At 40.1% G+C, this 258,669-nt stretch overlaps 3 protein-coding genes across 14 annotated transcripts; 1 reads left to right on the top strand and 2 right to left on the bottom strand.

Annotated features, from left to right (window-relative positions):
* The first annotated feature begins 2,522 nt into the window (after positions 1 to 2,522).
* On the top strand, positions 2,523 to 165,044 carry CDC42BPA (CDC42 binding protein kinase alpha). 5 transcript variants are annotated; one of them, XM_080587646.1, is made up of 39 exons: positions 2,524 to 3,088; positions 3,808 to 4,025; positions 47,199 to 47,290; positions 53,103 to 53,186; positions 57,662 to 57,757; positions 60,617 to 60,765; positions 86,865 to 86,958; positions 87,484 to 87,684; positions 88,260 to 88,508; positions 90,906 to 90,985; positions 92,054 to 92,220; positions 93,104 to 93,226; positions 98,739 to 98,872; positions 100,444 to 100,686; positions 100,937 to 101,047; positions 107,191 to 107,438; positions 112,397 to 112,502; positions 114,847 to 114,971; positions 120,410 to 120,515; positions 121,116 to 121,264; positions 123,306 to 123,397; positions 125,592 to 125,668; positions 131,227 to 131,265; positions 134,528 to 134,647; positions 135,303 to 135,383; positions 136,499 to 136,604; positions 137,351 to 137,487; positions 138,118 to 138,257; positions 138,944 to 139,025; positions 140,177 to 140,393; positions 141,199 to 141,261; positions 142,165 to 142,758; positions 144,677 to 144,774; positions 146,066 to 146,150; positions 146,882 to 147,005; positions 148,317 to 148,434; positions 157,665 to 157,782; positions 158,702 to 158,859; positions 160,170 to 165,044. In XM_080587646.1, exons 2-39 carry the CDS (start codon positions 3,830 to 3,832, stop codon positions 160,299 to 160,301), a joined length of 5,334 nt encoding a protein of 1,777 aa, XP_080443772.1. In that variant the 5' UTR covers positions 2,524 to 3,088; positions 3,808 to 3,829; the 3' UTR covers positions 160,302 to 165,044. The 5 variants fall into 5 exon arrangements, with proteins under 5 accessions (XP_080443774.1, XP_080443776.1, XP_080443772.1 ...); XM_080587648.1 differs by lacking the exon at positions 100,444 to 100,686 and having other exon boundaries at positions 2,523 to 3,088; XM_080587647.1 differs by lacking the exon at positions 131,227 to 131,265 and having other exon boundaries at positions 2,525 to 3,088.
* Positions 165,045 to 166,829: 1,785 nt separating this feature from the next.
* Positions 166,830 to 206,343, bottom strand: COQ8A (coenzyme Q8A). Of its 4 annotated transcripts, none has more exons than XM_080587664.1 (15): positions 206,202 to 206,343; positions 195,100 to 195,294; positions 191,111 to 191,518; positions 189,784 to 189,850; positions 185,265 to 185,339; positions 180,046 to 180,168; positions 176,928 to 177,013; positions 175,724 to 175,864; positions 174,366 to 174,447; positions 173,261 to 173,354; positions 172,220 to 172,361; positions 170,169 to 170,276; positions 169,318 to 169,383; positions 168,743 to 168,829; positions 166,830 to 168,227 (listed from the first exon to the last, which is right to left on the bottom strand). In XM_080587664.1, exons 2-15 carry the CDS (start codon positions 195,274 to 195,276, stop codon positions 167,934 to 167,936), a joined length of 1,950 nt encoding a protein of 649 aa, XP_080443790.1. In that variant the 5' UTR covers positions 195,277 to 195,294; positions 206,202 to 206,343; the 3' UTR covers positions 166,830 to 167,933. The 4 variants fall into 4 exon arrangements, with proteins under 4 accessions (XP_080443790.1, XP_080443789.1, XP_080443792.1 ...); XM_080587663.1 differs by having other exon boundaries at positions 206,129 to 206,248; XM_080587666.1 differs by having other exon boundaries at positions 195,100 to 195,291; positions 206,202 to 206,236.
* Positions 206,344 to 211,082: 4,739 nt separating this feature from the next.
* On the bottom strand, positions 211,083 to 236,660 carry PSEN2 (presenilin 2). 5 transcript variants are annotated; one of them, XR_013949478.1, is made up of 13 exons: positions 236,494 to 236,631; positions 231,666 to 231,856; positions 230,703 to 230,932; positions 229,327 to 229,468; positions 228,656 to 228,723; positions 227,475 to 227,695; positions 226,810 to 226,908; positions 224,958 to 225,035; positions 223,251 to 223,370; positions 222,582 to 222,700; positions 220,507 to 220,706; positions 211,603 to 211,988; positions 211,083 to 211,483 (listed from the first exon to the last, which is right to left on the bottom strand). XR_013949478.1 is itself a non-coding variant. In XM_080587670.1 (12 exons), the coding sequence occupies exons 2-11, from the start codon at positions 231,807 to 231,809 to the stop codon at positions 220,551 to 220,553; spliced, it is 1,377 nt and encodes a 458-aa protein (XP_080443796.1). In that variant the 5' UTR covers positions 231,810 to 231,856; positions 236,638 to 236,660; the 3' UTR covers positions 211,083 to 211,988; positions 220,507 to 220,550. The 5 variants fall into 5 exon arrangements, 4 of the variants coding, with proteins under 4 accessions (XP_080443796.1, XP_080443794.1, XP_080443795.1 ...); XM_080587670.1 differs by lacking the exon at positions 236,494 to 236,631 and adding an exon at positions 236,638 to 236,660 and having other exon boundaries at positions 211,083 to 211,988; XM_080587668.1 differs by having other exon boundaries at positions 211,083 to 211,988.
* Positions 236,661 to 258,669: the final 22,009 nt, after the last annotated feature.

The following is a 258,669-nucleotide window of genomic DNA, read 5'->3' on the forward strand; positions in this document are numbered from 1 at the left end:
CGGGGGCAGGCGCCGAGGCGCTGAGGCGGGGCTCCCTCGCCCGGCCGTCGCCGCGGTGGAAAATGGCAGCGGCGGCAACGCGTGGCCGTGGCTCTGACCTCCAGAGGTGTGGGGGGTGGGCGGGCGCTCGGGCTGCGGCATCGCCCGCACCTCGCTTCAGAGGTTAGCCTTACCCATCGGCAGCAGGGAGGGGGACGGGACGAAGGGGGGCCGGTGACCGAGCGCTGTGCGCCCGAGGGGACGCTGGTTACAGGTGAAGTGAGGGGACGGGAACGGCTCGGGCGTGTGCCCTCAGCTTGGTAACCAGCACAAGACCCTCCGGTTTTGGTGGGGATTTTTGTTTTCAGTATAACAAGCACATATACATTTTTTTTCACTTGTCTTTTTACTGGGGGATGTAATACGTAAGCAGTCTTAAGTACCCATCTAGATGAAGATGAAACACGGCATTAGGATTAAACACAAGTCCCGTGCAGTTTGCTTAGATTTATAGAAAAAAGATCTCCAGGATCTCTGAACTGTGTATAGACTCACTGGTGTGAAGCTATGCACAAGACAGTGATTCTCATCTTGTGCTGTCGAGAAGGACTGTCCATCAGGGAGGAGGAGTGCACTTTCTGTTTGGCAAGCACGGGAATGACATCCAAGAGTTTGGACAACGTCTTTTGGAAGGAAGGAACTCTCCTACCAACTCATGATGAATGACAAAATGTGCAGAGAATTTGATTCTAAAAACTTTTTACACAAAAACCCTCCAAGAAATATCCTTGGAACTGCTGAAAATATAAGTGAGCTTGTCAGAGGTAGAAGAATTAACATTACGCTATGAAGATGGGGACAAGGCAAGGGTTTCCTTCCTATTGGCAGCTGCAGTGAAGACAATGATGATACTCTTATTACCATAATAAGGAAAAGACTTAATTCAAACCGTTTTTAAAGCTTCAGCACAGCCCTTTCAGGCAGAGAGCAGGGAATGATCAGCCCTTTCCCACTGTGCATCTTGGGCATTGTCACCACAGCAAAGAACAAGGTCCCCTCCTGCACTCTGCAAGCAGAGTTGGACTTGGTGGACCTGCTTCAGGTGCTGCAGAAGGCAGAGCAGAGAGGATGCTCCACGCTCCTGGTGCATTCAACATGCTCAATTGCCACGTCCCATGCATCATCCAAGGTGCTAATAACCCTAGAGTTTTATGCTTATCTTTTCCTTACATCTGCACACAAATTGGCGGCTCTTTCCAGGGGATGAGAAAAACTCTATAGGAAAGAGCATAAATGCAGCAGCTGTGGATTGTGAAAGAAAGACCAAGTCCACGTCTGGATCTGCCTGGATGCCAGTACAAAACCTGCAGTGAGAGAACTCCACTGTCATACTAACAGCGTACCCCAAAATAGGAAGGAAACCCTTGCTGTGTCCCCATCTTCATACTGTAATATTAATTCTCCTACCTCTGACAAGCTCACTTATATTTTCAGCAGTTCCAAGGATATTTCTTGGAGGGTTTTTGTGTAAAAAGTTTTTAGAATCAAATTCTCTGCACATTTTGTCATTCATCATGAGTTGGTAGGAGAGTTCCTTCCTTCCAAAAGACGTTGTCCAAACTCTTGGATGTCATTCCCGTGCTTGCCAAACAGAAAGTGCACCCCTCCTCCCTGATGGACAGTCCACCCGTTTTTCCTTCTCGACAGCACAAGATGAGAGTCACTGTCTTGTGCATAGCTTCACACCAGTGAGTCTATACACAGTTCAGAGATCCTGGGGATCTTTTTTCTATAAATCTAAGCAAACTGCACGGGACTTGTGTTTAATCCTAATGCCGTGTTTCATCTTCATCTAGATGGGTACTTAAGACTGCTTACATATTACATCCCCCAGTAAAACGACAAGTGAAAAAAAATGTATATGGGTGCTTGTTATACCGAAAACAAAAAAAACACCAAAACCGGAGGGTCTTGTGCTGGTTACCAAGCTGAGGGCACACGCCCGAGCCGTTCCCGTCCCCTCACTTCACCTGTAACCAGCGTCCCCTCGGGCGCACAGCGCTCGGTCACCGGCCCCCCTTCGTCCCGTCCCCCTCCCTGCTGCCGATGGGTAAGGCTAACCTCTGAAGCGAGGTGCGGGCGATGCCGCAGCCCGAGCGCCCGCCCACCCCCCACACCTCTGGAGGTCAGAGCCACGGCCACGCGTTGCCGCCGCTGCCATTTTCCACCGCGGCGACGGCCGGGCGAGGGAGCCCCGCCTCAGCGCCTCGGCGCCTGCCCCCGTCCCGCCGGCTCGGTGAGGCGGCACGGCCCGAGGCAAGGGGCGAGCCCCGGGGAGCCGGGCCCAGGGCGCCGAGGCGGGGCCGGGCTCCCCTCGGCGAGGGGCGGTCAGGCAGCGGGGCGTTGCGCGCCGGCCTCCCCGCCCTCCGCTCCGCTCCGCTCCGCTCCCTCCCCTGCCGTCGGCCTCGGTCCGCCCGTATCCCTGCATTCCCTGCTGCAGCACCCACCCCCGTTACCCTCCTCCCCTCAATCCCATCAGTAGCGGCGGCTCCCGGGCTCGGCTCCCCGCGCTGCGGCGGCGCTCGGCGGCGGCTCCCCCCTCCCCACCCGCGCCGCCATGTTGGGCTGCCGCGAGCTCGGCGGCGGCTCCTGCGTGTGAGCGCGGGCGGGAGGCGAGGCGAGGCGAGAGGGCTGAGGAGCCTGAGGGGGACGGGAGGCAGGGAGGCAGGCAGGGAGGGTGCCGCGTGGGCCCTCCCCGCCCCGCCGCCCCTTGGCGCACGCCCGCCCCGGGAACGATGCCCTTGGCCTGGGGGAGCGAGGCCGGGGGAGCGTCTCCCCGCCGGGAGTGAAGCCGGGTCCGGAGCCTCCCGGGACGCGCAGCCGGAGCAGCAGCGGGAGGAAGGACGGGGACGGCGGCGCCGCGGCCATGGGGAGGCTTTGACAGGGCGACGAGCGCTCCCCGCTCGCCCCGCGGCGGTGCCGCTGTGCCGGGGCGCGCGTCCCGCCCGCTGCCGCCCGCCCGCCGCCCCTTGGCGCAGCAGAGGAGGAGCGGGTGGCGATGAAGCCTTCGGCTTCCCTGAACCGCTGAGAGGCCTCGGGAGGAGACCCGGTAAGCAGCAGGAGGAGGCGGAGGAAGGGCACGGCTCCCCGCCACGGGACGCGGCTGTGCCTTAAGCAGGGTCGGCCGGGGACCTGCGCCCCCCCCCCCCCCCCCCGCCCCCGCCCCGGCGGGTGAGGGGTCCGCCGAGGCGCTGCCCGCCGGAGAGGCGGAGACGGAGGCCGCGGCCGCCTCCCCCCCCCCCGATCCCCGCCCGCTGCCTCCGCGGCGCCGCGCTCTGCCGCTCCTTCCCGGCACCGCTGCGGTGTCGCGGTGCGCCGGCCCTTCCCGGCCTGGCGACGGGCAGGATGGGGCTCCTACACCTCAGGGATGCGGTGGGTCCCCTCTCGGTCTTGTGCTGCGTGACCTGAATGTTGGATGAAGGAGAAGAGCTTCCTAAATATATAAACGTCTCTGTCTGAGGTGGCTAAAATGGTGAAATTGGCTCTACGCAGCCGTGGTTGAATTTCGGGGTAGCTGTTACCATTCACGTGTCAGAACCAGATATATATTTTTCATCAATAACCACATCAAATGATATTTCTTTTCTTAAAAATGATGTACACAGACACGCGCTGTATGCGTGTATGTCTGAAACTTGCTGGGCTTCAGTTTCAGGCAGGGAGCACTGAAGGGACCTAAAAATGAAGCACCACCACGATTTTGTTAAAAATTTGGTTGACGTTTCCTTTTTTTTTTTGCCCTTTTTTTTTATGTTTGTTTGGATGAAGTGTACTTAAAAAAGACACCCCAATGCAAACTGAAACAGCCATGTCTGGAGAAGTGCGCCTGAAGCAGCTGGAGCAGTTTATTTTGGATGGGCCGACTCAAAGCAACGGGCAGTGCTTCAGCGTGGAGACCTTGCTGGATATCCTCATCTGCCTGTACGATGAGTGTAATAATTCCCCTCTGAGAAGAGAGAAGAATATCCTGGAGTATCTGGAATGGGGTAAGTTTGGGTGTGTTTATTTTGGGTACATCCACCCGTGTTCGTGTCTGCTTTGTCTTCGGTATTGATGTGTGAGAGGGGATTGTGTACAGTAGAGTTTTACTGTGAAATGTTATCAGCTGTACTGTAGTGTACTTGAACGTGATGGCGGTGGTGCTGACAAGAGATCCGTGTTGGTTATTTGTCTTTGAGGTATGTGTGTAAAATAGACGTTATGTTTTTGACGTGGTTCAGCTTCTGGTACGTGAAGTATATTTGTTTACCCAGCTGTTGAGGTTTGTATCCTGAAGGCAGTGGGAATAGAGAAGGATGAGGGATAAATTGTCTGATATTTGGAGAAGAACAGATCAGTAGGCAATCCTCGTTTTGTTGTCTGGAGTGAAAATGGGAATAAATATGTTCTTGTCTTTAACATAGTACCATTGCTGACTTAATAAGGTGAAGTTAAAAAGCAGAATGAAATTTTTTCATCCCCATCCTCCATTCCATTTTCTTCCTTAGTTTTAGTGCAATCTTACAGTATTTACGAGTTTTAAATGAGAATGGTTGAATGACGGTGGTCCAGTTCTTCTTAAGTTATCACAGAACTGGTTGGCTTTAGTTTTTCTTTTTGATTCTTTTCCTCCTTCTACGTACAGATGCAAAACAGAAGTTGCAGTCTGACATAAGAGCCTTGATGCTAACCCTTACTATGTGACCTTCAAACTTCGAGTCATGCTGTACTTCTGCGTTTCCTTTCAGAACTATTTCTCACATCTGGTTTGTAATAAATACACCTCGAAGGCGACTTTTTCTTAAAAAGCACATTTTCCCAACATAACAGGCATTTGATGAATTAGCTGGTTGGGTCCTGTGTAATGAAGTCACCAAGGAAAGACATTGTTTTGATAACTGATCTAACAACACGAGGCGTGTGTGTTTGGTGCCTGTTCCTTAATGGAGTCATAGTGACATCTAAAGGACATCTGACTCTGTAATTAAGTTTCTTACACTATTCATAGTGCACTGGTTTTTGTTTTCTTATTATCTAGAGGAACGGGCTATAATTAATACATTCTAGCTAAGGAAGAAATAGTAATTAAAGGGACTTCTGAAGGATCTTCACCCTAAAACTGTTGTGTTATGCAGAAAGTATGAACGGCTTGGAAAATACGTTGGCTCACAGGAATTTTTTGAATGTGAGAGTGTAGTCTGTAGTGGAGTTAGCAATCTGACACCCTGTTCATAATTGTTAAAAAAAAAAATAGAAAAAATCAAGTAAAATGATATGGTTAGAATACGTGTATTTGGAGCTTATCCTGTTGAGTGCCGGTAAATTTGAATGTCTGATGAAAGAAAGGATTGTTCCAAGGTTCTGCCAGTACCTGAAGCTGTCTGTAACAAATCTTACAGACTACTAATGGAAATGATACCTTATTCCGGCCTTTCCAAAATAGGGCTTCTTGCTGGCCTCTTTTTCCTGCAACTTTTTTGCTCTCCCGCTTGCAGCTGTGCCTTAGCAGGACTCAAGCTTCAAGTTAGAGCAGTTCCTTCTGCTTTCCCGGAAGCACTGTCAGAGTCCTCTGTCTGCTGCCAGTTGTACTCTCCAGACTTTTAACTTGTGATTTTGGAGAGGGTTTGTGAGGTGAAATGCAAGAGCAAGGGTTTCTAGTGCCTGCCTTTGGAAGCGTCGACATGACCGATGCCGTTATCTTGCAAACGCTGCCGAGCTGTCTCTGCTGCCTGCCAGCGCTCCCGGTGAAACCAGCGGCCCTTGGCGTTCCTGTTGAGATGCGGGTCGTGGCAGAAGGAGGTTCCTACAGGAGTTGTTGTGCTTCAGCTCTTGGGCGCAGCGAATCTACGAAGGGCATCCTGTTCTTTGGTGTAATCACAGCCTCACCACGTGTCTCTTTTCCCCAAAGGGGAACCAGTGGAAGTGGTTGATTACAAAGAGGCGAGATGTGGTTTTAAAGTCAGAAGTGGTGGAAGCGGAAGGCTGGCAGCCAGAAGTTGTAGTTTCTGTCCTCACCCCCGTCAGTCTACCTGCTTTCAGTTTGTATTTGCTTGTTTATTTTTTCCAACTTCCCTACTTGAGCAGTAGGGACAATAATACCAATTTTACCCCAGGGAGTTGTGAAAACTCCTAGTTTTGAATGTGCTGTATTAATTTGTTTCTCCCATCATTGAAATGAGGCTTAGTGTATTCTGGTGGGTGTCACTCGCTGTTCTGGAACGATACGGGTTTATGCCAAGCGTTCACAGATCTGCGTTATTGCTATGAGGAGTCGTCTTTGAATGTATTGGAATTGATCTTGAAATGATATGAACTTGTATGTTTGTGCATTTACAGATGACAGAATACAAATTTACCCCTCAGAACTGTTAATCTTCTGAAGCTTAAACTGCTTTTTTAAAAGAGTAATTTTATTCTTTTTTTCAACATCTAATACATAGCTCTTTGGCGATCATAAACTGTTGAATGTAATTTATAAATGATTTATTCATACTTGTCACTGGTGCAGTGTAGTGTTCTGGTTTTGTGGAGCTTGTGGATTTTTTTTTTTGTTAGTGGATATATGTTTTTGTTTCAGCTGTTCTAGGTCTTTGATGTTACATGCCTCGTTTCTTGTGAGACTGGATGTTCATAGCACAACGTGAATTTTTGGGTGCAAGGGGTTAGGAGCTCCTGTAGCATGGAAGAGCCGATGTGGTGTTGGTGTAATAGCCACGTGACTGCTGCTATATTGAGGGGAACTAAGATGTTTCATGTTCTACTCTTTGGATCTTTTAAAGACTGTTTTATGACTAGTTCTGGAACTGGTTCTAGAACTTATTAAAAAAAAATAAGCAGGGTAAAACAGATGAGCTTCTGTATTGGTTTTATTTCTTTTGTTTTTTATTGCTGTTACAAGTTTAACTCAGGAATTGGAGAAAGTGAAGTTTCTGCCATGTGAGCGCATTTGACTTTGTGGAGGTTTTCAGTCTTCCTGAAATGCTTGAAATAAGTGTGAAGTATCAGGTTGATTCCTTTGTGGTTTATAATCTGTGTTAATTTAAGAAATCCTTTTTTTGGTGTAAAGTCATTATGTTTTTACTTTAACTGTCTTTATACCTGATTTGTTCTGTGATGTGCTACTGATTTGGTGTTGTTTATTGTGTGTAGGATTTTCTTTTGGTGTCCCTGCCCATGGCAGGGGGGGGTTGGGATTAGGGGATCTTTAAGGTCCCTCCCACTGGTGTTCTGTGATTCTATGAGTTCTAGATGGGAAGATGCCCGCAGAGATAGATGGTGTATTTGAGAGTTAGTCAGGGAATGGTTTGAGACGATGGGAAAGAAACCAAACACCTAGACTTGGCTTGTTCTCCGTGTTTGATGGTAGCTTTAATTTTTGTCTCTATTGACAGTTGTGTTTGCGATTTAGAAATGGGACTGGGTGATTTTAGCAACTGGAGCTTACTGCAAGGAGCTGTTCTGTGTTCCAGGTGTTTTGCTTTTCCTTTCCTACGTGTGTGGGATTTGCCCGTGTTATTCAGGTGTGTGACAGGGGTAAATGCAGGCTGCTGAACTCAGCCTGAAAGAATAGTGGTAGCGATATCTATCTATCTGTCTATCTATATTTTATCTATTTTCTCTATAGCGATAAAAAGAAGCTTTAGAAAAGTTTTTGTTCTAAGGAAACTCTCTTTACAATGGCAGTAATTTGAAATGGTTTTAAGAAGAAACTAGAACAATATTTCTTAGTTCTCCAGTAATGGGGAAGTAGAGAAAAGTCTTCAACATACGTGGAGAGACAGAGGAGGGAAGGGGGAGGCCGCTGTGAGTAGTGTGAGGTCAGTGACTCGGTTGCATCTGTTCTCTTGCAGGTAAAATTAAGCAGTCCTTTAGCATGTTTATTTCTTTTTTTTTTGTTTTCTCCTCCTCTGGTCTCCTCTGGTATATGGATTTCATTGTTCTCATTTCATCTCTAGCAGAACTGAAATGTGGTGTGTAGGCAGTGCTGTTATGGTCGCAGACTGGACTGCTGGCATCACTCTTATACTTCTGTAATTCATCTGTACAACGTCTCTTCTGGCCATTGAAAATGCCTCTATCACCGTAAGACTATTTTTTCAAGAAAGAGGTGTGGAGAGGTCGCCTGTATTTAATTTGTGGAGCTCTCTCTCCTTCTCTCTCTCCCACTGAATTAAAAATGGTGCATCCGTTTTCTGGTTAAGTTTGTTTTTAAATATTACTAACAAAAGAAAATAATATCTTGCCTGTGGACTTCTTCATCTGTTCTGTGTTATTCATCTGTTTGTAAATTGTGAAAGAAATCACCAGCGTTTTCAGATACAATTTGTTTACATGTTGTTTTTAACACAGACTGATTAAAAAAATCCTTCATCTAGATCCCATTCTTCACAGAGACATCAGCATAAGACATAAGCTTCAACTTCTTTACCTGTTCCTTTTTTCTTTAAGTAGTTCTTATTGCTATCCAATTTACCAATTGAAAAGATATTTTGCCATAAAATTACATTTTAGGAATTGTCATTGATGCTTTCTTACTATATTCATAAAACTAGGAATGTCTCTTGCTCTCAGTGATGTAAGTTATTAAATTCTATTCATTAAAGAATGAGCATCCTGCTTGTCAAGGCCACTTAATGTGCATACCTGTATCCCTACCCTTAAAACTGAGTCGTTCCATTGCTTACGGTCAAGGTATATGGAGGTATGGGGTCTTCACTGCTGTCAAATGGAAATGACCTTCAGATCTGTGTTTCAGAACATTGTCTGAACAGCATTTATGGGGATGCAGTTTTATACCAAATTACTTTATAGAAAAGGAAAAAAAAAGACATTGCAGGACAGTAAGTAGAACAGTTCTCCGTGCACACCTTACTGTTAGGTAGCTCTGTTTACCCTTTGTACCTTTAGAATTGTGACCTCATGCACATTTCAGTTCTGATTTTTGTTTGGTACGGGGAAACAAATTACTCTAAGTGAGTCAACAGTTATGATGTGATCAAACGATCTGTGAGAGCATCCAGGAGCATCCAGTTAATTCCAGTTAATTCTGTTTGTTTTACACTACGGTCAAAACCAGTTTCCAGAAGAGTAAGCCATTAACCCATTGTGACAAATTTGTTTTCTAAATGCAATTACTGTACACTAAAGGATTTTGCACCTCTTTTTACTTAAAAATATTTTTTGAAGGATGTTCTTCTTGGTTGTTTTTTTTTTTTTTTCATTTGGAATGAGGAAGTTTGGGTGTATTCAGAGGCTGCCTGATGGATTTGGCGATTGATGTCCTTAGGTTGACTGAATTCTGTCAGTGACGTTCCTTTTATTGCAGAGGAGTACCGCTTGCTGAGGTAGAAAGCCACCTAATGCTATATTTTCAGGAATTTTAGGAATGCCTTTATTCTGTACAGAAATTCCTAGCATGCTTTGGTCTAACAGAGACAAATGGAGAAATAAAATAATTTGAGCTGGTCTGCTCAGCGTGCATTATAAACCTTACGACAAACCATAAACTAGCTGTTACTAAGATATTTTATCTTAGTGTTAATCCAATAGCTTATTTGTGGGATGGTCATAATTGTAAAATGTACTGCTGAAATAGACTGAAGGTGTGTTTGGATTCTTAACCTTTGTGCAGCGTGGGACGCTGTGCTTGTACACGATTGAAGTCCTTCCTCATCTCTCGCCTTTCTCTTGAGTTTTACTGACATACTCTTTTTATAACCTCTAGCATATTATTGGTTCACAGTTGACTGAAAGAAGGATATTGTGCTGTAAGAACAGTGAGCCTATTTGTTTCATTACAGTTTCAGGATAGATATATATATATATTTGCAAAGAGAAAATGCCTTTGTTTTTGCAACTTTATCTTATGTCCATAGATTAGTGCTTGAATTCTGAATTGCAGCATTAAATAGCAGTAATTTTTATTTGATTCATACCTGCAGCTGAATAGTTAAGTGCTGGTGTCTTGAAATTCTGTTGCAATTAAATTGCAAATACAAAACTTCCAGCTACAAAGTGGATGCAGGTAACTACCCCGGCAGTTTTTTCCCATGTTATTTTCTGAAGATGGACACTGCAAGTTATACTAGATGTATCTTTGCAATACATTCATCCATTCATAGCAACCCTTTACTTTTCTTATCTCTTCCGCCCATTGGCACAGTAAATTTCTAAAATCAATTAGCTTCTGTTGCCAAGCTGTAAAACCCGACTAAAAAAGGTACGATGAATGGTTGAGACAGAATTAAAAAAATTGACTAGCTAGACTCTTAAGTCTTATCTTTTGGCAAATCAATAATTTCTTCCATGAGTGTTTGTACTTGTTTAATTTGATTTTCTCTTTATCTGGCTGAACAACCAGAATATTTTGTTCTGCTCTGGTCTAACTCACTTCTGCATACTATTTTTCTGAAATCCTCGTTAAGTTTAGGAATGCTGCTAATGTGGATGAAAATCTTTAAAAACTGTGAGTGAATTAGGTCAATCATGTGCAGGCTTCTGTTAAGCGCAAGATTTTTATTTCCAAGAGTTTAAGCATGACATTAAACGTAATAATAACAGATAATTTATTTTGCTCAGAAATTTAGTGGAAATAGATGGTAATTCTTTTACTGGAAAGACGTTGGTGAGTTTAAGTGGCCTTCTGAATGGAATGGAAAAAGTATTTCAGGTACTAATGACTATATAATCTCATTTTATTCAAACTTTGTTGGATTACACCTCCAACGCCTTATTGCTCTTTTGGTAGTTTTCTCTTTGGTCTCAGCAGTCTGGCCTTGGGCCAGTCCTGTTTTGTCTTAGCTTGGGAGCTTGGAAGCACTTAATTGTCAGGGTGGAGGGTACGTGAGCACTTTTTCTGTATAAAGTGAGATTTTAAAGAAGTATCTCCTCTCACTGTTGTCCTTGTACTCATCCTTTTAACCTTAAAATCCTTCTTTATTTGGGGATTTTGTGATTGTTGTCTTTGTTGTCCTGCTACCCCTCTGACTGTTGCCGTGGATCGTAATTCTGTTCCACGTGTGGTGCAGGACCCCTAGGGGTATCCGTTTTTGAGTTCTTCCTTCTTTCCTTTCTATGCATTTTTAATGGGTAATGTTATTCCAAAACAAAGCTCTGGGTTGTCCTCTCTAAGCTGAGGCTACCGTCTCTTCTTCCCAGTGTCTATTCTGTTGCTTTTTATCTGAGCAAAATGTCAGTTTCTCTTTCCAATGTGATGCAGATATCCATGTCTCTGTCTGAAACTTCCCTGGCCAAAATCATGGTTTCTGGATTTTCTTTTTCCTTTTCTTTCTTTCCTAGTCATCTCTGAGCTTTCGCTATTTTGGTGGTCAGGCACATAACACAGAGACTGTGCGTAGAGAACAGTCTCAAAAATGCTCCTATTTCTTATGTAATTCTTTACATTATAGGTGCACCGACAAAGCGATTTCTGTGAACACCCTGTTTATTTCCTATTTGATCCAGTACATTTCAATTTATTTACAAACAGGAATGATTTGCAATATTAAGCTCTTGTAGAGCTGGGTGCTTGGGCTTTTTGTTCTGGTGGTGATTAAGAAGCTGTTTTCTGTTTTACCCCTGTGGTCTAAATGCGAAGAGACTTAAGTGAGAGACTGTATAATTTTAATACCCTAAACTGTTATGAAGAAGTAATAAGAAGGGTAGGAAAGGGTTTTGTTGTAAGTGGTTGAAGTAAATGTCATTTGGGCTGTTGGGACATCATAGTTCCAAGATATTTCATGCTGTTGCTCTCTATAGCCCTTTTACCCTTACCCCTGCCTTTCGTAAATAAAACATTATGTTGTTTGAATGTTTTGCAGGATACATTTGTAACAAGAAGAGAATTAAATAATACTGGTATTTTAATTGTAACTTCTGCTTTTTTGTTGAGTGGGGGCTGGCTAAATCCCGTCTGCCACTCTTCTCTGTTTTGGTGGTGCTTTCGTGAATGGAGGGACATCATCCAGTCAAAAACTAACCCTGCAAAAACGTGTCGAAATCTGTTGGTCCAGTTGTGTGAAGAGATTATACCGGCGTTTGTACCAAAGAGTAGGGTAGAACTGTGACAGCCCAACCTCCCAGTGGCTTTACGTACTGTAATTTCTGCAGTCCAAGTTTTGTGGCTGCTCCTAAGGTTCCCAGGAGCACGCGAGGAGCCTGCAATTTGGAACCAAATATTGATGTTACCATCTCTTTCTAACAGGTGTTTGGTATAGAAGTTCTGTGAGCTTTTTTGTTTCCGGTAACAGTTTCCAAGACTCTTCTTGCAATGCATGAATTTCCACTTGTGAAGAGGAATCATTAAAATGGCTCTCTGAGTTTGATGAGGGCAACTCCTCGGGGGGAAAAAAATAATTACTTCTGTGTTTTTTGGTATTTGGCACAATATTACTGTTCAATGTATTTTCCTTCTGTGTTTTGTATCTGAAAGACCAAGATTTTTGTTTTAACAAATGTGGAATAGTTGTGTTCTATTTCCCCTAACTTCTAGAAAACACTTGTTGAGCACAGTGTTGTGCTGTTTTGCAATAATGTAAAAGGATGCTTTTATAATTCTAGTAATGACTGACAAAAAAAAAAGACTTGTATTTGTTGTGATATGATAGAAGGAAATTACAGAAGCAGCTTACTACACCAACAGAAATTTGCTGAGAAAATCCTTACCATTTAGCTGTAGTTTGTGTTGTAGGACACTTTATTTTGATGTGTCTGTGCCCCCCACACTCAGCACATTGACTATTTTTACCTTCATAGCTAGGAACCACCTGTGGCTAACAAAAAATACACTTCTAAACTTCTGTATCTTTGCAAAAGTCATTAACAGGAATAGATTTAGGCAAATATTATCTTCTGGATGTAAATATTTGGAAGATTATCTTTTTTGTTTTCTTAATGCTTTTGTGCCTTATCTTCTCCTCTGAAAACAAGGAATGACCAAACTCCGTTGATGATAACACAGACTCTCAAAAAGCAAACTCTAAATCAAGTTACAGTTACTAAGAGAAAACTGTTATGATGTATATTACCGTGGCTGGTGTCTGTTATTTCATTAATCTGGTAATTCTTGGTTAACTTGTTCCTCTAGTAATCCTTTGTCTTGAGAGATGATGACCTAGGATCTAGTTGCTTGCTTCTGGTGACGTTGTTTCTTAGCTCCTTCAGTGAGTATTTGTACAGATATGTGACTGTATATAAGCTGCTCGAACTCATGTTTCAGGTGTTAACCTGAAAAGTCTCTTCCTGGGTGCTTTGTCAGAGCTCTCATCTGATCTTATCGGTAGTAGCCTAGTGCTCTACTGTCGGGTGGTGGAAAGAAAGGGAGCAGAGGGGCAAGAAGTTGCTGATTTGCTGGGTAGCTGCACTCTTCTCGCACTTGTACATTACTTTTATCCACAACTATTTAATAGAATTACTCTGTGTTTACTGATGGTAGTACATTCTCCTTGTAATGCTTGGCACTGCCAGAAGAATGGGGTCTCTTCTAAGAAATTCTCCTTGTAATCAGTAATTAAAAATTTGCTTTAATTTTGCCATTAAATTTTCTTCATAATAGAACAGTTTGGTCTCGAGGTGTTTGGCTTTCTGTTGGTTGTGTAGGTTACACTGTCAGTAAATATATTCAGCCACGTATGTGATAACAGTAAGAATCTATAAGCCAAATTCTCCTCTCATTTAATGGATATAAATGTGAAGTTAATTCCCATACAGTGTTAAAGCAGTTCCTGTTTGTTGCTGAGCTTTTAAAGACAGTCAAGTCACTTACTTGAGAGCGTTAACTGGTTAATTATTTATGAGCTCTAGTTTTAGGGCTCAAATACCGTAGCTTTTTCTAGATATCCAGATAGAGAATGTTTCCTTTATTTTGGTGTAGTTCTTATATGTTTTGAAAGTATACTTTTATTTCTTTTCAAACTGGGAGGGTTGTAAATGTTCTTTTTCCTTTCAGTAGTATGATTCCTGGTGAGAAAGTCACTTACAGTGAATACTGGGCACTAGTGTATATTGTGAAAGTCTATTTGAGAAAGGGGAGGGGAGGGGACAATTATTAGCATCTTAAACACCTCTGCAAAGAAATAGAGGCATGGTTGTGATTCATTGAAGGCCATTCAAAAAATAACCGGAAAAGTAGTTTCTAGTAGGTTGATAAGTTCCTTCCAAAATTTTGTCCAAAGTTTTTGTAACATTTACTGTGGAAATTCCTGGAAGTGTGGGTGGTTTGTAACTTCTGTGTGTTTAAGTGCTTTATTCATTTTTTATTTATTTATTTTGAAGTTTTCAGTGTACTGTTTGGGTGTTCTTATTGTAGGTGTAGTTTCTTCAGAAAGCATGGAATTTTCTTGTGATTTTGTTTCTGTGATGTCCGCTTTTCTTTCTCTCCTGTGACTTTAGTGTGGTGCACCTGAGAACAGTAACAATTGTTTTGTTTCTCATAAGGGAAGTGCTCTTCTGCAGTGGTCAGGTGGATGCGTGCCCAAAATTGTGTTTTGAGCAACTGTTCATGTATTGTGAACTTAGGGCTCCATAAAAAGTTAGGCTTCTTTTAATTAGCAGAACAATTCGTACCTTGCTTTTTCAGAATCTCTTCTGCAGCCCCACAAAACACATGCGTGCCACTGGTATTTCAGTCAAGTTTTTCCAAAGCGTCTGAATATCTCATATGGAATGCAAGTGTACATTGAAATCTAGCATCGTACTTATTAAACATTTATTAAATTATTAATTTAATATTTATTAAATAGCCCTGTGCTAATCCCTCCTCTGCATAAGCGTTACTTAGCCTGAGTGGACTTTGGAAAAAACTATTGCTGATGTAGGAGCAAGTAACCGTTAGACTTGATTAAGCTCAAAGAGGAGAAAATGAACGTTGCTGTGCTGGAAACTTTTCCCTTAGAACTTGGTATGCTTTCAGGAAGTCAAGTCAGATGTCACGAGTGATAAGCAGAAACTCTTAATTATAATCTACAGCTAACACTTGGAGATACCACCTGAAAAGCTTTATGTGCATAGGTATTTCTCAAAAAAGTTGTAACTGAAGGATGAAGCAAGTCTTCTAATGACCTTGTTGGTTAGTTGTCAGTTCAAGAGAAAAGGACAGCGTAGGTAGGTAATTTCACTGTACTGTTACTTCAGTGGATTAGGAAATCGCTCCCTAGTCATTACTTCATTCTGGACCTCCTTGCAAGGAGTTGATTTTTAAAGCAACTGTGCAAAATGACTCCATTTCTTGGCTCTAGAGGACTTTCCACTGAGAATGGATGCTCTACGTTTCTCATTAATTTTTTTTTGGTGTTTAAGGACTTTTGGACATGTACTGTATGGTTCCCAGAGGTTGGTTGGTCTGTTTTTTACAGCAACGGAGTCGTAACATGCCAGAACATAAATGCTGAAATTTTCTCATCTTAAACAGTACTGAAAAAGAACAATTGAAGAGCTGTTGTTGAGCTATTACTTCACATACAGCAGCTACCTTCCAGGCACAATGTCATTTCTGTAATATGTAATGCTTTATGTAGTGAATAAGCATGTTTTATGTATGGGGAAACTTTGATCAATAAGGGTATTCTTGAGTGATTTTACTGTTTCGTTACTAGCTGTTTACTTCAGATTTTGTTTTTGCAAAAAAAACCTAAATAGTACAAATCACTATCATTTATTGTTTTGCTCTGCCAGATTCAAATGGCAAAAGTTCTCGAACTGTCCCGGCGTAGTTACTTATGATGTACCTAGACTAGAAGAATCAAGGAGCAGCCATTGAGATCCTTTGAGTTCTTTGTAAGCATGGTAAGGGTTGGATTTGCCTTCCATGGCCTATAGCAGCCCTTGCACACACTTTCTGAATATGGAGAAGGAATAGCTTTTTCTCTACTTTACTGTTGCACGTGTAATATTTGTAAAATGACTGTGACTGAGGGTTCTTACTCGTGATTTGGTATACCAGGACTTGAAAAATGTTCCTCCTGTTCCTTCTCCTGCAGTCAGATGTGGAAGGTCATGAATGCAAGTGTAATCTGAAGTGACAGGCTGTACTAAACTGAATTTTCTTGTTGGCCCGTAAAAAGTAGGATTTGGGATTTTAGTCCAGTCTTGGCTTCATTAGCAGATGGACAGGAAAGAATAACTTCTAATGACTTTGGTTTTAAGTGGCTTTGATTGTTTTAAGTGAGCTTTCTTGGAAAATGTGTTAATTCAATATTAGACTTCATCCTAGCCACCTGACATCTGAAATGATGGATAGTCCTTCACACCTGTGTAAAATCAAAGGCAGTCAGAAAAGTAGGGAGGGCTTGCTTATTTATTGGTACGGAACAATAACATCTGGATCAAGTGCAAACTAGTGCAAAACCAGAGCCTACATCAGTATTTGTTTTGGAGAGCTTCAATAGCTCATTTGTGGTTTTGCCGCTTGTAAATAATGCAGCTACCCCATCTTCCCAGCGTCTGCTGAAGGATTTCGTTCTTTGTATTTTCTGCTGCTGAGTCTAGCCATCTCTCTGTACTGGTGAGGAAAGGTGCGGAGCCAGTTGCTCATTGATGGCTTGAGCTAAGTCTCAACTTGCACAGGGCAATCTTTCCTTCTCCTGAAGGCTCTTGGTTTCTTTCTGCTTCTTTTTGCAATCCCACGTAACATAGGCAGCCTTCTTTTATCTATTCGTATAACATTCTTCTGCTCCCTTTCATTTTGTGGGGTCAGTACTGGAGTAGGTAAGCTGTGGATTAAATGGAGAGTATTTCCTTTATTTATCCCGTTGGATGCCTTTTCGTTTTGCTTTCTGTGCTTTAACTTGTAGCTAAGACTCTGAATTACTGTGCTCAATAATATTCTAGGCTTTATTATCACAGCCAAGATAAGCTTTATTCTAACATACTGCTCTGCTTCAAGTACGATAATACTTTTACTGTGGGTTGATTTAATTCCTCAAAAACACTACTGCAGGCGGTTGCATTGGAAAACAAGAGAAGTGTTTGTCCCCCTGTGACTTCATTAACTGTATACTGTGCATCATTTCGGGGATTATTAGCTGAGAAGAGCAGTTAGGATTGAAAACTTAAGTACTTGAAGTAATCCACTAATAGTTTTCCTCTTTGATGTTGCTAAGAGAAAGAGAAATACAAGAGAAGTTAATATGCTATTTTTTCTTTCTTTTGCTTTCAAGGCTGATAGTTCAGGAAGGAAACCTTACAATAAGAGGAGAACTTCATCCATACCATTTCAGTGGTGTGACAGAGCACTGGCATTCTGGTTGCTTTCAGGGCACTGCACTCTACTTAGCTTCTACAGAAGCCTGGAACAAATAGATTGTGTTTCAGACCGTGGTGGCTAAGACTTATGACTCCTTCCTAAACCTTAGCAGGTTGGTGTGAACTAAACATGAAGCCCAAAGTGCCTCTTCCCCCAGTACATGCACCTTGCTTTTGGATGGTTTCAAATCAATGATAGGGTATGTGGGACCAAGTCTTGCTTACCTAATTCTCGGAATTATCCCAAGCGTAGGAGTAAAATATCTTGTGCATTGGGTATGACTAGGAAGTTATGTAAGGATTGTCTTCGGGATTTGGCTTGGGATGCCATTTCTCCTGTATTTAGGACGTTTGTATTATATGTGAAAGAGCTTGCCCCCTGCCTGGCAAATCTCTCAATGTCAAGCAGTCTCTGGTAAGAGCAAGCAGTACTTCTACCTGTCATTTGGAAATGCAGAGCCCGTATCATGAATGTGTTTCTGCCTTTTTCGTTTATATCAGCTGATATTTTAAAGGCACTTTTAGAAGCAGGTTCTCTTCACACTTACTGAATGTCAAGTTTTTGGTTTTTTTTAGTTGCAGTTTCAATGATAGAGATTTACAGCTCAGCTTCGCAGTCTGACATCTTCATACCTAAGGGCAGGGAACTTATTGGAGGGTAAAATCTGTCAATGATTGCAGCAAAACTAGTTTAAGAGTTGAAGAAGATATATTCTGCGACTGCCCTGAGTGCTCAGTAAGACACATTTTTATTTCTCTCCCAGAAATATGCCACCAAATCCTAAGGGATCCTAAGAAGGGAGTAAGGAATGACAGCGTTGGTGTTATAAAGAAACGTACATGTTCTTCTCTGTGCATCTGTGAAGTATTTGGCTGCATAAAGGCTTGAGCTAATCCTGGCTCTGCTAATTCCTGGATTTGAGCTAATCCTGGTTAGGGAATTCCTCCTTCTAGTCTGAAGGAAAGGAAGTGTGAGTAGTATTTATAGTTTTAGCCAAAATAGCTCATGTTGTACTTTACTCTCAAATGGGAAAGTAAGATACGTTCCTTATTGCAAAGGGAGTCTTTCTGGGATGTGCTTCTCATGTTAATGGTGTTCATTTCTATATTTTTCTCTACTTGTGGGCACTTGAGCACAGAATTTGAAGCATCAGAAATCAGGAAGAAGGAGCTGTAGGCAGGCAGTCTCTACAGAGGCTCTGACATGGGGTAAATCTAAAGCCTGCTGCAGAGAAGAGAGAAGTAAGGATGCTCACCACACCTTCCAGGGTTCCTGGCTGGTGCCAGGCCTGGGAGTGTCCAGTTCAGAGGGCTGGTAGGAATTGGGTTTAGGAGCAACTTGAAGGCCGCTTTCATGTAAACCTACTGAGAATGTTAGGTGGATTTGGGGTGAAAGTTTGAAGTTTGTGATTATTAAATGATTCAGGAATACAGTAAACATTTGAGAATTTTTTCTTTAGTATTTGGAATATTCTGCTAGTATACATTTACAGTGGAAATAAGGAGTCATTCAAACATAAATGTAAACTGACAGAATTAACAATACGACTGTGTCCGTGCGTCTTAGTCTGTGGTGTTTTCCCTGCCTGCCTCCTTCCCCCCACCCTGCCTCACACCTTTTTTCCCTATTGCATAGGACAATGGGGATGTGGAAATTCGTTATGATTACGTTGTAAAGTAAACTAGGAAGGTTAGCATTTAGTTAGTGAATGAAACTGTGGTTTGCAGAAAAGGAAAATGTGCTTCTTTTTTTTGGTGGGGATTTGAATGGTATGGTGGAGAATTTGATTCTCTTGCTGACAGCTACAGAGTTTATGTGATGCTGGCTAGGTTACTTACCCAGATAATTTGTATGTATCCACTACTTGTGCATGCATCACCATCTGGATCAGTTAGTTGACTTCCTGTGGTTTGATGTAAAGAGATGCTGAGAACTCTCAGCTGTCACGAAATCAGTTGGAGCTCAGCTTTAAGCTCTAAAGCTCTACAGAGTGCCGCGTACTTTAAAAAGTTTGTATGGGGAATTGTAAAATTACTGATTAATATTGGATGTCCACTTTCCCCCTTTATTTATTATGTCCCAATCCTCTTTGTCTTCATGATTAAGGATACTGCCATAAAGAGGACATTTAACAAACTTTGTGAGAAATCACAAATCTCACAGCAAAATATGCTGTACTGTTTTCAGGAACGACCTGAATATTTCTTACCAGAGTACGGAAAAAAGGTCATACATAGGCTGTCATCATTCTTACACCTATGCCCTCTAGTTTGTCACCTCTAAACTTTTATCTTCTTCAGCATTGACTTCTTAGTCAAGTCCTATTTTGTTTCTTTGACTCATCTTTGTCCAGACATCATTACATTGCAATGAGTAGTCCTCTTGCTTGTTTTTTAACTGTTTAGTTTATACATGTTACGTTATAAGGCATGCATGGAAATCATATATTTACTCTACCTCCTTTATTGTTGCAGCTGTTGTTGATCAGAACAGCCAGTTTCTCTGGACATAGCTTATACCATTTTTGGAAAGTTCTGTTTTGGAAGAGATTGATAGAACTTTTCTGAATTAAAATGAAGTGTGCTGGAGCTACTGGTAGATGAGGAAAGGGAAAAATCTATTTTAAAAAGTGGTAAAAAGTTTAGTTTGGCTTAGTCCCGCTGTCACTATTTTTCAGATAGTTTAGGGAGGAGGCGTACTGTGTAACAGCAGAAAGTGCATTTCAGAGCACATGTTTTAAATTCCTGAACATTCAGTGAGGGTGCATAAATGTATTTAAAGGATTCCAGAGGGGGATCCTGGCTGCCTAAACTACAGGCTTCCCGTCATGTACTTCTTTCAGTGTTTAGGAGAACGTAGTTCAACTTTTACATATTGCACCTCTCAGGTTTCCTGATATATGCTTTGGTGGTGGTGCTATATCTTTGAACGACCAAAGGTAACTCTGTAGTCATAGTCCAAAATATTTTTTTCTTACTCATTTGAGGGAGGGAGGGCTGATCCTAGAGACGCTACAGCTGCAAGATGCTTTATTGTTTAAAGTAAAATACCTCGGTCGTTAGGGAAGGAAGCCAGTATTTCAATTCCAGCTCTAGTCATTTTGTAGCTAGATGATAGTATCCAGGTCCAAAGAGAAAGGACATCCTGTATCTCTTCTGCTTAACCATTTTTGGGAAGAGAGCACCATGTTTTCATTCTCAAGTGGTAGATTTAATAGTAGGAACGTACTTTTACAAGCCTTAAATTAAGAAGAGGTATAACACTGATTGTGTTTCCAAAATCCAAAGTATTGCTTTTAGTACAGAACAGAAATAAAAAATGAAAACAAAAAACACAAAACCAACAACAAACAAAGAAGGCTTCTTTTTAGTTAATGACAAAAATGTTTAAAGCTGTGCTGCTGCCATTGTGCTGCCTATCTGGTTTAGGAAAAAACTTTGTATTGGCAGGGATGTGGGCATTTTGAGCCCTTATCTGTCTTGGTGTCCTAGACCTGAGGTGAGTGCTCTTACTCAGATTCACAGAGTGCAAGAGAGAATACCCCCAGTAATGGGTAAATCCTTAATCCTTGGATCCACACAGCTACTTCCATACTGCATGAAGAAAGGCAACTGAAACAGTACATGAGTTATGCCTTAAGATGTACTTCTATGTCACTACTGCTTCATCAGACTCTCTTACTTTAAGTTTTCCTTGCCTAAACTTGGGAACTTACTCACCACACACTGCATACTATATTTTAGGTCTCTTTGCATAAAATTTGTCTTTTCAGCATACTTGAAGTTAATGAATACAAGTGTTGGATACTCGGTCCGTAGAATTCCTGGCAGCCTGCCTGCCTGCGCTCAGCGTAGATCTGCTGCTGTACCTGGAGGTGTGATGGGAATGGTGAAGTTATAGAGGAGGCAAAATGGTTGCTGAACCTTGCTAGTTCATACAGAATGATGTAAATCACTAGGTGAAAAAGGCATTTTATTGGTGAATGAGTGTGATTTTTCTGATGGAGCCATGGAAGTAGTCTGAAACCTGGAAAAGCGATACTTCTCTGCACTCTCACAGAAGATTTGCAGGGTATGGAGAAACTATCTCCAGGACCCCTTTTCATGGTGTCTTGGAAAGAGTGAATTTTCATGGCATAAGCATATCAATTTACCAGAAAGAGAAAAGAATTGGCACAGGTTTGTATTTGATTTTCTGCAGTGCTCTATAATAGAACCAGTCCTCATGTTTGATTCTAATCAAATTCCTGATATGTACTTTCTCTGTTCCTTTATCGCAAAACGTAGGCAACAGTGGACTTGTGCCTCTCAGGAGTCTTGAGACTTTCTGAAGGGTAGTACGTGGTGGGCTTTGTAGGAGTTATGTGACAATATAATGTTTGGTATCGAAGGCCATAAACTAATAATGTAATCTGGATTGTTGTTGTACCTTCCTCCATCCCCAGTCTTGGGGGAACAAAGGGTCCTTAGAACTAACTGGAAGCTGTGAATTCGCCCTTATACTTTGTGTTCATGGGGAACTAAACTCCATGCATAGGGAAGAGCTAATCAGTTGTACTGCAGTTTAGAGCTGTCCAGACCCATTTCACCGATTTTTACTTATGCACTACTCATCTTTGAATCAGAAGTTTATATTGTTTATATTATTGTGCAGTGTTGGTGCCAGCTTAGTTCTGTGAGAAGGATCTAATATTCAAATGCACCCATGCTGACCACCTCCAGAGAAGGAAGGTGCCTGTCAGTGATCGAGAGACATTTGGATAACGTCCTCAATAATATGCTTTAACTTTTTGGTTATCCCTGAAGTGGTCAGGTAGTTGGACTTTGAAGGCTCCTTCCAACTGAACTATTCTATTCTAAAAAAACTTATCTAATTAATTCAAACAAATGAAAGATGGGTTTCTGATTTCCATTTTTATGATATTTTCCAATTATAGTTGAAAATTTTATTTATCTTTTACTTCAAACGAACAGGTTTTCAGTAATTGTCTATAAAGGTTAAAGTTTGTCAGTATTGGTTTCGGCCTTGTCAAGTGTTGTAAGAGTTTCAAAGCTGACTTTTAGGGTCATAGTGGCTTCGAGTGCCCACATTGGGCTGAAATCAGCATGGTGCAAGTCATAACTTTTGTACTGTATCCAGGCCATTGTGTAATTCTGTCGGTTCTGCCATTGTCTTGTTAGAAGATAAAAACAACAGTTCTTTGGGTGCAAATTAACCAGCAGTGGTAATCACCAACCACTGCCTGTAGAGCAGTATCCTGCTCATAGACAGCAACAGCTCATAAAATGTTAAGTAACTATATTAATTATAAGAACATTTCCGTGTTTGTCAGCCTTTTTCTCTAACTCTGTTACTGATAAGAGACTACTTAGGATATTATGTGAGAATATTCATAGTCACTAAGTAATCTGTTAGATTTAGAACGGTGTGTGGATTTCTCACTGGCTTGTCTATTTTTCGGATCTGTAAGGGAGCTTTTAATTTGACCATTTGAGACCGGAGAATATTTCTGATAGGAAGTGGTCTACTAGTTACATAACACTTGGTTTTGTTCTGTGAAGTACTTGTTGCATTAAAATCCCTTTAGGGACAGTTCTGGCGTGTAAACTCTGTTACAGACTTGCCCACAAATTCAGCAAAATTAGCTTGTAGTGGCCATGGTCTTTTTTGACTGGGAGCAAAGTACAAAAAAACCAAACCCTCTTTGTCCTCAGTAACTGTATTTTCAACTTCTTCTAGTTTAAGTAAGGAAATACAGAATATACTCATGAAGTGGTTGTAGTCTTATGTGTTATTCTATTCTAGTTAATGATCAGTCTTCAATTTACCACAGACTTGAAATTTATTTGCTCAGAAAGCTGGAATTACCTTTCCATCATTGCTGATAGTAGATAAATACAGTATTCTGAAATCACAGATGTGAAAAGAGTTTGCTGTAGTTACTGGACTCATTGTTTTGAAATACAAATTAGCACTTGCTCTGACAACTGCTGTATTCATGAAAACCCTGCTGAGGAGTAGCCTGCAGAACAATTTCTTCTGGTGTGGTTGTTTCTAAGTAAACCCTGTCAACACTAGGCACTGAAGATGTGCTAGCTATTCCGCGGTCTGAAACAGCTGTCAAATGTAGTGTCTTGCACATCACCATCTTCAGGTACTGTTGCAATGTGCTAATATAGAAAAGGAAGAAATCATTTTCATCTGGATTAGTTAGATTGCGGTCAGCAAGAAGAGGAAGAAAAGGTCCCAAGTTACAAGTTAAAAATACTTGTTCTTTTCAAGAAAGGTGAAAGTAAGGCTTAATCAGTGGGTGCTATTACGCACAACATGAAGTGCTTTCCTGAGTATAAGGATGTACTTACCACATGCTTTCCTGAATCTGGTTCAAAGCTCCTATTGCTCTTTGAATTTGGACTTAGATAAGGAGATAAGCTGTGCACTTGTAATTATAATTACATTTTTAGATATTAGAAAGTATATTAAAAAACAAGTAGTTTCCAGATGCTTTCTCCTGTTGTTGAACCAAAAAGACAATGCAAACAACAATAAATCTGAAGCTCAAGATAACTAAGAACACAACTCTAGCAGAGAATTCAGCAGGAAGAAATTTTGGAGGGGACAGAAAGGAAAGCCATTGCAAGGCACTTGTGTGTCTTTATTTACGCACAGCTTTCACCGTGGATAGGACCGTACGTATTCCAGTACGCAGAATTCAGTTTACAAACCCGATTTTTTCTGGTAGTTAGATAATACCTCACAGAGTCCTGAGCTGATCAAAGAACTTGACAGTTTGATGAGCTCGTCTTGGGGTGCTTGAGTTTAGCAGGTATTTATAATACATTCCAGTAGACGATGTGACATCTTACACGTGTTCTTTCCTTAAATTACGTAAAAGAATCTATACCAGTAGATAATTTATATTTAAATTTTTCTTCCTCCTTGGCCACTATGGTGATTTTGTTCATCTCTGACAAAGCCTTTTCATTTACTTTGAATTGTAGAAATTGAAAGTGAGGGAAAAAAACACTAGTTAGGATTAAACTGTCCAGCAGATGTGCTTGACAGTGAGGGATTTTTACCAGTTTCTTTCTACATTTTGCTTCTTTCTTCTGAAGTTCCTTGTGGGTACCCACCAACATTTTTGCCAGAGAAGAAATGGATAGGAACTTATTTTGGGGCCTGTTAATGAAATTTAGTGGATCAGAGCACTATAACATGGTACCAGCTCAATACTGTTTTGTGTTGGCTTAGACAAAATATCTTACTTTAGAAGTTTCATGTCCTTTCAAAAGAATGGTTGTTAAGGATAATGCTAGAGGCTATGTTTAAATACAGTTATTACATAGTTAATATAATGTAAATGAATTGCTGTCCAGAAATCAGAATAACATAATTCCATTTTCCTGGAGTATCATCCATTTTCCAGATGTATCATCTGAAAACCACAGGCATCTGTGCTAATAGGTTTTGTCTGTGTAACAGCCAAATAGTGCAAAAAGTAAGTTAAAAAGCAAATGAAGCTATAGTCTCCATACTAAGAAAAAAAAGGCAATGCGTAGATGTCACATACATTGTATTGAAATTTTGAAATACAGTTTGGTGAAGTATTGATTGCAGAAAATCTATCTGGTACTAGTTTTAATCCAGGTAACTGGATTCCATGAGTTGTGGAATTGAATGGAACTTTATAGGCTGATGTTACTTGATGGTTTGCAGTTACGTAACTCTTAATTTATTGTAACCAAAACAGTTTGACGTGTATGTTAATAAACAGCTTGTTTGCTGTTTATTTTAAGGTACTTTTTTTTGAAAGACAAGAAATGTCATGTGTCTGGTATTAATAATCATTTTTTAAACAATAGGTTAATGTTTATTTGGGTGAGTAATAGCAGGTGTTTTATGGAGAATGTTTAGTGACACTTCTGCTAGATGCTTGTTTATTTACTGATTTTTGTTAAAATCACGTTCAAGTAATACAGCAATTGTTGTATCGTAGTGCCTAAGGGCCACTCTTATGCCTTGTTTAAAGTATTTGTAGCTACTTACACTGTCTTGAACTTCCATTTTTTCCAGACACCCGTTTGCATCTATATGCAGGTTATATACTAATATCTTGTGACATGCTTATTGGAAAACATTTCCATAGCCTCTGTTTCTTTGTCTTCTCCTTCGTACCTCATGTATTTGCATTATACCTTATACAGCAACCGAGAACAAGTTAAAGCTACCTGTAAGGTATCTGTGTTGATTTCTCTTCAGTTTGAAATCTTGGCTTTCATGATTACTTAGTGAACCTACAAGCGTGTATTTTTATGGCTAACTTATGCATGCTGGTAATTTGGTGCTTACTAGCGTTATTTTTCTATTTGTATAGATCAAATCAGAGCTTCCAGTTATAAGTATACAGATTATGCAACTTCTGTTTATTTTATATATATTGATTAAATCATCTAAATGGAAAGAAGCCTCATGTTATACCTTATCTCTCACAATATAGTAGGAGCAAATCACATATGTTTTATTAATGAATAGACGTTGTTCATCAATAATTGATCTTCTAATCTCTAATTTTCTACTTGCACTAACTCTAAGCATTCTTTTTTGGAAATATGTGGGTTATTTATGATCTCTGACACCACTGAGACATAGTGTAGTTTCTTCATGAAATACCATTTGACAAATGGGTAAGTTCCGTGTGGTTTTCTCCTGTGTTGTCATAGGAAGCCACATTTAATTGATTATGTGAGTGAAGAACAATGATACAACCACAGGAAGTCCTGTGGCTGAAACTAGTTTAGTTCTCTACTTGCTTTTTGATAATAACTTTCTATTTACAAGGTACTGTGTTTCATTTAGGACAGCATTTTATTTTGACTTTTTAAAAGTGGTGCTTATTGCAATGTACAAACAGAATGTTGAACATTTCTTGAGATGGTGAATGTTTTACCAAGTATCTGAAAGTAATACAAATACTGCTGATGAGAATTTGTGGGTGAAAACTTGGCAATGGTGGCAAGTTACCTCTCCTACAGGTAGAGGTTTGAAAGGTAAGAGGTGCATGGAGGACCTCCCGCTCATTGCTCCTAGAACTGGAGCAGGCAGCCGATTCAGCTACACAAGCCCTAACGCTTGTAGCAAAGAAAGGCTATGTCAGGAGAGCGATGCCATCTTTTCGGAGAACACCGCACACCTACCCTGATTTAAACTGGTCATAAAACTGCATCTTCATCTCAGTCAAGAATAGTACATACCTTGTCTTGAGGCCCATGCTTTCAGGATATAACAATGTGCACATTTCTAATGTCAAATTTTGGTTACAACCAGCTTTTCTGTGACTTGAGCCACAATAATAGCATTGCTGGAAATCAGGGTTTTTACGTATAAAAATTTTCTGAAGAAACGGGAAGAGGAACTTTCAGTACAGCTGCAGATGTTTTTTTCCTTCCATTTTTAAGTATTTTAAAATAATTTTTTGTCATACTAAGTAAAACTACTGAAAGGTAGAAAATTCATCATATATCTTCTTTCTTCCTTGCATGTGCTGTTAGCGTTATGCCTTTTCATTTATTTCCTCAATATATAAATGTACCCCTAAGATAAAAGGGCAAGAGAAGGATAGAACGTTTCAAGAATAAAGGCAGATGGCTTGAAAGCCAAGTGGATTTTGGAAGAAGGGTCAGGAAATGCTGAGATGCAGAGCCCCAAGTTCTTGGTGTCCTTGAAATGTGTAGTCCTGAACTCCTCAACTCTGGGCAACAGCCATCTGATACCATTTGTGGCTGTTTACTTACTGGATGCTTACAGCCTTGGGGCTGTATGATGCCAGTGTTGCTGAACCTGGGCAGGAAACCATGCTTTTGTGTTGCTGTCGTGTATCATGAACTAGTGCAGGAGTGGGTATTGATCCCTAGCAGCTGGGTGAGATGTGGATCTGTGGCACTATTGATCCGCTTGGGTGCTTACCTCTGAAGCCTCCTGAGGATAGTGCTTTCTCTGGGAAGTAGGAGTGAAGACTGAAGGAGAGGAGAAGGCAGTAACAGCAGAGATAAATTGGGATAGCAGTACTAAGCACAGTAGTTTGGGAAATGCTGATATAATCTAAATTTCTTTTTTTTTTTTCTTTAAATTCTGTTCTGGTAATTCTGTTATATTTTCTTAGAGAACAGTATGTAGAGTTTTCAGCCGATCCAACAGAAATATTACAGATGGAGGTCAGAAACTTATGTGATGGAAACGCTGTATCAGCATGAATGTTAAAATATCTGTTTATTCAAACTTCGATACTAACAATATTAATGCGCACTTCCTCCATTGAGATGAGTGTGTGTGTATGTATATATATATCTTGAATTCACTGCTCTTGAGATCTTAAATTAAATTTAAGGTCATAAATCATGGAAATTACAGAGTTTGATAATATCTAAAAAACTATCTGGAATAACTTGTGAAAAGTGGTGTTTTGGAAGTAGTAGCTGTAACATTTAAAAATTAGTAGTCAGCAGATGATTGATTGCGGAATCTGGGCTCAATTCACTTAATTTCCTTCCCTGCTTAAAGCATCAAGGACACTCGGTAATATAATAATAATTTGTTGTCATCATTAACAGTTTTGGGGAAGAAGCATGCTGTTTGCTAGCAGATTTAGGGTGACTGATTATCTAATTCAGAAGTCAGTGCCGAGGGGTGGGGTTGGTCTGCCAGACCGCTTGGGTCATTGGAGTGCGCTCATGAAATTTACCTAGAGAAGTAGTCTAGAAAGTTTATTTTGTTTGTTTTCCTTCTTTGAACTTGATTGACAACTTGCTTAGGATGTTTCTGTAAAATCTCAATTGAGCCATGTTTTCATACTGTGTTGTGCCCAAGATCTGAAGATTGGGGGGAGAGAAAGTGCAAAAATTGGCATTTGATTACATGCAGTTCAAAGCGACAGAAAAGCCAAAGGAATTCTGGCATCCAGTGTAGTTTAAAGCTTTGCAGAGCTAGCCCCTCTTCTGTATTTTAGAGAACTGTTAAGGTTTTCTTAATTTAATCACAAAATATACTGTGTGGTCATATGAAGACATCACCCAACAGCAGCAACAACAAATAACAAAATCAAATAATAATAATAATTTAAAAAAAAAATTGACCACAGTGACCTTTAAAGAAGATCGCTGAGTGTGAGATGTGTGTGAGTTGAAAACTGATAAAACTTGGTTTATGTCATCTGGAGATCCGGCTCAGTATTTGAATAAAAATGATTTGCTGGTTTTGTTTTTGTTTCATTCTCTAAGGAGATACTCGTGCAGCACACGTAGAAGCAATATTACTGCACAAATACTAGCACGAAGCAAAGACCCAAACAGTATTCCCATCTCCTCCCAGTCTCTGCCTTCCCCATCTCCTTCAAGGTTATATAGGTAGCTAGGGAGGAATAAGTTACGTACGAACACATTCTTCCAGTGCATACTTTCATCTTGAGTTGTCTTTTTGGGCAGTTAGAATTTTCCCTCTGGTGGAGGAGGGAGAAATCATTCCTTGGAAAGATTGAGTTCCTATTTGTAGCAACGTTACAGAAGATGAAGATGTTCAGTAACGATAGATGAGAGAGTGAAGACCAGGCAGAGCAAACAGTGAAGAGTTCTTGACTATACATGAGATGGGACTTGTGGTAAGTTCCTAGAACTGATTTGTTGGTCTCTTCCAATGTACTAAATTAGAGCGATTATATCCAAACACTCTGAAAATAAACATTCATACTTGTCTATATTCAAGTAAAATAGCTGAGTTGAGAGAAAAAAAACGCAACACGTAAGCATGAGATACCTGAAATCAACAGAAATTTTATGCAGCTCTTCCTAGGATAAAGTGTTTTGTGAGTATTTCGTGCAGCAAAATATTTCTGATCAAGGAACTGAAGGTGTATTGACTTTGTATGTTAATAAAGCTGTTAGCGTGCACCTCTTCATATGTTAAGTTCATAGTGTGATCTTAATACTACTTTAAATGGGCTGAAGATCCACAATCCCTCTGTAGCTTTAAAGCAAGCATTAATCTTTCTTACTGAGTTAAATTTTATCCTAAATGTGAATGCATTGAGTATTTCACTTGTGCAGCAGTGAAGGATGAAAGAATTATTATTATTTTTTCCCAAACAAGATTTGAGAAATTGCCTTTGGCTTTGGTTATTCATGCATGCATTATAGAACCTTAACTCTCCTGATCAAATTATAGAAGTACAAATCTCAGCATGAAAATAATGGTAATTTAAAAATACTTCTGTGTGGTGCATACCCATGGAAAATGTGGAACTATACCAATGTGAGCACTTCTCCTCACAACATTGGCACAATTGCAGTTTATAAAAATGTGAGATTTTCAGTAAAAGTGAATTCCAGACAGCTATAAATTTTACGTGTAGCCTAAAATTCTATTCAAAGAAGCTTATTTTACTATATAATAATTTGGAGGTGGCATTGTTTTTCTGTTATGCTATGTCTTTATCAACATGTGTTAACAAACTGTTAGGAGGTTGAAGTATTGAATGAGCATTGGGGAAACGTGACAGTTTACAATGTCAGTCTTTTATCAGGGGCTTTAATTACGTAGGTGTGAATGACAGTAAATCAAATGTGTCTGATTACAGGTTTTGAACAAGTTCCAGTTATCGCGGTAATACAAGCAGTATTCGAATGCCTCAGTAACAGCTTTCTACCTTCTTGACTTGAAATGTATTCCATGGAAATTATGGACTTCTGTGCAGAACATTGAAGTTTGATATCTGTATGATTTTTCCAGTTACTCATGAACTTTTGCAGGCTCCAGAGAGCTCCCGAGCCAGAGGGTAAAGACTCGTTAGCCGGCAGATTCATCTGACCTGCTGGTGGAAGGAAGAGAAAGAGAGGTGGCGTATCTTGTGTGTTCAGGTTTTGTTCGTGACTAACATAGATCTAAACTAAAGAAGGTTTGTAGGAAGAGTCTCCCAACTCTGACAGTGCTTGAAGCAGTGTGCAGACAGGAGTGGAGTAGTAAAGGGCTGAAGTTTTTCTCTTTGTTTTGACTCAAATAACTGGAGATACTGTGTAGTTGGAAACATTTTATCCCATGCTGCTGTTGCTTAGGTTTTGGACAGTATTTTCTTGTATGATCACAGACAAACAGATACATTGTGAGAGTTTTCCTTTGGAGCTCTGGACCATTGTAGATATTGCTTTACCCAGTGGAAAAAAAAAAAGTGCAACAAAGATGAAATAGGCAACATTTTTGAAGTTCAAAGAAGTATTCCCCACTGAGATCCCCCAGTTTAACCCAAGTGTTTTATGTGTTTATGCCCAGTGGTAGCTGCTCACCCTGTACATGCAATCACAAGCTTAACGTGGTCAAGTGGGATATCTAGGTATCTCTAATCAATACCTCGATTATAGGATCTGGCTTTCAGACCTTTGAGTAGCAGAAGGATCTTCTCATGCTCTTTGGCGGTCAGGACAGCTCCGTCTTTCCGATTTCTTTGCTGTTAATGTTTCTTCTGTTAGTTCATGTGCTAGTGCTTAATTAACGGTGTAACTATTTAAGCACTTTCTTATGTAGGTGCCGCTTTCTTACGCAGCTTAAATGTACTGATGTATGTAATAAGCGTGCTACAGCTCTGCTGCAGCTGAATGTACCCGATCAGTCTGTACGTTTTGTTCATGTGAGGAAGTATCCCAGAGGCAAGTTTTGCCAGGGAATACTCTGCCTTGCAGCTGTAATTGACTGGGCTTCAACAAGGAGCCCAAGACAGGTGGGTCCTGATTTGGTCTGGATTTGTAGGGTAGGTATTGGGAGAGTGGGAAAGGATGATCGTGTGCCAGCTGAGTGAGTTCAAATGAGGAAAAAGCTTTCCTTCCTCAACTGTTGTGCATTTTAACTGTCACTAGAACAACAAAACCTATTGCAAGAGTTCTGTATTCTTTGTGGGTTTTGTTTGTTTATTTCATTTTTAAAGGGATGGTGTGCTTAGCTGTTGTGTCTTTTTTGAAATTTCATGTCTTATCGTGTGAGGCAGAATTTTTCCAGGTCAACCACCCAACTTAAATTGTGAGATCTGGTAGAGTGCAGGAAGGAAGTCGAGAGGTCCTTACAGTGACCAAGGAATAACATGCCATTGGAGGAGTTTCTTCATGGGGTCATTCACATTAGAATTAAAAAAACAAAAACCAAAAAAAATATATAAATATATACAATTAGTCGAAAGCATTAGAATCATAGAATATCCCGAGTTGGAAGGGACCCATAAGGATCATCAAGGCCAACTCCTAGGCATTAAGCGTATAATCTTGAGGAAACTTTGAGTAGTTTAAATCCTTGATGTATCCGTATTTTAATCTGGCCTTGATGCAGAACAGGACCTTTTCTTTAGCTCTTTGAAGCAATGCTCAGTTTTGAACATGCCCTTAAGATCACCGGAGGAATTGCTGCTTTCACAAGTGGGCCCTGTGTCGCGTTTTTGCAGGTTACTGCAAACATAAACTGTTTGGTTCAACTTTGTGTTTGCCTCAAGCCAGTCTTTTCTTTACGGAAGTAAATAGCTTTTTTTACGAACTGAATCAGGCTATTTTAACAAATGCGTGTTTATTCTCTTGTTTCAAGTCACCTACTATGATAGCCAACCTGAAAATAGCATTAGGGTAGGAGTGAGGCAAAATAAAGCTGTGTTTGCACAGTGATCAACTGAGTGAGAAGTAAATGTTGTGGAAGAGATGCCTGGTTTTAAAAGTCAGGAGAAAATCTACAAAGGCAGAGGTGATCGTGTAAGAAGAAATAGCCTTACAGAAATGCAGGATCCTGTGCTCCCAGCTTCATCCTAGCCCTCCATCTTTACTAAAGTTAGAGGGGGACAGTTCTGTCCTCGTGCCTCGATCACTCCTAGTACGTAGTTTTCCTACGTCATTGCCTGCAGTGTAGACAAACTCAGAATTTAGACCCATCAGCAAGGAAAGCTGAATTCTCTCGTATTTATCTGCTTACTTGGGAATGACTGGTACATACAGAGAGCTGAATGCAACCATCCGGCTGAATTCCTTGTAACCCCAGGTTTTTCTTGCATGATAATGTAACCTCCCTGGCTGTGGCTTGTCTGAATCTGTATTGCAGCGGTAGGAAGTAAATCCAGCTATAGAGGCATCTTGGTTTTCCCCGATGGTGACTTTTGTGGCAGGTATCCTCTAATTTTGCGTGAGGCAGAAGTATGTGTAAGTATTTGTTCTGTTTTGTCCGTGTAACTCAGTCTAAGAGTCAGCAGATCTTAATGCTTTTTATTACAGATAGTTAGCAACTTTGTTCATGTCTCAAACCTAACAGTGTTTCTGGGTCTGTCAGTGAACTGATGCTGACTTGATGCCTGAATGTGCAGAGTTCTGGTAGATGCTCTCCCTGAAGCCGTAGCGTTCCTGCAGGCCTGAGTTGTAAGCTAGATGCGACTGCTACGAGCTTCTTGGCTAAGGGGAGTTTTTGAATTTTTCTCTCTTACTACTTTCTGTGTTCACAAATGGCTCCTTGGCAGGAGTGTTGCAACTTTGTGAAGTGTTAGTTTGTTGTTTGTATCTCCTCGCTTTCTTTTGGGGCCCAAAAGATTATTTCAGAGAATTGTGCCATATGGAACTGTTGACTTGAAAAATTAACTGGGATGTGCAGCTCTTCTGAAGCTGTGTGCAAGTTCTGCCACCTTTAGTTAAGAATGACAGTGGGCAGGAACGACTTCTGTCTTTTTGCTGCCTCCCGATTAAGGAAAATGTTCTGTTTGTATTATTAAAATCTCTAGAATAGAGTAGCAGAACGTAAATAGACTAGATAAAGCCATTCTTCCCCAGTTCCTCCCACTCTCGTAGAATAACAGTGAACTTCTTGTTGGAGGCTTTTGTTCTAGTCTCAAGGCACTCCACAGTTTTGCTTATAAGCAGGACTGGGAAAAACCAGTTTACTTTGCGTTAAGTGTTCTCTTAAGGGTAATCTCTCTGTCATCGAGGTTGGTTTGGGAAAAAATGTTCCTGAAGCCAGTGCTGTGAAAGAATAGCGAAGTAGTTTTGCCACCCTGCTTGCAATCTAACGTAGTTATATTAGCAAGTAGGTACTTTTTTTGCTTTTAAATTAAAAAAGGTGACTTTGAAAGAATAGCAGAAGTCACTCACTGGAAGAAAAGAGGAAAGAAAAGGATAGAAAAACCTGAATCTCCTTTTTTGATGGCTTTCTTATTTCCTTTGCGAGGAAATCAGGCCAATCGTGTCAATAACAGTCACCTAATGTTATTGCTGAAATAACAGCCGTCTTGTTTCTGGGGTGTTTTTAACTATTTAGTTCTCAAAAATAGAGAGGAACGTTCTTGTCTCCTAAAAGAAAGGAAATGGTTATGCTGGCAGCTGTTTCAGAAGATTTCAAGAAGAAATCTTGTTATTTACATAACCTATTCAACAAGACCTCACACTGCTTGTCAGAGGTGGCGCATTTTTTTGCGATGGGAATTTCTTTTATTGTGTCTGTGTCTACTTATCTTATGATTTTTGTTCCAGTGAACAGTTTAGTTGGCTGAATGTACTTTTTATTTCCAGAAAGTAATGTAACTTTATGTTGTTACTCAGCATTGTGTACATTTTGAAATCTCTTCCTCAAAGTAGGTAGGAACAGCAAAAATGTTTCTTGCAACATAGGAGGTTTGCTGTTAAGATTGCTGGTAAGGTTTTTGTTTGTTTGTTTGTTTGTTTCTTAAATTTTACTTCTGCATTTTGTGAACACAGCTTAATAGATTCTAACAGTCCCTTTTGCGGTAGGGTAAATAGGAAAGTTTCACTGGGACGACTGAAATTTTTGCGTAGAGAAATACGGTTTTCTGTTTGTACAGAGAAATGTTTTTGGTTAATTTACTGGTGAAATTCTCAAGTTTAATGGTCAGTTTCTGGAATGAATGAAAACTTATTACTAGTAATCAGGAAATCGTGCATGAGGTCTGGGCAGTGATAATTTACTTTTTTTTTTCAATCACTTGGTGCACTCTGATATTTTAATGGATTGTATTTTCAAGGATAGTTCTGAAGCTTTCAGAAAAAAAGCTAACTTATGGGATTCATTTTTAGAAAAAGTGGTAAGAGTAGGTAGCAAAAGTCTTTCTTTCAGATGTAGCTAGATAGTCTCAGGAAAGTCTGTCATCTGTTGTTCTCCTGCAGCCAGAAAGATGGAGCCCAACTGAATTAATATTTTCCTTGTGTTTGTGTATTGTTTTCCAGAAGTTAGATATAGCACAGTGGCCTAGACCGTTCTTTTTTTTTTTTTTTCCTTCATTGGGCCTTATTACACCTCTAATACATGTCGGAGTTTTGTTTTTCCTTTTTAAGCATAATGGTGTTACAGTACTCTTTTGTGTCTACTTGCACAGTCTTCTAAGGTCCTGTACTGATGCTGTATTTTATGAAAGCTGTGTCTCTTTATATATATATATATATATTCTTTTTTGTCCCACTACGTGATGTGGCAAAATTTCAAGTGCTAGTTCCTCTAATAACAGATGTAAGTCATGAGTGTTGACATTGAAGTGTATTTATGGTGTCTAGAAAAAAAAATTGCATATTTAATTAGAAGAAAAATGCTTTGGTGAACCTCCATTTCCTGCTTTCTTCAGGATTAAGAAGCGAATTTAGGTGCTCAGCTGTTAGCTTGTTGTTTTGTTTTAGTATCCCGTTAACTTTTTGCTCACCATTTCAAACTTACGTACAGAAACAGATGCATACAAGAATCTCAGATTGTAATTTCAGTTCATCTTCTCCTGTAGTTCTGCAGCAGAGGAGATCTGCTTCCCATCTCATACGGAAGTACGGTAACATCGTCTGCCAAACAGGACATGCAGTTTTAACACTGTGCACAAAAGGATTTTTTCTTGTTTTACTAGTACCTCAGGACTGTCCTTGTCTGCCGAGTTTGAGGCCAGAAGGTGTTCAAGCATGTTTGTTTGGTGTTGCTTTCGTTTGATTTGGTCTGATGGTGCTGTCTGATCTCCACATAGGGACTGGGCCGCGAGAATTTCCATGGGTCTGAGATAAATGTTATACCTCCTGTGCTCCCCAGTCTGGGTTAGGAAGCCTGAAAGGGAGATGGCTGCTTAGAGTGCTTCAGAATCGACTGATTCTGGTGCTCGGTTTCCAAAAATCCACCAGGGCCTTAAAAAGTCAAGAGCTCCATGTACAGAGCGGAGCACTTCTTGAAAGTTGCCCTCCTCCTCAGGTCTGCTCAGACATCTGTCTTCTCTTTTTTTTTTTTTTTTTTTGCATGTTTGTTTTCAGCCCCCCTGAGAGGATTCCGTAACTTGTGTCCAAGTATCTTCATCTGGTTGTGTACTTCTACTAAGATGTGTAGGAATTTTCTTCTATGTCAAATAAGAACCTTTTAGAAGAAGTTGAAATTTGTTTTGTGGAGCAGTTCAGAAGTTGAAAGCCGTATGTGCACTCTTGCCAAAGACAGCAAGCATACATGCAGAGTAGTAAGGATGATGAGCTTTTTTCATGTTCATAGTATAGGTGTTACCAATTCTTAAAAGCCTTAAGAGATCTGAATTGTACAACTTACAGTGTGTATCTTGTTCCACTATTCAGTTGTCCATAAAGCTAGATTTCCTCCCCCCCATCCTCCACCCGCTAGTATTTTAGTGAATCTTCCTGGCTTTAATTTCACCTATTGAGTTTATAGTTCAATATAGAGGCTGACCCCAGCTCCCCACACCTTCCTTTCAGGTAGTTGTAGAGAGCAATAAGGTCTCCTCTGAGCCTCTTCTCCAGGCTAAACAACCCCAGTTCCCTCAGCCGCTCCTCACAGGACTTGTGCTCCAGGCCCTTCACCAGCTTCGTGGCCCTTCTCTGGACATGCTCCAGGGCCTCGTTGTCCTTCTTGTAGTGAGGGGCCCAAAGCTGAGCACAGTGTGCAAGGTGTGATCTCACCACGGCCAAGTACAGAGGACAATCACTTCCCTAGTCCTGATGACCACACTACTTCTGATACAGGTCAGGATGCCATTGACCTTCTTGGCCACCTGGGCTCACTGCCAGCTCATACTCATCTGCCTCTTGACCAGCACTCTCGTGTCCTTTTCTGTGTGACAGCTGTCAGACACTTCATCAAACACATACCACTGCATGGGGTTATTATAACTCAAGTGCAGCACCTGGCATTTAGCCTTGCTGTGTGTCATGCAATGTGACTTGGCCCATCAATCCAGCCTATCCAGATCTCTCTGCAAAGCCTTTCTACCCTCAAGCAGATCAACATTCCCACCCAACTTCCGTTTGCTCTTTTTTAATGAATCCTTGTGTATGCAAACAAATTTTACTACTCTGTAGTTTTGTCTTCTCTGAAGCTGGCAGTTTACATCAGGTTTGACAGAGTTGAGTAGTCACACACATGTTCTGTTGATATCAGTGGAAGTTAAATGTCTGCGTTTCTCTCATGATCTGGGCTCAAGACATCTTAAAAACCCATTGCAGTAGACAACAGACCTCCAAAGGTGAGCAGAAATGGCTAAAAAAAACCACAACACCTTGAGTTCCTGTCAGTTGTGCCTTGTGGCTGATTTGGAATCCCCAAATTAAAGGTTTTGTTGTACTTATAACACCTGTACAGGTGGGTGTTTACTCCCATGCCTCTGGATCCAGAGAGGCTTTCCTGCATCTAAGAAGCATAAGGAAAGAGTTGGAGGCTGCGTGGGCTTAGTCTCTTCTGCCACTCATCGGCTTTTGCAGAGCATGCAACAAACGAATTGCTTTTGAAACATCTGCATAGAGTCATGCTTGGTGCAAGTCAGGTGATAGGTTGGAGGTATGAGGAGACGTGGATTAAGACATGCCATGGGAACGTGGCAGCTTTGTTTCTGTCATCTGTGTCACTCTCCTGACAGTGATTGAAGTATTTTTATGTGTAAAGATATGATTTTTATCTTCTATGTGTAAACAAAAAGATTCTTCTGACTAAGCATCATCACCAACAAAATTATTAATTTAAAAACAAATCTAGTCTGAGAGCAGTTATAAATCTAGGGGATGAAAAATATCTCTGAATACTACCTCATGTCTGAACAACTGAGTTCTGCAGTTCTGGTCTCTTTCTCATGGACTAGCTGTAAAAAACAAATAAATGTCCACAATGGCTATTGCAAATACCACCCATCCTTTTTTTTGCTTCTGTATGAAAATTTTTTATGTGCTATCATTACTTGAAAAAATAACAAAAAAGCAATCCCAAAATACATTGTTGTACTGAAGAGTCCTTTCCACTTAAGCAGTTAGATAAGCAGCCCATTTCCTCAGAATGAATATTGCTAAAGTTGTTTACGGCAAGTAGTACTTCTGGATTGAATTCTGACTCTCCAGAAATGGAAAAGTATTTAAATATGTTTAGTTTATCTCAAAGAAATTAAAAAAAATCATCTACACAATAAGAAACACAATCAGTTGAATGCTATCTTTTTATGAGAAATACAGAAAGTTTAGGTGGAAAGGAGTTTCTGTATTGTAGAGTAGAGGAAAGTTGGCAAGGTATGGATAAGTATGAACCATTGAATAGATTTGTTTTCTGAATAGATAATGGGAAAACACATTTTGAATTTTCGTGCATGTGTTATGTATTAATGTTGCATTTTTTTCTCCTTATGTTTGTAGTCCTCGGAATATTACGGTTAGTTTCAATAATCAGTTTTATTTCCTAGGATATAACTAGGGAATTAGAAAAAGAGAAACAAATTAAGTTTTTTTTATTTTTTTTTTTCTGTGAAGCCAAGCTAAAACTAATAGTGTTTTTTTTTAATTATTATTAGTATTTGTTTGGTTTTTTCCTTCTGAACATTCTCAGTAAATGTGTACTAACAACTTTTAACAATCTTAAAACTCCTGGCCATTATTAACAGGTATTGCTATTCTTTTCTAAGGATTTGAGATCAGAAAAAAAAAAAATCAGTGTTTGGAGAGGAGAGTAAAAAAGATCAAGTTGTAAAGTTTTCCTTAGTTGTTAGGGACTGCAGTGTGTTGTTATGGAAGTAATCTATGTTTGACCTAGGACTTGACTGTTTGTCAAGAATGGTTTAAAAATAACAAACTCTGTTTGACATTTATGTGGAAGGGTACTCTTTCTTCAGATATAACTAATTCCAAATATATGTTTGATCCTTCTTTTTTACTAATCTTAATTTTTAGTAATAACATAGTTGTACTGCTTTCCTATGCATTCCTATATTTCTTATTTTTACTGAAAAAAAGCCCATAGGACAGTGTAAAACTAATGCAGGCAGTGTTCAAAACTCAGTATCTCTATTAACAACAAGCGGTAACTTCTAAAGAAATAATAAACATGTAGCCATAATATGTGTATTATTTTAATCTTGGCAAAATTCCTTCTCACAATATTAAGTTCCTATTGCGCGTACTTTGTAATATTTCCATTTCACATAAGATACATCAGAGGAATTCTTGCTTTTATATGTTTTAAACTTTTAATGTCTGAACTTCAGTTTGTTGTGAGGTATAGATCAGAAATGCATATAAAAACTTCCGTTTCAGATGTGTTGTCCATAAAGGCAGAACAAGGATTGTAGCTGTATGCATTTGTATGGTATTCATTGCCAAGAGTTCCCCAGTTGTGACTGGGACTCTCAAGAACAATGCATATTCAATGCAAATATGAATAACAGTATCAGTGAAATATGCTGTATAGTATTGAAGAGGAAACAAGGTATTTTGTTACGTGATATATCAGTTCGTATGGTGGGTGCTTGCCTGTGACCTCCTGTAGAAGAGTTTGCCTGCTATTCCAGCTGCATTACTCGCTTTCTGTTCTGAGGCCCTTGCAGTTTGCTAGGAAAAGTCTGCAATAACATGCAGTGAATATTCTGGGGTAAAAGCACCATGAGGGAGGAGTGAGAGACAGGACTCAAATGATTCATGTCAAAATACACACCTGCCAAATCTCACACACTGAGCACAAGTTGGAAGTGTTAAGTATATGCTAAAAATATATAGCTACACAAATTGAGTCATTTTAGAGGAGGAGGGTTTGTGGAGGGTCTGCTCGCCCCTACTCCTCACAAGCTTTAGAGCAGAACCTTGAACTAGAAGAGATTAAAGTGGTTTGCAGTTTGAGTTTTTACAGCTTTTTCTTTCTTAAAAATGAAAATGAACAAGGTTTGTTACATAAGATGTAACGAAACTCTCGGTATCAGCAAAAAATTAAATGTCTGACTTAAGTATATTTGATTTGTATAGATAACTGTAAAAACAGTCTTTTAATTAAAATTGTAAAAGGAAGGCAGACATGTTGTGTAGCTCAAGTACCTGTTGTTAGTCACCTGCAATTTAATGAAAGATCAGTTGGAGCAAGGCCTCAAGACTACTTGTGGTGGTAAAAGGAGAAAGGAAATACCTCAGGGAATTTGTGAAAGGGCGGTGGCGAGTGTTCATTGCCAAAGCTAAATGGGACTTTGGTGACAGAGACTTCAGATAGACACACCAGAGTTTGGAAGAAAAAGCAGGAGATCAGAAAGCTAGCAGTAAGGGAGAAAAGAAAGAGAAAGAATTAGGCCTAGATGGAGGCTTCTGTGACTGGCAGGACAGGGAGATAAGGATGTGATAGTAAATAGAGACAGCCACGAGCAGATGGATTTAAGAAGTGGGTGAGGTACGGATGTGGACAAAACTGAGGTGGCTGTGGGAGAAACCATCAGGTGATGTGGCAGAAGTACTTGGCAGAGTGATACTGGACGGTAATTTTTGTGGTAGAAGTTAGGACTGAACAGCTGAGAAGGAAAGCACTGGGATGAAGAGCCGCAGGAGGGAAGAGGTGGAACTGGATCACCTATTTGTGAGAGGCGAGAGAAGGTAGTCTAACTCATGTTGCTATATTAAATATGTTTGAGGAAAATCTTTACAATTTTTATTTTTCTAGCTTCAGAAATGGAACAGGAGACTCCTACAGTGCTGTGAAATACCTTGGACACTGAGCAGGGGGCTTCTTTAGTGCTGATCCATGGTGTGAATGATAGCTGGCAGCACTGGTCCTTTACGTGGTGACAAGTAAGTGTTAGATGCCTGCGTTTGGAGGACCAAAGTCACTAGCTTTATTGTGGTGAAACACTCATCTTATTATGGTATGCGGCAGAACTTCTAAAGGTTATTATTATTATTTTCAGATGAGGGGAATATTTAAATCATGTATTAAGGATGGAAAACCATGCATACAGAGCAAAGGAAATAGCAGAATTAATGATGCCTCCACAGCTCCCCTGAGAGGATGTTTTACAGTCTGTGGTTACCAAATATGTGTTCTTCAGAAGGGAGAGCTGTTACTTGACAGGTGGTCATTCTTTCCTTTGTTTTTTCCCCCTTCTAAAAATTTGCTGTGTGGTTGCATGCTTTGTTTCTTGCATAATATCCACGTTTGTCTCTGATAGTCGTCAGCACGTAATCTTTCACAAACAGTAAGATATTTTTTTAAGAGTGGAATCAGATCAAATGGCAACATCTTGATTTTATGTGATAAAATTAAGGCCCTGAGAGACTGAGTTTTACTTAAACAGGTATCAAAAAAGAATATATTTTGATTCTTCAGAACATTTAGTAATTCTAAACACAGGCCTGATAAATTTTAGTTAATTCTAAACATAGTGCAAGCATCCAGTGTTTTTTGGCAGTCAAATAACGGCATTTTGAGTTGTATGTGAAATAAAAAGGAATGCAAAGTTTGATCTTGTCTGTCAGAAATGTGATTTTTGTTGTCTTGGTTCCAGCTCTGTGACAGCATGAAGGATGGAATCTAAGCAGCATTCAGCTTTTTAAGCATAAGACCACCTTTTTTCTCTTTTGTTAGCCCTTCAGATTTTTTAAATGTCGCAATTTATTTATTTTTTTGGTCTACTCTTGTTTTCCTCCTAGAGCATTTCCACCACACTTTACTAGGTGAAACAGGATTCCAATGGTAAAGATTTTACTGACAGTGCTAGAAGAATTGCATCAGAATTACATAGCAGGATGAATTAAAGTTCAACATTTCATTTTTCCTGTAGTATAACAATATTAAAATATAGGGTGGTTCACTGAAACTCTTGTGATGAGAAAGAATGGTGACATTAAAAATAATAGCCATATTTTGGTGTAGTGTGGAAGTGTTGCCCAGATCTGCAGTGAGTGTTTAATGAATGCAGGTATTACTTTTTATCTGAGTCTTGGGGGGTGGAACAGAACTATCTTCTATGTTTGGGAAAGATATTTTACTTCCATCTCTGATTTTACAATTTGCGTTGAAGGATCTTTTGTCGTAGCTGTAGCCAAAAATGGTTGGATGGTCTCCAGTTGACCTAGATGAGAACAGATTATTATTATTATTATTATTATTTTTACCCAGGATAAATAGGATTCAAAATATTGTGTCTGCATGTACAACTGTAAAGGAATTTGTGGACGTACTTCTGATTTTTGGAAAACAACAGATTCTTAAACTGGACAGACAGATGTTGGCAATTAATTGTTCATCAGGAAAACATGTTAAAAATGTTCTGAATGAAAACTGAATCTTAACTGCTGAAACTGAAAAGGGTATTTGTGGCTTAATTTTTTTACTTTGCCTTAAATAATGTTCAGCTGTTATCGCTGTTGACTACCGTGTTTTGTCCCTGGTTTCCTCCAAATAGACAAGAAACTGCAAGAAAGCTTTCTTGTGCTGTTTTGCCAATCTTAGGTGGGTAGAGATAAAAGGAGACTTTTGTCTCTTTTCCACTAAGTTAGTCTTTAAACACCTTTGTCTTGATGACTGCCAATTATTTCTACTTTTTTTTCAGTAGTAATGTTTATTTTGGGAGGAACATTCTCTCACACCTCTTTTCTGGAGATTTTTGAAACATCTACTTGTGGTCTGTCTTAACTCAGAAATGCTATGTACACATTTCATAATCACAGTGGATAAAAGCCAGTTGAAAATAGTTTGGATTTGGATTTGGACTGAACCTGTAAAATAAAAACACTTGTTAAGTTACTTTCATGAATTTAGCAGAAATTTCAAAACTGCAGAATGCCTTTAAAAACATGTCCATCAGTGTATTGTATTTTGCTTTCTTCTTGTTTGTTTTGTTTGTGTTTGCGAGGACGGTGTTAGTAGGAATTGCAGAAACTTTTGGTAGTATGAGTGACAGCTTCTTAGATCAAGTGTTTTTTTTCCTTTGCAAGGGAAAGCTCTGTGTGTATTCTTATATTATTTTTTTCAAGTGGGCCCACGTGAACCTAATGAGGTTCTACAAAGCCAAGTGCAAGGTGATGGACATATGGGTCAGGGCAATCCCAGACATGAGTATAGACTGGGAGAAGAACTCGTTGAGAGCAGCCCTGCAGAGAAGGACTTGGGGGTTCTGGTCTGATGGACAAAAAGCTTGACATGAGCCAGCAGTGTGTACTCGCAGCCCAGGAAGCCAACTGCATCCTGGGCTGCATCAACAGAGGTGTGACCAGCAGGGAAGGGAGGGGATTGTCCCCCACTGCTCTGCCCTTGTGGGGCTTGCATCTGGAGCTCTTGTCCAGGTCTGGGGCCCCCAGCACAAGAAGGACGTGGGGCTGTTGGAGCAGGTCCACAGATGGTCTGCTAAGATGATCAGAGGGCTGGAGCACCTCTCCTATGAAGAAGGCTGAGAGAGCTGGGGGCGTTCAGCCTGGAGAAGAGAAGGCTCTGGTGAGACCCCATCGCAGCCTTTCAATACTTAAGAGGGGGCTTATAAAAAAGATAGAGAGCGGCATTTTTCAGGCAGATAATGACAGGACAAGGGGAATGGTTTTAAACTAAAAGAGGGGAGATTTAAATTAGTTGTTAGGAGGAAATTCTTCACTCAGAGGGTGGTGAGGCAGTGGCACAGGTTGCCCAGAGAAGCTGTGGATGCCCCATCCCTGGAGGTGTTCAAGGCCAGGCTGGATGGGGCCTTGGGCAACCTGATCTGGTGGGAGGTGTCAGAGATGTTGGAACTAGGTGATCTTTAAAGTCCCTTCCAACCTAAGCCATTCTGTGAATCTTTCATATGATTTATAATTATTTTTAACTGATGAAGGAAAAGGTTTTTCTCTTGAGATGGAAAACTAGCTGATGGACGTACGCTGTTTTCCTTTTCGATTCCCTGTTTCTTTTGCAATGAACTTTCACCATTGGTTTTAACAGTTGTGGTGGATACAGCTTTTAGTTTCTGAATCTTTGGACTGATGCAGTATTCTGTGTTGAATGGAGCAGTGGGTAGAAACCTGGTTTTGCTGTGTGCTCACCAAGGAAGCATGTTTTATAATTCCTTTGGGAAGTAAGACATGGATACTTTACTGAGATCTGCCGTGAGAAGATAGAGCCACCCATAAAGCAGCTAATGGCAACAGTGAGACACCGAAAAGATTTTCGAATTCCTTAATATTTTCCTGTTCTGTTTTGTTTTATTTTTAAATCAATTGTGGGCGTGCATTTTAAATTGCTGCTCTAAGCCTGCAGATGCTTTCTTTAAGCAGTTTTTGATCCTCATCTCACTTTGATTGAATTTAACCCTGTGCATACAGCAGCTCTGGTTCTCTGCAGTTCCCTGTAGTGAGGGGGGGAGAAGGAGCTCAGCCTCTAATTTCTTCCGCCTAGCCAGCAGGTTAGCCCTGACGAATCTGAATTTCAGGGCCAGCTCTGCAGGCAAAACAGAGAACTGGAGGGTAAGAGAGAGAAAGAGAGCAAGCCAGGAGCATAAGACCAGAATTTCATGTGAGGCACCAATACTGCTCTTTTTTTTTTTTTCCATGTTTGATATCATTCATATTTATAATCAGACTACTAAACTGTATTGGGTTGTCAGCTGTGTCACTGTCCTCCCTGTCACCTCTTCAGGAGAGATGGACTGTTATCTCCAGGAGTTTAAAAATTAAATCCCTTGGTATTAAATATACTGTAAGTAAGGCTAATAATAAGTGCCCTCAAAATGCTGCAGACAGGCGCTATCACCAGTCAAGGAAACTGCAGCTCTTTCTGAAAAAGAGCATTATTTTCTAACTGTTACCTTCATTATGAATCTGTTAACGGAAAGGGGAAGTTAATCGGGGTTGGGGTGTTGTGTACCTGTATAATTTAATAGAACGGCGTTGCAGGGGCCCCTTTGAGCATATTGCATTTTGAAAACCGTTTTCTGGCCTGGAGGTTTGCTGTCTTCATGTGGTGTTGCCAAATCAGTTGCCTGTGAACCTCATAGTCTGGAAAGCCTGAAGTATGAAATTGCTGTCTGAAGATCTGCCTTCCAAGACCCTTGCCTAGGCCAAACTTTCCGTACAAGAGATGGCTGTTGCCACAAGAACAGCAGATGTTTGTAGAGCAGACAAACAACATAGATGATAAAAGCAAATTGACCTTTCTTTTTTGTTTTGGAACGAGCTATTTAGAGTACATTCTGAGAGCAGTTCTTTTTTTCTCTTTCTTTTCTTTTCTTGGACTATATCTTTCATCATAGTACTGCTTGACTATACATTGACGTTTCTATTGCTACAGATGATTAAAATATATGTATGTTAGGGTTTACTAACATTTCCACTAACACCGATGCTACAAATCATTAAACTGTATCCAAATGTATTCTTGTCTGTTGTATTTTACTGAAGTAGTTTTAATGATGTTTATTTTTCCAGTGTCCCTATGGGAACCCTGGAAGAATCCAAAATGTAATAATTAAAGAATGACAGGCCTTTCCTTACAATATAAAGTGAGGAAGAGTTTTGTGGTTTACATAGCTATGCTGTTGCTTGTTAACAAGATATTTTGTCTTGTATGCTATCCAGGCCTGTAATGGTCAAAAAAAAAAGTTGAAGTCAAGAACTACATGTTTGTTTTCAATCAGTTGTTTTTCAAGTTAAAAGACTTGAATAGAATGTTCTAATTTGTTCAGTTATATACATCAGTAGTGTTAATATTTGTATTGAATCACTTGGAACAGCACAGCTTTTGCTGTCCCAGTAAGGCAGTACATTTTGCTGTCACTTATTTTGCTTATTGCAAGACTTTTTTTTTACTTTTTTTAAAAAAAAAGTTTGTTTTTTTTTTAAGTTTTAAAAGGTTGGTTGAAAGTTTGGGATCTCAGCTTGAGAAAAATACTTCAGTTGAATTACATTTTAAAAGAATACCCTGCACTTTAATTGTACAATTAAATATTTTGAATAAAACGAGTATAAATTAAAGGTAAAAATATTACTAAAATAAGTGCAAATCTCAGTGTCTTGTGGCTACATCATTACTATTTGGACCTAAAACCTACCTGTCTGTTTATTTATTTAGGCAAAAGCTGATGTTCTTAGAGTTATAACAAATGTAACTCATGCTAGATTCCTTGCATCTGAAGAATCTTAGAAAAATTGAACAAGTTAAGTCTGATATGAAAACTCAAAAAAAATCTGTTACTTTTCAGGGCAAAAATATCAGTTGTTGTTATCAATGGCTTGTACAGTCAAATTGTATGATAATCAAAAAAAACCTTATTTCCAAATTCATTAGCTGACTATGGAGAGGGTTTATTTGTAAATAGTTCAGCCTACAATTTTTTCCTTGTCATGTCATTTCAAACCTACCATGACAGACTGGGTACTTGATCTTTCAGTTCATGGACTCTGGCAAGGTAATGAGTTTTTTGAGTTAAATTCTGTTTTCAACTTGTATATGGACACAAACAGTGCTAAATTGATATATATATATATGTATGTATATGTATATATATATACACACATATACGTATATATATATACTGTCTTTGCTTTATTTTAAAGTAGTCTAAATCTCTAAGTTTAAGAATATAAATTTAGTAAGTCAACCTCATGAAGTCGTGTATTTACTGTAGTGGAATTGTTTGCAAGAGTAAGAGAGAACTACTAAACCCTTCGTGCTTCAGAGAAACAAAATGTTGGGGAAAAGAATGCTATTGTTTATAGGCACAATAACTATAAAGAACTTCTTTTGTCTGAAACATAATAAGTATTAAATCTTTGACTTGACAATGTATCATTCCGTTTGGATGAGAACATCCAGCCTGGTGTTATGTAATTCCTATATCATCTCTTAACATGAGAATTAAGTTGAATGTTGTGTGTTTAATTCTCTTCCCCCCCCCCCCCCCCCCCCCCCCCCCAAACCTTGGAAATACAAACTTCAAATGCGGTGGTTTGTATTTCTTAATTTTTTTATGCTATTCTTGTAATGGAGCATAAAAAAATTAAAGTCCCGTTGTTGTTGTTCCCCTCCCACACTCTGTTTTTTTGTTTTGTTCTTCTTTTTTGGGGGGATGGGAGTGTTGGATTTAGGGAGGGGATGAAGGGAGGACAGGTTCTTTTTTATTTTGGGTTCTTTTGGTAAACCCACTTTATACAGGTAGGGTATTTTCCATTGAATGTGTTAATAATGTCCTGTGAGTTCTTGCTTCCAGTAGCAAAGAATTAACTCATAAGTGTCCTCTCTCTTGAAGAAGTGGTCTATAAAAAATACTGCATGATGCATAAATGAGGACAGTATTATCCTTCTGGTCATCTTTCATCAGCATTTTAATTTTATATCAAATGCAATAGAGTTTAGCTGTTTGGCAGAGAAATTCATATTGTCCAACGGTCCAAAGTGAACTCTTCATTATATTATCCTTTCCTTTTGCGATCACAGATCACATAAAACACAAATGCAGTGGATGTCTATGATCTCGAAAGACTATCGTTGGACTGTTATTTTTTTTTTTTCCTTTTCCTTAAAGGCAAAATCCAGTTTTCTCTCACAGCAGTTTCGTCATAGTTCTACTGGCTATTATTTCCAGCTTTAAACTTTGTTACATTACATTAGAGAATATAGGTATATAAGCAAAATGGTCTGTTGTTTTCAGGACTCTGTTTACACCTATTTTATGTTTCATTTTTTTGTTTTTTAATGGTTGATATTTTCCTTGTTTCAGCAAAACCGTTTACATCTAAAGTGAAACAGATGCGACTACATAAAGAAGACTTTGAGATCCTGAAGGTGATTGGTCGAGGAGCCTTTGGTGAGGTATGTGTGTGAAAAAGGCAAAAGGAAGGATTTGAATATACTTGCTGATCTGCCTCACTGAGGAGAGACAGTTAATAGCCACATACCAATGTGTATGTTTTACATTATTCAGGCAGAAGGGATATTTTAGGCCAACCTAATACTTGATGCAAGTATATTTTGTTTTATATCTTCTCTGGCAGCCCTTTGCAGCTCTTTTTAATCTCTTAACTTTTCAGAGAGGCAAGTTCACGTGGGCTAAAAGACCATATTTCAGCCATCTGATAAGTCATTTGCTCAACTATAGTTCTTTGAGTCAGCAGATAGAGACCGCTGAGTTACTGATGGTGTAGTCTTTTCCAATCTTCCTAATAACTGAATTGTCTGAAAGTAGTTTTCAATAACTTAAATTGCCAGATACTGATACTGACATACTATGAACACAGAGAAATATCTCTATTCTTGTTGCTTTGTTTCCTAAAATTAATATTTGAATTTTTTTCCCTATATTTCTTGCAAGGATTTTACCAAATGTTAGTTTCTGTTTTAGTTGTCACCTACTACTGTCAAACTATAAAATTTTTTTGCTACTTCTGATTAAACCATCTTTTATTTCAAGTTTCAAGCAAGGCTGTTCACCACGAAGTTTTATGGCCACTAGGGATTTCAGAATATACTGGGCTGGGGAAACTCGAATGAATAAACCCTAGCTTTCTGCCCCACTTCTTAAGTTATAATAAGAACATGCTTTGTTCTTCACTTAAGTCACTATTTATACAGAAGGAGCAACATAATGTGTAACGATGCCTAGAATTTTTTAATGGCCAAATGTGTTACAAATGGGAATAATATTCAAAGCTTCTGCAGAAGTTATTCTTTATTGCCTCAAAAAAAGATCTGAGCGCTGAAATCCAAAGTACAAGGAAAAGATTATGAGCAATGTCTTCATTTCTTTTGTAACGGGAAATGTTTTTCAGACTGTTATGTTTTCATTGATATAAGAGCATCTCTGGGGGCTTTGATGGCAGATGAGGAAGAGTTTTCAGGTTTGCTTACGTATTTGCTTAATGTGAAAAATTAGGCTAATAAAGTCTGATTATGGAAGAACAAAGTTCTGTAGGTAGTACTTAAGGAACAGGAATTTTTACTGTAATGTAGTATCCACTTGTGGATAATCGATCTTCAGCCTTAACCTTTGCCGCAAAGAAAATGCTGCATTCACCGTCTTGATGCAAATGTTTCTGCATAAATCACTGACTTTCTCAATGTTGCCATAGTAGCTGCAGCTCAGTTCATGCACAAATCATATAGGATGTAAGAAAAATCACTGTGTGAGTACTTTCTTGTCAGAAGAATCATGCATGAAACCTGCCTCATATTACACTTTTTAAAAGAAGTCATTTTAGTCTGCTGAATCAGCATCAAACTCCGCAGCAGCTAATTCCAACACCCACCCACCCTTGTAGTGCTTTCTAAGGAGGCTTCTTTGCGATGAATCATACCATGGATAGTGAGAGCATAACTTTCCCCATCCTCTTCTGGGGACCGTCCACACAACATGGTAGTTCTCTTTTAGGAACAATATTTCTTTGTAATGCCCTACCTGAGAAAGACAGCATGACCACTTAATCATCAAAATCTTCAGTAAGGGGAAAACTTAAATTCTTTCAATGAAAATATTTGACTTTATGCGTTCTTAAAGTAGGACTTTTAAAATATTTGCAAGCATATATATTAAATCTACTGACTAGTTTAAATACAGGTTTAAAGTCCTACTTAAATATTTGTCTAGGAAAACAAATTATGTATGAAACTACTAGTTTTCTTTCCAAATAACTAGTAAGCATATAAACAAGATTTTTAAAAGGACTTCCAAATTTTGCTGCTACTTTAGCCACCAAGCACCATAATGATATTAAGCTGCAAAATACTTGTTATTATTCAGTAGGTGATAGTAGTTTGCTGAGACAGATTAAGCAGAAGATGGTTTCTTTCCAGGAAACTGTAAACGAGACCAAAGCTTCTCTAGGTTTCTGGGAAGATTAATTCTCATCTCCTGAAGCAGCATAATTCTGAAATTCCATAGACTACGAAGTTTTAGTGCAAGTTTTCATTGGCATAGTCTCAGACTTGTTTTGATTTTGATTTTACACTCCTTGTTTTTTTTTTTTAATTTGCATAGTTAATAAATATTTCCCTTTTTGTTTATGCAAGTTTGATGTAGGCAAAAAATAGTTCAAGTATTGCTTATAACTGTAAGAGGTTCTTGGTTTTCCTTTTCCCTTGAAGTCCATAGCCTGCTTGCTGTCACTCTGAGAATGCTTCCTTTTCCCTTCCCTCTCCACGCATACACGTACTTATTTAAAATTTAAAGAGTGCTGCCTTTAGAAAACACAAATGTTTTCCTTGGGAGGAGGATTATCCTAGCTTTGAGAACTAGTCATTCCTAAATTTTGGCATCTAGGTATGAACAATAACATCCCCCCCACCCCCTTCAATCCAGAGGTTGGTCATAAGAGCTAAGACTTTATAAGAAAAGCCAAAGCAGTGTTGTGCTCAGATTGCGTTAGTTATTTGACAGATAAGAGGCTGTTAGTTCACTGTATGTTACTTTGAAATTCGGTGCTTGTTTCTGTTGGGCTGGCTACTTTTGAAAAAGCAATATTGGCCTTTTTTCCCCCTTTTCTTCCCTGTCTTTCCCATCTTTTTCATCTTTCCCCCTGTGAGAAATACAGAGAACTGTTGGAAGAATAAGGAAAAAGCATCTGACTCAACCAAAATGTTTACATCAACACATACCAGTAATTTTTGTTGAGCTGCTCACAGGAAAATATAATTTTAAAAAAGCAACAAACAAACAAAAACACCACAACAAAGAAAAATTTGTGTCCAATCTTAATAAATTCCAGTAGCAAGGCACTTCAGGATAACTACTTAGGAATGATCATCCCTTCTTCTGTCTTGACAATTTCACTGGGGAAGGGAGAACATAAAAACAGCACTCGGTGTACTTGAGCATTCATACACATAGCATGTAGATGTGTGTGTATGTATATGTAAACACTGCCTGGCTCTGTAATCACGTTTGAGAATTTTTTGTTACAATTAGAAACCACCTCAGATTGTTCATTGCTGAAGTGTCTGGTCTTTGTTTCACAGTCAAATCCTGAAATAAGCATTGTAGAATTTACTTCCACGAAGCCCTGAGACACACAGAAAGATGCTGTGATTGCAGGAAAATGATGCTGTTTTCATTGTGGTCTTGTGTGTGTTGGGTGGGTGGGGGTGGTGTGGAATATGGATGGATATGGAATAACATGAATGCCTTTGACAGACTAAACGGCTGCTCCTGATTGTAAATGCAGCTGGTAAACACGAGTCTATTTTTGTTCTTTAGTCACTCTTCAGTTCTGGTAGACATTCACAGAAAGCACCAAGCCCTCAATTATTACAAAGCCTACTCTCCAGCTGTTAACCAAAGGCAGTGCTGTATCTCTTTCAGCTGTGTCCAAGTAAATGCTGTATAAGAGACTGGAAAATTAGGCAGCTGTGCAATTAGCGCATGTCATAAGAAATCAAGGGGGGGGCAAATAAAAACACACCCCAACAACAACCAAAGAAAACAAGACCAAACAAAAAAAATGGCCTTTTACTGAGCATGCTAAGGGCAACAAATGAAGCCCTGAAGTTGGAGTAGAAATACCGTGTTCTGCTCACACGTCTGGCTGCCTGTCCTCCAATGGTACTGGTGGGATCGGTAAAACTTCACTCAACAACAGCAATCCAGCCAGCTCTATGGCCAGCTTTTTTATTTTTGTCCACAACAATGGCAAAATCCTTAAAAGTGCTTAAGGCAGAATTACACAGTAGCTTCATGTCCCAGACTGCATTATGAAGAAGCTGTCCCTGTCATCCAAGCTATGACACAATTTGAATGCTGACTAGGTTCAGTGTTAAGGTTTTCTCCTCCCACCGTTTCTCATTTAAAAACCCCAATACAGATACAGCTTGTTAGAGATTTAACTAGAAGAATAAAAGGAAACTCAAGTTTCAAATCTGCGTTGTGGGTTATGTATTACCCCAGAGGATTTCCTTCTATGGAAAATTGTGTTGCTCAGTCTTGGGATACCACACATAGAATAGTGGATGTTATTTATGAAAGAAAATTACAGTCTAAACAATATATTTTTGTGTTTCAAATTTTAAAGTACCTTGAGGGATCCAAGGTCTGGACTTTAGCCTCAGTTTTTGTGCATGAATCAACCTCTAAAAATTTGGGTTCGTAAACGGGGTTAAACACATATATCTACTACCTTTCTGTCTTCTCTCCTTTTTTTATTCTTCCCCCTCACCCCAAAGGCAGCAGTATCAACAGCAGGGCTGGTAATGTATTGCTGCACAAATGGGAAGCGACAGCTGCTTTGTCTGGGAATCTATAGCTAAGTAAGAGGTACACTTTTAGATATGCTTAAGTTTAGACATCTGAGTATTGCAATCCTTCAACGTGTACTTTTGCCATATGTATGAAGCTGCTGCAGCTGATGACACATTTGAAGATGGCTGAAAGATGTTTGCATTACGCCTTCTTCAAACTGTCTGATCTTGTATTTTCTGTTATCTTTGTCTTCACACATGGCTAGTTTACTGATTATGAACGAGGCAGAAGGAATGTAGGAATCAACCTTAGTATTTTTTTTTGTCACTGGCCTGCAGGATGAAGATGGTGATAATCTGGGTGACAGCATGCTGGTTTGTAACCGAGTGCACACAGAAATAAATGCATCTCCGTAAGCCTTAGAGATTATTTGAAAGGGAGGAGGCAGAATGGGTTAGTTGGTGAATGGTTATTAAAACGTATTGTATTGATAGTTGAACTTCTCCATAACTGGTATGGTAATACAGTGGTCCGGTCTCATTTTGATCAGCAACTCTGAGTGTGTGTCAGATTATTGATGGCCACTTTGATTAAGACACTTAGCTTTCTGTACCCAGGGAATCCTGAACTGTGAAAACATATTTATGTAAAATTCTTCCCTTCCTCTTTCATAAAAATATTCCATCTTAGCTTTTCATATAAATCAGCAAAACTATAATATTCTCAGAAAAAGACTATATCAGTACGCTTTGCTAATGCAATATTAGATGGGCCTACGGTATCTCGTGTTTAACAAACAATGAAGGGGAGTAGAGCTTGTGTTTCCTTACGTTTACTTTTCTAGAAAATGTGAGTTTCAGCATTTCCCTGCCGCTGACAAGAGGCATGATAAAAGGGTTCATTGAACTTCAAGTGGAAAAATATGAAGTAATACTTTACCATATATTTTAGTGCATTTTTTTGAAAGAGTAGAAATTACCCCACAGCAAATCTACAGTAATAATTTGTGTCTAGAACCTAGAATGAGTTGTTTCTTGGTTTTAGAAACTGACTAGTAAGTTGTTGTCTTTTCTTGGTGGGTCTATAACTTAAATTACTGTGTAATACTGGAAGGATGAGTCCAAGAATATCAAGTATACAGCCAGTGATAGCTTCGTGCAGATGATAGAGCAAGAAATGTGATAGTGTGAAAATACCATTGTTCATCTAGTCACCTAGAAAAATGATGCGTAGTGAAAGTGTGATACATAATGAAAGCTTAAAGTAGACTTGGAGCTTTTGCAGAATAAATAGCCCATACTGCTGTGATGATACTCTTTCTGGATAGTGATGCTATGGTATCATGCATGGATAGTAAAGTTGTTTCCAAAACACTGAAGAAAAAAAATTGCAAGGCTTCATAAAAGAAAACATAATGTCTTTTAATGTTTAGGCTTATCTTTTGTTTATCTTTTCCAGGTTGCAGTAGTAAAACTGAAAAATGCAGATAAGGTTTTTGCCATGAAGATACTTAATAAGTGGGAGATGCTGAAGAGAGCTGAAGTAAGATAAATTTTTTTTCTATAATCACATACCCTCTTACTCTAGTGAATTGTTACTTCTTTTTCCATGAGAAGACTCTGTGTATATTCCACTTGAGGAGGTGCTTCAGTACTTACTGGCAATATGAAGATTAATATCAAAATAAGCTTAAAGCAGTTCATGGGAAGGGTTAAGTGGCACGGTGACTTGATTTAGGTGGGGCTGAAAGTTTTGTACAGTACACCGTTTCTGTAATTGGCCAAGAATTATGTACTATACAAGCAACCTTATAGTGTATTTATTTCAGTAGTCTTTAGCAAGTATATTTTCTGTGGTATAAGGAAATTACCAAGCTTTAACTCACCATGTGTATTAGTTTGTCAGCATTTGGAATTTAGTCAAGGTCCAATTTTTTGATTGAAAAATTAGATAAAAGTTTCAAATTTGAGAGCGTGTTTCATAAAAATGTCCCATTTGCAAAAATCTGTGACAGAAAGTTCATTGCTTAAGCATAAGTCCGTTCTGTGTTCTGAAAAAACTCTTTCGCTGGTGCTGCTTTGCTTTGGGTTCCTACTTGTATTATATGATTTCACCTTTCATAGAATCCACAGTACCTTTCCATGGATTCCTGTGGAAAGAAACATAAAAAAAAACACCGCACATTAAAATTGGTATATTTGTTTTAAATTGAACGTGTATCTAATTTATTTGAACTTCTTAATCTTTGCATACTAAAAACCAAACCGTCTGAAGTAGACTCCTAAAACTAAAACTCACTAAAAGCAACAAAGTTGTTTGACTATTGTCTCTTCCTCAGTTTGGACGGTGCAAGCAATATCTTGGCTGCCTCAGGGCTACCTTCAATCCGTTCTCTGCCCAGCTTGTATTTGTGTTGGGGATTGCTCTGACCCAGGTGCAGGACCTCGCACTTGGTCTTGTTGAACTTCATAATGTTGGCATGGGCCCACCTCTCAAGCCTGTGAAGGTCTGTCTGGATGCCATCCTTTCCCTCCAGCGTGTGGACTGCACCACACGGCTTGGAGTTATAAGCAAACTTGCTGAAGGTGCGCTTGATCCCACTGACCCATGTCACCAACAAAGGTGGTAAACAGCTCCAGTCCCAATACCAACTCCTGAGGAGCTCCACTTGGACATTGAGCTGTTGACCCACAACTCTTGGAAGCAACCATCTAGCCTTACCCACTGAGTGGTCCATCTGTAAAATCCGTATCTCTCCAATTTAGAGAAAAGGGTATAATGTGGGTCAGTGTCAAGTGCTTTGCACAAGTCCAGGCAGATGATATGTCTGTTGTCCTTCCCCTATCTACCAGTGCTGTAACCCCATTGTACAAGGCCACCAGATTTGTCAGGCATGATCTGCCCTTAGTGAAAACACATTGGCTGTCAACATATATTTCCCTTATTTCCCGTGTGCCTTAGCATAGTTTCCTGGAGCATCTGCTTCACGATGTTGCTTGGCACAGAGGTGAGACTGACTGGCCTGTAGTTCCCTGGGTCTTCCTTTTCCCCCCTTTTTAAAATGGTGGTTATGTTTCCCTTCTTCCAGTCCATGGGAACTTCAGCAGACTGCCACGACTTCTGTAGTGGTTTTATGTGGCAAGGTTTTGGTAGCAGGGGGCCATAGGGGTGGCTTCTGTGAGAAGGATCTAGAAGCTGCCCCATGTAAGGCAAGGGCCCTGCTGCTGACCAGAGCTGAGCCAATAAGCGATGTTGTTTTGCGCCTCTGTGAGAGCATATTTAAGAAAGGGGAAAAAAAATGCTGCCACACACTCAGCAGCTGGGAGAGTGAGAGGAGTGAGGAACAGCCTTGCAAGTGCCAAGGTCAGTGAAGAAGAAGGGGGAGAGGTGCTCCAGGCGCCAGAGCAGAAGTCCCCTGCGGCCTGTGGTGAGGACCATGGTGAAGCAGGCTGTCCCCCTGCAGCCCATGGAGTACCACGGTGGAGCAGGGTTCCACGCTGCAGCCCATGGAGGAGACCACGGTGGAGCAGGTGGACCTGCACTGACGGAGACTGCGGCCTGTGGAGGACCCCTGCTGGAGCAGGCCCTGGGCCGGAGCTGCAGCCTGTGGAGAGGAGCCCCCGCAGGAGCAGGGGGTCTGGGGGGAGCTGCTGCCCGTGGGGGACCTGTGCTGGAGCAGTTTGCTCCTGAGGGATGGACCCCGTGGTACGGAGCCGTGTGGGAGCAGTTCTTGAAGAGCTGCTGCCTGTGGGCAGCCCCCACAGGATCAGTTCAGCAAGGACTGCATCCTGTGGGAGGGAACCCACAGCACAGGGGACTAGAGTGACCAAGAAGGAGCAGCGGAGACTAGGTGCTATAGGCTGACCACAACCCCCATTCCCTCGTTCCCCTGCGCCGCTTGGGGGGAGGAGGTAAAAGAGGGCGGATGGGGGGGAAGGCGTTTTCGGTTTCTTTCCTTTGTGTTTCTCACTGCTCTAGCTTGTTAGTAATAGTCAATGAATCTTACTGTCTCCATACTCTGTGTCTGTTTTGCCCATTACAATAATTGTTGAGTGATCTCCCTGTCCTTATCTCAACCCTTTAGCCCTTTGCATCATATTTTTCTCCCCCTTTTTTCTCCCCTCTCTTTGAGGAGGGGGAGTGAGAGAGCAGTTGTGGAGCTTAGCCGCCCACCCAAGTAAAACCACCACAACCTCTCAAATATGATGGATAGTGGCTTAGTTGGATCAGATGACCTCTGGAGGTCTCTGCCAACAATTTAGAAAGACTGTGCCTTACGAAGATGAAGTGTAATGTTGAGATCATGGATTGGGCACAAAAGGCTTTCGGTTCAATCTTCCCCCCACTTATAAAGGTTTCAGTCAGGCCAAATTTGTTATATTCCCAAAAGAATAAGACCCCAGAGATACATACACTGAGTCCACAGAAGAATAAAATGAGTTTGCTACGTGTCTGTCTTCCTTTCCTCTGTGAGAAGGTGCTGCTTTGTCCAGTGCCCTGGGAGTTGTGATGGAGGTCCTTAGCCATGTGGCTCTGAGGAGAGCTCTGAAGGGAGAACACAAATGCAACCTTCCTTTTAAGAATAGGTCCATTTATTAGTTACATTAAATCACTATGTCTTAGTGCAGTTGTATTGGTATGAACATGTAAGCCATGTTTAGACTAGTGCAATTGCATCTATTCTAGAATTTACTTCTATTTGGCAGTAGTATAACAGCAAAAAAAAACAACAACATGAATTTATGTAATTGAACTATGTTATAGCAATTACAGGAACCACTGATACAATCTTTTTTTGGCCATGAATTAATGAAAAGCCCATATACCACTTACTTAGACTCCTTGGCTGTTACTGTCTCAACTGTGATCTACTGTGGTAATAGCTGTTGCTGTCTGCTCTAGGCACGTTGTCCAGAGGTGAGTGTTTAGAGTGCTCAAGGAACGCACAGCCTCCTGTTCTTACATTAAATCATGGCAAAAACAACAGGAATTATATAAACTGTGTAGTAATTAATACTTGAATTGTGTAATAACAAGTAGAGAATCTACATGTCATTTCGTTTATCCTTGTGAGAGCAAGAGTTCTTAATATCTCTTTCTGAAATATGCAGAGTTTACAAACAAGGAAGGAAAAAAAACAAGCTGAAGCATAAACAGTTTTTTTCCCTTTGAAGATGTTCCTCTCTTCTCCCACCCCGAAGTCTATTTTTCATTTAATAACCTTTGACAGTATTTGTTTTTAAGTATTTTTTTTTGTTATTTACACAAATTTCACTGCTTATTTCACGCATTATGCTGTGATTAAAGTATGCCACATTTCTTTTCCTTGGTTGTTCGATTTATTCACCAAAATAAGACCTGTTACAGCTTATTTGATTAGAGGAGGGGGAGTTATTTTCTGCTTTGTTTCTACTGAATGTATTCTTCTGCATAGCTCAATCTCAAATGCTATATCACTCTTCATTCTTCGCTTTCCAAATCTCACAGCTACCAATAGACGTGTTAGGGGTCTGGTATATGGCTATTGTTTTTGGAAGTGAAATTGGAAAAGTGAAAAGGCTTGATTTTACTTCAGATTTAGCTGTCTCATAGGATGTAAGAGAGATTGAGCATGGTTCAAACTGATGAACCATCCTTGTGAGGTAGCAGAGTGTGTTGGAAGAGTTTATGGTCTCTGTTTTTCTCTATCAGTTGTCTAAATAGAGCCCATACAATTATTATTCTTTCTTTTACACTATCTTTTAGACACTATTCTGAACAAAATTGTAAGTTAACTTTCCTTAACAATGTAGAAAAGTACAACTGTTTACATTTGAAGAAAGTAGACTCTTCTGATACCTAATTTTTCTTAGATTTTGACATGTTTGGAGATTGTAGTAAATGACTTTTTAACTGAGAGAGAGATTAGAATTTGTTTTCCAAATGTGATGTTAAAAATTAAATAGCCAGACTGCAAAATGTGTTTGCTTTTGTTTATTTTATTTAAAGCCTATAATAATTATTTTTCTCCCCTTCAGACAGCATGTTTTCGAGAAGAGAGAGATGTATTAGTGAATGGAGATAACCAGTGGATCACAACGTTACATTATGCATTCCAGGATGAAAACTATTTAGTGAGTGTTGCACTTACATACGTAAGAAATGAAAATGAATAGAAATTCAGATTCTTAGTTGTGGTATGAGAGACAAGCATAGTTCATTAATTGTGTATTCTGAACCTTTTGAGCACCTATAAGTTTGTGCATAAGATAATGAAGGATGGAGGGTGGTCAGATACTTAAACTTTTGCTGTTGCTATCTCAGGAATGTAATTTTGTTTTCTAAACTGTTTTGCATTTATTGATAAGTTTCTGCATTTATTGATAAACCTGGATCTATCTGCACCTTCTTTTATAATTTGCCCCTCTAGTTTAATTGGATTAATAAAAGTGTGTTTACTGACATAAGCTTTCTATTTATGTGATTAACATTACTGATTGGAGCTTTACAGTTAAAATATGGAATTGTCCAATTTTTGAAATAACAATTCATTTTGATTGGTCTTTGCTTTTTTGAAGATTTAAAACCACTAAGATGTAATAGAGCAAATGTTCTTCCAACACGGAAGAATGCCACTAAGTCTTAATAAGTAAGATTTGGAAGCTGTAGATGAAAGTATCTCTTTAATAGTCAATGTTACTTATTTTTCAAGTATTTTGACAGACTTGCAAAAAAAAAGGTAATATGAAAAAACATGTTGATTTTCTGTGAAATCTTTCTCACTGAAAATATGTTTTCATTTTGTTATTGAAGTTCTGGTAATACTTATGCCCTAAAGGTAAACAACTGTACATCGATAGATTTTGTTTATTTGGTTTTTATTGCTTTGTGCTTTTGAATCTGTATCGTTAGTAAGTTCTAATGTTTTCTTGAAAATCTAACATGCAGTCATAATTTTTTTATTTATTACAATAAAAGAAGTGCTATGCACAGAATCATTGGAGAATTGTAAATTTTTTTGGCCACTATATTCCTTTATGTTCTGTCAGTTCACATGCTTTTGGAGATCCATGGATTTTGATGGAGTTTATATAGAAACAGGGCTCTGTTTCTAGCTCTGAGCCTAACTGTTGTCCTAAAATCCTCCCAACCTGTTTCATTCTTCATTAATTTGGACAGTAAATAAGATATCATGTTTTATGTAATTTTGATTTTACTATCAACAGTATTACAAAGAAAATATTATATATTCAGCAGCAGCCTGCTAGAATGTGTTGTAGTCGTGCAGGTTTTCCGATTTTTACTAAGCACCGAGCGGCTTCTGTTCTTTATCTTCTAATGAATCTTCTGTCTGCTAATAGGAGATAGTCTTGCAGCTTTTTGGAGAAAATCTCAGTAATGTTGTTTTTCATCATCTTAGTGCAAGTGTTATTACTATTTCTCAATATGCTTTTTGTTAAAAGAAAATTTAAAAAAAAAAACACGTCCTACCAGGTGCCGGAGGAACAGAAGCGGAAGGCATAGCTTTCTGCCAGGTGGTCAACCATGTCTGTGCCTCCTCACTGCCACACACCTGACAAAATGCTGTTTAATGCATTGCCGTTGGCTGGGGAGGCCATCAGGGCTGCGGCCCATGCCTGCTGGTGAGCAGAGCAGGCTGCTGAGTGACAGAGTGCACTCTCCTTGCATGAAAAGCTGTGCAAGCTACCCTAACTGTATTTGTGGCCCTGGTCACTGGCATTCCCCAGGGATGGGTTATATGCAGCTTCCTGCCATTTTGAACTGGCAGCATCATCAGTTGTCTTTGCCTGACTGCCATTGGGCCCTCTTGCGAGACTGTTTGCCTGCTGGCCTGCACCTACACAAATACAACACATGATGCACGGCCTGAGAGCGTTGGGAATCAGAAACCCCCTCAGATGCTCCCTGGGACCTCGCAAGCCTCATGCTCTTCTCAGCCAGGGAGGTGACTGCTGCTCCTGCTGCCATCACGCGGTTACTAGTGATGGCTTCCTGTGGCTGGCTGCCATTTTGAACTGGCCATGCAGTCAGCTCACTCCACTCAACTCTCACCAGGCCCTCTTGAGAGAATGATCTTACTTTAGTTTGTTATATTTTTCTTTTCTCATTTACTTTTCCAGCTGCTGTTCCACAATTAAAATTAAAAAAAAAAAACTCATTGTGAGTTCCTATGTTCCTTTCCAGTCATTTTGACCATGCTGTAAAGGAAGTGGGGGTTCATTCTGTCATAATACAGTGAAGCAAAGAAAGATTGTGAGCTCTTTTAAGTCTTTGCATCTGATCCAATGGCAGACATGCTTCATTATATGCTTCATTAATAAAGCAGAAATCAAAGTGTTTTCTTCCATGATAACAGTTAGAGAAGGTGACGTCTTCCATCATATATTGGCAGATCCTGTATTGTGTGCAGTGTCATCAGTATCTGGAATTATGCTATAAGCCGCTGGAATTCTCTCACTTTTTGCTTTAATCTATGAGTAGTCTAAAAAATTTTACTTTCCAAAATCATTTATATAATAGGAAAAGAAGATGGTAAGTAAAAGGGAAGGGGAAGCCTGGAATATTATATTTCCTAAATGAGATCCTTAATTAACACAGATTATGATAGTTCTGTGCTTTAATCCTGTATGCCTTTTGCATTTAGTTGAAGGATACTGTTTTTAAAAGGGCATTTTGAGTATCTAGATATAACTGTGTTTGATGATGGGACAGTGGATGAAGCTGATAATGTTTTGTCACGAGGCTGACTATGTTTGGATATATATAAATAAGAAAAATACTCAAGTAGGTTAAATATTTAAATGAGGTTAAAACAGCTACTCTTTTCGGAACATCTGAGCATCTCAGCATTTGTAATGCCCATGATAATTTTTGCAATAAATTATTTTTTATGTTTCAATTAGTTTTTAAGTCTTAAATTCACGCAGTATGTTTTTCTTCCCATTTGTTTTCTCATCGTTCCCACTCCGTAGTACCTGGTTATGGATTACTATGTTGGAGGAGACCTGCTTACATTGCTCAGCAAGTTTGAGGACAGACTACCTGAAGATATGGCTCGTTTCTATTTGGCTGAAATGGTGATAGCTATTGATTCTGTTCATCAGCTGCATTATGTCCACAGGTAAGCAATTTGAGCTCCAGATTCTTGTTGGAATTAGGGAGAGTTACTTGGAATGATAATTCCCATTAAAAAGTTAAAGCTAGTAACAAGTATTTGCCATGATAATAGGCATAGTAGAACATACCTGCCTTCATCTTGTGGCTGTTGAGAATTGTTGATAACCTTGTACCATGGGATCAAAGACATGGATGAGGACGTTTATGAATATCCAAATGTGTTTGCTGAATCTTATGCATTGGTACGTGTTAGAGTAAATGATCCATCATTTATAACAGCAAAACTAGAAACCTCTTCCTGAAACATGACCATCTTTGAACAGGTTTATTTAAGGGTCAGGTTCTGTTTCTTAGTTAAATTGGTTCAATCTATAAAAAAGTTGAAAACACACCATTGTGTGTTCTGCTGTGAATTCCCCACCCCTCCTCTCCCCCCCCCCCCCCCCCCATTTTCTTTTGGACTTGATCAAATTATCTTTAAAACAAAGCGATAACATTTTTCTAAATAGGTACTTAAATTGTGGTTCTTTATATTTACATTGGTATGTAAGAACATAATGTATATTGTTAAAAGGGAAATGTTATGTCATTTGTGTCCAACATATTTGGAGGCCATAATTGCTTTTTCCATAAAGCTAGCATCATCTTTTCTTTAGAGTGTCATCTCTGCAGAATTCCGTGGTAGTTCTTGTGTGCAGAGCAAAGATTACCTTATAAGAGGCTGAAATTTTAAATATACTCTGAATAAACTTATTTTGTTCTGGCAGAAACCAGTAGAATAACTCACAATTATTTAAGCTGGTTTATTAACCTGGCAGAATGAACTCTTTTGATATGTCCATTCATTCTCCTTAATCAGAGTCTGTACTGGCCATTCCTTCTTTTCCTGTTCTTATTTGTCTGATTGGTGTTAGAAGTTTTTTTTTGGTGTGTGTGTGTTTTGTTTGTTTGTTTTTGTCCAAAAGATGTATTGCAATTGGCTTTGGTTTGTTACCGAGTTGAGTTTTCTTTCCTTTGAGATTGTGGCTTTTCATGAAAGAGCTATAATTAGAATGCTTTCGTATGGGATGGTGCTAAACTGCAAATTGCTCTGCTGGAATATTTTGAAGTCTGCTAGTTTTGTTGAAGAACTGTTGACCTGATAAAGAGTTCTTTGTGATAATGCCTTGTGGAAAAGCCTAAGCAGAATATTTTCCCTTGTGGTTTTCTTGAATCTTGAACATTTCAAATGTATATTTCTGAGAAACTGTTTGTTCATTTAGGACCTAACGTGAAAGGCTTTTGTATTCAGTTTTATTTTGCATCTAGCTTATAAAATGTGTTTGTGGGTGAACTGTCAAGATACTGTCTCTTCTGTTACCAGGTGAAGTGTACCCCGTGTACTACATACGTAGGCTGCTATATTTTGTACATATGGTAGATATGATATTTCCATCAGCAAATAGTTAATATCCTCAAGACAAAATAGGTGTTGGTGTAAAGTTCTGATAGAATATTAAGGAGCATTGTGGTTCGAAACAACATGCTATTATGCCTGCATATTTATTATTATTGAATGTTTCACAAAAAAGTCCCTATGAATTCTGAGTCCTTTGTTGTTTGATTTGCAGCTTTGCTAGTGAGGCTCCCATATTTATAAACCAAATTATACATGCCCCTTCAGCACTTGGCACAGGCAGTTGGTGTATTTCATCATTAATACTGTTGTAATACAATGCCTGTTTAAAAGGGAATGTTTTGCAAAGATAAAAAAAATGTAAAATGGATTTGAGTATATGTTAGATGATCAGCCATTGATATGTGACCCATTGCACTATTAGTAGGATGTTTGCAACTGTTAAAGCAAGTGAAAGGACAAGAAAACTCATCTAAATTCCACTAACGCTGTTGTAGTGAAAGTTTGGGTGTGGTGGCCACATCCTTTTTGGGAGCCTGTTGCACACAGAGAAGGACATAGGAGAAGTAGAAGGAAATTACTATTAAAAACAATGGATAATGGTAGTGATAATTGTAATGAATAGTCAATATACATCAGGATTTGAGCTGAATAGTAGGTAATGAACTAGAAAGCATTTTTCTTTCAAGTGTGTTTGTTTGTTTGTTTCCTTTCATACAATGAGAGAAGCTGTTTTGCTTTCTTTAGTGCTCCAGTTCTTTCAGGATAGATTTCTCACATTAGCCATACACTATTGTACTTTGATAGTTTTCCTTTTCTCTGAATGCTTTTACAGCTTTAAAAAAATGTATTTCTGCTTACGCAGTGTGCAACCTCTTGCTCTTTTCAGTTGTTAAACTCTTCTTTGTTTCAGGTTGTTTTGTTTGGGAGTGATACTGAATGCAGTGGTAGTTGGTGTGCAGACTGCTCTGATGTCACATGCTGCAAGATACTTTTCTTTCCTAAAACATGCTGACCAAACCTCAAATGCAAGCAACCTCAGCATTAGTAAACAAAATTGCTTCAAGTGTGTTTCAGGTTTTGGAGTTCTAAATTTGAATGCCATTTCTACACTAACACTGTGGGATTATGCGATGAATTGACAGTGGGAAGGAGATGAAGATCTAGGTATTAGTGGAATTGCACAGAAAAATTGTTTTTGAAGCTGTCTCCTGATACCTAATGAACCAAGGGGAAAAGTAGCTAGCTGAAAATAACATCAACACTAGTGTTTTAAGGATATTCTTTTTTTATCTGCTTTTAAAATAATTAGTTTAAATAAATCATAATGTTTTTGAGATAGTCATTTGTAACATGAAACACTGATAATTATTAATTTCTGATCAATTAATTTATGTGAAGAGATCATGTAGTATTTTACTTCGTGGTTAAACGATGGCTTAGAATGTTAATAAAACAGCATTTTTTTTTAAATGTATCTCTTAGCTTTTCCTATTGTGATAAATTCACCAGTATTGACATTGCCATAGGACATTGACAGCTCCAAGACTAGTTGTAGAAAGTAACCGCATCCAAGTATATGTGCAGGTGTTCACAACGAGATGTAAAGTACTTAAGTGTAGCTCTCACAAATGCAGGACTTCCTTGGGAGTTTCTTAGGTTTATAACTACCCCTGATACCTTAAATAACTAATCTGAAATAATGAAATCATGCCTGCTTGTAGGCCAAGGTTAGATATTATCTTGTGCTAGTTTTCTGCAAATTGTAGTGTCATACAAGGTAATACGTTACTTTTATTTGGAATCAACATCAATTTGTCTTTTATTTTTGTAGCACCATATTTTGATTTTCAGCTGAAAAAAAACCCCACAAACTCTATATGCAGTAATACTAATTTCAGCTTCAAGGCTTTGTTGTTACTAGGAATGCTTAATTCCTTATGGTATATGTTAAAAGTTTATATTTGCATGTGCTATCAAATATCCAGATGAATGCTGAAGTAAAACTCTCTCAGTTAGGTAATTACACTTATTTAGGCATTTTGTCTTATTTCAAACATGGAAATTTTTTTTTTCCTACAATGGAGATTTTTTTAAAACTCACTTCTTATTTGAATGGCAAGGCAGGTTTTCTTTCTGTTTTATATAAAGTGGAAATCAAGGTGGTAAATGCTTATTCTTTCCAAAATCTTTTTAAGTAGAAAAGACTTTAGAAGGCCTGGCTGCTACTGGAAGAAATTTTCTAGTTTTTTAGTTGTTACTGTCTTTTAGTGTGGAGTATTTTAGCATCCTAAGTCACCAGAAATTTATTTTTCTTTCCTTTCCATTTTTTTTTATATCAACTTCTGAAATATGTCAGGCTTCACTGGAACATTGGAGTTCTTAAAATGTAGAGCAACTGAATTCTCTGTGGAAGTGACATCCTTTCTGAAAAACACTGAACGTAAGGGGATAAATGCACTAGAGGGGTAAAAGTACTGTCTATTCCCTATCAAGCCAGCCTTTGTTTTACTTCTAACAAGTTACTGTTTGTCCTCACTAAAAATCATCTTAGGGACATCCTTGAAATATTAAATATAGTTAAGCAGCTGAAATCCAGGATTTTTTGGGGGATGCATTTCATGTTCAACTGTAAGTTTCAGTGCCAGCATATCCATTTTTGAGTTGCTGAATGAGTGGTTTTCTGTGTTTTGGGTGTATCCCATCTTTCCTGGTCATTAATTTGCTGAAGTGGAAAATGTGGAGCTGGAAAGCACATCTATGGAGTTAGCTGCATTGTGCATTTGGTCTGAGTTGAGTTGGCACGGTGATGTGCCAAGCATTCGGGCCTTGGTAAAGTGAACACTAATTGTGGGTTTGAAAGAAAACACCAACGTATTTTAAGTGTTTACCAAACTTTGGGACAGACATAATGTCAAACACACCCATGAAGATGTCCTTACAAAGTGCTGAGAATGAAGGAAACGAAGCTAGAAAAATAAGGAAAAAATAACATCAGAGTATTTTGATAGTCTACTTAAGACGTCTTGCTTTGAATTTTTGCAGTTCAGTTTTGGATAGAAAACTGCGGGACAGAAAGTTATTTTATTAAGTATTCAGTAAGCTCATGCTCCTTTGCAAGGTATTTGCTTACAGAGGCAGGAGAGCTCCATGAGTCTAGGCTGTTTCCTCTTCATTTCTTCACCGAGGAGGGGCTGGAAACAAAGGCCATCTTCACAGACTCTGGGCTTTCATTTTGCCCCATAACCCCCTAAAAATCCCATAGTACCTCTTCAGGGTGGCACCCAATCTGTGGTGAGGACTGTGAGGCTAATGTTATTTGACTAGAATTTGTTCGTAGGACTTCTTGAGGAGACTATGATGAACTAGAAGTATTTGAAATAAAAGACCTGTGTGTATGAAAAGAGCTAGCGGATCAGACTGAATGTGCTATCGTGTAGAGGTTAAACAGTTTCTTAGTTTTGTGTCTAGTGGGGTTGTTAATTTAAGTGAAATCTGTGTAATGGATGCATGAGCTAGTGTAGGCCCACATTCTGTGTTACTTGAGCAGAAGTAATTTAGAAACCATGCCTTAAGTGATAGTAACCTTGAGTGGTCCTTTCAGCAGAGGTACTTCTACAAACCTTCAGCCTTTTTTCTCCCATTGTTCCATTCTCCCCAGGATCCAAGCTCCAAAAATCCCTTCTGCTCTGCTGAGACAAAGGGCTGTGGGGCTATGCAGCATACTGAGTGAGGACATCAGTCCAAGTTAGAAATAATTTTGCATCGTAATCTAGGTCAATCCTCCAGTATGATTGATAGAGAATAGAAGGGAATCATTTTAATCTGGACTTGCCAGTAAAATCTGTGATAACACTGACTCTTTTTTCTGCACAACCAATGAGTGCTACTCATTGATATCGATAGATAGATAGATAGATATCGAAGATTCGTTGAACTGTATGATTAAAAAAAAAAAAAAAACACGGGAAGATCTTGGAGCTAGAGTGTCTTAAAGGAAGGACCCATGAAGATCCTGGAGCTAGAGTATCTTAAAGGTAGTTATTTTAAATATACATAGCCACAGAACCTCCAGAAATAAAACCTTTGCCTTCTATCTGTGATATTTACCTGCTAAGGAAGGACATTCTTGATTATTATCAGTTGAGGAAGGCCAGTAATGCAAGGAGCTTATCCCTCTTTTTTTTTTTTCTATGAGTGCCCATTGGTCTTTTAGCTTGACAGTTATGCCTTCATTAGAGCAAAAGACTCATAGGAAAAGCAGAAATGTTTAGATGAAGATTTTTTTTTTTAATGTAGATTGGTATATCTTCAGGTTGCAGTTGCTTCAAAAGCAGATAGATGTGAGCATTCTGTCAGATGGTATGTAATCCCATTTAGGTCGGAGCTGGATGTGGTTGTCCTAAAACAGAAGCGTATAAAATCCTGTTAAAAGTGAAAATGAGAGAGATGGACACAAAATAAAGTTGGATTGAAAATGGTCCTTTTTAACTTTGTGCCTTAATGGGAAAATTCTTAAAGCCAAATTTCTTCCACTGAATTACTCCATATTAAAAAAAAAACAAAAAAAAACACTTGCCTTCCAAGTAATATTGTTTATAGCAAGGCTCAGTGATTACCAAAAGCAATGGATCTTCCCAAGAGATACTACTTACTACCTTTAGCATAAAAATTCATTTGACTTCTGTGGTATTTGCAGAAGAAAACTGTCTGCATTAGAATTAATATAGCTCTGATTTGAGGTCTGTTTCAGTGTCTTATGAAGTTGGAGGTGTTTTCAGAATTTGATAAACTTCTTTTGAAGACAAAGATTCCTGTTGGTAAGCTGTACATGCAGAGAGAGTGAGAGAAAAGCTTTAATTTTACACTCATTCTGTTCTGAGTATTTCTGACCTAGAAATATTTTCTACACCTACGTGCTTTAATATCCAGAATCAACAGTAGAAAAGTAGGACAAAAACATTTTTCTTGATTCTGAATTTTTAGTCCTGGTGACTGTGGTTTGGAGGGTGTAATTAGTTCATTGCTTGGTGACTTAGGATATAGAGTTGGTGACTAATACTGTCAATAATTTTGTCCTTGCTTAGAAAGTTAAGAATGATGCAGGCAGCAATGAAGATGGCAGTTGTGTGATGGAGTCTTTATTGTTCTCAAGTCTTTTGTTTTATTAGAAGTAGACTAACTGCCTCATCTTTTGTATTCTACAAACTTTCTTTTTCGTTTTTTTGTCTCTTTGTCTCTTTTTGTGAGCACAGTATTTATTTCATACTATCTCCCTTCATAGTGTCTCGAATTTTCATTTACTAGTACTCTATGCGGTACCCTTCTTTACCTTTTCCTCTTAGCAAATGAAAATGTCCTTGCATGAAGTCTGATTCCTGAAATAGCATTTAAGGAAGAATTGGTCCAAATAACCGTATGTACATTGATGCTGTTCTACAGTAAGCGTTTCCCTGATGTTACATTCTCAGAAGAGCTGTTCTTTTGTTAGAAGATTCTACCCCAAGTTCCTTTGCAATAATGACAAACTATTACTAGCTTTTAACTTCTTACTTGAGGAAAAAATAGGTCACTTGAGATCCTGCAAATTAGAACACTGTTTACAAAGCAAACACTTGAGTGTGGTCATGCTTCGTTCAGTTGTGGAAGGCTTCATGGCTGGGGTTAGGGAAGCAAGAACTTGTGGAGTTTTATCTGAGAAGTTGTATAAAAATCTTTATTGACTCAGGTGCTGTGATATTTATGCTGTTCAGGTTTTCTTTATTAGCTCTTGGGGGATATCCTCAACATTTCCACACTCAGTAGGAAATAGTGGTATTACTGCCATTGTAACTCACTAATTTTCAATAAATAAATTTTTTAGATAAGTACTTCCAGAAAGGCTTCTAGGTTTGGGGATTGCAATAAACAAGGAAAAATAAGAAATCCATATGTGCTTTATTACAAACACTGGTAATAAAGGGAAAGTGTTGGAAAATAGAAAAATTGGAAAAGATAATGTTTCTTTATTTAAACATGGGTCTAATTCTAAAGAGTTTAATAGTGATTTAAAGAACTAACTTTCTGTATCTCAAACACTTCTTGGTTTTTGGTCTGTTTCATAGTATTGGAGCTGGAGGTAGGTTTGGGCAACTGAATGAAGTTTCTTGTAAGTTAAAATTTTCCTGACTTATTTCGCAGATTGCAATTTTTGAAGCAGTGTTCCATACAAATTTTGTATGGTCATTCTTAAAGTTGTTGTTCACTCTGAGTCATCTGATAGCTTTCGTCTTTCTGAAACTTTAATTACAAAGCCACATATAATATGAATATGAATAATACTCCACATGTTATATTAGAAAAAACTGTGTTCTATCTGTACTACTTTACTCTCTCTGCTAGAATACTTCTCCCAGTGGAACCACCACAGTTCTGTCACACTGAAAGGATACAGGTACAATATAATTATCTGATGTATCCAGTGCCCTCTCCTCTGTCACTTAAAACTGATAAGCTCTTAGCGTATAGGTGAGGTTTTTGCTGTCACCCTCAACATGCAGATATTTACCTTTTACACTGTTAAATTTCATCCAATTTCTATTATTATAGTCCTCAGTTTAGCCATTTCTGTACTCCTGATATTCCAGTCTTCCCTGCACTTACTGCTGCTTTCCAGCTCCACATTACCTGCAGATTTAATTGGCATGCACTTGTTTTGGTGCCAAGGTTTTTAAAGAAAATGTTGAATCAGTTTCAAAATGGACCCTGGAGGATTTCCACTAATAATCTTGCTTCAGCTCAATTTTATTTATTTTTTCAGCACTACCTATTGTTATCTCTTTTTAACTCATTTCCTTACCAATACCTTTACTAGTTCTGACATTTTTTCTATCAGTGGCACTATTTCTCATGTGAAAAAAAATATATATAACAACACTTTCATATGTGATTCTGTGTCAATTCCTAACACTGTGATAAAAAATAATCTGCTCCTGATGTGTTGAATGTGCAAAGTAATTTAGATTTTGCTCCCAGATTGTATGGTCTAACATGGTATTCATCAAAATCATTCTAAACATTTCACATTATATTTGAGGAAGTGAAAGCAATATAACTTTAAAATAGGCTATATATTTTCTGCCTGATTATTTGCAATAGATCCTAATAGCATTCTCTTTTGCTATTCACTTGCATTGCAAAGCTGGATTTTGTTTTCAAGAATATGAAAACCAAATTGGTGTTAAAAATTAAATAAAAATGCATTATTTAGAGTGATGGGTATTGTCGAATGTACTCAAAAAATGTTGAAAAATTGCAAGTCTCGCATAAACATTCATTCAGTCTTTGCTTATTTTGTTTCTTTAAACCATAGTTACGGGAAAATGCTTGCCTGGGATTCTGTATTACTATTGTCATGATTGCTTTTGACAGTCAAATGCTCAGGAGAGTTGTGAATGCTGAAATGTAAAACATCATGATTCACATTTGAATATCATAAGTTGGATTAACTTGTCTCCTATCATCAGAAAATCAGAAGGATTCTGGAGATGTCAAGGGCAAGAAACACATGATTTGTTTACTGTAATAACTAACTTCAAGCTCCATCCCTTCTCTCAGATTTAATTTCAGTTAAGGAAAAATTACTTAGAATAAACAGCAATTAACATGAGTGTGATACACTAACAAAAAAAAAAAAAGAACAAAAAAAAATCACAAAAATGAATTGTGTGTTTCTAACAATTATTATGCCAGCTTAATTAAAAACTCAGACATGAACAAATGTGGAAGTGGCTCACTGCAGTTTCCCTGGGGAAATAAAAGTTAGTTATTCTAGTTGTGTGCTCTTCTGTCATTTTCCTGCTTCTTCTGCACCCAAAAACGTGTTCCATAATTTTAAAATGAGTTAGTAACTTCTGTAATATGTTAATCAATCTTACTGATTTGACTACTTATATGTGTTTCTATTATTTTTCTACTATTCTGTCTGCCAAAACTGTGCCTGTCTCAATACATTCATGTCTTTTTTCTTCCCAGTTTGCACTAATGGAATGTGCATATCTTAAAGTAGCATGATGAAGCTAACTTAAAATCTCCAACATTGGTACTTTTGGGAGAACATTGTGGGGAAAAAAAAAAACGACAACAAAAAAAACCATTCTCATCCTAAATCCAAAACACAGCACCATGTCAGCTAGTAGGAAGACAATCAACTCAATCCCAGACAAAGCCATGCCAGTAAAACATTCAAATAGCATCAGTAATAATATTATTGAGATTTGTAATTACATTTGCGTAATATATTAAACAGAAGAACTCTGAATACCTTATCTCTGCTGTGTGCTATCGTGCAGAAGGTCAGAGCTGGTCCCTTTGGTAGGCTTTATTGAAAAGCTTAAAAGCTGACCATAGAACAAGAAACTGAAAAATTGGGTCTAGCTAAGAGGAAAAATATGATTAGCTCAAACAGAACTGGTAAATTCTTGTTCTTAACTGACCATAAGGTCAGTATAGCATGCTTTATAAAAAATGCCAATAATAGATTGTTGTCTTTTATCATTACAATTTTACTCAGTCTTGTAGAAACATAGAATCATCTATGTTGGAAGAGACCTTCAAGATCGTGAAGTCCAACTGTCAGCATGACCTGCCGAGTTCCATCACTAAACCGTCTCCCTTAGTGCCATGTCCACACCTCTCTTCAATACCTCCAGGGGTGGGGACTCCTCCGCTTCCTTGGGCAGCCCATTCCAATACCTGACTACCCTCTCTGTGAAGAAATTCTTCCTAATGTCCGATCTAACCCTCCCCGGCACAATTTGAGACCATTTCCCTGCGTCCTTTCACTTGTCAACTGAGAAAAGAGATTTGCACCCTCCTTGCTGCAACCTCCTTTCGGGTTGTTGTAGAGACCAGTGAGGTCTCGTCTCGTCTCACCTCTCCTCCTCTTCCCTCCTGTTTGGGTTTGGTTTGGTTTAGTTTGTTGATTTGTTTTTGTAAAATTCAAATCTAGCTGCTGCTTTCTGAACCATGATTTCATATCCATGACTATGTATTCATTTCATTCAAATCTCAGTGTGGATTTTTTATTTATTATATTGAAGAAATTAAGTGTCAGGCATTTACTACTACACTATAGTAGGACTACTGCATGTCCTACTACTATGTAGGCTGTATACTCTTCAGCTCCAGACGCACAAGAAGAAGAAGATAATTTAGGTAGACATTTTAGGCAACGTTTTCATCTATTAGAGGAATCAAATATCCAGTTGTTTATATTTTTTGTAACAGATCATCTGAAGTTGAGTTCTAAAATTTCAATATTTAAACAGTGTCCTTTGCTTTCCAATGTATTTTTTTTTAAAATCAGTGAAAACAAACAAAAAAAGAGAGCATTAGGCATGTAGGTAACTTTGCAAACTTTTGCAGAAGTATTGTTTTCTCTGAATATTTTGGTAATGATGTTGATAATGTTGAGAACTGTGGAAAAACTATTTCTGTTGTTAAAATAGACACCCTGCTGGAAGCTGTGTGGCTGGTGATGACTTGAGAAAAGCCCTTCCTGGTTAGAGCTGAGGCACAGGCACCAATTAGGAATGATCTTTGACTCCATGCTTTTGAAAGTAAGGAAAGTCTTACAGGATGTTTAGTTTGTAATTATTAAAATTTGTTGTTTTATACTCACACTTGTACCTGAAGCAGATCAGACACATCACATATGTCCAGGGAAGGCTTTTGATTAGCTCTGCTTATGTGCAGTTTTAATAAGTTTAAGTTCTGAACTGCTGGTCCCTGTTCTAAAGAATTTGTGCTTCAATTTGTTTTCCAGAGAGAGGAAAGCAATGCCTGAGTCTCAGCCAGAGGAGGATGATTAATACAGACATTAATCAAGTCACATAAGTTCAAATATCAATCCACTCTATAAAAAACAAATGTCAAAACTAGCTAAACGTACTTGTGTATTTCAGAACTTGCATTAACTTTCTGTAACATTACATATAAACAAGGACTTACTGTCGTTCTCCTTGCTAGCCCATAGGTGCACAGTAGAAAACTAACTCCACTTAAAAGACAAGCAACAATGAGATTAACTCTAGGTTAAGTGACTGAAAATAGCAACTTTGATCCTCAAGTGACTAGCTATTTAAGTGGAGGAGGATATGAGACGGTAAACAAGCATTAGAGTGAGGGAAGCAAAAAGGGATTGAAAATCCAAGTGACTTCTGAGAGTTGTGGTGGTGTGGTTTTTTGGTAGTTTTGAATATTCCTGAATAGCTTTTTGTTTGAAGTTGATATTCTCTGACTTCCTTTTAAAAATATGAATTCGACCACAGCTTTCATTTAGTAGCAACAGTTCTTTATTCGAATGTCTTTAATACAACACTTGTAATTTAGGTGTATCAAATCAATAACGTTTTAATCTAATAATGAAAAGAAAAGCAACTGTGCTATGAAGTGCATAGTTTCCTACTATATTTTCTCACTGTAACTTCTGAATATGTATTCTGTTGATCTACAGATGATGGACCTTGAGTCAATTTCCATAGTTTTCACTGAGCTGCAGGCTTCTGATTTTCCTTGGTGCTCCAGCAGATGTGATACAATCTTTTATCATCTCACCGTTCAGCTGTCTGCACAGGATGCTTCTTTTCAGCATTTTCAAGTCTTCAGAATTATTCTGTCAAACGTCTTACTTTGGCAGTTAGTGGCTTTTATGACATTGAATATGAAAAAGCACAGCAGAAAAAATATTAAATTGTTATTAAAATAATGTTGTCAACGATCAGGGTAGGAATTTAAAACACATCTCTCCAATGGGTCACAGGCTCTCATTTACTGTTTTATGCCCTCTCTCCATTCTGCTTCCATATGTGTTTGCTCTGTACAGCAAAGAAAAATTAGGGAATTGGTCTTTCTAAGGGAGGAAAAAAAGCCCAGTTTATTTAATGGTGAAACTTGGGGTGCAGATACACTGAGTGGTAGTGGCATAATGGAAGGAACATTCTGGGAGGGGACACAACTGACCCAGGGTGGGAGTTGCTTGAGACAACAGAAAGTGTATCCCATTTTGCTTGATCTACCCTCGTCAGATTAAATCAATGCTTCAGTCTCTTACAAAAGAGATCGAAAAGAAGTGCAAGAAGCAGACAGGGTAGAACAGTCCATGAGTGTGAGGAGTTCAAGTGAAATCCAAATTATATAGGCCAGAAATCTGTTACTTTGAATGCAATTTTATTGACAAAACGAAAGCACCTATACTGTCTCAAAATAGCAAAATAAGAGAAAAAAATCAAAAAGTGGTAAGTCTGTTTTTCAGACTGGCACAGAAGACTCCTAGGGAGTGAGTCTTCTATTCTTACCTCAGGATCCCCCTGGAAAAAAAAAAGTGCACGCTTTTCTAATTGAATTAGCTCTGCATAGCTGAAAAGCTCGTGTCAAATAACAGTGTAAAAAGTACTCTGTGTCACCTGTCAGGGTAGGACTTTTGAGTTAAAAGATTCGTTACCAGCCTCTTAGTTACTCAGTTTTGGGGAAGGCTGGTGGTGTGGGTGAGAATGATGTTCGAGGCGTAGGTGCTGTGATGCAGTGCAGGAGGTGTTCTAGCAGCAAAGCGCTGTGTTCCCAGCCAGGGTCCTCAAACTGAACAGCTCCACATGTTCTCTCTTCTTCATACTGTCTCCAGCAGGGCTTGGATTTAGTCTTTATCAACAACATTGCTCAGTTTGAATTAGCAGCTATTCGAGCGGTTGACATGGAATGAATAGTAGCATGAAATGATCTGAATTTCCAGTGAAAGACATTTTTTTCTTCTTCCTTCTCTTGCTTCTTCCTTCTCTTGCACACAACGTGTAAGCATGCATTCACACGTGCTCTTTACTCTCTTTCTCTGTACTTAAAAATAAGTCACTTTACATTTCTTGTATTTAACTGCAGTATGTTTTGTTGTTTTTAACAATTTGTAAGTAGAATTCCTCAAACATTGCATTTTTTTGCAGATAACCAGAAGGTAATAAATATAGTGCCATACTTGCAATACAGGAAAGAACGTAGAAGTTGTGGGAGAGCAATAGGAATTATTATTTCGGGAGTAGTAGGTTCTTTGCTCTCCACTGTTCTACTTTTTACTTGCTCGCTCTGAAGGAATCTTCTTTCCTGTTAGCACTTAACCTATATACTGTTAATTTAGGGCACGGTTAAGTAGAAGACGTACTTGGAAAAGCCATGTTTTGTCTTTTATTTTTTTGTGGCTTTTCCTCTCACCCCCCTTTTTTTCTAGGTAGCTATCTTGAACAACACTGACTTCTGTTGAGAAAGAGGAATCGTGGGTATCTATGTAACTACTGAGTAAATCTGTATTGGATGAAGAAAGAGGAAAACAAAAGGTCTGTGCAGCACATTCAAATAGTTGCATAGTAGTGTTGTTTTCTGAAACATTCTTCTTTCTGCTAGGCAGTCTTTCAAAAAATAATGTGAAATCTAAAGCCATAGTGGCCTGGGGTAAGAACAGTAAAGTATATAGGATATAACTGCTTCTTCACGTACTTCTAACAGCAATGGCAAATGTTTGATTTATATATTTGTTCTCTCAGGATGGCATTGGTTTTCTTCTCATTGTAAAACATTTATTTATTTATTTAGCATCCAGGGTTTATTTTGCATAACTCAAGAATAAGAAATGGTTACTCCCCTTTAATATATTTTTATAGCTTCAATGCAATTTTTATTGCTGATCAAGTAAATGGAGGGAAGAGGGATCAGATCAACCTTATATTAAAGCTGTATATCCTTCCTTTGGGAAAATGAAAGGCATTCAGTGATCTCAAAACTCATTTCTGTACAGACCTCCCTTTACCTCATTTTCCATAATTCTTGATGTATTTATACCTGTGTGTTTATTCCTGGAGGAAGATAGAAAAGGTTTTGGTTTTCTGTGGGAGGCAGTATGGACCCAGCAGGTATTTTGTTTCTTCTCAGTTCCAGAAATTTTCTAGTGATTTGCAGCTAGCAGCTTGCTTCAGCTCAGGGTTCTTACAGATATCCCTGATAATTAAAAACAAAAACAAAACCACCACATATTTGTTGATACAGATACATATTTATAAAGATATATATTAAAAATTGTTATATTATCCTAACAGCTTTTGAGTGAGATTTCTTCAGTGAATTACTTTCTTAGGATCATCAGTGCATTTTTAAAAATATATGAAAAATGTTTTTTGACTGTCATTGTCGAAAACAATAACGTCCTGAGTTTAGGTTGTCTGGTTTGTTCTTAGAATTATTTAGTGTGATCGGATGATTCAGAGATGAAGTGTGTTTGTACTGAAATGCAGAGAGCAAAGATCATGGATCCAAAATGAGAATCAAAAGGAAAGAAAACATCTATCTGCCTAGAAATATGTATCAACGTATTCTAGCATAGGTAGTAATTTACAGTATAACAGCTGGGGATATTCTGGATTCCTCTGCAGCCTCTCCTTTCAGGATGTCTTTGACAGATGGCACTCACAGATGGACATAACATTCTTAAGGAGCTTACTTCTTCTACTCCTTTACCCTCCAGTAACTCATGATACTATTAGAAATCTAAAAGCTTTGACATGAATTAGCCTTACTTAGCAGACTTTAATTTTTTAATCTTTAGAATATGCTGCTTGGCTGTGGTTGTGGAGTTCTTAATCTGTTTACTTACGTTCTTAGAAGCCAAAATGGAATTCCAATAAAGTGAAGATGGCAAAATGTGGAAAAAACAGAGTCTTTTTCAGATATTTTTAGATTGTAATTTTATTTTTATTCCTACATTTTGGAGGAAAAGTGTAGAATGATACAAAAGGATACGGTTCAGCAACTCAGAAATAGCTCTGTCAACTGAAGCTCACAGAATCCAAGCGAGCTGCTTAGTATTCCATTGCAATTACACTGAAATCTTAAGTGAATAAACCTTAATATTTTAATTTTGGTGGTCAATGAAAATTCTTTCTATCCATTCATGCAAAGCAGCTTGTTTTTACTAGGTATGTTTAAGTATCCACCTAATAGACTGTCACCAAAAGAGCAAACTGTGTTAAATATTATTGAATACGCTTGGTGTGATAGTTATTTCTCTGTTAAATGGCCGGTGTTGTACCTCAATATCCATGCAGCTTTGGACTCAAACATGAAGGGCATCATTCTCTCAAGCGTTGACTCAAATGGTCCTCTTCTCTGATGAATGTCACTGGTGTGCAGTTTCTGTTGAGGAATGTGAAACTATTAGCAGAATGATTAGATCCAAAAAAAGCATTGTGACAGCTGGGCAGATTAGAGATGCAAAAATACTGAGTGCCTTCAGCTAGGTACTCCACTGCTCGTGTTAGTAGTTTATTAGAAAACTGGAAGAACAACAGTTAGAGATGGAGAAATAAAACCTTTGTTTTGTTTTCTAAATGCTGTGTAAATTAAAGGTTTCCAATTTTTCCTTTGCAAGTAATATGTAGCCCACTGTGGCAAAACTTCTGGCTCACAGCCCATTTTAAACAGCTTTTTTCTTCAGGGCCCCGCAACTGTAGGCAGCATGGTAGATGCCAGTCTTCTCTCTCTGATCACTTTTTTTCCCAGAGGTCCCTCGATTTCAAGTTATTGTTGCATTTTCAGCGTAGGCAAAGTTGTTTAGTTACACAAAGGTATAATTTAAACACCCACTTTGCAACCTTCTGCTGGGATGTGGGTTCTGCAGAACCATCAATAAGCGAACAAACCTGACTTAAATCCTTTTCTTATTAAATATATTTATGTACTCTGTTCTGTTGCCTGTCTATTCCTAAGCTTATTTTTAATAATAATAAATATTACACACATAGTTACAGAAAAAAATTATAGACAGTTTAACTAAGGAGTGCATTATTTTGGGTGAGAAATGTAGGCCATGCGCTTGAATACAAGGTTCAGATAAGTAGTCCAGGCCAGAATAGTGCCTAGTTTGCATTTTCAACAAACTCCACCTATTTTATTACTTCACTCTAAGTTTTACATTGCTGCTGTTGTTTTTTTTAAAACAAACAAACAAAAACCAAAGAGCTTTTCTTGTTTTCCGTTGCTCATTAAGTTGACTCAGTGAGTCTCAGTAGGGTTAACTGTTTAGCCAGGTTAAGGACAGAGTCATCCATTAAGAAAAACAAGAGATATGGGGGGAAGCTGTGGCTGTACCTGGCACGGCTGATGCCAGAGACTAACCATGTGATGATGCTATGTTTCACCAAAATAAAGCAGCTAGCTGATCCGTTAACACTGTCTGGTGCTAAGTGTCGAGGCTTCCTGAAATGCCTGTGTTAAATAAAGACTCTTGTTTTGGGGTAACAGAGCAATCCTGCTGGTGGTTACTTCTGAGATGCAAAGAAGAGACCTGGGAGCTCTGCCCTGCTGCAGCTGCAGACTCCTGAGCTAAAGCCATGTGTACGGGGAGATGAGTCCCCTAGGGTACAATTCTTATGCAGAGAAAGTATGTGCAAAAGAGCAGTGGTATGGAAGGCAACTCGTTAGGTATTATCTAATGGCTTGAGGCCAATCTTGCCAGCATTTATCTTCACAGTGTCATCAGTGTCAAAGACCGACCTTGGTTGCTGAGTGTTTTGCAATAAGAAGGGGCTTTGTGTTTGTTAGGCTTTGGAGCAGGAAAAGGAAGTTTTTCATTTGAACTACTTTTATAAGCTTGTCTGCTATTAAATGTTAAGACATGATCAAAACAATTTGTCTTTTTTACCTGTCATATCCTTGCAGAGTTTAGAGAGAGAGAGGGAGAGAGGCTTTGCCAATATTTGTTTTATGAACTGGAATTTCCAGTGCAAAAATGCTCAAGTTACTAAAACTGAGGCTAAAGATGCTAAAACTGAGGCTAGAGTGTCTCGAGCCACTAGAACTGGGAAGTATATGTCCTGCTACAGTTGAACATTCACCATCTTGGTGATTTAAAAAAAAAAAAGGCCTGTTTTTTCTTCCATGTTTTGTTTGCACATCTTTCAAAACTCCTGTGCTTGTGCCTGAAATTTCCTGCATCCTGAAAGATCCTCAGAAAAACCTATTTTAAACTATTAGAATTCCCTGAAAATTACAGTGCAGAGCTCTCGTGTTTTTATGCATGAGTTATTACTTAACAACACTATTATTTACAAGATCAGTGAATTAAACATTCAATTCTGTATGTGTGACCAATTCTGTGTTTTAGCCCCAACAAGTTTTTTGATCTACCACACAACTTTTAGGGAAGTTTCTTAGCTTCTATATTCTCCCTCTACTGCAAAATCACAGTCTGTTTTCCTATTCTGTTTTTTCTTTTTGTTCCAGTTCCAACGTTTGGTAGTCAGGCTATTTCATTTAATTTCTATATTTTTTTTATAAGAAGTTCGATCAGTTTCAGAGTGCATTGGATATCAAAGTTTCTGCTGGGCTCTTCATTGTCTGCCATAAGGAATTGGCATTCTGCTAATGCCTATGACTCTTACATTTTTGTTTCATAGATGTTTAAAATAACATCTGCAAATCTGCATTGTAAGGTACTAAATTTATAGATTGAAAAATTTTAAATGTTTCTAAATTTATTTTTTTTTAATTTAAAATGTTTCTAAAATGACCTACCATCTTTCTTGCTTTAGTTTATAAAACTGACAAGACAATAGAAATAATAGTTAGACATGCAGGTGACTTTGCCCTGACATCTCCTCAAAATACTTGACTAGGGTGCCTAACTGGATGTGAGAGTTTTCTCCCTGGGTATCTGGTTCTGATAGCTGCTTAGCATTTTTGATGATAGTAACCACGGGAAGCATGTAGCTGCCAAGTACTAATCAAAAAGAATATTTCAAATTACTTTTTTTTCTGAGAAGAAAAACAGTTTGATACAGGCAGCTTTTCAAAATAATTATCCATATTTTAGAGCTGTTATCATTTTTGAGATATCCATTATTTTAAAGCAAATGCATACATATAAAGGTCACAGGGAGATATTTTTCCTAGGTTAAAAATGTTAGAACATTATAATGCTATGTGGTGGAGCATATATTTATAAGCCAGTAACTCCACTCAGTTCAAGCATTTAGGAATGAGTATCAGTGCCTGAACAAACTCAAGATGTATATTTGTTGGCTGATGTACTCATTCCCTGTTGTTTGTTATTATTTCCTTTATTAGCATTTGAAATTCATAAAGGGTATTGGATACAATAAGGTATATACTGAATAAACACAGTAAAGTAAATACTGCATCCAGAAGACTTGTCTGCGTGGCAGAACTTTGAGCAATGTAGAACTGTAGAGAAAACTGTAGAGAAAAGGCCTGGGAGGTTACTTTGAGAGGTCAGTCTAATACTTTTCCTCTGCTGCAAGGCAAGATCAAACTGTAGCAAAATATCTTGGCCGATATTAGCCTAACCAGTTCTTAAAAAAAAATACAGTGATGGATTTGGTGAAATTTCCCTAATCAATTTGTTACAGTGTGGTATTTTCGTTAATTTGAAAGCGTTTTCTAATGTCTAATTTAAGGATCTTTCATTGGAATACTACTTGTGTTGCCCAACTCAGTGTGGATAAGAGTTTGCCTTCTTTTTGTATGTTACACTTCAAGTCTGTGGTGCAAATTCTTTGTAGTAAAAGAGGAAAGTAATAACTTGTGTCCACTAAAAGTAAGGTAATTTCTCTCAATATGGTTTAAAGATTAATAAGTATTCTTTGTCAGAAAACGTAGTCTGAAACTAAGTAATTTAGGGTTCAGTACCTGATTCTGTCTGTGATGGTTCGTGAAACCATGAATTGCTGAAGTAAGCATACCTGTACAGTTTCTTTCCATGTGTTCTCAAGTTTTTTTGTTAGTGCATCTAGTACATGTAACTTTGATTTCTACATTGTCTATCATTTAGTTTTGTAATATTACTAAGAATAAATGTTGGTTAGGGTGTGTAGCAGTATAAATATAAAACTGCACCCACTGATCGGTAAGTACGGCTGCATATGGGATCTAAACTTTTATCATACTGGTTTAGTTCAGCTGTCCTAGTAATTGATGGGAGTCTGTCCACTGACTTTAATGAGATTGAGATGAATCATCTCCTGCTGAGAGTAGTGAGATTCTTTTAGCAGAGGTAAATTACTGGATGTTCCTGGAACAACACACACATAATTACTTATTATCAAAACTTAATGAGAAAACAATGGAGTTTTACAGTATTAAGACACTGTTTAAGAAAAAAAAACCCTGAACCACGTCATTGCAAGTTCAAAATAAGATTGTTTATAGCATTTATTCTTCTTCTTTTTTCATGTACTTTCTTTGCTTATCAAGACTTAAATCTTAAAGTGTTTAATCTGACTATTCCTATAGTTTTCAAGGCGATGTGCATGGCTACTACGTCTTTTTAAATTCCAAGGTTTAGTTTGTCAGCTTTACAGGAAGCAGGTTTAGTTTACTATAAAAAACATGATACAACTCTTTGAGTGCTATGTAAACAATAAGGTTGCGATCAAAATTATTTACATTATTTTGAATTCAATAGAAATAATCACATTCAGGATTCCACCCAAAGCTGGAGGGGTATCTGTTTAGGAGAAGGCACACAGCAGAGGCTTGATAAGAGGAATAGTTAATGAGGTACAACATATTCCAGTTTTCTTAGGCTGTTATCTTGTGCAATCTTACTGGGATTACTAAAGAATAACTGCCAACAGTCTTAATCAAATTTGTCTCAGTGCACATTGGTCTTTCTGCCAGGTGGGAACATATTTCTAGTTTTGATCACTAGAATCTAGATAAAATTTTGTTGGTAGAATATGGCAACTTTGATATAACCCGGCACAGAGTAATAGATAAAAGAAATAAGCTCCTGGACATTACTGCCTGTAGATTTGACTAAAAAAAAAATGAAGCAATTAATTGACTAGCATTCTTGATGGCAGGTCAGCAGCTGTTTCACTCTGCATATCTAAAGCAGGCTGTCAGTATGGCATTGCTGAATACCTTCATGAAAACTTTACAGACACCAAATTTTCTCATTTCATTGGAATGCTGCCAAAACCAAATGTTTTCCTTTTTTGTTATCATGGTTGCAGCATTTCTGTTTGAGAAGAGGGGGTGTGTGGAAGAAAAGTCTGTCTGAAACGACAGAAGGGAGTGAAATAAACTGTTTGTAGAACTTACGTTCTGACTAAGGATAGCCCTGTGTTTTCAAGGAGTTTTGGATAAGAAGTCCAGGCATTCTGACAGTAAGATCTTGGTTATATTCCTTTTTATTTTTATTTTTTTTTTGAGGAGGTAACTTGGCAAAGAATGATGTTTCTATTTGTAAGAGTGGATAATTATAACCATTGATGTCTGCTTTTAACTTTTTTGGTTTATGCTTTTGGGGTATCCTCTTGTATGTTTAATGAGTAAATAATGTACTGTGATATCCTCAATTAGTATTAAGTTGTCTGCATCAGTCTCTCTCTGCCAGCAGTTAGTCCAGAAACTAATTTATTTTTTCCATCTGGTGGTATTTTAATTGGCACTGGTGATAGCATTGAGAAAATGCTGTTCATATGAAAAATAATGTAACTTACTCACTTTGTTTCTTAAGGACAGCATGTCTTGGGATGTGTGATCTGTCTGAAAGAGTGATGTTCTCCAAATTATCACTTTCTTATCTATGGGACTAAAATAAACTGGTAGCTCTGCTATCAAATTGCTCCTTTGATTTCAGACAGGTCCATTTCTTTCTTCAGGCTCAGCTGACATTGCAGTTGTTGAATCTAGAACCCTATGAACCTCTATTGTCACTTCAGTTCTGCTGCTTTTTGAAAAGCTCAGCTGTGTTTGTGAGGGCAGTCTATTAACATCTGAACCGTTTAGTCCAATGGTGACGTATCACAGAATCACAGAGTGGCTGAGGCTGGCAGGGACCTCTGAAGATCATCTAGTCCAACCCCCCTGCCAAGCAGGGTCACCTACAGCACGTCTCACAGGATGGCATCCAGGCGGGTTTTGAATGTCTCCGGAGAAGGAGACTCCACAGCCTCTCAGGGCAACCTGTCCCAGTGCTCTGTCACCTCACAGGAAAGAAGTGTCTTCCTTTCTATTTATCTCTTCCCCTGCCTCCATGAGGTTGCCCAAGAAAAAAATATCAGACTAGAACAGTTGGGAGGGACATTCAGAGATCGTCTAACCCAACTGCCTGACCTCTTCAGGGCTAACTGAGAGTTAAAGCACATTACTGAGGTCATTATCCACCTTGCTAGGATGCTTGTTTCAGTGTTTGACCACCCTCATGGTAAAGAAAATTTTCCTGGTGTCTAGTTTGAATTAAGTCAAGATTCTTCTGGAGTCGCTGCTTCCTGTGCTGTAGACCTGCAGAACTGGTTGTTGTCTTGCAGATAACTGAATAACATTGATTCAGTGATGCAAAGAATGACGTCGATGAACCTCAGGAACAGGTACATTTTGAAATCATAAAATCATCAGATAATTCATGCTTCATAATTCAAGGAACATCAGGAGATCAGCTAGCCCAAATTTCAATATGCAAGACCTCGCGATTTGTAGAGTTTCATTTAGTATCAGAAATGAATCCAGGAAAAAAATTGATTCACAAGTATTTGTTTTGCAAGTGGAATGTGCCATGTATGGGTTTAGTATGTCTCAGAGGGAATACTTTTTCTTGAGTCTTACCGAACAAATGAAATTCTACTCTGGCTCATTAACAGAGAAATCAAAATATATAGCAATAATCCAAATGTCTGCTGTAGTCTCATTTCAGAATTTTGTTTATATTAACACAGTTTGTATGTAAAATGTTTGGGTTTTAATTATGGCTTGAGAAGGTAAACTTATTTTAAAGAGAGTTGAGTGAAGTCATCTGGATAAACAAGCCAATCTGAAGTATGAACAGCTTCCCACATTAAACCAAGAAGTATTATGAATTTTGAAAAATGATTCTTTAAAGATTTTTTCAGTTTTTATCAGAAGCCTTCACACTTCTGTTTTCTACACTGGTGAAGTTGCCAGCATCGCACAAACTTGTTATTCCTATGGCATTCCTCAGCTGAACGGGAGCAAATAATAAAGTCTGCAAAATACAAATAGCATCATTTTGTCCAAGCTGCTGTTGAGTACTGATTTTCTCCTATAATCAAGGCTAAAGCAACTGAAAGAAATAGAAGTCACTCCCATGGCTGTCCTCTGCGTTGGAGTCATGGTTTAAATGACCAAATGTGTGTTTTAAGAAGTTTCTTTGCTCGAGACTTCTGGGTCCTTTGAGACTGGTATGTCACTCATTCAAACAAATAAAAAAACAGAACAGCAGTCTGTGCTCAGATCACAACCTCTGGTGACAGTACTGCATAGAAGTCAATATAAGGAAGGATTGTACTTCTTTGGGTATGGTGGGTACCCATACCCCCTTAATCCACTGTGGTGTACTTCCAGAAGAACCCGTGCAACAGATTTGCTTTGTACTGGGTCTGTCTCTAACAGCTTGTACCCATCGCCTCCTATGTTCTTTGCAGTTTCCTTGTTCTGCTGGATTGCTCTATTTCAGAGCTCTAAGAATGAAGGGACTTTCACTGCAGTTTAAGGAGATGATGGTAAATAGTACTCTAGAGAAAGCGTGGATACTCTTTGTTAATAGTCCTCTACGTTGCAGTACCAAAGAAGATTCCTGTGTAGCAGAACAAAAGGTTAATGAAGAAAGAGGACAGAGGAAGTACAGACTGGAGGAATAAGAAACCAGTGGGAGTGGGAATGGAATCTGGGAAATGACCATGGGGAAATACTGACTGCTGAGAATTTAGGAGAAAAAAGTTCACGTGTACAGGCAGGGAAACTAGGACTAAAGAGTGAAGAAGCTGACAGTGAGAGAATGAAATCAGAGTGGAGGTGATGCAGGTTTGATTGGCTGTGGAAGATTGGACATCTCAATTTCTTAGGCGAGTTTAGGAGGCAGGAGATGGTAGGAATAGAATTACAGCTGAGATGGAAGCAGCGGTCCAGTGCATACACCAAGGGAACTGGGATAAGCCAAGGAATATGGGGAAGACCATGCTCTATTTAGAAGAGAAGAAAAATCAGTTCTGATCACTAAAGGAGTAAACAAATGTCTTCAAAACAAAAACCTGGAGTAAATCTCTTAATTTTAATGGAATCTAAAAAGTGCTCAGCAGAGATGTGAGGTTTATGACATTATTTTTCCCCATACTGTACATTAAGTTGGCTTCTTTTTCCTTAACTGTAAAAATTCCTCATGTGAAGTTATTTCTGAGCCTCACAAACTTCACTGTGCAAGAAGTACTTGTTCCTCTGAGTGCTTTCAGTGTTTGCAGTTTTGTTTCAGCATAGTGCAGAAAACAAAGTGAGCTTTTCCATGTTTTCTGCTATTTTGTGAGATGGGGTAGGGGAGGTCAGTTTGGTTTTATTATACTAATTATTATTATTATTTCTCTTAGGAACGTACTAAAAGATTGAACATGCATAAATGGAGTCTCGAAGGTGACTCATGTTTTTGTTTAGCTTGAACTAGGTCCAGCTTCTAAGAGGAACTTGCATGCTTTTACAAAGTGTTTTATACTGGAGTTACATTTCCAGAGGTCTCCATAGCATGTGTTTGTTTTCAGTTAGGAACATGTTTTTGGTGGGTCACTGTAAAATAAATAAAACTATTTCTGCAATCTGCAGGTTGCAATTCTTTGGCATATTCGGTGTCAGCAAAAATCAAGAGAAAGAATGTTATTTAGAGAACGGTTTTGGTTAATTTTTATGGTTTGCTTTGTAATGTAATGTCTTCATTATGCCATGTCACATGATGCAAAAAGTTTAATTTCACATATAGTGTTTAGTTGTTACTTTATAAACATTTCTACATTTTTTTAAGGCAGCTAAAATTTATTTTCAACGTGGGCCACTTTGAGTTTTGAAATTGAGCTTTTACCTTGTGTTTTTATCCTGTAAAGCCTCTTAACGTTTGTGTGCCAGTATATTTGGTTCCCAAGATACACTAGATCAGAAACTGATTTCTGAGTTTCATTTGAGTTAATGGTGCGGCTTTACTGGCATAAGAATTGGTCTGGTTACACGGGGAATCTGAGATACCGGCAATATTATCTATACTTAAAATGAAGAGATTGAGTGCCTTGGAGGCAATACCGGCACTGCTCTTCATGCTCTGTAATATCTGTTGTTCAAGTCACAAGACACAAACGGTTAGGCATTAAATCAGTAGACGCACTGTCACTGCTGTGGCCCCAGGGACCCTGGAGAGCTGCAGAATTGCACATTGGTTGTTACCTGGGATCTGCTGGCACATTCTCTTGCTCTGCTTGTCACTTCTCTTTGTCTTTTGCGTGCTGTCAGTTCTGGTGACTGGGTCAGCAGCGGGCCTGAAGAATGGGAGGATTGCAACTTCGGTAGCAAACAGGGTTTTGTGGTAACCCAGCTGCATTCAAACCATGGGTGGTCAGGTGCCTGTGCCAATTCTAGTTAAAATAAAAATACTTACTGCTTTGAAAAGACTGGGGGTGGGGGGGAAGTAAATTGTAATAATGTTTCTGCTTTTGTAAATTAACTTTTTAAAGTTGTGAGTGAATCAGGATTGAAGTTAGTTACAATAAATGGATATTTATAAAAGGTAGTTTATAAAGCCAGATGCTACATGTGAATTATTGCATATATATATATCCAAGTGAAAATAATTATTGGAGTAAAAGCCTGATATAAAACCGATGGCTTTACTGATACATGATAACCCTAATTCACAAAGTAATCTTTCTTCAGAACAACGTGATGGTACTATATTAACTATAACTGACTGCGTATAAAAGTGTATAACTGGGTGTAACAGGGTGAGAGCTTTGCACAGTTGCTTCTGTAATGCCACTCAAGGTGACTTTCTAATTTTGCCATTATAAATTCTCAATAAGCAATGTTTAGAACAACAGCATGAGCTGGCAATGGGCACTTACAGCCCAGAAAGCCAACTGTATCCTGTGTGGCATCAAAAGAAGCTTGGCCAGCAGGTCAAGGGAGGTGATTCTCCCCCTCTACTCTGCTACACTTTATCTATATTTCAGTGTACTTGGGTATCTGTAAGACATGAGACAAAAAAAAATCAATTTTGCAAAATAAGGAATGTTTATTATGATGCCTGTTTAGAAGGGTTTTTTCCATTTGTGTTATGACCTGAGTAGGATAGGTGCAGATTTTGGCCAAGCAAAGCTGCAGCAGTCTGTACAATGGCTTTGTTGGTCATTTCAGTAGTATGACAGACATACATAGTGAGCTGAGATGTGAGAGAAAAATGCTGAAGAAAGACATTAATTTTAATAATCTGTTAGTTATTTTAGTGTTTCGTTAACTTTTGTTCTGTAGTAAAACTTATAGTTTGTCTTCAGTGTTTGTGTTCATCTTTCACTTGAGAGCACTTCGCTAAAATTCTTTAGATGATTTAAAGTTTTGTATACTTGTAGTTCAGAGCTAATAAAGTTGTCTTTTCTACCTGTGACAGATGAGAAGAGTTTAACTACACAATTCTTACTAAAATCAATATGCATTGTATGATTTGATGTACAGCCCCTGTCATGAAATGTCCCTTGGTAAAAATTTTGTTACATGATTTGTGATAGTGTTCCATCTACTGATCTTTTCTGTTTTTCAATGATAAAGAGTGTTACAGAGTTAATGATTGGACTATATGTTATGCAATACATTTTTGGACTAATTCTGAATTTTTTTTTTATTTGCAGGGATATTAAACCAGACAACATTTTGATGGATGTGAATGGACATATTCGATTAGCAGATTTTGGTTCTTGTCTGAAACTTATGGAAGATGGAACGGTAAATTAGAAAGAATGATATATTCATAAATTTTCCTCAGTCCTTTGCTAGCCACTAAAATATATGTTAATAAAGAGAAAAGGTGCCTTATGTCAAATGAAATGGAATTGTAATGGTATTGGTATGTAACTAGCCTCAGTTCAAAATATTACCGCATGCTGTTTGGACTTACTGTTTATAAAATGCTTAGGTTAATATATGTAATCATATATATTATCTCAAATATAACACTCCAGGGCATGATATGTGCCCTAAAACATAATTAATCAATAACAACTCTAGACTAAGCATTGGCAGTTTCTTCTTTCTCTTTTATTAAATATTCGTAAGAGTTTATCAAAAAATGTCATTGGAATGCCTATTAATGAAGTAACTTGGATGCTTAAGTATTCTTTTATAAATTTAGAAGCTTTTTTTTGTGTTTAGGTTAAACTAGGCTAAGTTTATATACATGCACAGTGCCACAAGCAGCAGTGTCTGTAATGATGGAAGTTGATTTTAGTCCTGCAAATGTAACTTCTACAGGTCCAATCTTCAGTGGCAGTTGGAACGCCAGACTACATCTCTCCAGAAATCTTACAGGCCATGGAAGATGGAAAAGGGAAGTATGGGCCTGAGTGTGACTGGTGGTCCCTGGGCGTTTGCATGTATGAAATGCTTTATGGAGAAACACCCTTTTATGCTGAGTCCTTGGTGGAGACCTATGGGAAAATAATGAACCACAAAGTTAGTGCATTTTCTTTCTGTCTCTCTCTGAGCTAATTTTAATAAGCAATAGGGTAACTTGGAGGTGTATTTAAAAATAAGGCTTTATGTAATAATTATGTCAATGTTTATAAATGTAGAACATAAAGTATGTTTCCGTATAGAGTTTATGGTTATGGATTGCAGATGACTTTGCTTTAGGATAAAGCAGTTGAAAGCTAAAATGTGGATTTGGAAACACAGCTGCTAGTTCACTCTATGGAGCAAGTCTTGGATACGTTGTATTGCTCCTTTTGTGTTTCTTGTGTTGGTTCTATTGGTTGGCTTATGCAGCAGATTCTTAAATGTTCTTCCACTTGGAGGCAGCTGTAGAATCCAACAGTTTAAGAGAAATTCAAATAAGAAAATCTAGGAGATAAATTTTAAATAGTTTCTCTCCTTTGTCAGAAGTCTTTTACCTAGAAACCTTACTATGTATATTTAAGAACCTGCATATTTGTGCATTTATTTTTCTACATAATAATTTTCACTCAGAAGAGTGATTTCTCTAACTTTTTGTTGGTAATAAACTATTTTCTCTTACTTTAATTTTCAAGGAGAGGTTTCAGTTTCCTGCTCAAGTGACAGATGTCTCTGAAAGTGCAAAGGACCTCATCCGAAGGCTCATTTGTAGCAGAGAACATCGACTTGGACAAAATGGGATAGAAGACTTTAAGAACCATCCATTTTTTGCTGGGATTGATTGGGACAACATTAAAAACTGTGACGCACCTTACATCCCAGAAGTCAGCAGCCCCACTGATACATCAAACTTTGATGTGGATGATGATTGCTTAAAAAATTCTGTAAGTATGTAATTAACATTTTGAGAAGTCTGTTTTTGTTTTATACTTTACAACAAAACGTATATAATAATGGCAGTATATTTCTGTGTTCATGATGTTCTGCACAAATATAAATAAATGAAGCTTTGAAGAACCTGTAGGGAGGTATAAATTCATAGCTTGGAGTCTGATCGTCCAAGTATGGATCTGTAGGGATAATTTCTGTTAAATATTGTACAGTCTTTGTAACTTTACGTCTTACTTACACGTATGACTTATTTGCAGTCACAACTTCTTAGTGTCCAAATTTTTAAAATAATAATATATTTACATGTAGGTAGTCTGCAAGACACTATTTTTAATAGAACATTGTTGATAGTTGTATTAAGTTTGCATAATGCATTTTGTTGTAGCACTGTATTAGTAATTGCTTGTATCTCTGCCAAACCTCAGTTCATTCTGAGTAAAATTTTTCAAGCTTCTTTTCTGACTTAAGTTGAACTTTGGGAAAATTTAGGAAAAATGTTACAGCTACTTTTTTTTCAGGAGCAATCTTAGTGAGACATAAGTAATTTAGCCTTTGCTAAAAAGCTTGCAACTAAAAAGTTGCATCTTTTTTAACATCTTTTTGAAGATGTTAAAAATCTTAGTGTTTCTATGCTTTTAAATGGGACCTTTGACAGATGATAGGGATCCTAGCATCAGAGGAATGCCTTGTGTCATCTCTTTGGAAATGTGTTTTTATTTATTGAATGGTTCAGAAATCTGTTGCATGCATGTGAGGTGAAGCATTTGCACTGTTTTTGCTTTTGTTTTCTGAACTGCTTATGCTTCTCAGTTCCATTGAGCTTCCTGGACCCACAGATAAGCTTTAGTCAACATGACTTGATATAGGCAGGATGTGACTGTTGTTTGCATTCCCATTCCTCCAACAGCAGACTAAAACCAGATGAAATCCAGTGGTAGAGGTATGTGTCTGTCTACTCCTTTCAAGTAGACAGATCAGGCAAATCAGTGTGGCTGCATAGGAACAACATGCATTTTTTACTTTTTTTTTTTTTTGCTAGTTTTTATGGTGAATGTCAAAATGTCTGGAAGAGGTGGAAAAACTCTCAACTTGAACTATATGAAAAGTAATAAATTCTATGGTTACAGTGTATAAAGCAGTCATAATTCTCAGTTGTTCTCCACTTGAATCTGGTATTGCCCATTTCCTTTCACAACTATTTTTATGTTATAACTTTTTTATACGGTCTTCCAATATGTTTGCATATTATTTTGTCCAGGGACAACTGTCAGGATTGGGTGGTAAAAATGGATGCTGTCTGTAGCAGGTCTTTGTAAAGCTTGATTACCTTTTGTAGCTTATTCACACTGTCTAAGCTTCTCCTATCTAGGGGCCTTTTTTGATGTGAAGATCATTTTTCTGCTAGAAGGTCAAGTTTGTGATGTAATATAGTTGATGTCACCACCCAAGAAGTAATTTTGGATTTCTTTTGAATACAGTCTTGTTACCTGTTCTGTCCTGCTAAATTTTACATTAAAACATGTACAACTGGTTCTCTTCTTCTTTTTCTGTTTGATTTCAGGAAAAAAAAGAAGCATTACATTTTCTTTTATTTCAAATGCTTTATCACTCTCAGGGTCACATGCTTCTTCACAGGGGGCTGCCTTTGATGACCATTATGTAAGCAGGCATTATGCAAGACAGACTGGGAGGCAACCTTTAGTGTAACAACATAAACCTTGCATCTTGGGATTAAACAGGAAACTTTTAACAGTATACTTAAGAATATTAGAACTTATAAGGCTTCCAGAAATATAGCAACAAGGTTGTTTTAGCCTGAAGAGAAACTCAAAGATTTGTCTCGATATGTAATTGTCTGTAGTTTGTTGATTTGTCTGGCAGAGAAAAGGAACAATGACGGTAGAAATGTTCAAAACATTAATGGGGTTAGAAAACCCTGTTATAATACTTTTTTTCTAGAAAATTGTTCTGTCAAAGTAGAGAGAGCCTGCTCAGGAAAGGCGTAAATCTATGGGCAAAAGCCCTGCTGACTGAAGAGCAGAGAGGAGTAAAAGAGGGAATTAAAAAATACTGTGTGAGCTAAGAGCTTCTTGAAAAACAGACGGAGTTAATTGTCTTTTAATCTTTATTATATTCTGCTTTCCTCCAATGATAGTCTGTTTAATCAGAAAAACATTTTTATGCCAGCATGTTATATTTTTATATATTGCCTGCTATTATAGGTAGATTTAGGTGATGCCATTTCATATTTGAGCTGTATATAAGGATGACTGAGAATCTAGTTAATATGATATTGTCACTAACACTTCACACATGATTAAACTCTTTTTTTTATTATTTTTTTAATCCAGTTGGATATTACTTGCTCAACTGTCCTGTTATTTTTCTAGGAGACAATGCCTCCACCATCACACACTGCATTTTCTGGCCATCATTTACCATTTGTGGGTTTCACATATACGAGTAGCTGGTAAGTAAAATTTCTGGAATTGTCAGTAGGATAGTTGCATAATATCCGGTTTCTCTCTGAAACCCACTATAAACAGATAACAAAAGAATGTGTTTTATTGAGGAGATTACCAGGGAATAAACTAAAATGCTGTTTGTCCAAAATAGTGAACCTTCTGCAGGTAAAATTTACTTCAGTGTATAGGTCAACAAATCTGTTCAGAGGTGTTATGTTGAAAATGGTGGTTTTCAGACAGTGTGAGAAGTTGACCACTTATGGCAAAGATAAGACCAGATGTGTGGACCCAGAGAGAACTTGGCTTATAAGTCTTTAAAAACTGTTTTATTTCTAGTCCTTTGAAACTCTTCTTAGTTTGAATGGAAACAACAACAAAAAATACTCTTAATTGTAAATTTTGTATTAATGTGGTATTTGTCATGGTCATCTCTACTGCTAAATAAAACAGTAACAAGAAAACCTACATACTCTTCCTTGATCATTTCTACAAATAAATAAATAATTATTACAACTATTGAAAAGCCAGGCATGTTTCTGCAAACATGTGCTTAGTACTAGTTACGTGAGATGACCTCTAGACTTCAAAAAGATTATTTGCATAAGTAGCAGTGTGTGTAAATGTGTATACACAGAACCAAGGCCTCATAGTATTTCTGATATATAGATGCTCAGATTTTCATGTGATAATTTCACACCATTTGTTGTAGTTGTTATAATTAAAGTACTTGGCAAACTTGATGAATAATTTTAAAATAAACTGTTATTGTAATCTTATTAAGTATCTAGACACTCACTTTTTGCCATCTGGAAACTAACTTGGACTGTCTGTAATGGTTATTTTTAATCAGGAGTTTATTCACTTTTATATTATTAAAAACGCATTGGGGATATCAGTCATGCTAGGTAGAAATGAATTCAAGTTTTATTAAGCACATACTGACAAACTATTATTTTATTGTGTAATGATTTACGTAGTTATTCACAATTTAAACAACTTTACTGTTTGTTTGTTTTTTAAATTTTAAACACGTCCTGTTGTAAAATGAAATACTGTTTAATTTTCTTTCCCAGTGTGCTTTCAGACCGCAGCTGTCTCAGGCTGACAGCTGGACCACCCTCCATGGATCTTGATGCGAGTATTCAAAGAACTTTGGAGGACAGTTTAGCAACAGAAGCTTATGAGAGGAGAATAAGACGTCTAGAACAGGAAAAGCTTGAACTTAGTAGAAAACTGCAAGGTATCATAGAAAAATCTTTCAGTCATGATTTTGACTTAATTAGCTTGTGGTTATGTGAAGCACAGTTTATTCAGTGGAGAAAAAAAATATGACTCACAGAAAGATTTCTAGAAGAAAAAGATCTCTTATTTCCGTTGACATATTAAACTTCTGATAGTCTTTATGCCTGAAATATCGTGTGTATGCAACTTCTTAAAACATGCTGACACCGCTTGCACTATGTCTTATATAACCATTCTGGTGTAAAGATTTAATAACCATTCTGGCATAAAAAGATTTAATTCTAAAAATCTGTAAGAACTTAATTTGTCCAGTTGACAGTTGCTGAAAGTAATTGGCCCCATGTCATTAGAAATTATATATTGTAGCATCCTGAAAATAATTGGCATCATAGCATCCTGAAAAAATTGGCCATTAGCCATTAGAAATTATAAATCATAGCATCCTAATCTGTAGACATGTATAGTTTTTTACAGGAGTAAGACTTGGTCTTGCTGGAGACTGGAAAAGATTTTTGACACATAAATGACTGTGTAACCTAATGCAGTTCTTGAATTCTCAAAGGTGTATGTTGCTTTCTATTGTTTGGGGGGAAAAAAGAAACGTTTTTTCATTAGATCTGTAGAGGCATTCAATAATAATTGCAACTGTAGTTTTCTGAAATATTCATCATAATTTAAATTTCTACCTTAATGCTGTTTTTGCTTTAAGGTTTTGAGTCTGCACGTTAGGTGTTAATGTCTGGGATACGGCCTTAAGTGCATACATGTAAAATGCCTCAGTAGAGGGGCTTTTTGGCATGTCTTAGTTAACCAGTAATATCCTTCTGACCACCTAGATGTCAGGCGTGTAATTGGTTCCTCTCTTTTACATCTGTTTTTAGAGTCCACCCAGACAGTACAGGCTCTGCAGTATTCAACAGTGGATGGCCCAATTACAGCAAGTAAAGATCTAGAAATTAAAAGCTTAAAAGAAGAAATTGAAAAGTTGAAGAAACAGGTAACAGGTAAGTTATAAATATTAATGTAACAACTGTAAGAGTAAAGAATACTTTGACAAGATCTTTTTCCCCCAGTGTTTTCCTTTTAAAGAATTTTCCTATCTATTTTTACTTATCGTTTTATTGTTTGCTTCTCAGTTGTAGTGCAACATTTTTTTCAAATTCAGCTTAGTACTTAGTACTTGAGTATTTTCAGTTGCAAGGGAAAGGAAATTTCAGTGACTTCTGCTATTGCCATTAGCGGTGAATTTCCACTGGTTTTAAATTGTGGTATTGCTAATTTACATGGATGTGAATCAGGCTCTACCTAAGAATCTGAAACCATGACCAATTTCCTTTGTGCTTCCTTGTTTTTGTTTTGTTTTGTTTTTTTCCTCCAAGAATGTAGTGCAGGAGTAGATAGAGCAATTGTTTGGTTATTTTTTGCTCTATCAAAACTTCTTGCTGTCCTTTTACAAGTCAAAGTCACTTTGCTGTCCTTTTATAAGCCACTGTAGCATACCTTAGTATTTCTCACTTTGTATGCAGGTACATAGATAGTAAACTGGAAAGAAAGAAGGTATTGATTCTTGCTTACATGGCTAAACAAACTTGAGGGATGAAGACTTCAGTCTAGCAGTTTTAACAGTCTGAAAAATATTTGGTTTGTGGTTTAACCCAGTAGACAGCTAAACGCCATACAGCTGTTTGCTCACTCCTCCTGCCCACAGTGGGATGGGGAAGAAAATGGGAAAGTGCAAGAACTCAAGGTTGACATAAGGACAATTCAATAAGAACGAAAAACAACCCTCGCCAACACACACGCACAAGAAAGTACTTTAAGCTTGAAAAGCATTTCTGAAATTTGTGCAGGTAAAGAGCTGAATTTCTTAAATTAATGTCATGTTACAATTTTTTAGAACTCTCAAACTAGTTAAAAGCAAAGATCTACCTAGTGCAGTATCCTGTGTCTTGAAAGAGGCTACTGGGGACGTTTATGGAGAGTCAAGGAAATTCAATACATCCAAATTCATCTTTGCTATCCTTACTCTCCCAGATTCACCATATTTTAAGAACTTCTAGAGTGAGGATAATTTTTATTTAGGAAAATTAACAAGATTGATGGAGATTGTCAGGTATTGAGACTAGGAATGTAGAAAGAAGGAGGAGAAATCCTATTTTTCTTGTCAACCCAAACAGGAGAAAGTGTGCATTTTATCAGGGAAAAATCAGACACGGTAGATGGATATCTACTTGTATAACTGTAGGTTACCTGTGGCAAGGGAAAAAGAAGTGAGAAAATGGTCAAAGAAACTAAAAAAAGAGTTGTTCTGGTTTATATTTGTGAAAAAGCTTCATTCAGTTCCTTCAGGAATGCCAGCAGGGACACCCATAGAAAGAAGAACTGGAAATTAACTTCCAGACATTTTAGTTGCTGTGTTTAGACTCTGCTGCTATGTTACAGGGCAGAAGCACACTATATATGAATTGCAGACTGTAGCACATAGGTTATATTATGCTAAAATTGTGTGGTCTTAAAGAGTCTGTGTTACAGATATATAGTTGGACAGCTTCTCTGGCATGATGTAGCAGTTTTGCATTGTACCATAAGCCACGTTCATGTCCAAAAAATAATGCTTAAGTAGCTCAGGGAGGATCTCACTAGTCTGAGTAATGTCCTGTTGGTGCTATGTCAGAACAAAGGTTTTTGTGAAGCTGATCTCCAGCCAAATGTCCTTCCAGTTGTTGCTGTAACGAGGAAAGGCAAGACACAATCAGAAATCTCTGTTCTGCAACAACCCTCAGCTCTGTTTTTGGTTCAATGGGACCAGTGAAAACCAGCATTCATTAGAACAGTTTTTTCGTAGGACCGTGCATTTATAGAAATGCAACAAGGACAGCTTTAACTTATATTTTCCTCTTGACTTACGGAGCTGCAGCTCAGATTTTAGTTCATTCTTGCAGATATTACTCTCTTTCTCTGGTATTGAAAAAAAAAATTAAAAAGGTGTGGAACGTTCTCCAACACAACTGATATCCATTTCTATTCATAAAAGAATTCAGTGTCTGGTAAAGGCAGCTAATATTGAGAATATTAATTGATATTATTTTCCCTTAAGTACCATTAAGAATTTTCTGTTTCATGCCACATACGTATTGATATATTTATTCCTACAAACAACATACGCTTTTGGTTTTTGGGTTGGAAGTGAAGAATGTGATCAAATAAGGAAGACGTACAGTCATGTAATTCACCTAGTCACCACATAACTTCCCCAGTATATATTTGAATGCCTTGCCAGGTCCAGACATTAAAGGCACTAAGTAGAAGGCACTCATTTGTGCCTTGAGTTGTAGCTAATCCAAGTTAATTTCATAAAATTGGGTAGAGAGAATGTTGTGTTTTACTTGATCTTATGGTTGGTGTGTGTGGTGTATTTTTTTTATTTTTTATTTTTTTAAGAGATAGATTTTAAAACTAAGCTATTGACATAAGACAGGCACAAACCAGATGATGGTCATGTCTGAGTGCACCCAGATTTAGGGGAGCTAGTTTCCAGTTTACTGGATGACCTTTAAAATATCTGTATATCCAAGTCTAGAACTGATGAACTTTAAGAAGGTTCAGTTCAGGTGCAGAGCTGAACTTTATGCTTTTGGCTCATCTCTTGGGCAATTAAATGTAATAACTTCCTACAGTGAGTGTTTGCATATATTAGCTAAAATGTGAGCAACAACTAGAATGATTAGAAGGAAAACTACCGTTTACTACTCATATGTTACAACCAGCTTTTATACTCTAACCTGTTTTGCTGCCTCTTCTGGAACTGTAAGTGTAAACACCCATTTAAAAAGGTAATAAAAATGAACGTAAAATTGTGTCAAATTAAAGAGTGTAACCAGTGGAACCTTAGAAAAATACGATTTTTTTTTTGTCTGCCTATTTTTTCGGGTAATGACAAGCTAGCATATGCTTTCACTTTTTGAGGTCAAAGTTGTAATTTTTGTTCTGTAAGTTACATAGGAGAAAACTTTGAGGAATCTTTAACATTGCCAAATATGTAAAAGGCAGGAACAGAAGAAGAAAACAGAGCTATGGAACAAAGTAGTTCATGCACAGAGGAGAGATTTATCTTGGATCAGCAGAGCCATATATAAACTTTCTTTTTGCTGGTGACTTTGGAGTAGCCTATGTAAGGCAGCCAGTTAATAATTTATGTCTTTGAGCTACATCTCTTATTTAAATGCATTCCTTTAAATTTTTAAACAAGAGTTAATGAATTAGAACGGTACTGAATATTTGTATGAGTACAAGGTAATGGTATTCTTTTGCTTATAAAATTCTTGTGTTTCAGAAATTACAGTTCCTCGAAATGTATTTTTTTTTAATTTGATTTCCCTGAGAGTCAGTCTCTTAGGGTTGCATTTATGAAAAGGTTGTAAAAGGCTCTTATCAAGAGTATGGATGGGTCCTTGTTCTGTGGATAAATACATATGGTCCGAAGTCCTGCCACAACTATGAAATATGAAGACATTTCGCCTTTGATTTCAGAAATCAGAATTAACCCACCTTCACATATATCGTGCTTTAAATACATGTTTTTAAGTGACAAGCTAGAAGGAAAACACTATCTAGAAATTTTCAGTTTTCTGTTATATTTTATGGATGCCAGCTTTTTATATTATAGCATTTGAGAGTATTAATATGACATTATTTAGCTGTGTCATAGAACTGTACTTTCATTGTATAAATGACAGTAAGAAAATGGATGTAGTCGTTTTCCTGTACTTATAATAGTAAAGTAGATCACATAAACACAAGTGGTTTTCATACTAGAAGTAAGTAAAATCTTCTGAAGTTAATTTTAAGTGTATCAATAGGAGAATGTTTCCCAGCTCTCTCTTGCATTGGTTACTTCTGCTGATCCTTTATGGGGAGGAGGAAACTCTTTATAGTTATGATACACTGTAAGGAAAGATACATTAAGTATCACGATATCATTAAGTATCGTTGGCCCAGCCAGCACAGGTTCACAAAAGGCAGGTCGTGCTTGTCCAACCTCATCTCCTTTTATGACCGTGTGACCAGACTAGATGAGGGAAGGGCTGTTGATGTCTACTTAGACTTCAGCAAAGCCTTTGACACGGTCTCCCACAGTCTTCTCCTGGGGAAACTGGCTGCCTGTGGCCTGGACAGGTACACTCTTCTCTGGGTAAATAACTGGCTGGAGGGCTGTGCCCAGCGGGTAGTGGTTAATGGAGTTAAGTCCAGCTGGCATCCTGTTACAAGTGGTGTCCCCCAGGGGTCGGTACTGGGGCCTATCTTGTTTAATATCTTTATTGATGACCTGGATGTGGGGATTGAGTGTACCCTCAGTAAGTTTGAAGATGACACCAAATTGGGAGGTAGTGTCGATCTACCTGAGGGTAGGGTGGCCCTTCAGAGGGATCTGGATAGCCTGGACTGCTGGGCTGAGGCAAATGGGATGAGGTTTAACAAGCCTAAGTGCCGGGTCCTGCACTTCGGCCACAATAACCCCATGCAACGCTATAGGCTTGGGGAGAGTGGTTAGAAGACTGTGAAGAGGAAAGGGACCGGGGAGAGTTGATAAGTGCTCGGCTGAACATGAGCTGGCAGTGTACCCAGGTGGTCAAGAAGGCCAATGGCATCCTGGCTTGTATCAGGAATAGTGTAGCCAGCAGGAGCAGGGAGGTGATCATCCCCCTGTACTCTGTTCTGGTGAGGCCGCACCTCGAGTGCTGTGTTCAGCTTTGGGCCCCTCACTACAAGAAGGACATCGAGGCCCTGGAGCGTGTCCAGAGAGGGGCTACGAAGCTGGTGAAGGGCCTGGAACACAAGTCCTGTGAGGAGCGGCTGAGTGCACTGGGGGGTGCCTGAAGGGAGATTGTGATGAGTAGAGGGTTGGCCTCTTCTCTCAGATAACTAATGACAGGACTCGAGGAAATGGCCACAAGTTGCGGCAGGGGAGATTTAGATTAGATAGCAGAATCAAACGTTTTCTCTCAAAGAGTGGTCAGGCGCTGGAGCGGCCTGCCCAGGGAGTTGGTGGAGTCACCATTCCTCACGGTGTTCAAGAAGCGCCTGGAAAAGGTGCTACGAGATAAGATTTAGTAGTTTAGTGGGTAGTATTGGTGATAGGAGGACAGTTGGACTAGATGATCTTGTAGGTCCTTTCCAGCCTTGTGTTTCTATGATTCTATGGTGTGCACAAGTCAAATGTATAGGACATGTTATGGCATGCAGTACAGAATTATGTGTAGGGTGTGATTATTACAATGTGAAAAGACAAGCTGTCATTTTCTACGTTGTGTTGCATCAAGCTGTGACCTATCTTCTGTTAAAAGCAAATATGGTAGTTGAAACCACCTAATCCCTATTATAAAGCCAGGTAAGAATTGCATTAGTTTGTGTTAATTTGAAACCAAAATAAATACTGAAGAGGCTTCAAACAGCTAGAGTATGCTATTCTAGAATAACCTTCCCTTAACATATTTAGAAATATGCTGCTTTTTCTAGATTCTGATCAGCTAGAACAGCAACTTGAAGAGGCCAGCACTGCAAGGCGGGAGTTGGATGATGCTTCCAGACAAATAAAGGCTTTTGAGAAACAAGTCAGAACACTGAAGCAAGAGAGGGAAGATCTTAATAAGGTAAAAGTGTTTTGTCAGTGACTATTCTAAATCCTAAAGACTATTTTTACTTTTTAATTTTGCTTAAAATAACCTTTGAGTGTAAAATTAATGAGTAGGTAACAAATGTTTAATGTGACCTACTTTGCTTTCTGACTTTTTTTAAGACAAGGACAGTATTTAAAGCATTGTATGTAGGATTGCTGGGTGGTCCTAAGTGACTAATTCCAGATAGTAAACTACTCTATGATCCAAATTGGAGAATGGTTGCAAAGAAGTCTCAGATTAAGATGATAATTAGAGTGATTAGAAGATGGAGAAGAGAAGAACTATTTCAGACAACTATTTTAATCTGAAATAAGGGTGAGACTGTAGCAGGGAAAAAATGTTCAGAATTTACTGTTAGGGATGTGGCATGGAAATGTTCCAAGAAGAGAGATGTGAAAAATTACCCAAATATGAAGACTGAAAAATTATTTTTCTGATTTTAGTTTTCTCTATCTCCCTAATTCCTCATTTTCTTATTTAATAACATACTGACTTCTGTGGCTACTTTGCCGTCATGATTAAATCAATTTGAAAATACAATTCGGTGCAAAATACATCAGTTTGCTTCTCATCGTGATTTGTATTAGCACAGTATTGTAGAGTCCACGTTCAATGTTTACCTGCCATCTGTATTTAACACTTTTTCTTTTAACTCATAAGGTTTCTAAAACCTTGAGAACTGCCAGTTTATCTAAGAAGGACTATCTCTATTCTAAAACAACCCGTAGTGATTTGGACATCTTTAAAAAACCTCAGGAAATGCTTTTAAATTTGTATAATGTCAACAGTGCCAAATATTAATTCTTCCTGCCACTTTATCCTTAGACTTACTTTTCCATGCTTCTTTGTTCTTCTCTAATTTGGCTGAACATCATTAAACCATATTAACTGTTGTGATCTTTCATTCATAGTGTAATAAAACAGATCTAAGACAACAGCAAGCTTTGTGAAGGTTTTTCACTCTAGGGGTATCACAGCACTGGCTGTGTTTTTATGTGGGTTCTTGTAAAAGAATAATTATCATATATTATTGTTAAACACAGTGTTTTGTTGCCTGAAACATTCTGTAAAATTTATATTATGGTATAGTGTGTGGAAATGATTGTTGCCATGGGTAGGTCAGTTTTTAGAAGCTTTTAAAGTAGAAATTTTCATAGACCAGAGTTCTCCATTTAGTTAATGCAGAAGCCTTTTTTAAAAATTGAGATGAATGCTATTATTTTTATTAATTTACGTAGTTCATGAAAAACTATGCCAATGACATTTTTTAAGATAGCAAGGTATTTTTATGTTTTAATGTGAGTGCTTGAAAGCCTTTGTATTGAAAAGCAAATTCACACTTTATGCAGTTTAACTGACTTCAGCAGTAAAACCTGGCCTCTTACCGTATTTATAGAAGCATACAATCTGTATTGTAGATGCATTTATCAGAAGAAATGAGTGTGTAGTTTCTGTTCGCTCTGGAGAAGGTTTTAGATGCACATCCAGAGAATTGGCCTTGCAGCTTTCTAGGTTTATTACTTAATTCTTTTTTTAAACTGTAGGAACTGGCAGAGTCTAGTGACAGATTAAAATCCCAAGCCAAAGAGTTGAAAGATGCACACAGCCAGCGGAAATTGGCAATGCAGGAGTTCTCAGAGATGAACGAGCGGCTGACAGACTTGCACTCTCAAAAACAAAAGCTTGCCCGCCAGCTCCGAGATAAGGAGGAAGAAATGGAAGTGGTGATGCAAAAAGTAGAAAGTTTAAGGCAAGAGTTACGCAGAACAGAGAGACTTAAAAAAGAAGTAAGTAGTGAGAAGACTGTTTAGAATCTATGAAATTGTAGTTTTATGTAAGGTTTTCCAAAAAATGTATTTTTTGAATGTTATCTGTAAATCTTTACGTCTTTGTTATTTCAAACAGTACCAATTTTATTTTCTAAGAATTTGAAGTGTCCAGGTTAGTGCTGAAAATTTGTCTTTCTTATTGAAAATCATCAATAGGTTTTGATAAAATGTAAGAATTCTGCCTATTAAAAATTACGTATTTTTGTAGCTGGAAGTCCAAGCTGAAGCTGCAGCTGCTGAAGCATCCAAAGACAGGAAATTGCGAGAGAAGAGTGAGCAGTACTCTAAAGAGTTGGAAAGTGAAGTAGAAGGGCTAAAGGTTAGTGTGTTCAGATATTAGCACCTGCAGACTTGCTAGTCAACTGGTACTGGATCTGTTTGATTGTTTTCAGTTGTAAAACAAAAAGATATTGTTTGACACTCCAGTTGATGCTGAATACTAATGCTAGCATGAATCACATTGTTGTCAGGAAAATGAATATTTGCCTATTGCAGTTTTCAGACCAGTGTGTTCACAGCCAACTGAAGTATTCCTCAATACTTGATTTTTTACCAAATTGCTTCCATTATTACTTTGTTTACCTGGTAAAAGCATTTTTAGTGGAGGGTAGCTGACTATTTGAAGATAAACTTGCAGCCTGTGTGGGTTTCTGTATAGGTGTTTTATGTACTGTATTGTAAATGAAAAGAAAGATGGGTTTCTCCACAGTAGGACTCAACTGATGTAACTATAAAGGAAAAGTTTTAGTGTATTTAGTGTTGTATTTATTTTGATTAGATTGTTCACACATGGTTTTGTGTTTTCAGAAACAGAAATTTAAGTAAGCCAAGAATATTAACTGTTATTTTATTCTATGCCTTAGCTTTGTGTATGGTGCTCCAAAGAACACAAAAACCTCATTCTCAAAAATGGAATGAGGTTTTTTGGTTTCTCCTTACAGACTTTTGTTCATTTACAGCAAAATGCTGTTCCCAGTGTTTTGTCCAGTAGGATAATTCTAAACATTTTGTGCAAAATGTCAGGTTAGGTCTATTCTGGTCTTAATTCACATGAATAACAGTTTTGTCGTTAGAATTTTCTGGGATATTTGTCAACATCAAGTCACTACACAGAAGTTTTTTTGTTTTGGTTTGTTTTTTCTTTAACACACATTCTTTTATTTTGCCTTCCTTCCTTAAATGAAAATAAAGAAATTCATTCCTCATGAAATCTGGATTTATAAAGCTTCCGAGGCTGTGAATTCAGATTCTTATCTGAAAATTAAGACGTTTGTTCTGCTTTCATGAATCTTCACCATCAGCAAAGAGTTTGTATAACGTTTTAGGAGGCGAGAGGAATTTATTGGAGATTTACTGAGATTAAATGGTAAGCTGATTAATAACAACAAGTCAGCTTTATCAGAATAGGCAAGTGGAATTGTAGCTTTCTTACTAACATTTCACAATACAGTGTGTATGCTTTGGGTCATGGAAAGTTGTGATGTGGCATTTTCCATTCACTAAAAGCTCTGTACAGCTTTTAGTTAGGAGGCTATAATAGAGGAAAGGTTAGTATTTAAAAACAAAGAGAAAAGGAAAGTGTCTATAAATGAGAACAGAAAAGCCCATAAATGATGGCAGGTTAAATGTACAGGAATTTGACAATTAAAGAAGGATGGTGTAGAGAATACTTTGCAAAGGATGCTCAGACTGATTGTGGGAAGTCCTTTAAATCAAAAGCAGGAAGCCACCTTAGAAAACTCAAGGAGCTGCTTTCTGGCAGGAATGAAAGAAGTAATCTCTGAGTTGATAGGGCTGTGGAGAAATGTTCAACAAAATTTTCGCTTGTCAGACTTCACTGCTGAAACAGTGGAGATTGTCACAGAGAGTGCGCTCTTTGTAGCAAGTATGTCAGAAGAGCTGAGTTAGTCTGAGGATGATGTGCAGGAAGCATTAGAGCTGGCAGGTGAATAAGATATGAGGTCACCAGGAGCAGGGGCCTCACCTAACTTGGATGAGAAATGGCAGAACTGCTAGCCAAGATGTACACCTTTTCACAGGAATTCTCAGAACAGAGAAGATTCCCAGGTATTAATGCTGGAGCCATTTTTATCAATGTCTTCATCATTATCCAAGAGAAGGACATGTGAAGTGAAATCTTGGAGTTCATGAATGGTACAGGGCTCTTTAAAGCAGGCAAACACCACAGAGATAACAAGAGAATCCAGAAGGATCTCAAGAAAATTACTGTGTAAAAGGGTGTCAGAGGAGCTTCATTGTAGCTAAAATGTATGGTTATTAGTGGAAGAATAATCTAACCTTGTCCTACGCACTACTGATTTGGGACTGACAGATACAACTCAAGAAGGAGCTCTTGGAGTCATTCCTGGCAGCTTTCTGGAGTCATTGGCTCAGTGTGCAGCAGTAGCAGAAGAAGACAAAAAAAAAAAAAAAAAAAGGGATGTCATCAGGAAAGTTCCTGACAAAAATCTGAGAATTATTTGCTGCTGTGTAAAACTTAACCGCACGTGCATTATCTGTGCTATGCATAGTTTAGTCTCTTTTCAAGAAGGATGTAGTGAACTTAGAGAAGTCACAAAGATGGGCGACTAAAATGATCAAATGAGAGGCACCTGCCTCTAAAGTAGTATCAAAAAAGGATGTGACACTAAATTTGGACAGGAGGAAGCTGAGAAGAAATTATGTTTAAGATTTATGAAATCATGAAGGTGGTGGATAGGGTGGATGGCAATGGCTGTTTGTGAAATCCTACAGTACTATGAGTGGGGGCACTTGATAAACAGGACATGGATTTTAAATAGTACTTCTCTTCACAATGGGGATTGAACTTGTGGGCCTTGTTGCCACAAGAGGCTGTGGTTGTGACAGTATAGGCAGATTCATAAAGAGATTATTCAAACTGATGAACACCAGGACCCCTGAGACTATGCAGAGAGGTACCCTCTAATATCTTTAGTCCAACAGCTGTTGTATAACAAGGGGAATGCACCTCATAAGAAGGCACACTTGTTTGCTGTCCTGAAATAGCCACTGCTTTAGGGAAAATACTGGTGTGACCGAGTAAGGCATTTCTTCACAGTGAACTCTAACTGGATATAGGAGTGGTAAGAGTAGTGAAAGCATGAATAAGCTAAGAAGTTATAGAACCAGAGAATCATTCAGGTTGGAAAAGACCTCTTAAGATCATCTGGTCCAATCTTTAACCTAGCACTGCCAAGTCCACCATTAAACCATGTCACTAAGCACTACATCTACACATTTTTTGAAGACTTCCAGGGATGGTGACTCAACTACTTCCCTGGGCAGCCTGTTCCAATACTTCAGAATCCTTTCAGTGAAGAAGTATTTTCTAATATCCAATCTAAACCTCCCCTGGTGCAGTTTAAGGCCATTTCTGCTTGTTTTACCACTTAGTGCTGGGGAGAAGAGACCAATCCCTACCTTGCTGTAGCCTCCTTTAAGGAGGTTAAGGTAATTGTAGTGTGTGATAAGTTAATGACTTCAGACAACATGTTGGAGGAGGAAAGCAAAAGAAGCCAGTTACCATTTGTAATAAATCACTGTTTCTAATAAAGCTTGCATTAACATTGAAAAACAGAGCAATATATAACAATAGAAGAGGAGGACCTTGATTTTCATCAGATATAATAATGTAATACGTATAAATCTACAAATAACACCTACAAATATAATATCTACAAATCTCTGTCCTTCGCCTGTGGATGGACATGTTTATTAATATTTTTTATGGCATTTCATAGATGTAGTAGTAGATCTTATACTCCCTGTTTACTTCAGTAAACTTAGTTATAAACCTTTGGTTATATACTCATACAGCCCAAATTCTGCCCAGATCACAGTGCTTTATGTTTCTTATCTGCTGGCTGTAGCCCTTCAGAGGCCTACACTAGGTATAGATTCAACAATGCAGATGGAGGTTTGGATTGCGTAGACGTAAGTTGCAGTCCTTTAATGCAAGAAATACCACCAACACATTATCTTCTTTCTGTTATGAGATATTGTAAGTATGTTCATACGCTAGAATTTCAAAATAAGCATACTCCTTCAGGCTGTTTCCAGACTGAAGAGGACTAATTACACATATAGCAAAGGTGTGTTAGGCAAGTCTGTTTTGGGCTGACTGGATGATTTTGGTGGTAAATTATATGGCTGCATTATTGCAGTATTTAACGATTACTCTTCTTTATTCTACAAATGCAAAACTTGATATCTGTTATGTTGCAATTACAGTATCTGTAGTATGTGATATACCTGTCAATTCATATAGTAATACTTACAATACTGCTGTCAGTTTGGACTATTCAACTTCATAACTGTCTAATGAAAGAGCTGCTGTTTGGGGCTTTTTTTTTTGTTTGTGTGTCGATGAGAGAGGGAGAGAGACGAATTCCTGCACTGAGCTCTGGCATCTATCTATCTATGTGCCATGAGATTCATTATGGAATCATAGAATCACTCATGTTGGAAAAGACCTCTAATATCATCTAGTCCAACCTTTACCCTAGTGCTGATAAGTTGGCCTCGGCCCACTGGTCCAGTGTATCCTGATTCCTCTGCAGAGCCCTCCTGCCCTTGAGCAGATTGACACTCGCTCCTAACTTGGTGTCATCTGCAAATTTTTTTTTTTGCACTCATCCAGATCATTGATAAAGATATTGAAGACAAACTGGCCCCAGTACTGAGCTCTGGGGCTCACTTGTGACCGAATTCCAACTGGATTTAACTCCATTTACCACAATTTGGGCCTGGCCACTCAGCCAGTTTTAATCCAACGAAGTGTATACCCATCCAAGCTTTGAGCAGCCAGCTTCTTCAGGAGAATGCTGTGAGAAATTGTCTCAGTTGCACCATACGTTCGCATATAACAGGCATGAATGAAAACATATATTTGGAATTTGTGCTTACTAAAATTCAAAACATTTTTTCTGTTTATTATTCTAGTTCTGTAAGCCACTGTACAATACCATCCAGCTCTCTCTTCTACTGCAGCACTGCAGCATCTGTTTTATGATCTTAATGGTATCTTTCAGTTGTGAAATAAAACATGAAAAAAACATTAAAATCATGGTGTTGCAGAGAAGTTTTTCACATGATCCACTGCAGTATATGTGTAGGCAATTCATCATGTTGGGCAGTAATGAACAAGTTAAGTAATTAACTACCTGTGCATGAAGGGAATTTCTTCCTTTCCCCCTTCCCTCCCAAAACAATCTCTACTTAGTATGGCACTTTTTCCCTCTGATCTGCAGTTCTGCATCCTAACAGCAGGATTTTACTCCTTTTTTTTTTTTGGTGTGTGAGATGGAGTTACAGAAAACGATGAGATAGCAGCATGTATCTGGCTTGTACATTTAGGGGGTTTTACACTGTAATGCTGACATGAACAGCAAGGCTCAGTTTTCTCACATTATACATCATGGTAGTAACTCAGATCATCAGAATGTTCTACAGTGACATTTAGCTCTTAAAGCCTGTTCATACATGAGCTAAAGAAACTGTGCAAAACCTTGGTTATCTACGGTAAAAATAGAGATATTAACAAAATATCTTAGATCTGTTAGATCCTCCTAAAGGTGCATTGCCCTAAGGAAGTAGGTTTTTCAGTTATCTGTACTTTTTTGAAGCATAGTCTTTTTATTAAGTAATTTTCTTTACTTATTTAGACTACCTTTAATTCCATATTAAAAATAGGAAGAAAAATCTAACCAGGTTATTCATGTATTTACATTAAAACCTATTTCCATACTTGGCTTTCAGTGCAGGTATCATGCTGCTGTCTCAGTTGGAGCCTGATTTTGATCATCATTTTTGTTTTGGTAGGACATTGTCTTTAGTGAGTGCAGCATTTGATGCAGCTATGCAGCTGTAGCTGTGAAAAGTAAAGTAATTACTCTTACTGTTTAAAGCTTGTTTTTCCTATTAATCCACTATGATGATGTAAGTGGTCAGTTTAAGTAAAATAGGTCAGTTTTTCCTCACTGATGGTATCCATATAATCCTTTTGTAACTAGAATTTAGCCTTAAGTTTAGCTTCTGCTTGCCTTTATATAGTTTTTCCACAAATTATTTGAGCTTTGAAGTATATTGACTGTATATCATAGTCCAAAGTCATGCTGTCAACTGTATGAGTGGGAGCGTGAAAGTCTTTTAATTCTCTGGTCATTTTCTGACTGCATGTAAGGGGAGTCAGAATGCAGCATGAGGTGTTTAAAATGATGATCAATTTTTCAATATTGTGAAAACTATCACTGCATTTAAATCACAAAATGATAGTACAATTCAGATTTGTGATTAACAAATTTTCAGAAAAAAAATTAGATTTATGTTTTTACCTGAAGTCTGTAATCTGATGTTTTCTAAACATAGACTTAAGAATATTGGGTTGCTGCTGAACATCGCTTTCAGCATTCTGGAATGCTAACTTGGAGCTGTTTGTTCTAGCAAAAACAGGTTGGTCGCTCACCTGCTGTAAGCTATATAGAATACCAGCAAGAGATCACTAAATTAAAGGCAGACCTGGAAAAGAAAAGTGTTTTCTATGAAGAAGAACTATCTAAACGTGAAATAATGCATGCTAATGAGATAAAAAGTCTGAAGAAAGAATTACGGGATGCAGAGAGCCAGCAGCTTGCCCTCAAGAAGGAGATCATGATTTTGAAAGACAAGTTAGAGAAAACCAGAAGAGAAAAGTGAGTATTTTATGGAACTTATCTTTAAGCTGAATATGTATTTTTAAGACTCATGGTATGTTTCCAGACACACTGTGAATTCATTAATTGTAGTGCAGACAGGTGGATTTTGGCTGAGCAAATGCCACAATTGAAAGTAAAGTCACCTTTACAAACAAAAATAATTAAAAAATCCACAACCCTGTATTGAAACAGTTATTTTTGCACCAGAATTCTGGCAGTGTTTGATGGTTCCCAGGTATGTAGCTTTAGCTGCAGAATAGCAGCTCAGTGTAAATTGACCTCTGATATTTATGTTGCAATTTAAAATATTTTCTTGACGTTTTTTCCTGTTTCCTCTTTTCTTCCTTTGATGCAAAGCTAATGTGTTAGAAATCAACTATTGCTTACATTTCTGCCAGCACAGGAACAGTCAGTTAATGTGGACTATGGCTAATCCACGCTGGGTTCTATCCAGCATTAACATCAGTCATCAGACTACTGTAGGCATAAGCCGCTTCATCTCTTTTGACACGGTAATTTGTCAGTGAATTGCTTTTTTGTCTCCCATGGTGAAACCCATAACTAGCCTTGACAATGTTTCTTGAGGCATTCATCAATAAAAATGAGTTTTTCCATTGGACAGTGTAGTATTGAAGACAGTAATAGTCATAGCTTGAATGTGTTCATCAATTTCATTCATAAAAATTCAGAGTGTTTTATAGATAAAAAAGTGGATGCTTCTTTTTGCTGCTGCAGTAAGATGGGATATTAGAAAAATCACGAATGAGAGGTTCCTACCGAAAGCTTAGCCAATATATATTGCCATATATACATATAAATGTAAATATATATATATATTGCCAAGCCTTGAATATAAGTAGTAAATAAAAGAGGTTTTCAAAAAAGCTTATGCAAATAGAGTTAGAAAACACTGTTTTTCTGGTAAACTGTTACCATTGGAAAGTAGACCATATATCCTAGAATGCAGTGCATGGGCTGTTTCTTCATGGAGTATAGCTGTTACTTGTAGACTGGAGATATTAATACAGCAGTTTCCTGCTTTGTTTTAGGTTGAGAGGTAAAACTTGCATCAGCAGCATGTTTTCTTTGTATCACAACTTAACCGTTTTGCTGACCTATGAGTTATAAATACACAGAAGGCTACGCTGTCTTGTAATAAATAAAGGTGATAGTATGATACTCTTTAATGACATGTCAGTTCATTAGTGTCTCAAAAGGAGGAATAATTAAGAAAAAATCATTAGTACTTTCTTCAGGCTAAACTGTTCTTAAAGATCAAGCCTCCAAACTCCAACTGGTTCAAAAACTTCTTGAAGTTTTATCAGAACCATTCTTACGTACAGCTGCGGAGGTTATAACTAGATGTCCATCTAGTGAAATGACAGATGGCCTAGCAATGCCAATCTGCTTCATTCTAGCTTTTCATAAACCTTCTTTCATCTAGCTTCTCTTTGTAAATAAAAAATGAACTGGATCAAAATCTGAAATGAATGCTGATGTAACCATGTATTTCAGATGTTGGTATAAGGAAAAATTGTAAAACATGAGCAGAGCACATAACCAGAATCTGACATTTGACCCTCAGTGGGAAGGGCTTAAGCATCATACCAAGTTGATTGTCCAAGTACATAATGAGTGATTAATGAAGGCTTGAAGAATTTGTGTTTGAAGTTGAAGCTGAAGAACTGTGTTCTGTGACACAGATAGGCAGAATCTCATTGCAAATATTAGGACTTCACGGAAACGCAAAAGTTCACTGTTCGAGGTATGCTACAGATTGATATCTGTAGTAGTTCTGGAATTTAGAAGGGAAGCTTGAATATTGAATGGAAGAATTGCTACTTGATTCGTGTTTGGATTTTTTTTTCTCAGGAGAACACTGATGTTTTTTGTTTCCCCTTGCATGTATTGTTTTTAGCTCTTCTAACCAGAAAAACAAAGCTTTTTGTGAGTTTACCAATACAGAGGTGTTCAGTGTAAGTGTTGAAAAGGAAGCACCTGGAAGCTTTATGGTGAAATAAGTAGAATTATTTAAACCATAAGCTTGGAGTGGCCGTGGGGTCGAAGTGTATTTAGTAGTCTAAAAATAACCTTTAGTGCAGATTAAAAGGATATGGTTGTATTGCTTTACAAGGGATATAGCGTAGAGTAAATTACGTGTGTTATTCTAAGCAAGGGTCAAGAAGAGCTTGGTCAAAATCAATTCTCTGTGTGAACCTTTTTTAACTTACGTGCTGGTGATTTTTTTATTTAAAAAAAATGGAATTTTTGTTTGTTTCCTTCAACTTTAAGCTATTTGTTATTTCAACAACAGGAGTGTTCAAGTGAGAGTAACTACCCCTTTGTACCCTTTGCTAAAATTCTGATAAAGTGCGTGCTACTAAAATTGGAAATGTAGGGACACAGCATCAGGCCAGTGATCTGCTGTACAACATTCCTTTTTTTAGAATTGCCATTATGAAATATTTTGGAAGAAGGTGCAGGAAACCTAAAGTGAAAAATAAATCACGTTTGCAGAATTTCTTTTTAGCCTGTCAATTAATGATACATTTATAAAGAAGAGACTTTTATAAAACAAAGTTTTCTTTTTAAAATCTGTTATATGAAGAAGCCCTGAGGGCTGCTGTTTGTTTCAAGTCTGGTTTACTTGGTTTCAAAGCAGTAAGGTAAAATATTTCTCCACTTTGTACAGCTCGTTGTCCTGTAAAGAGCTGGAGTGACAAAGTGATGCCATAAAGCTGTATTTCACATTGTTTGCATGTGGTTTGTGATTTATTTATTTATTTATTTTTTTACTAATAAGAAGAAATCTGTATCACGTATGATTTCTTAAACTTCAAGAGTGGTTACATAGCTAAATTTTAGATGAGAGAAAAAGCTTGATGGGAGAGGAGGATGCCCAGCTTCATAGCAAATGTGTTATTTTGATGTTCTTGGCTGTCCAAGGTATGCATATGTAGTCTGGCATAGTTCTGTGGTTTGCTTAGTTGATATTTTGGTATGAAAGATTATATCCACATTCTCATCTGTTTAAAATTTATCATCTTTGTGTATTATGCTGTAGCAATCTGACTTTCTGGATTAGTGACAATCAGCTGAATTAAGAATTCAAAATACAGAAAATTCCCAATATGTTGGGCTCCTTTCTGTAATCCACCATCACTTTTGACTGCTTTGAGCCTCAGAGCCGTAAAAGAACAAGTTGTATACAAATACAGAACAAAAAATGCTAAACAAAAACATAAATATGAAAAAGCTAAATAAAAGAACTAAAATTAATTAAAAATTAGTTTGGTCTGCTGTCTGAGAAATTAGTTTTGAATCTCTGCCTTGCAAAAAGAAGCAAGACTTGTTAATTCCCCTGACAGCCAATGCTTTAATCTTTTCCTGCCTTTTTCCTAGACTGCTCATCATATGCAGGGAATCTATTGATATAGAAAAGAAGTGGTGGTGAATTTCAAACTTAGTGTTTAAACAGTAATGATAGTATTTTACTTTGCTAGGATGTGCTTATGTTTCAAAGGATGCCTAGCAACATAGGATTTCACCATGAGTCTAACATGTTGTACTGGATTTCAAAGAGTGGTTGAAGCACTAAATGAATTTCAAATTAGGAATAGGAAATTCAAACCAGAAGTTCTCTTAACTGGGTTCACTGTAACCACTGATGCCTCTCTGCATTTAAGGGTGTTCTTGCAGTTTGCCAGACTTGTGCTAGTTCTACATCTCAGGAAAATTGGTGAGGTTGTAATTTCTTTATTCCACAACATAAAATTCTGATTGCTTTTCTGGATAGAAAAGCAATTGCAATATTCAAGACAAAGTTTCCACTGGACTTTATTTTTACAGTGTTAACCTTTTTTTACTGAGCACTTTTTCAAACCTTTTAATGTTGGACAGGGATGTTTATTGGACGGATATTTTCTCTAGCCGTGGCATTTATAGTACAGTTCCATTAACCTACTGATGATTGTACTCATTATCAGTCACAGTGAATACAAGATGCTACAACGTCATCTTCCTGAAACTTCACAAATGTAGCAAGTCTCAAAAGAATGGATTTGAGATGGGAGTTACATGTCTACAACATTGCAGTACACCTCTTTAAGGAAACTACAGTGTTTTTTCGCCAAGCAGTTTTATTTAATTTTAGGTTCTTGTGTTCATTGTGCAAAATCAAAGTTGAACAGAATTAATCAGGGGTTCTTCTCTACTGAATGACACCCACAAGAGAAAGGAAGGGCTGGGGGCAACAGCTATTTGAAAATGTTTTTCCAAAAGAATGGTCCTAATCTAGACTAGAATCATGTCATATTAGGAATGTAAAAGTTATCTGTTCACTTCATGTTGATAGTAAATATATAGTAGCTGAATTAGCTCTTCATATGTGACATCAGGCTGTGCTATATTGTTTGAAGCTTACTGCCCATGTAAATTTTCCTCACCAGTGACTCAGCCCCAACTCCCCTAATTTAAGTTTTGTATGTTCTGTTTTCATATGCAGTTGTTTTTGCATGTCATTCTGTGTGAAACCTGGAACTGTGGAGATCTGTAAATTAAAATAACAGTTCTGTGAGTTTTCAGAGAATTTACCCTGAATGTCTCAGAATATTGACACAGACTTCAGTCCGCTGAATTACAGCTGCTCCGTGTTTGAGAGAGTCATTAAATATTAAAATATGTGCAAGAGGATTGATAAATGATAGCTCAGTGGAGCTCTGTTAATACTGTACTGAAGGAAAGATAACTCTCTGATGATAAAATTAAACACTGTCTTATAGCCCTAAAATGGTAGTGTAACACGTTATGGTCTTAGCTTTAATAGGATCAGGTATTATCTTTGTAATAGTTTCCTTTCAGCTACAGTGTGCATTGATCTGTATCTATGTTTGTAAGCAGAGTATGATGAATTTAAGAAAGGAATCTTTCTAATTCTAGTTTGTTTTACTTCTTAGCCAAAGTGAAAGAGAGGAATTTGAAACAGAGTTCAAACAGAAGTATGAAAGAGAAAAGATTCTTCTAACAGAGGAAAACAAAAAACTTTCAAATGAACTTGATAAAGTAAGTGCTGAATAGTTGTGTCCTGAGTTTACAACTAATGTGTGCTGTGTACAAATCTGTCAATGTAAAGCTGTATTGATTATTAATAACTCTTAGCAGAAATTACTATTACACCAAAAGTTGTGATTAATACTTGATTTGAATAGAGAGTATCTACATGCGTCTGAATTTGAGAATGTGTGGTTATATACTTTTATATATGGTTATATAGGTGTATTTGGGTAGGAATTGAGTTACGTGGTTTTGCAATTAGCTAAGATTTAATTTTAGACAATATCTTAATCCCCCCCCCAACAAAGTGATTACTTGCTTGTGTAACCCAAATATAAAAATATATAGTTAATGATGTGATTACAGAGAGTATATTTGCATGTCAATTAGTGTGAAATAACAGGGCCCCTCCTGCTTGCTGAGATTGTGTTACTTTGAGATATTAAAAAAAATACAAATGATAAGACAATTTAATTGAAGACTATTGAGCAAGGAATATTTATGTTTCATATATAAATATTTATGTTTCATACATTTTGGTTACCTATGTTGTTCATTTTGAGAGGTTTTTCAAGTTCGTTGTGGATGAGTCAAGTCTTGCTAAACTTGTCTGTTCTTTCTTTAATGCAAAAAAAAATCTAAAAATATGATGAAAGTACAGTGTTCTTCAAAGTAAGGATGTTTGGATGTCAGTGTTCAAATTAAAGTGTATTTTAATACCAGTATAAGCAGTGTAACACATATGCCTATATGTAGGTCTAGTCGAAGAACAGCAAGAGTCATTTTGATAGTCTTTTTGCATGTTCTTTTTTTCTTTAAATTTGGTTAGCTTTGTATTTGTCTTGTAAAGTGACATTTAAAAAACTGGCTGTTGTGGTTTAACCCGGCTGGCAGCTAAACACCACACAGCCGTTCGCTCACCCTCCCCCCTCCCTCTCTGGAATGGGGGAGAGAAACGGGAAAGTGAAGCCGGTGAGTTGAGATAAAGACAGTTTATTAAGACAGGAATATAATAATAACAATAATAATAATAATAGTGATAATGATAATAGTATTAATAATAATAATGTGTAAGAAAACAAGTGATGCACAACGCAACTGCTCACCACCCGCTGACCGATGCCCAGCCTATCCCTGAGCAGCCAGCCCCCCAACCCGGCCAGCCACCCCTATATATTGTTTAGCATGACCCCAGATGGTATGGAATACCGCTTTGGCCAGTTTGGGTCAGCTGTCCTGGGTCTGTCCCCTCCCAGCTCCTGCTGCACCCCCAGCCTGCTCGCTGGCAGGACAGAGCGAGAAGCTGAAAAGTCCTTGGCCTGGTGTAAACACTGCTCTGCAACAATTAAAACATCAGCAGGTTATCAGCGCTCTTCTCATCCTAATCCAAAACATAGCACCCTACCAGCTACTATGAGGGAAAATTAACTCTGTCCTAACTGGAACCAGGACACTGGCGTATTTAAATCATAAGCCCATTGAATGGTAAATATACAGCAGAGTAATATTAGGAGTATAAGAAAGCAACATAGATTAAAAAATGTTACTTTTTCATGATTTTTGTTAATGTATTTCACCGCTAAAAGAAACCTTTTAGTGAGATTCATTCTCCTCAGCAGGCCTTTCTATAAAGTCAATCTGATGTCTGGTTCCAGTTTGATTTTGTGAATAATTATTTAGCATAATGAAGGTTTAGTTCCCCATACCCAATCAGATTAGCTGTGGCTTTTGTCTTGCAGAAGATGCATGTATGAATGACAGCTGTGTAAATGTGAGTAAGGTTAATAGCTAGGTATTCCATTTTGTACATAGAGATTTGCATTTCATTTCAATTTCCATGTCTGCAAGTGAGTGAAATGAAAAATAAAGGAATGTAAAATACCTCGAGAACCTCAGGACTGACTTGTGGTTGTATCTGTTAAGCCTCTCATTCTCCATGGTTACTAAACAAGAGAGAGAGCAGCTTTATTTCAGCCATAACTATTTTTGTGCCCTTATTTGGCTTTTTCATTTTCTTCTTTTTCATACAGAGAGTATTCCACATCTATATGGTGCAGAACAGAAACCATCTAAGAGTTGTATGGATTTTTGGAGAGTAATTCTCTAGAAGCTAATGTGTTTGTTAGAGCAAAAATGAAGTTTCAGTTCTTAAACAGACCTTTCATTACAGTTGAGGTCATACAAGAGAAACGATTCTGGCTTTTATTGTTGCATGGTGTTCATTGTAATGGGTATTAAATATTTTTAAAGCAGACATATGAAATGGGAGAGGGGAACACATGGCTCTGAGTTTGTAATGTGATGGAGTCACAGTCGCTTATACATTTAACAAGTTCCTAAATTTCTCATTCAGCTCACCACCATGTTTGAGAGGCTGAGTATGAATAACCGGCAGCTGGAAGAAGAGATGAGAGACCTAGCTGATAAAAAGGAGTCTGTGGCCCACTGGGAGGCCCAAATTACTGAGATCATCCAATGGTGAGTACTCAGTATGTGGTAGGGCTATTGATGAGTTTTTGGATTCGCAAGTGCTTAAGTGAAATTTGCACACCATCCAGGCAGGATTCTGCTGTATTTTTTTGCATGAGATTTTAATAATATCTATATCTGGAAAATTGCGTTCCTCCTTAAGAGCGAAAGTGTCTTTGCAAACACAACTGTTTAAGTGCAAAAGAATCATAGCCATTGGGTGTGGCTTGTGGCTTTGGAAGAATGCTGAAAGGAATCATGTGCTGCTGAGCTCACGCCTCCAAGGAGGAACAAGCCTGGGAAAAGCAGTGACTTGAGAGTATTTGTGTCTCAGCATTAATTTCCTTCATCTGCTTGGCATGTGGCAGAATGAAACAAATATAGTACAACTTTTATGTGATTTTTTACAAGGCAGTAAGGCAGAAGGTTTGAGACTATCCCAATGCCAGTCAAGTGGTGTTTTTTATAATACATCTGTTAAATAATGATGTTATGTTTATAATGTCTTCTGTCTTCAGTTCTAATAAATGAAGGGAAAAATAGCAAGTTGAAACTATCAAAAGGAAAAGATTGCTTTTTCTAGACAGCTTTCATTTTTCCCTTCCATTCATGTTTTCCTTCCCCCTCCTTTTTATGGCTCCGTCTAGTGTTTAGCACCTACGAGAACAGTTTGTGTCCAGAATTTTTTTGTAAAGATCAATCACCTCTCTGAAGACTTCATCACATAGTCTTTTTTTGGTTTACTATTTTTTTTTTCGCATTTTATCTGTCTCAACTAAATATCTAACTTGACATGTCAAAGCAAAAATGGGAAATACTTGTTTTAATGAAAACTAGTTTGTTAGTTGTTATATGGTCAATATAATTTTGTTGTCTAAATACAGAGAAAGTTTGGCTTCTGAATACAACCATGTGATACATAACCAGAAGGAAGGTTGTTCTCTGGGTTTCTGGAAGTGTGTAAAACTTCTTGTTACATAAAATTATGTACCTCCAATCTGTGTTAAGAAGTTAATAACATCTCAAGACATTGAATTCATTGCAGAGGTTAAAAAAAAAAATTTAAGGGTCCAGTTGTGCATATTCCTTTTAAACCACGTCTCACACAACTCTTAGTAGACTGTCTGCATCAGAGAAGTAAAAATACATATATTTACTAAAGCTGTTTTAATGGATAGTTAGTTTTAATGGATATCAGAAATATTTTCTTTAGAAAAAAATCAAGGTAAGAAGAGACACAAGTTTGTTATTTTGCATTGCATATTGTTTTTTAAAAAATGCTTGTCTGTAAATCTTTTTCTCAGATTTACATGTGAAAGCATTCATAAAAGTTTAGAGTTGTGGAAGAAGACAAGTCAGCATTAAATGTGGATTATTTTACTTGACACGATGTAAAAATGTACCAACTGCCTATTAAGAAAGTCCCTTCTCCAGTTTATGAGAGAGTTTAATATTTGAAGATATACTGCTGAATTGGCTTAGATACGTGATAAGGCATCTTGCATGTATCAGACATCATTTGGGGGGAGGGGAAAGAGGTTTAAAAAGGAAAAAAAATACTATGGGCAAACATTAAGGAGATTAAAAATTCTGATTTGGTTCCAGTTTTTAGTTACTGTACATATCTCAATTTTCCCTTCATATTTCTCTCTGCATATATTTTTTTCAGCGTTGTGAGGCCATGTAATTGATCACATATATTTCTTACTGTGTTTAGGTCTCCTATGTGTTACTCAGATAATCTGTTAATGTCCATCTGTTAGCCTTAGAATGCAGCACTGTGTACCAAAATAGGTCCTTATCTGGGGATTTTTTGCTGTGGAACTTGGGGTGCTATATGAATAATTTTAAACATCCATTAAAATGGTAAATGTTTTAAAAAGAAAGAAGTCTAATTAAAAAAAAAAAAAGAACATATTTAATCAGTCACAGGTCTGTTTTCCTTGGAAGAACATGCAATTTCTGTCTGCATCTTTGGTATGAAAATAGAATGGTTTCACTGAGTCACAGAATGGTTGAGGTTGGAAGGGACCTCTGGAGCTCATCTAGGAGACCCAGGCAGGGTCACCTACAGCATGTTGCACAGGATGGCATCCAGGCAGGTTTTGAGTATCTCCAAAACAGGAGGCAACCTCTCTGGGCAGCTTGTTCCAGAGCTCTGTCACCCTCAGAAGTGCCCTCTCATATTCAGCCGGAACTTCGTGTGCTTCAGTTTGTGCCCGGTGCCTCTTGTCTTGTTGCTGGGTTCCACTGACGATTCTGGCCCCATTGTCTTGACACCCTCCCTGCAGATATTTAAATATGTTGATAAGGTCCCCTCTGTCTTCTCTTCCCCCAGCTAAACAGGCCTAGTTCTCTCAGCCTCTCCTTGTATGACAGATGTTGCAGTCTCCTAGTTGTACTGCCATCTTAGTAGCCCTCCTCTGGACTTGCTCCAGTAGCTCCATGTCCCTTTTGTACTGGGGAGCCCAGAACTGGACACAGTGCTCCAGGTGTGGCCTCACCAGTGCTGAGGAGAGAGGGAGGATCCCCCTCTTTCCCTCATCTCCCTTAAGTTTTCCCGCTGCTTTCCAGTTAGCTTTGGACATAACAAAGCAGGGTGGAACTTCTAGGCTCCCTCTCCAAAACTAGCAGGTTTTCATTTAGTATTAAATTAAAATATGTGTTTTGGGTGCATACTTTTCACGTCTTAAAATGTTTTTTGCCTACTGTTTTCTTTTTGTACCATTGTTCATGAAGGATAGGAGGCAGTAGATGAAATTAATTACTGTTTTGGTAAAAAGTTTGCTCATCTCCCAGTGATAATTCAAAGGATTTGTTCTAGCCCTATTTTAAGTAACACAAGCCTTAGGAGTTATTCACTTCCGTTGAGTGCCTTGCCATCTAATAAATCTCTCAGGAAATGTGCCACACATTTGAGTTCACATTTTTTGTGGTTAGGATTGTTGCTCTCTTCATAACTTCTTGGGCCTTTCTAATTTATTTTTTTTCAGATTTTATAGTATGCAAGTAACTTTAATGGCCTATAATGTTCCCCTTAGCCTTTCCATACATTCTTACTGTCCTCTTTTGCATCTCGTTTATGGCAAATGTACAAACCTCTTTTTGTTTTTGCTGATATCCCAAGACAACATAAATACAGCCAGTTTCTTAATAGAAAAGCTTCAGTCAAACTTCCATCGCAAATTCTGATGTGGTAGCAATAGACCCACACAGATCATTCAGCCTTAAGGGAGGTGTTATATCGACATACTCATATTAGCCAAATCACTCATCATTCTTTGACAAGAATAAGAAATATTGAAGATTTTGTAGTCAGCTCTAAATTTTCCTATGGGAGTTGGGAAAGAAATTCATTACATATGAGATTAACACAGACACTTAAAAAAGGAATCTTTTAAATAGCCATGGTACTGTATTTCTGATCTGTTACAGAAAGGAGGTTGACAGAAATCTTGCTATTGATTCCCAGAGTTCTTGGCAAGAATCTTAACTTACTACCCTCTCTGGGAGGGATTTATGTAACCTAGTTTTAAAAGTCATAAGGTAGATAATCCCATGACTAGTGCTATAGAAGGTGATTTTTCTCTCCACCAATTGCAAAGGAATCTTAGATGGCTAGCTCAAATTAATAATTCTGTATGTTGAGTATGTACGTGAGAATTCGGAAAATCATACCCAGATTACCTGGACATTAGAGTGGTCATTATTATTATAATGGACATTAGTGGACATTAGAATCAGCTTAGTACAGAAGCTGTGACTATTGTTACCCAGAATATTCAGTTAATATTCTCCTTGTTGACTAGGTATCATTCCACCAAATGCAGTGTGGTTGACTTTATCTAAATTATTGATTTCATTTAAAAAATAAAAAAGGAAAGAAGAAAAAAATTTATGCATAAAATCAAACATTAAAAAGCCACAAAGTAGTTATTTGGCTTTTGAAATCTGCTTGCTGTCAGAAAGCATACACAAATTGTGAAAGTGATTTGGAGTATGATGATACATTGAACAACTAGCAGAAATTCTCAGGAAATTCAACTGAAGGAAACCTGAAAATTTGTTACACGCATTGTGTTTGAAGTAGGAATAATCGGAGGTTAATTAGCTATTAAACAGAAATTCAGGAGGGCAGGGGGAAACTTAAGGGTTTGAGAGCAGAGTGAAGTGTTGAAAATGTTTGGAGAAGCAGGGGGTTCTTTGGTTTGTTTGTTTTAATTGATTGTGGGGGTGGAAATTAAGTTGGAGACTTTAAGCATAGTGTTACAATGGCAGATATTTAAAAGCTTTGAAAACCAGGGGGAAAAAAAAAAGGAAAAAAAAAAGCTATTTGAAAGCTAGAAAACCAACAGCAAAACTGTAACAAATTGAAAGACTCCAAGAACTCCTGCGTTCACATTTGATCAATCTATCTCCTTATTGAGAGAATGTTGCCATCTAGCGGACAACAAAATGATATCTCAGCTTTAAATTGTACGATTTATACTTACTGTTTTTAATAGTCTGAAGAATTTTCTTGAACTTGGCATATATTTTTGTAAAAATTACTTCCCTTCTCACCTTGAAATCCTTGCAGTCTTTCTGTTCCTACTTAAACTCCATTTTCTTTTTACCGTCCATTTCACTATGCATCCCCTTTGGTTTCCAAAGCATCTTATGCTAATTCTTGCACCTTTTTCCCACTTTTATACTCTGAGTGGTTTGTATAGACAAGGTCTTCTTACCTGGTCGTCAAAATGTGTTACATCCAGAATTGAGAATGTGGTACATCCAAAATGAACAAAAGTTGATATGCTGCTTCCATTGAGTTTTGGTATAGCTTGGGAAGAATACTGATTCATTCATATTAAAACTCTTATTGACTTTAATAAAGACAGAACCTTGTTTTGGTTTTGTCTTGTTTTTGTCTTGTTTTGTTCTGTTTTTCCCTAGGCCTCCTCTTTACCCTTACCTTCTTACTTGAACTAAATTGTAAGCAGGAGACAAAGAAGATAAAGCCCAAAGCATACCTAAGTGTTTACTTTTTCGTGTTGGTTGGGAGTTGTGTGTCAAGTGGTCATTATCTTTGCCTCCTCTGTATTAAAGCCATCATCCTTAAATAAATCACACCGAGAAGTAACTACAACCTGTAGATGTTTAGCCCATAGCTTTTGCTATGGTAAACCTCTTCTGTTTCTTCCAAGCCCATGGCAGTTTTGAGTGGGTGCTTTCTGTCTTGCCTTCTGGCTACTATCTGTAAATCTTTGCTGAAACATTGTGTTATTCATATTAATTAATGGTAGACTTTATGGTGTATTGTTTTTTTTCCCGTTTCCTTATATTTTATGATTTTAGCTTTGTATTCTTTTTTCTGTTTTGGTTGTTATGTCATTGAAGAGGATTTTGTTTGTTTGTCTTTAGATTGTTTGGTTAAAACATTTTTTTCTTCTAATGTAATTGTCTAGGGTAAGTGATGAAAAAGATGCTCGAGGTTATCTTCAAGCCTTGGCCTCTAAAATGACAGAAGAGCTAGAGGCCCTGAGGAACTCCAGTTTGGGTGCAAGAGCTACAGTAAGAGTCTAATTTCATATATTGGATTTTGTTGTTGTTGTTTTTGTTTTTTCTTAAAAAATAAATAATTGTTTCAGCTCCAATGATAACCTGTCTATAGAGGCAGTATTAGTCAGAATTTAAACTTTCTTAGAGCTTCCCTTCTGAATAACTGAATACCAAATTTATTGTTTATCATTTATTAAAACAGTAGTATCTTCATAATGGGATTTTTATCTCTGATATTATTGAAGTAGCTATGTTATAATCATATATTAGTCTGTTGAAGGAAATGTATACTTGACTTCATGGAAACCTTGAAGTCTTTCCCTTGTGAATGTCCTTTGAATGTTCTTTGTCCTTTGATTGTCATTTGAATTGAGGCACATCAAAACTAGAATTCACAAAGTCTCTTTGATTTTGAGACTGTGACAGCATAAGACATTCTCCTTGCCTATTTGTTACTTGAGGGTAAAAATCATAAGAATACTCTAGAAACTAAATAGACTGAGACATAATAGACTGAGAAACATAATTGTTGAAGTTAGTTACATTCCTTGTTTTCTGCCTTCTCTCCTCTTACTCTTCCTTCTCCCCTTTTTTTATTGTTTTTTTAACTAGGATATGCCCTGGAAGATGCGCCGCTTTGCAAAGCTAGATATGTCTGCAAGGTTGGAACTGCAGTCGGCTCTTGATGCTGAAATCCGAGCCAAACAGGCTATTCAGGATGAGTTGAATAAAGTCAAAGCTTCCTGTATCTCTACAGAGTGGTAAGACTGAATTGTTGTAATGGAAATTTACTTTGATACCTTCCAGAGAGTGTCATCAAATCATAATTTTAATTATCGTGTCTGCTAAAATTTGATAATGAATGATATGCCAGTTTCTTATATCCAAATGTGAACAAAAGACTGTATCTGTATTTATTGTGTGAGCAGTTAAATACTTCCTTTGAAGATTTGGAATCCTGAAGACTTTGAGGGGATACTTTCTCTTTAATAATGGAATCTCTCCTAGTCATGATGAAAAATTCAAATGCAAACAGAGTTTGTTTTTCTATCTTAGAATATATTCTTTTCCATTGTATTAGTAGCTGTACTGGTTTATCTGACAAAATGCAATTATTGCATATTGGTTTGCACAGCAACAAGATGTGCTTGTGGGAAGTTATGAATGTTTTTATTCATTCCTCAGATCTTTTTTTTAAAAAAAAAAAAAACTTTAATTATGAAATATATTTTGAGGAGGGTGAATAGCTGAAGAAGCTATTTAGAAGCTGTATTTGTCTAGCCGCAGCAGGACATTCCATTTCTAAGTCTCTACTTTCAATCTACTTCAGGAGTGCCTAAGAACTAGTACTAAGGAAATCTCTTGGAATCCTGCGAACACAGATTTAGTGGCACAAGTCTTCTTCATAGGCATTCACTATCAAAGCTGGCACATGTTGTTTCTTTGCATGTTTGGACAGAAATCAAAGACAGAACATGAGATTTTTCTGTGCCTTCAAGAGAATCCTATGTTTAAAGAATGTTTAAGAATAAGCTTGCACTGCTGCTAACAATTGCAGCTAAGTTCTGCTGAAAAAGAAGGCTTGAATTTCTTTAGCAGTGGTTCTGATCCCTACTACAAGACATTAACTATATTAAGCAAAGACGTTTTATAGATAAAATGCAAAAGTATGAATGTAAAAACAATATGAATTTAAAAAAATACATACTAATTGCACAGTTTCTGTGATATGTTGTAATTTGATTTAAACTAAAGTATATGCGACTTTGCCATGAGAAGAACGTTGGTCCTGTACTGTGATGTGATGGTAGTTACATTTACAAATTATGATCTCACCGGGCTAGAGATGTAGTGCTAGTCGTCTGAGTTGCTGTAGGTTGAATTAGGTACTCAAGCTAATGTGGGAATTCTGAGCCTTCTCTTAGATTCATACCCATTCTGTTCTTCTCACTGTTTTCTCTACAATAATGATTTTTGTAGTAGCAATTCTGTCAACCTTGCAGTGTCTGAGCATGTAGAAGGACAACACAAGGTATGGAAACTGCCCCAAGTAGAGAAGGGATAGCGTGCAATGTAAGAATTTCAAATACAAGCAAAATGAAGAATTTCTCTTTGTCATATTTGAGGAACACTGACATGTTTTGGAGCTTTGGGAAGTCAGTTGGACAGAGTTGAGATTCAAGTATGTTATCTGTGAAGGGGGAATAAATGCCCTGTCCACCTTAAATGGGAAATGTTACCTTCACACCAGGTAACATGATGATAGGCAGTAGTGTAGATCCTCTAAGAAAGGAGAACCAGTGTTTTTTTGATATGCAAGGATGAGAAGTGCTGTAGAAATGCATAGGAGTGTTGCCTATCTGCTGTGAATCAAAAAGCACTGAAACAAATAACTGTCAAGTAACTGAGAGGAAAAAGAGTTCTACAGAATCTACTAGTATCACAGGCACTATGAATTAACAAATTAAAAAAATTAATTTGTAATTTAAAAATACACGGGGTCTTTTTTTCCTTGAGCATAAGATGCAGACTCACACAGTTACTCATAAATTAGAGACATGAGCCTACCTAGTGGGTAAACAAGGGTAATTAATGCTTGTTCTTTTTTAAGACACCATACTAAACAGGTCCAAACAGGTTTCTGAATTTATTTTTGCATTTGATGACATCATGCAGCTTTCTGGGCATTGATTTTTAACTGGGCAGTAGTCCAAATTGCATGAAAAGATGGACAAAAAAAGAGTGACTTGTATCATGGGTTCTCAATATTTACATAGGTTTTTTGTTTGTATTCTTTTGAAGTAAATTGCAAGAATCTGAGAAGAAGAACTTGGAACTGTTGACAGATATTGAAAGGCTGAAAAAGGAGACAGAAGAGCTTAGATCAGAAAAGGGTATGGCAACTGATATCCAAATAACATATTTCACATTGGCGGGTATATCTTATCAATTAAGTGTCATCTCGCAAGTAAAATATGATACCAAGGGATTTTGGCATACAAAATGTGAGCACACCTATTGCACGATGAGATGTATCCACAGCAGTTATATTTGCACTTCTCATATGTATCCATTTTGTTGATATACCTCTAAAAGTAAGGTATTATCTGGGTTGGAACTGTATTATTTTTATTTTGCATGTGCATGGTAACTTACTGCCAGAAAACTGCTGGAAGTATGGATTTATTACAGTTTTTTTCCCTTCTTTTATGGCTGAAGGAGTTTTAACTTCAGTGTTCTGTTCTTCAGTGCTCTCCATTTATGAGTCTTTTGGACCCGTAAGAGGGAATACAACTGCAGAGGCACTCTGCAGTTCATTCATTGGTTTCTGGAATGGGGTCATTGGTTGGCTTTGTAGCCATGTAGTGAACAGTGTGGTCATGTTTGTTTTGCTGTGGTTGTAAGAGAGTTGTCTGCGATTTCTGCCGAACGTTACCTCTCTAATAACATCTGCCTTAACGCTCTTTTGCATAGTTGCTGGGAGAAGAGATTTTATAGTAAATCTGAAATTTAAAAAAAAAATGAGGAAAGATTAATGATTTGGCTGATTCTCTACAGGTCGCATAGTATCTCTCATATTTGTATGTTGTGAGTCACATGGGAGTAAGGAATTTTTAAGGCCAAATGGAGTTATCTATTTTTTTGTAGGGAATTGCTTGAACTTCAAAAAAAAAAAATTCAAAGCCCTGACAACAATTGTTGCATAGAGATTTAAAATATTGTTCAGCCTTTGCAACCTAATGGCATGTCAGTCAATAATGTATTGCAGTTAACATTCATCTTACATAGATAGGCCTGTAAGTGCTGGTTGACTGGTAAAAATAATATAAATCTATACAGAATATTCAAAAATCACTGGTGCTGATTAGCAAATAAACCTTAGTGAATTTTTATTTGTTCATCTTAATGCTTAGCACTGATAACAGGTTATACTTCTGAGTGCTTGGAGAGGAACTTTTGATAGCATCTTTCTGGAAACAATAGTGCTTTGTCATGTTTAGCTTTTATTTTTAGATTCTTGAGCTGTCTTAAATAATTGTGCATGGTTACGCTGCTTCTGAAATCTACCTTCCTGTTAAACAATCTATTAAGAATTTGTAATTAATGTTTTACGTTGTATTTTTTCTAGTATTAATACATTATTATTATTGTGGAAATAGAGATAAACATTTTTTTCTTTAAAAAAATATTACTCAATAAAAAGTTATTAAGCTTTTTCAGAAGTAAATTACTTCTACTGTAATTATTCAAATATTTTCCTATAAATATACCTTAGTCCTTATTATCTTTGGACTTGATTCTCTCTTTTAAGAAGAGGTATATTGATGTTTGAATCACAAATTGTGTAGAGGCTTCAGCTGCACTCAGTGTACTGTGATAGAGTAACTTCCTGTGTGTACAAATCCATTTATATAAGATAATTTAGATTATCACATGCATCCCTTCTTCTGTTAAATGTATTGTTAAACCTGGGAGGGGGGGTGTGTGGAAAAAGATCACCAAAAATGAAAATAGCAGGTAATTTGAGATTTTTTTTTAGTCTTTTTGTAGGATCTCAGGGTATTTATGTAGGTATAGGGTATATGTCAAGAAACCCATATTATCTGCAAATTCAGTATGTTCTCCAAACAGTATGTTTGGTATGTTTTTTTGCGGAAATTCACTATTTGCTGTTGTCTACCATCTTGTCACAGTTGACTGTGTAGTGTGTGGGTAGAGTAGGGATGACACCTGCTGCATTAGTATTTAAGCCTGTGTGTCATTCAGTGCATGTTGCAAATGGACATAAGCACATTAGAAACTTGTTCCTTCTGCATAATAATACACGTGCAATATGTTTCCTTGTTCAATTCACTCCACACACATCCTAGCTTGGAAATGGTTAATTAAACGTTTGCTTCTTGCTTTAGTGGGTGTATATCTATTTAAAAAAAAATCTTACTCTGGAAAACAGACCAAATGTGACAACTCATTAAAAAACAATGGAGGTGGCTTGGGTGTATGCCCAAACCCTGAATTCAGCAAGGCAAAGGTCCTCCACGAAGAGGTCATTTTTCTGTAGCTTAAAAACCTGCTGCTGTTTTCTAGGTGTAAAGCACCAAGACTCACAGAATTCTTTCTTGGCATTTTTGAATGCGCCTACCTCTGCTCTGGATCAATTTGAAGTAAGTGTGCATCTATTTTCTTTCTCAGTTAGTCAATAAAACTTTTTACTGTTGCTGTTTTATGCAGATTGCATGCATATTTGCAGACACTGTTATTGTTTTTAATCATATTGCCCCATAGAGATCTGTGTATAACAATATGTGAATATTGTCATTTGAGGTGCTGGCTGTCTTCTCTTCGAACACTTGTAATCATAGTGAATTCTCTCTAAAATCTTGAATGCAGAAATTTTCCCAATTTTGTAGCCAACATATAACGCAGAGGTGTTCAAATGGCCTTAGTTTGTGTTCAGAAGAATGCTAAGAAATGTGAACACTAGTTTGGTAAAAATGCGAGAAAATAGGTAAACAATCCATGAAGATGTTGGTGCTGTATATTTATTAGGTTGTGTTCATCTCTTGTTCATTTTCATTCGCAGGTTTGTAGAATTCAGATAATTGCTGTTTGTCTCATCTCCACAGATCCTATATACTTAAAAAATAAATCTGATTAATTCATTTGTTACTTTTAGATAAAGGACAAGTTTAGGTAGAAAACCTAGAGGAGAAAAATCAAAACAGTACTGTACATTTCATATCTTCTATTTTAATCAACAGTAAGCAATGCATCACTTTTGTTTTTTAAAAAAGAACAGCTGGGGTGAAATAGTGGTCAAACTAAATTCATGAGGACAAGGTACTACCTCAGTAGTTATACATTGGTCTAAAATTTGCACTAGTTTTTTCCTGATGCATGTACAAAGTCATCACATTTAGCTATTAAAGACATCCCACATGTTACTGATCTTCCAAAATGTACTTACTTTTCATTGTGTATTCATTTGTCCATTGTTCTCTCATGAAGTCTTCACAATTAATACCATTTTTGATTTCCTTTTTTAACTATTTCTCTTATAAGTTACTTTTAATATAAAAATCCTGTTGGAGAATAGGAATATTGTTTTATTGTGTCATTGCGTTTTAATGCTGGAAAAACATTTCGTTTTATATGGGTAGTTTATTGATTAATTGTCTATGATAGGCAATTAATGAAAATTGCTTAGGTAACTGTTATTGGCACTACTTATTTCAGTTCTTTATTTTTGCACTTTTATTTACGCTGAACAGTTTTCTTCATCTTTCTCTTTTTTTCTGTCTCTCTCCCTTTTTTTTTACTGCTGTTTTCATTAAAATAGGATTCCTTTTCCTCCTCTTCATCCTCATTGATTGATTTTATGGATGACGTAAGTCTTTGACTTTCAAACCAGTAAATCCCTCCGTAAGAGAGATCAGTTGATTTGATTTGGAATATTCAAAATGGTAATGCAATCAAAATAAAAGTGCTGCAAGTGCAGCAGAGGACTATTTCTATAATACTTACACCTATCTATATAGATAGACATGCAGTTTTGAAGACAATATTTTTCTTTATGTGCAGGTAAAGAAATCTTAATTTCAGAAGGTTGTATCTAATGGGGAGAAGATGCTTTGGGGCCTTATCTACTGATATGGCCTGTGGAAAATGGTTCTAAAATCACTGGCATATTTATTTTATTTAGTTCTATTGCTTCATGTTATTATTTTATCATTACTTGTTTCCAAAACCTTTCTGGTCGCTTCAGTGAAAGTGTTTACTTTTCATACAGTTAATTTCTGTCTATCAAATAAAATACTATTATATACTATTAGTATTATATACTAATACTATTAATATACTTTTTAGCCTATATTTTAAGAAGTAATCTTCATTATATCTGAAGTGACCTTCTTGATTTCTTTTTATTGGTATTTGAGATGCTAATTTTTGATCTCAACAGTGTTTAAATATTTGCGCTGGTTAGTTGCATGCTAAGGAAATTAAATTAAAAGCTTAAAATTGACTGTATATATTTCTTCCAGACCAAAGTAATAAGCACATAAGTGTAAATGCTAACAAGCTTTTTAAAATCAAAGTAAATACTGTGCATCATTTGTAGAATACCACCCATTGCAATTCTGTGTATATTGTGCATACATATGTGTGTACTTTTATGTGTATATGTTATATACACATACACACATATTTATACATATGTATTTAAAATACTAGAATCACGTTTGCATTAAAATGCAATGTTATTAATTTTATTCTAGAAATGTCTGCTGTGAATGATGTAACAAAGACGGTATAGTAGATAGGCCTATACTACTGACTGAGTTTCAGCAATTCTGAAAGAATGCTTTTCATCTAGATGTTTTTATCTGCAATTCAGTACATACCTTAGACAAAATGTGAATGTACATTTATGGTACTATAGTAGCATGCATTTGTCTGCATTTTTGTGTAGCATAGAAAACCTTGTCTTGCTGATATTGTTGGAATTTTCTTACACCAAAAATATTTAGAGTATAGTTTCCTGTCTTGTTAAATGTACAATAAATTAATATTTTAATCCTTCACTGAATTAAGGAAGTGCTCTGTATGTTGCCAGGGGATTAGGAACGCTTAGTTTGTATTAGCAGGCTCTTTCATAAAGAGGTACTTTTAAAATATCTATTACTCTCCTAAAACAATGATGAAGGGACTGGGGCAGATCTCCTATCAGGAAAAGCTGAAAGTGCTCAGACCTTTTAGCTTAGAGAAGGAGGAAGCTTGGGGGGATCTCAGCAATGTTTATAAATACCGGAAGGGAGGATGCAAGCAAGACAGAAACATGCTCTTTTCAGTGGTGTCTAGTGTGAGGACAAGATGCAATGGACGAACACTGGAACCCAAGAGGTTCCATCTAAACATCAGGAAGCACTTTATTGTGCGTGTGAAAAGCACAGGAACACGTTGCCCAGCGAGTTTGTGGAATCTCCCTCCTTGGACACCTGGACATGGTCCTAGGCAATCTGCTCTAGGTGTTCCTATTTGAGCAGAGGTTTGTCCCAGATAACATCCAGAGGTTCCTTCCAACCTCAACCATCCTGTCATTCTGCAAAAACCTGTTAAAAGAGAAATAAAGTACATATGTAACAGAGTAATTGATAATTTTCTGTTTTGCAAGGTGAAACAGAGGACAACAAAGTTTTCCTGTTTGCTCTCTAGTTAGTTTTGAAGGACACCAATAAATACAGGATAAAGCACTATTGTTTTTTGTTGTTGTTTCTTTTGTTTTAAAGAGGGCAACATTTTTTTTTTATGAGCTTTTACCTTTTTTCTTTGCAAGTGAATAATTTTCAGCTGTTGGCATACATCCTTTAGATCATTCTTTTCAGCTGGTCCACCCAGATCAAATCTTTTTAACTAATACCCAAAGCATTAGTGTGTATATCATTGCATATGGATGGCTTGGCACATACAGAATCAAACTTCCTTCGGTATATTTTCAAGTTGAGTCCAACAGCTTTTTTTTTCTCAGTACCTTTCTGAATTGGAGTAACTAGGTGCTATCTAGGGCCTCTCTAACACTGAGGCAGAATGTTTTCTGGCAAACCTTCTAGCAAAACAAGAGAGTTGACTGTTCAAAGACAGGAAAAGTACCTTACAGACAAATAGAAGACTTGTTGAGTTATATTTCTTTATTGAAAGAGAAATGTCTGATGTCCTTTTTAGTAGATGGAAGGTAGCATAATTAGTGTTTAAAGTCAGTTCTGCAGCCTTCTGTAGCTGGGCAATTATTTGATTAATTCACAAAGAGATTCATAATACCTAGCCTTTCAGTTACCAAGATGAATGTTTATTTATGGTTCAGTTAATTGAGCAGGTTCAATATCCATGTATTTGACAGAAAGTAAGGGCCTCAAAAAAAAAAAGGCAAACAAAAAAAAGGGGGGAAAAAAGAACAAAACCCACCCTCCCCTCTAGATGTGACCTCTGTTCTCTTATGAACGTGTCTTTTTGACAGTAGTTGCTTTGTAGGGTAATATTTATTGTAGCATCTCAAGGAGAATTAGTCTGTGCTCAATCAAACCTGAGAAGTGTGTGGGTTTTTTAAATTAAGACCGGTGAAGAATTGGAAATGCTTAGGTTAGACTGAGGCAGTGCTGCAGGATAGCATGCTTTTCAGGAAAGCCTGTCCTGTAATCAAGAACCCAAAGTAAATATTAGTAATGGCCCATTATGTTTCTACAGCCTCTGTGCTTCATTATGAAATGACAGTGTGTGTAAAATAATATGGCATTGTAGTTACATATTGCACTCTTTGCAAAGTCTGTGAAGTCTGTTTAATATATACATGTGTAAGCAGCACCGAGTTTGACCCACTGGTTACATTTGAAGTTTGTTAGGGTGGATAACGTCTTCTGTCTGACATCCGAATAATGTGTTCATTTATCACACTCAGTGAATGATTGTAGTTAATTCTAATTGTATCAATTAAGGAAAACGATAGCTCTGCATTTCTTCTGGAGAGAAGTAAAAACATTTCTCTTGCTGTCTCTGTAGCCTGCAGGTGTTGAGCAAGAAAAGTAGTAGCTCAGTATTGTGATGAGTAGTCACTGTTGGCTCAAGCTGTTCCTCCTCGAATCCTCAACAAGATACTTGGTCAAATTGGTAGAACTTGTGCCAAAATCCTCATAGTTGTGAAAGTCCAAATGTCCAGAAATGATCATTTTATCTCCCGTGTGCCCTAGAGGTGTGAAAAGGAGTAGGACTGGGTTTTGCTGTCTGTGGTTTCTGATTGTGGCGTGGAGGGCAGTCATCCCCAATGACTCCAATGTACTCATTTCTAAATCTTTTCCCTTATTTCTCCTGTGTGTTGCAGACTGTCTCTCAGTAATAGAATCTAGGTCTTAAGTCTCCTGTGTTCCCTGGAAGTGTCTGATAATAGCAGTGTTGGGTGGTGATTTTTGTTTTGGTTTGGTATTGTTTTTTATTTCTTTTCAAGATTGATCTTTGTGTATCTCTCTAGCTAACAGAAGCAATCTACTTGTTTTATTTAAAGTTGAATTTGTGATTATTTAGTAACACTGAAACAATAACAGTCCATTTTCCCTTGACAATTATTTTCCTACTTGCTAGAAAATATTTTTTTTTCTCTTGTTAGTAGCACATTATGAATTAAAAATAGCTTTCTTAAATTTTCCTGAAGTCTGTCCCCCCCATGCAGTCCCTGTGGGCCTTGGTTAAACTAAACAAATCTCAGCTTTGTAAATAACCACAGAGTAAATCATGTTCTGAATTCTCGTTTTTAAATACTCCACTGGTGTGTGCTGAGAGCCGTGACTGTTCCTGCGCATTCATAATTAAGTTTAGAATTACTCTGGTTCTTAATGATTCTTTAAATTGGATGTAGTGAACCTCCAAAAGATTGCTTTATTTGTCTTATTGAGAATACAGTGATACTAACTAAAAATCATACTTTTTAGTGTAACATAGTCTGTAGTTTCACTGTTACTGTCTGTTGTAAAGCTACAAACTCTAAAATAACTGTTCCTTTTTTTGACGTTTCTTCCCTCTTGTTACCCCAGAATAGTGTTTTGAAAATTGTTTTAAAAATGAACGTGTTTGTGTGTGTCTAAACAGTACATCTGGAAATACACAGCAATGAATTCAGAGCTGAAGTATATGTCACTGTTTGGTTTTGTAACATACTCTCCTCCTTTCTTTGTTAAAGCGCTCTCCTTCCTGTATTCCAGCTAACAGAGGCAGATGTGTAAGAGGCTGTCTTACTCTATGTGGCCCTTTATTTTTGCCTGTTGTGTACATGCCTTTGTTTAATGTATGGATTACGTATATATCTCTCTGCATGTCTTGTGCTGCTGCTGCTGCTGCTTGCTGCTGCTGCTGCTGTGCTTTTTGTTGTTTTACAGCTGCGGGCTAAAAGCTTCTGGAGTATTTGGTTTGGTAATACTTCCATGAGCAGAATATCGCAGTAACTAAAGAAGATGCTTTGGCTACTTTCTCATTTCAGTATGTAAATTCATTGTGAAAGCTCATCTGGTTGATGCAGGATGGGAAGATGAGCAGATGTCAAATGAGGGCCTGTTTGTTTCCTTGACCTTTGGAGAGGACACGTAGGGTTACAAGAATTTCCTGTAGAAGGTAGAAGTTTGGCATTCAGGAGGCATGTCACAGCAAATGACAGAAAATATCACAGCACAAAGATAAATAAATGAGAAGTAGGAAACTGAGTAAACTGAAACATTGTAGAAGGCTGGAAAAATTCATACAAGGAAGACATAGTTGTATGTGTTATAGTCTATCAAGCTGGATAGCTTTGTGGTGTTTCAGAAATTGAGGTGGATTTTAAAACATTACCAAAACTTTGTACCTGAATTGGTATCAGGTATGCCGTGTCCACTTTGAACTCACTCTACTTTGAGCTACTTCTTTTGATTCTTTCATATATATGTGATAGTAAGACTAGGAAAGCATACGAAGCATTTCTATTGAATAATCAATAAATAAACAATGATACGCACAGCTCTAATAATGTCCTAATGTAGTTCAAAGCACACATCTCAGCATCTCAGTGTTTTAGACAAGCTTACAGTGGCTGTTTTTGCCTATTGTGGCTCCAATTCAGATGTATTTATACAGGGGCCAGCTTTGGCTCAGACCTTCATAGAATCACAGAATGGCTTGGGTTAGAAGGGACCTCAAAGACTGTCTAGTTCCAACCCCCCTGCCATGGGCAGGGATGCCACCCACTAGATCAGGTTGCTCAGGGCTTCATCTAACCTGGTGTTGTCACCTTCATAGATGACATTGTGTATACCATTAAACACAGTCTGGTGGAAGCTTTACAAGGCTACTGCAATTTGATCTGAAATGTTGTTTTCATAATCCACTGGCTTAGTTTAAGACTAATTTTAATGGTGCTAATATTATGGTCCACTTAAGCTTCTGGCCATAGCTCAGTTATGTTTCTTTTGTACTTACTTCATCTCATTAAAATAAGGAACCTGAAGATTACAGCAGCCGTATAGCTTAATATCCTGTTTCTGCAGTAAAGTTGGTGGTTAAATTCCCTTCAAATTCAGTAATGGTAGATCAGGTTCTGTGTGTTTTGGGGCTTTTTATGTTCATAAGCGAAGTAAAAATACATTTGTAAATAGTTCAGCAGTTGTCTTCTAACCACAGAGGCTTTGTAGCACATTCCCGAAAAGTTCCATTATTTATATTATCCTTGTACTAAATTTTTTAATAAACACCACGAAAATTCTTTGGTATGCAGATAGTACTTTGAAAAGGAAAGCCTTCTGAGTACGTGGAAATGTTTTTGAAATAATAGATTAGATCTTTGAATTTAACTGAAAGAAGAGAAGGAATGTCTGCTTCTTGCTATGGAAAAAAAAAAAATCCTGTGGTTACTCCTTGGGCTTACTTTTTTAAATAGCACTGTTAAGAAGCAGCTAGATTTTTTGAGGTTAAATAGTCTTTGACTGGATTCTAAGTTATCACATATTCAGACTTGCTTTAAAAAAAAAGTTTAATTGAAACAATACTATGTGTCTGGGGATTTTCTACTTAAAGGCATCAGTGTTTCTAATACTGGATGAAGCTTCCAGTTATAATTTGCTTCTCATAAATCTGAGCGCAAAATGTTTACTGCTAATTTTTGCCTCAGTACTTGAAATACATGACCTATGTGCAGAAAGCAGGTGTATCCCATTATCCCATGATGCGATTTTTTTTTTGTTACAGAAAGAAGATGCAGACATCTTAATTTGCCTAAGTTGATTAAGCTGATGAGCATTCTCTATGACTTTTTTTTTTTGATGACTATGGTAAAGAAGTCATCAAACTCAGCTCACTACAATCTAAAATAAAAATTAAAAAAAAGAGCAAGAGAGAGCTTCAGCTGCACCTGTTCATTACCGTGATTGAGTTTCTGGGGAAGAGGACTGTATATGCATGTATAAGATTGGCATGACGATATATTTTGTTCCCCAAAAAGTAGCAAAGGTTATTGAATTCCTAGTATGGTGTCAATGGCAAATGAAGAAAAAAAACATTAGAATATTCAGATGCATTCTGTAAAGGCTGCTGCGTATTTTATTTGTTTTTGCAAGTTACCCAAATCGGGGTAACTGTTGATAACATTGCTCTAGAAAAGCCAGACATGCAGTGGAGCCTTCTGTAGGCCTCCAGCTTTTAGTTTTATTATTAGTGGAGAAAAGCATCCTTACCTCACTTTAATTTAAATAAAAAATAAATCCAAAACTTTGATGTGGGGATGTCATGTTTACAATGAAGAATCTTGCATTCTCTGATTTTCATTTGATTTTTATTTGATTTTCAGTCTTGATTTTCATTTGTCTGATGAAAATCAGGCAAAAGATGACTTGTTATCAGGACACCTGATCATACCCAGTGTTCTGTTGTTCAGTATAATCTTGTTCTTGGCTTAGTTTTGTTGTGTATCAAAGACTAGGAAAATAGTCCCCTGAAGAAAATGCAGAAAATAAAGATGTTTCCCTTTTTGTAGTTTCAGTGGAGTACAAAACCCTTCAATTCTCTGTGAATATTGTTAATGCTAATTTAAGGAAATATAACATTTGCTCTGCCTTTTCTGCTAAATACATTTGCACTGATTTATGTGGGTTATATGGGAATTCACTACTAACAAATCTCTATTACTGGTGGACAAAATAAGAGTAATGTTTAGGAAATAGTCACCCTTTAAAAATGCTCAATTACAAGTCTTCTTGAGTGTTTATCAGGCCCCTGAACTAGCAGTCCTTATGCATGTGCTCACCTCTCAGCAGAGCCTTGGCGTCTTCATATTTAATAATTTAAATTGTGTTTTTGTAGCTTGATTAAAGAGTTACTTGAAACTGACTTATTCTTTCTCAGTTCTCTCTTAGGAATTCTGCTGCTTCCTTATCTTATTTTGGTAAGAGTCAAGAAATCCATTTTAATGATGTCTTTGATTTCTTTTATTTTTTTCCCCCTCTGGAATTTTCTCCTAGATTGATTCAGTTGAGAATTTTACATTGTCTAATACACCATCACGGGATGAAGATACCAAGTCTCACCTCCATTCAAGATCAAGGTCTCCTTCTACAGCAAGCGAAACTGAACCCATAGAGGTACTCGATTTTTTTTTTTTTTTTTTTTAGGAGTATCAGTTTTACTTTGCTGTTACAAATCTTTTTGTTTAGAAACTAAACTCGCTATACTATAGGGACTATTTAGAACCCTGTAAATAGCTTTCTGCATTGGTGGTGAGCTGTACTTTGGGGAATATTGAGTCCTTTTATGTATGGTTAGTTGGTTTGGGATGGGGACTATGTTAAATCAATTATTGGATATCTTTGCATAATGTATCCTTAGTTGTGAAAATTTAAGAAATATTTGCACAAAGTTGATGTTGCAATATAGTTTGTGAGAGCACGTTTTGGAGTCTTGCCCATACAAAATATTAGCAAGGTTCTGCAACTGTAATAATGGATCATCCCCTGTCCCTGTTTAAAAAATCAATTCTCTGATTATTTTATGTTAGAAAATAGTCAGTTAAATGGAGCTAATGCAAAACTATTTTTGCTGTTTAAGATGTCAAATATTTAAGAGCTGAATCTCGCACATCATTTTTATGACAAGTAAGATTTGTATTCCTGAGTCCTTCCTTTGTTAGTCAATTTGGGTTTTTTTGTATGTTTGGGAATGGAGTGGGCGGCAGGTTGTAGTATTTTTACTTTATTCAAGCTGTCTTTGATAGTGTGTATTTGATGTCTTATTGATCAGGTTATGGATCATCCTCCCCGTTCAATTCACACGCCAACCATGAAGACAGCATATATTGGATCGGGACTTTCTGCACTAAAGGTATTCAATCATGTGTTCACACTTTTTGTACAATAAGGGGAAAAGTATTGCTCCTGGGCCACAGCATCAGGAATCTTACCAGAACTCTCCAGAAGAGTTCTTTGTGTGAAGGTTGGTTGCTTTCTAAAATTTAACAGGCCCTCAGTAGCTCAGGGTTCTTCTGTGTATATGAAAAAACAAACAAAAACAACAACAAAAGCCTTTTTTGCAATTAATCAATGAAGTGAGTAAGTCTTTCTAATACATCTGTTCCACTGCTTTGATAAATTGCAAAACAACAAAAGACTTTACGTAAAAGAATGCTAAAGATGTTTGAGCAGGCAGTTCTGTTGGCAACGTCTAAACAGGTCAATCAAAAATACTAAGTGGGTGCACTTGGAATCATATGAAACAGATTGTACTGCACACATTGTTTCATTTTTACAAATGTTTTGCCTTAACAGTAAATAATGATTATTTTTCTGAGCTTATAGACCTCAATTACAGTGTTCCAGTTGTGTGATTCATCCCACCATGTTTCCGTGATAGCAATCAGGTCATATTTGTCTAACTGTGACATGGTTTCCAACTCCTTCTGCTTGTTTCCCATGCTGTGTGTAGAGGCACTTCAGCTAGTCTATCAGTTGCAATCAATTGATTTTAAAATCAACTTTATCTGTATTCTTGCTTTAAATTGGGTATTCTGAAATTGCCTGTGCCTGACACCATAAAACTGAACTCTGTCTTGCTTTCTGGCATAAAAATAAGAATTTTGAAAAAGTTTGATATTTTACTTTGAACTAATGCAACACTCCTTACAGTGAAGCACTGAATATGTTTCTTGAAAGATAGGTATATACATATGTTCAACTTGTAATGAGTGTAATTGGATAATTTTGTCAACTTTCCTGTCTATGGTGGAAACAAACTAATATTCTGAGGCAAGGTACAGTTTCTATGGTTATGTTCGCATGGGATGGTTTAAGTTATCAATAACAAGCACTGATAAGGAATGTCTTCAGCCTGTGTGTTAGGAACTCAGGTCTCATTTCAGCAAACACTCTTGTGTCTGTGAAAAGATAACTATTCTTCAGAAGTGTTACAGGTATTAACATCCTTGTCTGCTTGTTTCACAGCCTAAAGCACATCAGTTTGTAGTGAAATCATTTAATACCCCAACAAAATGCAATCAATGCACATCTCTGATGGTTGGTTTAATAAGACAGGGCTGCACTTGTGAAGGTAAGTATAAAAGGAGGAAATGGGAACTGAAGTTCTTACAGATGCAGATTGCATAGTAAACAATAATGCAGGTGTCTTCTGTATACGTTTTGAATAACAGAATATATTCTCATTCTGCTGTCTTGTAACAGTGGAAGCCAAACACTTTGAGTATCTCACGTAAAAAATCACCTAGTTATATGGCTACTGGTACTTATTCTGGTTGGTGGCAGAAGAGCTTAGCAGAGTTTATGTAAATTAGCAATAAGGGGCAGCAGTCAGTAGTCGAGTATGCTGACAGCAACCTTGCTTTACGACCCGGGGCAATATGTAAGAAAGTTTTGCAATTTAGTAACAATATTGCTTCTTTCCAGGACTGATTTATTCTAGATTTATGTATACACAGAATAACACACATAATTTAGGGAAGTTTCCAGCTTTTTGTTTATAAGACAGATGGACCTAGAAAAAAAATAATACAGATTTTTCAGTTTGAACTTCTAATGAGGCTCTTTCTTACCTGAATGAAACCAGACTGTGTATCCATAGAACTCTGAAGCTGAATAACTCTGAATTTAGATCCAATCAAATTATGCACTGCTGTTGTGCAAAAAATACTTTTCTGTTTTAGTGTAGCAAAGTTCAGTGCAACAATTCAGTTGTTAATCAAAAAAATAAATAGAAAAAGTATCATCATCGTTATCATAGCTTTTGCATTGCATAAGAAATAACCATCAAATACTTTTGTTTCTTTTCCTCCTCACAAGTATGTGGATTCTCCTGCCACGTGACCTGTGCAGACAAGGCCCCTGCAGTATGTCCAATCCCTCCTGAACAGACTAAGGGCCCTTTGGGAATAGATCCGCAGAAAGGTATAGGAACAGCTTACGAAGGACATGTTCGAGTAAGTATCAAGTAGCAGCATTTGGGGCACTTGCATTAAATTTGTTGCTTTCTGGAGGTGAAATTAAATACTAATTTTAGGGGAGGAGGATTTAGTAATATTTTAAGGTAGCAGTTCGGAAACTGAGACATAAATTTTCACAGAGCAACTCTTGGCATTTTCAACAGTATTTCTCTCTCTGTGTCTGTTGGGCATTGTGCACTGAGTTGGTCTTGAATAGTCCATCTCTAGAGATCAGATCATCTTCCCAGGCCAATGAGTTTTTGAGTCTTCCTGTTGACTAGTACTGTTTGCTGGTAATTGCTTTTAAAGAATTAATTAAAAAATTACTAGGCAGATTTCTGTTGACCAACTAGAGATAGATGTTTATATCTTTTGTCAACATATCTTTGAATAAGCTTGTTTACTAGGGAGAAAGTGGTGCAAATTTTTTTTTAAAATAACATGTTGTGGTATCTGTATGATTGTGTTTGATGCTCTTACTGCATCTATGCTATTTCTTATCTTGCTTAACATTATCACTGAACAAAAGTTTATCAGCCTAGATAAGAGAATTGATTTTTGTACTGCCTGTTTGATTTTTGACTGCACAGAGATTTAAAGAATTGATCAGAATTTATTTTGCTAAAGGTACCCAAACCAGCTGGAGTAAAGAAAGGTTGGCAGAGAGCGCTGGCAGTGATCTGTGATTTTAAACTCTTCCTGTATGATATAGCAGAAGGAAAAGCATCCCAGCCCAGTGTGATAGTGAGTCAAGTCATAGACATGAGGTAAGCTTTCTGTTGTTCAGTGGGAGCTTTTCATAAGGGGAAGGGGGGGCGGGTGACAACGCAATAAAACTTCATTACTACTTCCTATGCCAAAATGCATCTGTTAGCTGTGTGTAAGAAGTGGAATGAGTAAAGAATAAAAATACATTCTTTTGGGGGTTGGATAGAGTTTTTGAAGACAGGTTGACCTTTGTCATTGGATAAAATTAATAGAACTTTGTATTCAGGAGGGCTGAATATTTTGTTCTCACAGTCTTCAGTATTATTGAAATACTACTGACTTCGCTGAAGGTTGACGACATCTAGCGTACCCAATTAAGATTACAACTTCTAGACAGTTTGGATTTTTATGAAAGAGTTGAAAGGGTCTTCTTGCCCCAGTCTGTTCTTTCTAGTTTGATTTTTGTTTTAAGTTTTTAATTTAAACAGATGCAAAAATAAATACTCTGAATAGGTATATTTCCATCAGCATTTACCAGGAGTAATTACGTAACATTGCATTATGAGTTCCATTTGCAGATAAAGAGAAAAGTCAGGATAATTTTAAAAATTAGATCTCAGTACTGTCCTGTTGTGTAAGTAACAAAACAAGGAAATTGGTACTGTGGAAATATGAGTAAACAACCAAACACACAGATTTTGCTTTCCTTAACATTATTTCCAATAATGTTTATGGTCTCCATAAGGGATGAAGAATTCTCAGTGAGTTCTGTCCTGGCTTCAGATGTCATCCATGCAAATCGAAAAGATATCCCCTGTATCTTTCGAGTAAGTATGTATGTTTTGAGCCTAGTTACCCAGAAGTGCAGGGTTTTACACTGGGATGTACAGCATGCATTCACTGACTACCTGCTCTGGTGTTTAACTTCAGTCGCAAGTCCTAGCAGTGTGTTATTCATGACTGCAGCAGTGCATAAAGCTCTGTACATAGATCCATATATTTTTCGTCATAAAAATAGCACAAGTTTTCATCAATAAAGATGATAGGTTTTATTTTTTTCTAACCTTCACAATAAGACTTATGTTTCTCAGCTTCCTATTAGCCATTTGAAATTCTGTTCTTCATGACCTTCTACACTTTCATTTCCCGAAGTTGTCTTCTGCTTCTCAGTTTGATTTGCTGCATTATTCCTGAAGCATTTTTTGTATGTAATTTCTTCATATATAGACACTGGATTTCTGAAAACTCCCATTCATCAGGTAGTTAGTATAGAAATACAGTGTAATATACTCGTCAAAATTTATCTGTTACCTGGTATCAGGATTTTGCCATCACTGTCTTTTTCTAATATTCTTTTTATTTTTACTGGATATTCTGTTGAAGGTTTGACCTCAGTGAAAAATCTTTGGTGTCTAATTAATTCTCGTATCATTTCTTTACCTGCACCATTGTATTTCACTTCTTGTTCTTCCTGCTTTCAGACTGTTCAGCACTGTACATGCTAGGAGGAGATAAACCTACAAAAGGGGCTTTTGCTTTTATCTGTAGCAGCTGTACCAAATACATGATGATGATAGGTCATTCTTATGTATATACCATTCCTATTACGTTAAATTAACGATGGAAACTATTGACTTTTAAAAAATACAGAATACTTTGTAAGAAATTCTTTACATTATAAAATTGCTGTGAGATGTCTAGCTGATTTAGGGTGGATGTTTCCAAGTTACAGAATAAATATAAATATGTTACAAAAAAGTTTTCAGAGTTTTCAGAGTTATTCACATCTATAGGTCTTTCCGCCATGAGCTCTTGATTGTGATAAATTTTTTCTATTAACTAAAGCTAAATTTTTGCATTCTTAGATCAGATAGCTGATTAACAGAGCACTTTACATGCATCTGATATCCTGTATAAATGATCAAGACAAAATCTTTTATTGCTTATGACTTAAAATATGTATTTAAAAATTTTCCAGGTCACAGCTTCCCAGCTCTCTGCATCCAGTAATAAGTGTTCAATCCTGATTCTAGCAGACGGTGAGAATGAAAAAAGCAAATGGGTAGGAGTGCTCAATGAATTGCATAGGATCTTGAAGAAGAACAAACTCAAAGACCGCTCAGTCTATGTTCCCAAAGAAGCTTATGATAGCACCTTACCCCTCATCAAAACAACACAGTCAGCAGCAATCATAGGTATGAAATGAATAAGAAGAAATCTCTGAGAAAAATTTCTTCTCTTAGATTCTAATGTTGCCAGAAAAAAAGCAGAGTAATGTAGTTGATTCATGATGGCCTCTATGATGGGTATGCTTAAAGCATACATTTTAAAGAAAAATATGTTAAATTACATTGTTTACTGAAAAGAGAATAATATGTAGTGTTTTTATCCCATATGGAAATATGTATGGGAGTACGAGAGAAGTGCAAAGTATGACCCAGAACTTTTGTCACATCTTTAAAAATACACAGATGCATAGTTACAAGCCATTTTGGCTAAGCATTAAACATTACTCTTTTGTTATTCTGTAAACATAATTCCTTAACTGGACAGATTTAGAACTACAGAATAGGTGTAAATCACTGATTTTACAAAAATCTGCCTGTTAAAAAAGAGAGACAAAAATTGAGAGCTGAGAATAAAGTCTTTTAAAATGCTACTGCACAAAGTATGTTGAGCTCAGATTATTTATATGTGATTTTTTATTTATTGCAAAGTAAGTGGTATACCTAAGTACTCTGAATGAATTCTTAAAAATAATGTTTCTTGTGTTATTTCTACTAACCGGAGAAATGGAAAAAGACTTATTTTTTTCAGAAATTTGAAAGACCATTGTTTTTTTCTTCCTATTTTAGATGAATGTGTTTATTCTGGCTTTATATTTGTTTATTTCAAGATATTAAAAAGTCTCTGTTAATCAGAATTATCTCATTTGTTGGAAAAAAAAAAAACATTTTAAAAGAAAACTAACCTTTTTTTTCCTCTTTGTTAATATCATAGACCACGAAAGAATAGCACTGGGGAATGAAGAAGGGTTATTTGTTGTGCATGTCACCAAAGATGGTAAGAGATTCGGAACTGGTAATAATTTGCCTTATATTAAATAACCAGAAAGTGACTTTGTAAGCCTTGTTCTCTTACGATATCCTCTAGTTTCATTTTTCTCAATTTACTGTATTACATGTTGGACAGCCCCATGTGAGAGCAGATAATCAAGAAGCTGTTCTCTGTGCTTTCATTTTTGGGTATCAGTTCCAGTAACAAAGATCCATCATCTGGAATGCAGCTGAAGGTTTTATTTCCTTGTTGGAAGCAGACTCAAAATTAAATTCAGGCCAGGTTGGGTCTTTGTCCAGTCAGGTCTTGAAAATACCTAAGGTCAGAGATTTCACAACCTCTCTGGGCAGCTTGTTGCAATGTGTATTTCACAATGAAACATCTTCTCATATCTAGCTGGAACATCCCCCGTTCCAATCTGACTTCTTACCTCATCTTCTTCTGCTGTGCATCTCAGTAAGGTGCTTGGATTGGACTTCTGTGAAACCTCCTCCTTGGTATTGGAAATGAAACGTTATGTTCAGTTATGTAGAGACATAACAGCAGATGCCAAAGCTAATTCAACAAGCAACATGTTTAATTGTACAATTTAGTTCTTTGAGGGTTTTCCTTTATTCAGTAGTTTAGTGGCTATAAATTGTTTTTTAAATTAATTCTAAAATGATATTGCAGTTGTTATTACATAGGATCTGTTCCTCCCTTTTTCTGATGAGAAGTCAAAGGATTATCCAGCTCTGGCATATCTGGTATAATTAAAATACAAATTACAATTCTGTATTTTTAAATATATATTAAGGGAGCAATAAAGGGGATTTCTTTTATTTGCTTCATAGTTTATCCACTACAAATACATACTTTTAAATCAATTCACACTTCACTGTTATCATTTTTCTTGTTTTTTTTTTTTAGAGATTATCCGTGTTGGTGACAATAAGAAGGTTCATCAGATTGAGCTTATCCCAAATGAACAGCTCATTGCAGTAATCTCAGGACGAAACCGTCATGTGCGGCTTTTCCCCATGGCAGCGCTGGATGGAAGAGAGACTGAGTTTTATAAGTTGGCAGAAACAAAAGGCTGCCAGTCAATAGTTTCTGGACACGTACGCCATGGAGCCTTTACATGCTTGTGTGTAGCTATGAAAAGGCAGGTCCTCTGTTATGAACTAAATCAGAGTAAGACACGCCACAAAAAGATCAAGGAGATCCAAGTTCAGGGGAATGTCCAGTGGATGTCAGTCTTCAGTGACCGTCTTTGTGTAGGCTACCAGTCAGGTTTCTTAAAATATCCCCTTCATGGAGAAGGCAGCCCATACAGTCTGCTCCATCCAGATGACCACACACTATCATTTATCTCACAGCAGCCAACTGATGCCATCTGTGCAGTCGAAATCTCAAATAAAGAATACCTGCTGTGTTTTAGCAGCGTAGGGGTTTATGTTGATTGCCAGGGCCGAAGGTCTAGACAACAAGAATTGATGTGGCCTGCAACTCCATCATCTTGCTGTAAGTTGCTCTGTGTGTCAGTCTATTTGTTATTATACGTAGAAGTGATCACTGCTTGTATTAAGATCCCCAGGATGTGAAATTCAAGGAAGATTACTCAACAGGTAAATGAGTACTCAGCTTCTTTGTCAGCGGTTTTAAATCTAGTCAAGAGGATTTAATCCTGATCTCATTTACACTGGCTTTGACAGCTCTATAACAGACTTGTGCTGCTGTAGCTAGTGCAAAGAGAAACCAAGGGCCAGGATTTCTAGGTCAGTCACCTGATCTATTTCTAAACACCCAGCCTGATCTCTAAAACAGCCTTAGGCCCTAGAGAGGCTAGTGGGATCTTTTTGCATTTGCTACAGCTGAAACTAGACTGTTGCTGTTTAAAGCCTAAAAATTTGATTATACTTTGGCTCAGCATTGTGATTTGAATTGCTCAAAGATAACCATGATCTGGTAGTTAGACTTGTCTTTCTCTTAATGGTACTTATTCTTGCTTACTGATTTTTTTTCCTTTTCTTTTGTTGCTCCTTCATTCTCTCATCTCTTTTCTCGTTCATCTTCTTTCTTTTTAATTTTCTTTTATTCTTTTTTTTTTTCCATATTTTCCGAACTACAGCATAGTAGTAGAAAATGTATTTCAACAGTGTAGGAAATGTATTTCCTAACCTCATTGGGAAAAAAATGAAAAATTTCAAGATTTCCTTTTCTAGTAAGAATTGTGTTAAACATTTATTGCATGTTTTTTCAAAGCTGGGACTTCATAATTGTGACAGAGGAAAAAGAAAGCTGCAGTACTTGCCTTCTTTTTAATATCTTTCTGAATGCAGATAAAGATTAGCCAAATTTGTCCTCAGATTATATGAGCACAGTCCTATGTTGATTTTTAAGATAGTCTGCCTTCTTACTTCACTGTGACAGCACTAGTCACGTTGCAGAGGAGAGTAATGTTTCCTCTGGTCTGAATGAAGCCCCATCTCAATGTGGAAGAATAAGTTTTTACAGCCTGTATGTCACTTCTGTTTTTCAAGCAAGAGCATGATTATTATGATGTCAGAACTCAGAAAATGACTGAGTCAGAATAAAAGATTAAGTAAATGAATAAAAAACAGTTATTTTCACATGTAGACTTTCTATCCTGGCCACTGACATTTGTGCAAGTTTTTTCATTGCCTTAAATGAAGTGACTTGATGGCATTCCAATTCAGAACAGAGGTATATTTTATAGCAAATAGTGTTACATATAAACACAAGTTTGATGCTCTTGTTAGTCTTGGCAGACTATGGCGGCTTTCTTGCCAATGTGGAAGTACTGAATTCTCCTTTAGATGTCCCAGTTGAAAAAATTTCATGCTTGGAAAATGTGCCAAATGAGTAGCACAGAATTCCCTTTACAATGTGGAAAATCAGAAAAGAGAATTAAAACTAGCAGGAAATATGAAGACACTACTGACTGTATCATGGTGCTTAATTTTAACTGATGTTCATTTAGTACATGGTCCAAACACTAAGCACATTCATTCAAAGGACGGTTATTAAATAACAAGAATACCTACCACATCATGTACAAAATACAAACTCTTAAAAATAGGGTTTTTAGAGAAGAAAAATATTTAACAACATCAGTGCTTGGCAGAGTAAGTTGTAATTCCTTGTAGTTCATGAAGTGGTTTGGTTCTGCAAAGTTAAAAGAAAAATCTTGTGAAGGTTTTAGAAGGTTTTTTTGGTGGTGGTTTGCAATAAATTTAATGGCCATTTTTTAGTTAAAATTTATTTTGCAACCTAAGGTTGTTTTTAGATTGTTTTGGTTTTGTTTTTTTTGTTGGTTTAGTTTTGCTTTTTCTTATAAATACTGTTAAACCATAACAAGTTGTATATTGTGAACCCTGTGTAAAAGCACATGACTATATACCTAATCATTCCATCTCAGGTTACAATGCACCATACCTCTCTGTGTATAGTGAAAATGCAATTGATATCTTTGACGTGAATTCCATGGAGTGGATTCAGACTATTCCTCTCAAAAAGGTAACTTGCTCTTTTGATATCAGTTAAAGAATATGATTAGACTTCAGTATTGCTTTTCTACATTCATACTTCTTTTCTTTTTAAGAACATTAGAGTTCATCATTAAAACTGCTTCTTTAAACATAATTATTGAACTAAAAGAAAAAAAAAGATTGTAGGTAGAATTTTGTTAGGTTTGGTTCACTTACCAAAAGGAAGAAGTGTTTGAAAACTGACACTACCTTGGTATTTAGGAGGTGTTTGCTCAGCTGGAACAGGCTTCCTAGCAAGGTGTTTGATGACCCGTGCCTGTCTGTGTTCAAGAGGCATTTGGATAATGCCTTTAATAATATGCTTTAACTTTTTGTTAGCCCTGAAGTGGTCAGGCAGCTGGAGTTGATGATCTTTGTAGGTCCCTTCCAACTAAAGTATTCTAATTCCAACTCTAAAGCTGTATTGGGAAAGGGAAGGGGAAAGGAAAGGGAAACAGCTTATTCTGGATGTAAAACAGAAGCAAAGGAACAGCTCATCCTGGATGTCATCTCTAAGCATGTGGAAGAAAAGAAGGTGATCAGGAGTAGTCAGCGTGGCTTCACCAAGGGGAAATCATGCTTAACCAGTCTGATAGCCTTCTACGATGGAATGACTGGCTGGGTAAAGGACGGGAGAGCAGTGGGTGTTGTCTACCCTGACTTCAGGAAAGCTTTTAACACTGAAGGGGGAAAAGGGTTTGTTTCTAACAATTCACAGACTATTTGGAAAGTGGATTTTTTTTCCTCATGAAGCTGTACATCACAAATATCGTTAGGTTTTAGCAATCTGTATATACTCTTAAGTCACAAAGTGTAATTGTGGCATGGTGCTAACACAAAATAAAATATTAGTGCTTTGTGCATCTGATAGACTGCAACTGTATTATTACATGAAGTATCTTATGGAACAATTTATTTAAATGTTGGTAGGAATGTTGTTATGCCTGTGGCTTTAAGTGGAATTTTAGGCAACTCCTTGTGTACTGGATCTCCAAACAGAAGTTGAAGATCTAAGATTGTCCTTTCCTCTGTTTTGTGGCTATAACGACTCTCAGTTGTTACTTCTGAGAGCAGGCATGTGTCATTGGATACTGCTTCCTCCAGATTGTATTTCTTCTGTGGAGTAGGCTTTGCTCTGGCCAGTTACACTGTCCTGCTCCCTGACTGGCTTTATAACAGTGCTCCTTTCATAAAGATTAGAATGCTCCTTGGAACTTTCAGAATAAGATGCACTATGTAAATAAGAGTTATTACTAAAAGATAGGTTTTCCTTGTTTCAGGTACGACCCTTGAATGCAGAAGGATCACTCAACCTTTTAGGATTGGAAACAATTAGGTTAATATATTTCAAAAACAAAATGGCAGGTAAGTAAAAAGGAGCCGGTTTTCATCATGCAAATTTTTGTTTAGAAAAAACATTTTTCTCTTGTCATGAATCTGTGCATTGTAGAAAGTTCCATACATACATACATCTCTCAAATGTATACTTGTTAGTTTGGGAGAAAGCCATGCTTATATATTACACAGTGATTGAAATGATACTGATATCTGGTAGGCAGGTAGCCTGATTTTTTTCCCTTTTGAATATTCAATAAAAATATAAAAAAGACTTAAAATAGAAAACGGAATGACTAGTTGCACCCCCACATCTGAGATAGCCTGCCAAAACACCATCTAAAAATACCTGCACAATTTAGGGCTTTAATAATGATCTTGGCAGTGCTGAATTGAAATTAATCTTATACTTGACCTAAAGAAACCTTTCCCAAAGTTCAGAAAGCAAATGTTTTATACTGTTTTTTAAGTATGTTCTCCTTGAAAAGGGAAAATAAAGGTTTTGTTTATGAAAGAATTAATCAACGTTTATTTTGAGAAATACGGTTGTGGCAAAGGGGTGAAGAGAAGGGTTAAGTCTGCTTTTGTTTAACAGAGTAGATGGTGACCAAGAAGACCCCTAAATCAAGGAACGTTTTTTCAAACTTGATGGAAAATGGGTGGTGTGCTACACTAGCAAAAGTAGAAAGAGGAAATGTCTTTGAATTCAAATTCCATGAATGCCTAATGAAGTTTCTGGATCATTTTCATATTGATTCCAGAGGGCGATGAGCTGGTAGTTCCTGAGACATCAGATAACAGCCGGAAGCAAATGGTTCGAAATATCAACAACAAGCGCCGCTATTCATTCAGAGTACCAGAGGAGGAGAGGATGCAGCAGAGAAGGTCAGTATGCAACCTGTACTTGTCTTCTGCACGTGCCTGTGGGTCCTGAAGGACAGTGGATGATGCCAATGTAGTAGTACTTCACTTGCTGCTTTCTGGAATGCCTATTCAGATGTTTCTGTGTTTTCACTAGTGTGTTAATCCTCTGTATAATTTCTGTTAATACCAGTTTGGAAATGGATATACGCTGGATACATGAGTAATTTCAGTAATACAAATTGTCTGAAACAGCTCTAATTTGGAATGCAAGTTTCCACATACTGTATATAGGGACACAGGTGTGCACATACATTGTATATGTAAAGATCCGTAATAAACACTTTGCAAAAGGAGATTGCATTGATAATTATGCATATATATTAATTATTTTCAGACTTTTGTTCTGCTTTTCTTTCTAGAAAGGCAGTTCTATTCTCAGCAGTATTCCAAAGCACATGCTTTTCAGATTTATTTAACTACATTCACATTCTGTAAATTTCAGAAAACTCACCTTCAGGGGACATAGGACTGCACGACATATTTCTAAATAGAAGTCTTTAACAGGTCACAAATACTTTCCTAAATGGCTGTTAAATTAGGTTTGCCCTATTCATTCACAGTGTTCACAAAGCATGTTACTGTCCGTTTACTATCACCCACTAAGGATGGCCTACTACTTTGCTAAACTACTCTCCAAGTACTTCAGGTTTCTAACTTTCAACTTCTTTCACGAATGGCTGGCTCTCAGCTTTCTTTTCTTTTTGGTTCTAAGAAAAGTAATATGTGTGTGCAGCAGAGAAAAAAATTCCGGTTCTTGTTCTTGACTTTTCTGAGCTGATTGTGGTTTGGTCTTTTAAAATTGTATTTATTCTGAGCTCTGAAATGTGCATACTTCTGGAGAACTTGTAATGCCATTCTGACCACAGACTGAGAAAGGTACCGCAGTATTACTTTGTTTTTTATTTTCTCCTTCATTTTCATCTGTGCTTTGTAATACAGCATCACAAGTGGGTTCTGCTTTTGCTCATCTTACAGAGCTTTTTATCAGCTCAATAGTGGTTGTATATTTTCTGACTTTTAGTAACTATTGGGTGTGGGCTATTAGCCTGCAAAATATCATTCATTTGTTCTGGCCCTTAGCCCTCTCTTCAAGCTGGAAGTTTGCCAGCTTGCTTGTCCATGCTAGTGCTGATAGCAAGAGTTTATTATTGCTAACATGGTTAAATAGTTAATTTCCATTTTAAGATAGCTGATAATCAAAGCTATAATTATTTTTTTTAAGCCGCTATCTTCACCTTGAACAAAATATCTAAACAGTATTTTCTCTTCCAGGGAGATGCTACGCGATCCAGAAATGAGAAATAAATTAATTTCTAACCCAACTAATTTTAACCACATAGCACATATGGGTCCAGGTGATGGTATACAAATTCTCAAAGACCTTCCAATGGTAAGTGCAAAAGTACATGTGAGAATGACTGACTGCAACAGAGGCTGCAAAAAAGAGAAAGACAGACAACTACTATTTTAAATATATGTTCAGAGTGTTTGATTAATTTTTTATGGGGAACAGTGTAACTAGGGAATGGATGCTGTTTGTGATCAAATTTACATGAAGAGGATGATACTTAAGTGTTGATGGCAGGGGAAGGATTAACTAATGCCTCTTGGGTTTTAAGGCAGGTTGGCTTCTCAGTGTTGGTTTTAGCTTTTATAGCACTTTTAAAGGTAAAAAGAGGATTTGAGCCTGGATACTTTGTGGAAATGGAAAGAGAAATTCTTTTCTCCATGAACTACATTACTGTAAGTTCAATTCCTTTCTTTTCTTCCTATCCTTAACTGCAGCTTAGCCTCTCTCTCTGCAGCCTCTTCTCCTCAGATAGTGAAACTGTGGCAGTTTAAAAGCATGTAGTGTCCAAATTTCTTTCCATGAGTAAGATGCGATTTTTTATTTTCTCTCCAAATTAAGTAGATTCAGTGAAACAGAATTTCTTAAATGAAAACTGCCCTTTAAGTAAAAATGAAGAAAACAAAACTTGTAATAGCACACACATTTGTTTCCACAAAGCCTTTTTAAGGAAATACTCAGCAGGAAGTTAGTGAAGTTTTTGCTGAGCTACAAATTAGTATTTAGTTCAAAGGAGATAATCACACTGCTCACTTCAGGCTACGTTGAACATCTATCTTATTTATGAGTTCTGTATTGCTTTCTAAACAATGTTTTTTCATCCACAATAGATGTGATTCAGGATATGATAATTAACTCTGTAAGAAAGATTATATGATATTATTAAACAGATGATACGAGTACCTCCATAAGACATAGGCGTATATAATTAGTACAGCAGCGCTGTCTAAAATGATCATCAATATTACATGGAGTTTACGCAGAAAGCAGGAAGTAGGAGGACTTTTCAGTATCTGAAAAACTAAAAGGAAACAACAATAAGACTGGAAAAGAAAATGTTCCATGCAGTTGCACTGGCTTTAGAGCTTAAGAGCGTAACTTCTGGTCTCCAGATACTCATTTCTGCAAAAAATGGTACTTCTATGTTATATTTTACATACTGATCTTTACATCTTTGAAGTCTGCATCTTGAACAGGAGCCCTTTGACACTGTCTTTTACTTGTATGAGGATAGGCAAGGAAAGGAAAAGATTTCCTTTAATCCCATACTAGAGGCACTTAGAAAAGGCTCTCTATAACAAGTCAGTGCAGCTGAGCAACAAACAGTAGTGTGTGTGTGTATTTATAATGAACTAAAAATTAAAAGAAACAGGCTGGTTCTAAAAAACGCAAGACAAATCCAAGGGAAGTTGGCTGAAGGCCAACTCACATCTCACCTGGATGTTTATTTATATGTGTCTGCTGTTTAATGATAATTTGCTTCAGGGCAGGATGCAAATCAGAACTTCTTTTCAACTCTTCCTTTACTAGTGTGTTCTTTCAAATATTTCTGTCTCTAGTCAAGTAGAGAAAATAATTACTAATGATAAAGGTAGGGCAAAAGATGTCTTATTTCATGAGTGTTGAAAGTTCTTGAGAATGAAAAGCTGAGAGGATTCTTAATCAAGCCCCAAATCTGGAAAGTGTAAAATGAGGAAATACTTTACCTATAGATGGGGATTTTCAAGACTCTTACCTGGATTAATATTTCTTGAGCTGTATCAGCCTTGTATTAGCTAAAAGGTCATATTGGAAATAGGATTGGTCATTTCCTTCTTATGAATCAATACAATGTTTTGAAAGAAATTTAGGAATCACTTTCTATGCTTAATATCGATGAGAAGACATTAGAAAATGTTTACGCTATAAAACTGATTTATGCACTTGTTCCACTGCTGCATCCTCTTTTTAAAGTTACTATTAAAAACTCTTTTTTTGCAAGTAGTATTAATGCTGGGAGAAGTCATTGCAGATAAAGCAAATTTGATCTTTATTTTTATATTTTCAGTAACAAGGTAAAGAATACTTTTCCATTCCAGTGTATGGCTTAGCTTAGTATGCTTCAGAAGAAAATGTATTTATTTTTAAAGAAATATGGGAAAGATTGCCACCTTTTACTTTGCAAATGCTTATTTCTGTTTACCAAAAGGGATAATAAAATACATTTTTGCATGTAGAGTGCTACCACTAGGGGGACTAAGCAGTACAAAGCTAATAGTTTTCTCAAATCATCTTTATCCAACTACTTTAGGAGATGTTGCTTATGAAATATCGGAATACAGAAAGTGAATGAAAATAATGAACTGAGCCTTTTTACTTGCTGTTTCTTCTGACTTCTTTGAGCAATTTCAAACGTGGCTGGATCTACTGATAGGAATTTGTTCTTCCAGCAGGGGTTTTCGCTGAAGTCAATATGGTGTTATATGGGCAGAAGGGTCGCTGTTGATAGGGTTTAATAGAGAACAGATATTTTAATCTCTGCATTGGATGAGATTGTCACATTTTAATAGCCAGCTTGGCCTAGATTTATCTTACATCCGTGGATGAACTTTATAAAGTGAATGACAATTTTTATTTACATGTATGTGTTTATATATGTATATTTATTATATACACTATATATACATATATATGTATGTATACATATAGTGAATCCAATTAAAACCTGTCTCTGCAGTCCCATTAACCTGCCTCTGCTACCTTTTTCAGGTGAAGTGCCTAAAATTGAGCAAAGCACAGAATTAGATGTGGTGGCAGCGTCTATTGTGTGGCCAGGTTGCAATGTGCTGGGAGGGCAGGTGGGCTGCCTTAACCCATGGCGTAACTGCCTACTGGAGGCAGTGCCCATGGGAGCTTCCTTGCTCCCAGCCTAATGCTTTCGTTAATGATGTCTTTTGGAAGACCAACTGCAGAGAGTTTAATTTGTATTGTAAAAGTACAAAATGAAAATCAGATAAATGGAGAGTTTAAAATTATTCCTGGCTTTTTGATATGATGTGCACAAAACAGATGCCTTCATATGCACAGCATGTTTGTCTGCACATGAGAATGTCCTTGCTGACACAGCCACACAAGGGAAAAAGACGCTTTCTCTGTGCATTCTTTCCAAAATCTTGGTATGCAACAGGCACTTGATATGAGCAGTGAGATATATTTATAGCAAATTGCAGTCTTTTCGCCTAGTTCTGTGTTCTCTCCATAATGGACACTCTTGACTTCAGGATAGCCCTGTGTTTGCACAGAAGTGAATGTGCCCAAGACTGAGTGAGGTCAGATTTAAAAGAGAATATATTAGATGTAATCAGACAACTGTAAGTTTGCATCCTTCTTTCCTTCATCACTATCAGTTACTTTAGAGTCTGGCTTTGACAAGCAAGTTTGTGGGCTAAGCCATAACAGAAACCAGAAGCTCTTATTTGCTGTTAGCAGAGTTGTAATCAGTACATGTTTGTATTTTATTGATGTGGATACTAGATTGGGGTCACTGTACTGCTTTGTACAATTTAGAATTGTTCCTGTTAGTATATCCCCAAACTTATTTATGTACGTGTTTTTCTTCCCTAGCAGCCTGTCACCAATTAACTGGCCGTACAGTCTGGCCTCCCTTCTGCCCTCTTGTCCCTTGAAGCCACTTTATCGTGGATGCTCCTTAGTAGTGAAGATCTGAAATCTGGAACTGCACTTACTGCAGCACAGACTACCACTCTGTGTCCATCAGATTTACAGGATTGATTTTGCTTTCATATTCTGCATGCCTGAGTATTTTACATACAAAAGCTAGTCTCAACTGCCATGATATTTGATCGTTAATGCTTCAGTTTGACCTCATTATACATGAGCCATTATACTTCCATTACAGATTATGTGTGAAGCTTTGCTTGTTTGAAGTGAGAACCTATCAGAGTAAATGAATACTTAAACATATTTGATATTCTTTAAAGACAGTGGGAACCGCATGCATGTATCTAATGGCAGAGTCCATGGAGGGAGTTCCATGAAGGATTGTTTTTAAAATGTTGCCATATCGTGGCTTTTTCACACTCATGAATGGCTAAATATTTTTATTGTCTGCAGTTGGCCTGCCCTCGGCTTTTTAGCTTTTTAGACACTCCCTTTTCTCCCTCATTGGTTTTGAAGAATGTAGATGGCTTTGCTGCCAGTTCTATTGGTAGCAGGTATCTCGGTGAAGTCTACGTTCATGGACCATTATTGGAATGGTGGCTTCTTGTACTCATATTTAGATGCTGCTGAACTTACTAATAACAATTTAATGTATATTATATATTACATGCCATAATGTGTTCATTGATGTTTCAGTTAACATGCAAAGCCTCATAATACCTATGCATTCAAAAAATAATAATAATTTGGATTTTAGCAGCTGAGAGAAATGAAGAGAACAGTAACAATAATGTTTGGTGATATATATTGGGATGTGATTTAATGTTCATTCAAACTTTACTATATTCCACATACAAAAAGTAGTGCCTTAGGTTTAGTAGAGGGGTAAAATGAATTTTTACCATATTTTATTTCAGTAAGTCCTAACGTTTCTAATGTTATTTGGACCTGTTTCTTTTAAGGTGATGAAATCAGTTGGATAAGGGGAAGAGAAAATTAGGAATGGTGTTCTGATTTGCTGGTGGCCTCTGGTTAAACCATCCATTCAGCAGGCTGACTTGCTGAAAACGTACAGATGGCACAGGGAGTGAGATCAAGCCTTAAAATGCTTTTCTGTTAAATCTAGATTTAGATGAATTTGAATAATGAGCACTTGTGTCAGCATGTTCTGAAGAGATCAATTCGAATTTTTTCCTGCTTAATTCGCAGGATTACTTTTCTCTCCTTTTTCTTCATGTCACACTTTGGGGGCACATTACTCAGTTGACCTGTCAAAAACATTTGAATTTCCCAGTACTTCTGCTCTTTATCTGATAAGGGCCTACTCTTGTGGAGTGCAGAGACATCAGTGCAAAGTCTGTTCACCACTAAAGCGCTGTCAGGCTTAGTGAGCACGCAGGAGGAAATAGGCCTTGTGTTCTCTGTGTACGACAGGGTAAATTGTCCCAGTTGTCTGACACTAACCAGCTCACCTTCCCACCCAGTCTGTGTCCCTATCCTGTTGAAACACTGTTCACACCTGTTAGAAATACTCTGTGTTTGTTGTATGGGTGATACTTAATTTTAATGGAATCGCTAAAATGCATGACTAATAGAAGGAAATCTCTTACGATCTTTAACTGTTGTGTATTCTCATCTTTTTTTTCTTCCCACACCATCTCACCTGTGTTCACCTTCCTTTGTGTTATGTCTATTTTAGATTGTAAGCTCCTCAAGGCAGGGAACTGATGCTTCTTAACTGTCTGTAAAGCACCTTTTATAACTGTGGTGCTCTTTGAAATATCAAATTCTAATAAATATTAGAATTTATTCCCAATGAGTTAAAAGTTTTTTTTTTTTTAATGTTTTAGCAACAGCAAGGGCAACAGGCCCATGTGACACCATCTAAGGAAGGTACTCAGAGGACTGGGGGTAACTGTGTAAGAACCTGTGCATTGACAAGTGAGCAGGGTTGCTGTTTGGCTGTCCTTCAGTGTTTGACTGCTTTTGCAAATTGCTGTTGCTGGTGTAACCTGCACAACCATCCTTCATTGCTTTCTCTTCCCGTTGTCTTTGATAGCAGCACTCCCCTTGTCAGTTCCCTCATCATCAGTCCCGTATGATGTCCTCTCCGAGCAGCTTTGAACACATCTGCCACGTGACTGTTAATTCAGCTGAAAAATTCCTCTCTTACAATTCCATAAGCGCTGCATTTCCCCCATCTCCTCACTCTGTTCTGGGTACTCCAGACTTACGACTCTGAGGACAGCTGAGTTCACTGTACTAACACTCTGTGATTTTCCTTTTGCCTGGCTATTAACATGGGAGAAAAACCCTTGTAAAGTGGTTTCCTTCACCCCCTAACTTTCTTCTGTCCCAGCTGATTTGTTTTCTGCTGTCAACTTTGGGCTTTCCACAGCTCTGACATGCCAAGAAACCGATACTTCATGGCTTTAAAAAGAAAAAAAGTGTGTAACAACTGGGCTGAACCTTTTGCTGTGAAAATTGCATTTTAATCACCAGGAGGATCTGGGATTTTTTTATCTTTTTTTGTTCCACAGTGCACATCCTCCAGCAGTCAGTGGCAGGGATGAGATGCTGTGTATCAGGTTGCATTAGGAAAAGGTTCTGGATCTGTCTCTGTTGCACCCAGCTTCCAAAGGGTTTGTTTGTGATGAAATCATGTGGAGTGCAAGAATTTACACAGATGGAGAGAGACACAGATTGTGCCTAGACACAGTCTAGGTTCAATTACGTGAATGAAGTTGAAACATGTACAAGCAGGAAGATCAAAAATTAAAGATAACACCATCTTGTTTATAGAGATCCTCTTAATCCTAGTGGTTTTAATCGGTGACCAAGGTAAAATACTGTGCTGTAGATACCCTTCCAGCTGGAATGTAAAATCTGGGGGATGGAATTGATACTTTCTTTCTTTCATGTATTGTGCATCCTGGTCTGAACACGTGAGGTTGGTATGTCCTGTGGTGATTCAAGCCATACTAAAACAATTACACAAGTACTTGCTAGGATATTGTAATTACGTACCGTGCTGTGGCCTCTAGTTCTGCTTAGGACACATTTGCAGGTAAATCAGACATTGTCTGTGAGGTAGACTTGTATAATGGTGGGTGGTTGCTCAGGGCTTGTGTGTGTCTGAGCTGGGCCCCCACTGTAATGGAAACACTGCTGTTGGGTTCTGTGACCTTCGGACACTCTTCAGACACGTGCAGCAAACCTTCACTGCCAGACTGCTTCACTGTGCTAGACCCCTACCACTGGGAAGGGTTTCAGATACATACCTACAAACCACACGGGAGAGAATTTAAAAATGCAGAAGAAATAATAATGTATTTTCCATAAGGTTCTCCATAAGGTTTCCATAAGGTTCCCCGGCACGTACCTAGTTCATTTTTAGATCAAAGAACAATAAATTTGCTCTGTGGAGAAACTTTCTACAAGGAATTACATGGACGTTGCAAACTGAGGTCATGAAAAATAATTGTCATTAGCAACACTAATAAATTAGTCTTTTTAACGTACTCCTTCCTTCCTTCCCCTGATGCCTGTAGGTTATCTATTCAGTCACTGTTAAGGAGGTAGATTGCCTTGTCATTAAACGTAATTGCTCTCCTTGCAAAATTAAATGTTGTAGGTTTATACAAGTATGAAGCGCCTTCCGTGAAACTTCAGTGTGCTAATTGCAGTGCACACATTTCCTGGTGCTGCTCTCAGCTTTCCTTTTTATTTCTCAAAACACAACAATAACCTCTTCCATAGACTATTTGTTCCTTTGTGTAGCATCGGAGGAGCCTCTGTTCTTTATGCCCAGCCAGGTTGCTCACGCTCTAAGCTGTAACTCAGATTGTTCATTGCATGGTGAAGGACAGGAGCAGAAATTTAGTATTTGGTGCTACAAAGTAGGTTGTTCATTCTCATTTGTGAAAAATAAAAAAAAAAAAGGTAAGCAAGAGGCAGCAGCGTGATCCTGCAAGTGATTTAAAATAGATCTTTATAAGCCTTTGGGTATAAATCCTCACTGACAACACTGCAGAAGCGGTTACGGGGAGAATTAAACAGGGCTTTTCCCTTGGTAAGGTCTCTGGTACTCTTTTTGATGTTTGAGAGAGATTTTAAATTCTTCTTTGTTTTTTGAGTGTTAAAAAATGAGCTTTTTCTAGTCCTCTGGGAAGATGAAAAGCAAAGATTTGAGTGTAGTAGCAAAAAGGTCTGTAATAGCAATGACTCTAAAAGTCACTGTAAAATCAGACTGACAGCAGATTGTCTGATAAAGTCTGCACTATATAATACCTATTCGTTGCAAAGCCTTTGTCTAAATATCCACTTTAAAATATATCCAGAGAAATGGTTGGTAGCTGAAAGTCTCTGAGAATACCCGGGGGGTGGTGGGCGGGGGAATCTTTGTTCTGGTCTGAAATTTGCATAACATCGCAGCATAAATAGGCATTGCAATAGAAAATGTTGTTTTATTGTATTTTATTTACCTTATCTGAGAGAGTGGTTGGGGAAATAACTAAATATGGCTAGGAAGAAATTAACAGTTATTGCAGAAAGTGTTTTGTAAAGTGGAAATAAAGTAATGCTCAGAGCTACCTGCAGTTCTTTTCACATTCTGCATATGTAAAGGTTCCCTAAACTTAATTCTAGTTAATGCTAATGGCTTAATAGTGGAAATCATGTTAGTCTCCTGTTTAGGCAGAGATAAAGTGATAAGAAAGGATATCAGAAATCCTGGGTTAAAAAGCCAGCTCATCTTTAGGCTAACTAAGCTGAGAATCCTTTTTCCCCACAGTTAGCTGTAAGTTAACAGAAGCAGAGATAAAATCGCCAATTAGTTACTTAAAAGTATTGTTTTCCCTTCATTTAAAGACATAACCTATTTTTAAGGAACTGCTGTATCCAAGCAGAGGCATTGTGTTTTATCTCTTCCTCAGTTAAGGACCACTTCAGTCCAGTAATAATTTAGAAAATCTTGCTGGAACTCTGAGATAGTGATCATGGAAATATGTAGAAAAACTGATGGCGGGTGCTCTGGTCATCCTGTTTGAACAGGCTGAAAACACGAGGCAGATTGTCACTTCGGTTCAATTGATGGAGGTCTGGAGAAATGCTGCTAATTCCTTCAGAATCACCTGAGTAATGGAAGATTGATCCAGTAGGTGTTACAACTCTGCAGGCGGTAGGGATTAGTATGGTTACCATGTAAAGTTATGCATGCAAGCTGCAAAGGATGGTATCAAAGAGAGAACATTTAATAAAATCCATAGAAATGTGCTCAGAATGCATTAAGCAATAAATCTTGAATTATGTCTACAGCAACCTAAGCTTGCAAACCATTCTTTCAAAGAAGTTCTTGAACTATTAGACTCACTTTTTCAGTTGTCTGCATATGTCTGCATATGTCCATGTAATTCAGCACTTCCCTAGTGTGTGCTTCCAGTCTCTGCACTAAACTGCAGAATATTAGTTTGCAAACTTTGCTGACGTGCTGCTCAGACAATTCATATCTGGTAAGGCTGGGTTGTTAATGTGTTTTGGGGCCTTCCTTCCTAACATCCAAGGTTGAGCTAGCAGTCGATAAAAAAACTTGTTGTTGTGTGTCTGCATTGCAGAATCTTCGGCCTCAGGAAAGTCGGACTGTGTTCAGTGGCTCCGTCAGTATCCCATCGATCACGAAGTCCCGCACAGAACCAGGACGATCAATGAGCGCAAGCAGCGGGTTAGCAGCAAGTAAGCAAACAGATCTGTTGGTCTGGGGCTATGCACAAGTATTTGAGGGAAGAGCTACCTTCATTTGTTTCTGTCTGTACAGCCACTAGACAGGTTTTTCAGACGTGATGGCTGACTGTATTCCCGTTGAGGGCAAGGACAGCTTTCAATCTTGCTTTCAAAGGAGCACATGAATGAGCAGCTAGCAGTTTGAGAATCCCACATGTGAAATATGTCACGTTTCTAAAACTGCAGTTAGAATTAAAACGGCATTCTTACCCTTGGGACTACTTTGATGCTGCTTAAGCATTTTAAATCATTGACAAGTTGTTCACAAGTTCCATGGTTACTGTTTTTGTTGCTGAACTGCCTAGAGCTGTTGCTGCCTCTCTTGCTGCTGGTGCAAAGAGGAAGCAGTAGAAAACTGGCTGCTGGTATGGAAGTGTTGCGTTGCACTGAATTGGAAACACCTTTCCTAGTGCTGCCATGCTACCTTGTGTGCCAGAGTCAGCACAGGTCACTGTCACCAGGCAAGTGATTAAATAAGAGAGCATGTGAAAACAGCTTGCAGAAGGCACGTATGTCTGCTGTAATCTGTATGTGCTGGTGTGACCCTATCCGCCCCCTGGGGAGATGCAACTGTAATGAGGCTGCCACCACAGCAGTTTCTTCAACTGCTGTCTTTTTAGGGACATAGTGACTCTGTCTGTGCTGTGTAAAGTGTGCCAATCCTGACACGCCAAGGGAGGAACCAGAGAATCCCTAGGAAAAACTGTATCTGGCATCAGACAAGATAAAAGCCCACATCAACTGCAAGCCATGAGCTGAGCATCTTGGGTCGTGCTGAAGGAAAGCAGAAATAGCTAGAGAAACAGCTAACAAATTTCTGGTACCTTGACTGGGCATCTGTAACACAGCTTAATTCCTCCGCATGTTTTAGGATCATCTGCACAGAATGGCAGCGCCTTGCGGAGGGAATTCTCAGGAGGTAGCTATGGAGCAAAGCGTCAGCCGATGGCATCGCCTTCAGACGGCTCGTTGTCCTCTGGTGGCCTGGACCAAGGCAGTGATGCACCGACAAGGGACTACGAGCGAGAGGTGAGTGATAGCATAAAGAGGAGAAAATCGAAGCGTGTTGATAAAGATGAGGAAGGTAAATTATGCCATGGGTTTGGTTGGTGTAAGAATTTCTTCACAGAGAAGGCCAGTCAAGCATCAGAATAGGCTTCCCAGTGAAGTGCGAGAGTCCCCATCCCTGGAGGTATTTAAGGGGCTTGTGGACGTGGCACTAAGGTACATGGTTTAGTGATGGGACTTGGTAGGTCAGGTTGACAGTTGGACTTGATAACCTTGAAGGTCTTTTCCAACTTAGATGATTGTACAATTCTATTCTAACTCTGTTCCTAGTATATAATGTGTAGAAAATTCTCTTTGCACTCCTTATCTGTAGATACAGGGACAGTGAGGTTCCCAAAAATACTGGCCCAGTAGACTAACAGCTTGGTAGCAACGTCTCACAGCTTGAAGTGGTGATACTGCTTCTGCCCTTTATTTGCAGACTTGTAAGCCATATTAGCAAGTATTTCACAGCAGGCATTTTGTCATAGTCGTCAGAGTGCCTGAAGTTAATGAAGTAATTTAAGAATTATCATATAATAATTTCCTTTAGAGCAGAAACTGGATTTAATCATTTACATTTTGTGCAAAACAAGACTACAATTATGATAGGATGACAATCCTGCCCAGTGCTAAACTCAGTCCCTCCAACCAGGAATGTTTTATATAGGAGGGTTCAATCTGAAGTCGGCCAGCAAATCTTCACCAGCCTATTTTCAAACCAAGGAATGAGAAAATTAGAGATCACACAGGCTTTTCGTGGTACAGAAAGGCAAGTGTCAACACAAACTCAGGTCAGATGTATTTGCATTCTGCTGTACTCAGGAAGATCTAACTGGAGTAACTTGATCAGGATCATTTGAATTAATATTCTGGGAGCATCACAGAAGAAACTGATAAAGTGTGTACCATGAAGATTGCACCATTTAGTGAAGAGCATCTCAGGTTCTAAGCTGCAAAAAGGCAGGAGCTATTGTAGCTCACAAGCAACTTGGAGTTGCACGCTCAGGCTCGTGAAGAGGCCCTCAGTAATGTGCAGACTGCAAGAATCCTGCAGGTGTTGTATCCTTATATCAGCATCAGTTGTGCCTACTGTAAGCAGCAGATCTGACAGCTTACTCTTAATTCCCACCCCCTTGCCAAGAAATTCTGAGCAAAGAAAATTCCTCAATATTTTTGGACACAAAATATGTGCAGGCCTCTGAATCTAGTCACCTGTTGCTCAGACACCCTAAGTCACTCAGACTTTGTGTTGTTACTTACTGGTGTTTTCCTGTGTCTCTTGGCTGCAGGACTCCGACTCTCCAAGACACTCTACTGCGTCGAACAGCTCCAACCTCAGCAGCCCTCCCAGTCCAGTTTCTCCTCACAAGACCAAGAGCCTCTCCCTGGAGAGCTCTGACCATGTGAGTTGGGACTCATGAACTGCTTCAGCTTTCAGATTCGACATCACAGCAGCTTGCTGTCCCCTTCACCTGTTCCAGTTCCCACCTTCATCATCTTAACCCTCCCCATCGCCCATCTCAGTGATCTGGGAGTGGGCTAGAGAGGCTGGTCGTCTTCAGCACCGTTCAGCACTGCCTCACCCTCTCTTCCCCAGATTTGACAGCAGCAAATGAGCAAAGCTAGGGTGTTGGTAAATACCAGATGCTGTTAGATTTGTATTAGTATTTGTTTCATTTTTGTGGTTACAGCTGCTTTAAAGACATATTTATCCCACCCCCCAATTCCCTCAAAAGTAGCTTAAATAGACCAGACCAGTGTCAACAGGAGAAAATTTAGAGGGATTTTTTTTTTCCATGCAATAGCTTGTTGTACTGTACAAAAGTAGCACAGAGACCCCTTCCCCTGCATGGGGAACGATCAGTATGTCAGAGGCACATAAAAGCTTTCAGCCACCACATTTGAATGTCAGTCTGATTGTTGCCAGCAAATCCTTATTGATTAAGATGATGCATATTTTACTACCGTACAGAGTTTAAATAAATACACAGATGTTAGAGTAAAATATGTATGTATATATTTAAAAAAACAAACAAAAAAAAATACAAAAAAAAATTGTGTATGCAGCAGAAGATGGATGCTTATTTAAGAGAGCCTTTAATTTAAGATTTGTGTTGTCCCTGTTTTCATGCTTGGTGATATACAGACTTGCAGGCCTGGCCTAAAACCTTTTGCAGGACAGATATTCATTTACTCATTTTGCGTACCATTTGCTGCACTGCCAGGAGTCCCTGCAGTACTTTCACATTTCTTTACTTCTGGCAGTAGTATAGCTGAGGCTGTAATTCCCGCTTTCACGTTACTCCTCCTTCTTTGCAAAAATGACAATGATTGGAAAGCAACCCCTGCCCTGAAAACCAAGGGCACCAGTCAGCCACGCGGCTGCCCTGGTTTCTTTTGTGCTAGCTGTGCAGCTGAGATACCTTACGGCATGCTATGGTAGAGGTCCTTACAGCAGCAAGGGAGCTCAGTGCCGCAGGATTCAGCAGGAAGACTGCTTCCCTGGGTCAGCCTTTGGCCAGGTCTAACTAGGAAGGGAGCAGCCTTCTACATCCCTTTCATCATCCCTAAACAGAAAACTGTTACCGTTGTTACCAAATACTAGTTTATAATACACCAACCAAATGAGTGCTCTTATCCTGAAGCTAGCCGTCGCTGGCTGTGCTGTCACTGTAGCAATGAAGAACCTTGAAGACTGACCTCATACTGTTCACACTGTGGTCATCGAAGATGCCTAGTCACCCACAGCTGCCATGCTGGCAAGGTTGGTTTTCCTCTCCCATGCTGTGGGTTTGTGCAATTTGCAGTTGTTTCTGTGTGCTCACCTGCTGTTTGGTTCCAGTAGCAGTTCAGGAGGCCAGAAGGTATTGCAGTGAATGACAGAGCCCACTGCAGCTGCAGAAATAAGTAAAAAGCTGAAGCTGGTCATGCAGTCAAGAGAATAACGTGAGAGACCGATGTACAAATGTATGGTAAGAGCAGATGTCTCATCTCTTCAGTTAGCAAGGCAGGTGTGTTTTTCATTTGGGAGTGTTCAAACAAGCCTCTTTGCTCAGTAGTATTGTTGCTGGTGTTATACTATTACCATACTCGAACGTGTAAGGTTTTTTTGCATTTAGAATACTGTTTTTTTTGGTGGGTTTCAGAAGCTTGCTATGGCTCTTAAACCATTACATATTCTTGCGGTCAGCAGTGATAGAGTGTTTCACCCACATAGAGATGTTTGGAGTTTTCCAGTTTGTGTCTTCTGTAATGGAAGTTATAGGTAAGTTCAAACTGTGTACAGTAATTTCCAGGTATGATCTCCATGTGAAACAGGGAATGAGACACAGATCATTGCCTGTACCATTTTATCATGCTGGGTCTCCTAAGTAAGATTTCTCTTTCACTCTGAATCAAAAGGCTTGTCAAAGTTTAAGCTCATTAAATACTATTTTGGGACAGGAATTCAGTATTATTTTTAAAACCATCATATCAAAAACCTGTCTCTTTCCCCGATTTGGGATTTTCAGAGTAGCAAGATGGTAGTGTGTGGTTTTTGGTTTTTTGTTTTGTTTTCACTTCAAAGCTACTACTTTTGCAAGCCTGACATTTAATATTAAAAGCTTTGGCAAACAGTTGAGCACTTGACATTAATTCCTTCCAGAAGAGGTTTTCATCTCTCTGAGGGACAGATAGGCAGGGCATTATTGGCATTATTGAACTCCACGTCTGCTTCTTTTTAAAGGCTGCATATTGCTTCAAGTATAGCCACTCCTTTTTTCCCCCAATCTCGTCCTGTTGGTGAAGCATGGCCACACACTTTTCAAAGACTTTGCAGACTAGTTTTGTATTTACTGTATGTTGTATTTAAATATTAATGTTATTTTGCTATTCAGAGAAGGCATTTAAACAGCAGTCATTTAAGACAGAGCAGCCTGTGTGACAGGTCCCCTGGGAGAGGGTCACAGCATCTTTTTTATGCATTTATTTTTTTCAGTTGAGCTGATGTTCTACATGAAAATGGAACCCAAAGAGCCACTACGCAGAACACAATTAAAATGCCTAAAAGTACACGTTTGCTATGTTACAGCACCTGAAAGGTATTGATAGCCCAAACTGACATTTTCAGGCAGAGCAGAGGTCAGCTGTGTTAGAACACTAAGATCCACAGGACAAGAGCTCCACAGGCCTATGCTGTTTGCACACCACAATTTTTAAGCTTTGGCAGTCTCCTTTAGGATCGCTATATTTAATCATTTGTTTGGTACTGTGTATTTTTATATGCATCTGTTAAAAAGAGAAACAGAAACTGTTCTCTCAGTTGAAACACAAATGACCACATCACTTACCTGAAAGGAGAAAGGGTGTCCTAGGACTTGAATAGTTTTTATACATTTGGGGGCCATTTGATTATACACAATTTTAAACCACGCTCATCTTTTTTGTTGTTATGAACACTGAAAACAAAAGCATACTGTAGCTGAGCTTTTTGAATACTTATTGGCTAGGAAAAGCAACTTGGTCATTTGAACTGTTAAAGACTTTTGCCTGGTATCTTAAAGACAGTTGTCTCTTAAGGCTTGATGTCTCTTAAGGCTACTTTGCACTGTAGCATTGTTTCAACTCCACAAGTAGAGGGCTGCAATTTGTCCAGGGAGCTTAAAAATCTCCCCCCTTTATTTTTAACTGTAGCATATGTTCTGTGTACACAATATGTATCTAGCTGTTTATTTCTTTTTGGCTGAGACTGAAGGTAGCTTGCATTTATGACACTACTTAAACATATGGGTTGTTGGTTTTTTGTTGTTGTTGTTTTTTTCCTCTTTTATTTTGGTGGCAACAGAAGATCTGAAGAGTCAGGCAGCTACTAAGGACTCCAGGTTACAGAATGAAAAAGGTTTGGTCAGTAGCTTTCCCCTGCACGTGCACGGACATAGGCATGTGGCTTTCCACATTTCATGAACCCCAAAACAGGGTTATAGTACTTTCTTCTCTGTTGTACCTGACCTGCAGAAAGCAGCCGATGGTGTCAAAAAACATTCCTGTTTCTGATGAAGTAGCTTCTTTTCCTCTGGTTAGTTGCTGCTGCTTGTTATGATGTACGTTTTTGTCCATTTTAACAAGTTTCAAAACTAAGTCAAAAATGTCTTTGATTTAATTCTTATAAAATTAACAGCCAAGCATGTTTTCCTCATATATACAGCAGAGGGGAGTAAAGGGGTTTGTCATACCAAAAAAAAAAAGTCCACATAGTATTTTTATGGAAAGAGAGGTTAACCACACCTAACTGTCTCACAGAGTGTATCGGCCTTTCAAAACACTTGAACTATTAAGAGAAAAAGATACTAGCATCAGCCAGACCCTAAATGACAGGACAAACATGCTCTTGGGTAGTAGTTTCTTGTTCAATTTTGTGCATGTTGTTTAGCTTAAATGAATACATTAAGGGCAATGACCCATACCTCCTTAGCCTGAACATCAGCGGCACATTCAGCTTCTGCGGTGTTATTTTGTTTGTTTCCTCATAGGAGTCAGTTCCTTGGAGGAAATGAGACATTTTTTCTGTACTAACACAAACTGCACCCAGCTGCATGCTCTGTGTTCATGCTGTATTTGATAGATGCCCTCAGAAACACGTCTACTGCAGACTTTCCATTCTAAATTCAAACTTGACTTTGTCTTTCTTAAATGCAGAGGAAAAAATAAGTTATACTAAGCTGTGGCTGGAAAGTGTCTCATCCACAAGGAAGAAATCCACAAGCAAATCAGTGTTGGTATTTCAGAGCAATTATATCTGCCTTTTTATGTATGACAGTTTCATTTATTTAAAAAAATGTTTAGGTTTTTCATTGTAATATCATTGTACAGTTTTGCATGGCCTAGATGTAATCACTTTTGTGTTTTAGAGTATAAAAGCTGACAAGTGTGCGTGCAGGGGAAAGATTCTGCTTTTTTTTTTTTTTGCCTCTTCTCACTATTTTGTTTAATGCCCTCAGTGTTGTAGGGGACATTGTAAGAGATTCTTTGCTACAGAACAATGATGTAGATTCTTTTGCACAGAAATATTTAAGGTGGAAAAGTCAACAATGTAAAAATGACTTACCACCACTATTTTATGTCGGTAACACACTTAATATTAACCTACTTTGATGTACCGCAATAAAACAGGGAACTGTTAGAAATGCAGATGGTTTGTCTTTTTTTCCCCCCTCACATCTCTCCATGTTAAGGTTTGAGGAGGAAATGCAAAGGGGAATAATTGCGTTCTAGAAGATAAGACCAGCACAAGCACACACTTGGAAGAAAAGCAGTGGGTACACAATTATATATAGCTTTAGCAGCTTTCAGACAAATTTAACAGAACCTTTTTAAAAAATAAGTCAGGCCCCTTTATGGTTTGGTATATTGAATTTTAACTGCACTGCTTGTGACCACCTTCTCAGGTCATTTGTTCTGTGTTGGTAGTTGTAGTCATTGTTTCTGAGGTCCCTCCTTGATTTAGTTATGTGTCAAGTGTTTCAGCTGCCCTAACATAGGAAGCTGGATTCTTTCTTATGTATGTCTGAGCTACCTCCTCTAAAGTGCTTGTCATGCATCGGAGAATACCTGCAAAGTTACTTTGAGTGCGTCCTGACCTGGTCTCACCTTCGACCAGTTCCTCCACAAGCCATGATATTTTCTCCACAGCTGAGACTGTTGGGATATCTTCCTCTTCGTTTGTTGTTGTGTTGGTAATAAGCTTAGCTTTGATAACAGCTGTCAGTCCCTCCCTCCCTCCCTCCCCTCACTTCTACAGCAGGAATACTGTGCTGTTGTTGGTCCTGTGTTGCAAGCCGTGCCACCCAGCATCTTATACAAAAGATCTGCGGTCACGCCAACAAGTATATAATGAATGTCATCTACCTGTGCTTACTGGAACTGTAATGCTCTTCAGTTATTTTGTTTTCCTTGCAAGTATTCTGGATATACTGGCTGTCAACCATCAGAAACTTTGCTAGTATCCTTGACAGCTTTTTGTACCTTGCTTTTTAACATAAGCATTTAACATCTCAATCCATTCCACCGTTTTTACAGCTGCGAGGTCTAGAACCAAAGGAAAAGTAAATAATATATATCAGAACGCAAAGCACTAAGATAAGTTAGTCCATTAGTGAATTAAGTTAAGCAGCTTTATGCAAAACTATTACTTTGTTACTGACTAGCAGAGTTCACACTTCTCAAAGTATTAGAAATAACCTGATGAGTGGTTTTAGTTGAATTAAGTACTACTGGATCTTCCTAAAACAAGCCTTAAATCAAGCAGTTTATATATTTATGATCATGGAGGAAAGGCAATACAGTAACTTGTTCTCCTAGTTCTTCTACATCCCTACTGAGAGAGACCATTTATTCACCTGCTCTTTATCTCTGCAAGTGCCAGCAGTCAGGCTTCCTTACATAAGGAAGTTTAAGAGCATACAGCCTTCTGCATTCCTGGGCTGTGCTAACCAAGTAGACTCAGCTGCTGCTAAATATCTTGCACTTGACAGACAAGGACACCTGACTCACTAGCACCAGATAAGCATCAACTCCAACAACCACTCTTTCTACACAAGTGGAGCAAGGGCAAAAAGAGCAGTGTCCAGGAACTCTTAACAGAATGCGTAAAAAAGGGAAAACGAGCAAAAGAAAGTCAGTTACCAGGGATTTTAGTGGCCAGACCGATCGATGTTCAAGCTGACATCCCTCTGGCTCCTGGTAAGCTTGTCATCACTGTTACCATGTGACACAGCTGCAATGGGAAAAATGAAGGAATGAACAGGCCACAGTTGGCTTTGCAAGGGTAGTAGCAATTCTTTGAGCAAACAACTACAAAAGGGACATGGAAGGGTCCCCTTTCCTGTGCTGTTATGAAGCTCAGCAAATAGGACATGGTTTACTTTTGTAGTCACTACACCACCAGACGATGGAAAGACTGCAGGCCCACAGCACAAGCACTTTTTTTTATTGAAATCAGAACTCATACAGGTACAGGCTTTGTACAAAAAAAAAAAATCTAAGAAAGTATATTTGCTAGCTTGACTCCAATAGTTTAAAATTGTGCGTCTGGTTTTAAACATGTGACATTTGAAGCTTGAAATGCTCATGAGAGACATGAAGTGTTTGTCTGCCTTGCCATAAGTTCTACATTACTGGAAAACAGCCAAAAACCCCAGACTAGCTTTCAAGTTAGGAGTCCAGCAAACAATTGGTGTCAGAGATGTAGCTTATCTAACTCACCGAAGTCGATACCTACCCAACAGTGAAGAATCCCACTATTTATTTGTGCTCAGATGTAGTTCTGTTGATTAATAGTTGCCTCCCAGAACTGAGAAGAGTTGTGTGAGTATGTGTGTGTTTAAAAGATGTTGGCACTCAATTCACAGGTTTATAAAATGTTTCCTATGCAAGCCAAAGAGAAGCAGAAAACATAAAACTTCATGTTATGTGTACACACATCCTTTGCATTACATCAGCATCACTAAAATCCAGGAAGGTTCTTGCACTGCTGTCACTCGACTTAGAAAAACAGGAGAATGGGGGACTGAGTGCATCTGTGGTACGGTACACCTTAGTATTTCATTCTGTAAGTCACAGTACGAAAACTACTTGAATTCCACCTTAGCATGAAAGCATGAAGGTTTTTTAAAAAAAAAAATTTCAAGAATGCCAAACACATTTCAATACTAAATTCCACTCTTGTCCTCCTTCCCCTACCTGCTATATATTTAAAAAAAAAAAACACAATATGCAGCTATCATCACAATGTTAAAAATGTATTCAAGGTAGTTGGCTGGTATCCTGAAACAGTATACAAGCACTCAAGACAGTTTCCGGCAAGCTGCAGACTGTCCTGGCAGTCTCAGTGTCGGCCAGACAGCGCATCAAAGAACAGCTTTGTCTCCATGAAACTCACGCTTGGCTTCCAGGGCACAGGCTGCTGCATCGCAAGAGGATGGAGAGTTAGGGTGCAACGCATGGGAGGCTAGAACATTCTTTGCAAGGCTCAGACAAACCGTGCCCTCAGAACAAGATACGTTAGTTCATTCTTATTACTCCTCTGGCTTCTTGCCCCTAGTGCTCCAATATTTGCTGTATGCCTCTTGGAACATGTTTTTGCAGGGAATTTTGGCCTTCAGTTTGGTGCAGATAAGGAAAGATCCCCCCATCTTCCGATGAAGAGAGTAGGTCTCTTCTGGTGGAGGAACAAGCCGATGCTTCAGCATGACTGGAATTAAACCATGGATCTTTTCCGTGGTGCTTTGGTTGCCGAAATCAAAAGGTTCCTCAGACGCAAAAGCCTCTCCCAGGATGAGGACAGCATTTAAGTGTGCATCTTCCATTTCCTGCCCAAAAGGAAAGTGGCCCAAATAGTATCACTAACCATTTGAAACACCAGGGAGGAAAAGGAGAAATACTAATCCTAACAGCAGCCGATCAGGAGAAATATGTACCTATACCCACAACTAATGTAACCCCCAGACCCTGACAGACTGATAAACGGTTGGTTAATTCCAAGCACCTAAGCCTCCCAGAAGACTGTCTGCCCAGTCATGAAGTTTCAGCAGCATCACTGCCTGTCTTGCTGAGGGAGTGAAGGGAGATGGAGGGGGTATAGAAGAAAAAGTAGTTTGGGGGTTAGCAGATGATTATTGTAAATGATTATTACATTATCATTTTGTTCTGGCTCCTGCTGCCAGAACAAAAGGAGAGAACAAAATCGTGAACATTTTTTGCCCTTCTCCCTCAGCTTGGCGGCAGGGCTTTCAGACTGCCATCAAGAAATCTGTAAGTTAAGATCCACGTTCTTCAGCAAACCTTTCACTGGCCACCACTAAAAGTATACGCTTCTGCTCCGTACCTTGACTTCATAACCAGTGAGGAATTTCATTTCAATGGACTTCTTCAGTACTCTCTCTCTGTCCATGTCAGCGGCTGCCTTGATTACCTGAATAGGAAGAACACTTTCAGGAGAGCTAGGTGATGACTGAAAGATGCTTTCACACAAGAAAGCACATATATATGAGTGCATAAATTTATGTGTCTGTAAGCAGGCCACAGAAGAAGACAGACAATGAACAGGACAAGCAATTCCCCCACACCCTCATATAAAAATCACTGAATTGTGAGTGGGTGAGAAGAGAGGATCCCCTTTGAGATACACTCTGCCTAAGTCTCCCAGTAAGCAATGTTACAGTTCTCCACATTTGTCATGTCATTTAAACATCAGGACACGACCACCAAAGGTTAGCAGCAGACATGCATAAAGCTGTCATAAGGGATAAAACTGGAACCAAGATCTCATCTCCAACCCTGCTTCCATCTACACCCAAAAGTAGATTCAAGTACAGACACAAAGCAATACAGCTAAGAGAATTTTGCAAATACTCTTGAGAACCCCAGCGCAGCATTCTAGGACACACTGCAAGTCCTCACCTCAATGTAAACATCTGTGAACTTCTCGTCAAACCCTCGTGTTGCTCCAAAGTCCAGCAGGGCCACCTAGAAATGGACAAACCCTTCAGCACTGCAGTATCAACCACTTAAGGAAGAAGGCCTGACCTGAGAAGGCTCCCAATACCTTCAGGAAGTTCAACTTGCTGGAGCGGCGCTTTCCCACTGTCTCAGCTTCCCCTTAATTCCTTTATTCCCTAACAATAGGGCAAGCATTTGTTCCAGTACATGACACAGGAGATGTGGCCTGTGATGACATTGTCACACCTGTTCTGTAACCCCACTCAGGCTTTCTGCTTGGGGACAGAGCAATGCAGAACCTTTTCCCAACAATTCTCAACACATATCTCAGGGCTGAACAAGCAATTCCATCCGGCCTGCAGGGTACAAGCAGGCAGCCAAGCCAACAAGCAGGACATCTGCAAATGCTTCCCCAAGCACCAATATCTTCAGCATAGCACAAGACAAAAGCATTCAACTAAAAACTGTTCAGATGCGCCCTGGTAGGAACAGTGCCGAATACAACTTCCTGGTGACACATTTCAAAGAAAGAAAAAGAGACCCTGAGGCTAAGGAGTTATCTGTGACTGGATCCAGGGCCACAGACAGGCAGTCCAACAGAGTTACACGAGCCCTGTTCTCCCTCCCACCCAGACCAACCAAGTAAAAGCAGCAAAGGGCCAGGTTTCACTGTCCTGCCTGCCCAAGGCTCAAGGACAGGAATCCATGAGAGAACCTCAGTAAGGGCTCAATGGACTTTGAGAATGGGGAATAATCAAGAGCTGGTGAAGAACAGCTCTTGCACAGGCAGAACGGGTGCTGCTTGCACTTACCTTGTGTAACTGCGGGTCATAGAAGAAGTTTGACCAGTTCGGGTCAGTCTGCATGTACTTGAACTCAAACAGCTCCCGCAGACACAGCACGAGGATGTGGTGACAGATCTTGAAAACCAGAGAGAAAAAGAAAAGTCAGCAGGGTGGCAAGCCCTGTCCATACATGTAATTTACAATGGGCATTAGCACACACCAGGAACACATCACCACACTGGCAGGTACCATCTGCTCCATGCTGCAAAACTCCTGAAGAGGTGAGAGAGGCCTTTCAGCAAATCCCCGCCCATTCCTGCCATTGGACACCCTTAGCAGACAACACAGATGCCATGCGAGTTTTACGTCAGCCTCAGGTGTAGGTCATATCCGAAGGCCCCTGGCTGTACCTTCAGAAGGGCTGCTGCCCTGTACATGGCAACTGAGAACAGCAGGCTGCAGGGGTCATCAAACTGCACGCATTACTCGTGTCCTGGTCCTGCCTCCCTAGCTTTGACTACAAGCTTGGCTGTTGCTCTGGGAGCAGAGGAGCATCTTCACAATGCACGAAGGGACCCAGCAGCAGAGGTAGGGAAGACCGGCAGGGCATTACAACCTACTGTGTAATGGAAAGTCCTGCAGGACTTGGCCAAAATGAAGCCGGTGTAACTCACAGGAGGCAAGACGCTGTTCCAGGGCACTTTGAGTTAAAGGCCCAAAAGAAGCTAAGAGTCTCTTCCTGCGAAGCTTCCTTCCCAACAACATACAGAGCTAGGTTCAAACCTTTACCTAAAGGGGTTTCGCTACATGCACACACCACCAAGTACTCCTCAGCAAAGTCGTCTGGGCTCAGCACCAGCCCCGCCTGAGGGAGAAGCAGCAGGCACACAAGCTTGGGACTTGAAGGCATGGAGGAGGCAAGAGCAGCAGCCTCTAGAAAGCCCGCTACTGTATTACATACAGCAAAGCCTCTCTGTGAGGATACGTAAACTGGAGCCTGTTCAGTACAACTGCCAGCCTCATCCTGCCTGTCTTCAGCTTCTAAAAGGCGCAATGAAACACTACCTTCAAGAGGGAAGGAGGGAAGAGGTCAGTAAAGGCAAGCCAGACCCTGCTACAAGACACTGCCATTTGGGTCAGAAGGTTGTGGGCCTGCTAGGCCAATTGCTTTGCTTTGCTTACAGGGAAAAGTAGCACTGCCCTACCTCATAGCCTTTTAAAAGCAGCCCAGATGATACAGCAGCCCATCCGAGAGAACAAGCCCCAAGGACAGGCGCCCCAGGGGTCTCAGGCAGCCAGCTCTGGCCCATCTCCAAGTCCAGTATGGCACTGGAATCTGTCTAGAGGAACATACACCCTGCACTTTTCCCCAGTGACCTGCTAACAGCTGACAGCTCACAACAAGATTAAAAAAAAAAACAACCAACCAACCACAAAACATATCCAAATACCAGGACAGTTATTTCTGCTACTAAAGCAGATGCTTCTCCCACCACAGCACTCCAACCCCTTGCTATATTCAGCACCGATGCATACCCACCACCACATCCCCCCTTCTGTTTACTGAGGTAATTTTCCAGCAGCTCTGTACAGCACAGGTCAGACTCACAGAGGGAGATGACACCCAATCACTTTGGCAAGGGCATGAAATTCTCCTGCAGTCCTGTCCAAGAGAACAGCTGCAGAACAAAACTATTCTTCCCCCAGAGCTGGCAATTCCTCCTAAGCTTAGGGTCATCTGAGAGAAACAGGGCACCTAGGAGTTCCTCAGCTAGACCACCTCCCCCTTTAACCACCCTTGCCACTCACCCTCTCCAACCTGCTCCCTGTGCATGAAGGCCAGTGCCTGCAAGGCCTAAACCAGCCCAGGGAGACTCCCGTGTTGCTGCCAAACTCCCTGCACTGAAATCTTCCCTTAGAGAAAGAGGATCCAAGCAGTCACCAGCTCCAGCCCTGCTTTGCGCTCCTCAGGGTCTGCCCTTCCACAAATAACAAGTAACTCTCCAGCCTTCCAGTCAGCAAGCAGGCCCAAGCGTGCTTGTCTGAGCTAGGGGAGAAGCAAGCCCACCCAACAGTACCTCGTTTCGGATCTCCTGGCTCAACCCTACAGCTTGATCCAACGGGAAGCCAGACACAAGCTCTGTGGTCAGGACGTGTTTGCTGCACAGCTCATCCACTACTCGTGGGACATAAAAGAAGGGGTGGTCTTTCAGCAGCTCCCTAGGGCATAGAAGTAGGAAAGGAAAAGGTTAGGAGTCCCGGAAGCAGATGCGTCCCTCTGCAACATCTTGAACAGCACACAGCTCCTTCATGTAACCTGGTTCAAAACTGCTGCCTTTTCCCCACACGCTGGCTGCAGCTGCCAGGAGATATTTTCCTCAGTAGCTATAGTAGGGATCAAGTCACCAGAAGCCATGCCAGTGAGTTACAGCTGCTGGTGATTCCTGAGGTCACATCTCCTGCTGAAGGAGCAGCTTTAGGAGGGCCTCCAGGCTGGCACACTGAGGGGCACCAGGCTCCTTTGTTCATCCCACTTCAGGGCCAGACTGCATGTACAGAAGAAACTGGCCTTTTGCAAGGGGAGCAGTGCCAAAGGAACAGTTCTGCAGGGTGGGCAAAGAGGGGGCATCCAGCCTCCAGCAGCACTCCCAGGTCCAACCTCAACATAAAAGCAATCTGGACCCCAGTGCTACAGTGAGGCAAGGGAGCAGCCAGTTGCTGTAGGAGGGCTGACCCAAAAAAACTCCTAGATAAAATGAAGACAGAAGCTTACTATAGCCGGGCGTAACAGAACACAGAACAGCACTGCAGCCTGGCCTCCAGAGTTACTACAGTATCTTCAGTAGTTTTACCAGAATGTGTGTGGTAAAACAGGCTCGTGTTGAAAGAGAGAGGACAGCAGCTGGCTGCCTCATCCCCGTGCTTCAACATCAGCAACAGTTCAGCTGACTGAAAACACACCTGGATGAGAAGAGGTGGTAACAGGGGCCACAAACACACTATTCCCTTGGGTCCCCAGGGCATGGAATTCACCTCCCCACTGTCCCTGAACTTAAGGAACCTCCCTACATTTCACACCCATGTGCAGAGACAGGTTGAGGGCACTGGTGTGAACATACTGGAATTTCTTCGCGCAGGCAGCTTCTCTCTGGTAGTCACACTCCAGGGCCAGCTCTCTGCTCAGGACTTCAATCAAATGCTCAGGGAACAAACCTTAAAAGCCAAACAGCAGAGAACAGAGTAGTCTTAGAAAAAAAGCCCCTCAGGCTAAGATTGCCAGCACTGCAGCTGAGGAGCAACCTGCTGTCCAGCCAACTCAAGGCTGAAGAATGCAAGAGGTCCCCAAGAGCCACCTCCTCTTTGCAACTAGAAGCAGTTTGTACAGGTAACCCCAGGCAGTGGCCACGCAGCTGCTCCTTCAGCAAGGTACATTCACAACGTGCTCACACAGCTGGGCCCCGTCCTCCCCATCTCCCACCCTGTACCTCAAGGTGCCTGTTCCTGCTCCCTCGCTCGGGGCAGCTCTGGTGCTGACGCGGCTCTGCAGCAAGACACGTCAAGGCAGCAGGACACATCTCTGCAGGGCCCTGCCCAGCCACCACAGAGCAATAGCCACAGTTTTTGTCACTATGCAGCCTGATCTAAGGGCAACATCTGTAGAGTGCCACTAAGATTTACAGCTGCTGCATGCAGGCGTTTGGGAAGAGGAGCAGTTAATCCTGCAGTCACTGTGGAAAGATGGGTGTACTCCTGTACTATAGAGAAGCACTGAGAGCCCAGAATCTAATGGTTCTCCACCTCTCCACAACTCTACCCGTCATTCGCTGCTCGTCCCAGTCAAAGGGCTACAGGAAATACAGGGAAGAATGAGTTCTGCCAACCTTGGCAGAAAATAACAGGGACAAAGCAAGAACACGTTATGTGAACACTGCCCATATTTCATGCCTAGGAGGCCATCAAAAGTGGGTATACCCAGACACTTCAGACTACCAAGAGTCCCTGTGAGTCCTTCGTTGTAAAAGTGCACACGTACAGGTGTATGTTACTCTGGCAGGTGCACGCAAATGACCAGGGAAAATAAACAACACAAGTGCACTTCCCACCCCACTGAGTGAACACTGCAACAGGCACATGCTCAAGGGCATGCTCTCCAGTCTAGGGAGAGAAGTAAGCAAGGTACAAGCCTCCATGTGCTAGATGAAACATTGGTCTTGGTCTTCTTACCTTCAGGGAGAATATTGCTCATGCTCAGGACAGTCATCAGGTTATTAACGTCGCTGTTGATGCTCTGGGCAACTCCAGGGTACTGCAGGATAGAATGGGAAAGGGCAGCATTAACACTAGATGAACCCAAGGAAGCCAGTTGTACAGGGCAAGATAAAGACGCCTTCCAGCTCAAAATGAACTGACCCTCAACACAGCCACCTACAGCGTGGCAATGAACCAGGGCACACCTGAGCCACACATCCCTCCTCTAAAAGCATGTATTATTGCCCAGCATCTAAAATGGAGGACCGAGAGCCAGGGTAAGATTCATCCCCTGGCAAACAGAATGTCCTTTTCAGTTCCTGACATGGACTCTTCTAAAGTGAAAGAAATCCTAAGCTGCAAATCCCAGAAACGCACAAAATCCCTCAGACACAACTCCCAGTGACAGCAGCCAGCCGCTTTCCTACCACAGCTGAGAGCACATGCCACTGACAGACCCAGAGTGTTTCATCCACAGCAGCAGGGCAAGCAGCGAGACCCCACACCAGACCTGGAAAAGGTACCTCCTCCTGTTCTTTTGCACCTAGTCTGTAACGACATGAACCAGCCTATGCTGTTGTGGAGCAGAACCTAAGGTGCCACAGGTTTAACTTTCCGTTGTTACTGCCTTGGGCTAACTTCAGAGATTCCTTTGGACAAAACTAGCTTGAGAAGAAGCCAATAACCATCCACATCATCTCTAAAGCCTCCCAGTTTACAAAACAAAGAAACAACCAGATAACCAACTTTGCCTGAGGTCCCTTCCTGACTGAGCAAGTACTGTCAGTCACTTCTTTTGCATTATAAAGCATGCTGTACAACTGGTTTCAGCTCCAGAACTTAGTTGCTAGAAATACCTGGTTGAAGTTGCTGACAGCTTTACTGGAAGTTAGTGAATAACCCTCAGCATTGTCAGACTGCCATTTCTCAACGGTCAGTGCTTGCTTGTCACTTCAAACTTCTATAACCTTTGGGCTGTGGCCAGAAAAGGCATGAAAAGGCACATTCCAGAAACAGGACTGACCCATGGAGTAGGTAGGACCCTTGCACACAGCATTAGCTGGTACGAGCAGTCCCTTACCACCATTATCCCCACACTTCAGTGATACAACCAGAAGAAAGGTCTCCCACTCATCTGGAGTCAGAGACTGGCCCAAGTTGCAGAACCTTTTCTGTCCTTCCCCTCTGCTTCAATTAGGGTAAGACATTGCTGGACCCAAATTTCACTTGCATGAAAGTGTTTCCTTATCTACCTAGCACTAAATATATTCGTGCAGCTCCGCTGCCTCTCTGTGCAGCACAAACAAGAGAGGAAGCTGGTCTCTAAAGCCCACCTGGATTTTCATGGCAACTTCTTTCCCATTTTTCAAGCGTGCCAGGTGAACCTGACCAATTGAAGCAGCAGCAAAGGGGCGTTCTTCAAAGGACTCCAGTTTATCCCTCCAGTTGGGGCCAAGGTCATTGTTCAGAGTTTTCTACAAATGAAAGGAAAACATCAGGGGACAGCAAATATTTAAGATCTGCATTATTTGAAATCATGCTCCTCTAAGATGACTTGCTCTGAGTACCTACACCCTGCTTCCTAGACCGTTTCCCCTTCCTCCCAGTGAGCACACTACTGTGAGCAATGGTCCAGCCAGCAGTGGCTCCCTATCAGAATCTGTTTAGTTCTGGGATCTGTGTGAGGCTGTGTTACTGGGGCCCGAAGAGCAGTGATCTTGAACACAACCACCACTGCCTCAGGAATATAAAAGCTCCCCTTTTGGGGCCACTTATCTTCCAGAATATGGGCAAGGATTTAGATATTTCTCCTCTTTCATCACACTACCAAGCTGATCGGAAGCAATACAGGCATCCCAGAGTGACCCTCTTTGAGGCAATATTGACAATTAAACACAACAACCCCCATTAACAGCTTTTTTGTTACACTGCCAGACTGCCATACTTAAGTGCTGGCTCTTATCTTCCAGAAGATAGATGTAGTGCTGACAGTTCCTTTTGCGTTACCCTTCACATCTTAATTATCAAAGGGAAGAAAAGGAAAAAAGAAACGTTCCAACTCTACTTGCAGGTAGGTTAGATATAATCAAAGAGACAGAATTGCTGTTTATTTTCCATCAGACTAAAATTTGTGAATTTTTAAAATGGGATTTAGACACTTGTAAACACTAGTTTAACATCCATGACGAAGATCAGAGAGGGAGAGGAAACAGAAGAGGAGGCTGCACTAAACTAGTCCCATGTGATCATGTTTGTATGGACTTCCTGTTCCACCAGCATAACTTCTGGACATAAAAAAAAAACAAAGAAAACATTTTTTTCCTCTGTCCAGAGCTGAATGTATGTGTGTGGGTGAGAAGTGACAGCACATAGCTGAGATAAGGAATCAGATGTCACCCACAACTGAAAATATGCAACTTCTGTTGAAGGAATACTCTTAAAAATACCTGTCTGCCTCCCCCAGCAGCGTATGTCACAGGTGACATTTGTTTTGTTACGGACCCTCCTCCCCAGTGAGCAGGAAGGAATATTCCTTACCATCATCTGCTTTATGGGCATGAAGTCGGCACTCTGACGCACACGCTCAAAAATCCTCTGGAGATGGGGGTTGATGAAGGCGTCATCTGCCAGAGGAAGAGGACATAGCAGTCAGCACAGGCACCGCGTTCTCCAGTTGTTCTTCAGCACACAAAGAAACATACATCTGTGCTCAAACAAGTCAGGTTGTCCTGCCCAAGCACACACCAGTGAAGGTTATGGAATCCGTTTTAGCTCAGAAATACCATACCCTGAAGTGAACCCTTAGGCAGACCTCCTGAAGCATCACACCTTTGGAAATGAGCCAAACGGAAGTCCTGGACACAAGTAACAGAACAGAGGGAAAAGCTACTCCATTGCTTTCGCCCTCACCAAAAAATATTGTATATTACCTGAACATCTCCTAAGCTCGCCTGCTGCAGCCAGAGTAAGTTTCTACGCACCTTTTCCCAATGAACAATGTCAGGACAAAGTGTAAATATGCTAGAAAACATGCTGGATTCTGAAGTATAAAAAGTTCCTCAGCATCGGTTGTCATCATGGTTCCTGGCTCAATTCAGTGAAATAACAAATATTGCTACGGACCCCACACATCCAGCAGCAGTTCTGGGAGCAGCATGCAGCACTGCACGGCATGGAGACTTCTGGTATGATGGCAGGTTGCACAAACACAAAGCACAAGGTGCTCTGCACAAGCCTCTGTCATCTACCAGCCCTTGCTGACAGCAGTACAGCATTCAGGCCTAGGAGAGGACACTGTCACAGACACAGGTAACAGAAGGAACCCCTGGGAAGTCATCCCAGTGCTCCCAGGTTCGTGGTGGGGTTTAACCTAATTCATTTTAAGGGGCAGCAGTTTCTCTAGAAAGCTGTGCAGCAGTAAAACACTACTTATGCAAGTACTGGATTCAGACTAATCATAATGTAGCCTCTACTACTGTAAACAGCTACCCAAACGTAAACCAGTTATAAGTAGGCAGAAGAAAACATAACTCAGCTAAAATTAACTTATTTTAAGAGCCAGAAGGATTTAGCAAGCATTTTTTACCCTCATAGGAAACGATGGGGGGAGTGAGCTCTTGAAAGATTAGTCATCTCCTGTAAGTAAAGGCTTCTACAACTGCCCAGAGAAAAGCCACCAGTTCTGGCAAACACTTCATTTCATAAAGACTTGAAGAATTAGATTTAACTGCTGGCTCTCCCAACACCAGAAAAAAGTCCATGCTACCAGCTTTATTCTTGAGAACCTTCACATGCGCTTCTTACATTCAAATCAAAGTGCGTCATTTATTTACAAACACAACCTGGAGTCTATCCCAGGAAATGAGAAAAACAGCTACCTTAAGGACGCTGCCCTGGGAAGGGAGGAGCTCCCATTCTGTCCCTGCAAGGGCCTATGCTCTCTGCAGGCATTGCAGCACTCTGTACACGTGTCATGAGTCAGATGAAGGCTGGACAATGCCACTGAGATTGCTGAAGGCCTGTATGTCTTGACACTTGAGTGAAGTCAGTTGGCAAGTGTTTGAACCCTCGCCAAAGCTCGGTCATTTTAGGAGACAGCAGGCAAGTGACAAAAATCCAGATTATTTCTGTTCCTCAGAGGTGGCCTTTCACAGCTGTTCCCTCGTCACTAACATCCCAGCCGGGTGCAGCTATAACCAGGCTCTGGGCACACATCAAGTGCAACTCATAACAGCATCCTAAGAATTTCTAAGTTTCTCCCCACCTACAGCAGGCAAGTTGACTTCAGAGCCAACTTCCAGCCATGGCTCACTCATTCCACTTATGAGAGGCACTGGCCAAACAAAGCAAGGAACAGAAGAGCTCCTCCTAGATCTGCACTATAAACAAGAACCTGGAAGTTTCTCGAGGGTGAGAAAAGAGCATATATGGGTAGCGGCCTTTGACGTGTCAGCTGCTGCCTCCCACCTAGCTCTGCAAGTGTTGCCATCAGCCTGGCACACACCTACAACAGGTGATAGCAAATGAAGGACGATGAAATACCACGAGGGCTCTCCGGAACACAGAGCTGGTCTCAGTTATTTAACACAACACAAGATCCAGCCCCATCAGTCAACACCTACTAAAATTAATGTCAAAGCACAAGCCGAGCAAACTGAGTACTTCAAACACTCAGACGCTGACTCAGTATCAGTGATAACTTGAAAGCTATTTTCAGACAAGTGTAAAAGCACTGTTTTTGCTGGTTCTTTCCTTCCTTATTTTTTTTTTGGCAGGAAAGCGAAGTGAACAGATTCAGATAAGGTTTGAAATCAGCCCTCCTGCTATCTTCCAGGAGTAACCTAGCAGTTTAGTGCAAAGCAGCAGATGTCACTCATGCCTCCACCTGTGACCTTAAGAGCCTGATGCAGTAAGACAGCCTGAAATCTCTTCAAGAACATAAAAAGAAAGTTCCACACAAACATGCGTAAGAACTTCTTTACAGTGAGGGTCACAGAGCACTGGAACAGGCTACCCGGAGAGGTTGTGGAGTCTCCTTCTCTAGAGATATTCAAGACCCACCTGGATGCTTTCCTGCTCAACCTACTGTAGGGAACCTGCTTTTAGCCGGGTGGTTGGACTCTATGATCTCCAGAGGTCCCTTCTAACCCCTACAATTCTGTGATTCTGTGATGTAAATCACAAACAGGTTGTTGTAATGGGAGAGGGCTGTAGATACAACCTCAAACACTTTTGGTAAATTATGAACAGGATCATGTTGTCATCTTCTACCTCCTTTCTAGCAGGACACTTGAGAGTAGGCTGTGATACAGCTCTGCTTCCCAACAACTGCTTTTTACACACAGGCATTAAAATTCACAGACGGTCATCTCATTTTCAATCAATTTCAGCTGTGTGCCTGATTCAGCTCAGACCTACAACAGGGGCATTAGGCAAGTGGTGGTATATAATCCATACATCAGTTACTTCAGCCTATGATTAAGCTGGACTGAATCGAACATATCGCCGCCACTGTTCTCACATGAGAAAGCTACTTGCTTGTCCACATTTACTCCATACTGACTGATTTCAAACAGCTGACAATGTAACACAAGAAACGAACTGCTCCACCAGGCAGCACTGCTGAGGGTAGCTAAGGACCTATGCTACCACTTACCTTGAATGCTTAACATCTGTCCCAGCTTCAGAGCTGCTCCCCGGACCTTGCACAAGGTTCTCACAATTCTTTCCGCATTGGCCTCTGACAGGAATGGGCTGGAATCCATCACTGCTTTCTTTCCTGAGGGCAAGGAGAGAAAGCACATGGATGAAAAGCACCCTTACCTCAGCAAGCTCACTCCACTGTGTTAGCTTACGCTCAAGCAGGAGATTCACCTTTCCGCAGAGAAAAACCAAACCAGGACTACACTCTGTCTGCTTCGCAACCCAGGGGCATGAACTGTGGTTGTACACCTGTGGCTTGTTCTGACTCACTGCTAGCTTGAGTGCCAACAGCAACGAGTCACAACAGCACAAACAGCCATGGAGGCTATGCAAACTGCCCAGGATCCCAGGCAGACATCGGTGTTTGAGCTGGTTGTGCCACATAGCTCAAGCCTCACACCACATCAAGGTCTCCTGAGTCTTCATGTCATAGGCTGCAGCATAGCCACAGCTTCAGAAGAGCAGCAGGAGTGGGACACAGCAAGAGGGATTGTCAAAAGCCTTGACAGCACACTGGAATTGACTGAGAATATGCTCCCACTTCACAAAGCAGGAGCAGAGTTCACACCAGCACCAGATCTTCCCCCCACCCCCCCAACACGTTCATACACACACGTATTGCTGTGTAACTGTACATCTAAAGCATGCACTAGGCATCTGCAGAAAGCAGATAGAGCCTTCACGTTTCCAAGTGTATAACAGCATTCTTAATGAAACTGTAATCTCTCTCAATGCACAGGCAAAATAAATTGTCCCAACACCATAATCCCAAAATACCACGGTTGCATATAGCATCTTGAAAAGGCAGCAGATTGTAAATCTGTGATGAGGTTACGGAGCCAGCCAAATCCAGGGAGAGAGTTCTCCCAGAAGACCAGCAGGAGCTCTCATCTGGGATACCATGTTGTTCTTTGACAATTTTGTGTCAGAGGGAAAATTAATTCCAATTGCCAACTTCTTTCCCTCTTACATCCTCACACATGCATGCCACTCCTTACCGCGTTCTGACAGGGAATTTGCCACTGAGAAAAGACCACGAAGAACATCCCAATGCCACTACAATTACTAGTTCCAACTGCACTTAGAGAGCATGCCAGGAGGAGGCCAAACCCTTACTCTCACCATCGGTCATGCATACATCAGCTCGTGCAGAACGAGGCCCAGAATATACCAACACAAACAAGCACGGTCCTGTCCCCAGCAAAGGGCAAAGACTGATATATATATTTTATTTATTTTTAAAGATGGAACACGGAGGGAGACTAACTCAATTTTGTGATCCCTTTGGAAGCAACAACTCCCTCAGGAGGACAGCTTTTCTGGCTTACAGAGCACGGACAGAATGGGCAGGCAGGCACGTGATGACCGCTGCTCTTAGGACTGCAGCTCAGCTCCCACGGAGAGTGGAACAGGAAGGAGGTCAGGTCTTACAGGTAGGCTGCAGAGCCCAGAACTGGTATGTCAATCCTGGGGCTACAGCTTGCTTCAGCACTTCAGAGGAAAGGGTACAACTGATGGAACAGCTGAAGCCAACATATACAACAAGAAGGGCCCAAAAGGCACAGCAGCTGCAAGATCTGAAGATCTCTGACAGGTGGAAATTACTAGTGTGTCTCGTAGTGACTGCAGCAGCAAGAAATCCTCTCCCTCTCCAGCTAGCTCTCAGGAGTGTGTACAGAGGGAGCTCACACTGCCCAGGGGACAGGAAGAACAGAGCACTGAAGGGTGGAAGGCTTGAAGCCATGAACAGAGCTCTGGCTCTCAACGGTCCCATAAGGAAAACTCTGGATCCTTAGCAGTGACAAAACAAACAGTCCCTCCCACAAGGTCCAGACACAGAGGAGCTAGGGAGACTACCGAGTTCTCTATCTTCCTTCATAACACCTGCACAGATAAGGATGAAAGAGTTAGTTAATGATTAAAGTCACCTCCAGAAGCCAGTGAGCCATGACCGTTTTAAAAGTCTTGTCAGAGAAAGAGCCAGCATAGGCACTCCCCCACCTTGTTCTCCTGGCATGCTTCTCATTGAAGTTGAGCCCACAGGGGTGCTGCCTGACTACCAAGCCACCCAACAGCACGTGACAGATTGTTGCTTGTTTATGTACCTTGCTAAAAGTGGGCACGAACAAGAAGGTGACCTGAAAGCAAGAGTCAAAACCAGATTTATGTAAATGACAAGTGAAGAAACAACATGGAAAACAGACAGGCTTCCAAGGGTAGGTGGAAGAAAACAGGTATAAAACCCAACATGGTTCATCAAAACACATTGTATGCCAACTTTCAGTAAGTTAAAGTTCTTCCCAGAGACAGCAGTCTACATTTGATACTACAAACTATTTCCTCCCCATCTCAAGATCACCGTTTTTTTTTTCCCCCCACCCAAATTCAGCAGGCGAAGAAAGAAAAGGCAGACAGTAGTCACATCTAAAAAATCTGTGGAAATAAGGAGGCCTCAGAAGTGAAAGCTCCTGCTGCCACACTGCTTTGCAAGCATTTATTTTTAGGATCATCTGCCACACAAACTTCGGAGCAAGTGAACAGTCAAGAACATAACCTAAGCACTTAAGACTGACCACTCAAGGAGACTGCACTTCTTCTTTCCATAGGGAAACAACCATTTGTTCAAATCTAGGCTAGCTGCCAGCCCCACAGGGCTCTGCCCAGCCTGGCATTTGCACAGTGCCTATCAGGACAACCTGTTATAGGTCATTAATAAGTTACAAAATTGACCTTGAATCCAAAGTCTTTCTGCTAGTAATGGCAACTATTTGTCTGGGCAGTGTTTCATTCTTATTCCTGGAAACCTGTTCTACTCTCCCATCCCCACCACCCGTAAACCTTTTACTTTAGATACACACTAAATGCTGAGACTACCAGCAAGGTCACCAGTGACCTAGGAGGTTATTTTTAAGTTAGCTACATCAACACAACAAGAAAATTCCCACTGGAAATGAAGTACGACCATCCTCTTTTTAAAAGATGAAGGTGAACCAAACCACTTATTAAAGCACTTAAAAGATGGCAGCCATACGGCCGTAAGCCCTTAAAAACACTCCTGCAACTCCACAGAAATCATTTCCACCACCAAATTTCTATGTCTAGGACATCAGGCTTTGACGAGGAAGGGAGAAATTCACAAACTCTTGCACCAAAATTTTTGTTCAGGGATAAGTCCCTTAATATTATAAAAAGTAAATTGTTTCTGGAAACAGACAAGATGAGGCAGAGAGGAGAGGAAGGGGAAGGGCCCTGTAGTTGCTAAACAAGAATGGAAATTTAGGTGGGGGGAAACAAATCAATACAAACATGGTTACTAGAGAACGTACAGGAGAGGAGGCATCCATGGGACTCCCATTTGGTAGCAGCAATGGCAAGATGACAGAAGTACAAACCATGTTACTGGGATCACCTGTAGCTCAAGAGTTTCAGGCTTGCAATTTTGTGACTGAAGGATGAATGCTTCTAGCCCTATTTTACAGGTGTGAGACACTTTCAGTTGTACTGACTGGGCAGGAGGAGGGGAAACCAAGAAAAGACTCTTCCTGGTCGCTCCTGGATGCTAGCAAGAGTGTGAAATTCTCAGGAACGCCTTTGGCCATGCATCCCACTTGTTTGACATTCCAATACAGTGCAGCAGTGGCAAGAGAAAAGACATCAGCTAAAAGCTTCCAAAGAACCGGACAACATGCCACCCTCAGAGACAGGCTGGCCTGAGCTTATGGTGCTGGCAGCCAGAAAGAACTCTCAACTTGAGCACAACTGCCTCAAGCTGAAATCACGAAACGGGTGCAGGGTGGGTTTTTTTGTTTGGTTGGTTGGTTTGTGTTTTTTTGTTGTTGTTTTTTTTAAGGAAGTGTAGAGGTACCTATGCAAGACATTTCCCCCAAGAACAGCAAAGGCTGGTACTGACAGAGAGAGCAGTAAGAAAATGGGATCTTGGACTCAAGCCGTGTTTATATCCTCTGCCATGCGTTTCTGCAGGAGCAGAGCCCTTGGAGAGAGGTCTCATCCACTGAGTCATACCCACTGTAAAGTCCTACAGAAAATGTGTCCAAGGTCACTAGCTAGAAGCTGTCGAAGAGCAGCAGGAATGAGAGCCTAGATGATGCAGCATCCTTCTCGCGATCTTGGCTTAAGAAACTCCAAGACAGCACAAGGGATGAAATAATCTTCTACTTCTGCCTCACTTCAAAACTTCCCACTCCTGGCCCATTCTCCTTTACACAGTGTAACCACTGCTCCGAGCTCTTATTCTAAGCAGACAACAGCAAGAAGAGAAGCAAAAATGAAATCAAGCAAGACAGCTAAACATAAAACCCAGACCATTTTCCAAATCCCTTGCCTACCATCTAAGTCGTCAGTCCTCATTGCCATATACACTAATCAAGGTTTGGTCAAGAACATTACTCTTTCCAGAGCACAACTCAGCCTACAGAGCAAGCTACACTGCCATATTTAATCACTGCAAAAGCTTAGAAGAAAGCCACCATGACACGGCCAGGTATAACTCAGGAACATTTTAACTCCAACTTCAAACAAGCTGGGAAAAAAGACAAGGTCAGGTCAATTTTCATGGTGGTGAGAATCCTCCAGAGGAAGACAAAAGAGAGATGGAAGTAGAGAATCACTATTTAGCATGTACTTAAATTGTTTTGTCACTCTTAAAAACAGAAGAGAGCAGCCATCCTCTAAATAAATTCCTATTAGGCAGTACATCCTTAAATTTCAAACAGACTGCAAACAGCAATAGTGTGAAGTTTTCAGACATAAGGGCTCACCTGCAGTTTCTGAAGTGATTGAACTACGTGGTTACACTGAACAGCTTACAAATATTGTTGCACCAATATAATCCAAGAATGGACACAGGTATGGTAGTCATGCTCACGTGTGGCTGTGGCAAAGTAGGCTGATGAACTGCACTGGCATAAACTTATTCTCACACACACACACGTCTGACCTCTGTCTACATGGTGAGGTTGTGGCTTACTTCAATAGGGAAAAAAAGAAAAGTCTGGACATATCACATTAAAAAACTACAAAATTCCCCTTGTTGTTCCAACCGTGTCAATGTCCCAGCTTTCAAAAGAATAAAATCTTGCAAATGAGCATGCAGGTAAATTGTGACCAGAGAGGAATAAAGACCAAAAAAATGAGGATGCAGAAAGGGCTTACCATTGCGTTCTTCAGGTCGAAGGCTCTTCTTTGCAACTTCTGCCAATGCTCCAATGCCAAGACCAACAGCTAATCCTTTAAAATAAGAAACAGGTCACAGTAAAAATACTCAATTACATATAGAAGCATTTTTTATAATTAACCTCAAGCCACAGGATCACAAGCACAGCTACAAAACAGATTGATTAGAGCATCCTGGCTTTTGCAATGGAGTTATCTTCAAGTTTTACACTGAAGTCTTTTCTCCTGTATTTCTTTCTTCAGTCCAGCATGCCAGCCAGGTATCATAGGCTAGACCAGTCTGAGACACCCAGTTCTTGTGAAGTGCATCAACAAGCACTACTGAGAGCTGTGTGCTCCTGCTGTAGACTCAAGTTGTGGGGTTCATTTTTCCTGAGGCCCACCTTACCCAAGCAGCACTGTAAGCTACAACTCCACGAAGCTGTGCTGTGGAGTAACCCTGAACAGCAACCATAGGTCCATGAGACTGAACACCAGCAATCCATATACCACCGCTCTTGCAAGTGGCAAGTTGCATGACGCTGTACAGTGGCCACAGATTAAGCTACAACTACAAATAGCATTATCTGCCTCCACAACTGACCAAAACCACCAAAGATTAAGTGATACACAGATCTAACCATGCAGCAAAATGCATACTGCACAAAGGTCTCACTGCCTACCCAGTTATCTTCCCAATTTGAAAATATTTGTTTTTCTGGATAAGTGACATGGGTAATAAGAACAGCTGGTGCTCCCTCACAACTCTTCAGCAACTGTGCATCCCATCATGCCTTACTCGTGCACTGCTAGTGGTACTTGATGCATGTTTTCCAAATGTCCCACGTCCTCCTCCAGTCTCCCAAATAAAACAACTGGATTACATAGTAAGTACAGTGAAGGAAGCACAGCTGAGCAGCATATATTATTTTGTGCATGTCTGTGGGAAGAAATGCAGTACGCAAGCATGCACACATTTTGTAGTCTCAACCAAGGAAGCCTGGGCACAAACAGGTTGAACATCATTTGAGTACTTTGAGTTTTTCTTCCTTCCCATCAGGTAATCACAACCCCATCTCTACCAATAAAACTTCAAACTTGTACTATATCTGCTTCCGGAACAACTCCATCTAAATGCACTGAGCCAAAGAATCCAGCATAAGGTGAAGCACAGACCATGGAAGGCAATCAGTGATGTTACAAGGCTTTGCATGGACTGCATCCACACATTTCATAATTCCTGTATGTTTTTCTATGAAGGTATGCTATGAAACTAACTTCTGCAGACCTTCGATAGGGCCAAGCCATGCAAGACCACTGAGCAATTATCTTTCAAACCTGAAATCCACAGATTTTATTAGCTGAGCAAAACCAGAAAAAAAAAGACTTCTCAATCACAGCATAAACAGTATCTATTAAAATGCTGATACAGTCAACTCCATTCAGATCCCACATGCAAGACAGCTACTTGGAGCAAAAAAAAGCATCAAGTCAGACAGGGAGACAATGAAGATAGGTAATTCAAAGTGATTTTCTAGACTGAGAACAAGTCCAGGATACTGCTCATGCAGTATTTTTCCTGCTGGCTTTTACCCCATTTCCAAAGAAATGTTTTGGACTTCAAAGAACTTCGAAAAAGCAATCTGCAAGATTCTCAGGAAGCTGGTTAGTAGTGTCCTCTGGGAATCTGCTCTAGAGGGTTTGGGGATCGACAAGACCTGGTCAGTTTTCAAGAACCACCTTTTAAAAGCCTAGGAGCAGGCAATCCCATTGTGCTGCAAGTCAAGAAAGCAGGGCAGAAAAACAGCCTGCCTGAACAGGGAAGTCCTCCTGGAACTAGGGCAGAAAAAGAAAATACGTGATCTCTGGAAGCAAGGTCAGGCTTCACAGGGAGAGTACAAAGCCGCACTCTGCACCTCCAAGAAGGAAACAAGAAAAGCTCAGCTTGAGTTGACAACGGCAAGTGTGGTGTCAGACAACAAAAAAGGCTTTTTCACGTATGTCGACAGCAGGAGGAGGTCAAAGGAAAACATTGGACCAATACTGGGAGTGGATGGTCACCTAAGAAGTAAGGAGGAGAAAAAGGCAGAGGCATTTAATGCCATTTTTGCCTCAGTTTTTGATGATAATGACATATCTTGGGTGCCCAGACCTTAAAGTTGGAAAGTCACTGCTCCTCCAGTCGTGGTCTTCCTACTGTGGTCACCAGAACTGTAAGGGAAGAGTTGTATCAGCTCAACGTTCATGAGTCCATGGGGCCTGATGGGATTCGCCCCAGAGCACTGAGGGAGTTAGCAGATGTTATAGCTGTACCCCTCTCAACAACTTACCAAAGGTCATGGGAGGGCAGGGAGGTCCCTGCTGACTGGAAGTCAGCCAGGGTTACACCAATATACAAAAAGGGCATGAGAGAAGACCCAGGAAGCTACAGAGCTGTTAGTCTAACCTCGGTGCCTGGAAAAGTTATGGAGAAGATTGTCCTGGGGAACACTGAAAGGCATGTAAAGAACAAAGCTATTTTCAGGCAGAGTCAACATGGGCTCATCGAGGGAAAGTCCTGCCTTCGTAATGTGATCTCATGCTGTGACAAGGCCACCTGCTTGGTGGGTGAAGGGAAGGTGGCAGACGTAATCTTCCTGGATTTCAGTTAAGGCCTTTAATACCATCCCTCATGGCATCCTTCTGGACAAACTGTCCGACTGTGAGATAAACAGGTTCACGATGCACTGGGTGATGAACTGGCTAAATGGCAAAGCTCAAATGGTTGTGGTGAACAGGGCTATGCTGGGCTGGCAGACTGTCACCAGTAACGCTCCCCAGGGCTCAGTTCTAGGGTCATTTCTGTTCAACATTTTTATCGGTGATCTGGATGTAGGAGTGGAGTGCATCCTCAGCAGCAAGTTTGCTGATGATACTACACTGGGAGGTGCTGCTGACTGTCTGGAGGGATGAAACACCGTGTAGAGGGACCTAGATACACTGGAAAACTGGGTGATTAGCAATAGCATGAAATTCACCAAAGGTAAATGCCAGGTACTGCACCTGGGATGGAGTAATGCCAGACTGGTAGATGAGCAGATAGACAGCAACCCTGCAGAGAGGGATCTGGGGGTGCTGGCTGACAGCAGGCTTAACATGGAGCCAACAGCATGCCCTGGAAGCCAAGAGTGTATCCCAAAACGTGGTTTGCATTAATAACAACATAGCTAGCCAGTCAAAAGAGGCGGTCCTCCCTTTGTATTTAGCATTAGTGCTGTCTCACCTTGTATACTGCATGCAGTTCTGGGCTCCACAATAAAAAAAAAAAAGATGTTAAGGTCCTTGAAAGTGTCCAGAGGAGAGCAACAAAGCTGGTAACAGGGCAGGACGGCATGTCCTGTGAGGAGAGGCTGAGGACACTTGGGTTGCCTAAGTCTGGAGAAAAGAAGTCTAAGCAGCAACCTCATCGCTCTCTACAAGTTGTTGAGGAGGAAGTAGAGAGAAAGGTGCCACCCTCTTCTACTTGGTAACTGATGACAGGACATAGGGGAATGGCACAAAGCTGTGCCAGAGGAGGTTCAGACTGGACATGAGTTCCTGTACTGTGACAGTGGTTAAACACTGGAACAGGCTTCCTAGTAAGGTGGCATTGCCCCATGCATATTCAAGAGACATTTGGACAATGCCCTCTATAACATGCTTTAGCTTTTGGTTAGCCCTGAAGAGGTGAGGCAGTTGGACTTAATGATCTTTGAAGATCCCTTCCAACGGAACTATTCTATTCTAACAATATTGCACACAATACTAGAAAAAGAGCTTGTTATAATAGGTCTTCTTGGGATTTTCCTACTGCTCCACTCTAATTTGCTAAAAAATAAATTCCAATAATCAGCCAACTGCTTCAAACTAAAGCCAGGCATAAACATGTTTACTGTTAATCAACTGCTACGGTTTAAAGATCTGAAGTTTAAACAAAGGCTTCAAGCATCTTCACAATACAATCACAGGGTGCAGCAGGAGGCACACTAAAGGTGGTGGTAACACACCACTATTTTAGCTGTTGTTAAACAAATCATCTACCCTACACTATTAAGAGTGACTTCTTTCATTTCATAACAGGTATATGAAAACCAAGGTCCAGGAATCATATCAGCCTGTGGTCCTAAGAGAAAGACAAACAGAAAAACCATACCAATTCTACAGCTCTTGTTAACAGCTAGCTTGCTGAACACATCTGAAATATCCATTTAGGTAGGGAGCTTTTTTCTTTGCCAGCAATTAGATATGATAAAAGAGTGACAAAAGAGGAGATGCAAAGAGTAACTTAATTCTGACTAAAGACCAAGTTCCATAATTGCAATGAAAAAGCCCAAATCAAGCTCTAAGCCAAATCACGTGTTTGTGGGAAAGCACATTCCTATTAGCAAGCTTAACTAGAAAATGGAACCAACTCCTACGTTAGCAGGAGCACTGTCATAGCCAGCCATCAATCAGTATGTACAAGTGTGGTGACTTTGAACACACAGGTGTGCGAACTCACCTCCGAAGTTAGCGAGCCGTCCAATCCTCGTAACAGGAACCTTTCGCTCTCGGGCCCGTTCGCTGAGCTGCCGCAGAAAAACAAGGCAAGGAAAACAAAAAAAAAAGAAATCCACAAATGAACTGGGCATACAGTCAGATACTGCAAATTGAGAGAGCAACTTGAAAAACACTTGAAGAAGATCTCTGTGCTACAGAAAGCTCTTCTTGAACACCAAGCCTCATTTGCACCAACAGATTTTCACCTGAGCACACTGCAAAACACGTATGCCTTAAACTGAAACATGTATTAAACTGAGAAATGTACAAGAGGATGTGAAAGACAGAGGAGCTAATAACCATGTTTAGAAAGCCCATTTCCACTTTTACCTCAGCAGCCCTTTAATTGTCAGCTTGGAGAAGCAGCGCAATGCCAACCCAAACTCTCTTCCACACATGCAATTAAAACTCCTGCAAAGTCATCAGGTTGACAGGACCATAGATAATTTCCTCACACACAACGGCCAGAGCAGAAGCATACAGTTTCACTGAAGCAATATCCTGAGTGTGTAAACCCACAGCAGCATCCAATAGTGGGTTTGGGGAAGGAGGAAAAAGGTCAGAGCAGATAACAAGCATCTCCACTGTGAATCCTGCTGTACGCTTTCTGCACTGTGTTGCACACGGGCATGAAGCCCTAAAGCAACAATCATTATTTATGCTACTCTCCAATCTACTAATACTAAAGACAACAATCTCTCCACCTGTAGGAGGGCTGCAAGACATAGTACAGGAAGCCATGGCCTCTGCTGAGAGAAGCTTAGGTCCAATCCATTCTTCACAGCCATAGCAAGACTGCTAGCTAAAGGGGACAGGGTCCTTCAAACAGAAGATAAACCCTTTAAGAGAGTCTCCAGACCTCTGTAGCCCACAGCTGTCCATAGCTTCTCAACATTCCAGCCCAAGAACAGGGGTGAATTACAGACTCTTCATTACAGTAATCAACACATTGAGTCCTCACAATCCAGTGGATGGAGAGCTCTTGTTAATGTAAAGTTTAACTCTAACCCTATGTATGCATTTTAAACATCCTCTCACATTCAAATATCAGATGTAGAGGAGGTAGATATGAAAGTAGGCTGAAAACCTACTGCCAGAACAAATATCACAGAGATCAGAGTGAAGGAGCACTGACACTTCCTTCTTTTGCCTCTACAAAAGGGAACAGCAGAAGAGGAAAAAATAAGAAACACAGGAGAAGGTGAGTAAAGGACAATCCAGTATAGAAGCAAGAGCACTGAGAACCCTTAACTGAAAACAAACCAAGAAAAACAAAAACAAACACATACCATCTGTTTGTAGGGTTTCTGCTCTGAACCTGTTTTGGCCTGTCTGGCTTTATCAATATCTTCAGCTGTTAATCCACCAACAGAGGAATGATCCTGGTGAAAAGCCCTATTTTGTCCAAAGGCAGTAGCGAAAGGATTTCCAGGGTCCCTAAAGCCTCCAAATAACCTTGCATCCATTTTGGGAGGGAATGGCTTCTGACTGAGGCCAGAATCTCCAGTCTCAACATTTCTAAAAGGTCCATTTGTAGTGTATGAGTGAGATGGGCCTTCACTGCTTTGTTCGTGAGGCTTGGTAGAGGCAGTAGAGAAGTCCCTTGAAGCATCTGATGGCTCTCGGGCTGAGAAGTCATAGTCTTTCCCAAAATCCTCAGACAGATCACTTAAATTCTCCTGCTGTTTGCCCAGTTCCTGAAAACAATAATAGAAATGCTTTAAGGAAAGAACTTAAACCTGCTCACTACTCATCCACGGTCCTCAGAGAAGGGCATGCAGCTTGGCTGTCCTGTCTCTACTCAAGTAATGTGTAGACTCTGGCACCGCAGACATTCACAATAAAAGCCAGGAAAAAAGAAGAGATACGGAGGACACCTGGAACCACTGGCAGTCTCTCAGCCACACTGATAGCACTAATTAATTGACAGTTCCTCAAATACCAGTAACTGGAAATGCCTTGTTCCACACACGCTGCCAGGAAGGGTCACTAACTGTAGAGATCACTAGAAGCAATACATTGCTCAGGAACAACAGGTGATGGGAGATACAGAATAGCATGTATAGCATCTAGCCTCAAGGCTACTTGAAGCAATACCAGGTACCTATTTATAGACCAATTAAGATAAGCCTTCCATGGCCAAGGGATTGTAGTCATCAAACAAACAAACAAACAAACTTCTGTGCTTGAAGCAAGGATAACAGCACTTGCTCAATACTCAAGGTAAGCTTCTCCTGACAGTCTTCCGTTTTGTTCTGTCCTGTCCTGACCTGCAAGAGTTGCCCCACTGTATGGGACTGTGGTTTGGAGAGCAAAGGATTTCAATTTATTGTATTCATTCTTTTAAAACTTCACTATAAGAAAGAAAACGGGTGATACACAGACTACCAAGATATCTGGGAGAAAACTCGGAGAGTGCTTTTGTTATTAGGGAAATGAAGGTTTGAAATCTCCATGCACAGTTTTCATGCTAGGACTGTCAAGATTCTGTTGAAATAAATGTAGTGGCTTTATAAGACAGAAATCACAATTACTGGTAACTGCAGCATTTGAAAAGTTAAAGTGGAAGACCAGACAGAAATGTGACAGTGATGTGTAAACCTATGTAAATTTGACTACAAATATATCATCTAATTATTGTCTGTGTTTTATTCAGGGCTCCATTACAGCGTATCTGCTCAGGCAGTATGTATAACTATGAAATTAACACTTCACAAATGCTCAGAATTGAGGAGGGTAGGTAGGGAAACCAACTCATAATAAACTCATCGTGGGTTTTTTTGTTTGGTTGGTTTGGTTTTTTTTGTTGTTGTTGTTGTTTTACTTCAGAGACCTACATGGTGTCCTCTGTCATCTGGTACTTGGTAACCACCTTATCTGCTCAGAGTTACAAAGATCTCCCGCTCTGGCACCTTCATTAAGCCAATGTAAAAGGACTGGAGAAGACATATTGGTCCCTCTATGTAGAAGATGTGTTTGAATTTTGTACAGTGAGCATTTATCTATGCGTGGGAACTCACTACTTGGCCCTATAATAACCTTGACAAAACAATATTTTAGGAGTGCAAGTTTATACAAAAACTACTTGAAGGAGGTTTTGTACAACATCAGTATGGGTGTATGGCTGTATACTCAAGAGCAGATGTGCAGACAAACTCAGTGCTTCTGAGTTTGTTTACACTTGTTGGAAGAGTCCACTGGATACATTGTCCTGGTTCTTGTTAAGCCAAGACAATGTATGTGTAAACATCTTGTAATTCTGAGCTGCTTAAAGCTTTCTGAAACTGTCTGTAGTTCCATTAGTGGATGACGAAGTCCCCAGAATGCCTCCCTTGTCTATGTGTCTCTCAAGTAACTATGTTTGGCCAACAAGATCTCACTGTAGTTCTGCGGGAAGTGCTAAACAAATCACCACTATGAGTGCAAAAAAGCTACTTATCATGGATGGCATTAAGCAAATGGGCTACAAGTACTTGGCGCTTTCTTTTGTGTCATGCAATTGAGCGCACATCCACTCTGCAAAATTGATGGGATATTTCAGTGAAGCAGAATGCATTCAAAAAAATTTTTGTAAACAAAATCCAGTTGTCAGGAAAGGAGGGGACTCGGCAGGTCATGTTGATGGTTGGACTTGACAATCTTGAAGGTCTTTTCCAACCTAGATGATTCTATCACTTTTGAATGCAGGGAAGAAAAGTTAAAAAGTAAAATCAGTCAGCAGCAGAGCAACTCCTACTTGCTACTCCACATATTCTAATAGAAAATGTCCATTCTACCTCAGCAGCAGCAATGCCAAAGAAGAACTGTGGATGATTATAGCAAATCAACAGGATTTAAAATTCTGCTGTGGTCAGGTTAAGTAGGCAGTGTATTTTAAACTCTTTCCTAAACATTAATTACATTTCCCCTCTTTACAGAAAAAAAACAGAACATAGTCTTTCCTGTTATTCAGTAGGTCTCACGATATTTTGAGCCTCAACATCAGTGAGGGCAGAGGAGAAATCTGTTTAAAATGGGGACTGTGGCCAAGCACTGACGGATGATTTCAAGCATGAAGGCCTCTCTACTTCCATACATAAATTTTAAAAGAATATCAGACAGCCAAAGCCTTGCCATAGATCAAGAAAAATGAAACATATTCACTTAATATAAAAGCTTTCCTCTTCAAAACAGAAAAAACTTACAGCTTGAACATTTGAACACTTGCAATTTCTTACAAAGAAAAGCTGTTTTAGCAGCAGTTTCTCAAGCAACTCATGCATAGAACATTGTGCAGAGAAACATACATAGGAACAAGAGAACATTCTCTTTTCTTGAATGCAAAAGGGAGACGAAGGCAAAACAAAGCACTATCCCTCTGCCTGTGTTACCTTTGTCATATTTAAGTCTGCAATAGCTTTGTGTTGAGAAATACCCTAAGACTTAAATATGACAAAGGTAACACAGGCACAGATTCTAGGATTGAAGCTATAGGCAACCGTCATGACAGTCCAAGCGTTGCATAAAATATCACCAAAACCTCACCCATTAGTTTTTGCTTCAAAATCATGATCTGGGCTACAATGTCATTCTAAATGATGATTGATCTTGATTTATAGAAGTTCTTTTCCACAGACAAGCCCCGCTTTTTCCAAGAGATGGCAACATAGCAAATGTGAAGCTCTTATATATCCATCCTCATGTCTGGTAAGAGAAGCCACTGCTTTAAAAAAAAAAAAAAAAAAGTCTGGCTTTCCTTATGTTCCTTATTTGAAAGCCAGTTTTTCTGAAAATCCAGCCTCAGCTGCAAGTGACAAACATGCAAACACCTGACCCCGAGCTGTTCTGGAATATATCACATGTACCAGTTCTGTGGAAAAAAAAAAAAAAAAGGAAGTAACACTGAAATAATTGCAATTCACTCTAGAAGAGCTCATTCACTTATTCAAACTTGAGGTAATCAATGAATGAAGTCTCAGGGAGACTGCTGACCAGTCTTTCCAAGCACTTAATCTTTGACAAGACAAAGTGAGCGAAGCATGCCTTAAACAATGAGTAACGGAAACCAGCACACTCCACCATAACAGTAACCATCACCTTGCATTCCTGTTCAAGCACTTACACTACAGAAGCCTTGGAGAATTCCTGGCATGTTCTAACATCTGCATTAGTTACCTCGCGCTTCACAGAGCTAGGTTCTGGTTCATGACAGCATTTCCTAGGCCCTCTCACAACACAGAGTACCTGGAGGAAGAGCCCGAACATCATACTAGTCTATGCACACAAGAGCTTTTCTTACCTGCACTTTCCCCCAGGCAGAACTAAACTGCTGTTCAGCAGCCACCTGGAGACTCCTTGCAACAGTAACCGCATCGCCACCAAGGATCACCTGCCGTAGCTGTCCTGCTTGGGTTTCCAGGACGGCCTTACTGAGCTTTGTCAAACCTCTCATGATCATGATGGCATCCCCCGCCATGACTTATTTCTTTCTCTGCTGAAAGATGAAAAAGAAAAAAAAAAAAAAGGCAAGAGGTCAAGGAACAAGTTTGGAACTAGGTTCAAATCACTTAAGAGCCAGAGCAGTATGTACCAGACAATTTCGTTTCCCTTTGACAACCAGCCACCATAGAAATTTGTTTGCAGCTCAGATAACGCTTTAGCCAGCTGGAATGACAGTTGGCTGTCACCTTACCAGGCAAAGGTAAGGTGTCACTTCTCTGACTGTGACTGTTCATGAGTTAGGACAGAGTTCCAGGACTTCACACAAATATTCAAGTTACCATTGAATGGAGGAATCAAAGACAGATAAATTTCAGCAACACTGCAAAGGCTGTCCTAATTCCTCCCAAATGTTTAAAAAGGATTAAAGCACTAGAATTCAACTTTTGATTATCAGGCCATGGAACGTATTCTCAGTGCCTGATAACACAGATGAAGCATACTGATGGCTGCCACATCCCATTACTGTCCTGGAGCCATACCTGCTCATTTTACGTAGCTGAATTTCTTCACTCCCATGCCAATCAGTAAGCTTTGTCTGTCCTCCAAAGGCAGTCCACTCAGTCCCTGACTTGTACCTCGTTCTGCTACTTTCAGCTGTAAACATAACGAGGCTCGGAACACCCACCTACCGCAGCCTTGCACACCATTTGGAATGCATCACACCACAGTGCTGTACCTTTCTACTCCATATCCCTTCCTATCTGAGGCACTCCATCTTAGATTCACAGCAGTTAATGCAATTTCAGCATCTTCAGATACAAACCAGGAACTGCAGGATGCAGGACGGTGTGAGAAGAACAAGTTAACCAACTCCTTTATCTCCATTGACAGCTAGGCTCAGGACACTGGCTCTCATTTATCACTGTCATTCATGTAAAAGAAAATCAGGGCTGGATGGGATGCCAAAACCATTTTGCAAGGGAGAGTTTCACCTGATGATTATTATTATTTCACTTATCTCCCACATCTTTCAAGCACAGCAAGGATTATTGACTGTAGGGTTTTAAGCAGTTTGGAGGGTCCAAGACTTGCATCTACATCCATGATTTCTGACATAGAATATGGAGGCATACTATTAGCACAAGATGCTGCCTAAGCTTCACCCTTACCTGTAGAATATTCTCTCTGAGGGTTTTTGTAAAAATCTGGCTTCAACAGGTACCAAGCACTACCAAGACCACAAAATTAAGTCATGTCCTAGGTAGGTACACTGACATTTATTAACACCTGTTAAGCAGTGATCAAAACCAGGAATAATTGCTGTAGCCAGGAAGCGAGTATTATATATCACAGGCTTTAAAGCATGGTTGTTAGAAAGATAGTCAAGTGTTAGCCGCACATCTAGGTTTAGTGTGTTAGCTGTAAAAATAAAAATTAAGTTGAACCCAGTCATTATTCTGTGGTTAACCTTACAAAACCTATCCCTAAACTCCAGACCTGTAACAACTGTTATTTCTGAATCTGTCGCATTTAACCACTAGTTTAATGCTACAAAATGCACTTTTATATCATATTGTGCGCAATTCCCATTGTGAAATATATTATGAAGCAAAAGACAAACAATTCTCCTTTATAGTCTTTGGCTATAAAAGATGGCACTTGGATCATTGCTCCTGATAATCTTCTGACATCCATGCTACCATCCTCACTTTCCTACACACAGTGGTTACAGCCATCTAGGGATCATGCAAGTGGTTTCTTAGCCCAGAAGCATCAGCAACACGTTCCTATGCTGCACAGCGAAAGGATGGGCTATTACAATGCACCATTCAGCCCCACACCTCTTCGCTTGCTGAAATAGCAGCCTCTGTGTAGCAAACGGAAGCCTACAGGCAACCGACTTGCTGTTTTCAACCACCTTTCACAGATTCCCTGCAGGTAGCTAATAAACTGAAAGGAAACCACAGCTCAAGCACAAAGACAAGGCATGGCTCAATAAAGAATGCAGAAAACCCCAAGGAGAGTTACTAGCATAAAAGGCTGAGAAGCATACATGGAAAAATCAAAACCATATTCCTGCTATTTAAACAGAATTGTATCTGTAAGCTATCTACTTCCAGTTCCTCATCTTCTGAAGACCAAGTCCTCACCTTTACCTGACAAAGCAAGGACAGGAAAATGCAGAGGAAACAAACACGCACACACACAGAAATTATTACTCCTTTGGCAACAGACACCAAGAGAAAAGAACATTCGGCTAATGTCTATATCCCTTATCAAGAGCTATGAGGGTGGGAGCTAAGTGCAACAAGAACTGAACTGATTGATACTGGCGGCATTTTCCTCAACTGGAAAAAATCTAGTTTTGTAGATCCCACACTTAGCAGGATACATGGGTCAGTTATCCCGAAAATGGCTTAGAAAGAAGACACTAATGAGGTTACTGCAGCCAGAAGGGGAAAGCATGAAAGAAAACACCTGCTAGATAATCACGAAGGGGAAAAGACTATACACAAAAAGTAACCAAGAATTAGTAGAATTATCTTCTTTCTTCAATGAAAAAGATGAGCACAAAGACAGACGGGAAACATGAAAACAAAGAGAGCAACAGAAGATTTGTATGTAACCCCAATAATACACACACATCAATACCCAGTACAGACAGGAGGCAAGATATGTTTTCTTCTTACGCTAAGCTCTGTTCATGCTACTACTAAAACAAGAAAAAAAAAAGGCATAAGCAAGCTCTATCAAAGTGATTTAAAGAGGTTGTTTCAAACAATTGGTCCTAGCATATGAAGTTTATGTTACACTTGACTTGTCTCCTGAGGAGTCATTACCTAGCACTGGCAAAGAAGAGGCCTTTCTGTATGGACATGGACAAGTTGGTCACATCTGCACAAGCTATCAGAGTGCCTGCAAACCTGGATCAGAAAGCTGACAAATGTCAACTACCAGCTGTTTTCCAAGAATAGGGAATATCACAGTTGAATTAACCTATGGAAAGCGCCCACAACTTCTAGCATGGAAAGGGCAGCACATAACTGAGGAGGCTTAGAACCGAGCCACCCTTGGGCACCGGGCAAAATTCACATGGCAGGTGGGGGGGCTGATGTGGGTTAGATGGATCACTGGTAGGTATACAGCCTCCTGACATCGCACAAGGCTTTGAGCCCTGCTGCAGTGCCACAAAACTAAATCAGGTAGTAATGAAAGCTGCCTGGGAGACTCCTGTGTGCAATAACCACCTGCCAAAAAGCCACTGTCCTTCAGTAAATAACCACATTTCCTTCCTTCTTCAGCATACCAGACTACTGGACTGCAGGATTAAGCAAGTATAACAAGTAACCCAAGCACAGGAACAAAAAGCCTCACAACAGGCAACAAATAAATTGTTATATTTGTACTGTTTTCAAAACGTCTTCATTTGTTCCTCTTCTTTTCCATGTGTTAGCATGTGCTTATGCAGACACACAGACCATTCTCTTACTCCATGTTTTTCTAGGTGCTTGTACAGCCCAGAATCCTATTCATATGTGCACATTACATGTGTATGTATACACAAGCACATACACAGGACAGTGATTAAGCATACGGAGACTTCTAATCCTACAGAAATACAACAGAAATATTTTTGAAAACTTTCTTCCAAACATACAGCTCTCTCAGCGCAGAGGAATTACTTCTCTACCACCAACAGTTTACTATCCCCACAAGAAAGATGCTCATCTACTGTCAATTTAATTAAACAAACAAGCCCCATACAGGCCCACCACCACAGAGCAGTTTTGCACTAGCCCACGTTCCCCTCTAGGTAATTTTAAGCGCCTACATCATCTCCAACTTCTCTTTTAAATGAGTTAAAAATGAAAAACATCAGACAGTACAAATAGTAAGGCAGATAATTGTTTACACTGTTTCCTTCATAAGCATGTAATTCAATCTCTGTGCCCTCCCCCTTCCTATTTTCCATCATCACAATCACTGTTATCTTCGTTGTATCTAAACAAGGAGTATAATCTTGGAATCAGTGTTAAAACCACCCACACCACGAACGCTAAAGTAGCTGTGGCAACAATATGAAATTAAAAAAAAATAGATGTAATAAAACGTTTTAAAAACCCACAACCACAAACAAGATACAAGCGACCAGGTACTCAGCACACTTTTTCCATGGCCCTAAGCTAAGCAGCAGTCTACAGTAACTTCAAAACAAGTGTTATTCATTAAGATGCTCTGTAACTTATCTCTTTCCTTTAAACTACACTGAAGATATGCCTTGCTTATCCCTTCATTCTTCTCTCTCCTTGCATCTCACGTACCTTTCCACTTCAAAGGAAATTTGTTTAAAGATCTGACCTGCAACAGAACTAAGAGTTCAATTATTAGACTTCTGCCCCGTGGCTTTGATTCAAGCCTCCTTAAACTAAATTCAAGTCTCTGAAAGCAACTTTAAAACTACCCTTGCACAGAAAGTTTTCCAATGCAATTCAAGACAAACACCTTTGAAAGGCAGGCAGAACTTGTTTACTCTCTAATCATTTTAACAGCAGTACGTGCACTGATAGAAGTGGACTGCCTGGCAGACAAATGCATCTTTCCACCAGAATTCACAAGGCTTCATAACCGCTTCTGGCAAGTGACAGAAATGTAGAAATAATGCATTCACAATTAAGATCCTAGCAAAAGAGTGCATTCCCTCATTACAGTTCACTTCCCCTATAATAGTCTCGATACAATACACTAATAAATTCTGCCCCAGGCACACGTTTCCCACTACACTGATGTAGATCTGATTTGTTTTGATTTTAAAGCTAAAACTCACTCACTTTTCTCCAAGACTGGGTTCTGCTCCTGCTCCAATAAAATAAGTATTTGCAATTGGGGGACTGAAAAAAAAAAAAAAGTTTCATTTACCTCATTCTAAGGTCTTTAAAATACACTATCCAGGCAAGGAAAGATTTATGCCATTTTCACACTTTTTCTTGCTCTGTTGCATCGTGGCTGTGGTGACACTAGTTTGGTTTTCTAACTGGAGTATAAACTCTCCAAAGCAGGGGCTATCAAGCCACTACCCATCATTCACCATTTTTCCTTTCAGAAAGGCGGGTTTCTGGATGTAAGAAGTGACACACTTTACTCCACTATCCTTTGATCCTGGAATTATGAGGCTGTTTCTTCCAATCCCCATTTCAACCAGCACTGATGCAAAGCAGCATTTACAGTCCCCTCTTCCTCCACCAAGGTAATACAACCAAAAGCAGCAGTCCTCACATGATCTATTCCTCGTGAATTAATTTCACAAATAATCACATTAATCCCGACCATTAACCCTAGCGGAGGGCTACTGCGGGCCTGTCATCTTCATCCACAGTTGACTCAGTTCCAGCCACACAAAGCTACTGGGTTTTGTTGTTGCTTTTCCCTCCTTTTTATGCACTGGACACTACTTATAATAATCCTCTATATAGCTCAAAAGCTGTAAGCACAAGTGTAGCTTTAATCATGTGAATAATTCTCAAAAATACTGTGAAAAAAGTTGGTTTTTATGCATGTGGCTCCTTTATCCAGCAGCATGGACAATTGTTCATTAAAACAAAAATGGAGCATGACTGAAACACACAAGTTAACATTAGATTTGGGCAGATGTCATATTTGAAGCATATATTTAACACACTGAACTAGTAGAAGCTGAATTTACACTTTTGTTTTTATGGCAAACTTGGACAAAACCACAATTGACACAGTTAACAAGTTCCAAGACATCCCTCTGTCAGTGTTGTTATACAGCATCCCTTCAAAAACCGAATTTTCCACAGTACAAGAGCTCTAACCTGGAGCATTTACAAGAATGTTACACTAAAGCTCTACTGATCAAATCCAAATGTTTGCACTTCAAACAGAAAACAAACATGACAAACCTCTCTGTCCATGTTTGCAGAGTAGCTTTATGCTCTCCGAGTCACTTTATCAGTTAGGAGAGAAGAGACCACTGCATTCGGTGCCCTGCCTGATACACAGGGATCTGCACGGCTTCATAGCGTGAGGCTTCACACAGGCAACCGACAGGGCTCCCTGCGGAGCTCGTGCTCTGAACTTGAATGCCAAGTAGGAAGGAGGGAGGCTATCAGTTGGCAGTTGTGGGTTGTTTTTTTTTGTTTTGTTTTTCTACACACACTATCATTTTGTAATTGTTTTTATTTCAAGTTTTACTTTTCTTAAAGCACACAGAATGCAATTTGGAAACTGGAAAGCAATAAAAAGCTCCATCTCGCAAACAAGTGAGATTCCTTTCAAATAAAACACACCATTACTTAAGACCATATTCTTGAGAAAATGAAAGCTTTTCCTCTTGCATTTAAAGAGGTATCAAGTCTTCACTAGTACATCGCAAAGAGCTACAGAAATGGGACTGTTTTCTAAGTTCTCTATTACACAGGGAAGTCAGCAAGTAATTTACCCAAAGTTACACAACATGTCAGTGCCAGAGCTGGGAAGAGAAATAGTGCTCTCTCCTAAGCAAACCGCCCCTTACAGCATACGGTCTAGAATTCAAGTGTACTTAAAACAACAAAACACTATAGAGCAAAATGAAACTAGGATTCATAGCCAGCATCTTACCAACATATTGTTAACAGACACATCTGAAGGATTAAATGATGAACAAGCAAAGGTATAAAAAAAATCTGATTAGAATCATAACCTTCTTGGAAAACTAGACACACCCTATAACTTTACTATAAATCTATCTTCCTCGGGTATAAGATGACCTTTTTCTTATAATCCTTTTTGCAGACAGAGACAGAACCACGCACGCTATGTCTTAAGTCACTACTTAAAAAGTCAGCACGAGGTACTACGCATTTTCATCTATGGCTGGCACAGACTTGCACACCGAACATAACCCCTGTTATCACTGTGAACAGCAGGTCAAACACCTCGGCCTCCCACTATTGATCCTGGAGGTGTGCATATCTATGCAGATCCCATGCCTTTCAACATTGCCCAGGAGACCAGGGTTATGTTCAAATTTAGTAACTTACAACACATACTAGTCTATTCATAGCCCCCTTAGCTCACATAGCTAAGGAGCTGGTAATGTTTCTTGTTCTGGCTGTGTCAGAATCTTTCTGTAAGAAGAAAAAAATTATAGGATGCAAGAAGAGGCAAAGGAGACTGCTGCAAGAAGGCATGAATTGATCTAATTCTCACTAAAAAGGAAGTGTTTGTTGGGAATGTGAAGGCCAAAGGCAGCCACAGCTGCAGTGACCATGAAATGGTGGAGTTTAAAATCCTTAGGGAAGCAAAGGTGATGAAACCATTTCCAGACAAACGAAGAAAATCACCAGGTGTAGTCAGCATGCATTCACCAGGGGGAAGTTATGCTCGACCAACCTGGTAAGGTTCTGCACTGAAATGACCAGATGATGGGTGCCAGGAGAGCAGTGGATAATGCCTTCCTAGACGTCAGTAAGGCTTTTGACACTGTCCCCCATAAGACAGCCATAGAGAAGCTGTTGATGTATGGGCTGGATGAGCAGGCAGGGAGTTGGATCAAAAACTGGCTGAACAGATGGGCCCAGGGGGTAGTGGCCAGTGGCACATCTAGTTGGGGGCCAGTAACAAGTGGAGTACCCCAGGGGTCAATACTGGGTCCAGTCCTGTTTAACACCTTCATTAACAACCTGGACAATATGATAGAGTGCCCCCCCTCTATATTTGCAGAGGACACAAAACTCTGGGGAAGGACTGACTCACCAGAAGGTCATGCTGCCATCCTGCAGGACCCGGACAGGCTGAAAAGGTGTGCTCACAAGGATCTCACAAAGTTCAACAAGGAGAATTGCAAAGTCCTGCACCTGGAGAGTAACCGCCTGTCCTACGGGGAGAGGCTGAGAGAGCTGGGAGTGTTCAGCCTGGAGAAGAGGAGGCTTAGGAGGGATTTTATAAATGTGTATAAATGCCTGATATATAGGTGCAAAGAAGGCAGAGATAACCTCTTTTCAGTGGTGCTCAGTGACAGGAGAAGAGGCAACGGGCGGAGAACTGAACACAGGAGGTTCCATCTAAACATTAGGAAGCACTTCTCGACTGTGCAGGTGACCGAGCACTGGCACCCGAGGCTGTGGAGTCTCCCTCCTTGGAGGTCTTCAGAAGCTGCCTGGACATAGTCCTGTGTAATGGGCTTTAGGTGCCCCTGCTTGAGCAGGGCGGTAGGACCCGACGAACTCCAGAGGTCCCTTCCAGCCTCCACCGTTCTGTGACCCCAGTGCTGAAAGGGGGCATGGCCTATCAGCATCTACATAACAGCTCTGCCACAGTCCTCAGGCAAGTTGTTTAGTTAAGCTACTAGTGATCATACGGAGGGATACCTCTGACACTACGGTAAATCAGCGCAGTGAGCTCTATACAGCTCATAACTCACCACTAGGCCTAATCTGCAAGCTCTCAAAGATAATACACGATGATAATACACGATCTACAATCTAGGATTATTTGTGCTCTCACTGCACAGATTTTGTGAGATCATATTCCATACAATACAGAATCAACATACTGTTTTTCCTGACTAGAAAAGTCAAAGCTTCACACAACTTGAAAGCCTCTGAAAACCCCAAACTTCCCATAGTGATAGTGATATGTACAACACTTCGATATGTAACAAAATTTATGACGCCTAATTTTAGAAGAGTTCTGTGAAAGAAACACTCATTTTACTTACTACCCAATTACCTCTTTCCCAGTCCCGATTACTCTCTTGCTGAGCACTGTGACATTTCAGAATACTAAGTGTTTTTACAGTACATTTAATCAGCATGCCCAAAAATCCACTGTGTAATTGGTGAAAAAGGAGATCTAAGCAGCAATAAAGAAGCTACATGAAGATCTAATCTACACACACACAAAAAAATAAATTGTAGGGGCGAAACAAACACGGTAATAGAACTTCATAAGTATAAGCTACCATCTGTACAACACTGAGATGTGTTTAGCAAGTCAGCGGAACCAATCCAGAATATACCATGACACACAAGATAAAAGAACATGATGAACGCACCACCCCTAGTTTCCATATTAAAACAATTTTTAAAAGCACAGAAAAAATAAAAAATTCTTTGCCTACAAATAAGTTCATTCACCAGCCAAGCAGTTAAACATAAGGAAAGTTAGAAACTAAGCCTTAAGCTACTACCCCTCTTCCCTTTCACTTTCTAGAAACATAATGTAACTTGACAAACAAGGTGTGAAACAACAGTCCACCACTTGCCTGTACAAGGACTGTTGGAGGACTAGAAGCCAAAACAAGCTCTGTTCCTGCTGCAAAGATTCCATACGAGCTATTATTAACCTGCTCTAAATATCACAAATGAAACAACCAGAGCTGCATTGCCCAGCGCAGAATTGTCCTTGACAGCAATGAAACAAGGCGATCAACACTCAGATGGTAAACACGTAAGGGAATTCTCCACATCTTCTGACCTTTTCTTCTACTTATCACACCACTTTATTTTTAAAAAGGAGACACTCAGGAGGTCGCCTATTCCCCCTTTCCCCCCCCCCAGTTGATTAAGACTGACCAATATACAACTGCTTATTTTAAGCATATCTTATTTAAGGCTACTAAGGTCATTGCTAACAGCAAAGAAATTCCTGCATTTTGTAAATACTTCAAGTCCTCAGGTCTAACAGCAAGCAGATGGGTAAGCACATGAGCCACAGCTAGACTTTTTTCTATCTAGGTAAAAATGAGAGATGAAGCACTTATGACATGGCACAAACGTGCAAGACAAAGTACTTATATCATGGCACAAAAATGCAAGACCCCCACACTCTCTTTAAATGACGGATACCTATCTGCTTTTAGCCTTTGACTCAGAGCAATTTCTGAACCCCTTCTGAAGTCACTGATCAATCTGCTATTGATTTTGACCATTATCTTTCTGCACCTCGTGCTAAGAATCATTTTGCATATGCTCAAGGAACATACCCAGCTTAGCGAAGCAATCTAAGGACGAGCAACCGAGGAAATAAATGCCAAAAGTTATTAGACTAATTCTTTACAGAAAAAGTATACTGTAGGTTATTAAAATAGAAATCTTTTGTATCCTTTTACATTTCTTTTTGCTTAAACGCTAAGTAAAAGTCTGCTTCGTTTTTATAAAATGCAGCTTTCTAACTTCTTTATTTTTCCATACAGCTTACTGAGAAGTTTGGATTTGCATTACCCAGAAGGACTGCAAAAAAAAAGTTCCCCACCTGCATTCTTGCTGGATGCAATCTGACCAGGGTGGGATATCAGAAATAGTGCCATTATGTAACAGTTCTGCAGAAGTTCGGATGGTCAGGAACTGCGAATACCAGCCAAACTTTTATATCTGCAGTTATTTATAGTCTGCTTGCTCAGAGCCTGTTTAGAACTATGCACCAGCCCATTAATCCCTGATGACTTTGTTACAGAGGCTCCACAAGTCCGTGAAAAGTATGATTATTCCCTCGGATACATTACCAAGGCTTGAAGTCTCATGTTATTTTTCTCCTCCTCCATTTCAGCCGCAAACAAGCTCGGGAAAGCTAATATTTATTCTATGACCATCCTCGAGCAGGAACATTCCCGGAGGAAAAGGAAAATAAGGCTAGACCAGCAAATTTATGCAGCACGGCCGAAGGCTGAGCATTTTTCCAGTGATTGCCCAGGGTAAGGCGGACACCTGGCAGACGGGCTCTGAGGGGCACAAGCCACGCGGGGCACAAACCACGCAGGTCCCTTCCCCTCTCCCCTTCCCCTTCCCCTTCCTTTCCTTTCCTCTCCCCTCTCCCCTTCCTCCCTTCCCTTCCCTTCCCTTCCCCTCCCCATCACCCCTCAGCCCGGCTCCCTCAGCGCTCACCCGGCCGCGGCCCGCCGCCCCCTCGGCCCGCTCCCCTCAGCCCGCTCCCGGCCGGGCCCGCGCGCCTGTTTACCTCACGAGCCGCCCCCTGCCCAGGCCCGGCCGCGAGCCCCGCCCCCGCCGCGCTCCCATTGGCTCCGCCGCTGCCCACGCCCTGCCCGCCGCGGAAGGGCCGCCGAGGAGCGTGCCGAGCCCGTGCGCCGCGCGCTCCCACCAATGGCAGGAGGGCCCGGGCGGGGCGCGGGCCAATGAGGGGCGGGGAGGGCGGTGCGCGTGGCGGCTGCAGGGGGACGTGAGGCTCGTGAGGTCCGTGCGGCGGTGGCGGCGGTGCCGCGCGAGGCGTGAGGCGCGTGTGGCACGGCCCGGCCCCGCTGTCGCCGCTCCGCGCCCGCAGCCCGCGGGCGGGCGGAGGCGGGCTGGGCTGGGCTGGGCGGGATCTGCCCGCGAGAGAGGAAAATCCCCCGTCAGGCCTGCCCTGCGGAGGGGGAGGAGGGCGGCGTGCTCAGCCCTCGCCTCACGGGGCTCGGGGGGTGGTGGTTCCCCGCACAGGGCAGGAGTAATGGGGTTGGTTGATACCCAGAGACGGCGCGGAGGGCTGTGTGCTTAGCAGGAACCAGATAAATAATAAAATAAAGGAGCAGCACTGGTTTTGGGGGTTCTGTGTCCAAGAAGTGTTCTTTTGGACGTGAGGTGTTTTTCTAAGCATTGACTTAAAAACACTGCAGAATGCATTCCTGAAGAATTATTCCGGATATGTAGCATCTCAAAGTAGCAACTACTACATTAAATCACATGATGGTTTGGTTTGGAAGGGACCCTCAAGAATCATCCAGTTCCAACCCCCTGCCATGGGCAGGGACACCTCCCACCAGACCAGGCTGCCCAAAGCCCCATCCAGCCTGGCCTTGAGCACCTCCAGGGATGGGGCATCCACAGCTTCAACCTTGTCCAGTGCTTTACCACCGCTGTAATAAAGAATTTCTTCCTTTTATCTAATTTAAATCTACCCTCTTTTATTTTAAAGCCATTATCCCCTGTTCTATCATTTCCCCCTGACAGAGTCCCTCTCCAGCCTTCTTGTAGGCCCCCTTTAGGTACTCAAAGGCTGCTATAAGGTCTCCCCAGAGCCTTCTCTTCAGGGCTTTATGTTTTTTCTCCTAATTTCTGACCTAAACCTCCCCTGGCACAACTCGAGGGCATTCCCTCTAGTCCTATCAGTAGTTACCTGTGAGAAGAGGCTGACCCCCAGCTCCCCACAGCTTCCTTTCAGGTAGCTGCAGAGAGCAATGAGGTCTCCTCTGAACCTCCTCTTCTCCGGACCAAACACCCCCAGTTCCCTCAGGCGCTCCTCACAGGACTTGTGTCCCAGGCCCCTCACCAGCTTCGTAGCCCTTCTCTGGATGCGCTCCAGGGCCTCGATGTCCTTCTTGTAGTGAGGGGCCCAAAGCTGAACACAGCACTCGAGGTGCAGCCTCACCAGAGCAGAATACAAGGGGACAATCACCTCCCTGCTCCTGCTGGCTACACTATTCCTGATACAAGCCAGGATGCCGTGGGCCTTCTTGGCCACCTGGGCACACTGCTGGCTCATGTTCAGGCGAGCATCAACCAGCACCCCCAGATCCTTTTCCTCTGCACAGCTTTCCAGCCACTCTGCCCCAAGCCTGTAGCGCTGCATGGGGTTGTTGTGACCAAAGTGCAGGACCCGGCACTTGGCCGAGTTGAACCTCATCCCATTGGCCTCTGCCCATCGACCCAACCTGTCCAGGTCCCTCTGCAGGGCCTTTCTACCCTCCGGCAGATCAACACTTCCCCCCAACTTGGTGTTGTCTGCAAACATACTGAGGGTGCACTCAATTCCTTCGTCCAAATAATCAATGAAGATATTAAAGAGGATGGGCCCCAACACCGACCCCTGGGGAGCACCACAGGTGACTGGTCACCAGCTGGATTTCAGTCCATTCACCACCACTCTCTGGGCCCGGCCATCCAGCCAGTTTTTAACCCAGCAAAGAGCGTACCTGCCCAAGCCATGGCCTGCCAGCTTCTCCAGGAGAATACTGTGGGAGACCGTGTCAAAGGCCTTGCTGAAGAGACTACGTCAACAGGCTTTCCCTCATCCACCAGGTGGGTCACCCAGTCATAGAAGGAGATGAGGTTGGTCAGGCAGGACTTGCCTTTCATGAACCTGTGCTGACTGGGCCTGATCCCCTGGTTGTCCCACATATGCTGTGTGATTGCACTCAAGATGAGCTGTTCCATCACCTTTCCTGGCATCGAGGTCAGGCTGACAGGCCTGTAGTTCCCCGGGTCCTCCTTACGGCCCTTCTTATAGATGGGCGTCACCTTAGCAAGTCTCCAGCCATCTGGGACCTCTCCGGATGACCGTGAGCGCTGACAGATGATGGAAAGCACCCCAGCAATCACATCCGCCAACTCCCTCAGCACCCTTGGGTGGATCCCATCTGGCCCCATGGACTTGTGACAGTCCAGGTGGAGCAGCAGGTCTTTAACTGTTTCCACCTGAATTGTGGGGGGGTTTCTTCTGCTTTGGTAAGCACATGCTTCAACAACTTTCTTGACTGAAAAATAATACAATGCATTCTTTATGATGTATTTGCTGCAAGGCTGCATTAGTGCAGAAGTATATTTGGACAAGGTTTAAGGATTAAATAGTTCATTTATTCTTACAATATAATAGTTTGTTTATTCTCATAAATGCCCTCTAGTCATAGCATAACTTACAGGACTAATGAACAAACAGCCCTGAGCTTTGATTTCAGCCATGTTAATTGCTTGTTTTGTCCAACGTTTTTAGCTAACTAGTAGTCTGAAGTGGGTACTTAAATCCACACTGAAGGACCTACTTCAAAGCTGGTTGGAGGTGCAGGTTTTGTGAAGTTGTAAAGGACACTGGATCAATGGTCTGCTACAAATGTGTATAGGGGTTCAGCTCTACAGCTGGTGAATATTACTGTTGATCTGCTAGTTCCAAACTTCCCTGCTCTATATAGTGGGACAATTATATCCCTTACCTTCATCTGTTGACACCAAAGGTGATTTGCTAAATTTGAACTTAAAAGGTTAAGAAAAAATTCCCCAAGGAAGACACATTTTTACTTCATTGCCATGGCACAGACCATGCATAGACACAATATATCTGAAATGGAAAGGCCAAACATGAGACTTTCTTGTCTGAGAACTGGATGAAGACTGGATGTGTTAGGTGATGCAAAAATGTGGCTTTAACAAGGTACTAGCCTCAAAAAGTTTTGTCTAAAATATGTAGTCAATACTGACATTTCCAGGAATCTATGCAAATTAACTATTAAATTTGTGGTTAAGTCCATACTTTTTTTTCTAAAAGAAAGGTAATCTTTACCTTCCTCAGAAAAGAGATATATTTGAGATGTCTTTCTTTGAGGACGCTCTTTTATCTAGAGATGTACTGAATTTGCACGCCAGTTCTAAGTTCCTTTGTAATGCCACCTAACTTGCGTCAGGTCAGCATTAATTGTGAAATATGTCTTACTCACTGTGCTGAGCATGGAGAATTCCACGCATTTCTGCATGAGCATGCTGTCATAATTTGAGATGTAGGCAGAACAAGCAAGGGATAAAGCTCTTCCAATCTTTCAAAGACAGGCCTGGCTGGTTCACTTTATTCCCGTGTGGTAAACCATTCTTCCTGCTGCTGTTTAATTTGCATCTGTGTTGGGTTTATATGACAAGTTTTAGTAGCAGGGGTCTGCAAGGGTGGCCTCTGAAAGAAGAGTCCAGAAGCTGCCTTGTGTCAAAGCTGACTCCAGACGGCTCCAAAAGGGACCCACCACTGTTCAGAGCTGACCCAATGAGTGACATTGGTTGTGCCTCTGTGAGAGCAGATTTAAGAAAGAGAAAAATAACTGCTGCACTCCAGCATCTGAGAGAGAGAGAGCAGTGAGAAACAGTCCTGCATACACCAAGATAAGTTAAGATGGAGGGCAGGAGGTGCTCCAGGCACGCAGCAGCAGTTCCCCTGTGGCCTGTGGAGAGGCCCCTGGTGGAGCAGGCTGTCCCCCTGCAGCCCACGGGTCCCACACGGAGCAGATCTCCACGCTGCAGCCCGTGGAGGAGCCCCCGGTGGAGCAGGTGGATGTGGCCTGGAGGAGGCTGCGGCCCATGGAGAGCCCCTGCAGGAGCAGGCCCTGGTCTGGAGCTGCAGCCCGTGGAGAGGAGCCCACGCAGGAGCAGGGGGTCTGGGGGGAGCTGCCGCCCGTGGGGGACCCGTGCTGGAGCAGTTTGCTCCTGGGGGATGGACCCCGTGGTACGGAGCCGTGTGGGAGCAGTTCTTGAAGTGCTGCTGCCTGGGGGAAGCCCACGGAGGATCAGTTCAGGAAGGAAGCCTAGGCCACACCATTCTGGTTTTGTGCCCTTCACCAGAAGATTGTAGATAAAACAGCAGAGACCCCCGCTTCATCTGTGCTTTGAATCAACTGTCGGAGTTTCTGTAGGAGCTGATCTGCTAAATGTGCCATGCAAACACCTGCTAGATTAAGCCCTTTCAAGCAGGGTGGCTAGAAGAAACCTAGAAGACTTTCCTGTTAAAATCTAAACTTGGGCATCCATTGATGCCTTAGTGCCTCCAGTATGACATGGCAGCAGAATGAGGCTGTTGTGTTTAAAAAACTTATAAAAAACTTATAAAAACTGTTATAAGTTTTTACTTCAGTGTCTAAATCCCATGTAATTTCTGTTATGTACTTGTTTCCTTTTGCAGATCTGCGTGATGCAGATCTGAATTTACAGAGCAAGCATGAACAGCATTAAGAAATCAGTCACAATACATGTTTGGTACTATGACTGTCATTTGCTTCTCAAATCTTATCCAGTATTGCCACATTCAGTCAGCTTTCAACAAATTTGCTGCCTTATCCAGATATGTGATCACTTCTAGGAAGACTGTTGTATCAATGAGGATTATATATCAATCTTTTATTAAATTATAATACAACTTGTAATAAATTTGAATATAATACAAATTACAATCTAGATACAAACACTATAATGATATATCTATTCTCAAATATAATACAATACATAAATATAATGGAAATTATAATAAACAAATTATAACTAATAGTGAGTCACACTTCCCCAGAGCCTTCTCCTCACTGATCTTAAAATGGTTTATTGAAGATAATTTACTTCTCCAGATATCCTGATTTTACAAGTCAGAGAGAGGTCAGTACCTTACCCAAGGTCAGTGGGAAAGTTTGACATAGCAGCCAGAAGTTATGGCTCCATAGCAAATGCTTTAGTGGTGCCATCATATCTTTACCTCGTATTGCCCATTGATACTTACATAACGAAGGGCTTAATGATGCAATTTCAGGGGTTGCTCACATTTCATGAACAGCTCTGCTGCAGCTCTTGGTAAAAGCAGGAAGAAGGACATGGCAAAGAGTGAGTCTAGGCCTCTTTAAATGTGAGGCATTTAAAGGCCCTCTATCAGACTTCAGGTGAGGTTGCTTTTCTCCTCCTGTTTGCTGCTTTCCAAGGAAAGTCTGCTCACCAGATAGCAGCTTGCTGCTTATTGGACGTCAGGGAACAACCCCCCACTCCACCCCACCCCCACCCCCACCCCCAAAAAAATCTCTTCCAGTTCTGATGCTGACTGCTTTGAAGAACGCAGAGAAAGTTGGCTTCTGTTAAAGCCTTGTACAAAGTGGCCAAGTTCCCAGGCATACGTAGAGAAGAATTGGTCAGGCTGTCTCAACTTCTAAAAAAAAAGTTAGAGAACCAGAGCCTGGAAAGATCTTCAGTCCCTGCAGTTAGAAGGGCTCCAATGCAACACGAAATTGGTATGCAGACAACTAACCTGCAGAAAGAAAAAGTTGATGGATTCTCAATTAAGCTAATATTGGTCTTGTCATTAGGTTGACGAGCATCCAGACTATTCAGAGAACACTCAGAAATGCTCTTACACAGGACAGGCCCAATCTGTTTCTCTGACCACAACAAAATGTACACCGCCATCCTTCTCCCACATTTGCGTAGCTAATCACAAAGCAAAAACTACTCTGGAAATGCATCCCTCAGCTACTGAAGCTCTCATAACCTACCTCTTAGGGGGCTTTACCTCATGTTCATTCATCTTTTACAGTGGGCAATTTCTTCAGGGAAGGAGGATTGTCTTATCTGCCTATGTAAATTTATGGTGTTCCACCAACGTAACACTATAATGATGACGAATTGAAACAGCTCAAGGAGAAGTCACTGGACAGGTGGCTTGGTTTCAGTAGTTAACTTCTGGGTATTTCAAAACTTTGGCATGTTTCAGTGACACTGTTTGTACCTTACGTTATTTACATGGCTTTATGGCCAAGAATGAGAGCAACAGCCTTGTAAAGAAATGAGATCTCTCTGAGTCAGTCAGTGGTAGATTCACATCCAGGATCATCCCAGGATCCAAATGATGAGCTATTTTTATAACACTTAGGACTGCTCTGATTCACGAACTGTGTATTTTCACCCCAAAACATTAAGGCATTCTTTGTACTTGACATTCTTTTCTCTCTTCCCTCACTACAAAGGGAAGGAGACAGGGTTCAATTTCATTTTGTTGGTGAGAACTTTAAGATGATTTAGCGCCGTTGGAAACAGTCAGTATAGCAGTTCTTGTGACAAATGTTTTCTGTCCAAGAAGATGCGGTGCGGGGAATAAAACAGGTATTTCATGAACTTCCACCCCCATTTTCTTCCTGGAGTTGTCAGCTAACAGCCTCGCTCTGCGTAGCTGGAGAAGGCAGGGAAAACCAGTGGGGCTGCTGGAAGGCTAAGCCCTCTTGCTAGCAGGAAGTGGGCAGGAGTTGCTGCGAGGTTACACAGAGAGTGGCTGGCTTTTGACAGGGTATTTGTGGCTAGTGCTATATAGCTCCAGGGAAGTGACTATATACCATTAACCTCTAGTATGAAGCTGAGGCAGGCCCACTAATGCTGGGATTATCTTTAATAATTGTTTGGAAAATAAGTAGCAAGTCTACTTTTCAGGCATTTCACAGAGTATCTTCCCGGATTTCCAGGGACGTGAGGCAGATCACGGCCTCTCTGTCTTTCACCAGGGTATGCCCCTGCCATCCAACACACACACACAAATTCTCACTGAGTCAGATAACATGACTTCTGTTCCATTGGGAGAAAAGACGTGTTGCAAAGATGTTTTCTCAAAGAGAAATTTGTATACAGGTACATGGACTTTTTTTTTCTTTACATTATGAAAGAAAAGAGAAGTGTTACTCTCTAGATGGGGTGGTAACAAGTCACAACAAACCAAGCTGCAAACATGTTTATCACTGACAGAGGACTGCTGGAAAAAGTTGTGTGGCACACCACTCTTACCACCAATCTATGTTTGGCTGTGGTTTGTGCCACTCACCATTCCCTCCAAATTTTCCCACATGGGTGCAGAGTGGGTTCTGGGTACTTTGGAAAGTTGGAGACAAGCCCATGGGAGCGGAGTATGCTGAAAGAAGGACAGAGTCAGGTGGAGAGGCTGCAGATAGAAGCACTAAATGGAAGAAAGTGATACTAGTCCTTGTCTTTGGATAGGTTTTGGGACAGTGCACCTGGCCCCTGTCACCTTAGCAATTAATCACAGAGCCACAGAAGAGCCCAGGTTGGAAGGGACCTCAGAAGATTATCAGGTCCAAGCTTTTCTGGGAAAAGGGAGCCTAGATGAGATTAGCTAGCACACCATCCAACTGCATCTTGACAATCTCCAGTGATGGGGATCCTACCATGTCTCCCTGGGGCGGTTGTTTATTGTTCTCCATGTAAAGAATTTCTTTCTTATATCAAGACAAACCTCTCCCAGCAGAGTAAAACATTCACAATATTATATCCAACGTTCAAAATCTTCTGCACAACAATGCTTCACAGGTATCAAGGAAAGCCATTTTGGTTGAGATGAAGTTGAAGAGAGTGTAGCAGTCCGATTAGCAGCTATGTGCCTCAGGAATACCATGTTACTGTTTCTCCTCTGATTTGTAAGACTTGGTTAAACATTACTCAGTCCGTAATTCTTTATTAATTTGCTAGACAGATCAGTTATTTCTGCTCATTGTAAATGGCATTTGCTTGTAAAGGTTGGTGAGTGCTTTGCCCTCTCCTTCTGCCACCTGATTGATTACATGTACCTCAACGAGTCCTGCAGAGGCCCTCTACATTAGGGAAGGGATTGATTGTGAAGAGAGGCCTCTGAGAAACAGCCACGGACAGGTTGAGAGCTCAACCACCCCGCTGTCTGCTGGTAAAACTACACAGCAGGCTGTGAGCAATCCAGGAGATTCCTAGAGTACGTTGAGGAAAACTTCCTGGTCCAGGTATTAGACAAACCAACCAGAGGAGAAGCATTACTGGACCTGGTGCTCACCAACACATAGGAGCTCATCAAAGAGGAGGCAGCCTGGGCTGCGGAGACCGCACCCTGGTTGAGTTTGTGATCTCAAGGAATATGGGCCTGGCTAAGAGCAAAGTCAGGACCCTGAACTTCCAAAGAGTGAACTTCAAGCTATTTAAAGACCTAGTGGGTGAAATCCCCTGGAACACTGTCCTTAGGGACAAAGGAGCTGAACAGAGCTGGCAGCTCTTTAAGGATGTTTTCCTTAGAGTAGAAGAACTCTCCATCTCCCTGCGTAAGAAAGTGGGCAGGGAGGGCAGACAACCAGGATGGCTGAGCAAGGACCTGCTGGGCAAACTGAGGCACAAGAAGGAAATGCGCAGACAGTGGAAGCATGGACACATGGCCTGGGAAGAGTAGAGGGATGCTGTCCGGATGTGCACGGATGGGAATCAGGAAAGCCAAGGCACGGATGGAACTGAGCTTGGCAAGGGAGGCAAAGAATAACAGGAAGGGATTCTATAGGTACACGTAAACCTAATGAGGTTCAACAACTCCAAGTGCAAGGTGCTGCACCTGGGCCAGGGCAATCCTGGACACGAGCACAGACTGGAAGAAGAACTCATTGAGAGCAGCCCTGCAGAGAAGGACCTGGGTGTTCTGGTGGACAAAAAGCTCAACATGAGCCAGCAGCGCGTGCTGGCAGCTCAGAAGGCCAACTGCATCCTGGGCTGCATCAACAGAGGGGTGGGCAGCAGGTGGAGGGAGGAGATTGTCCCCCTCTGCTCTGCCCTCATGAGGCCCCACCTGGAGCTCTGCATCTAAGTCTGGGGTCCCCAGCACAAGAATGGTGTGGGGCTGTTGGAGTGGGTCCAGAGGAGGGCCACAAAGTTGATCAGAGGGCTGGAGCAGCTCTCCTGCAAAGAAAAGCTGAGGGAGCTGGGGCTGTTCAACCTACAGAAGAGAAGGCTCCAGGGGGACCTCACTGTGACTTTTCAGTACTTGAAGGGGCTTATAAAAAAAGATGGAGAGCGACTCTTTGCTCAATCTGATAATGACAGGACAAGGGGGATTGGTTTTAAACTAAAAGAGGGGAGATTTAGATTAGTTGTTTGGAGGAAATTCTTCACTCAGAGGGTGGTGGGGGACTGGAACAGCTTGCCCACACAGGTTGTGGATGCCCCACCCCTGGAGGTGTTCAAGACCAGGTTACATGAGGCCATGGGCAACCTGATCTAGTGGGTGGCATCCCTGCCTATGGGGTTGGAACTAGATGGTCTTTAAGGTCCCTTCCAATCTGAGCCATTCTATGATTGAAAACACAGGAAACAGTGATTTTAGAGAAAATAGGCCTAGTGCTTTCCCTGCTCTGCCTCATTCTGATTCTTCAGGCCCTGCAAAGCAGTTAGGGAGTACCAGGCTTCACACCATTTATTTCTGCAAAGACCTAACCTTGAGTTGGCCTTGGGAGCTGCCACTGTGCTCAGCCTGCATTTGATAGGACTCAGAACAGTTTCCAGTTCTGGAAAACTCCCCCTCCTACTCCTTGGCCCCATACCAGGTTTCTATATCAAGGAGCTTAGCTAGTTCCACTTTAGTCTTTGTATCTTTTAAATACTCAGTGATAAATAGTACTGAGCACTGACGCAGCCCAAATTGTGCTCTCGGGCACCTGTCAGACAAATGCGTTGCATGAAGGAGGAAATAAACTGTTCATATTCACTTAACTCCTCAAGGGCCGAGGGCAACTGTCTGGAAGGTAGTGGGAAATGATGGATGATAGAAAACCTGTAGCAATGGGAAGATGTAAAAGGAAGGAGAGTGACTTGCGTATTCATGTTTGGTGCCCTGATTTTTCCTATATAACCAAGCCGAAACCCAGCATTTACACTCCTACTCTTGCTGTGCTTCCCACTTGTAAAACTGGAACAGCTCACACCACTTCACCTTTCCTGATAAGGTGAAGGGAGAGCAAGCAAGGATAAATTTAACTAGGGACGCTGTGGTGTGCTAGGAGACATGAATACTATGGTATGGGAAGTTCTGGCAAAGATATCCTATCTGTCCAGGCTGCCTTCTTATAGTGCAACTGACTTCAAGAAAATTAGATAGCTGCTGGAGACAAAAGACAAGATCTAGCTAGATCCTGGATCCCCCAGTGCAGAGAGCTGGAGTGAGAACAGTGTACTGTTCTCCCAGGTAAGCAGGACCTGCTGGGACAAAACAGGAGACTGCAAGTGACAGAAGACATGACAAATCAGTAAATACAATTATTCCTTTGCTTCTTGAAAATGCTCAGAAAAAAATAATTTAATAGTTCCTGGAGGAGCCTCTGACTTATGCTCAGGGTTTGCAGAACTCAAACTAGGGCTGAATACTTTAGAGAAAAAAACAAAAACAAGGAAGGACTCAAACAAAATGCAGAGCGTGCAGTGTAACAGCAGCATCTCACAGCTGTTGAACATGGCATGACACTGAAACCATCTGGTTTTAAATGGATTCTTGTACAGTTGAGCTCATGCTCACTCAAGGCCTCTCCCCTGCTGTGCCAAAACTGCAGCCATGCTGGAACATGGGGTGCCTGCTAAAAAGCCTTGCCATGAGGGAGACTGCAGGACCTTTAGCCTCATCGAAAAGCAAGGCATAAACAGAAGAGTGCTTTAAAATGGCTGGTAATTCTTCATATAGACTTACTGCCCTCCTATGGCTGCCAGAGAGCTGTACTGCAGGCACAGGGAGACCAGGGACTGAAGGAAACAGTAAAGAAAAATTAATTACGTATTCAATTTTAAAAAATTTAAGTTACGAGAAACACCATTTGATTAACTGAAGTGCCTCAGAAGGCAAGAACAAAGCAAAGCAACGTATTATTGGTTTGGGAGTATCAGGGAGACCACTACATATTTTGTTTTACAAGGACAGGGAGCCTTGAGCTATTCCTCACCAGGGTTCTGACAGCAATTGCCATTAAGTCATAGAGATGGTCTAACTTAATCTGATGGCCCCATAGAGATTTTGTTAGCAACTGGTGCAAAGAAGGGGTGTAGAATAACAGACCACTGCTCTTTTTCCTGACTGTAGTATGAGTGTGTTGTGACCTTGCTATATCCACTAACCTTTGCTGACCCAGTTTCAACAATTTTTATATACAGCTTTTGCTAAGACACCTCATATTGCAGATACATCCTTTTCTTTCTGTGAACCAGAGGGAGACAATCTTCCTAGCACTTTTCTGGCTGCTCACGGAGGTAATTTCTGAAGTTAGGTTTTATGAATGAGACCTTGAGTATCTGATGAGAGCTGCTGTGGAAGCACAGCATGATTCTGACAGGAGTCTTATTTCTTGTAGTTTCTTTATGACTGCACTGTTTCTTGCGCATTATTTTTGATGCACTGTAGACACTTTAAACAACCCCACAATAACAACTGAAACCAAAAGCAACAACGAAGTGGCAAGAGGAAACAGCAATTAAGCACAAGCAGAAACTATGTGGTCAGAAGGTGACAACAGCAAACTGATTGCATTGCACAGGCTTTTAACAAAGACACTAAAAGCTGCAAGAAGGCTGCATATCTCCCAGCAATGACAAGCTTGGGTTTGCATTAGGCAGGCTTACCACTGTATGTTTGTTCCTCGACATAGCCTCAATCTTACATGAGAAGGACTGTTGTTATGCCCAAGCCACTTTTCAGACTAGATGCAACAAAACACTCATTTTAGACTGGAGAGGAGATGTGACAGGGATCATGTAGAGAAATGCCAACACATGGCACCTCCCATAGGGCTTTGAGCTGCTGAGTGACAAGGTGGGTGTCATCCTAAGCCTACCTGACCTGACAGCTGTACTTTTTCAGAGAGGCATATCGAGTATTTAGGATTTCTACAAGGTCAAAGAGATTGCAGTTTAGCAGAGCATGCAGCAAGGTGAAATCAATGACTGCAGAGAACAAACACTTTGCTATGCACACACACGTGCAGAATCAAGTTGTCAAGTTGCAAGACCCCTGTGCCAATTTCTTGCGTAGTAGCCACTAGGCTCCTGTTCCTCCTTTTTGAAGGGTGCAAGTAAATCCTGTGCCATGCTGTGCAATGTTAGTATCACAAATAAAACTTCACTTTCATACACAAGTGAAAATGTCCAATGAGATGAGAAATCACTCAATATTGTTTTAAAACTCATGTGTGTATAGACACACATTCACACACGAGGTGCATCAAGGTGAATATATATGCTAGTAGTAAATACATTTAAACTTTTACACAATTCAACCACTCCAGTTTTTATACAATATACTCCTATCACTCACCAGGACAACATATTTTGTTGCACTGACAGAATACACTGCTCAGTTACCTTGTAAAGTATTTTTTATAAGTTATGCAGAATTTGATCAGTAAGAGGCCAATCTTTGGCAAGCACAAATCTACAAAAAACTGAAGGACCTTTAATAATCCTTCAATAATTGAAAGATCCCTCCCCGCCCCCATTTCCTTCACATATCAACTGTATGTCCATAAAAATAAATCATTTTAAACAATATGCTACAACCCTGTTAAGATAAGCAAGACACTTCTTCTAGTACATACAAATATTTAACATTCTCTCTAAACCATGCAGTCTAAAAAATAAAATCATGATTGCAAGTGATTGTATTATGATTTGGCACCATAACAAACAACACAACTTTCTCATAAACCTTAAAAAAACAGCAGATAGCTCTAGTAGTTTACATTTAAAAAAAACTATCAGTAATAATTAACTCTCTGCCTGCAGTTTTTAAATTCAAACATTGCAAATTTAAGAAATAAGAACAGAAAACTAAAAGAGCAAAAATTATTCGTCCAGAGACACATATAACTCATAAAAAACTTGTTTTTTTAAAAATTTGTTTGAAGCACCTACATCATGTCCTTGTTGAATATCAAAGTAGATTAGCTTAAACAAGTCTATTGGAAAAACCACTATCTTAAAAAGGCATAGTTCAAAGTGTTATTGAAAAAGTAGCTTCAGACGTGAAGTTCTCCATCTCCCAATGACATTGCATTGTTCACAAAACACTATGTAATGTTATATTTTGAAACACTGATACTGATCAGCTGAGAAAACAGAGCTAGTTTGTCTATTATACACACCTAAAAAGAAAAAAATACAAAATTTGTCTACTTCTAAGAAAGTGACATAAAAAGAAATAAAACACTTTTAAAATGCGTAAGAAAAGTGTGATTAAATACATCTAACAGCAAGGTCAAGTCAGATTTTTTTTGTTTTGTTTGTTTTTACTGACAACACAGTGTGATTTTTTTTTGTTGTTATGAAGTCACTTAATGCTGTGTAAATATTTCCAGCATTAATGATGCCTGTTTGAACATTAAGGATGTTCAAACGTCCTACCAGTGACATGCTGTCTAGATCCATCATGGCTATGTCTTACTAGGATCAAAATAAACAGACACTTGGAGCAATTTCAATAGAAATTGTACAAACAGAGGCCACCTTATGAAGTTCAGCCTTACGCATCTGTCTAATGCTCACAACTAGGTGTAACAGTACTCTGTTCTCTGCCTACTGGCTGCTGTGCTTTTCTCATTGCAAGTATGACTGAATTTCATTTCACGTTTGCACACCACTTCAGAAGTGTGAAGTGTCAGCAATTTCAGAGTACAGTTAAACTTGTCTGCAATTCCACAGCTAAAATGCCTGAGTTTCTGGAAGCACAGATCAGACCCTTCATCTCTCCAGCGCCCCACACTACATACAGGCTTCCTTGCTCACAAGAGCCTGCATGCACATTAAATAACATACAAGTTATTTAACTCTGACCTCAGCAGTGAGCTAGGCTTTTCACTGGAGTCCAAGCATTAGAAGTCCTGTGAAAAATCTCAGCTTAACATGTAACTAGGACTTTAGTATGCATCATGTCACAGTTATTGCTTTCTTTACAAGTATATGGCACTAGGTGTAAAATGTTATGACTTATTCCAAACAGTGTACCGTACTTCACAGAAAAGCTTTAAAAAGAATCCTCCAACTCCCTCTTCTTCTAAATATACAGCTGGTGGGAGGCCAGGGTGTCCATGAATGGTCGCACAAGGTTGTCTGTCGAGAAGTAAAAGATCAAGCCAAAGGTGATGGAGATGGGAAGCGCAGGCAATGCTTTCTTAAAAACAGCCAGTAATAAAAGAGTTAAACATAAACCCTGCCAGAGAGAATAAAAAAAAACAAGGAAATAAAGTAAGAAGCCCAAAAACATAGGTCATCAATAACCCAATATACGAATAATAAGCTCTACACACTATACAAAAAGTGAAGCCTGCCTGAGCTACAGTGGGATGAGACATGTTTTCCCACACCATCTTTCTCACGAGTTGGCCAGATATTTTCTTCAGCAATCTGGAGCTGAGCTGTTTGCTGAGAAAGTAGCGTAAAACAGCTAATGCTGACATACAACTGACCCTGAGAGGTTAATTTATTTTCAGATTATTTTATGTTTTGTACTATACCATTATGTATTTGTTACTGATCCAGCAGATAAAACTATTTAAATCCTCTTGAACTGCATAGATAAGGAGTTTCATTGGAGAGCTCTAATACACAGTGGCATGTACTTCTTATACCTTCACAGGTTTCAAGGTCTCTTGGGGAAAAGAACAAGAAAAAGATATTCCACTTCTGTTCTTTTGATTGTATTGCTTATCATGCTAGGTAAATTCTGTTCTTTATCTTGATGGGAGGCCAAGATCCATCTTTTGGAACACGTGAACGTTTTTTGTAGGTTTTGGATATACAGTACAACTGTGTGTATTGAAGTATGAATTATCTTATCTGAGCCCTTTTTTCTCCCTCCACAATGAAGAAACCTCAGAGACAATGTTCACACTGGGCTCCAAAAAACATCTATTAGCTACAGATCAGCAGTCAGGATCTTTTTAAAGTCAGTATTTCTAGAGTGCAAGGTTGATTATGATCCAGCTGAGCCTGTGGCTGTTCTTTACACTCTTCATGGACCATATCTGGCCTACACCTACTCCATAGTTTCCATCTACATTTAGAGATGTGCTCACTGCAAGGAAACTGCAGAGACCGTTTTGGGAAACAGAAAGCTACATATCAACAAATATAAAACTGCAAAAAGAAGCCAGAACAAATTTAACAGCACTATAAAAGACAGAACGGAGTACATGGTCTGATGGACAGAAAAGAGAGAGCTTTCCCCACAGCAAAGGGACCCTGTGAATGGCCACCAGAAAGACACCAGAATATGGAGCTAAGTGATCCTATAGGTGTCTCTGACCTATGAGGTAGGAAAGGTAATCACACTATTTAAATGAGATAATTTCTAGTTCTTGTGCTTTCTAATCCATGGTTTTCACAAGTGATAGTCACTATAAGTCTTCCCCCTTGGGATCCAAACAGGGAAATGGAAGCCCAAGAATGACATCATAATTCCTTTTACCTTCTAAAACTCCTGCCATTGCTCTTCTGGTTAGTTTCAGTGAAGATACTGGTGTAAACAGCTAGTTCTTAGTAAGAACCTTACCTTAAGAAGGTACAGTATGACAGTCACCTACTTTTACTGATAATTTTCATGGATTTTTAACTTTCTTATCATTCTGTTTTCCCAGCTTAAACACAGGAATGAGATAGGCATCCTCTTGTGTCACAGTTCTCCTTAGCAAAAGGGAGTTAGCCTTTTTGACTACGCTTGCTAATCATGTGGAGTTCATAACACTGACTCTTGTGGCTGACAGAAATCCTCAATCTCTAATACTGAAGCAAACGCGCCGGTAGCTCAGCCGTAACTGCTGTCCCAGGGGCTGTTTGACCATCACTATCTCCATGCTTGGCTCTGGGCTGAGGAATCCTCCCTCCCGGTCTGTATCATTTAGCTTCTCCAACCACCTACTTAAGCCTGTCTTTATAGACCAAGCACTGTGCTAGAAAATCCACTGGTGCTTTCACCCGAGTACCCAGGATGTTACCTGTAGCGATGTAGCAGTGCTCAGCTGTTGGTAATTCTGGCAACACTGCTGTGCTAAACACGACTGTAAGATGTAAAAACTTGCTAACTTACTATAAGAATGGCTACAAAGCAGGCTAGTGTAGTATTCCAATCTCCGCTAGGTGTGGCAGCTGCTTTCCCAACAAGAACACTGTAAAATATGAAGTCTCCAAGGCCCAGCTTCACACCCCCTGTGAGAAATGGGAAGGAAAGAAAAGAAAATAGGTGTTACTTCTCCAGTTTTGCTTCCTCCTGAACAGTCTTTCTTTCTGGGGACCAGCTGAAGGTTGCTAGTCCTGGCTACCAACCAAGCTGGACCCTTAGCATCCTGCACTGAGGTAAAACGGATTATCTCCACAGATTACTGAGAGGGTCAAGACTTAGAGACACCCTCTTCTGCGGTTATTTTTACTCAACTTCACTCTCTGAGGTGCTTCCCTGTGCTGCCTTACAGCTGTACCAGCTGAGGGACGGAAGAGGAGTGGGATGCAAGGGGAAGAAGGAACTGCTTAAGTTGTCTGCATAGCCAAGGTGTATCACTGGAACTACAATCCCAGAACAGATACTGCACCAGTAAGAAGTAACACACAGTCAGAGTCAAGACCACTGCTGCTCAACAAGTCACAACTTTTCAAATAAACTGTGATTAGACCAAACTGAGTTAGCGTGTTAACCACTATGAGTACAAATGTCAGGCTCTAACCTGACTGCACTGAAAACAAGATATGAAGCTTCCCTTACTTTCCTCCTCCTCCAGTTCCTCTAAAGAAGTGATGGGGTGGCTTGGAACAGGACTCCTTGTCTCCAAAATCTGAGAGTCCGAGTGTGAAGGGCTACTGTGGTGCTCTCTCCCATCTTCGGCTTGGTTCCACAAAAATAGGCCAAGAAAAGAGGAGAGGAAAAAAAAAGAAACAAGAGGTAGCTGTATTTATAACTTGTTTTGATGCATGAAATCTCCACTCTTATGAAGCTTCTCAGGAATAGACAAGCCCTTTGTCTTGCGATCAGGACCAACTCAAGCACAGACATTTGCAGAAAACGTGTTATTATCTGAAACCGTTCAGGAGGCCACATGTTCACAGTTTGTTTGGCAACTACCCAGTGGCTTCAACAAGTGAGTTAATGCACAGAACTAAGCATTGCTCTGCCCGTTATTAAAAGCAAAGTGAGTCTTCACCTCAGTTCTCAATCCCTGGATCGAGCTGGTAGGCATGCTGGTATCCCCAGCCTCTACAGGCCGGAGTGACAAGTGAAACCAAGTAAAATTAGTACATACTGACACAGTTACATCTTCACGGTGGAGATGCCAGGTGTTCCCTAGCTGGTAGTATTACCAAAATGGATGACTAGGAAGACTGCCATTTATGAAAAACTTCTGTTCTGAATCACATTGATGTTGGAGTTGGGTGTTCACACGTATCAGAAATTTCATTTTTTTGGTCCTGTTAAATATATTTAACAGAGTCCTTTCATCTTTCCCATTCTCAGACAACAGTGCTTTTGGAAGCAGCTTGTATGTGACATGTTACTCTATTTGACAGTTCCTATTTTTCAGAAGCATTCACACAAACTTTCTAGTTTTTGGCAATCTGACAGGACGCTACTGCTGCAGACGTGAACAGACTGTGATGTGGGACACACAGAGCTTCCAGAGAGGCATTCAGTAGAACCGAAGGTGCCGTTTGCTCCTGCTCTGTGCTCGATTTCAAAGCAGGACTGTGACTCTGTCATTTGTTAGTATGTCAGCTATTTTATCCTGAAAATAAGCAAATGCAACAGGACCAGATGGAAAATACTTCTAACACCGCAAATCAGACTTCACTCAATCACCTTCAAAAGTGCTGTTTAACTTGCATTTCAAGAAGGTAAGAACAACGGCACACAAATTACCACAGGATCAGATAGAATGTAAACCTGGAACACATCAGCTCCTGCTGGGTAACTGCCCAAACATAAGCTTTACCCAACGGTAAATGTAAGGACATTCATTTTCTTTGGCAGGGTAAGCTAAACTGGACCTAGAGCTAGCTAAGGGTATGTCTGCTCTGTGGCAGTTGCCTGAGTGCAACACCCTAACTCACTTAAGTTCACCAGCTCATTGGCATTATATTTATGACCCTGTGTTGTAATTAACCATCCCCGGCTGATAAAGTTGTAACAGCCACCCCACTAGCCCATTACCAGCTTTAACTTCAGTATAACTGAAGATGTGTGTTGGACAACACTTTCTTTTTTTTTTTTTTAAATAAAGGCAGCCTGAATACTGGAGCTTCCTACACCATCTTGCTGCCAGTCCAAACACCAGGTTTCAGAACACCATTAAGTTCTGCAACTGATGTAACAATACTGCAAAAAAATTGCGACCTTTGGGATTCAAGACCTTAACATTGAGACTTGCAGTCTCAGACGTGTACTGTTTCCATGGGACACTGTGACATGCAAGCAAACCTGCATCCCATGTCTGCTGACTTGGTCCTCTTGCTGCTGTGTCTGGCTTTGCCATTCCAACTGTCCATATCATAGCAGCTAGAAGAAAGAGAGCAAGAAATCAGACAAAACATTGGTCACTGTAGCTCTGCGTAGCTAAGCATTTAGCTATCCCTAAAAATATAAGCCTTTCCCCCATTACTGCTACTACAACACTGATTCTCAGTCAGTTTCCCTACTCACTTAAAAGGCAAGGTCAGAGAAAACAAAGGCTATCCATTCAGTCTTTAAGAAAAGTCTCAGAGCAAAAGTCAGCATAGTTTCGTCCGTATCCTGAAGACAGCAAAAATCCCAAATAAGGGTCCTCATCTTCTTTGTTTTTTTCCTGGTTTTTGGCTCTTCTATTCAAAGGGAACAGTTGCCCAGGAAATGATGGTAGCACAAAATGTAACCAGAGATTAAGGCAGACGGCATACTCCCCCTCTCCTACTGAAGGTAAAGCACACAAGTGAGGGATTCATTGGAGTTGTCCGAGTGTCTGTTTTCTCCCTGCATTTCTGTTTTTTTTTTTTCCTGTCAAAATATTGGCTATTTTTGCTTTCGTTCCAAGAACAACTGAAGGATGTTTGCAGGTTTATTCTTGAGATGGATCCCTAATTTACGAAGGGATACAAACCATGCTGAGATCAACGGAAGGGGACTCAAATCAGCTTTTTATATAAGAGTACATCAGTCTTCCTGTTTTCAGAGAAGCTAAACTGAACAACAACAAGCCAAGGCAAACACAGTGTCTACTATTCCATTACAAACTCAGTCAAGGTGATGTTTTTGCATTTAGAGGTAGCCACAAAATGTGGTCTCACAACAGAGACACTGACGTTCTGCCTAAGAACTTTTTGTTCAGTATTTAGTATTTGTTGAATTGCATTCTCCTTTAGAGAAACTGTTGTTTGTTTGTTAAATAAAACACGGGGAAAACTTCATCTAGATTGTTTCAGGCCGGCATAACAGAATGTCCAGTAGAACGGAAGTCAGGTGAAGCCAACAGAAGCTCTATTTGGAACACACAAAAGCATTTATATAGCACTAAACACTTGAAAAACTAGATCAGTCAAATTGCAGGCATCCTCAGCTTGGCACCCAACATTTGGAAATACTGATTCATCTTACAAGTGATGCAATGGAAGCCACTGAGGTCCAGAAAGCGCTTGAGCCCAGGTCCTGGAAATCTTAAGTCACCTGCCTTCCAACTATGCCAGTCTTAAGCATATGAATGCCTTTGTGGATAAGGGCACAGGATGTCATCATAGTTAAACAGTCCGAGAAATCCAGGGAAGAGAGGACTGATTTTGTTTGCAGAGCAATAATTGAACAGAGCCACTTGAAGGGAGCAGCCACACAATATAAAATAAAGCAAATATATCTCAGGCACTGCCATGCATACAGTGCACAGAGCAAGAGAAGGCTACAGGAAGAGCAGAGCCTCAAACACTTAAAAGTGAGCCTATAAAGCATATGCAGAAGGAATACGGGTACTGAGGGGGCATCACCTAACTACATAACTTTACAAACACTGCTGTCCACATAAGGCTTTGTATGCAGAACAAAGACTTATGTTCTGAGGCTATTCATGGAAAGGTAAATCTACTTTTGTACATTTCGGTTTCACAAGGCAAATCTGCCCACCCCTGTGGCTAATTAGTGTTAATACCATTGTAACTGGTAAGGTCTTCTACAAATGGTCTCTTCCAGGACATAAACGTACACCAATCTGAGGGCAAGGAAGTAACTAAAATAGTGCTTACCGGTTTGACACAGAAAAAGGTTTCAAGCTTAATGTGGTTAAAAACATTAATATTCTAATCTTACTCACAGGAATATATCAGTGCAGGAAAGATGGGCTCATTTCTCTCCTGTGCAGTTTCTACCAGCATTCTCAGTGGCCCTTTAGGACAGAGAACAGCCATAAGATCTGCAAAGAGAAAAGGAACAGACCATCTTACCTTAAACTGTCATGCATATTTTGCATTCCTGATCTTTGAAAAGCTATTCTTCCCTCAAAATGGCATATATCAGTATTAACTGGCTGATTTCCTGAATGGTGATTTCTGCCGCTGTGCAACTGCGGCTGCTAGTCCCTGAAGATGATGTTCACTTAAAATACCATCCCCCATGGCTTAATGTGACAGTAAGAGTTTCCATTGTGTTAATCCTACAAGAAATCCTAAACTTCTTGAGAGCAACACATTATTCATTTGAAAGTAGACGACAGGATTACATTAAATTGTTAAATTTCATTAGCAGAGAACTGGGGGTACTTTGTTTATGTTCATCAGTCCTTTGCTATGTACGCTAACTATTTTTCAGCCTTTGGTCAAGTTCCTCTTTGCATACTCTCTCCTGGTCAGAGCTCCTCACCAATCTGATTATTACCTTGCAGATACATCATTCTGCATGTTCTCTTCAAACTTTTAACTGAGATTACCTCTGAATAACCTCTCCATAAGCCACACCTTCAGAGTCACAACCCAGACTTACCATAGATGGAGATTGCACCTAGAATCACCCATGCCGACCACTCAGGTAGATACTTAATGAAAACCAGTGCCATCAGAGCACTGATCATAATGAGATATGCTTGCTGGAGCTGCAGGGGGCCTTTCCAGTGGATGCAAATCATCCCAACAGCTCCAAAATTCCAGATGACTAAAATGAGCGTGGGGTAATCCATGGCCACATTGTATGTCTTCAATACTTCACTGGAATGCAACAGTGAAATTTAGCTGAGCAATAAAAACAACCGACATGCAAAGCATCTTGCTAGATCTACTTAAACAAGCAAGCCTCCTGTGACACCAGGAGGAAGCAGGATATAAGCAGCTGTCATCACAAGAGGGGAACCAGCCTGGCAGCCAATTGTTGCTCTTAGTTCTGTGTTCCCTCTGCAGGGCACAAGTGTGCTGTGTGGCAAGCACTACACTGCCTTAGTCCTGAGGTCAACAGTGATTCCAAGGATTTGAGCAGGCCAGATTTCAAGACTAGATTTAACATAGGCTCATGGCTATGCAACAGTCTTTACCTAACAAATCATGTGCAAGTCATCCCACCAGAAGCATGATAGGATGTATCTCAATATTAAAGATAAATAAAAAAAAACATAAGTAAGCGTCATCGGAAAGTTGAAAGCTTGGTTCCTTCTGAACTTGGAGCTAAGGGAATGAGTTTGAAGATATGCAGTCTGAGGATAAGGCAAGACAATCCAGAGAACCAACTCAACACAAAGTTCCTTTCCACTTGGTTCTCAGAGGCTACAGACACACCAAAAGCATGTTTTGGGAACCTCCATCTAGCCGAACTGTTTCACATGACATCATGTCTAGAAACAATTGACGACAGATATTGCAGGATGTTGGCAATTTATTTATACCAGTATCTCCTTAAAGTCACTATCAATGTACGCCTGTACAACAAGGTTCATGTTCATGGTATCGGTTCCCCTTGATTTTTGTAGAGTATGTACTGTAAAATCAGGTGTTGCCCATTAAAGACCACATTTTTCTTAAAAAAGTAAAAAGCTGTCTAGTTCGAACAATTTTTATTTTAAAATCTCTGTTTGTAGAAGGAGGAGAAACATCCCATTCCTTAAGTTGGGGATTTTCTTCAAACAGGTGAAGAGGGTAGTTCTGAACCACTAAGTTACTTGCAGCATTTCTACTTACCCGAGATATATGTAGGTGAAGAGAAATAGCAACATCAAAGAGGACAGGATTAGCCAGCCATGGATGAACTATTAAGGGCAAGAAAAGACCGTGATTGAAGGGGCTGTTCCCCCCTGCACGGGCTACAGTGCTGCATGCACCGTTGACAGACTTTCCTATTGTCCAGCAGTCCTTCCTTCTTCACTTCTCCTCCAGTTTCCAAAGACCCTCCTTCCCCACAGCTGATGAGGGAAGAGGGACAGCCAGTTGCTCCCAGTTCTCCCAATTCTATATTCTATCCTTCTTTTCCACCAGAGCCTCCACAGGCAAGAATGATACTAGTTCCCACATAGTTTGTCCAAAACTTCAGAGAAGGCATTCACATTAAATGGCACAACTCAGTCCATAAGTACGAGCTGCAAAACTTTTGACCATATGGAGAAGACTCAAACCTGACTAGCACAAATAACAGGCTGTTTCTAACATCCTACCATTAGTGGCAAATTAACAGCAAAGCGCATTCTGAGGCACACTCTAACACTGCTAGCAGAGGCTTCTCTACAACGAAATTGTTGCCGTGACTAAATTGTGGACTAACCTGTGCAGTGCCTTTATTTCTCCCTGACAGACAAGCCTCACTTGAACACGTTCACAGCAAGCATGCAGAAAACACTCGGGCACGAATGCTTTACCTTGTAGCAGCGGTATTTATAAAGAACAACTAGGAAGACGGTCATTACAACAATGACGCTGATCATTATGATGGTGTTCAACACCGAGTTCAAGAGACGCTGGCCCACAGATGGGGTATCCTCACTGAAGGGAGTGTAGATCCTGCAGTATAAAGCAAAGCCATATCAAGTACATACATTCTCATCTAACTGGTTGCCCCAAGATGAAAACTGATCAGGGCAGGGGGGAAGAAAGGGAGGAATGACTTCCGAGGACAGTAAACATCAGATGTATCCTCTGAAGGGGCCGGGCTCCAGTTAGTTATCAACTACAGATTAATGTTGTTTAACCAAAGCATGTTACCACAGAGCAGCTGCGTCTGGCAGAGCTCTAAATGAAAACACAGAGCATAAATGGGAAAATAGTGAGAGGACAAGGATGAACAGTTTTAAACTAAGAGGGGAGATTTAGGTTAGACATTAGGAGGAGATTCTTCACTCAGAGGGTGTTGAGGCACTGGAACAGGTTGCCCAGAGAAGCTGTGCATGCCCCATCCCTGGAGGAGTTCAAGGCCAGGTTGGATGGGGTTTTGGGCAGCCTGGTCTGGTGGAAGGTGTCTGTGCTCACAGCAGGGGGGTCGGAACTGGATGATCTTTAAGGTCCCTTCCAACCCAATCCATTTTATGATTCTATGATAAATGACTAAGTTTAGCAATTTCTCTCAAGGCTGCTAAAGCCTATTACATGTCTCTGGACCCTCTCCGTGACAACAACAAGGACACATCCCAGGTGCTGTCCAGCAAAGGGGGACCCTTTCTTTCTACAATTTTCAAGAGAGTCTTGGGCTGTTTTACCCCTTCTTATCATGCCACCACCCCCTCCATTTTCTTTTCTTCGGTTCCATTCCTCCAGCCACCATGTGAAGTGCAGTTAGAGCGCTGGGAGTGCTCTCGGGCAGGCAGGAAGAGCTGGATGGAATTACGTATCCACACCACGCATCTTTGGGAACCAAAAATGTCATCAGGAAATGAGACACTCATCCAAATGAACATGCTATTCCCCGATTGCTGCCAGCCAGTGGGTGAACGGACCAGGAGGTAAGCCTGGGCCTTTTATACTGCAGTATGAAGCAAATTCATTCCTATGCCACTCAGAGGCTAATGCCTAATGATAGTGCTAATGAATCAGTATAATACAGGCATGGAAAAACTTACACAGATGAACACGGCTTACTTTACTAAGATCTTGGTATGTTTACAGAGCCATCTTTAGCCACGTAAAGGCTCTCCCAGCCTGCCAAGGAAGCACACTGTGTACGTAGGTGTATGTGCACAGAATGTATGTGTAATGCTAGGGATCCCATGTACCCAGAGGCTGTTTTGAAGACCCCACTTACAGCTGCCCGTTTTTCTCCGTATAGAAGCGCACTGACTTTATGGTGGCGACGACAACAATCATACAAAGGGTGACAGGCACAAAGAGCATGATTACATGCTTTGCTCCATATTTCAGCGTCAGTTCCTCATCTTCATTTTCCAAGGCACTCCCTCTCGCTCGAACACCCGAGTCAGACATATCCCCATCAGCAACATTGTTAGGGCTGCCGCTGCTACCTGTGTGCCTCTTCTGAAAAGAAAAATTAAAAAAATATGTAAGATCCTTTCTTTGCATTCAGAGCTTCATTCCACCATATTTCATGAGGCTGCTGTGGGCTACCACAGCATACCAACTTGTTCCTAATGGGACAGTGCCAACTGAGCAATGCAATTAGAAATTCCATTACAAATAGGCTGCAACAGTTTTTAAACCAAACCCACAAATATAAGGGCCTCCCCAGTGCATACAGAGAGAGGCTGACACATGCATATGAAGGGTGAGGTGCACAGAAGTGGGAGGGAATAAATTTCATCTGAGGTGGCATAAACCTGACCAGATCCCGCTCCCAGAGCAGTGCTGTGCTTGTTTTACCACAATGCTTCACTGACAGGAGGACTAGATTCTGTTTTAACATTTGCTGCATTTGACCCGAGCAGACAAAGGGTTTCTGGCAAAACGAGAAGGCTGAAAAGGATATCCTGCAAGAGTTTTATGTGGATCAGGTCCTGATTAAAAGCTTGTATCTTTACCAAAAGGAAGGAAAGGGGAGGAGTATATATGGAGATAAAAAGGGAGGAAAAAGTCACAGTGGAGGAAATGGGAACAGGCAGTGCAGCTGCTGGCCAAGAGAGTGACACTAGAGAAGTAACACTGGCCAAAGCCAATCCTAAAAGCCTACCTGCTGGCATGGATTGAGGCATAGCAGGACTACATTTATCATCATACCCCATCTCTTTGGTGCCCAGGAAGGATGCATACTTACCCTATGTATCTGCACTTCCCCTGCTTCAGAGGCTTGCAAGCCATCTTGGTAGGAAGGTATTGGAGGGCTCTCTGCAGACATCAGAGATGTTCTCTCGTTACAGGTCTCATCCTCACTGTCCGAGTTGTTCATGAACGTGATCATCGTCACTTTCCCAGGGAGCACTCACTCAGGAGGGACACAGCCACGAACTAGTCACGACCGAGAAAACAAGCAAAGCCAAAGAGAAAGCGTGAGCACTGCAGTGCAAACAACTGGGAGTCTGATGAGGAAGCACAATTTCAGCAGGGAGGCCACAGCAAGCTGCGTAACTCTGTCTCCTTCTAATAGCTGATTTAGCCTGCTGTCACATCAGGCACGACAATCTGTTCAGTTAAAGTATCCTGCAGTCAGGGGGAACAGCGAAATGCAGCACTGAACCAACTGGACCTAGTCCACCTAGTATTTTTTCCCTCTGCCACAGCTGTCATAGTTCCTGCCTCCGTGCTTGGCCTCTTCCATTAGCAGTACACCTACACTTTCACAGAGCAGGCTTCTCAGTGCTTAGTGTTTGTTTTGTGTGAGCCAAACAAGGCTCCACCTCGAATGCTGCCTGGCTGCTAGACAGCTACAAGAGCTCAGCTCTTACACAACACTCCTACAGCCACCAGCAGGTAGCAGAAGTTTCTTAGTAACCTGGAGCCTCAGCTTTGCATAAGCCACTAAGCAGGAGTTACATACTGCCTTCCGTATTATGGCTGCTGATTATCCAGATGAATTTCATAAGCAGTTCTTCCCTTTGCCCAAGGGCTGCGGGTAAAATAAAGGGGAAGACTTGGCCCTTTAGGTGAGCCGCTACACTTTCCCCTTACATTGACTTGCGCTTAAAAGCAAGCCCGCTTGGATGGGCAACAACTTGGAGTATAGAAGCGGGGACTTGACATTTTTGGCCTCTTTCCACCTACCACTGTGCAGAGAAGTGAAGAAAGCAGTGGCACAATGCAAACAGCTCTTCCTTTTAGACACTGGAGAGAGGAGGCGCACTGCCCTGGCTAAAGCTAGTGCAGAACAGCCTTAAAGCCATGATTTCAGGTAGCTTTAAATAGGATCGATAGGAAAATTCCTTTTATCATTTATTAAGGCAGCTTAACAAAGCAACTGGAGTAAAGAAGGATAATTCAGGCACCTCATTCCCAGTCACCTATCCATAAGCAAAACCAGACCTCTAATGCATCGTAAAGCTGTAACACCTAGAAGAAATCCTCCTTTCTTCTGCTGGATTTTACCCAGGTATCCCCCCCAAGACAAACAAAAGAACTCCCCACATCAGTGTATCTCAGGTAATATAACCAACTCAGGGGAGGAAGCTGAAGAAGCCACATGACTTGGACACAGCCATGTAAATCTGAATTAAACATTCACAGTCTGACCAGTAGATTTTGCTGTCTACCAGCCAGCTTGAGAGGTTAGAGTAGACACTTGAAAGCTCTGTGAGATTCTTGCTTCTCACTAAAGAAACTGAAATTCACTTCAAGAGAAGGAAAGGAGGAGGAGTGGGAGATTCCCCTGTCTTTCACAGCATCCTGAATACAATGGTCACCTTCAAGGCATTTCAGAAAGCAAACTCAATCTGCCCAAGTGAAACATTTTTCAGACATGTGCTCCTTCCACGCCTTCTCTTCAAGCTTTTTCCTCTCATTCAATTCCTCTTTCAGTGATAAAAATAGTACATGTATAGGAAACAAATGCAGGGGCAACCCTCAAGCCAGGCCTATCAGCTTCACAGTAACTGTGTTGCAGTGAGCTGCCTAATACTTCCTTTTTTGTGCCCTTTTTTTTTTTTTTCCTCCTTACAGAGCCTGAAGTCTCCACTCCCCACCTGGTCAACACATTCTGAGCACGTGGGGGCTCACAGTTTACAACCGAGAGCCTGGATTCTGGTTCAGCTGTAAGAATAAAGTTTACTCTTTCAGAGTTCAGTACCAATATCTAGTCTTTAACAACCGCACGAAAATAATACAGAACTTTTTCTCCCAGTATTTCAGAAACCGCAACACAATTTTTGCTATGTGAGCACAGCAATATTGCAGAGGTTTCAGGAAGGACAGCCAATTAGCCTACTTTCATCATCCTAGTTGTACCCACTGGAAGAATTATACAGATAGCAAAAACACACCAGTAATATCTAACCCTCACGATTACTTGGAAAGTCTTTTGTTGCAATATAGCCAGACATTTTCTGTTATTCCCTCTCAAAAAGAATAAAGGCAAAGATACTACAATGCTTCTCATCTGCAGGCAGGCTCAGACCCGAAGACAGCTTTACCATCCATCTCCCATTTACGGCACTTTGGTTTTGGCGAGAGGTGACATAAACAGCCCCCAAAGCGCCAAGGACTTTACAGGAACCACCAGCCGTCAACAAGTCTTCTGAGGTTGTATTCACAGGTGCCTGAAAGTGGCCTAAATCTGTGCTACTGCCAGCGGGGTTGTCCCACCACTCTGTCTCTTGTGCCAACACCAGGTGCTCATCAGCAATCCAGTTCTTTTGAAGAGACAACGGGCACTTATTTTTCAGTTTTCGCTGAGCCAGGTTTCCGTATGACAGGCTCCCAGGCTGGCTGCCCAAGCAGCCCCATTCCCAGCGCTCAGAGGAGGGAAGACGCGCACAGGGCCACGCAGGGCTCTTTGATGAATGGCTTACAGAGGCAGGAGCCCTTTGCCCTACTACCAACCACAGCAGAGTCTGCCTAACACCACCGTTTACCCATCTGAGTTGCAGTGAACTGGCACCAAGGCTGTGCTGGCTGCCAGACAGAGCTCTGGTTTACAGCGTCTCTGCTTTCCAGGAGGAAGGACCAGCCTGGTCACTCTCACAGCCACACACTCAGCACAACCTTCTTTCCTGGATGTGGTTATTTTTCTGCATGACACCAAATAAATCAGTGCATACAATGTGTTTCCCTAGACTGAGCTGAACAGGGGAAAGGACAGATTAGGAAACAAAGTACAGAGGGCTGAGACAAGCACAATTGCCTTCTGGCTATACCACAAGACGAGCTTTCAGAGGGATGAAATGCAAGCTGCATTTATATTCACATGACAGAGCATGGTCTACTAAATACAGCCAATGAAGGACAGAAACACCGGATGCCAGACAGTCTTCACATTGACCCAGTAAGCCACAGGATATCAGGCAAGGTTTTCCTCTGTGGATGGATACAAACTGTTAGTACACATTAAAAAAAATCATAAGATGTTTAAGAACCAAAAGATCAAACTATCAAAACCACATGGCAGAAATGAAAGGGGCCAAAAAATAAGTCAGTAGTTGGATACTGTTTATAACAGAGCAGCTGAGGTGGAACTACAGTGAACCCTACATTACGGCAGCCTTGTGAAGCCTACAGGAAAGCACGAGCTACCATTTCTCTCTTTCCGTATGTCTTTTGTGCAAGGGATCTCTCTCCTCAACTCGGAAAAATCCACTTTATCAATTACACTGAAAGGAGGCCAATTCAAGCTAACATGAGGATCTAGCCTCGGCTTGCTTTTTAATTTCATGCTATAGCATCACTGTGCTGCAACAAAACCAAATTCTTTGCTATGTTTTTCATCCTTGAGAAATATTACCAGTATAATGCATATAGCACAGAACAGCTGCTACTGGCTGGCATAATATTTAATAATCCACTTGAGATTTTAAGCTCCTACTTATATATATATTGCTCTCTTTGATGGCAATCAGATGAAGAGAAGCAGTTTTCCTTTGCTACGGTTAGACAAAGAGAAAACTTTGGGCTGACACTGACAGCCTGATGTTCTCCTAAGTTTCACCTGTAATCGCTGCTGTTGGTTAACATAAAGAGCAGGAAAACATTTTCAGCAAATCCAAGTGGTGGGATAACAATTAGGAGGAAAACATTCCAGATTTTTGCCAATAAAGCCTAAACATACATGCTGCTAAAATCCCAAGTTGCTTGTAACACACCAGCCCAACGGTCAGAATTTGCAAACGCCATTCACTTGCTGGAATAGCAAAAGAAGAGGTACTACAGGAAGCAGGGGAGACTTGTAGTCCTCTCTCCTTTTCAGGGCATGCCAGCAGAGTTGCGTTAGCATTACTTTCCCACAAGAAAGGCACAGCACACAGCCACGGTGTTACTTTGCTGACAGAGCTGAAATCGGACCCTTCCCCAAGAAGGTCAGAAGAATTATTTTGCCAGCCCTAGGCCCAAACGCTTAGCAGTCAATATCTACGGGATACAGACCTACGTACACCAGTGACACCTCAAAGTCCGGGCCAGACTTCGCACAGAGGAGCAGCTACCAGCTTTGGTCCTGCTGGTGGTGCCCTGGGCATGTGGACCAGCAGCTCCTGACCGTGACACACCAGGGACATTTGGGGACACTCCGGGCTGTCCTCCTGCACCCTGCCCGAGGGCTTGGGGCACCGGGGGCAGCTGGCACAGCCCCTCCACGAGCTGCCCCACGGAGACACACAGGAACACGAGAGCTTAGCTGGCCTGCAACATGGGGTCGGCTTTGTCGCCCACCTAAATACACGGCCGGCCACCTCGGGGCACTCAGAAAGAGAGGTAACAGACGCTTTGCCACCCCGGGAACGACAAATACAGCCCGTTTGCCATTTCACACACGCGCATACGTACATAAGCGCACACGTATATATACTTGTACGCGTATATTTCACCAGGATGACCCAGCACGGCTGCCGGTCCCACACCTCCCCGGAGCGGCGCCGCCGTGCGACCCCCAGCCCAGCCCGGGATGGCGCCCGCAGACGGCTCTGCCCGCCCCGGCCGCCCGGCCCCACGGCCCCCCTGCCCACCTGCGCTCGGCCCGGCTCGGCTCGGCTCGGCTCGGCTCAACTCGGCCCTGCCCGGCCCGGCCCTGCCCTTCTCTCCATTGGCTCCGGAGCCTCCCGTCCCCACCCCTGGCCGAAGGAAGGGTGGCGCCCTCCACCCCGATTTACCACAGCAGCTGCCACTCGGCCGCTGCCTCCGCCCATCCGGTGCCCTGCTCCAGTAGGAGGGGGGGGCGGGCGGGGACCCGCGGGGAGGCGCCGTCCCTCGCCCTGTCGCTCAGGGCCGGGGGCTGCCCCGCTGACGGCAGCTGGGCCCGCGGTGTTGTTGAGGCGTTTAAACGCGTGTAGCCGGCCTTCGTTAATGGGAAAGCTGCGTGAGGGTGCGGGTTGTTAGCGAAATAATGAGGGAGAGTAGGAGAGAGACCGGAGGAAATGGCCAAGTGGGTTTGTCTTGGAGTTTGGTCTGACCTTCGCTCACCTCATGGATCAGGGGTGAATAAAGGAAAACCACCAACGTTTTCACGTTATTTGCAATCGTTATGATGAGAGAGGGAGTTAGGAGAATCTTACCAAGTAGAGATAGAGCGCTGACGGCATTAAACTAGGATGCTACTTAGTGTCTTTGCTGACTGTGGTGCATTGGTGCAAATTAACTAAAGCAGGAAGCCTTGGGCCCCTTACCAAGGTCAGTCTCCTAATAAGAGTGTGAGCCTATCTAAAGAAACTGGTAGAAACTGGTCCTGCGGATGGACAAGAGCCAAGGAGCAACTGAGTCTGCACAAAGACAAGAGGTCAACTAGCGGTGACGAGGGAGAGTCATCAATCTTCATCCCCACGACCCCCGACGACCACCACCAGAATACACTGCGCAAGTGCAGATGGGAGGAGTTTATGGAAATGACTCCTTGGAACTAATTTTAATACGAAGCAGGGACAGGTTAAGAATATGTATAGGCGTATTGTGAAACTTCATGCATATGTAACTCTTTACCGCATATAACCAAGGCAAGTCGCCGCATCAGGTGCGCACGTCTTTAGCGTGACTAACCCCCGTGCTGCCCAGCACTGAATAAACGTACCTACTTTACAATCTTACTGATTGTGGAGTCCGTTTTCCGCAAGTCAATGAGACGTTTAGACCTCTTTTTGATTAAAATTCAAGTCTAGTGTAACAGTGAGATAATCATGCAAACAAACTTTCTGAAACACCACAAAAATCACTCCTGTTCCTCTGTTGTTGCCTATTACGTTATCAAGCAACAGTTATATGAAATTCAGGTTCAGGTAGCTTTCACCTGCTTATCATTTGTGGGGTAGAGGCATAAAAAGCAGCAGTCATTTTCCTGTGCTGCTGCTGCTTTCGCTTAGGAAGAGCACCAAGTACAGACACACAGTATTTTAAGCAGAGCTCCAGCTTCACCTGGTGCCATCCGTGATATCTTACATGCAAAGGAAGGAGGGGTAGGGTGGTGTTAAAGGAGATGCAAGGTATGACAAGTGAACCACTCCTGTGGTATATATACCACACTGTGGTATATATGATATACCACACTGTATATCATTGGACAAATTCGAAACCCCTGAAGATTCCAATTCTAATTTGACTGTCATGTTCTTTTTCCCAATTTTACTGCATAACACTGCTGTTGAGCAGTACTGCTTCCTTATACCTGTAATCCTGGTTCTGAGTCACTTTGCACGCAGAGACAAGTTACACGTAAACTTCTTCAGGGCCCTGGAGAACTGCCTATCAAAGCGTGGCTGGCTGTTCTTTTCCAAGATAAAACTAGTTTAGGAAAACTGATAAACTGCATATTTGGCTGTATACCTCACTGGCAGAGCATCGGAACTTGTTGCTAGGCCCATTAAAATCACTGGAGCTACATGCAGGTTTCATCCATATGGAGTAGTTTGCTGAATTAGGAGTAAATGTGTTTTCTTACAGGTGAATCTTCTTCATTTTTCACTAACAATTGTGAGTGCCTCCCTCACTGTTTTCTCACTCAGCACACTCCATTTCTGTCATGTAACGGACAGCCATCTTTCGTAGTTTACACTTTTCATATAATCATTAAGGTTGGAAAAGACCTCCAATTTCATCTGGTCCAACCATCCCCCTACCACCAGCATCACCCAATAAACCATGTCCCTAACCGCCACATCCAGTCTTTCCTTAAACACCTCCAGGGACAGTGACCACCACTTCCCTGGGCAACCCGTTCTAATGGCTGACTGCTCTTTCTGAGAAGAAATGTCTCCTCATTTCCAACCTGAACCTCCCCTGGCACAACTCGAGGCTATTCCCTCTAGTCCTATCAGTAGTTACCTGTGAGAAGAGGCCGACCCCCAGCTCCCCACACCTTCCTTTCAGGTAGTTGTAGAAAGCAGCTTTTTCTTGACCACCTTTCCCCTTCCCTTGTTACATTGCCATTCCAAATTCTAGGTTCGTTCCCCTCCCCTTCCTCTGGCCAGCTGCAGTCAGCAGTCTGTCTGGTCCTTAGGCCTTGCAAGGAATTTCCCTGTAAGGCCGCGTGACCCGGAATTCTGATGCAGATTTTCCTCTTCTCCAAAATCATGACATTTTAAATAGTCATAATGAGTAGTTTTCATTTGCTTTTTTAATCTGGTGGGAGATTTTCATCAGTAGCACCCTGTTCTCATATTTTTTCCCTCAAATATCACGGAGAGAAAAGTTTGTTGATGCTTTTTTTTTTTTCCACTTCCTTTTTCAAAAGAGAGCTGAGGCTTCCAAGCCACCCCAAGTCCCTCCCATAAAGGCATGGGGATGGTCACCTGAGTTGGGCAGCCTCTCAGAAAGTAACCTATCTGATTCAACAGCAGGCCACAGATACCCAAATCAGCATGGCCATGTGGATTTCAGAGGCTTTAAATACTACCTACATTTTGACTAAAAGCCATGCTGATAATCAGGCTGCAAACAACAGAGGCAAGCCTTTTAACCTACCTTTCAATAAGGTCTTGTCCTGCTCTCACTGCCAACTTTCTCTTCCCAGCTACTGGGCAGGCTTTGTCTCCTAGGGACTGAGGGTATGGGACCAGCTAGCAGCTCTTGGAAGTTAAACCCACAGCTTTTTTTTTTTCTCTGTTAGAAATACTACTCTCGAGTATGAAGGGCTCTGGGAGAGACGGGTATGTGACTTAGATAACTAATCAGATCTCTGGCCTGGAGGTTAGAGACAAAGAAAAAATATATCCTTGCTTCTTTCCGCATTCTCACTGGATCCTCTCTTTTTCTATCACCATGTTAGACAGGTGAAATAGACATATGTCTGCAACTTAGATAGACATTCTGCAACTTAACAAGGGGTTTACAGAAGAAGTACATTTATTGCAACATTCATGAAAGCACGTGGCACTTGAGGCTGTGGGTATGTGAAACCCGGCTGTCTTTCTGTGAATGCATATTCTGCCTGCCTCCTTTGGTAGTTTTCAGAGACAAAAAAAATGGCTTAACTTAGTGTTCCTTTTCTGTATAACTGGATAATATGAAGACAAAGAGGTATTTCAGTCCATCCTTCCTTGAGGGTTACTACCATACAGCTTTCAGTCAGAATGTTTAACTTTTTTTTTTTTCTAGCTGCATCACATGAGAAGCATCTGACCCAAGAGCAAGTTAAAAGACTCTTTGAGCAAACCCCCACACTGTTTTTATACTGTCGTCAAAATATTTCTGCTTTTTCTCTCTTCTTTAAACAGATTTGTGAAGTCATTTCCTTGAAGGATCTCTCACAAATAATGTAAAGTATGCCAGTTCCCAAAAAGATTGTGTGACAAACTACATCACAACTTTATGATTTGGGGGATCACAGTCTTGCCAGCAGCAGTTGTTGCCACACTTTTGGTTGTTCTGAAGTACCTAAGGACTGTCCTGGTTTTGACTAGGATAGAGTTAATTTTCCTCCTAGTAGCTGGTATGGTGCTGTGTTTTGGATTTAGGATGAGAATAATGTTGATAACACACTGATGTTTTAATTGTTGCAGAGCAGTGCTAACACTAAGCCAAGGACTTTTCAGCTTCTCACGCTGTCCTGCCAGGGAGGAGGCTGGGGGCGCACAAGTTGCTGAGAGGGGACAGATCCAGGACAGCTGGCCCAGACTGGCCAAAGGTACATTCCATCCCACATGGCATCATGCTGAGCAATTAATAAATTAATTTGGGGTGGCTGACTGGGGTGTGTGTGAGGGGAACGGACGGACGAGCAGACCACTGCTGAGGGATGGGCATTGGTCAGTGGGTGGTGAGCAATTGCATTGTGCATCACTTGTTTTGTACACATTAATAGTAGCAGTATTTTTTTTTCTTTATTTTTGTCCTAATAAACCGTCTTTACCTCAACCCACAAACTTTTACTTATTTCTGATTCTCTCCTCCATCCCACTGCGCAGGGAGGGTGAGCAAACAGCTGCATAGTGCTTAGCTGCCAGCGGGATTAAACCACAAGAAGGACATGCTGTGGAATTGCCCTGCTTTGTTCAATTTTTGTACTTAGATGTTTACAGTAGGAGATCCCGGGGAGTTTTTGGTCATAAACTGTTACAACCATACAAATATATGCTAGGAATTGTGACTGTTTTATTTCAGGAGGTATAAAAGCTGTAAATAGAACTACTGATAAAAATTCAAACACAAAAATGTTCCCTTGGCTTTCGAACGGAAACAGATACAATACCATCTTAAAAAAATAAAAAATAACTAGCCTCTTATGCTTATCCAGAAGATATGAGTAGGGTCAGGCCTAGTATATCTGAGGTTTTATACTAGAATTGACGGTACTTTGAAAGTGTCTTGCTTGGTTTACTCCACTCAGTAAATCTGTAGTCCCTCAAGGAATGTTGATTATCGAATAACAAAGTAAACATCTTCCTCATAACTTAAAGAGATCTACTCATTTGTTAAATTATTTAGCATGCAGTCAGGGCTCATGATGGAGTGCCAGCTGTGGAGTGGTATCATTTAAATTGTAAGGTGATACTAACCAGTGGGCAGCTGACACTGTGTTACGAGTGTTCATGCTGTACATGTCTCCCATGGTGTTACATAGATCTAAGATAGTCTCATGGTCCATTGATTCCAGCATTTGTAGCATCATAGAAACCGTGTAGGTGGCTGCTTTCTAATGTATGTAGAAATGAGCTAAACATGAGATCTGAATCAAACAGACAAGGCCAAGGTATTGGCAGGGGAAGGGGAATTAAATCTGATTAGGTCTGCAGTCAGAAAGCAATCAGTGATACATCCAGATCAATGTAATACCAGCAAAGTCTTGCTTTGCTTTGAGTCTAACAAACTTTGCAGGACCATCAAGTACAGGTCCAGCAGGAGCAGGACTGCACCAGTGGGAGCAGCAGCAGGGGAGGGAGCAGCAGAGAACAGAGCAGCAACCAGCTGTTGCAGTGCCCTCTGGACCACTGGCTCATTCAAACAGGTTCTCCTGTCTCCTTATACGTGTGTTTTGTACAGTTCTGCTAAAATAAAAATAGTAATAATAATAAAAATAAATAAAAAATCAAGTACCTTCTTAGGAGACAAATGCATTAACCTGAAATGGAGTATTATACCTTTAAAGCTGTTGGTATCTCTTTGGCTTTCCAGATCTCAGGACAAATCCTTCGGACAATCCCAGACTCCAAGAAGTCAGCAGACCTGTTTGCATGACTAAAAAAACTTTAACACTGCTCTGAAGTCGATGATAAATCAATAGTGACTTTAGCTGAAATTAGGTCACTCCTAGGAAAAAGGAAAATACATGTCTTTTAAAAATGCACGTGGCAGGCAAAGCAAGGTGTTCCCCATAACAATGCAGATGAACCTGTACCATTTACTTGGGCCTTCCGCTCGTGTAGTCACCATGGGGAGGATGTGGGTGAGATGTATAAATCATACATTAACATTGAAATAAATGTTTCCACGTTGTATTTCAAGGAGGTGCACTGCTCCGTATCCTATAAAAGAGAGTCTTGCTGTATACACTAGGGGGCAGAGGCCTTCTGTGCATGGACACCTTTGTAGCTGGATTAGCTGTTTGACACGAACACGATTCCAGTCTGAACTCTGTTACACATTGTGATAATCCTTGGAGATTTTATTGTCATCAGATTCCTGAAAAATACATTAGGTGCACCTGTAGCCCTATGTGGAGAATTTATCTGTGAAATGTCTCACGTTGCAAACCTCCTGGCACTACCAGAGCCGTTGTTTTGAGACCCGTTGTTTGTCAGATTACACCACGCTATTCACACGCTTGGTTTTAGCTCTGCTAGTTTCTGCTGGTGTGGTTGTATTGTGGCAAGTGTTCCCACTGCTGGAGCTACAACTGTAGCAGCAATAGCAAGAAATCAGGGAATGTAGCAAAAATATATGTCATTCCCCTGTGGGGTAAGGGGGAAAAAGTCCTATTTTGATTTTTGTTAAATAGCGACAAAGAAAAACAAAAAACACAAGGCTTTATTTCCTTCTGTTTCTTAAATTTACTCGAGTCTTCATGTTAAGCAGCAGCTCTCCAAAGGATCCGCTGTCATACTTCTGTAAGTTTCTTTACATGGAAGCACTTGGAATAGTTTATTTTAATAACTTTTAAAGTAAATTAATTAAGTTTGTTTTTAAACCCTTCCCCTTCAGCAGGAGTGGCCATTCCTAAAATAGCCTTCCCAGGCATGTAGTTTATTTAACTTTGCATTAATACCATTTAATCAAGCCTTGAATTAGGTTTTGAAACAGCTCAGTTAAACTGGTTCAAGCCAGTTTGATTTTCAGTTATGCAGTAGCTGAAGAGTTTATTTCATTTTAAGATAAATAAGAGAGTTCACATGGGTTTTCTACTGATCAGACAAAGCAGTTTTAAGTCAAACCTACGGTTAAACCACCGCAGCTTTCCGAAACCTTAGGGTTTTTATTTTTCTTCTTGTACAATGAAACCATAAGTTGAAAAAAAAAAAAAAAAAAAGCTTTTATGTATCGGGGAGGTTCAAGCATAGGTCTCAAATTAAGGAAATACTAATAACTAGTACCTCCTCATCTTCTTTATAACTTCTCCCCCCTCATCACCATGTGACAAACATAAATTGCTTCGAGAAGAACTTCAGAAGGTATTTATTTTTAAATTCTGCAAGGTCTTACACTTTGCTAATGAATCATACTCCTTATCTGTAATTTTTCATAAATGCAGTTATGCTTGCCATTTTCCATTGCCTTGCTATATCTCACCCAGATCACCTTGGTGTTCCTCCCATGCTGTCCCAGTGATATCACTGTACATTTCACAGCTGTTTTCATCTAACAGCAGTACGTGTTTCCAGAGCAGTAAAACTTTGCAGATATTTTCGGTGACACCCTTGGTCAAAAACAGTCTTCGTGAAACAGTTGTACTGCAACTCTCACAGACAGGCCAGAGCTGGCTGTTGCAGGTGCATAAGCTCTATCGATTTAAGCCTGTCCGTGTTTGTCCCCCAAAGTCCTGTTTGAGCCTGGAGATCATTTGGGCCAGAAGTGGGTTGAAGCACAGCTGCTATTTAACAGCTCCCATAGTGAGAGACAATGGTCAGAGAAAGAAAGAAAAGAGAATGGCACACAAATCTGGCACTGTCAAGGTTAGCCTAGCAGAAAGTTGTTACCCAACAGAGAATTATAGAGGAAAGGGCATTGCAAATAAATAAAAACCACAAGCATTATTTTGAATACAAGATATGGGTTTTCCAAAATACCTGTAACATCTGTGGAGATGCAGTTGCTTTTTCTTAAATCCACAAGAGGACCTGGTTATTTGCACAGCACCAGTGGAGAGAGTGTGGTCCTAATAGAAGGAGAAGGGGAAAATAGCAGGGTAGAGAACATGCTGTGATAGAGTCTATGTGAGCACTTGAACAAAGGGGGATGCTGCATCAGAATTTGGATCTGTGCTCAGTAATGTAGTCTGAAATCACTGACTGGTCTCCTGCAAAACAGCCGTGTGAAAAACTGGGCAGGAGGTCTGGTTTCTCCTTGGTTCAGTCAGGAGCTTTACTCCGCTCAAGATGTTTGGTAGAAGAATAACACCACTCTGTGGACACATTGCCTGATAGTCACTAAGCAGTTCAGTGCTAGCATCTGTGCTGTCGTTGAAGGCAGCATGATACTCAGACAGCAGGTAGGCGTAGTGCTGTCAGAAGAGCTGCAATACTCATATCCAAAACAAAAATGTACAGTTCCTCATGACATGTAACTAAGGTATAATTTCATCATTTTCCCTATGAAGGCAGAGTTTGCTAATACAAATGGCAGGAAAAAGCAAATGTAACTCCACAGACACCTCCATTTTATTTGTGGATGACTTGTAGCTCTTTTCAAGTGTGAATATAAAAGCTGTGATAAATAATGTCAACATCAGATAAATTATTTAAAAAGAAACCTACCTTCACTGTAATTCAGAGAGGGAAACAGTAATGGTGGTGACTTTCTGTATGAGCAAGAGTAGCATATATGAGACCGACTTTTCCCATGTACTCATTTCAAATGCTGAATTTGAGATAACTTTAGCCTCATTCTTGTACATGCTGAGAAGACAATACTTAACACTTTATGAAAGCCATGGTTCAAGAAAGTCATGGCTTAGTCCAGATCAGGTTCCTTTTAGACATACAGAAATAGAGACATCAAAAGTCACTGTCCAGTTTTGAAAATATTACTCTTTACCTCTCCCTGCCTTATTTTTTTAATCTGCGTGATGTGAAAGATGATAATGAGTGAGAAATGCTTTGATAGCCTGAGAAGGGGTAGCAAAGTCTCATTAATGAAGATAAGCAATGGCCACCGTACTGCACAGAATGCCAACGCACAGATCACTGCTCACTCACTGCTGCTTTCCTCCCTAAATTATATTTCTGTCTCCCATGTCTTTCTGCAGAGCTATTCACACTCCTGTTTATTTCAACATTCATACAAGAGGTTCCATAACCACAACAGGTTCATTTCATTCTTCTGCCCAGTGCAAGGGTATTAAAAGCCAGTCAAATCATTTCATCTCTTAAAGTAATTTCCTCTCTCAGAAGGACAGTGTGACACTTTTTATAAGCCTACTCTGCTAATTCAGGGAAGACTCCTTGTGAATGCTGAATCACGTCTAGCCTGCAGATCCTGATATGTAGTTAAAACAGTCAATGCCACAGCAGATGCTCTTGACAGGTTTTGGCAGATAAGTTTTTCTAGACCTTGAAAAGATGAACTTGTTTCCACTGTAGAGGTTATATGTGAACACAAAACATCCAGTTCTAACCTCGGTTCTGAACGGTATCTGATGGTCTCTGAATTGAATGAATCTGAATGGTCTCTGACCTTGTGGACACTAAAGGAATGAGGAAGCTAGCTCTTCTAATACTGAGGAGAGCCTTTAACCGCTAGAGCCAGAGAAGTTTTGCTGCAGGAAGGAAGTGGGAGATTTGAGCAACAAGGAGAGAAGAGCTTGTGGCTTGGTCACTGATTTGGGATGCTGATAGTGCAGGCTGGCTTCCCTGTTCCTGCACAAAGTTCCTAAATGTCCATACAGCACAGAGACAGGAATCTTGCTGGGGCCTGTCTGGCTTCTCAGAGAGTAAGCTCTTGGACAGAGAGACCGCTGCTTATTATTTACATGTGTGTTTCACTAAAGTCAATGAATTTCTAACTCTAAGGTCATTTGAATAAATTTTTGGTTTGGTGGCTGAGCCAAATAAATCAGAGTAGGGCTGAGATCAGTTTGAACTGATCATGACAGAGATATCTTGGGGTTTTCTGTGCATTCACAAGAAAAAATGTGAAACGTTGCTCTGACTTGTGGAATGTACTTTATTCAATCCCAAATTAAATCTTTCTTTACTTTGAATGAAAAAAAAAGTTAATTAGCAGGCTAACATAATAAAATTCTTGATGGTAGCAGCCACCACTTCTGCAAAAGCAAGCACTCATCTAGTCTGTATAAAAGGCAGATTTGAATATCCTCTCTGAGAGTATCTCACCTGTATCTCCCAGTTCTCACAGCAGTGTCCTCTCAAGGCTGTTCTACATCTGCCATGTTTAGTTAAAGGGAGGAACCTTGCCTAATGTTGTGATTTTTCTTGTCTTACAATTTGATCTTTGCTAAAAGACAATATATTTCTGACATGCTATAATGGTCCTTTTCATTGTTGAGAACAGTAATGTAGCTTTTGGTTCAACCAAAACTATACTGCAAAGTTGATGGAGAGTTAATCATTCCAAGCATGTGCTGAAAGAGGCCAGTTCACAGCATCCCTTATTTTTCTTTGGGTTTGGTTTGGTTTGGTTTTTGAATTATCCAATGGACTTCTATAAATAGGATATAATCTCACACAGAAATCTATGGGAGAGTAGAAAAAGCATAGAAATGATATCAGTCTCCTTGGGACTTTTCTAGATGACCTCTCCTTTCTTTATCATAAAAATATGAAATATAACTTAAGTTTAAAGGGATCTGCCAAATACTTTGATCTAAACTACATCTTATGGGATTGGGAGGCTTTTTAATGTAAAATATTTCTTGCAAAGTCTGAAACAGGTGTAAGTTGACTCATAGCAGAAAAAATGAATCATAAAGAATAGCTACTTTAATATTCACAGCAATGAACCCCAAAGGCTCCAACAGTGTCAGCAAATTGTAAAAATGACTCTAAATACCAAGTGAGCTAAAGAACTAAAGAAAGGGGAAAGAAAAAATAGCAGACAGGGAGGGCAATGGGATAATCAAAAAACAGAGATAATAAAAACAGAAAAACAAACAAACAAACAAAAAATCTTAAAATTTTCCCCCTTCAAAAACAAGACCTTTTTGGATGTGTGCAGTCCAGTTTGTGCCTGAAGCCCTGATAAAAAGCAATGAAGTTCTGAATAGGGATCATATTGGAAGATGGAGCTCTAAACAAATACCTACACTGTTTCATTGCCCATTTTATCGCAGAAAGTAATGCAACTTTCTTCATCTTTTTCTGTCTGTCTTTCTTCTGTGCTTTTACCTCCCCATTGCATGCTAACTGAGGGTCCATCCTGCCAGATGCTGAGCTCACTGTGGTCCTCATGCTGCCAAGTCCCGAGTGCCTTTGAAGCCACTGCAGAACTGGTGGGCCCGAGGATTAAACTTCTCACTGCCCATTGCTACCTCAGGGCCTGATCATGTCAAAGTATTATTTTGGGAAGATGTATAGGCACTTCCAATTCAGGTAGTTGCTTTAGCATGTTGTTTGGTAGTTGTGGGCTTCCTGGGTGCAGAAGTCAGCTTGTCCTTGTGGATTTAGGATAAGAAGAGCTGCTCCCAAGAACTTGTACAAGTAACTTACCTAGTGTGTTGGTTTTACTGAAGTTCATCATGCAAACGTGAGCATCTGGAAAAGTAATGAGGAAAAAGGCTTTAGCTGTGGTCTGTGGTGCATGAGACCCTTAGCAGCTGCCCAGTAATGGCTCAGGAGAGGCTCCTGAGCAGAAATATAAATATGTGTTTCAACTGAAAATGTGAGAGCAGAGTGGATGGTAAAAAGCAAAGCAACAGAGATGCTGAGGAACAGGAGCAGTCCCGAGTGCAGCTGCTCAATGGATGTTTATGCCAAGAACAAGTGCTCTGTGGGCAGCACCAGGCACTGTGTCATGTTGCAAGCCTCCCTGGCCCTGAGTGCAGCTGTAGTGTGAGGAAACAACCCTTCTTAAACTGCACGTTTTTTGCATGGGCCAACCTCTCCAGCCTGTTCAAGTCCCTCTGAATGGTATCCTTTCCGTCCAATGTGTCAACTGCACCACTCAGCTTGGTGTCATCCTCAACATCCAGAGCTGCTTGTAGCATGGTCTGGCAGGCAAGAGAGCCTGTGTTACTTTCTGTGCTACTGCTTTTCTGCACCACCTTGGGCCTCACACTGTAGCTCCTGTTGCCCTCTGTCTTCTTACTTATAGAAGTAAGTAATTCTCACAACTTGGATGGATGTACTGCTGGCTAGGTAAAAAACTGGCTGAATTGCTGGGCCCAAAGGGTTGTTGTGAATGGAGTTACATCTGGTTGGTGGCTAGTCACAAATGGTGTTCCCCAGAGCTCACTACTGTGGTCAGCTTTGTTTAGTACTTTTATCAGTAATCTTGATGAAGGGATTGAGTGCGCTCTCGGTAAGTTTGATCTGCTGGAGTGTAGGAAGGCTTTGCAGAGGGATCCAGATAGGCTAAATTGATGGACTGTGTCCAACTGCATGACATTTCAACAAGGCTAAATGCCAGGAGCTGCAGTTGGGTCATAAAAACCCCATGCAGTTTTATAGGTGTTTGGGAGGAGTGTCTGGAAAGTTGACCATCAGAAAAGTACCTGGAGGTGTTGGTTGACAGATGGCTGACAATGAGCCAGCAGTGTGCCCAGGTGGCCAGGAAGGCCAACAGCAACCTGACTGGTGTCAGAAATGGTGTGGCCAGCAGGACCAGGGAAGTGACTGTCCCCTATACTCTGCTCTGGTGAGAATGCACCTTGAGTACTGTGTTCAATTTTGGGCCTCTCACTGCAAGAAAGATATTGTGTTGCTGGAACACATTCAGAGAAGAGCAACAAAGCTGGTGAATTTACCCGAAAACAAGACTTATGAGGAGCAGCTGAGGGAACTGGGGTTGTTTAATCTGGAGAAAAGGAGGCTGAGGGGAGACCTCATTGCTTTCTACAACTACCTGAAAGAAGTTTGTAGCAAAGTGGATGTCAGTCTCTTTTCTCAGATGACAGGTGACGGGACATGAGGAAACAGCCTCAAGTTGCAGCAGGGGAGCTTTAGGTAGGATATAAAGAAAAATTTCTTCATGATAAGGTGATTATGCATTGGAATGGGCTGCCCAAGGAAGTGGTGGAGTTCCCAGCCCAGGAGGTATTTAAAGGATGTGAGGATGTGATGCTTAGGGACGTGATTTAGTGGTGGACTTGGTAATGTTAGGTTGATGTTTGGATTATAATGATCTTAAGGGTCTTTTCTAACTTAAATGATTCTATTATTTTGCTTGTGCTGTGAGGAGTACTGGTCTCACCACTGCCAAATGCTGTGAGCTCTTCTGGCTGTAACTGCAGAGTTACAGTCAGTTCATTTATTCGTTCATTCATCCCTGTAAGTCGTATCAGCTTGTTAAAAGAAAAGTCTGTCTGGTATCCTTAACTTAAATGCAGGTGGAAAATTATGTCTACACAGTGGAAACTCATTTGAATTCAGTAGGTTATTTAGAAGCTTGTATGTAAATCCTTGCTCTCAATTTTTGAATAGTATGAGTTTAAAATGGAAATGTGGAAAAAGTAGTTCCTTGGAGACAGCATCTGAAGAGATTTTGAACTGAATTCTAAAAGCGTTCTTCATCAGTTTCTAATGAAAGACAGCTGAATTTCTGAAGTAGGTTTATGATATAGGACCTGGCCCATAGCCTATTCTAACCACTGGATATTTTCTTTGGACACAACTAGATGACATATGTGAACCATCATTTGTGTGTCCTGCTGCAATTGTTAGCCACTTGGGGCTTTTTCTGAGATTATCTCAATGCCATAGAAAAGGCCAAAACTTATTTCAGGTATGATGCAATCCACTTTAGTGGAGTCTTTCCAAGGACTGATCTGGTTTATTATTCTCAAATTATTGTGATTATTTCAAATATGACCCAAATTATGTAAAGGCTTTCAAATCCTGCTTATACTCTGAATTACTGCAATGACAATGCATTAAAAAGCTTCCATAACTGTAAATGCTTAAGCCTGTTAGCAGAAAGTATTTGACTGTAATATCATCGTTCTGTAATTATTTGGAAAATTCAGTGCTGTAATGGCTGTTTAATTCAGTTTACCTGCAATGTAGCTAATGTCATAATGAAATAAAATCAACCCAAACTCATCAACACATATGCTTATAGCACTGTATACTCTAAAATGTTTCAAAATTAAGATGGGAAATGAACCATCCTAGTTATTCCAAAAGCAACTCATCAAGACTGCCTAGTCAGATGGTATTTTTCATTGAGAACAGGTTAGGCCAGATGTGGGTTTTCTAAACTCTACAATGCTGGAGATAGAAGTTGACAAAAAACATTTTTCTGAGAATACAAGGCCTCATCTTCCCCTTTTACAACTTACTTTACCAGGCAAATGCCTCTGACTCAACCCAAACTTTAGGGAAAGAAAACAAACTCTGAGATGATTCTGAGATGATTCAAGCATTAAGGATGGCAGAACGTAGTTTTGATAGAGAAAAAGATGAGTTACTAATCAGTGTTTTTATGGAAAATGAAGTGCAACGTTGACTTCAGGCAAACTCCCATTTTTGGTAAACCTGGGAGACAGCATCTGTTAATAACTGCCAGGCAAATTTCATCAACAGTAAAGTGTCCTGCACCCTGCCTGCAAAGATCATCATCCTCATTATCTTCTTTCCAAAGCAGCTAAAAGCTGAGACACAGCTGTGTAAATGCAACTGTAATGCTTGCTCCCATGGACAGTTTGCATTTGAGAAACTCTAACCTGCTTCCATTCATCTTTCATCTGAAATGAAAATCTGTGTGTCTGATCCCTGTGGGGCACTGGAGATGCCCTGGCACCACCTTTTGTGGTTTGCAAGGGCTGTGAGGATCCTGGTCTTTGACATATGTTTTTCCTTGATACACTGCAACTGCAGGTGGTGCTTAGAGTTTTGTTGTGGAAGCTAATTTTCCCATCAGAGAGCAAGCAAACTGGGGAAATATGGGAAAACAGAGAAAAGGAGTGTTACATCTCTGTGCAGATACTCAGGCTGGGCACCAGCTGTCAAAGCCATTGCTACTGCAGGTGTTTAGTTAAAAATGCACATGAGAAATGTAACGCTAGATGACAATCTAATGTCAGAGACCATGACATCACCTGTTTCCAGCTGATAATTAATCATGTGAAATAAATAAATTTGGACATGGAGGAGCATGAATCTAACCACTGGGACAAATAACTGCATTCATAAAATAAGCAGGAGGGAAGAATTTATCCAGAGTTTGGTCAAAGTAAATAGTTTCCTTTAGAACTGCACCCTCAGCAAGGTTGCGGATTGACTCCAAGCCGAGTGGTGCAGGCGACATGCTGGAGGGAAGGGCTGCCATCCAGAGGGGCCTTGACAGGCTCGAGAGTGGGGCCTGTGTGAACAACATGCAGTTCAACAGGGATGTGTACAAAGCCCTGCACCTGGGTCAGGGCAATCCCAAATGTGAATGCAGGCTGGGTGATGAGTAGCTGGAGAGCAGCTGTGCTGTTTATGTCAGGACAGCTATTTCTCTGTTCCCCTCAGTAGACAGCTTCTGCTCTTCTCAAACAGCAGAAGACTGTGAGCAAGATGGCAGGAGCATGGATGTGCCAAGGTCCTTATGGAGGGAGGCCTAGGAGCTCCCTGTCAGGGAGCTGTGACCCTCCGAGGTGCCATCCCTGACCACCTCTGCCTGTCTCAGGCCGGCCTGAAGTCCTGTGTAATCCAATCCTGAATGCCACCAACAGGCAGCATGGGGGAATCTGTCTCAAACAGCAAGGGCGACCATTCTCCAGGGGCGTGTCCAGAAAAGAGGGGAGTAAAGGATGGAAAAGGATCAAAGAGCTGGTGGGACGAAAACACGGTGGTTCTTCTCAGGACCTACAGGCCCCACAGCTCCCCTCTTCTGTCCTTCCTTTTGCATCTCGTTACATTACCTAGGTAATAAGGTGAATTCCCCTGGGAAAAAGAGAGAAGCCAGCTGGAGCTCTGTGGTATCCATCCCTGTCCAGCAAGAAGCAGGGAGTAAATGTACACCATTTAGGGAGCCATTAGAGCTGTGGCCACGCTCATCAGCTCCCATTCAGCAAGCGCGGAAATGGACAGCTAATATCTCCTTTCTGGGCCAGACCTTCACCTTCCCCAGCTGTAATGGCTTTTTAGATAGATAGTTTGAAGTGGCTTCATACTGGTTCCTGCCAGACCATGAAATATCTTTTACCTTTTCCAAAGGAGAAGAGGAATGTGCAGCCCCTTCTTTGGCACACAGAGGAACAGTGCAGAGAAGAGCATGGCAAACTTCACGGGGAGGTGAGGGAGCACTCCTGGTCTTGAAATCTGTTTTCTTACACAGGCAACTAAATGTGGATTTAAATGCTTCAGTTCAGTTACACAGAGGTGGAAACTCCAGTCATATAAATTTGCCCAAGGTTTAAGAGCACATGGTAGTAATGTGGGAAATGCCAAAGATCTTAAACTCTGTAAGCTGTAGCAATGGTTTAAAAATCTTAGACAGGTGCCTTGTCAGAGATAAATAACTTGGACAATTCAAGAGCAACCTGGAAACACGTGGAGGTGGAGGAAGCACAAGAGGGAGTCTTGTTCTGGGCTTACCAGCCAGGTGAGGTGGGCAGGCAGCAAGGAAAACTGCTCTGTGTTGCTAAATTTGCTGCTCAAATCCAGAGCTGCAAAGGCAGTTCAGAGGGCAGTTCACAGGAGGCAAGGCTCTGAGTACCGGTTGGTACTAGTACTTGTTGGGGAAGGAAAAGCTGTTCTTGGTAGTATCAAATGGTACTACATACAAGAAAATAGTACGCATAATACACTGTTGTCTGGCAACATCATTTACAAATATTTTCATGGCTCTATTGCCTTAGCTATTCAAAATTATGAATAATCAATCTAGATCTGCCAGTCTAATAAATTCTGCTGCACTCATGCATTTTTTTTTCCTTTCACAGACAGAGGAACAGACAGAAATAATCATCTGTCCTTTCTTCTCTGTGCATTATCAGAAATATTGTGGTAAATAAAAAGTGTACTATTATACTATGGGCTTTCAGATGAATGCAAAAATAAATTCTTGGAGAGAGCCAAGATGTTCTAAATTAGATGCCCACATCCCAATACAGGCTTTAAAATCGTTAATCACGGGTCTTCTGTGCCCTCTCTTTCCCAGTTTTTTAAAACAGAGATCATTCATTGCAGAGTGGAAACTTGGACAACATTTCTTGTGATTTCATGTTCATCTCAACCCTAAAAGGTGCAGTGGAATTTCACAGCCCTGGAGACTGAATGTCCTGTCACATACTACAAAACCCAAAGCAGTCTATGTGACACACTGCTCGCTTAAAAAATAGCTTGTCTTTTTTCCTGTCACAATCGTAGCTATCTCAAGCAAATGCGAAGCTGCCCAATTATGGTTATGTGGTCACAGTCTAGAGGAATAACTGTGACCTACGAATAGGAAAAAAATGCTTCAGACAATGAAGCAGTATATCTCACTTTATTCTCTTAACCACAGACCGAGGTACACTTTTTAATAGCCTCAGGGTTCAGTGGGGACGGATTTCCCTTTACAATTTCATTTTTACTGAAACTCAGCAAAGCACAATGATACATATTTCATGTGCTCCTAGTGTCTCGTGTTTGGTCTTTGCAAAAAAAAAAAAAAAAAGGAAACATTAATGCTGAATCATGGGTTACTCCCCAGATATGCACATGTGTCTGTATTCTCATTATCAACAAACAGCAACCAACTTGTCAATGTGAAGCCCTGCTGCAGCACAGAGGACCACAGCTGTGGCACATACCTGCTACAGAGCCGGGCTCTGGTCTGGCACCAGGAAGAAAATGGGAACAATGACACTGCAACTGCTGGGCGTATCCAGGCATAAAGTCAGTGGGCATTCTCATCAGACCTTCACATCATCATTCTGAGTAGCTTACTAGATGAGAGAAGAAGAAAGGTGTTACTGACATGTATGCATTGCATCAAGAGGAAAAGCAACCTCTCGTGCTTGTGATAGGATTCCTAAACTTTCCTGCCTGTTGTGTGTGCATGTAATTCCTTGTCAGAGTACTTCACCATGCATAATATTTTCCATACTTACATTTTAAATCTCTTGAGCTCTGTAACAGCTCATCAAAGCCCTGTGGCAAAACCTGGATCCTGTAAGCCAACCCGAACTTTGTAATACAGCACTAACACACTGCGTGCGTGTGCTGTGTGTGAATGTATGGGTCTGCCTCCAAAGACCCCAAGTCTGTATGAAACCTCAGGTAGCTCACATCCACAAATATCTTGGGATATACAGGGTGTCCTGGTACATGCTGCCTGTTTCACACATGGGCAAACCAAGTGTTTTAACTAGTCACCCCTTATATCTGCCTTCATATGTGTGCCTGCGGGACAGCAGGAGGGGAGCAAATGAGCAGGTAACCCAGCTCAGAGGTCAGTGAAAGCTGAGGAAAACTGCTGCTTTCTGACTTGTTTTGCCACTGAAGCAGTGCCAAAGGTCTGGTGCAAGACCAACACCCTGAGTCCTCTTCTGGGGATTCACCTGCCAGCCCGGCCAGACTAGAGGTGTGCCATTCCTGTGACAGTCACCTGCCTGAACAGTAGCCAAATCTCAGCACGTAATTCTGTGTTATATTTCCCTTCAAGTCTTCTCTTATCCTCTTTCTCATAAAATTCTAGCCAAGTTGACTCTCCATCACACTGTCTCTTGGCTATAGAATTACTCTGTATTTATCAGTTTCTATATTTTACAGGATTATAAGATTCAGCTCAGCAGTGAGTAATTGCCATAAAATACTGGCTTCCAGTGTAAGGATGCTGACAATCCTTCTTTTGCTGAAATAGATAAACAGTGACAATTCAGAAGACTCAACTCTGAAAACACAGTGAAGACTGTCTTGTCCAACCAGTCCAAAACATAACAGAATGATAATTTAAAAAAATGAATCTTATTATAAAAGAAGAATGGAAGAAGGAGGATGCTTTGGGATTGTAGTTGTTATATGATTACACTTTTATGATTATTTTTTTCTGTATTGGTTTCAAAATCGAATTGGTACTAAGTGGATTGTGGTCCATTCTGCCCTATTCTAGCTTTATAATGCAGCCCGTGACATGTGAATTGAGTACCTCTGGGTATTTAAATGAGTAGGATCACCAGCATCTATCACGCAACTGTTCTCCCCTTTCCATGGAAGGAGGTATTTCTGCAGTACAGGATCTTTTTATTATTTTATTTTATGTTATTTTATTTTATTTATTATTATTGTTGTTGTTGTTGTGGTTTTTTTTGGCTTGTTATTGCGGTTTAGATTGGGGAACAGGTTCTTCAAACCAGTACAAATCTTCCTGGGTTTTCCCTAAAGAAAGCAAGTCAGGGGAATATGCCATGGAGTGTAAAGTGCTGAGGTTTGCAACACATCTCAGTCTGGGGGAGTCAGTCTATTGCCAAGCCACAGGCCCTCACAACAATGTGAGTGTCACTTTGCCAGAGGCCAGGATCACTGTCTTCATCTTCATGCTCTGGCAACTGTTTAGATACTATCCCAGGGGTCAGCATGTCAACACTCTGCAGGTCTTTTTCCCCCCACATACTGCTCTTTGGGGCCAGGACAGCCACCCCAAATCCTCTCTTCCCCAACCCCAAATTCATAGACATCAGGTCCTGTCCCTACCCACAGTTCTGACCCTGTAGCTCTGGGCAGTCCTGGGACCAGGGTTGCAGTGGCAGTAGCTGAGCCACACACGCTTCTCATGATCGCTGGGCGCAGCAAACACATTGGGAACAAGGTGCTGGGAGGTCACTGACTTTGACAGCTGTGATATAGCCATGTGTCAGCAGGAGATGTTACACAGCTAGGATATCCTCGTGGCCTTCTGCAATTGTCTGTCCTTGCTTTGTTTCAGGAATAAATACATCCTGCAGTGAACACATGCCCTTCTTAAGTGGAAGATTCTGTGCCTCACCCTCTTGAATAGGAACAAAATGCCAAAATAGAAGCTTGCTGGATTAAGTGTTTGCATATGAAGTCCTAACCCAGCCTGCTTCAATATCCTCAAGTACTGCACTATTTTTCTTTAGAAACAAGAGTATACCTCTTCAAATTCAAATGAAGAACATGGCTTAAGCAGAAGCAAGATCTTTTGAGAATGAAAATTGCACTTTGGTTGATGATGTGTGCTGAGATTGCAGATCAAAACGGGGTCATCCTTCTGTTCTCTTTCTACAGCACCTAACACAACCGTGCCAAAGACCCACAGGGGGCTCCTCAGCAGCACCAGGCATCTACAGCAGTGTCGGTGTTTGCAGACTTCCATCTGTATCTATGAAAAATACTCATCTACTTTCTTGCCTCCATCCTTGTCCATGGTTTGGGCTAGCAACGTGTTTCAGTTTGTGCTTTCCATTTAGTCTAAACTCAGACGCTCGGTTTCCACTTGATTGGAAACAAGCGTACTGAAAGCCAACTGCGCTTTCTTCGCTATACAATGTGGACGTCTGCCTGGCTCCTATCTGGAAGCAATTATTTCCCTCCTGTACCTGCCCATTCTGTAAAGAGATTTATCCCTAGGCCTTTTTTTTTTTTCTTTCAACTTTTATTAGCCACTTCCTTCTTAAAGAAAAGTTTGTTGTTGTATGTAATGCCCACAGAACAGCTCTAGCTCTGGCTCTGAACATCACGTATTTCTATTCTTTTGACAAAAATCTGCCGTATTTTAAGGCCATGTCTCCCTTAGGGAGTTTTCTATCAGTAAACATGCCACAGTGGAATTCACCGCTTCTTTGTCCTGTCCCATACAGATAAGATGTATATCAGAAGGTGCTTGAATTTGTGTGACTTTAAGAAAGGGCTTTAAGCACTGTAAGCTTTAAGCACCTACCCTGGTTATGCTGTGTAAATACTCCTAACACAAATAGCCCTAAAGAACAGTCAAAACATGCAAACAAATATCCGTAATGCTTGCAAATACATGCGTATCGTAATGCAGCTCTTTTAAGCTGTTCATCTGCATGTATTTCTGAATTCCTTATTTCTTTCAAGTGTCCCTACTTTTTGATGTGTGTATGCAGTCACGAGGGAACGGGAGCAACAAATAACCAGAATCTGCAGATATTTGCACACATGGGTAATCTCGTGCTCATGAATAGTGCCTTTATACTCAGAGGGGTCGCTTTTCTGAGAAAGATTGATCACATACTTTATTTCATGAAAGAACAGTTCCTAACTGAGGAAACAGATTTGAGTGGAAAGAGTCTAAAAATCTCCTTTCCTGCACTGAATTCAAAATAACATCTCTCTTAGTGGAAAAACAAACATAAACTCGTTCTAGGTGTCTCTGTCTGTCTGCCTGGAGGATTGGCAATCCCCACCTGCAGGTTCAGAGCTTTCTGCTCCTGTTTACACTCCAGAGGTTAAGTCTTAATTACAAAAGCCGATCCACTGTGACATCAATTTCCCTCTCTAGGGGAAATTCCTATCTGAGAAATCCTAGCAGAGACAAATAGCAGTTCTTTTTTTTTTTCCCTTGGCCAGTCCAGACCAACCCAAAAGCTGCCATCCGGGTTTGACCTTGACTCCTACTTTGAGAACAAATTGCTCAGCCTGCTCTCCTGAAGTGCTGACATAGAGACAGCTATTTCCAATGAGTTATCTTGATACAGAAATCGTGCTGTATCACAGCCAACAGCCTGCTCCGTCTGCCAAGTGGGACCTGTGCCTGGGGGCTGCAGGAGCTGGGAAACGGCTGTCTGTGGTCCACCCTGCGTCAGATTTTGTCCTGGACACGGTAGCTGCGGCCCCGCGCAAACCTGGGGCAGAGCCACAGTGAGCGGATGTGCCCGTGATGTCTTCACATGCCTGGAGTTTGGTATCTGGGAGCCACCTGCCCCCACGGGACACGCTCGCCCAAAGCCACCCAGCCTGGCAGGGAGGACTTTGTGCCACCTTTGGCTGATGTCAAGGAGCAGCGTGCTGAGAAGCACCGGGGCCGAGCCGTTGTGTCTGGAGGAAGGAGGATGCGGGGTGAAGCGGCTGGGTTAGTCTCTGCCTTGAAGCTGGGTGCAGGGGGACATCAGGGACCCCCAGGCCTTTGTTCCTATGGGCGTAGGGACCAGCCTTTGCCTCAAACATTGTACACAGGGGCAGGATACCAAGGCCAGTAGGGTGGCTTGGAAGGCGAAACACGTGAGGATTCCTGTCTGCTTTGTGCCCCGTCTGCCTTGCTGGCGGTGGCCGTGGGGACCCCTGGGCCATGGGGCCAGGCCTCACGCTGGGCTCGGGGTGCAGAGACATGCACTGAGACAGACATCGTGCTCTGGGGCTAGGGGTGGAAAATGGATCGTGTATCTTTAACCCACAGAGGCCGAAACGTGTTTTTTTTTTTTTCTTAGTTAACAATGGAAACTTTTTTTTTTTTTTTCAGTGTTTCCCTCCAGCGGTCCT

The sequence above is a fragment of the Anser brachyrhynchus genome (assembly GCF_964034855.1).
Source record: "Anser brachyrhynchus genome assembly, chromosome: 3".
NCBI lineage: Eukaryota > Metazoa > Chordata > Aves > Anseriformes > Anatidae > Anser > Anser brachyrhynchus.

What these genes read in the sequence shown, in the direction of transcription:
- PSEN2 (XM_080587670.1), bottom strand. Translation starts at nt 231,809, where the DNA reads ATGATCACGTTCATGAACAACTCGGACAGTGAGGATGAGACCTGTAAC. An exon ending in ACGGAGAAAAACGGGCAGCT is followed by an intron (nt 229,469 to 230,702) that starts GTAAGTGGGGTC and finishes TTTATACTGCAG; the next exon opens with GATCTACACTCCCTTCAGTG. An exon ending in GGAACTGGAGGAGGAGGAAA is followed by an intron (nt 222,701 to 223,250) that starts GTAAGGGAAGCT and finishes CATTTCTCACAG; the next exon opens with GGGGTGTGAAGCTGGGCCTT.
- COQ8A (XM_080587664.1), bottom strand. Translation starts at nt 195,276, where the DNA reads ATGGCGGGGGATGCCATCATGATCATGAGAGGTTTGACAAAGCTCAGT. An exon ending in CTGCCTGGGGGAAAGTGCAG is followed by an intron (nt 191,519 to 195,099) that starts GTAAGAAAAGCT and finishes TATTGTTTTCAG; the next exon opens with GAACTGGGCAAACAGCAGGA. An exon ending in TCGACCTGAAGAACGCAATG is followed by an intron (nt 180,169 to 185,264) that starts GTAAGCCCTTTC and finishes CCTTGCCCTCAG; the next exon opens with GAAAGAAAGCAGTGATGGAT.
- CDC42BPA (XM_080587646.1), top strand. Translation starts at nt 3,830, where the DNA reads ATGCAAACTGAAACAGCCATGTCTGGAGAAGTGCGCCTGAAGCAGCTG. An exon ending in GTGAAGTAGAAGGGCTAAAG is followed by an intron (nt 101,048 to 107,190) that starts GTTAGTGTGTTC and finishes TGTTTGTTCTAG; the next exon opens with CAAAAACAGGTTGGTCGCTC. An exon ending in TTCTCAAAGACCTTCCAATG is followed by an intron (nt 148,435 to 157,664) that starts GTAAGTGCAAAA and finishes TCTGCATTGCAG; the next exon opens with AATCTTCGGCCTCAGGAAAG.